This window comes from Camelus dromedarius, chromosome 36, assembly GCF_036321535.1.
Source record: "Camelus dromedarius isolate mCamDro1 chromosome 36, mCamDro1.pat, whole genome shotgun sequence".
In the NCBI taxonomy this organism is placed as follows: domain Eukaryota; kingdom Metazoa; phylum Chordata; class Mammalia; order Artiodactyla; family Camelidae; genus Camelus; species Camelus dromedarius.
Window position 1 is genome coordinate 2,871,908 of NC_087471.1, and position 288,358 is coordinate 3,160,265.

Sequence of the window (288,358 nt, forward strand, 5' to 3'; positions counted from 1 at the left end):
GCAGAATACAAAATCGATGTACAAAAATTGGTTGCACTTCTATGCACTAATGATGAAATATCAGAAAAAGAAATTAAGAAAACAATCTCGCTTAAAATTGCATCATAAGAATAAAATGGTGAGGGGAGGTCACAGAGTGCATGCTTAGCATGCACGAGGTCCTGGGTTTATTCCCCAGTACCGCCATCAAAAAAATAAACATTATTGCCTGCCCCTCCCCCAATTTTTAAAAAAAAAGAATAAAATACCTAGTAATAAATTTAACCAAGGAAGTGAAATACCTGTGCAGTGAAATACTATTAAACCATAAAAAAGAAGGAAATGTTGCCATTTGTGACAATATGGATGGACCGAGAGGGTGTTAGTTAAAAAAAAAAAAAGGAGAAGAAGAAGGGAGCTCATAGATAAAGAGAACGGACTGTTGGTTGCCAGAGGCATGGGGGTGGGAAGTAGGAGACAGGAGTGAAAGGGGTTCAAAAGGTACAGATTTCTGGCTATAAGATAAAAAAACCATCGTGGTACAGTCTACAGCATGGTGACTACAATCAATAATATTGTATTGCAAATTTAAAATTTGCTGAGAGGATAAACCTTAAAAGTTCTCATCACAAGAAAAAAGGAAAGAAAAATTCTGCATACAAGTGGATGTTAACTAGATTCATTGTGCGATCATTTTGCAATACACACAAGCATCAAATCATTAGGTTGTATGCCGGAAACTAATACAGTGTTCTATGTCAATTACACCTCAATTTTAAAATTCTTAGGTCAAAATCAGATGCTGATTTTAATTTTAAATTGAAAAAGAACTTTATAGGGTACACTCAACTCCACCTCCCTCTTCCTACCTCAAAGAAGTGAAGAAAAATTCAGTTACCTATTACGTCTTTCATAAAATTAGAAATTTTATTTAAAGGGTACAACATATCTCAATTAAAGAAAAAAAGTAAAAAGCCTTTTTTCGTGGACACTCATGTAGCTGGTTCTGTGACTTTATTCGCCTTTGTGAGTGATGGAAGAAAGTTGTAGAACCTCCCTTCTCTCTACATGTACACACCACAGCCACGGCCATCAGTGAACAGGTGTGGTGTCTGAATTGGGTAGAATGCTGGCCAGCTGACTCTGCACTTCATTTTAATTTAATTTAATTTTAATTTTTATTTATTTGGGGGCATGGTAATTAGGTTTATTTATTTATTAATGGAGGTACTAGGGATTGAACCCAGGACCTTGTGCATGCTAAGTGTGCGCTCTGCCCTTGCTTTGGGTACTGCTTTGTGTCCTCTTGAACCCTCCTCACCTGGGGCTGCTCTTGTCTTGGAAGGTCATGCAGTGGCCCCAGTGCGGATGTCTGTCCAGTGATCAGTGCTGTACACTGCACGAGGACGTCTGCCCACAAGTCTCAGTCCCTTGTGTGCTGTGTCTCATCTCTGGCTTGTGAAAATCCATCCTTAATGCCAGCACAAGTAATTTACCAGCACTGACCTTTTTGGTTTTAATTAGCGTCAGTTATTGCCGTGCCTAATAACCCATCTGAAATGAATTCCCGGTGAACAACTGAGCACAGAGGTTTGACAACACAGAGTCTGACAACTTTTCTCTTTCAGAGACCTGAGGACTCGTGAAAAGGGATTTCAGAGCTCAGCTGACCTGGCTTCCAAGTCCGGCTTGCTGTGTGCCTCTGGATGCACTCATTAAACTCTCTGGGGTCAGTCTATCTAGCCATTAAATGGGCGTAAGAACATTTACCTCAAAGGAATGCTGTGGTCATTTATTTAGATTACATTCACATACACACACAGTGCATATCTCATATATAGGCTTTTAAAAAGTATTAGACATTTGATCTAAATCATTAATTTGTATTTGCTTTTGAAAATTAGAAGTAAAATATGCAGCTCCTGGGACATGTTATAGGCACTGGAAAAATGTCTGACTAATGAATTCAAGTTGCTTTTTCCCTTGTGGCTTTTTTCAAGGTTATAAATGCACTCTCTGAGCAAGCTTTGCTGTCAGTGTTTCCCCAAGACTGCTGATTGATGGGGTGAATGGGAAGAGCTCCTGGTTCCCGGGGACCCTGAGTAGGAGTGGAGAAGGGTGGAAAGTTGGGATCAGAAGCTACATATTTTGGTCAAATTCTTAGCGCTTCTTCTTGTAATCTCTGTGGCCTTGGCAAGCTACTTAAAGTTTCTATTCCTATATTTTTTTTTTTTTTATCTCTGGCTACAGAATAGAAATAATCGGAACACCTTTTCTACTGTCTGCTCAGGCAAGTGAGGCCCTGGTAAAGGTTAAAGTGCCTTTCATATTCTGATCACTTTGGATGGTGCAGGAATGCCTGGGGCCTGTTCTTAAGTCTCGGCACACTTGTCATGAGTCTGGTCACAGTTTTAGGAGAGTATGAATCTTAATGCTGCCATGCTGGTAACGACTTCATTTACATCTGCTGGCAGCCTCTTTGGGAAGTAGAGGAGGCCAGCAGATGGGCAACTTCAGTTTCAAAGTCATGGATCTTGAAATTCTTCTTCCTCCATGGGCCATCTGGCTTCTGTCTGTATACTCAGAAACCATTTATTTATTTGAGAAGTTTCCTTTATATTCCATCTTTTTCCAGTATGTCCCTTTTGGGAATTGCTAGTAAAGAATTTGGATTTGGAAAGCAATGTGCATACTCACAGTAGGTAGAAGCTGATTCAAAACTCTTTACTCGTCAACTTCATGTATTCAATTCACCTACTTAACATAAGGTCACTTCTTCTGTGATGACCCTGGGGGTAAGATTCCTTCTCCCAGGATTCCAATTTATAGTTTTATGTATCTACTGCCCATAACTCTCAAATCTCCAGGTAGGAAAATACATAATAAAACGCTGATATTATAGCAGAAGTGGGGTGGGGTTTTTAAAATTACATTTAAAAATTTATTTTTTCCAGCTTTTACTGAAATATATTTTGACATATTAACACTGTGCCAGTTTAGGGTGTACAGTGTGATGATTTGACACAGGTATATACTTTGAAATAATTACCCTAATATTCTTTAGGTTTTTTTAAAAAAATATGAACCATTAAATGAGAAAACAAAAGCAGTCTTTTTTATAACAGTTTTTATTTCATGTAAATATTTTCTTCAAGCCTGATTAGTGACTTGCCCTAACTTATTTTCAACTAGAAAATCCAAGTTACACTTTTCCGACCGTCAGAGCTAATTCATGGTCAAGCATCTTCATGGTGGCGAAGCTAGGTCTCTTCAGAATGAAGTCCGTTGAGCTGCTCAGCTGAGATGAAGGAGCTAGGACCGCGGATCCGAAGCGACCTCCGTCCGCATCATCCCGGCATCCTCGCGAGCGCGGCTTGACGGCCGTCAGCGATCTGACGCGCACTTCCGCCCGCCACCGCCAGGGGCGCCCGGGCCGCGCGCAGCTCGCAGCGCGGCGGGAGCGGGTCGCGGGCTGGGGTTGGGGGTGTGGCCGCAGGTCGGGGCGCCCGCGGCTCCGGCTGCACGGGCTCGCGGAGAGCGGAGGACGGGACGCTGGCGACCCCGAGAGGGAGGGAGCAGGCAGGCCCCAGCTCGGCGCAGCTGCCTGGACACCTTGGGTTTTGGGGCGGGGGAGCCCCGGCGACTGTGAACATGGACCCCGTCGCGGGAGCCTTTCTCAGGATGCTCTTCCTTTTGTCTGCTCAGCCGTGGCGCACAGGAGTAGCAGGGAATACTTGTGAGTACAGCAAATCTTTTAAAACTTGTATTGAGAACTTAGAATTTGTGTCTTAAAAAAATAAATTGATTTTTTTTTTGTTTTAAAACAAATGGAATCGCTGGCGTGTTTCTGAAAATGAGGCGTTTAAAAAACATCTCAAAGTCCCAGTGCTTGGGAAGGGTGGCGTACAATGGTTTTTCCTCTTGTCAAGTCTAAAATACACAAAGCTGGTTTTGACTTTTTGCCTGTGAGCTGGATCCTATGCTGTTGTTTTGAATATTCATTGAGAAAGCTCAAGTTCTAGTAAAACCTGAATTTAGCATGAGAAGATTGGGACGGGGAGAGACCAGAGAGAGAGGGTGGGTAGCCTGAGATAAGGAGACAAGAGCATGCCAGAGCGGTCATTTGTTGCTTTTTAGCATAAATGCATTTTGTAGGAATTATGTCAGACAGGGAGTCGCTGGCCGACCCGGCCGGGCTCTGCATTAGCGTAGATGTTTGCAGTTGGCGCTCTGCGGAATCGCGTTCCGAGAACCCGGGCGCTGCGCCCGCGGGGCTCCGCATCAGAGCCCGGACGGCAGACCTGGGCGGTCCCCAGAATCCCGGGACGCAGAGACCCCTCAAACATAGACGGCTGCTGCTCCAAGGAAAAGCATAACCTGCCTTTCAGGTTCACTTCGCAGGTGTACTTACTTGCTTGTATATTGTGACATGTTGTGTTTCTGATTTTGTTGGTTCAGTGAAGCTGTCTTAACCTCTCATTTCTGAACTAGCCCGGGGAGCCTGATCTAAGGATGCTAGTCGAGTTAGTTCAGCGGGATCTAAAGGCATTTTGATCTGGAAATTAGAAAAAAAGTTTTTTAAGGTTGTTATTCAGATTGAAATCTCCACCACAGGGCTTTTCTTTCCGCAAGGGATTTTAAGAAAGTCCCCCTTGTGCTCCCTCCGCACCCCATCCCCCTCAAGAATTTTTTAAAAAGCAGATGGTAGGGAGTGGAACAAGCTCGTGTGCATATCAATAAAGTGCTAATAGGCAAGTTTAGAAACTGACCTTGCTGCTAGGGGTCCGGATTTAGCTGGGGGTGAGGGTGGAGTGGGGGACAGCTCTGCCCACAGGGCGAAGTTTGAGCCAAAGTGAAAAGCATTTTGTACAAATCAAGTTACCCTTCCAGCATTTATCCATATGTGACCTTAGACTGATGATTTTGCGTTGTCATCATTTAGTATTCGCTCATTTAATGCCATATTGTGTGAGTCAGTCCTGAAAAATGAGCCTGTCTCCTTTAAGCAAATACTGCCCTGGGTTTCAGACACAATTTTAATTGAGCTTTGCCCACGACTTCCAAGAATTAATTAAAATGGGTCATTTACATAAAATCCTTAGGTCCTGCAGTAGAGCGTTCATCACTTGGCTAAGAAATTAAAAATGACTAGTACTCAGTGATTCGCCACTGTGAAAGAACTGTGGAATGATTTAACATAGTTCACTGAGGTGCAATTAAGAAGTCACTGGAGGTCACTCTTACTTAAAGGAAACCATGGCTTCAAAAATCTTCCCGTAAGAGAAGCAGAGGGCTGTGTTTCCTCCGTTGTGATTACAGGATATTGGCAAGATCAGTTGCTTTGCTATTTCTTTATTTTCTGTTTGCATTTTATCCCCTGAAATTCATGGAGGTATCTTGTGCTTTACCCTGAGCATCCTTTTTAAGAGTCACATGCTCTGAGGTGCTCTGTGTCTGAACAGCCATGCAGGTATCTGTGTCTGAATTGGATGTGTCTCTCAGATCAGTCTGTCTGGATCTCTGACTTCAACTGCCACTGCTAGTTTTCGCTTTTCAGTCTGTTTTATTTAGATGTATTTAGTACTCTTGTTCAAAGTTCAGTAAGTTAAAAGTTCCTCCATAAATTGTGATTGCTAAGAACGTTTTAAATGCTATACCCTTGATCAGGTCAAAGATGGCTATTACAGCCGTCCAAGTGTCAAGTATGGATTTAAACGACTTTGCAGACTTAAAGATTCATAGAGGCTTCATAAACTGCATTTGATAATTTCTTGATGATCTCATTGGACACTGTCATTTGTAGCAATAGAAGTCATGGTGCATGAATCCCATCATAGTCTAGATTAGGCTAATTTGACCCATGGGATTTTTTTCCTTAACTCTTGAATGTTTGGGAGATGTTTGTTTGTATGTGTGTTTGGGTATACAAGCAAGGTATTTCAAACATGCATTTGAACTTTGTTACTATTTAAGTCAAGGTAGAGGGGTTCTGGAGTTCTGCACCATCATTTGGGGAATTCTAAAGGGGAGTTTGTCAGCTGGATGGGATTTAGGTTACAAACAAGAAATCCTGAATGTCAGTATTGCTCAAGTTTTCTTTTTTTTTTTTAATGGCTAACATTTTTTCCCCCTAAGAAATGTTTTAAGAACTCAAATGATCTTTTCAGATAAGACTTTAAAACTAACAAAAATGAAATATTCTTGAGCCCTACTAAGAAAAGGAGAACTGTATGTACATTTAAAAAAAAATGTACAGATCGTCTCTCCTAAAGGACCCAGTAACATTTTTTACTCCCTTTACAGCTGGTTCTCAGTAGTAAATCAGTCAGACACGGGGTCAACCTGGATGACGTGCTGGCATAAGACATCTTTCCAAGATACAGGACTTGCTTGAAACCTTTGACCTCTCAGTCATAATACACGTTTTGACATGAATTTTTTTAAGTAATGGGAAATTTTAAGTCAGGAGGAGTCTGCCCAGGGAAAGTAATGTTTCTAAATAGCCAAGACCGTGGGTTTGTTCATTTGTTTTTCTCTATAGCCTCTGTCTTTTTGAAGATAATAACCAGTTGAATAGACTGCATCCTCCAAAATACAGCCTAGGACCTGATAGTTCAAAATTGTGAACTGCTATCTGGTCTACCTTCCAGAACGCAGTGCTGAATCAAGGTGGAAGTGTTATTCGAATGGAGCTGTCCTCTTAAATGGAACTAAGAGGAAATTCAGGATAGAGATTCCAAGCTAGAGTCCTGTTCCCTAGAAGCTGTTGTGGAGATAATGGTTGGCTGACCCACTTCCTACCATGAGCCAAACGTGGAAGAAGACGAGAGCTCTCTGCTTTAGGATTATCTGTGTGAATCCACTCTTTCTTTGTGAATTCCCAGGTCTTCAGAGAGGAAGAAGAGATGTAATCAGAATAAAAAAATGTCAATATTTCGATTGCATACTTAGTGTCGTAAGTCTGTCTCCTGGATTGTGAGTCACTTCGTGGAGTAATGTTCACTCTTTCTCGATTTAGGGACAGCACAATTGGAAGTTAATTTTACAGCTGGATCATTTCCCCCATATAAGTAAAATACAAGCTATAGCTAACAGCTCCTGGCCCCTCCCACCCTGGACTAAAGACCATGTTAGACGTTTCAGTTGTTGAAGGGGATTATTGGATGGAAATGATGACATTTTTAGACCCAAGGATTCAATTCAGTGAGTCCAACCCCCTCATTCTCACCCTATTAAATCTCAAAATTCGTCAGTTTCTCTAGAAGCTTCCTTTTGTTTTCCTTCCCCTGTCAAAAGTGCCCTTCTTGTTGGAAGCGGGAAAAAAAAAGCTGTATTTCTGGCCCATAACAGGTGGGGCATACAATTTGAATCACTGTTCTAGGAGTGATAATCAGAACTTCTCTTCCCTGTTAAATCCTGCGTATGAGAGGTCTCTGCCCATGACTGGGGTGCAGGTCAAGCCCATTTTGTTGGCCAACATGGGAAACAAAACCATGATCTTCATTTAATACCTAGTGCTTGATCTAAGCAATAAATATATTAGCACCTCAGTTTGAAGATTTGCGTCAGATTTGAACCCTTTCTTCATTGGAGCATTAACTTCCTTATGTACTAAAGCATTACTGTATCTTTAATGAAAGTTTATTACTATAATCCTCTAATAAAAATTATCACACAATATTATTCTTTAAAATAAAAATAACATACATAGTGTGACATAATAGTGAGATACTTGTAGGGTCTAAATTATCCTAACCTAATAATGTGATTAACCATAATCATTTGCTGTAAAAATATATGCATGCAGAATGGAGGAACTGAACATAATGCTCCAACCGCTAAGAAGTATAAAATCACGAGAATTTATTGAAGTGAATGTCTAATAGTGTGTTTATCATATGTCTCTTCTCAAGGATCTTTTTTCCCCGAACGCTTGTCATTTCAATGGACACAGATTCTTTGTAATTATTTGCAAAGCGTCATCAACATACTTTATTGCTACGTGAACACAGTCAATCTCAAGTAATGACATGTGTGCTAAGAGGTTCAATATAGCCCATAAAGAAATGTTCGCCTTGGCTAATACAGACTAAAATCCCGTTGGTGTTTTCATTGGTTCAGATTTCTCTTTGCCTCCGTAGTGTACTTAGTGTTTATCTAAAATCTGATCTTCCAAGCACATCAGCTTGTAGGAGGAGAGCCTATCAGAGGAGGTGTCCCTGGAGGAGGTGAACGGAGAATCCTTTTGTGATGCAGTGAAACGTGTTGGGGAAAATCAGCACAGAATACAGGGAAAAGTGTTTTAGTAAGCACTGGGGCTCTGGCTTTTTGAAAAGCACCTTCCAAGAATTAGTAAACAGACCCTTTTGTGTCATATTTGAATAAACTTCCCAGAAATACTGAGGTCAGGATATTCTTGAAAACTTAAAGAAAACAACATTTTTTTTTCTCCCAAAAAACTTACAAAGTCCATGGGACCATCAACAGAGTGTGACAGGCAAGGATGAGAGCTGGGGTTTGTGGAGCCTCAAACTGATGCAATTTGGGGAGACTTTTTAAGGAAACAAACAAAATGACCCTGAGGACACATTAGCACTGGCCCTCCCAGACCTGCAAGCGGGTTCTGAGGAGAAGATTGGAGCTCAAGAAAATCTGCCTCTTTTGAGTTGATTTGGAAAAAACAAAAAACAAATAACAGATCATTCAAAAGTGCTTAATAAAGGATATATTCACTAACAAAAAGCTCCATTAATTGAGCAAATTTTAAGTTGAAATTTTCCCTTTAAATCAAAATCAGAGTTTGAATATAAATATATCAAAGAGCTCACACAATTTGGAATTAATCGACCCAGGGCTTACCAGTAATTCTAGGTTTTGGAATAACAAATATGAAATTAACCTGTGTATCTTCTCCCCACTCATTTTTTAGAGTCTTTGGAGGCTTGGCTTCAACGTATAGAGTTCTTGAGATTAACTTCTGAAGTGTTCCCACTCCACCTGCTTAGGCATCCCTTGCTTCCTACTGAATAACTTTTAAAAACTGAATTATTTATGTCTGCCTATTTCTGAAAGGCATTCGACCATATGCAATATGTTCCTTCAAAATATCACCCTTACTTTTCCCAGTTTGAGTTTCGTGGCATAAGGTTAAATTATATGTGTGAAGAAAAGTTAGACACAACTTGTAAATACTGCAAAAAGAGGATATGACAGAGTGACCTTTTGACATTAAGCAGGAACATTGTTTAATGGGTCCATGTGATGGTTTAATTACCTAGAAGAATGCACTCAACGTCTGACTTGGTCGTTTACTGTTTGATTAGAGTTTAGACACTGAAATTGATGATTTTTTTTTCCCTTTTTTTCTTTTTAGATATGTATGGTAACTACAAAGGTTTTTTTGACCCTGTAGGACATTAATCATTAATTGGCAACCCCTTTCTAATGTTCTTTTATAAATCCTTGTAAATTCCTAGTTTCCCAAGATGCTCTTTTCCTGGGTCAGTCAATAATGGGTTTCTAAATATTTGGCTTGCATTTGTCCTATATTTGCATGTGTTGTGTTTTTAACATTTGGAAAGTCATGCTCTGACATAGAGATCGCACCTATCTGGTGAGTGTACACGTAACACCGAGTGATGATAAATGCGCTTTCCAATAAATTTCCTTTCTGGTTCATTTGAAACGTTACTTGTCAATAATAAAGCAAGGAGTCTGGCCCTCGATAGAAGGTAAAATTATCCTTCTTAGTTTCCAGGTAATGGGCATTTTCAGTGAAATATGATTGATGCATAAAGCATTTGACAGTTTAAATAGTTTAAAATTAGAAACTATATAATTTTTATTTAAATATGTATCCATTTAATGGACCAGTTTAAAAAAAAAAACCCACCCTCCAAGGCTGTTAATCACAAATTGAGAAAATGGTATATCTTACCTGGGCTATGGCTTTTATTAAGTTTTTACTTGGTAGTGCTTTGGAACCAGATACTCACGGAAAGTGTGGTAGTTACATCTGACTCATGGAGAAAAAACATGAAAGAAGTTTGCTTTTTAAACTGGCAAATAGAACGTTTTCGGATGTGCCATTTTAGGGGTATGATAAATGGTCTAGCAGATGTTTACATTCATGTGCTCCTAAGTGTTATGAAGATGGGGCTTTCAGAGATTGTCACTTGTGGTCCCATCAGTTAGTTGCCTCATGGTTGGCACCCGTGGAGAAGGAATTTCTATGCCACGTGTTCCCTGGGCCACTGCAGGAGGAAGGGGCTGGTGAACTTTGGAACCCGTGGCAGTTTTTATAACCTGAATAGTCACTTACCGCTGTTGTTTAGACCTAATGTGCCCCCCCCACTCTGCTGCTTTCAGCATTATCTCATTACTTGGGGTGGTCAGGACGCAGCAGGTTGTTTCTCTGGAGTTTGTTAACACGCAGTGCAATTACTGCTTGGGTAAATGTGGAAGTGACCTGCTGCCCTGAGACGTAAAATCAGGTACCACCGCAGTTACCAGAGTTGTAATTCCTTCTTTAACATTCATATAGTCTCAGGCAACCCAAGAGCTTGATAAGGCTAGCTAAATGCACTACTTCTAGGAGTGATGAATTGGCGGGGGAAGTGGGGGAGCGATCCTTGAGTGTGTGTATGTATGTTTGGGTGTCTTGAGGGAGGCTGATTGGGTAGAGAGGTGCAAAGGAGTTAAAATATAATAATGTCTTTGCCTGGGACATTATGCTGTACACCAAAAACTGACACTTCAATAAAAATGTATATAATTTCAGTATAATACTGTTCTGTTGGCTGAACAATGGACCTAATGATTAAAATGACATTCTAGTAGGTATAAATACTAAGATGAGGTTTGAGTGTTTCATAAATAGAACTTACTGTCTAAACATGCACACAAAGATGTCCCTAGCACTCTGATCTGAGTCATACATAAATCATGAACAATTACGGTGTGTTTGTTTTTTTCTAAAACACCATAGAATGGATAATTTCCCTTTAGAGTTCGTTCCTGAGCTTTTCTGAGACCCTCACCTTGAGTACATTTGAACTTTTAAAGAAATAAGTGCATTTCAAAAGAGATTGTTTCATGGAATCATTTCTTATTAATGTGAGTCATTATTCTGAAGAGAAGTAAAACTGCTTTAGCCTACTTAACTGTTAATATTATTTTTCCTTAGTTAATTCTTATAAGCTTATTACTTGCGCTCACCTCCTTTTCCCCCCAAGAGGTAAATAGTTGTTCGTTACAATTGTTTTGCTATCTCATTGGTTAAAAACAATTATTTATGAGTAATTCTTGTAGCTTTGATGCATTTTAGGATTTATCTTTTTTTTGGATAGAAATAGTATTTATCAGATTATTGATAAGAATGATATTTCGTGGAAATAAATATTATACAATGATGCCAGAAAAAGAAAACTGAGTCTTAATTTTTGCTCTAGGAATCATGGTGTGAAAAATGGACATTTCAGATTGAAAACAACAGTTAATGGAGATTTTGGATGACATCTGAGCCTTCACCTTACCTGGTTGTAATTTAGTTAGAAACACAGTGAAAACATGGAAAACACTGTCCACATGCAGGGAGGCTCTTCTTTAAGTACCTTATGGGCCGTAGGCACCTAGTTTTTGAGCATACACTTCCTCAGATTTGTCTGTGTGGAAGTAAATTGGAACAACTGATTTTGAAACCTCTAAATTTGGGTTGTAAAGAAAATTATCATTTTACAGCACTTTTATAAAATTGTTTCTCAAAAGGAAAGATTGCATCACAGAAGCTATTACTTCTTACCCCGTTACTTTTTTTAAGACTAAACTTTGTATGCCTTCTTTTAAAGAAAGAACAAAAAATGAGAATATGGTTTGGAGCTTTAAATGCTGCCTTCTATGTCTATGAGGAAAATCCTTATAGAATATTTTGAAGAAGCTTATGTACTGACTTGTTTTACCATAATGAAAATAACCAAAGCAAACACTTTTACTCCTGACGAAAATCCTATTAGTTTTGTGATTCCCCGTTTTGCAGTTGTTTGATATCCCCATTGTACAGATGAGAAAACTGAGGCTTAGGGAGGGTTAGTGATATCCCAAGAGTAGAAATTGGTAACTGCCATCTCCACCCCCAGCCTGGCTCCAAAATCTACATTTGGTCTTCATTAAGTTTCCAACCCAGTAAGGGGAGACCCCCAGAGTGGTGAGACGAGAAAGATGTGAGTGAGGGGGACTGAGGGGAGTGTCTGGGGAGACTCAGAAAGGAAGCCATGGTGGGGCTAAGGCTGGGAAGGGAGCAGGCTTCTCAAGTGAAACAGTTGATGGAGAGGTTCCTCACTTCCTCTCAACCAGCTGTGTGACTTCCAGGAGGTCACTTAGATCCCTGGGACCCCTTTACATTCACAGAAGATGAGACATAACAAAAAACACAAACAACATTTCTAGGTGTCTGTGACAGCAATGATTGCTATTAAAATAATCTGTAACTTATGTTGGTACCAGATGCTCAAGCCCTCCTGAATATAGGGTAGTTTGTCTACATTCGTGATTGAAGAATATGCAGAATTTTAGCTAGAAGTTAGTGAAAATAAAGATGTAATTTTAAAATTTATCTCAACAGACTCCCTAAATCATATGGATGTTAAGAACCCCTGAGCCTTGGGGTTCACTGCTTCAAGTTCTATGAAAAACCCTCCTTGGGGTTTTAACCCCAACTTCTAAAGAATATTTACATCAAACTGGGGAAAACTGGTACCTTGAAAATACTGTCTTCCGATTTGCAATCATTGTAGCCTGAATTTACGTAATTTTTCTTTAGTGTCTTTCAATATAATTTTTATAATAATCCCCAGAAATGTCTTGCAAATTTTGTAAGATTCATTCTTAGATGCTTTACGTATTAATTACTATTTGTCATTCTGTTTATTTTCAATCTATGGATAGGTTTAGAAATACAATCAGGTTTTGTATAATAAACTATTAAGCTAGCCAGTGACTTTTAGAATTTTTACCTACATGATCATATCATCTGGAAATAACAGTGGCTTTTTATTTCCAATTTTGTGTTTTTCTTAAATTTTCTCTTATGTACTACAGGACTCTCAGTGCCGTGTTCAGTAGAACCAGTCGTGCCTGTTAAAGTGTTCTTTCTGATTTTCAAGGAAATATTTTTAATATTTTCCCATTGAGATGTGATGTGCTGGAACCAATTTTTAGCATCTGGCAAAAGCCAATCATTAACTTTTCATGAATTTTGCAAGCCTTTTGTTAAAAATACAACCGTTATTAAAAATTAAATTATATCTACTTATAATTAAATGAATCCTATTAAAGACACAAGTAATAAATTCTCAGAACTCACCACTTCCTACTTTATTTTATGGCATCTGACGTTATCCGTGCTCTCGGGGTTATTTACATGGCTTGTATCTGAGTTGTGGAAATACTACATAATGATGTGATGTGGGCATGCCCCTTTCCAACTTCAGGGGCAGTGACATCACACTGAAAGCTTTGAATTGGCCACGAGTATTTACACCAAGAAAAGTGGCAAATGCTAGCAATCAAGGTTTCTATTTGCCTTAAGAGCTTGCCTTTAAACACGTGCTAACATACCTCTGATCGAGGTTCTAGCATTTTCTTAGCCTGTTCATTAAAGGGGAAGGAGGAAGAAGAGGAGGGAGTGTGGGAGGGAAATAAGGGGGTCAGGGAAAAGGGAGGGAAGAGGAGAGGAAGAGAAGACAGGGAAGCTTTAATCAATGTATTGACCTGCACGCGGTGTTTCTCCCCCCCCCACCCCACAGATAACTGTGAGGCTCCTCTGGCGTCCTCCTTGCCCCGGGCTGCCTTCAGCAGCTCCTCAGAGCTGTCCAGCAGCCACGGTCCTGGCTTCGCAAGTCTTAACCGCAGAGATGGTGAGTTTGCTACTGTCTTCTTCTTCTTCTGTTTTTTTTTTTCTTCTTCTGTCTTCTTGTTAATTCATCATGATTCTTTCACAGTGAGACTTACTATCACTCTTAGCTCAAATTGATTCTAAGCTCCAAAATTAATGATACCGAGTTTAATGTAATTGAAAGAAGCAGTGGGTTCATTGTATTATCATTTGCAAGCTTTCTTCTTGTGTGTGTGTGTGTGTGTGTGTGTGTGTTGGATACCTTCCTTCCCTATTGATTGGCAGCAAATTCTCATCAATGAGATTGATGAGAAGGGAATTACTGGAGTCTAGAGGATTTTCAATGTTATCATCCCTTCTTAGTTTCAGGACGGGTTACAGAAGGGTGACGAGTCAAGTGTGCTGGTTTTGAATAACTAAAATAACAAATGAAGGAGCCGCTGTTGCAGTCGCTGGGGAAAACTGAACCAGTCACTGCATGACATCTGTGAGATGTGGCACTGCCCTGGGATCTGGTGGGAAAATGACTCGGTCCCAGGACTTGTCCTTGGAGGACAGCAGGTGAAGGCTGCTGCTGAAAATACAGATTCCCTCCCTATTAGTGGGAAGGGAGTTAAAGACTCACTTTTTGGAGAGAGATTAATTCATTTTGCTACTTGAGTGTCATTGAGTGAATTATTTTTTCTGTTGATAAATAATAATGCAGGGGATGAAATAAGTGAATGCATCCGCTTAAAACTCAAATGTTTTCCTACTTTTTAAGGGATAGGTTAATTTTTTTTTAATGAAAGGTTAATTCAGAAAGTAGAAGTTATAATTACCTGTGTCCCGTGTAAATTCTGGAGACTAAGGAATGGAGTGCTTCTCTCCCTTTATTTGGTATTTCTAAAGTCAGAATTTAAGTCACTTGAATTTTCCAGTGTCCTTAAAAAGCAAATGCAAGAACCTAGTAAGTGATCGAATAGATTGATAAGGAAAAGTAAGCATGTAAGTGAGGAAATTCAATGAGCTCAGGGTGGGAGGGCATGTCCGTTAATTACCTACCTTCATGGTCTTTTACCAGGAAGATTTCGGTGGCCAGGTATTTACTCCTCAGAGCATCCTTCATGGTCATTTTTAGCGCCCCAGTAAAAATATCTTCTCATTGAAACCAGATTTCAGCGAGATGAACTAAATGATCAAATTATCCATCTTTGGTCTGGCATTTAGTCTAGTATCAGCTTAACATTGAATCTTTCCAGTGGTTGCCCTAAAATTGTAAAAATAAATAAATAAACAAACATGCACCATATTTAATTAGTTTTAAGAAGCCCCAGGGGCTTGTGTGTTGTGCTTCTAATTTGTCCATGGAGAACATCCTTATGATTCAGGCCTCCAGTGATGTCAGTAAGGGGGCACTGGGAAGTTTATAAACATCAGAAGGGAAAATCCTGAAGTTTAAGATGAACTCACTTCCATTATATTTAGTTAAAAAAATTAATAATTCAGAATATGATAAATCATCACTACAACTCGAAGTCCAAAGCTTATCTTCTGTATTCAAACTACTCTCTTTGCAAATTTGAATCATTTTAAGAGAGTGGCAATCAGCTGATGAGGTTTTTGTTTTCATGGTGGCTCCTCGTCTGATTGCCTGTAGTGCACTTGTCATCAAATATTCCTGGATACAACCACTGGATTTCAGGCCCATTTCTCCAACATGCTTTGGATAGCACAAATTATTGATATTCCTCCTGAAGGATTATCTGTGTGTGTTTTCTGTTAAAAGCCAGCATCCCACAGTCCTTTTTGGCATTTCCTTTGCCTTGGTAAATGCTGGAGAGCATTCATTTTTGTTTAGCTTATTGCGATGTAAAATGTGGATGGTATAAAATGTGGGTGAGTGAAATGGTGATGATTCTTCATATGCAGTATTTTTAGCTTTTTTGAGTATCTCATGTATGACCTAGAGATGAAAATTATGTTAGACTGCCTGACAATGTGGTTAAAATTCCTTTGGCCTACGTTATGACATTTGGAGGTTTTAAAGAAGGTGATTTTGTCTTAACTCCCCAGTTTCTTATTTTGTCCAGAAGTCATTGAGCTTCCAGATGGTCATTAAGAATTAGAAATGTCCCAAATAGCTCAACTTCCACCAAGAATTTCACACATAATAACCATCACTGCACCTACCTGATAGAGATAATTTTTGATTGCATGTGTGTGTGTGTATATATTTGAGTCACTGTATAAACTCCCAAAGCCATATAATTTAAAATTTAAGACATTTTATGACTTTACAGTACTTCTGATCCAACACATAGCAAATATTAATTAGACTTTATTGCACATGTCACCTTTTCCATTTTATGTATTTGTTTTTTACTTGCACATTTTTATTTATGTATTTATTTGTCTCCTATTAATTAATGAAAAGTAGTAGAATATTTCTTAGAAAAGACTTGACAAGCAATGCAAGAAAGAGGTCTCTGAAGAGGGATGAGCAGAGAAGTTGGGGGTGTTCCAGGGGCTTCCAGGGACAGGCATGGGGCCTCAGGGCTCCGAAATCATGATCCTGAGTATGTCACCACCTGTTTGTCAAGTGAGCTCCCTAGTGGACAGGCCGGTTATTGTAAAGATAGTCACGCGTTCGTATCATCACTCAACATTGGACCAAGTGCTCCTGGAGTTTATTTTTGAACTCTCTAGTTGAGTTCCTCCAGCGTTCCCATTTTGCAGTCTGAGGTTGAATTCCAGGTAATACATTTAGCAAAGTGTCCACAGTGATGTCATTCACTTTATTTTTTCATGCAGAGAAACATAAATTGCTGGCAAGGCCAGAATGTAAAAATTTTCAAAACTGATAGATTTTCAGAGGTAAAACGCAGACACATACAATGTTTATTCATATACCTGCTCACGAACATTGATGCTGTTAGATAAAAATGTAAAGTTCTTGAAATTTTATAACATTACAGTCAAATTGGGTTTGACTGTTCGTATTGGCTGATTTTGTTTCAATCAGCATTAAATTGATATTTCCTGATATGACCAGTTGCCCAATATTTCTCACACAATAGCAAGATTGTTGAAATCTGTGTATTCTAGATAAGAACATGCTATAATATTGACTTCATTTTTTTTCTTCTCAAAAATCTCCTAAAGAAACTTTGTACTCCAAGTTTATCCAGATAAAAGTTAAAAAACAAAAAACAAAAAACTCAAACCAAAAACCTGCCTTACAGTAAGCCGCTCTGGACTTTGATTCTACATTTTGTGTGTGAAAATAGCCCTTTGTTTTTACGATGATTGTTGCTGTCAGTGACCTTTCATCAGCTCGGCGCAGTAGCATTTCAGATGCTACTTTCCAGCACCTGGTAGCTGTTCTCTTTGTCACGTGATATGTACGCGCAGGCGTGGTGGTGAGATGTGTGGGCCGGAAGCTGTTTGAAATTGATTAGGAAGAAATGTATGCACATTACATGCCTATATTTTGTTCCCCCAAAATGCCAGCGTAAACAATCATTCTCAGAGAGAAGGACCACTCCGTTTATGACCCGGTGCTGAAAATCACGCTCTCTAAAGGCGGGAAGTCACTCACCGGTGACAGCACAAATGAGATTGCCTTAAATTTAACTTGATCAAAAATGACATTTCAGAGTACTGTCTGTGTGTGGCAAACAGGAAACAAGCTGGACTGGCTGGACGTTTGTCCTTCTTCACCTTTTTTCAGGCTGAGACATGGATCATATTTCTTCCACCTGTTGGTGGAGCCAGGAAAGATTCTGTCTGGTTCTCCCAGTACAATGAATGGCTGAGCATCTCAGAAACTATTCTCAGTATTAAGATGTTTATTTCTCAAGTGAAGATATACAATTACTAGTACAAGGTAATACTACAGATTAAGAAAAAGGTGCTTAGATCTGGCCATCAGATAATCAGTGTTTTCTTATAATTTGGAACCTCTGATAATTTGGACTCTGCAATATCCGAAATAGGACATGATGTAAAATTTACTGGTTTTAAACAAAGAAATGATTAAAAAAATGGAAAGAGTAAATGATCACTTGAAATATTTAAAACTATGCAACTTCTGATATAAATCAGAATATTCAAAAACGTTTGATGCAGATCTTATAATAATAAGCTTTTTCCTCATACTTTTTCATAAAATCATAGTTTTTATAAATTCCTATCTTTCATTCCTAGGCTAGGGACCTGATGGGACTGGCCAGTATTCGCAAATACTAGTCTGAGCAATTCAAATTGCAATTAAAGGTCTTGCAAACCAGATTTTTATAAAGACGTATGAACGTTCCGGGGAACTTTTGTCTCTGGGTGTCAGAGTCTGTGTTCTGTTTCTCTGTCCTTCCTGAAAGTTTTTAGACCTATTAAGGCCAATACGCATTCTCTTTTTAAGCCACCATTTTTTTGTTCTGATTTTTTTTTTTTAAACAAATGGCCCTGCAGGTACACTATGGGTGTTGAGTGTGGAGTATAGGCCAAATGTAATAACATCATGTAAAATATGCACAGGTATAAAAGCGCAGAGCCGTGTCTTGGTGACTAGGCAGTTTTATTAAACCACAGCTCATCTAAAATGCAGGACGGCAGTATGGGGGGGAGAAACCCCCAAATCCCGGGGTTGGTGCAGACACCGCCATAGAATCACCACATGGAACCACACAGGACCCACCTGCTCTGATTCTCCCACAGTCCTTTTCGAGGTCCGGAGTCTCTAGGTTCCCCCCATAGAGCGTAATGTACTGGCTGAGATGAACCAGAAAAAAAAAAACGTGTTTTCTGTGTTGTCAGTCATTTTTCCCTACCAAGTAGCCCAAATGATATAAAAACCCTAGAATAAGGCAATCCTCAGTCTCTTGTGGATTCAGTAGCTTCTTTTGGACAGGCGTGAGTCCTCCAGGGAGGCCCAGGTTTCTTTGTTTCTGCTTCCTTCCAAGTCAGTGTTTGGGTTCACGATGGGCTCGTGCCCTCCTGGAGCTGGACCGTGTGAGGGGCTCCCTGCTATCCGCTGAGGGTGGTTTGTCTGCTCGTAACTCTGAGGGTCACTTGGCACCGGCTCCTGAAGCCTGAGGCGGAAGTACCTCTTGGGAAGGCCATGTTTTCAGGGAACAGGTCATCGTCCCTTTCAGAATCTGTCCATGTCACTTCTTGCCTCCCTGAAACTTGACCCTGAGTCTCATTGGGTTTCCAGCCTGAGCATCCTTGGTTATAGGTTTACTTTGCCGTTGCCAAGGTGACCTTTTGTTCACATCCAGTTAGACTCTCATCTGACTGCTGTGCCCCCTTTTGATGAACCATGGGGAATTCTGGGTCACTATGCCAAGGGGGAAAGACTGCACTCCTCCCCACGTCCTCTCTTTCCCACAGTCCCCCTGGTTCTCATCTCTTCCTGCCAAACAGGGAGACATCACATGTCCTGTTTTCCTGTTTTCTGAGTTGGTCTTTGCCCTCCCTTGCTTCTCTAGGGCTTAGTGGTGTAATGATCACTGGCTCACAGGATTTACTGGAGGAAAGGAATGAAAAAACCCAGCAGTCTATCTTTTCAAAGTTTCCATGTTTCTAATCTGCATAATAAGGACCTCATGGCGGCCACAATTTTGCCATAGTATTTTTCCAGGAGTTAGTATTGCCTATGGCATACTTGGCAACTTCCCCAAAGGTACGGGGAAGCCCTTCTAAGCACTACCCAAATTCTAAAATAGTTGCCTAGCAAATTCTACCCTGTCCCTTTCCAAAATAATTCACTTTTGTATCACACATAATTTACAAAAATGTTCATGAAAGTTATTTCTTTAACAGAAGTATGGTGGACACACACCATGATTTACTTAACTTTTAAATAATAATATTGGTATCCCTAAGGAGATGGCTTTTGTCCCATCACCTCCGACTGCTTTCCAGGTTTACCCACCCAATGCAATTTCGTTTCCTCTTCTAGAGATATTCCTTTTTCCCTGTTCAGGGCCACTGATGAAAGATGTAACAAGGGAGGTGACCTTCAATCCTGCCACAGGGGTGAGGTTCAATTAGGAACTGCTTATGAAGCACCTGGGCTCACTAATGATGCGTGGATCCTGTGTTAAAATCAAAGCACGCAGGAGTCCCGACCTGCTGGTTTACCTTGTGGCCCAGATACTGGTCCAGGAAGACCACGGCCAGTGACAGACGCTAAGGGAATAGCTCCGGTGGCCCTGTGGTCAGCTGCTCCACCTTTGCTCTGGACGTTAAGGAGGAGTTCCCTGGCCTAAGAGCTGATTGGAGGAAGGTATATTAGGGGCTTCCTCTTCTTCTGTCTTGTGATCCTTGCAGTGGACTCTGCCCTCGTTGCCGTGTTTCTCCAAGGAAATCCAGTGGAGCAGACTTGGCTCTGAGAGGTAATAAGGCTGTACTTTGCTGGGGAGGCATGTCCCTCCCTCCCCCTCAAGATGCTCCTCTGTCAGCAGTATTTATATTTTGTGACATTTAGACCTCAGCCCTTTTGCGTTCACATTATACTGCTCTGTTTTGTGTAACAGGTTGTCTGTACGTAATTCTTTTCAGTCATGGCTCTCACAGTGTACTTACAAATTGTCGTGAGTTCAGCTACATAACATCCTTAAAGAAAACGTAAGCTTTGCCGTCAGTGGAATTTTTTTCCCCGCCTAGAGGCTTTTGACTAAGTGAGCAGTCAAGTATGGATGGATAGTTTCCTTCTCATGGTTCTGTTTCTGAGCATCTCACCCTTGCATTTCCTGATGTGAACCTACACTGTATTTAATGAAAAAGAAAAAGGAGCCATCGCCTTCAGAACAGCCGCGGCATGTCGGTGGGCGGTGGTGGGGGCAGTGGAGCAGAGCGCCTGGTCTCCTGCCCTTCTGGGCACCCTGGACCTCCCACTGGTGTCTCCACATCTGCGGGAGATGCAGCTGTTCCGACTGGCCTCAAGGATGCTCTGAAACTGTATCATCTGTTCTGGGGGCCCCGAAAGATGCACCATGATGCTCTTATGGAAGTAGACCAGATCTCAGAGCTGCACCTCTCGTAAACACGAAGCTTTCACGGGATATGAACGAATGAGCCCAGTCACACATTTTATTCAGTCATGAGTGACGTGGGCAACTACATGTTCAGATTGTTTATGGGCTTACTGGGCAGTTCTTGTTTTATTTCTAAGGGGGAAATTAGCAAAATTGCCTTATAGTCTTGTCAATGCAAAACTTCAAACAAAGAAGAAGGAAAAACCCCAAGATCAACTCAGATCTAAATGCCTCTCTGTTGTGTGTTCTTTTAAAACCTGATCAGGAGTGTATACGAGGGAAGCAGAGCGGATTTATACGGTAGCCATGGATTTTTGTTTATTTTATGCAAAAAAAGCTGCAGCAATGAATGTTAAATGCCGGAGCACTGCACACACAACGTCAGGGAGTCATGTGTGAACAGTCACACTGTGCTTTTTTCCCCCTCCGTGTTACTAACATGTAATTAACCAGCATACACTTATTTTTAATTTAAATTTGAATTATCTGTTTACAAAGCCGTTATAAGGTATGTCTGCATTTAGTACAGGGGTCTGGTTTACAATTGAAAAAGCAGCTGGGTGTGATTTTTTTTTTTTTCCCTTCTGGGTATACTTTTGGGAAAACTGCCTGTTCTCTCCCGCTCAGGATGCTAGCAGATTTCAGGAAGCGTGGCAGAAAGAGAATCAGAGCTTACCTCGGCAGGGGCAGGATTTCTGCATTTCCTATATCCTGATAGCCGGAGGTGGTCTGTGTAGATTGTTGGAATTGATTCTTAAGAAATTAGAGCTGGAACAAATCCTGAATTGCCCTCAGCAATGTAGGCCAGGGGGTATGCTTGTAAAGCCCAGAGGTCCCTGAGCTGCGTGGTCAGGGAGCATCCATGGCGCCCGCCCGCCCGCTGGTCCCTCTTTCCCAGGAGCACCTATCGCCTTTCAGGGAGAAAGAATGGTGGACACTTGCTTCTCTTGCCATCTCCCCACTCATCCAGCCCCGCCCGGAATCTGTAATGAGTCTTCTGTGAATTAAAACTCATTTAAGTGGGGAAGGAACACACATAGCTTGATGAGATCCTTTTGAGACAATGTCATAAAGATCTTGGACGGAAACTTCCCTTGGTGATGATTTCAATGTAGCCATTTATTTACTTGACATGTAGATGCCCTGGAGATGGGTGGGTCTGTTTGCTTCAAATTAACCTGCTTGCCTTTGCTCCCTTGGGTATCTTTGGGCTCTGGATCTTGTTGAAACTTGAAAAAGGCATAAGCTGACTTTCTGGATAATGTCCCTCTTTGCACACAGCTGACCCTGTGGCAGTGCACGCCCGCTGGCCCCCAGAAGCAGTGGTCATTGTCATCATGATCTGTGGCCAGAGTAATTAAAGCCCCAGCTGACAGTATCCTGTTCAACCTTTCCTCTCCCCAAGGAAGTGTCCCTGCCTGTGCCTAAGTCAGCCTCAGGTCGGAAAAGCGATCATACAGGAGTGACTAGAGACAGAAGTCTTCCAATATAGCTGCCAAGATATCAATACTGAAGACAGTTTGGTTATTGATAAGCAGACAGTGCTGAATAACTGATCAACCACAGGGATATGTTCTTGGGGTAGAGAATGAAAACGGAGCTATGCTTTAATAAAACATCCCCTCAGAACCTAAAATGAGTTTTTCCCCTTGTCTGCAAAGCAGAGACTCTGACATCTGTCCCACTTGCTGGATTGGAAGAAATGAACTATTTGACGATCATGAGCACGTAGCCCCCAGACCTTCCGGTGCCAAAGGATTGATCACCATCAACCAAACACAGAATTGGGCACAGCTGATCACAGACTCTGGGACGCCCCCCCCTCCACCTGCCCTTTAAAAATGCTTTGTTGAAACCATTTCAGGAGTTCAGGGTTGTTTTTGAACACGAGCCACCCGTTCTCCTAGCTCAGCCCTGCAATTAATCTTTCTCTGTTTCAAAGTCTGACATTTCATCCTCACTGTGCATCAGGCATGTGAACCACAAACTTGCATTCAGTCCCAACCGTGTATGGGAGGGAAGTACTAGGTGCTTAATGCATCTTCTTGCTGAATTCTCACTGCAGCCCTAAGGGTACCCATCACACTTTGCTTAGAAGTGGGAGGGATGCTTTACGTTCAGTGCTGGAAGCTCAGGGACCTTATTCTGTCCAAGTTGGACCCTCTGGACATGTTTTCCTTTGTATAAATTGTCACACTTTATCCTGCTAAGGGGCTGAGGTCAGAGAGAAGAAGGTGACAGTGGAGAAAGGCCATCTGTGGTGTGGGCAGCATGGAAGTGGGGAGGCAAGTGCCTTCTTTGGGGTTAAGCATTGCTGACTCCAGAGCAGTAATTACACATCCCGGGCTCTGCGTCGGGGGTGTTGGTTCCCACGTGGAGCTCACCGAAGATCTGCAGCACTTAACGCGGGCTGATCAGTTTCAGAACCGTCGCTCTGCGCTGCCAGCTTGTGGGGTGTCTGCGCTCCGGGGCACCCCTTCTAACATTGCTTTAGCGTATTTCATTGTGTTTTCCATCACAGAACAGTGATCTCCCCTTCCTGGTCAGTAGGACTGCTTCGTGCTCCCTAACAGTCCTCAGATTACGTTTGTGTATTTCCCACTCTCCCCAGTCATTAGAGAAAGACGCATCCGCCCCAGTGGACCCCGTGCCCCAGCGAATGCGCAGTCACTCACATCATCACCCCGCAGGGATCTGGGGATCACCCCGTGGCTCTGTTACGCTGCTGAAGTGAATTGCCCCGTAGCACAGGGGATTCTGAAGTTTCATTACCTTATCAGAGTAGCTACTTAATCAAATCGTGTAATTTGCATACCAGTAGCACCTCCTCACCGCAGGTAAGGAAGTGAAATGTTCAAGGTCCATTACCTGCAGATGTTAAAGGCTGGTTGACAGAGACGGAGCTGCATGGGTGGGAGAGGCTGGTCCCAGGACACCACGCTGACACTTTTTACTCTGTTGTGCTTCTGTACATGCAGTAACCGTGTTAATGATCCCCTCCTGGCTTCAAGGGAGGTTAAAAGTGGCAGAGGAAGATTGTGAAATGTAAAAATAAATGTTGCCATCAGTACAATCTTTAGAACTTTGATACGAATATGAGTCAGAAGACAGGACATATAGCTGTTTCTCAGAAATTAAAACTGACCCATATAAAATTTCAAATGTAGCACCTCTAAGTTAAAATGATCAGCTAAATGCCAACACCTAATTTTTGACCTCTTTTGGCAATGATTGTACAATTACAGACAGTTGCAGAGTAATGTTACTTAGGGCCATGAGTTAACTCCCAGCTAGAACCCAGAAGGACTTCTCATTCATCAAACGTTCGGCAGGACCTTTGCACAAACAGTAGAAGAACAGGAAGGTGCTGGGTGATGGCTGATCTTGTTGTTAAATAAGACAAAGAAAGACTGAGAAACTGTCACATAATGGAGGCCACTAAGGAGACACGGTGGCTAAATCCAGTGTGGGATCCTGGAACAGGAAAAGGAGTTAGTGGAAAAACTGGAGACATTGAAGTGAAGTTTGTCGTTTTGTTAGCATTGTACTAGTGTTAATATCTTAGTTTTGATAAAAGTACCATGAAAATGCCAGATACAAACAGTAAGAGACACTGGGTGAAAAAGTAGACAGGCATTCTCTCTGCCGTCTCTGCAACTCTGTTGTAAATCTGAAATTATTTCAAAGTAAAAAGGTAAAAAGTGCACTACAGAGCAACCAAAATTGCAGCATTTTTAAGATTCTGGATCAAAGGAAATGACATTGTGCTTGTGATGCACTGAGAGGAAAATTTGGAATATCTGAACAAAGATTTACTGCAGGAACTGAGGAAATCTTAGAAAGAATATGGGTTTTAAAGAATCTGTAAGCTTAGATTCTACTCAAGTTTATACACGTAGCGCAGTTAATGGATGACGCAGTGAAGCAACAGACATGCCCACCTGCTGGTGACATCTCCACATTCCAATGTAAGTGCCCCTCAACTTCCGTTTCCCCCTGAGCTATCTTGTAACCATGTCACATCTCCTGACATGTACTTGGTCCTAACAGCCTTAGTTAAGAGGGTGTGGATGTCGGTAATAACTCCTAATAAGATAATAAATGTTGCCTAAAGTGGCAGACCTTATTACGAGAGTCTCAAATTAGCTGTCAGAACAATGGGGAAAAAATTTTAAAAGCTAGTTTCTTCATACAGAGGATTGTTTACATGACATTGAGTTTTCTAGATGTGAGTATCTGGCAAAATATCGGTTCCAGAATGCATTTCAAACTCTTTCCCAATTTTTATATTGCTTAATAATTTAAATTCAGAAAATACAATATGACATCTAAATCCGAATTCAAAACTCATGTTTCTATTAAACTGGAAGAATAAAATATTCAATAATACATTCTCAGGTATCCCTAATTCTTCTGTTTCTCACAGGCACTGGAGAAAACACAGCACAGTAATTTCTACTTTGTACCACGTGTCTTGAATACCTGAGAAGCCCCTTATCATTCACTTCCTCTGGGTTCTCTCTCACCCTCCCTACTGCCCTGTCAGAACTCTCCCTCCCTGCACAGAAATCATCTTCACCTTCACTCTTTCCGTATTGCATTTCAAGTTATTCTTTGAAATGTCTGCTTCTCTTACGAGTCTGCAAGCAGTGTGGGTATAGGACTATGCCATAATACTTTTAGTTATCTCAGCATTCAGCACTGTACTTCCTCATGCTGCGGATCCATGGTTAAGGTTTTCTAGTTCTACCATGACCTGAATATTTTCATTTATGTCCAGCAAAGAGAGAGTCATGCATTAAAGCCAATAAAGACACTAGTTCCAAGCACTGATGGGATGGCATGCTGTTCAGTTGTCCACCTGTTGCACTTTTACGTCATGGGACCCCCGAACACCAGACAGTCATGGATTATGAGCTAAAAAACAAAACAGTTAATACAGGCATCATCCATTTATACTTAACCTGTGTTTTTATTTCGTGTTTGTGTGTGTGTATAATTATGAGGGATTATATAATACAGAATTTGAAATTATGATTTTTATAAATTTTATTTATGATTCCATTCTTACAGGTTAATGTAGATTTCAAAGATTTCTCTTTCTTTACCATTTTTCTCGTTTCTATTCCCATGAAAAGGAGCCGGTGGCTGGTCTCCACTTGTGTCAAATAAATACCAGTGGCTGCAGATTGACCTTGGAGAGAGAATGGAGGTCACAGCTGTGGCCACTCAGGGAGGATACGGGAGCTCTGACTGGGTGACCAGCTACCTCCTGATGTTCAGTGATGGCGGGAGGAACTGGAAGCAGTATCGGCGAGAAGAAAGCACCTGGGTAGGTTCATTTATTGAAAAACAGTCTGTTAGGATGTGACATATGCCTGAATTTCTTGAAAACGTTTCCACATAAGTATAAAGCACATGTGACATTTCAGAACACTGTCCATGTGTAATTTATGAAAGAAGGGAAAGTAAAACAGTCGTATCATGTGAAATATTGAAGATGTCTTCCCATTATTCCTTTATAGTGTCAAGTCTACAGAGTAAGTCGCATACAACCTAGTTCTGAAAAACCTTGAACATTTAAAAAAACGTGTAAAGGAGAGTCTCCATCTGGAGGACTTGTTGAGAGATGTGCCGAGTTCCTGCTCCAACAGGAAGTTGGGTACCACATGGCCCCCCGTAATTCATGTGCAGTAGAGCTCTAGGACTCTTTGGAAGCATCACTGCTTTAAATTATTTTATACCAGTGACATGGTTTCTACCTCTGATTACATATCCATGCTTGTTTTAGAGGAATTAAGTTTTGCTTGGTTAACTTTCTGAATATGAAAATCCATGTAATATATTACACCTGTAGCTTTTCAGATCTTTAAGTCATAGTCTGCTCAGAATGAGCAGCTCTGAAAGTAGAGTGTTGTGTAGATCTGTGCAGGGTTTGTAACTGGCTGACGGGGCAACGAAGAGAAGGGTGTGTTCTGGAGAAGATATGTCAGGTGGAGAAGAAATTACCTTTTTTCCTTATTATTAGATAATTTAGATGGTTGCCAGGAGCTGGGGGAAGGGAGGAACGGACTGTTGGTGTTTAATGGGGATAGAGTTTCAGTTTGAGAGGATGAAAAAGTTCTGGAGATGGATGTACTGATGGTTGCACAGTAATGTGAATGTTAATGTCACAGAAATGTACACTTAAAAATGGCTAAGGGGGGGCGGGTACGGCTCAGTGGTAGAGTGTCTGCCTAGCATGCATAAGGTTTTGGGTTCAATCCTCAGTATCCCCATTAAGAAAAATAAATCAATAATTACCTTGCCTCCAAAAATAATAATAAATGAAAAATTAAGGGAAAAAACATTTTAAAAGTTACCCCAAAATGACTGAAGTGCTAAACTTTGCTACGCATATTTTACCACAATTAAAATATGTACAGTGTATCTAACATTTAACTGAGGCCAAGAACATTGTGTAACTTAAAAAGATTTTTGTCTTAATTGTCATAGTAAAAGGCAGAGTTGCAGCTAAAGAGCTCTTATGTCTCAGCACACAGCTTGCCAGCAAAGCTAACCGGTAACTAAATGGTAAGACTCACTGGGTAACAATTTGCCCTCATTTGAATACTCTGTTACTTATTATAACTTAATAGATTGTGGTCTACTTAATTTTTTTTTTAACCTCTGGAGCTTTTTGTTAGTTTGTCAATAAATGTTGATGTAAGTTAAATCAAGAAGAACTAGTTAGTTATCTAACACCAGTTAAAAAAAGGAAATACAAGGGAATTGATGAATGTTTTTAGGGCTGGCTGGCAGTTTCCAGTCGGTTGCCATGTGTATGATCAGAAGGCGGTATTAGCATTGTGCTAATTCTAATAACACATGATGGAAAAGAAGCTGAAAAGAAAAAATACACATGCATGTACATGCATAACTGATCACTTTGCTGCACAGCTGAAATTAACGTTGTAGATCAATGACACTTGAATAAAAAGTTTTAAAAAATTCCAGACTCCTGACAGGAAGGCAGGTGTTGAGTATAAACCACACTGTTTGAACAAACATTAGGCACCGTGAGCCGCCTTGAGCGTTAGGGTCTTGGGAAAGGGCCAGTCTTGCAAGTGGACCTTCTGGAGGGCGGCAGCCGGGACTGGACGCTGGCTCTTCTGCACGCACGCTCGCTTACTTCCTGGTGGGTGTAGGACTGAGACACTGATTGCAGGTGGGCCGCCAGCTGGGGGCGGTGTTTGCTCCTTGAGGTTTCCCGTATGCCTCCTGCTCTCTGTGTGCCCTCCTCTGGCAACTGCAGGGTGAGCCCCTCTGACGTTCAGATCTTTCTGATTTCCTCTTCATCTAGAACGTTCATCTAGATTCTTGATGAGGGACTGTTTCCATGGCTGAACTGGATTTAGAGTTGAAAATAACCCAATAAATTCAAGAAATACTCAGAATTGGGAGACTTATTCCCAAAGGATTTTATTTAAGTGGAAATGTAGAATTGCGTCTTAAATGACAGAAAGGCCTCGCTCAACTAGAGCAGAAACTGGCCAGAGTCCTGCTGAGGAACCTAGAACAGCATTGAGGTGAGCAGTGCAGCCGATCAGTGATCGCTGGCAGCCTTCCCGAATGTTCATTTTCTACTCTTTCCCTGAGAATAAACCAGCAAGCACTTACATTGATATGCCGTGACGTTTGGACCCATTTCAAGAATTTCATGAGGCAGCCCTTGCGAACTGGAATTCTTACATACAAGCTGATGTGAGCTCTGAGCTCGCCTTGGGGCCTCTGGACCAGTGTGGGCTCCAATCACCACCTTGCTCTGAGCCTGGGGTCTGTGAGCATCCTTGGGGGCAGGAGAGGTCTGTGGGGGGAGCTTGGAGCTCTGGCAGTATTGTAGGTGGGCATCGGGGCTCCCGCTCCTCCACCGCCGCCCTCCTGGGTACCCATTCGGTCCTCTTGGGGCCCTGCTTGTCGCAGATCTTGGCCAGATAGTCTTCTCAGATCACCTGCCAGCCCCGACCCCGTCTCTCCCCCCTCCTCATTGCTGTTGTCTGGGAACAGGGGGCTGACTGTGAAAGCCAGGCTGAGCCCCACCGCTCCTCTCAGGCGACCACGGTTACTAGCGTTCACTGTGACGACGTCCCATGTCGAGGTCTGTCTGGCCCAGTGACCACTGGGTCCCTGCTTGACCACGGGGACCTTTCCTTCTGTGACCCCTGGGCATCTTTCCTTATATTTTACTTTGGTTTCACTCTCGTCTCCTTAGATGATTCCTCCTTCTTCTCCTCTCTCCTTTCCTTATCTGACTTTATCTTTCATCTGTCATTAAATATTTTTCTCCTCATTTCTCTTCTCTCTCCATTTAAAACATTTCTCCCTTCTGTCAGTAGTGGTACAAATGATAGAAAATTAGCTCACATCAGTCCAGGTAATTTGGGAATCTGACCACACTGTGAGAAGCTGGGTCTGTGGCATGACTGTCGCTGAGCGGCAGCCCTGCCCCGGGCCTTCCGTGGATGGGCTTCTGGCATTCGTTTCCCTGTGCTGGCTCAGAAATCTGGGGAAGCCCTCTGACTTGCCTGGTTCTACCTGGGATCTCATGGCCTGTGGTCAGAGGAAGAGCTGACCTGATCAGGACAGCGCCCAGTCACCCTACGCTAGGCTTAGAAGCGAGGGGTGCTGCGAGTGCCACGTTACCAAATTTCCGTTCCTTGTCTTTCTCTCTTCCTCTCTCCGTGATCTTTTGCTTTCTGTTCTGTTTCTCTGCCTTCCTCTTATGCATCTTCTCTTTCTATTCCTCTCCTTTCCTTTTTTTCTACAAACGAAGGTGAGACAGGAGGGAAGGGGGCAGGGCACAACCATTAACAGAATGACGTCAGGATACGAGGATACGACATGAGCTGGTTAGAACCAGCTAGGCCCAAGGTGGCAAAACATTTTAGCTTCTGGTGGGCCTTGAGTCTCTTTAATACGGTAGCTGTTAAATGGCACACCCACAGGAGCCATGGCAGCTCCCAGGCTTGCCATAAAGCACCAGAAAATGAGTAGGGGCCCAATTCCTGGAAATCCCCACCCCTTCCCCCAGACAGCTGGAATTATCCTCCCACTTGTTAGCCTGTGAACTTACCCAGCTTTTAAAGCGAACAACCCTGCGTCCTGGGGCCACCTCTCTGGCCTTCTGAGGGGGCCCCGCCCTCTGTCTGTGGAGTTTGTGTATCTCCCTGAGTAAATCTACTTGGGCTGTGCTGTGGCTCGCTCTTGAATTCTTTCCTGTGCGAGACAAGAACCGAACATCCAGCGACAAAAGGACCGAGGTTTCTGCGTGTCCTGCAACTCAGCGTGCGGCCCGTGGACCAGCAGCAGCATCAGGGATGCTGGTAGGAATATGGAGTCTCACCCACTGCTCCAGCCTGCGGGATAGAATCTACCTTTTAACAAGATTCGCAGGTGATTTCAGTGCAGGTTAGATTGTGAGAAGCACTGACTGAGAAACCCGAGTCCCATTTGCGGGGGAAATTGTTCTGTGCCTTGACTGTCCTCTGGATGCCGGGATCAGAGGGGACCTTGCTCCCTGCTCAAGGACCATGCTTACCCATCCCATGTGCTACCCTGGGCAGGTGACCCTCTCTGTAACAGGCCCGAGGAAGCTGGCTCCAGTGCCCTTTCACTGCAGGACACCCTCATTCTTCCTGATGGTCACCAGCCTAAGGGGGTGAAGCCCGGTGTTTTCTCATTGTTATCAATAAATAACAATCAAGTGGTTAACGATGTTCCTGGTTTCGAGAACTATCATATTTCCTGAATCTGTACACTCTGCATTCATTAGGGGTTTATCCTTTACGTTAAAAACTCATCAGAACGCTAATTCAGAGGTTCCATTTCTTATGAATTTAAGATGGGAGTTGTTATTCAGAATGCATTGCCAACTTAGGATGTAAGTGGATTTTCTTCCCTCCTATGCAGGTCCTTTGTGCGAAAAAGGCATTCTGCTAAGAAAAGACTGGTAAAATATATCTGAGAAAAATAAGAAAAGAAATTATTCAAAATAACCAGAAGTTCTAGTATTATTTAATAGATTTCTTTTATTGAAATCTTGAAAAATTATGTACCAGCAGGTCCTTAAATGAGAATAAAACAGACACAGCAAGTCATTTGAAACTTTGTTCTTCTTTGGATAATTTCCAACCTAGAACACCAAGCAGACTAATTAATGAGGCTAATTAATATTGTAGTGAAAGAGACATGACAATCTCACAGTGCTTCAAGGGAGCAACAAAGGTGACCCCAAAGAGGCAGCGTAGAAGAAAAGACAGGGAGGTTGTGAAAGCCTGAGGGGTGGGGTGGGGGCTGTTTGTCATCTCTGCACTGCTTCATTTATTTAAGAGAAAGAACGAGCCGACGCACAAATGGTAAAATACTTACCTTGTTAAATCTAGATTGTAGGTACCTGTGTATCTGTTTTGGGGGCGATGTTTGAAATATTGACTAATCAAAAAATATAATAAAGAATATAGGATTCAGGTTTAAAAGAACTATGATTACTTGGTATATATACTTCATGTGGCCACATGGAGTTTCAAAATAAAGAGATGTAAGAACAGTGTCAAATCATAAGAAAAACTGGAATCAGAGATAAGGAAGAGGGTTTATACGTAAGGAAGCAGACAGTCGGCTAAGTATGCAGCTCTGTTGGGGGCGGGTGGGAAGAACGGAAATTTGCTGGACAGAGATTCCTACTCAGTCATTTAGACGTGTTAGTTTATTTCATAGGTTAATCCATTTATTGCCAATGAGTTGACTCAACAGGGCCAAGCCCCACATCGTGTAGGAGGTTGCAAAGAGGGGTCTGTGTGGTCTACAGGGTTGGCCTTGGCTGTCCCAGGCTTGTGCCAACTCCAGGCTCCCAGAGATACCAAGTTTGGCTCTGAGGCTGGTTGGTTTTGAGCAGAATGGGAGCAACACTTCAATGATTCTGTGTTGAACCCTTCTATGGACCTGGCCTTGTCAGGGTCACAGTCCTTTCCTCCTTACCATCTACCTCATCACGTCTAGTGCATTGATCCCCGAGGCAGTGACTCTGTACCACGGACAGTCTTGTTGATTACACTTACCATCGTGAACCGCAATTGGATTTTCCGTACACGTCTCCCAGTCTTGTGCTCCGAGAGCCACTAGGTCAGGGGCTGATCTTGCCAGAGGGCCAGGCTGTTACAGTTTCTCAATAAAGAGTTGTTAGATTGAATAAGGGAAAAGTTGCTATTCTCAAACAGACCTCAAACCAGATGGATAGTTAAGTTAAAGCTCAGCCAACCATGTGATGCTGCTCGGGGGATGGGGAGGCTTTCGGTGCCAAATCCAAGTGTAGCAAGAGGTTTAGCACGTCTTCCCCACAGAGCTGTACGAGGGTGATGCCCGACTGAACCCGAGAGAGACAGAGAGAGAGAGGGTCCCGTTTGCCCTTCATGGCAGGTCTCAGTGACCGTAGAGAGAAACGCTGGGTTTGATCTGTTGAAAACTCTCAAACGAGCTGTAGAGGTTGAGGTAGAGAAGTGAATGAGCTTTCTGAGCAGTGACCACAAGGTCACTGATGGGTCCCTCTTGCCAGAGCTGGCTGCTTTCGGCAGGTGTAGAACATCCTTCCATTTGTCAATTACTGTCCTCTCCAACCAGAAAAACGTCACTCAAATCCCCTTTGTACTGAAATTGGTTAGACACTCCCTTCTTTTCCGACTCCTGGGACGTTTCATTGTCATTTCTCACATATTCTCTTATACTGTGTTTATTCACCTGCTTGCCTATTTTACATCGTCTGGAGTCAGGTGCCTTGTTGATTTCTATATCCTCTGTACCTACTTTATTGTTTTGCAAAAGTAACGATTTTGCTCCTTTGCATTGCCACGTGTTATTACCAGGTTGGGAGGGAGAGATGTGGTGGCAAGTAGAATTTTAAATACGGAGCAAGATAAATAGCAAGTCTTGAGACATGTTACAAATTGCAATTTTACTTTTCATATAGTGCAATTTTTCATGCGCTGAAGTGGTGTTATTAGAGGTACATGGAAATTAGGATATATTTTATGAAAAAAGGTAAATCTTAAACTAATATGAATTGAGGATGGCAGAGTTGTGGGAGAAATAGCTTTAAAAGTAGGAATTTTAAAATTCATTTGGGAGAGCACAAAAATAAAGATTCTTTTGGTTTTAAGCAAGAAAAGTAAATGATGGAAAATTAAATTCTTCACAAGAAGGTGCTCCGGCAGGCAGCACATTCCTGGAAGGGAATGTGGCTGAGCCAAGTTCCCAGAAGGTGGAAAGCAGGGCGGCTCAGGGAGCATTTCACCAGGATTTCATGGAAATTCTTCCTAGTGATTGCAATTCAGGCAGCACGGTGCCACAGGATGTCGTATTAATAGTGGGTCTCACACAGGATGACAGTCAGACTCTGCAAATTCTACAAATTCCACACAAGATAAAAATATACAGAATGCACACACATGATGTATACTTTGGGCTATTCATGAATGATTTCCTGGGCCCATAATTTTGACATTAAACACTCAAGTGGCTTGGTACCAAACTAATTGGGATCTTGAGGAAGCGGCCCGCAGTAGAGGTGGAGTGTGTTTGACGTTTGCTGTGTTCACAGTTCTTGCTAGCTCCCATGGTTGATGCACTATGCAATCCAGGCCGCTGGCAGGCAGCACAATTTTCTACCTTTGATATAGACCACATTTTATAAATACGTATAGACAAAAGTAACAATGAAATTTTAAATTTTTGCAAAAGAGGATGACAGGCTTTCAGTGGTCTTTTTTTAAATGTTAATATTCACAGACTGAAAACTCCGAGATGATGAAAATTTCTCATCAGCAAACCTCAAGCTTTCAGGGCAGTAAGTTTAGGGTGGCAGTTGGGAAGCTGAATGCCAGGCAAGCATGTTTAAAGGTCTCAGACTGAGAGAAATACTGGTTTAGACCAGGGAGCAGCCAACTTTCCTTGTGAAGGGACAGATGCTAATTTTTTCTTTTGGTTTTGCAGACCACATAGTCTCTGTTGTGACTACCCAACTACACTGCTGTGTGAAAGTAGCCACAGGCAATATGTAAATGAACGAGCGTGGCAGTGTTCCGATAAAACTTTATTTACAAAGCCACAGAGCCAGCTGGTTCTGGGCTGAGGTTGCTTGCCCTTGGTTAGTCCATTGTGTGTCCATTTAAGTTGTGAGGTAGGGATCCGGTATGAAGAAACGCAAACTGCAGCATCAGTGTGATACAGTGTAACCTCTCAGGCTTGAACTCCACAAAATATTTGCTAATACTCTTGCTTAGGGTGGTACTTTTCAAATTGGGTCCTAGAACAACTTCCTTTCTTTTCATTTGAAATGTAAGCATTTGATTTGCTGTCTTTCAGAGTCAAGTGTAAATACTGCACATCTGATCTGTGGTATCATTACATATCACTCAGTATAAAACTAAGGCTGAAAAGAGAATCAATTTCAAGAAAAATATGAAACCAATAAGAAGTGTTAACCCGTACTGAGTACTTAGTGAGTTCCAGACACTATTTCAGGTGCTTTATACATATTTATTAAACACATCCTCACAGGAGCCCAGTTTACAGATAGGGACACTGAGGCACTGAAGAGGTCAAATTCAGGATCCTCAAATCACAGAGCGAGTTAGTAACACCACAAGGATTCGAACCCCAGTGATCTCAAATCACCTGGCCATGGTGCAGGGGATCCACGTTGGGGATGAATAAGATGACGAAGCAGGTTGGCAATCAGGTCCTCTGAGACAGTGCTGGTAGGGGCGTAGAATGGCAGGAGCCCTTGAAGGATGATTTCTGTAAAACTAAGTAAAACTGTTCAAAAGTACCCATTATACAGAGCTCTGAAGATGATAATCCAAAGGGAGTGATGGTTTTAAGTCCCCTCAGTATATTGTCCACACCAGGGAACAGTTAGGACTGAGTCTCACAGGAGCGCTCAGAGGTGCACAGAAAGTGCGTGTGGGAAAATGAAATGCCTTGTGTACAAGTCGTGAGGCAGTTTTCTGTCACTAGATAAACACATAAATAACATTATGGTAACTTAGGGAATTCATTCCTTTGAAAACAGTAAGGTTAATTAATTACTTAATGAATTTGAGGTAACACTGGCTTAAAACGTGTTTCACGGGTACAACATTATCCAGTACATTTATTGATAATGAGCTTTAAGAAACCTTTGTTTTTTTTTTTTTTTTTTTTTTTGCAGCAAGGAAAAGTGAAATACTGTGCTTCCATTATAGATTTCAAAGATGGATGTATAAATATACGTGCATGCAAATACAGAGAGTATTTCTGGAAGGCTACACAATAAATTATTAATAGTATTTCTCACTCTGGGTAAAGATATGCAATGAATACCCAATGAGTGCTGTTTTGAAACTACATGCATGTATTGCTAGTCAATGAAATACCAAGTTTTGAACGATCAAAGAAAAAACTTAAAGGAAATAGAAAATAGTTTTAAATTGTGGTTAAAAAAACCCATTAAATTTAACATCCTTACCATCTTTAAGTGTACAGTTCAGTAGCGTTAGATATATTCACATTATTGATCTCTAGAACTTTCTCATCTGATGAAACTGAAACTTTAAACCCACAGGTACAAATTTCCCTCCCCATCTTCCCTCCAGCCCTTGGCAACCACCTCTCTACTATCTGCTTCAGTGATTTTGACTACTTTAGATATTTCCCCTGAGTGGAATCATACAGTCTTTGTCTTTTTTTGTGATGGGTTTACTTCACCTAGTGTAATGTCCTTGAGATTTTTCCATATTGTAGCGCATGACAGAGTGCTTTTTAAGGCTGCATAATATTCCATTGTGGTGTATGCCAGATTGTCTATCACTGTGGTCTGAATGTTTGCATCCTGCCAGAATTCGTATGTTGAAACCCTAACTCCTTAAGGTGACAGTATTAGTAAGTGGGGTTTTGGGGACGTGCCTAAGTCTTCCACTAGGAAAGGGCTTAGTGACTTACAAAGAGGCTCCAGAGAGACCCCTACCCCCTCCCACCATTCAAGGATACAATAAAAGTCTGAGACCCGGAAGAGGCTCTCATCCACCCTTAGTGGTACCCTGAGCTCAGACTCTCAGCCTCCAGAACTGAGAGTAGTGAACTTCTGTTGTTTGTAAGCCACCCAGTCTGCAGTGTTTTGTTATGCCCACTTCAGTGCTGTTCATCCGTCTATGGACACTTGGCTTGTTTGCATCTCTTGGGCTTTGTGGATAAGGCTGTGATAAGCATGGGTATACAAGTATCTCTTCAAGACCCTGCTTTCAGTTCTTTTGGACATTGCCCAGAAGTGGAAGTGCTGGAGTGTAGGGTAATTCTATTTTTTCTTTTTGGAGGAACCTTCCTATTGTCTTTTTATAGTGGCTGCATCATTTTGCATTTCCACAAGGGTTCCAATTTCTCTGTGTTCTCACCTAAACAGTGTTTTCATTCCTTCCCCACTGAAATATCCCCGAGATGTTTGGGGAGACGCAGTCCGCATGGACCCTAAGCGACCCTGTGTGCTCTTGCCGGGCGGGCTAAGAATGTAAGGCTCTGGCTGCACTTTAACGAGGCCATTCTCAGAATGTGTTTGTGAAACAGCTATCCGGAGAAATGAGGGACCAGCTTCCCCAGGCAAGGAGCAGGTCTGCCTCTTCTCACTGTAAGAGCAGTGACTCCCCCAGGCTCGGTGTTCTGATCCTCTAAAGCAGCCCACTGTGGGCAGCATCGGCCATCCTGGACCCTTTCCATCACCTGCAGTACCTAGGGAGGCCCATGGGGTGGGGAACTGACCCAGTACTCACTAAGCCATGTCTCTGCCACGTGAACAGCTTCCAGAATGGTACCATTGCCCAGATGTCTTTCTGGATGACCATGAATTACGTGATGCTCAATTCCTCCACGCTGGTATTTGGAACACGTTCAGTCACAGTCTTTTCTCCTTTGCGATGCTTTTATGCTGGTCTTTCCCCTCAAATTAAACCCTTGGCATAAATTATGTCAAATATAAGATCTGTATGCTAATTGCTAGAAGCCATATCGTTTATATTGCCTTTTGATTAAACATAAAACATCTAAAAATATGCTCATTACTTTTTTGAGATTTTCAGCTCAAGTGAGAATTTAGACTTGCGTTTCCTTCATGTCAATAGATTCCAAGTCATTTCCACAGTGAATGTATTCCTAATACAGGCTTGTAGATGATCTAGATAAAAATAAATACTATTTTGAACTCAAGGAAAACCTTTTCAAGTGACTTTCTTCTTACATACGAGAGGACAAGCTGTCTCTGGGATTCCATTACAGAGGTCTGTATACATGGACAGGAGTGCGTGTGAACACCTGTAGGGTCAGGTCCAGACCTGAAGCACGTGGCCCCTCGTCCTGTCACGTTCCCGATCCCCCTGGGCTGAGCTTGGAAAACTCTCCGTTTATTTTATTGGCATCATTTGCCGTTCACTTTGTCCTTGAGGAGAGATTAGTTAAAAGCTATGGAGGAGCTGTTTTGGAAAAGAGTTGAAAGTCAGGGCACTTTTCTGCAAGGAGCTGTGAGCAAGAAGGAGGAAGGGCAGGCAGTGGCTACACCAGGACTCAGCCTCATGACTACACCCACGACCAAGAGAGAGAAGTTCAAAGTAAATCACGCTTGGTGTACGTTAGGCAGATGGACTTTATTTGCACTTGAACTCCTGTCTTCTCTTTTGTGTTTTCTAATGTTCTTAATCATTCAGCCTGATTAGCTTCTCTTCCTTTCACTCCTTTGAACATTTTAACGATTTCAATATCCTTCTTTTTTAGAAGAGAGAGAAGAGAAAAAAAAATCACATGCGCGTAGGAAAGAGATCCCCGGGGAGCTCTTGTGTAGGTTACAGCAGGCAGTTTATTAGCTAAAGTTCCCGCTGAGGGAAAATTCCGACATGGGAAAAGCTCCCATATATTGTAAGAAAATTCGAGAGTTACCAAAGAATATCCTTAGAACGGAATGCAGAATGACTGTGGTAATACGTTTTCACTCGCCCATTCCCCAGTGATAAGATAGGTGACATGGTCAGTGAATTACATTGCCAGTAAGTTTTCTATCCTTAGATGGAATAAATGCATTAATTATTTAAGGGATAACAGTGATATCCAGGGTCTTTTGAAAAACCTGCCTGTCCGACCCCCACAGGGAACCTTTCAATGGAAAGGAATTAAGTCTATTCCTCTATTTGTTTTGCCGGGCTGCTGTAGCGAAGTACCAGAAAACGGGCAGCTTAAAACAACAGACGTTTATTCTGTCGTAATTCTGGAGGCTAGAAGCTGGCTGATCATAGCTGAGTGATACGGCCATCCCCATCGTAAGGGTGGGAGGACCTGGACCCTAGGCTTTTCCTTGATTGAATTGTGGGTGTGGAACTTTGCGGCTTTCGGCTCTTTATTTGGATTAATGATCCAGAGCTCATGACCTTAAGATAAAAAGATGTTACCACCGGCAGCAGCTGGATAAGAGAGTGGGCATTTTGAGACTCTCACTGCGTGAAGTGATGGTGAACACATCCCCGGCAAGGGGAGAGAAATTGTGCCATGTGTCCCACCACCGTGTGACTCCAAATGAGGTGTAATGGGAAGCGGGTTTTGTGTCATTGATCTGAACCTGGGGATGGGGATGGGGTTGGGGGCAGACACCCAGTGTGCCCAGGGAATCTGCACCCCTTGGCTGAGACGAGCGGAGCTTCCCGTGACCCCAGGGAATTGATAGGCAGGAAACTCCGTGTTTCTCACTGCGTCACAAATCCGTCTGGGTCTCAGTGATGACATTCACATTAATGAAAATGCACCGTTTATTTTGCTTAAATTGTTTTATGGCGGTAAAATGGACATAACATATAATTTACCATTTTAACTGATTTTAAGTGACATTAAGTACATTCACGTTGCTGTGTTAAGATCGCCACTGCCACTGGTCTTCAGAACTTTTTTTCATCTTTCCAAATTGAAAATTGCTGCCTGTTAAAAACGAACTCCCCACTCCTGCCTTTCTCCAGACCCCGGCAGTCACCACTCTACTTTCTGTCCGTATAAATTGGTCTACGCTTGAGGCCTCATATAAGTAGACTCATGCACTTTTTGTCTTTTTGTAACTTGCTTGTTTCACTTAATGTAATGCCTTCAAGGTTTGTCTGCGTGTGGCATGTGCCAGAATTCCCTTCACTTTAAGGCTGAATAATATTCCACTGTATGTGTGTATCACATTTTATTTATCCATTCATCTGTTGGCAGATATTTGGATTGATTCCAGCTTTTGGCTGTGGTGGTTGATGTTGCTGTGAACATGGGTGTGCAAATATCTCCTTGAGAACCCTGCTTTCAGCTTTTTGGGGTGTACACCCCAAAGTGGAATTGCTCGATCATATTGCTGCCGGAGAATAGGCACTTGCCTTGTGCAGGAAAGAGTTCAAGAGCAAGGTGTAGTGAAGCGAAAGCGAGTTCATTTAGAGAGATACACGCTCCATAGACTGGGTGTAGTCCATCTCGCTCAGAAGGGAAAGCAGCTTAGGACATACACGCATCACACAGGCAGAGAGCGGCTCATCTCAAAAGGCGAGAGGAAGGGAGAGGCTGAGAGGTGTGGGCTGTTTGGTTTAAAGTAAAAGTAGCTACACACTCCATAGACAGAGTTCGCGCCATCTCTGAAGGCGAGAGAGAGAGAGAGCGACCACGAGGTGTGGGGTTGTTAGTTTTTATGGGCTTGATGATTTCATGTCCTAATGAGTAGGAGGATGGTTCCAACTATGCTGGGGAGGGGGCGGGGATTTCCAGGAATTGGGCCCCGCTCACTTTTGGACTTTTTATGGTCAGCCTGGGCACTGTCATGGCACCTGAGGCTGTGCCACGGGGCTCAAGGTCCACCGGAAGTAGAATCCTCCGCCATCTTGGTTCCAACCAGCTCGTCCTGTCCTCAGTTGCTGTGTCAGTCCTTCAGTGGTTGCCCTGCCGCCTTCCCTCCTGTCTCAATATGGTAATTCTACGTTTAATTTTTGGAAGAACCGCCATATCTGTCTTGCACAGGGCTGTACTGCTTCACCTCCCCCACAGCAGTGCACAAGGGCTCCACTACATCGTTGCCAATACATGCTGTTTTCTACTGGGAGGAAATAAAAATAGCCATCCCGAAGGGTGGGAAGTGGTATCTCATTGTGGTTTTGATTTGCATTTCCCTAATGACTCCCGATCTTGAACATCTTTTTATGTGCTTATGTGCATCTTCTCTAGATAAATGTTTACTGCAGTACTTTGTGCATTTTAAAATCAGATTGTCTGACTTTTTGTTGTTGAAATGTACAAAATTCTTTATCTATTCTGGATATGAACCCCTTATATATATGATTTGCCAATATTTTCTGTCATTCCATTGGTTGCCTTTTCACTCTGTCGATAGTGTTCTTTAATGCATAAACGTTTTAAATTTTGCTCTATTTAATTTATCTATGTTAGCTTTATACTGCCTATGTTTTAGGTCTCATAGCCAAGAAATCATTGCCAAGTTGAATGTAGTGAAGCTTTTGTACTGTGTTTCCTTCTAAGTGTTTTAGAGTTTTAAGTTTTGTGTTTAGGACTTTGATCCATTTTGAATTAATTTTTGCATAGAGTGTAAAGTAAGGGACCAGTTTTATTTCTTTGCTTGTGAATAGCCAATTTTCCCAGCAGCATTTGTTGAAAAGACTGTCCTTTCCCCACTGAACAGTCCTAGTCCTGGCACTCTTGTTGAGAATGAATCTGTAGATCACTTTGTGAAACATGGACTTCTTAAAAATGTAAGTTTTTAAATCCATGAACATGGAATTGTTTTCCATTTATGTGTGTCTTTTTAAATTTCTTTCAGCAGTATTTTTCAGTTTTCAGGGTATAAGTCTATCACCTCCTTGATTTGGTTTATTCCAAAGTGTTTTATGCTTTTTTGATACTGTTGTGAATGGAATTGTTTTCCTAATTTTATTTTTGGATTGCTCCTTACTAGTGTATTGAATAGCAACTGATTTTTGTGTTGATTTCGAATTCTGCAACACTGCTGATTAGTTCGGATGGTTTTTTGGTGGGGGGAGGATCTTCAGGGTTTTCTGCGTATAAGATCATGCTGTTTGCAGAGATAATTTTTCTTCTTCCTTTCCAATTTGGATGCCTTTCATGCTTAATTGCTCAGGCTAAGACTTCCAGTATTATGTCGAATAGAAGTGACAATGTCTAGCATCCTTGTCTTATTTCTGATCTTAGAGGAAAAACTTTCAACCTTCCATCAAAAATCATGATACTCAGTGTGGGTTTTTCACATATAGCTTTTATTATGTGGAGGTAGTTGCCTTTTATTCTTAATACTGTTGAGGGCTTTTATCACCTCGTGTGCTGAATTTTGTCAAATGCTTTTTCTGCATCAGTTGAGATGCTTGTGTGGTTTTCCCCTTCCTATTGTTAACATGGCATATGACAGTGATTGTTTTCTGTATATTGAACCACCCTTGAATTCCAGGAATAAATCTCACTTGGTCATGGTGTATAATCATTTTAATATGCTGCTGAATTTAGTTTACCAGTATTCTGTTGAGGATTTTTGCATCAGTGTTTATAAGGGATGTTGCTCTGCAGTTATCTTTTTTTGCAGTTTCTGTGTGGCTTTGATATCAGGGTAATGCTAGCCTCAGAGACTGAGTTAAGGAGTGTTCCCTCCTCTTCAGTTTTTTTGTAAGAGTTTGAGAGGATTGATGTTACTTCTTTTTCAGATATTTGGTCGAATTCACCAGTGAAGCCATCAGGTCCAAGGCTTTTCTTTGCCAGAAAACATTTGATTGCTGATTAAATCTCTTTACTAGTTATAGGTGTATTCAGATTTTCTCTTTTCTTTTTGGTGTAGTCTTGCTAAATTTTGTGTTTTTGGAGATTTATCCATTTCACCTAGATGATCCAATTTGTTAGTGTACAGTTGTTGATAGTAATCTCTAACAATCCTTTTTATTTCCATAAAATGTGTAGCAATGTCCTCACATTTACTTCTGATTTTAGTTATTTGAGTCTTCTTTTTTTCCCCTTAGTCAATCTAGCTAAAGGTTTGTCAATTTTGTTGATTTTCAAATAATCAGCTCTTGGTTTCATCACTTTTTTTTCCTACTCTCTTATTTGTTCATCTCTGTTCTAATCTTTATTATTTCCTTCCTTCTACTACCTTTTGATTTAATTTGTTCCTTTTTTTCGAGTTCCTTAAGATGTAAGGTTAAGTTGCTGACGTTGAGATGTTTCTTCTTTTCCAATGTAAGCGTCTATAGCTGTATATTCTCCTCCAAGTGCTGCTTTCCTTGCATCCCATGAGTTTTACTAAGTTGTGTTTTCACTTTCATTTCCTTGTTTTCCTGATTTCCTTTAGTTCTTTTTTCCTGTTTTCCTTTAGCCTTTTGAGCATGTAGAAAATAGTTGTTCCAAAATCTTTCTCTAAGTACAAGACCTGTGTTTCTTGAGGGATGGTTTCTGAAGACTTAGTTCTTCCTTTGAATGAGCAGGGTTTTACTGTTTTGTATGCCTTGCGATCTTTTGTTGAAAACTGGGCTTTTAAAAAAGCAGCCACCTCTTCCAGTCTTTGTTTACTGGTTCCATGCGGGAGAAGGCCTTTGCTAATCAGCCTGATGTGAAGTTTGACAGTCTTTTCAGGCCTGCGTTGTCTCTGGACCAGTGCATGTAGTTTCCCCCCGCTCTCCCATTTATACATCTGCTTTTAAATGTCTTACTTCTCTAAGAGTCTCACCCTTGCTTACTCTCAGGGCCTTAGCTGTTCCGTTGTGTTCCTCACAGAGTAACCTCTTGTCCCAGGTGTCTGTGGGTCCGTAGTGACCTTTGCGACAGGTTTCACATGTCATACCTGCTGTGTCCCTTGGTTTCCTTATTCTGAGATCTGAGCTACATGTTTTCCTTTTTTGAGCTACTTTTGATTGCCTGAACTCTGAGTTAGGTGTGAAAAGAACAGTCCATCAGGTAGCCTACAGGCGGGTTAGAATATCGCAGATCAGTCTGCTCTGCTCTGCAGGTTTGCAGAAACGGACCAGGATCCTGGCTGCTACTTACTTCAAGTTGTATTACTGGTGGGTAAAAATGGCGCAAATTTCCCCACCCTTTTAAAAGTGGCATTTTGTTGACTGCACATTTGCTTGGTTTCTGTAGATCTTTGACTCACTTCCATGGGTCCTATAATGCTATTTTTGTCTGTTTCTGGTGGTTCACTTAATGTTTCTTTGGAGAAATGAAGCTTTCTGTTTCTTTGTCTACAGTCTTGCTGACACCACTCTCCGTTTTTAAAATTAGTTTTTTAAAATATCATATCTATTTCAAAAGGTGCCGATGGGTACATTTTAGTATCTTGTCATTTCTGTCTGCCTTTTCTCCATCTTTTCAAAATGACAATAAAAACATGAATGGAGTCTAGTCACTGTTGGAAGAAAAGAGGCTTTACTCTGCCAACCTGTTATGTATGATGTCTAAAAGGGCCATTTAAACTGCATGTGGAGAGTGTCACTGTTCACGGAGCACCAACCGGCCTCGTGTACCTGGAGATGCTCCCCCTCAAGCACAGCTCCGCCCCTCTGCCGAGAGGTGGCGTCAGTCTCTCCAGATGCTGCTGGAAAGGGGACACCACACGCCCGGACACCACCCCCTCCCCAGAATGAAAGGGTCCTGACAGTGCTCCCAGGCCAATGCTTGTTGGAGAAGTGACAGAAATATTGTAATACAAAACCATGTCCGTTTCTCAAGCAGCCTTCACTCTACGTAAGAAGTAAGTGACCAGGGTTTGATTTGATAAAAAATTAGTATCACGGTGAAAGAAACGAGCCTTGACTTTGCTCCTTTGACTTCCTCTAACATCTCCTTGTTGACCCACCCAGGTGTGTCTTATCCCGTGTCCCCGCCGTCACTGGCTCTGTGAGTCCCCTACGCCCTTCCCTGCCCCAGCTTCTCCCCCGACCCCAGGCCCATTTCCAGTGACCTACATTTACTAATTTCTATCGGACTTTTCCTGGGGGTCATCTAGATGTGGTTCTAACAACCCGGGCTGGAGGATGTCACCTCTTGGGTTCCCTAAGTGACACATTTCTTTGGGTCACGTCCTCCCATCCCAGCGGCCCTAGCAGGCACCAGCACAGGGGCCAATGGCAAACGCCTGGCGGAGCCCTTGGTACCATCAGGGAGCCTCTCGGGTCCAAGCCCAGCGCTCGTCCCCGAAGAGACCCCGGAGGAGGGGAAGGCCGGGCCCTCCCCGTGAGGAAGGAGGGGCAGCTCTCCTCTCTGGCCTCAGCCTGGAGAAACACGGGGACCCTGGACCGTGAAATGCTCCTCAGTACTGTCCGAGCAGGTGGGTTTAAGCTGCGTTGATGGTTTTTGAATTGCTGATGCTCTGACATACCATAGTTCTATGGTTCATCTAATTTAGTAAAATGAAGCTTAAAAATCACAATCAGGTAAATATTGAGCAAAGGCCAAATTAGCTCTTTTCGTAACAATAAAACGGTAATGCTGGAGAGCGTGATTGTCCCTTTCATAAGACATACCAGAATTATATGAATTAAACGACATCCACTTAGCACAGAATGCGTTTAAAAGAACTGTAAGCGCTACACAGTCTGAGGGGTGCGTTGCACAGGTGTAGTTGTAAGACTGATATCCCTAACATCTCTTAATTCAGGTTTTTTAAAAATTACTCAGGACTTTAAAAGAACAGAAGGATGGCTGCTTCTCCCCAAGTCATTCGTGGTGCAGGGCCCTCACTCCAGTGCATTTTGCACAGTAGGGTTCTGTTAGTCATCAGCCATGGCTGATGATCGTGAACACCAGGGTAAGTGGGGGGAATGAAAAGAAAGATGGGGCCTGAGAAACGGAGCTATTGTGCGTCAGTGTCCAGGAGCCGATAGAACCTTCTAGAAAGTCTGTGTGGGAACTCCTCCAGCTTTCCCGAACTGTATCTATTGGGAATTAAAATTCCATTTGCTGCCAGTGTCATTGTGCTGTAAACGGGGGAGTCAGTCCGCCTTGTGGGGCCTTTGAGGATCACGGCAACACTTCTGCAAAAGAAATGAGAGGGTTGATTATCCCCTAGAGGGGGCGACAGGGCACATCTCACCACACGGCGGCCACCCCGCAGGTGGGGAGCCTAGGTGGGGAGTAAAGGCTTCTGGGCAAGTCCGGGGGCGCACAGACGAAGGCTTGAGGATGTTTCATCGTTTCTTTGAACACCCAGGTCACAATCAGGGGATAGCAAGAAGGGAGTTTTACAGCAGGGACCAGCCTGACCACACTGGCACAGCCAGTCCCCTGGGTGGGAACTGATAGCCTGTTTGTGGGGACGTTGAGGGAAGAAGAAAACCAGAAGTTTGAGAAACTTGCAGTCCAGTCATTTTCACTCTTTATTCTCATCTTCAACCTTATTTTCCTTCCCTGGGGTGAGGGAAACAAGACTTAATCTGCTGTCTCTTAGTAAAGCTCCCCAATAGACAGTCCTTAATTCTCTGGAAGTCGGGGACAAGAAACCGGCTTCCTATTAGTTAACAGTGACGTGAATTTGAAACACTGACCATCCTGAGGTTTCCCTGGTGTCCACTGGGCTCGGGAACACCCGGCTCCTGGCACTTTTCAGCCTGCTGAATGCATTTATTATTGTTTCAAAGAAAAGAACCCCTTGTCTTTCTGTTTTTGTTCCTTCTTTCGCTGTTTTCATCCTACCTTGCCTCATTCTACAAACCACTGACCATGGAACTCTTGTACAGTTTTTCATCGTATATAAGACCTTAATACATCTTCTCTCCGTGGCGTGGGTGGTCAGGGCCATCAGTGTCACCTCTGTTCTGCCCAGAAAAATGGAAGTTCAAGGAGACGAAGAGATTTGCACAAAGTTGGAATCACAACAGGTCTGGAATTCTGAGTTAGTTCTTCTGACTTAAACCATTGTTTTTCTCCATGAATCCATCACTGAATCACTGTTTATATGTGTGAATGAGAAACACTGCCTGCCGTGTCAGTAAACAAAGAATGCTTTAGTCGTCAAACCATCACGTTACAGCCGCCCCCAGTGGTCAGCCCAGAGGGGACCCAGGATGGAGACATACCGGTTGCCACTGCCAAGCCCGCAGCCACTGCGGCCTCCCCCAGCGCTGCACCCGGAGGGGACTCAGGATAGGAAAGAACAGGGCCTAGACAGCTAAGTGCACATCAAAGGAGTGATTTCAGTGAGTCTAAACTCTTGCATCTTCGCAGACATAGAAATGTACTAAGTTCTTTAACTTGAGATATCTGGTTTTCTTTAATTAACAGCAATCTTTTGATGTTCTGACGACCTCGTCTTTGCAAAATCTCCTCCATGTCCTGGCTCCTCCCTTACCTCTTTGAAGCAGTCCCTTAGAGTGATCTGAGAGGCTGTCTCTGGGGTTTAAGTCCTCAGAAAGAACAAAGTGGAGAATAAAACATAATTCTCGACTTTTAGGTTGTGCATTTTTCTTTAGTCAACGTAGGTATGGGAAACATGGGTAGGCTTTTAGGGCCTCGGTGTCTGAGCGTCCATCACTGCCTGCAGGGAGGGAGCCCGCAGGCAGCAGTGCTGAGTGTTCTCGCTGCCCTGGATCTACCCCAACACTCCCCTGGGCTGAGTTTCTAAGCTGGACCCTGTGGACGGCTCAGATGGTCTCGGCTCTGTTAGGGGGTCCAGCTTAGAAGCCAGGACTCAGACCCATGAGGCCTGTAAACTGCTTGCCTGCCATTTTGCACAAGGAACAGCAGCAGGCAGGCTCTGTGATGGGACAAGCAGAGCCCACACAGAGTCAGCAAGGAGGTCAGCCGGTCCTCTGTGCTCAACAGAACCTTTGAACCCCAGATGCCATCTTTGCATCAGGACACCTACCACACTTAACGTCACTTTCAATACACAGGGCACTCAAAAATACCAACTGAAAGCTTCTTCAAGGCAAGAGAACAAGAACATTCTATCTTCCAATACTCCTGCAATCTTTGCAGTGCGTATTTAAAATGAAAAAAGTGGTCCAAGTATTTTTCTTAAAATCACTTCATAAGCAGCTATAAAAATCTTTAAAGAAAAAAAAAAAAAAAGCCCAGGATGGAAATATAATAGCGACAGCTCACATTCATGAATTTATCTGCCTCCTAACAAGCCCAGCTTGGGAAGCGTGGAGCATTTTATACGTGAGTGGCGTTAATTATAAATCGCTCAGATACCCACTCGATCACACTGCAGTACACTTTTATGGCTTTGCTTGAATGCTCACTTAAGATTTTCCTCCGAAATGGACTCAGAGCAGAGACAGTTATACAATAAAAGTGAGAAATTGTAACAGCATAACGCCGTCTTAGAAATAGTCCATGTAGAAACCGCTTAGCCCGGCACGGTCTCTCCACGTGTTTTATGTTCTGTCCGTAGAGCCAGCCCGGGGCAGCGCTGCAAGGTGGTCAAGGAAAGGGTTCTGTCATTTCCCTGTGAGCTGCTCGGACAGCAGCACTTTGCCCCCCCCCCCCCGCCCCGGTTCTTTCTTTGTCAGCTGCTCTCAGGTGGGAATCAGGGAGGTGACAGTGTGAGTCTCCTAAGCCAGCCTCTGGCTCCCATCCTCTGCAGAGCCTTACCCGGCGCCTGCCCGCAGCCGTGGTTCAGTAACATTGTTGGATGAATAAACGGATGAGAGACCCCGACTGAAAAGAATGCCGCGAAAGGGTAGTTCCATTTCAGAAAGACATTTCTCAAGTCTTTGAAATATTTCAATGCCACTGTTGCCCCTTAGATCCCACGGGGAGGAACAGAAGGGACATTCTGAGAGACAGTGACCGCTTTGGGTATATTTCACATCATACCGTATAGCTTCCCCCGTGTCTCTAAACTTGACGCAGTGCATTGTATAGTTCTTTATAGTTCGTCTTCTCCAGCCCTTTATTCGCCTGCCTTAGCCTAAAGTCATCCGGTGTTGGGTACAAATTGTTCATTCTGCTCTCTTGCTTTTTTAGTATTTTCACGAACAAGATACATCTTGGCTTTTTATTTACTTGGAAAGATCATATTATATTTGCATTTCCAAAAATTTTAAAACTAAGACTGGTGATAAAAACATGGGGAAATCTACGATAACTAAAATGGGGGGTTTTCTTCTAAAACCTCATTCTAATGTCTGCGAAATAATTCAGAAGAGAAGTAGTAACAAGCAATTTTATTGACAAATCGGGGAACAGCCGTGGACTCAATCCTCGCGTTTCAACCAGTCAGGTTGGTTGAATTCATATGTAGGTGAGTGTGGTTGCGTTGTTGAGACAATTAAGATTAAGAAGATGAAAGCAAAGGTCTCGGCTTTATTCATTCAGGGCTTCATTTCTCGGAAGCACTCCACAAACACACAACATCATTATCATTATTGTTTATGAATAGTTTGACAATATATTTTCTCCTTTCTTGGATACTTCTAAAGCCAACAGAAATTTTTTTTTCTATTAATGTAAATTTCACTAAAGTTTGGAAACTGATGTTCTTTCGTTGCCCAGTGGTAAAACACCATCAGATTTCAATTTGAAATGATAGGTTAAAAGGCTCCTCTCTTATCCACTTAAGAAGTGATTAATTATCAGTGTGCAAAACTTTCAGGTAGGTACACTGTCACCAGGAATCTGTATTTCAGAATTTCTTAAGTCAAGGCAAACTCCCCATTACCTCATATGTACCTGCCTTTTCATGTTATTGTAGCGTGATCTGTAATCCCCTGGTTTGAAAGGAAATTAGAAAGGAAGGAAGAAATACGCAGAAAGATTCAGTATAACATAAGTGGAACCAGTTTTTAAAAAGTGGCCCTGTGATACTAGCGCATTAAAAGCTCCCTTAGAAAGCTCTCACATCCCCAGGGTCCAGTGTGCATAATTCAGTGGCTATTTCATTATCCAAATCCAGTCTGTGCCCTTCTAGCCACGCCCTCCACCATCACCTTTATTTTTGTTCTTTGCTCTGCTGAGCTCTGAAGCTGCAAGTTACAGACCCAGAAGGGCAGCCCCACTGGGAATGTGTAAACCCTCCCAAAAGTTTGGTCAGATGGTGTTACCTGTCAGAGCAGCAGAGACGTTAAGCCAGTCACGAGAGGAGAGTCCCTGCTGTGTGTTCATGGACCTCCTCTGGAGCAGCGTGCTCTCTTTCGTTTCTACATGTGTCTAATCATTAAAGAGCTGTCTAGCCACACGAACCAAACCAAACCAAACCAAACCAACCCCCTACAACTACCTAGACATTTATCGGTACTGGACAGGTAGATCTGTTAGGTCCATTCAGTATAACACCCTGTGGCCATTACAAACAATGAGCAAGGCGGAGGTGTTCTGATGTGGAAAGATCTACAGGACTGAGTGGTTTAAATGGAAACACGAAGTTGGAGTGTAATTTGCAAAATTTGATTCCATTTCTGGTAAAATGCATGACGCAGCTCAGGAGTGTTTGCACCAATAAAAACATACGTATGACTATGATGTTAAAGGACTAGAAACACATCCACTGATGGCGGCGGCCCCTAGGAGGAGGGTGGGCAGGTGGGTAAGTGGTGACATACGTTTTACTTTGTATACTTACGTTGCTGGCGACTGGGTTTTTGTCTTGCCACAGAAAGAAGTCAGAGATGTCACAGAGAGGTTAAGAAAGTAAAGTGAGAATTTATTAAGGGATAAGATAGCACACTCTTAAGAGGAGAGCGGGTGGGCTCAGGGGAGCAGCTGCCCTGATTTTCTTTGGCAGGTTCGTTACACAGTGTGTAAAAAAATGAATGGGTGGAATATTTACTGGGGAGGGAAGAGCTTGGGGTCATATTCCCTGATTTTCACCCCAGCTCCACCTTCCCAAGGGAAGGAGGAAGTTTTGCCCTTATTTAGTCTGGGTTGGAAGCGTCATGGGGTCAGTGCATGATGGGTACTCCTAATCTGCAAGGCTAATTTTATTCTAATCAGGATGTCATGAGCAAAAGTTTATATTCAAACACTGGAGATTGCTGCCTTTTCCCACCTTCTTGACCTTCCCTCTGGGCCACTTGTCACCCCAAAATGTGTGACCGCTTATCAGCCCAGAGTTTCCTGCTTTTCTTTGTCTATTCAGGGCCCCCTGGTCCTTACATGATGTATGGTTTCCTGCATTTGGCCTGTGCTCTTCCTTTTTTGCCCAATTCCTGCCATTTGGCCTGCGCCCCCCTTTCATATCTAGCTCTTTGCCTGCTCTAAGACTTAGTTTGGAATATTTTATAAGAGTGCATTGATGTCTATAAAGTAAGTAATAGTAAGAGCAGATTTTTAGCACTTACTATGTGTCTGGCACTGTTTCGCATAGTGTACTTCTGAAGTGAGTACTGTTACCATTTTATAGTTGGGAAAACCAAGGCACAAATGGGCTAAGAAAATTACCCAAGATCCCACAAGATAAAGAGGGGGTGGGTCACATGAGCTCTAAGATCTCTGGTGATTGTATCTCAAATGGCTAAGATGCTGGGCTTTGGAGTCAGATGGCCCTGGGTAAGAATCCAGCTCTGATGCTGACCAGTGGCTCACCTGGGGCAGGTAGCTGAGTCCCTCTGAGCCGGTCTCCTAATCTGGGCAAGGTAGAGAAGGCACTGCCTCACAGGGTCACAGGTGGGAGGAGCCAGCAGTGAGGATGTGTGGGGAGGAACGCCTCGTGTGGGGACCCACTTGGAAGCCCAGAGTTGGTATGAAGATTATTTTAAGCTGAAGATATTTGGGAATCGACAGATGCAGAAAGAATCCTTCTTTGAGTTTCCCTTTTCTGGTGAAAAGCAGATACTTCTGAGAATCGAGGCTGCCGTGATTCCTCTTCAAAGCAAGTCTATGCCCGGAAGAGGGACAGAGTAAACCCAGCACAAATCCCCACTCCAGAGAGGTTCACGAAGAAGAAGGAAAGACCATTCAAACCTGCATACACAAACGTTATCACACACGTTCTTATCTTCCATTTATTCTTCTAAAAATCCATCTCTTTCCTAAAGAAACCTTTTTGTTCTTCCCTTTTCTCCCATCTCCTTTTTCTCTACCAAGTTAGAAATATAAGCCTCTAACTTTAGCCATTTAGTGAGGTAGTTACGTCTTTCTAGCTCCCATATATACGAATAGGCTTTTTCTCCTGTTAATCTGTCTTTTGTTGATTTAATTTGCATGCCCCTGTAACTAAACCTAAGAGGGTAGAGGAAAAGTCGTTCCTTCCTGACACTAGCAAATGCTTCGTGAATGATACCATAATTCCCTGTGGCTCTGAGATCCCAGGATTGTAGTTTAATCTGCATATTTAAAGAGTTCAGAACACGCCCTGAGGTTGTAAATGAGATCTTAAAGCATACTGAAGTATTGAGACAAGCATTTTGAAATGAAAAAGATCTCAGTTGTACACATGATATAAGTTTCTTCCAATCCTATAAAAGGTTATGTAGATGAAAATTTTACTGCAGAAACAAACTTGAAGACTGAACTTACATGGACAGAACATAGTGCAGCAAAACTTACAGCCAAACAAATGCGACATATAGTTAATGAGATGCATGATTTTTATTATTCCAGAAGTTAATTAAAAATGAATAGTAAGCAATTCACCAAAGTCAACATATGGATTTGTTTTTTGGAGGGATACACAATTCGGCTCAAAATAGTTAAGTTAAAAGAATTCCTTACCATCTGAAGTATTTTAATATTGAACTAAACTCATACTGGTGTCGCTTGAAGTCAGTGCCACTGCTTAATGAGGAATCTTCCTAAATTCTGTAGAAATCACCCAATTCACATATTAATATTTTCAACATATATACAGGCGGCTACCAGGTTAGTGCTATTCTCCCAATAGTCTCAAAACTATCTAGATTTACAGGTAAATGCTTTATTTAATTCCTTTAGCTTAATTAGTGTATTTTATTCCTTGAAGTCACTAACAGAGTCAGCACACTATTCACTCTTGTGAAGTATTTCTCATAACACTGTCTACACTTCATTTTATTCTTTGGGGTTACTCTTCAAATATTGGAAACTAATTCATTTCAAAAAATAAATGTATATCCGTGTATCAAATTGCATATTCTTTTATTGGGAACGTCTTAGCACCATTTTCAATAACTTTACATTGCTTTTAAAATATGATCTTGATGTCAATGGAAATATTTTTTTCCTGGCTTTTCCTCCCTTTTCAACCTCTTTGCCAGCAAAAAAAAGGATTGCCAAATGTCTTATAAAATGTATTGCTCCTGATCATGTAGGAAGATTGGGGAAGGAAGGCTGTTGAGAGACTTGACTGTCTTGTTTCTGCACAGGGAGGGTATCCTGTCTTCCATCCAAGGTCAATATTTCAAGCCAGAGGTAAAAATAAGCAGTGAAAACCTGTAACTTTAGCAGTGTGTTTAAAAAATGCTCGACTTCAATGATATTTCTATAATGCCTACATTGCAGCTCTAAAAACACAGATTTTAAAAAAAGCATGTCAATTAAAAGCAGCATCTGAGACCCTGTTTCACGTAACCGCATTGGCCCGGGGTTTGGGGTTATTCCAGGGCAAGGCGCTGGGGGTTCCCGTGTGACGGATGTAGCTGTGCCCAGCCATGGGGCGGGCTCCTTCTTGCTGGAGGAGAAGGTGGTGGGACACGCGGAGATGGCTGTCTCTTCGCTTTTGACCCCAGTGACTTGCTTCCGCCAAGAGGCTGTAAGCCAAAACCGGAAATACCGATTAAGTGCATACTTGTTCCAACACACTGACCACAGCTTGAGATTTCTGTGGAAGAATATATTACCTAAAAGTCTGGAAAGCAGATGTTTTAAGTGCATTTTAGGTAGATGTTTGCTTATTTTATTTGTTTTTGTTTGTTTGCTTTTATTGAGTTACAGTCAGTTTACAATGTTGTGTCTATTTCCAGTGTAGAGCACAATTTTTCAGTTACATGAACATGAACATACATATATTCATTGTCACATTCTTTTTCTCTGTGAGCTACCACAAGATCTTGTATATATTTCCCTGTGGTAAAAGGTATAATCTTGTTCATCTACTCTACATATGCCTGCCAGGATCTACAAATTTTGAACTCCCAGTCTGTTCCTCCCCCCCCCCCCCCCACCGCCTCCTTGGCAACCACAAGTTTGTATTCTAAGTCTATGAGTCTGTTTCTGTTTTGTATTTATGTTCATTTGTCTTTTTCTTTCTTCCTTTCTTCCTCCCTTCCTCCCTCTCTCTCTCTTTCTCTCTCTTTCTTTTCTTTTTCTTTCTTTCTTTTCTTTCTTTTCTTTCTTTTCTTTCCTTCCTTCCTTCCTTCCTTCCTTCCTTCCTTCCTTCCTTCCTTCCTTCCTTCCTTTTCTTTCTTTCTTTCTCCCTTCCTTCCTTCTTTCTTCCTCCCTTTTTCCCTCCCCCCCCTTTGTTTCTTTCTTTCTTTGTTTCTTTCTTCCTTTCTTCCTTTTTTTTTTAGATTCCACATATTAGAGATCTCATGTGGTATTTCTCTTTCTCTTTCTGGCTTACTTCACTTAGAATGACATTCTCCAGGGACATCCATGTTGCTGCAAATGGCGTCATGTCTTTTTGCTTTTGACTCAAGTGACGTGCTTCCGCCAAGAGGCTGTAAGCCAAAACTGGAAATACCGATTAAGTGTATGCTTGTTCCAACACACTGACCTCAGCTGGAGACTTTTGTGGGAGGCTGTATTACCTAAATGTCTGGAAAGCAAATGTTTTAAGTGCATTTTAGGTAGATGTTTGCTTATTTTAATCAAGTGAAAGGAGAGATCACTCTTTTACTTTCTGGAACGTGTGGAAGTAAACGTATCTGTACAAATGAAAATGTGAGCGTTCGCCTGGTACAAAGCACCTCCATCTGGATAAACCGAGGTCTCAAGGGGTGAGTGACTCACTCCAGGTCACACATTCGGCATCACAAGCCATGATCCTGAATTTTCAGGTCACTTGATAAAACTCAAGGGAAAGGAGGAAACTTCCCTTAAATTTTGTTCATGTATAAATGCTGTAGTATTTTGCAGTTCAAGAAAATATTAAAAACAATTAACGGGAACTTTTGCTTTAAAGCAATGGAACACAGCTTTTTCAATGGGCTCATTAGAGGAAATAATTTTAGTATACTTTTGTCATGGTCTGTGAGCCTCTGGAAAGAATGGGGACAAAGTATTACTATTTTTAACAATAATAATTATGATTATTCCCATATGACTCATGAAGAAGCTGAGAGCTGGGGAAATAAAGTGTCTTGGCGAAGATCGTCATGGTTCAGCAGTGACAAAGGCCAGAATTAAAATTCGGGGATTCTTGTGCACCTCCCAGCGACATCCTGCCATTCGCCTCAGGCTGTAAGATACAAATGAACAATGTGCTTGAACTGTGAATCCCTGATTTCATAGTGGCATCGAGTAGGGACTTAATCTTCTGTCATTTATTTATTTTTATTGAAGTCTAGTCCATTTACAATGCTGCGTTAATTTCTGGTGCACAGCACAGTGATTCAGTTATACACGTATGTATATTCCTTTTCATGTTCTTTTTCATTATAGGCTATTAAGGTATTGAATATAGTTCCCTGTGCTGTACAGTAGGACCTTGTTATGTATCTATTTTCTTTCTTTCTTTTTTCTTTTTTTAGTTGAAGTGTAGTCAGTTTACAGTTTATGTCCATTTCTGGCGGACATATATGCCTTTTCAGATTCTTTTCCATTAGAGGTGACTACAAGATATTTTTGACAGCACTAAGACCTATTTCTAGAAGCAGTGTCTTTCACATTTTGAAGAACTGATGTAAAAGTCTTTCTTAAGACACAGATATTTCAGACTTCAGGGGACAAATGCAAGGGAGGCATCTTGAAGGGCATTCAACAGGGAGTTGTGACAACTCCCACCGCACCAGAGACCACGGTCCCACACGAGCCTCAAGCTGAGCCTTTCTCACTGTTGTTTCGATGACACTGATGTGATTGCTAAACAAACTAAATGGAGACTTGGCAGTGTTTCAGAAATATCAACTTCTAAATAAATTATTTTGAAAACACATTTATAGCGTGTGAGTGGACCCCAAGCCACAGACTCCAGTTGCTCACACGTGGAGCTCAAGAACACACTCGTGGAAACTACAGACTTCATCAAACAACGTTTGTTCTTCATACCGGGTATAATGTTCATTTGTGATGCCCTTAAGCTATTCAATATTGAGTCCACATCAAACTAAACTGGTTCTGGTGATCAATGGTGGGGAGGGTTTTGTTGATTTGTTTTTTTAATTCTATGATAGCTAACAGAAGGATGCTACAAAAAAAATTATTAGATTGTAAGCCTGTAACATTCCTTACACTGACTCATCAAAATTCCAAGATTGACAGTCTTGTTCCTACTTTCCACACGAAAATGCTGACTTTCCCGAGGCCCCGTGGGGAACAAGATGGAGAAGGATTCAGTGGAAGCTGGCTGTCACAGGTTCACTCTGCACAGGACACCTTGTCTACTGGTGGAACTCAGAACCGAGTCCAGGGCTGTCAGGGAAGGGCCAGTGGCTGGACATTTCTTCATATTCCTCAGAGCTTCATTTTTTTCCCTTGTTGGAACAAGACAAAGAGTGAACCTTTGTTCCTGACATTCTAGGCTTGGCCTGTACGTTTATGTCTGTTCTGGAAACACCAAAACAAAACTATATAATCCAAATAATAGATTATGACACATTTTTTAAAAAGGTAAACATTAGCTTAGTAAAATGAGATTATTTCAGTAATCAGCCCCAAATGTGAGAGTCATGTGCCAGTAGAGGCCCCTCCTACACCAAACTTATTTCATGTAATTTCTGTATCTTTAAAGAAATTTATCATTTATGTGTATCCAGGGGGACTATTGATAGTTCTGTACAGGACAAAAATAATGTCATTTCTTAACATTAGAATGAATTCGGATAATCACATAGGTGTACATACACATGTGTGCATACATTGCAAATATTTGAAATCATTAAAATCGCATAAATGTTTGCTTTTGTATGCAGATCTCAGAAGTTGTAAAGAGTGTCCTCTTAATCTCCTCTATTCATAGATTTAACATAGATTATTCTCACTTAAAAAGATTTCTTAAGTAGTAGTCTGTCTTACATTCCATTAAAACAAAAAGAAATTTCATTTGCTGTGGGAAATGGTCATCACACTGACCTGAAGTACAGTTTTCTAACTTTATATGTTCAATAAACTACTGCAGAAAGAAGTAATATATAGGGAAAATAAATGAATTTAAATATCATTCTTATGAAATTATTTAATTTTTTAGAATTTTCACATAACTCCCCCCCCCCTTTTTAATTGAAGTATAGAATTTACAATGTTGTTTTAGTTTCTGGCATACAACAAAGTGATTCAGTTATACATATATATTCCTTTCATATATATTCCCTTGAAATTATAGGCTATTACAAGGTGTTGAATATAGTCCCCTGTGCTATACAGTATAAACTTTTTGTTTATCTATTTTATATATAGTAGTCAGTCTCTGCAAATCCCGAACTCCCAATTTATCCCTCTCCATCCCCTTTCTCCCCTGGTAACCATAAGTTTGTTTTCTGTGTCTGTGAGTCTGTTTCTGTTTTGTAAATAAGTTCATTTGTGTCAGTTACTTTTAGATTCCACATACAAGTGATATGAAAATAATTTTATTATGTAGTTTATGCTGAGGTGTAAAACTTTGGCAGCCACACTAAAATCCATATCGGCTTTGCTTCTTACATTGAGTTACAGGGTTGGAATTGCAGTGAGTGTAGAGCTGATGTTCGTCTCCTGACTGTTTATCTGAATGTCTTAGACCTTGAACCTAACATAAAACGTGAAGAAGGGGATGCAGAATCTGCCGGATGAGCTGTCTCTGCCAAACGCATGGGCAATAACCCAAACCTCAGCCATGGCCACGGTCACAGCGGCCCCCGCTCCTGGAGCCTTTTGCCTGGGTGGGCGGTGGGCGGGCTGCTTTTCAGATATTATCTCACTTAATTCCTACTCCAACCCTTAGAGTTAGGTTTGACCAAACTGGTTCTGTCAGTGAAGGAGCTGTGACTGGCAGCAGACAGTGACACCTTGGGATGTGCGCCGGGCAGTGGTGGAGCTGAGAAACGGATGCTTCTGCCCAAGTCGACGTGGAGTTGAGCATGAAGGCCAGGAGTAGACATTCTTGAGTTCCTCTCCGGGGCCTGGAGGCAGTGGAAAGAGCTTACTTGATCATTACAGTAAGAAAAGACGATGTAGGTCCAAAGATTTCACTTTCATTGAACAAGAGAAATGATTCTCTCCATGGTGATGTTTCATGCGTTAGTCAAAAAGGAGTCCTGCTAAGGGGTGAGTGGAGCGGCGATGGCGGGGGCTCCCTCCCCCTCCCTCCCCCGCCTCCCCTCCCCCCGCCCTTCCCCTCCCCCACTGCCCCACCCCGCCCCGCCGGGAAAACGCGAGCCATCGCTGCGCTCCGCAGACCGCCGCCTGCCCTCGGCCCCGTCGTCCCCAGCGGCCTCCCGCTCCTCCCCCCGGGCCCCCGCTACCCCCCCACCACCCCGGGCGCCCGGAGCGCGTCCCTCCCGCCGCTCGGGGCCGCCACGCCCCGCCTTCCCCGGGACAGGGTCCCCTCCGCCCCCCGGGATGGGGGGGAGCTGCAGCGCCCCGCGCGCCGCCCGCAGGACGTCTATGATTCATTTGCATCCTTGACGAGCATCTGCAGGAGAGGACGGAAAAGATGGGTGTGAACACATGTACTCAGTTCCTCCTCCCACAGCCAGGAAATGCTTGGAAAGCTACATATGCTGCGAAATGATGGCCGTTTCGGTGCCATCAGTCTCCGCGTCCAAATACCCGGACAGACTCCTCCGGGCACGCGAGGCGGTCCTAGCAGCTTGCAGTGATCTCTTTTCGCACCAAAAAGAGATCAGAGAATGACAGACAGAGAATGTAGGCAGAGAATGACAACAAGAATGTGTTGGATCCGCATCGTGTTCCGGTGACTGGCGTTCTACCCCTTTTAGAATATGCTTGCACAGCCACTCTGTCAGTTAACACAGAGTATCACGGATGTCCTAGCTGCAGCCAGCTGTGTGCGGATGTTCGGTGTTGCCAGCACCTGCTCAGAGTTCATGAAATCAGGCATTTTATGGAATACACCCAGTAGCCAACCAGAAAAGAGTCTCGATGCTGGACAAGAAAATAACTCCAACTGCAGTTTTACGTCTCGAGATGGAAGCATTTCTCCAGTGTCTTCAGAGTGCAGTGCGGGAGGAAGAACCGTTCCTGTCTGCCAAGAATCCCGCAGAAAGCCCGAAAGCTGCATTGGTGTGTCCCCTGAAAGTCCTGTAGAGTGTGAATCACAAACAAGTTCTCCCCAGGTATTGAATTCGTCAGCTTCCTACTCGGAAAATAGAAATCAGCCAGTTGACTCTTTAGATCAAATCCCTTTTGGAATCGATCGAAGGATTCCGCCTGGTAAGGTTAAGCCAGCAGAAAATACCCGGACTTTAGAATTAGCTGGGCCATCTGGGACAGGTAGAAGAATGGCCGAATATGTGACTTGTGAGAGCACCAAGACCACCTTGCCTCTGGGTCCTGAGGAAGATGTCCGGGTCAAAGGAGAAAGGTGAAGTGATGAGGAGGTCCATGAGGAGGTACCCCAGCCTGTCAGCGCCTCTCAGAGTTCACTGAGTGGTCAGCAGACGGTGCCAGGTAGTGAGCAAGTCCAAGAGGACCTTCTGATCAGTGCGCAGTCTTCCTCTACAGGCTTAGTGGATGAAGGTGTCACCGAAGGCTTACCTACACGTCAGAGCACTTCCAGCACTGATGCTCACACAGAGGATGATGACTGACTGGAAGATGCTCAACATCCCTTCCAACTCTGCATTGCCCTTCCCGCCAGCAGCACAGAACAACCGGGTCCAAATGGTTCAGATGGACCTTTCCAGTGTCCAGCCTGTGGGGTGCGATTCACCCGTATTCAGAACCTGGAACAGCACATGCTCATCCACTCAGGAATTAAACCGTTTCGATGGGACCGCGGGGGTAGTAAGTTCACCGGGGCTCACTTGCTAAAGAAGCATCGCCTAAAGCATGAAGGGAGGCGCTGTTTCTGGTGCCAGATACGCAGGGCCACTTCCGCTTCCTTCGGGGAGTATGAACACCACATGAGGGTTTCCCGGCACGTCATCTGCAAGCCTCGGATTTACGAGCGCAAAACACGCGGCGCCACGTTCGCCAGCTCTGGAAATTTAATCGTGCACCTGGGGAGTCAGAACCATGAAGCATCAGAGCTAACAGACTACTTCCAGAGCAGTGATTTCCTAGTACCGGACTCCTTAAACCAGGAGTCGGAAGGGACCCTTGTCCAATATGATCTTAGAGAACACGGTTTTGAAAGCAGCTCCTCTGTTCAAATGCCTGTGATTTCACAGGTCTGCTCGACCCAGAATTGTGAAAGCAGTTTTCCTTTGGGGTCTCTTGGTGAGCTGGCAGAAAAAGGGTGAGAAATGCCAGACCAGCCAAAGACCAGTGTATGTGCCGAGGCAACCAGAGATGATCCCCCAAAATCAGAGCTGTTTTCTATAATTATTGAGTAATTTCTTGTTTGTTTTGATTTTTGGAAAGTGCCTGTGCTTCGTCTTGTACACTTAAATTAAATTAAATTTGTTTTAAACGAAAAAGGGTTTGGGAAAGAACTTCCCTTTTTATTTTGTAAGCCCTGCAAGTGGTGTTTTGTTTTTCATGACAGAGAGATTGCTTCTGTAAGTGCACAACGATGTGATATAGAAACATAATAGAAACCTTGAGACTTAAGGAGAACCAGTTGACTTGAAAAAACTTGTATCAGTTTCCTCTTCTGTCGTTAAGAGTAGGCTAGCAACAGATCATTTGCTGAAAAAGAAATCAGATGATTGTCAACCTTCCTGAGATGAAAGGATGCACCAGAAACAAATGACTGAACGAATCCGGCGAATGACTTGAGTAGATGTTTACTGCTGTTCACAGGATATTTTACAGTCTTTTGTAAAAGCCTGTTGTTTTTGGAAGCATTTATGGTAAGCTTTCTTAAAAATTATTAGGGTGTATACTTGTGAAATCTAAAGTATTCTTTTTTTTTCTTTAAAGCCTTGTCATTATGATTTTTCACGGTGAATGTTTGGCATTGGGTTGGGTACTCCCTGTACCTTTACACAGTACCGCTCCTCGAAGTGATCTTTCTTCTGTGAAAGAAGGCAAAGAACCGCGGTCGAGGATAGCCAAGCGTGCGTGAGATGACAGGAAAGGAGAGCACAGCGTGTGACCCTCAGCTTCTTAGGGACTCTTACATACCGCTTTTCTGGCTAAAATTGTTGTTTCCCTGGTCTTTGAATGTTGACGCCCGGCTAAGTCAGTCATTGCCTGAATCCGCTTTTGTCTTACCCCACCAGCAGTACTTTCTCTTGCCTATCCTTGGTCTGATCCCATAAAAAGGAAAAAATACTGGAGATGTTCTATATTTTATACATAGGTTGTTGTATTGTTTGGGGATGTTTTGGACAAAATAAAGACTTCCCTGTTAAGGCTAAAATTAAAAAAAAAAAAAAAGTCTTACTACCGTGTCTGGGACAGCACTCTCGTTACATTTGCCTTCTCTGTATTCTTAGTTTGGTCTGTTTATACCAAGGAAGTCTCCCTGGTGGTCGTGGTTCATAAACCTGGTTACTAATTTGGCTTGGTTTGGCCTGGCTGGTAAACCTGGCCCGTGTTTCACAAGGCTGAATAACCAGGCAGGTATCATTCTTGCTGAATTAAGGAGTCTTGCTGTGGGGCTGCATTATCGTTTCTGGCTGTTTGTATTAATGGCATGGCAGGTGGGTGTGAGGCTAGTGCAGATGAGCCTAAGAAGGTGTCCACCCCGTTTGTTCCCTAATTGTATTACTATTCAATGGAGGCCTATTATGTAAGCATCTTTGACTTCCAGATAATAAAACTTTGCAAGATCAGAGAGTGAGAACTTGAAGGCGACCCACCCCCAAATAACGCTACGTTTTACGTTTTCACTGTGCGTTCCAAAAAAAATGGATGGAATTTAGGTAGTCTTCACATTTGACAGGAGCTTTCAAAAGAGACATACATACTTGAGAGCCCTTACTGTTAGTTTTCAGAGCATAAACTGGTCAGGTCCTTGGATGGGGCAGCATTTTCTGTTTAGAGCCGTGTTACAGTGAGGAACACCTTAGGTTGTTCTGGCTTTGCTATTGCATCGAGCAGCTGGGAAAACTGGTGGAGAAGCTGATGAGGAATCAGTGGACCCAGTTTTAAAAGGGATGTGGAGTTTCAAGCATGGGTGCTTGGCCTTGTGGCTCTAAAATGCCCAGGGCAGAAAGAGCTAGTGGAAGCGCTGGTCCGTAGGAGTCTGCAGCCAGTTCCAGGGCTCTGGTGGAGAGAGAGAGAGAGAAGCCCTGCATTTGGATGGACTTCGGAGGTGGAGACACAAGGAAGTGTTTGCAGATGAGTTGTGATGATCTTTCAACCCTTCCTAAAACTTCTTGGAATTGATGTACATTTGTCAGCATTTACTAAGGTTGGCAAGACAGTGGAGGTGAGGGGGAGCGGATTCGCTAATAGTGGGCAGCCATTCATTTCATCTGAAACCCATCCGTCGTTTTTTCATGAAAAGTTCAGAGCACTTCCGTAAACACTGTTGAAGAGAGGTTTGCCAGGATGGATGGAGAGGGGCACAGGAATGCATTCTCTGTGTGTTGGCATTTGTGCTGACTTTTGTTAATCTTTCTCATGTTTAGGTAAGTCTTACCTTTTTAAAAATGATTAAGTTTATGTAAGTCCTACCTTTTAAAAAACGATTGAGTCATTAGTAACATATCTATAATCGATGTGTTTCTGTACAGCACCGTCACCCACTTTTTGATTTCCCTACTTGGTGATATTTATATTAAAAAGAACACCGTGAGACAGAAGCCACCCTATGAACAAGTGCCTTTGCTCTCATGCTGCCCTTTCTAACGTGAAGCCAGATGCCTGCAGCTAAGAGCACTCCTCTTGTCTCGTGGCCAGCGGTGTTGGTGTGTTTCCCCTAGGCACCCCCTGAATGCTGGAATGAACACTGGACACAATGAGCACTGGAAATGAAGTCCAAAGCCACAGGACCTAGTTCTGGCCACTCTGCATAATAGCTCTCCTACCTCCACGGAACCTCTTTGCTTTCTTAGGCTTGAGTTTTGCATTTGCAAGTTGAGGGTTTTGAACTACAACGCTGTCCAGGCCCCTCCCAGCTCTCAGATCCTAGGGTCTAGGGTTCTTAGTGCGCATCCTGCAATTCACCATCGGGCTTGTTTGCCCTGGAGGTGCGGTTGCTTGTGAGTGTCTTGACTGCTTGGAGATTCGGAAATGATTGCGGGATGAGCGACTTTCTAAAAGCAAGCCTTCAAAAGTAGCAGGTTTATAGCCGGTTTCATGGTGCCATTGAAATTTAAACTACTCTGCAAATAAGGAAAATTTAGATGATGGGGACTAATTCAGGCACTGAAGAGAGGTTGTCACATGCCTCTTAAATGTTAGTTTCTTTGACGCAGGCAGTCATTTACATATTAACAAAGTGAAGCATCAGTGGCTCATCAGCATGGGAGGCGACACCTTGACACTGATACTCTGCAGACTCATTGATCCCTTTCTCCGTTTTCCCCCAGGGTTTTCCAGGAAACACAAACGCAGACAGTGTGGTGCATTACAGACTCGAGCCTCCTTTTGAAGCCAGGTTCCTGCGCTTCCTCCCCTTGACGTGGAACCCCAGGGGCAGGATCGGGATGCGGGTCGAAGTGTACGGCTGTGCCTACAGTAAGTGGTGCTTGTTCTCCGGCCGACATCAGTCACGGAGTGACGCGTTGTAAACACCGCGTTGAAGACTGAACTTGACTCTTTCCAGCCTTTTAAATATTTATGGAAAGCCTTGATTATGTTGTAGTTACTTTAATTACTATTTTATAGTGGAATTCAGAAGTAGACCTGGACTGAGCCTTAGAATCTTAGATTCCTGTAGATTTGCTAATGTACCCGTCTTATAGTGGGTACTTCGTAAAATTAACAAGGTTCAAATCAACAACCATAATTGATTCTGATTGATGGTGCTGCCTTCTGACACTGAGATGACCGTCGTGTGTGGGGACACAGGTGGTTGCCGGTGTCCCCTTGTCTCCGGCACCCAGTGATGACTCACTTCTTCCTCTCCTTTTCTCTACTCTCACTGCTGGGAAACCTTCTTTTGCATGTCATTTATGTATTAACGTCTTCCCTCTTTCCTCCACTGATGGTAACAGTAACAAAACTGGCAGCCAACGTGAGCGTAAACCCAAGCAGAAAAGCATTCATTGAAATATATGGGAAATCAGCGCTGCAGCTGCCATTTGGAAGATCCACAATATACTGGTATTTCGTAAATTAACACATAATGAAAACATAAATTTAAAAAGTAATCTTCCAGAAAGCTGGAGAATAACCCGAAGAGTAAGTTGGATGGGAGCATCCTGGAGTTTTTGCTCACACCTCATCTGGCCCTGATCAGGGCACTGGCTTTGCAGAAGAGTTAACAGTAAGATTTAACATACGCAAGATGTTTAATGTTTCAGATCCTGCCTCCTGAGATGTCTCTCATTCAACTCCCACACCAACCAAATGGATTCAGCATAGCAGTAACCTCACTACTTCAGAGAAGGAAGAAACTGCACCTTAGAGAAATTAAGATGTTTGCTGGAGCTGTTACATATTGGATCTAGGATTTAAAAACTGTCTGTCTTTTTCCCTTAATTTTGTTCTCATAAATATCATGCTATCCAGGCATTCGTTTCTTTATTCCCTCGCTTGTCGTGTAAGAATTTATCAGACACTTGATGTCTGCAGAGAACTGTACTGGATGTGGGGGACACTTCTAAAATTATTTATTTTCTTTGTTGGGATTTTATGAGAAGTCGTGAAGTTGTACAAAACAGTTGTAAAATATTGTAGCAGGAATATGGGGCATGGGGGATAGAGCGGTCAGTCCGTGGTGTTAGAAAAGGAACCTTTCTGGCAGTCAGTTTTCAAAGTAAAGGGGCTGGGTAGTGAGACAAGAGGTAGGAGGGGTGTTTATAGGAGGAAACAGCACATGTAAATTGTGGGAGCAGGAATTTAGGGTTCTGATGGTGCAGGGATGAGGGAGGGCAGGGGCACTGTGGGGTGCAATGAGTTGTTGAATAGCAATAATACCATTTCCACTTCGGTAACCCCACAGATAGCGGGTGGTTCTGGAGGTGAGGCTCACCCAGGCAGCCCGTCCCACAGTCAAGGGTCACCTTCAGCCTCAGTTTCATTCCTCTTCCTAATGACATGTTCCACTTCCGCTCCGCCTCCTAACCCTGCCTCTGCTCTCTGTTGGTTATAGTTCCAAGGAACATTTACCATCCGTGGTGTTGCATGGCCATCAACTGGTTTCCCCTCTTTCCCTTGGCCATTTCCTTCCATCCTTTTGTTTCTGGGGTCCCTAAGTGTGCTCACGGCTGCAACAGCTAGGACGTCTGTCATTTAGAGTTTCTCTTTGATCCCCTGAAATTAGCTTCCCCTTCTCCCATTACTCTGGAAACAACGTCAGGTTTACTGACTTCAAAGCGGAACGTGCTCTTTGATGGGGATTTGCCGTGAGCTTGAAGTTCCTCGTGAGGAGATGTTACTCCGGTTTCCTGGGTTAGAGGTCGGTACTAGGAGGATCAAAGCCGCTTGCCTGATCCCCGGAAGGGCCAGGGGGCCGTGCAGCCGTCATGGAATCTGAGTGTGTCCTCGATTCAGCAAACCTGAACTCTGGGGGCACAAGGGGCTCTTAGCATAAGAATGCAAACAGAAAATAATCACCACTGTTTTTAAAATACAAAATGCATTCCTTAATAGCAGTGGCTGTGTTTTCTTCATTTTTATTAGTAATCTTTATTCAAGAATAGCACCTTGCATTTTTATTTTTGACAGTAATTTAATACGATATGGTTTAGAGCCTAAAGTGATCATTATTATCTTTTTTTTGATTTGTATTTCCACTGCTCTGTTGATCGTGAGACAATGTCCACGTTGCTCATCTTGGCATGTCACAGTCTCATATGCAACTCCTCCTTTCAGCTTCGTATTTTTACGTTCCATTTACAATGATCTTTATTATTCCTGTCAACATGGTGCACTTTCATGGCTCCCTGGCTTGGCATGTACATTTTCTCTCCCTGAAAAGCCCTTCCTCCATTTCTAGAGTAGAAGTGAGCACTTGGGGTCTTCTTAGAGTCCCGGCTGTCCTGCGCACCAAGGTCAGGGGTCCGCCCTGAGACCCCTCCCTTTCTCTGGCCTCGCCTCGCTCTACCAGTCCCATCCATCCAGTGTCAGCATCCCCTACTGATGTGGTCTAGGCTCCGTATTCCACTCTAAAAAGGTCTCTCTTTGAGTTTTCATCCACTTTCTTAAGTTTGCAACATTTACATACTGCCTGATCGATTCCAAATTGACATCCCGACACAGGTCCCTAAAGTCCCAGACATCAGGATGGTTGTCCCCAGATCCACCCTCATTTCTTTGATGAGGTTGTTATTCGTCTTTTAGGTCCCTTCTGCTCTTCTTTTGTGCCACCTACTCTGACTGCCCACGTTCATGCTCAGTGTCATTCTCTAGTGTTCCCATGCCGTACTGTGTTGTATTGGCCCCCTTGTAGTAATTTTATGTTTATCGTTGTGTTTATTGTTTGAATAAGAGAAGGAAAGAAGGAGAGTAAAAAAGAAGGGACAGAGTGTGAATTATTAGGAACGTGGAATAGAGAGGCTCAGGATGGTGAGCCCCATGGGGTCTACCAGTCATCCATGTGGCCCACCAGTCCTGTGTCAAATCAGGCATTGAAAATAAAATGGGTTAGGAAGGAAGAAAAGAAGGGAATAGAACATGGAACTGTCTATTTTACTATCTTGTATTTATTAAAAAATACATTGACTTGCAGTGGAAAAAATGTAGGTTTTATGTAACAATCTTAACATGTGTCAATATTTATTGATTTATAAATCTGTTGTTAACACTCTATAAACACAAAGAGTGTGTATTTTGAAACTTTGAAGGAGAATATTGAGAGAAGAGTCTGCATATGGAACTTCCTTCTGTTCAGTACCGGTTCTACTCTAAGTAGATCTCAGTTTAGAAAATGCAGTAGTAAAAATAGAAGAAGGGAGGACAAAAATGGACGTAGTCACGTTGATGAAGAAAAATCCTGAAAGTTGATAATGATCTTTAGTCAATATGAGAGAACGCTGATCCGTGTTATCCATTCCAGTTATTGATAAAGCAGTAAATAGTCAAACTAGATTAGAAAAAGTGTTAGTTTAATTCAATACATGTCTCCACAACTTTGACCCCCAGCAAGGCACCCTGCTAAGTAACATGCACAAGACACAGTGCCCCCTGTGTGCTAAGGAGCCAGTGCAGGTGAGGGGAAATGTGTATTCTTTGCAAACCAACTAAATCTGAGCATGGGTTTCTTCTGATTTATGTCCAAGTATAAATAGAAGACACATCTTGACCTAAGGGTAAAAATGATAAACGTCTCTAAACTTTAATACTGTAGCCTTATGCTCTTTACCTGATACTAAGTTAAAAAAATACTAAAATACTAAAAAAAAACCAAAAATACTAAAGTTAAAATAATATTAATCCTACAATCATATGAACCAGAACAGCCTCTCATATTTCTGTAAAGACATTTGTTTAATGCTGTTTTAATGTAATTTAATTTCTATTCAAGTTATTATGCAATTCATTCCTGATTCATTTTTAATCACCTCCCAAATTATCACATCTAAAGGAGTACCGCTCAGGCTTTTGCTGAAAGAAAATGCTGAAAGACACATCAATACACAGCTGATAAAGTGCAGCAGAACAAGCAAATTCAGGTTATGTTATAATAACTAAATTAACTTGAAGGAATAATAACTTCCATGCATTTAAAACGTTATAGTTTGTTACCAGAATTTTAAACCTGACATGACCTGTGATGTTGGGAAAACCGTAGAATTGGACAAAAGGACCAGTTATTAAGAAAACAGAATCGATCTCTTATTAGTAACATTGCTTGCTCACAGGTACCTAGAGCTTAATGAGTCTCGGATTGCTTTCTAAACTTACTGTTCTTCTGGTTTTCCTTGCCTTGGTTAATTCACCAGAAACATGGGAGTCACCGTTGACACATCTCTATCCCTACACATCTGGAGAATATCATATTCTGAACATGCACTCTCCAAATGGCACCCTCAGTCATCTCAAATCGCTCAAACCTCTCGCTCTCTCATCTCACCCACAAAATGCAAACCTAGACTTGCCAACAAACTGTCTTCTTTGCACAAGCGATTTACCTGGCTTGAAATGCTTCTTCCCAAGTTTTTCACCTCTCTGTCCACATGCCCTCATGCAGGTCTCCGCTTTAAAAGTCTCCTTGGAGCTGTATTTCCTGACTGCTGGTCTAAATTTGGTCCCTCCAAATTCCTCTAAACTTGTTAAGCGGCTGGCTGGCCAGCCTGTCAGCGCTTTTCCCCAGCCAGCATGGCACTCTCAGGCTGGCTGCCATGTGGCCCTTCCCACGTTGCTTGTCGCTAGGTAGCTCTTGTTACCATTGCTCCCTGGGGAGGAATCTTCCGTGTGCTCAGCTCCCCAGCCCTGATAGAAGTTCAGTGCCAAGGGGCTGGGGGTCGAGCCGCCTCTGGCTAAAAGAGCACAGATTCCCACTGTTCTTACTGAGATTCAGTAGATTTTCCTGACTCCATGCTTCTACTTTGATTGTGTGTCTGTAGTCAGTTTCCAGTGTCCTTCAGTTGTTATCTTTGACACTTTTTTCCCAGTTTTATCATTGCTTTTGGGAGATAGGATTTGCCAGGTTCCTCACCTAGCCATTTTAGAAATCTACCTCTTTGGTTATTTTAAAAAGATGTTTAAATTATGCACAATCATTTCCATGAAAATTCTGGCGTTCTTCGTTCTTTTGTATTGATCCACATTTCCATGTATCATTTTCCTTCTGCCTCAAAGACTTCCTTGAATATCACTTGTAGTATGGACGTGCTGGGTGAGAAATTCTTTCAGCTTTTGTATGTCTGAAAAAAGTCATTTTTACACCTTCATTTTTGTAAGTTACTTTCACTCAGTGTAGAATTCCAGGGTGATTTTTTTTTTTTCATTGAACACTTACAAGATATTGCTCTGCTGTTTGTTCTCTTGGATTCTTTCCGGTGAGAAGTCTGCAGTCATCTGTATATCTGTGTTTCTATGAATATGATATGTCCTCTTTTTCTCTAGCTGCTTTTAAAGTTTTAAGCAATTTGTTTCTGATATGTTTTGGTTTTGTTTTATTTCGTGTCTTGTGTTTGGAGTTCATTGGGCTATTTGAATTGGTGAGTGTATAGTTTTCATCAGATTTGGAAAGTTTTAGCCATTGTTTCTTCAAATATTTTTTCTAACCAGGTTGCTTGGTTTCATTTTGTCACCCACCTCACTGATGATCTATTTATTGTCTTAAATTACTACTTGTTTCTTCTTTATTTTATTTGAGAATGTTTCTTTTGCTGTCTTCAAGTTCCCTAATCTCTTCCTCTGCAGTGTTTAACCTGCCAGTAAGCCCATTCAGCGTATTTTTTTTTATGTCAGATATAGAAATTTTCACTTTTTTTTAGTATCTTTTGTGTATTTACAGGACTTTTTTTGAACATATGGATGACTGTTACAACAACTATCTTACTGTCTTCCTTTGCTAATTATAATGTTTGTGTCAATTCTGTGTAAGTTTCAGTTGATTTTTTCCCCCAATATAGATCACATTTTTTTGTGTGCCTGGAAATTCTTTTTTTTTTATCATTTTTTTATTGATTTATAATCATTTTACAAGGTTGTGTCAAATTCCAGTGCAGAGCACAATTTTTCAGTTATACATGAACATACATATATTCATTGTCACATTTTTTTCTCTGTGAGCTACCATAAGATCTTGTATATATTTCCCTGTGCTTAATTTTTTTTTAACATTTTTTCTTGATTTATAATCATTTTACAATGTTGTGGAAATTCTTGATTAGATGCCAGACATTTTGATTTTTACCTTGTTGGCTATTTTTGAAGTCTTATATGCTTGAGCTTTGTTCAAGGACACATCGAATTAAGGGATCTGTTCCTTTTAGGTCTTGCTTTTAAAATTCGTTAGCCCATTCCGGAGTAGTGTTCAGCCTAGGGCTCGGTGCTGGAGTAAGGCCCTCTGAGCACTCTGCCAAGGACAGTGAACTGTGGGGCTTCCAGTCCGGATGGTTGGAATGGGCAGTGTTCCCAGCCTCGTGTGCATGTTAGCAGTAATTCCCAGCTGATTCTCTCAGGTGGTTCTTTTCCCAGTCTTGATGAGCCTCCTTACTTGCACGCACTGATCAGGACTTTGCTGAATGCTCACAAGGGGTGTGTTGCAGATCACCAGTGTTCCTTCTGCTCATCTTTCCCCTCCCCATACTCTGCCGATGGCCCCCAGGTGCTTGGTTCTTACCAGACTCTGGACTCTGTCTCCTCCACTCAGGGTGTCTGCTGGGCTTTGCTTCAAGCCCTCGTTCCTGTTCTGTGACCTGGTGACTCTCCCGAGGCAGGGGTGTTTGTCTCTCTGCTCCTGGGCATCACTCTCCCTTTTAGCTTGATGCCAAATATCTTGAAAATAATTGTTTAATGTTATTTCCTTTTTATTTGGTTGCTTAGGTGAGACAGTGAATCTGGCCTCTGTTACTCCATCATGATCAGAAGAGGAAGTTGTAAATGCAATTTTGTCGGGTGTTTTTTTTTTTATCAGGGGAGGTAATTAGGTTTATTTATTTAATGGAGGTGCTGGGGACTGAACCCAGGACCTTGCGCATGCTAGGCACACGCTCTGCCACTGAGCCACGCCCTCCCCTTTGGTAAATCCAGTTTCAACTGTTGTAGCCCCCCTTTTCTGTGCCCGGTGCTCTACCAGTAAGGATGCAGCCAGTGCCCCCTGAGAACTCACCATGTGCCAGGCACTGCTGGTGAGATGGATTTCCTTCCCAATTGGCAAGTATGTGTGGTATTTCTTTTAATAATGTTGTTAGTGACGCAGTTATCAAAGTATAACCTCAGCTCTTAAAACCAATGATTATAAATTAAAGTCACATAAAAGTGGAGGAAAAAAACCAGTTCCTACTTTCACCTAAGCATCATATTTCCTCCTGCTCTTCTGGAATGTGGGCTCTTTGCTCTTCCCATAGGGGAAGCTATTGCTTTCCGTCTCAGTGCATAGTCAGTGCCCTCTGTGTCACGTACCCCAGTTACTTAAATGGCTGAATTACATAGAAGGCCATTTTTCAGGAGGGTTTCTTGTAGAAGTTAAGTATGATGCTAAGTGGTAATTTAGTGCATGATTTTGATATTTTCATTCAAATAAATATAGTGGATTAACTGTATTAATATAGACATATAAAATTTTATTTGCTCTTATCGTAGTCTAATAGCAAAACTCTTAATGCTAGTGGACTGATGGGGTCAAGGTCACCCTAGCACTCATTACCAGTGAGCTCTGAGTCTTGAAGGTGGCTTCTCCAGGTCACACCATGACCAACGGAATGAAGGTCAAGGGAGCCTCTGCTGAGTGGAGAGTGAACTCAAGGGGGACCGTCTGGGGCTCTCCCCCATCCACACCTGGAGAGCTCACTGCTGCCGACTCCCTGAGCCAAGTACTCTCTATCCCCAAATCGGATTTTTTTTTAATTTACATTTTTAATCTATTGCTTTTACAAATCATGTTTGAGTATTTAGTGCTAATTTTTTAAAAAAAATTTATATTCACTGAATTGCCAATTTGTTTTCAGATACTCAGGTTGATTGATGACCATCTCTAAGTAACTGACATTTTATAAAATGGATTCTCTTTATGGGGCCTATAATTGAGTTTCTAATCTAAATATTCCTGTTCTAAATCATCTTTTGTGACAATGTGCACTTACTGGATGGGCTTAACTGGGGGGCTTCAGCGACAGTGCAGCCCATTTTTTGAACCACGGTTGGCTACTTTTGGATGCCTATTTTTAAGTTTTATGTGAAAGGGACTGTGATGGTGTAATGCCTGGATTCCCTGGGTTCTTTGCATTCTTTCTTTCGAAACATTTTTTCATCAGAGAAGAGCTTTTCTTTCTCCTACTTCCATCCTGAACTGTGCGCTGTTTCCTTGTCACCTAGCAACCCAGGAAGACACTGGGCGAGTACAGGTGAAACGGGCTTTTTGATGGTAGCAGAAGTAAGAGAGGGAAGCACTGTCAGCTGTGGGAGGGCTGGGCCACGTCTGTCCTGTTCTGCTTTATCCCAGCATCTGGCAGCGTTTGTGATACTTAGTAGATTCTACGTTGATACCCACTGAAAATGGAGTTTTACTTGTGGGATGGATGGAAATTAGGTTGGCAGTAGGGGAGAGGGTAGAAGGAGGAAAAAATGGCCATTTAAACAAATATTTTATTTTATTTATTTATTTTTGTTTGTTTTGGTTTTGGGGGGAGGTAATTAGGCTTATTTATTTACTTATTTATTTTAATGGAAGCACTGGGAATTGAACTCAGGACCTTGTTCCTGCTAAGCGTGCCTTCTACCACTGAGCTATACCCTCCCCCTCCCCAAAATGGCCTTTTAATGCCAAAACTATGTTGTGCCAGAGCAAAATCCTTGCCAAAGCGGCATCTGAAGCTATAGAAAAACCAGTCTTTGATATTATACACAGAATATATATAACCAGGAGCTGAAATATTGACCTATTCTTTGCCTTATAAAATGCATGTTCAAGAGAAGCCACCACGTATATTGAATTATGCAATAAGGAAGGGCGACAGAAGTAATGAAATGTGGGGTTTCCTCTATAAAGTAGGGGTTTTGATTCTTAAATCAAAGGATCGAAACATGTCTGGCGGCGAGCTCGTTCTTACCGCTCAGTGATCAGGAACCAGGCAGAGGCTCCATCGCGGGGCGGTTCTCAGCGTGGGGGACGGCAGGCTGCTTCTGCGAAGGACCAGCCAGCAAATATGTTGGGCTTTGCACGCAGCTGTGCTCTCGCCACCTCCTCTTGGTTTTCAAGCTTGGTTTTGTTTTGTTTTGTTTTTTAACAAACCTTTGAAAATTATCTCATGGGACTGTGGAGTGATGTGGATGATTTCAGATAAAGGGGAGGAGCTGCCTAACAGTCCAGGCTTCTCAAAGCAATTTCTGGACTTCTGTCTTTTTTAAGCTCTTAAACTGAGCTTAAGTTTGTCATCACTTGAGATTTTAGTTAAATTCTCAGGACTCTTACAAGAGACATTATTTTTAGGTGGTTGTGCTTTACTCAGTTGGCTGTGTATTTATATTATAACTTAGTCACTTTAGGCTTAAATAATCTGTCAAAATACTTGTTGAATCTGCCTTGTAAGATACAATTTGATGACTAACATGTGGTTAATTGTTCTCAGTACAAGTGTTACTGATCGCCTTACACAGAAAGTCAAAACATTAGAACAAAAGAATTTTAAGGCCCTTCTTTTGTGTTTCTGTCACTTAATAAATATTTCACTGCTCTGTTTTGCCTGAGGGGGATGTTCCAGGAAATATAATGTTGGTGCTGTAGGGCAGTGGCTCTCAAAATATGCAGATACTAACTACTGTGTATAAAATAGATAAACAACAAGTTTATAATGTGTAGCACAGAGAACTCTATTCAATAACTTGTCGCAACCTATAATGAAAAAGAATATGAAGGGGAATATATGTGTGTATATGTATGACTGGAACATTATGCTGCACACCAGAAATTGACACATTGTAACTGACCATACTTCAATTTAAAAATAATAATAAATACCTTAAAAAATATGATCGCAGACCAGCAGCATCAGCATCCCTAGGGCACTTGTTAGAAATGCAGATTCTCAGGTCCCACCCCTAAACCTGGTTAGTGGGAAAGTCTCACATGGAGCCCAGCAATCTGTGCTCAACGAACATGCCAGAATTCAGATTCCTAGAAAATCAGCATTACTGTTACAAAGCAATGGTGGCCAACAAGGAAGAGGAGGACAAAGATAATTCGATCAAAATCATCCTGGCAAAATCATTTATGGGAAAAAAAAAATGGTTCGCTGACTGCAAAAATAAATCTTAATTATTATCATTGCCTTTCAGTGACAGACATAAACAGCCCTGCAGAAAATGGGAAAGCACTTAGATTCTTCATTATCAAGTTTTCGTCAGTTAATTGTCATCTAATATCCTAAAGAACATCATTTCAAATTGACAGTTATGGTTTTATCAGCCCTGTTTATTTAGTTATGCAATGAAGAATAATTGTTTGTTTACATGGCTCATAGACTGAATGTAGTGTTTATATATTTTACACCATGTCTATGAGTCAACCTTCTGAATTTTCAAAAGGTAATTGCATAAAATGGATGATTCTTTTAGGTTGTGAACATAAAGGGTTTACTGTAAATAACTTTGGTTCATCTGAAAGAAATGCAGGTTCAAGTATACATTAGTCACAATGTTTCTGATATTAAATAAACAACATTATATCATTGGCTTGAAAGACATCAGCTTCATGTTTCATTTGCTTTTTCTTGGACCTTCATTTATCATACACAGGTATTTTTAAGGGACAGTTATGTCTTTTGTTTTTACTTCTGAAATAGGAGATTTTTCTGGATGATCTAAATTCCTTTGTGCATTTCTTGTTCTGTCTTCAGTTGGTTTGCCTGCCCTTTTATATTAATGGTAAAATATAACTTAATCTAAACGGAGTGCAGGTGACCTTGAGAGTTGGAAAGATAAGACACAGAAAGTTCAGAGAAAATGGCAGCAGTGCAGTGATGGCTGAAGCAGGAGGACCTTCACATTGTGCTTAAGGCATAACACAAGATAGGTATTTTGTGCAAATCAGAAATACAATGAGGTATCATCTCACACCAGTCAGAATGGCCATCATTAAAAGGTCCATAAATGATAAATGCTGGAGAGGGTGTGGAGAAAAGGGAACCCTCCTACACTGCTGGTGGGAATGTAATTTGGTGCAGCCACTATGGAGAACAGTGTGGAGTTTCCTTAAAAAACTAAAAATAGACTTAAACCTATGATCCAGCATTCATACCCCTGGGCATATATCCAGAGAAAACTAAATCAAAAAGATACATGCATCCCAATGTTCATAACAGCACTATTTACAATAACCAAGATATGGAAGCAACTATATATATATATATATATATATATATATATATATATATATATATATATATATAGTGGAATACTACTCAGCCATAAAAAAGAATGAAATAATGCCATTTGCATCAACATGGATGGACCTAGAGATTATCACACTAAATGAAGTAAGCCAGATAGAGAAAGACAAATACCATATGATATCACTTATGTGTGATTGTAAAATAAATGACACAAATCAACTTATTTACAACAGAAAGATGCTCACAGACATAAAAAACAAACTTATGGTTACCAAAAGGGAAAGGGGAGGAGGGATAAATTATGAGTTTGGGATTAATAGATACACACTACTATACACAAAATAGATAAACAACAAGGCTCTGCTGTACGGCACAGGGAACTATATTCAGACCTTGTAATAACCTATAACGAAAAAGCCTATGAAAAGGAATATATGTATGTGTATAACTGAATCGCTATGCTGTACACCAGAAACAACATTGTAAATCAACTTTACTTCAATTAAAAAAAAAAAGTGTTTTCTGTTGTACCCTAAGCACACTACGAAATAGGTGTTTTGTGTTGTAACGTTTGTAATGTTTGCCCTTTTGTGCTGTCACTGGGCCAAAATGTTCGGAGGAAAAATATCCCAGTGTACTGAAGACCCTGTAATGTGAGTTTAAAGTAGTATTTAGTAAATCTGGTGTTTTTATGCATGTCTTTTATGGCCAGACAAAAGTATATTTAAGTGACTGCTTATGTGAGGGTTGTTAAAAGTCAAAGCTGCTGGTTCGGGAACAATTAAGCCGTTTACGCTGAGTGACACTGATACTTTATCTCTTACCAGTGTGTGCGAACTATTATAACTTCTCAGAAAACAGAAATGTTGGATGATTGTTAAATATCCAGGGAGATTTTATTCAGGGAAGACTGACTTCAGCTTCTTCCCTGATCTGCACTTTTTACAGGATGAGAATAGGAGGCTAATAAAAGATAAGAGCAGTTGGAATTAGTCAATGAAAGTCTTTCTAGATGACATATTTTGGGGAAAATGTCAGAAAAGGGCAACAGTGGAGTTTAGGCACCTCCACCACTGGTATCAAGAGAAAGTTGGTGGTACCATTTTTTCCCCTACATTAAACAAACCAGAGATATACTATGTATGCGTGTGTGTTAATTTATGTATTTTAATGTACTAATAAAAGTATATCATACTTAGACCACTTTTTATGTCTTCTGCTATAGGATCTGAGATGGTTAGTTTTGATGGGAAGAGTTCCCTGCTGTACACATTTCATCAGAAATCCATGAATTCAACCAAAGACGTTATTTCTCTGAAATTTAAAACCAGACAGAACCACGGGATTCTACTCCACAGAGGAGGACAGAATGGTAAACACATCACACTGGAGTTAGTTAAAGGAAGACTCATCTTGCTCCTTCATGCAGGTAAAGAATGAAAAGGTGGTGTTTTTGAAAACACTCTTTCGACAAAAGTATCTTCTTATGCTTAATTTTTCCCCCCAGTTAAGTAGTTAATGTAATCCTAAAATCAGAAGACTTTCGAGAAAAAAAGGAGAGCCTATAAGTAATTACTCTGAAGACCAGAACGATCCAGGCACATGGGCGCATGGTCACCCAACAGTTGAGGTCTACTGAGTACAGCACATATATATCTTTTTTAAAAAAATTGACTTTATTCTTTTAGAGCAGTTTCAGGTTCACAACAGAATTGAGCAGAAAACACAGAGAGTTCACACATAGCCCTCCCCACCCACACATACACACTCCCCTCCCCTCAACATCCCTCATCAGTGTGGCGTATTTGGTACCATCGATGAACCAACGTGGGCACGTTATTATCAACAGAAGTCCATAGCTTGCATGAGGGTTCCCTCTTGTTGTTGTACATTCTGTGGGTTCTGACAAATGCATAATGACATGTAGTCACTATAGTAGCATACAGAATAATTTCATTGCCCTAAAAATCCCTTGTGCTTCATCTGTTCATTCCTCCCTCCCTCCTCTCCCCAGCCCCCTGGAAACCACGATCTTTCTATTGTTTCTGTAGCTGAGAACAGCACGTATATATCTTTGAGTATGCTTTTATGTAAAAAGTTTGATGGCTTGACAGCTGTGTAAGATCACTAGTCACTGCTGATAATATCGTAAAGACAAGAGGGACGCCTCATCAATTTTTGAGGTGATACTATTAGTCAGGTGGTAGGAAGAAAATATTTTCAAGAAGAAGGAAAATTCAGTGAGTCATCATAATAAAAAGAAGTAAGTTAGACGATCTCACTCAAGATCAAAAGAACACTGTGCTTCAGATTAAGATAGAAGCAGCTGACCCGTTCTTGGGATAGAAGGATGTAGGGAAGGTGCATTTCTGACAGGTGCTAAACCTCAAAATAGAAATTGTAGTCTTTTTGGGGGGGAGGAAGGGAGGTAATTAAGTTTATTTATTTCTTAACGGAGGTGCCGGGGATTGAACCCAGGACATCGCGCGTGCCAAGCGGCTGCTGTCCCATTGAGCTCTCCGCTCCCCCAGCACTGGCGGCCTGGTGCTGGATGGAATGGTTCATTTGCTCCTCATCCTGTCTTTTTCAGGCCATGCTAACCCGCCCTCCCCCGAGGCCCTCGCGCTGGGCAGCCTGCTGGACGACCAGCACTGGCACTCTGTCCTCCTCGAGCTCTTCAGCACGGACGTCACCTTCTCCGTGGACGGCCACACTCATCGCTTTCAAGCAAAGGGAGAGGCCAGCTATTTGGATCTGGATTATGAGGTGTGAGAATTACTCGTTAAGTATTCCAGATTCTATCACCTGAGTGCAGTGTCACCTTCTAGAGAAGGACGACCACATACAGAAACTCCGTTTCCTAGTGATTCAGAATTCTGGTGGACTATTTCCTACGAGTATCTCCCACCACGCTCGGCTGTTGAGACTTTTCATCCCTTACAGATGTTAATCGTCAAATGAGAGCAAGTAGTCATTAAATTTAGGAAACCTCTTTGATGGCACAGTTCTTCTGTCTTACATCTGGTGTTTGGCTGGGAATATTACCTTGGTGACTTCTGTGTGTTGTGGGACAATCCTGAGCAGAACTGACGACCTAGGAGAACTGGGAAAAATAACCAGTGCATATTCCAACCCGACTTTTCAAGTAACAAGGGAGTCAAATGCAGACAACTCAGAATACTGTTTCTTGGGATTTTTTTTTTAAAGAAGCTTCTTTTTATTTTATTTTATTTTATTTTATTTTATTTTATTTTAATTAATTAATTATTTTTTGAGGGGGTAATTATGTTTATCTATTTTATTTCTCTGTTTATCTATTTTATTAGTTTTGGTGGAGGTACCAGGGAATGAACCCGGGACCTCATGCATGCTAGGCCACTTGAGCTGTACCCTCCCCTCTCTTGGGATTTTTGAAGGCTTAATAATTCTTCGCAGCATGTTGACTATGTGTGTGTAACCGACACTGAAATGCAGCATTTGTTCGGCCAGTGCTGCTCAGCAGACCTGTCAGAGCAAACCATTATTTCAACACTCATTTGGTATGAGTGGTCCCAGCAGCAGAGACCAGCTGGGGAGCCTGGTCTTGAATAATGTGATCAGAGGCTTAATTATTCATTATAGCCTATCAGAGACATGAAAAAGACCAGGACCTGGCAGTCTGGGTTTTTAAAGTAGACTGTCACCATGGTAGGCTACATTGTCCCCCAGATCAAGGTTTACCATGGACAGAAAGATACAGTTATTCCCCATCAACAAAAATGACAGAGCCACGTGAGCAGCAAATTTGTGAAACAAGGTATTTAACCTATTTAATCTAAATATAATAAATGAGGCATCGATAAATCTGCGTCTGAAACGTCACTTGAAATTAATGTGATAATGTCAAATAACGCCAGATAGACTGAAGACCATTATCATCATACCTGTTCATCATAACCGTTGAGGCAAATAATCAGAAGATCAGTAAACAATATTATTTATGTCTTTTTTTTCTTTCTAAGATCAGCTTCGGAGGGACTCCTGGACACGGAAAATCAGTGGTGCTCCCTCATAAAAACTTTCATGGCTGCTTTGAAAATCTCTATTATAATGGAGTGGATATCATTGATTTGTCCAAGAAACACACACCACAGATCCTCATCACGGTAAGAAGGTCTCTATGCAAATTCGAGAGAAAAGGGAGTTGCAATTTGTTTGATGGATTCGGTTTTAACTGAAGGCGGGGAAGGTGCAAATCATATGTACAGTCATCCCTGGGTACCCGTGGGGGATTGGTTCCAGGACCCTTCCTGGAATGTCGAAATTCAAGGATGCTCAAGTTCCTTGTATAAAATGGCATAATATTTGTGTAAAACTTAGACACACCCTCCCATACTCTAAGTCATCTCTAGATTACTTACAACGCCTAACACAATGTAACTGCTGTGTAAATAGTTGTACATACAGTGCACATGCTATGTGAATCGTTGTGAATGCAGGGCGAATTCAAGCTTTGCTTTTTGGAACTTTCTGGAATTCTTTTGCCAAATATTTTCCTGGTTGGTTGAATACAAGGGTGCCGAATTCGGGCATAGGGAGCAACTACTGTCATTTTTTAGTTCATATTGGGTTTAATTTTTATATACATGTGGAAACAGATGAATAGTTTCACAAAGATGTTTAAGGGCGATCATAGAAAGGCGCTTTAAATGCGGTGTCTTTCTTTTTGATTAATTCCCTCCCCCTCCTTTCTCCTTGCTCCCCACGTGTCTGTAGTCCCTCCATCGAGCCGGCGTGTTACCCCACCAGCGTGTCCTCCCATGTTCAGTCCACGATCATGGAATCCTCTCTGCCTGGCAGACTCATGCTCACACGCGTATCCATGACTCTATGTGCCTCCACGCTTGGCGGTGTTTACAAGAATGGGATTGTTTTAGAAGCTTTTCTCCATCGTGATTTTCTGACTCAGGAATACCTCATGGAAATTCTTTTCGGTTATCAGGAATAGTTCTGTGTTGAGGCGTCTACATCACTTTCCGTTATGAAAGTCTGCCGTTATTATTTATCCAGTCATCTCCTACTTAAACCGTCTGCTTTATCTCTGCTTCTTAAGTATTAAAAGCAGACGATTGCATTTGTGTTTTCAGATACTGGGAGCTTTGGTTCTGATGGGATGAAGTTCCAGAATGAAATTTCTTGGTTGAAAGTTCAATACAGTTTTAAACTTTCATAAATGTTGCTGGATTGCTTTCCAAAAAGCTCTAACAGGACCCTCTTCCACCAGCGATCTGTGTTAGAACCCTTCCATCGCATCTCAGCCAGCCGCCCGTCACGCATCGCTTAGGCTCTTGCCAGCTCAGTGAATGTGAACTAGTCTCTCATTGTTACTTTGTGTTTATGTGGCTACTGGTGAATTAAATCATCTTTTCACCTGTTTCTTGTCCATTTGGATTTGCTTTTCTGATCAATGTTTATTGTTATTCTTTCGTCTATTTTTTTTTTTAGCTTTTTGTCAATGTATTAGAGTTTTACATTTGATAGATAACCCTTTGTCATGCATGGTCCATATATTTTTTCAGGTTTATCAATTTTTATATTAAATATTATATGGCGTGTTGAGTACATACGTGTTTTTATTTGTCTCTGGTCAATACGTTTCTGTATATTTCTTTATAGCATTGGAATGTCTCTAAAACCCTATAATCTATATATGGTCTCATGGGTTTTCCTGTAAGAATTTTTAATTGATTTATTTTAATTTTTTAAAAAATTAAGTCTCTGATTTCTGAAGTTTGTTCTTTATGTGATTTACGATAAGGGTTAATTTTCATATTCTGCCTCATGGCCGTCCATTTGTTCCTACACTCTTTAGTAACTGACCCACCCTTTATCCCACGTGGTTGAATCATTGCTTTCATTACATACTAACTTCACATCTAAACGTAGATCTTTTTGTGGGTTCACTGTTCTGTTCCGTCGATGCATCTGTTTCTATACGAGCAGCACACTGTCCTGGTTACAATGACTTTATAGTATGCTTTGCTCTCTGGTAACTTCAGTTCCATCTCACTGTTTTTCTCTGCATAATCTATTTTGGGGAGGAAGGGCAAGGTTTGGGCATGTATGCTTCCATCTAAAATTTATGAAGATTTTTCAGTCCCAGGGAAAGTTCTTGTAGACAGCTGAATTAGAATCCCGTTAAGTCCTTCCCCTCCAAACACTGTGACTAAAAAATCACTTTTCCTGGTGCAATCAAGAGATCCTAGGGATCAAAAATGTCTTTAAAAACAGAGTTATAGAAAAATAAAAACAGCCTGCTAGGCAGGTCAGACCTGAGGCTGGGTGACCGCCCGGGGTGACTGAGCTTTGTGAGAACTTCGGAGAGGAGGCCAGCCTGCCTATGGCAGGACCAGCTTGGCCGCACCCTTTTCTTCAGACCTGCAGAAGCACATCTCCCACCTACAGTAAGGCGCGTCTGTGGTCTGAGTGACACGCTTAAATCACATTTACACGACCGAGGCGAGTCCAGGAACGTTCTAGGGGTTGGTGCTCCTTGGTGGTGCCGGCCTTTACGTGGGAGAAAACCACCTAGCACCTCAAGGGGGAAAACCGCCTCTTCCTGTGGTGCCCCGCCCCCAGCACAAGGCGGGGGAAGACTTGGCTCAGGATTCCTTTGCAAATGCCGAGAGATGGAGAAGATGCTCAATGCTAACGGGTTCAGATACAGGTCTGCCCAGCTGAAGGTGCTTTCCTTTGAGGGACCTATAAGGTAATCTGGATTTAAGTTCAATGGGGAAGCCTTATTTCTGAAGTCCTATTTTGCTGAGCTATTTCATCGATAAAGGATCCTGTAAGTCTTGGAAAACCTGTGGTCAGTGGATGGAAACGTCCCTCCTGCGACTTCCTGAAGCCTCTTTCCCTGTGTCCACAGGGAAATGTGTCCTTCTCCTGCTCACACCCTCAGACCGTCCCTGTGACTTTTCTGAGCTCCAGGAGTTACTTGGCTCTGCCAGGCGTCTCCGGAGAGGACCGCGTATCCATCATCTTCCAATTTCGAACGTGGAACAGAGCAGGACTCCTGCTGAACAGCCAGTTTCAGCACCAGTCGGGAGCTCTCATCCTGGTCCTCAGTGATGGAAGACTCAAGCTGAGCCTGTCCCAGCCTGGACATCCAGCGAGGGACGTCACAGCAGGTAATAAACATCCTCCCTGCGATGATGCGTAGACGTCTGCCATGACTGTACCTCCTTCCGTGTAAACCTAAGACTGGTATCTCTAAGGTGGAGAATGACGGAATCAGTAAATTAGTCATAATCCCACTCTTGTAGGGAAGTACATTCTTTTTTATTTTTATGGTCTTCCTTTTTTTTTTAATTTTATTTTTTATTGAAGTGTAGTTGGTTTCCAATGTACATTTCAGGTGTGTTACAGCAAAGCATTTCAGATATACATGCATATATATGTGTATATATATATAGGGATGTGTGTATGTATATATATGTATGTGTGTGCATGTGTGTGTGTGTATATGTGTGTGTGTGTGTATTTTCAGATTCTTTTCCATTATAGCTTATTACAAGATACTGAATACAGTTCCCTGTGCCATGCAGTAGGTCCTTGTTGTTTATCTACTTTATATACAGTAGTGTGTATCTGTTAATCCCAAACTCTCAGTTTATCCCTGCCCCTCTCTCCCCTTTGGTAACCATTGTTTGTTTTTTACACCCATCAGTTTAGACTCTTCTTTCCTTCAAAATAGGTAACTCCAGGATGTCGATATGTTAGTCAGTGTGGCAGAAGTTTACCCACATCAAAACATAAGTATCAGACAGTTTAGAAATAAACTCTTCTTTTATAAGTGTATGGTTGGTAAGTAGCAGTAAACTTGAAATGCTGGAAGACATGGGCCTAACCTAAGGGGTCCCAAGAAAATACACTTCTTTTACCTCTTTTAAACCTGTATACACGTTGATTTTCAAAATAGTTTAAGTTATATTTTTCCCTTTTCTGTCAGAGCCGCTGCTTCCTTTGGGGGTTACCTGTTTTCTGAGATGGCTTCTTTTATCTGGGTGAATGTGCTGTGGGAGCTTTCCAAGAAAAACCTGTTTATTTCTAGATTCATTTCCAGAGCCATGTAATTTTTGAACTTTGGGGGACTGCTTTGCCTTTAAAGCTGATAAAAATTTAAACCTAGGCAGACCCGTGGCCTGTCATTCCTCATGGGATGTCATTCCTGGAATGTTGAACGTGGAAAGCGTATCTTGCCTGACCTGTGGTTATCAGTTTCGGACTTAAAAAGCTGGGAATGAAAACCAGATTTTGCTTTCCTTTTATAAATCAAAAAACATGACTGCCAGCATGCAAATGAACTGAGTTGGAAGCGTTAACTCAGACTCAGTAAATTGCCTAAATCTTGATTTGTGTTGATTTATAATTTACCTGTAATTTGAACTAAAAGATTTTTTTTTTTTACTGTTGTTTCGCATGGGTACACACTGCCCTTCCTCGCAACACACACATACAGTAGTTATTGAACTTTTGGTAAGCTGGCACTGAAACATTACATACATATTTTTATACCAGTTTTTAACATTTTACAGTATAATATGTTATTTTTCAGAAGCAAAGCAAAGGCCAGTTTCTCTTGATCGGCTGCTTGCTTTAGTAGCAGGTGAGGGAGAATCATTTATGCATTTGAAATAAATGAAAATAAGACAGGCCATACTTTTTATTTTTCATTTTAAGTCTTTTATCAAGTACCCAACCGTGTACCAAATTGAAACTCAAACTTTGTTACACGGCATTGGAAAGACATCATTTGGCCTAGTTCCAGGTTTTAGATAATTGTTCCTGATGGTTATCACAGTGTATTTCTGAAGAGAATGAGAAATGTACCCAAAGTGTATAATCTAGTGTATGTGCGCTCACGGGGCTGGACCGAGGGAGGGGGTCATGGAAATTGAGGAGAAATGAGAGCAGGAGAGGAGGAGAGAGAAAATGAATGAAATGAGTGTCGTGTTCACCAGTGGAGCTCCCTTTATGTACGAGACACAGCTCCACCCTTTTCCAAACTGTCTCTACGGCCATGGTCATTATTCTTTGTTGTTGAGATAAATTATTTGCCTCAAGCAGATGAGAGGGGTGCATGAGACGCCTCTCCTCCCGTGAACGCTTCCAGATCTGCCCCCGGTCCTCAGAGCAGCTCCTGTGTTTTCCCGAAGCCTCAGGGTCCACATCCTTAAAACGACACTCGTGAGTTATGGTGAGAAGCCAGTGATGTTCACGCGTGCAAACCCTGCTCATCAGTAATAACTTAATAACTTGCATTTAGGAATATTTCAAAACTAGTCCCACAGCCGTGGCACCCCTCGACCCCCCAGACTGAAGCCTCTTGAGAAGCTGGAAGGGTGCGGTGTAATTAACATCATCTTCAGAGTAGCGCAAATCCAAAATGCAGACTCTGCTCTGGTCTCCATCCGTCCTTTGGCAGGAGTGTTGCCTGGGACACAGGCTGTCTCTTCATCAGGAGTGGGACGAGTTGAAACCACACGAAAGAAGAACAAAGGATGAGAATTATAATGGATGGACGTGGAAAATGAGTATAAATGCTCACATTTTATTTTTAAATTAGAATGACAGGTTTTACTAAGAACAGTCTTGTATTATACAGCAAACGACCTCTTACAAATTCAAGGGGAAGATGCTGGAGTGCTTTCTGCAAGTTCTCCCATGAAATAAAATAACTCTATGCACTAGATATATGTAGACAGGTTGCTAGATAGGTGGAGAGGGTGAGAAAGAGAGGAAACATTTCACAAAATTAAGCTAAATATTGGGTTTTAAGTCAGGTTGTAAGTGGATATGGTTAGCATACTGACAGATTAACTATGTAACCTTTAAGAGAAACACTGAATGATAAGACCGGAAGGAACATTTAGAGACTTTTTTTTGTACATTAAGTGTCCATCGATAGATAACGGATAATGAAGATATATACACAGACATACATATATGGAATATTACTCAGCTGTAAAAAAATTATGGAATCTTCCCATTGGCGACCGTGTGGATAGATCTAGACGGTATCATGCTAACTCTTTAGCTCCAGGATAACGAACTTCTTTCAAAACTCTATTTCATGTTCAATTTCATAATATTTAAGTGTCTAACCTAAATCCTCCGTCGTCTGCTTTTCAACATTCCACATTATCTTTCACAAACCAGTGCTGAGTCTTTGAAAATGTTTCTGGCTTCACAAAAGGAAAACAAAAAATGGGAGCCGAGCCTTTTTCGTGTCTGCACTCGTGCACATGGCAAAGAGCTGTAGTAACTCAGTGACTTTACAACTACGCCTCCTGGAAAGTGAGTGTTGGGAAGTTTCACCACTAATATTTAAGAGTCTGAGAAGAAGTGAAGTTATAACTATTTTTTACAACAGGATCTTTGATCCTCTGGGTCCTATTTGAAACATATTTCCTGCTCAGGTGGACCTGGAGCCCACATCAGAGTCATTCATGAGAAAGAAAGAAGAAAGCATTTTCTATCCGTCCATCATAATTCTCACCCTTTGTTTTTCTTTCGTGTGGTTTGAACCACTTCTGATGAAAGGTCATCCTGTTTCCCAGCAGAAAAAGCTGGATTGAAGAGCATTTGAGAGACATGGATTTGTGTATGTGGTCATCTGGGCAATAAATACCAAAATATAATGTTAAGTTGGCTATGACTGGTTAACTTTCTACCAGAAATATGACCATATTTTGGGGGTGGGGGCTAATATCCCCCCCAGGGCTATAATGTAACTTCGAATTCCCATAGGTTGACTTCTAACCGTATAGAGCTGTAAACAGTCTGTACCTTTCTCATTTGTAAAATCTATTAGTTAATTGTATTGGGACATTGCGGAAGATAATGAGATTAAAATGACTAGCACGCTTGGGCGTGACTCCAACAAAAGCTTCAGCAGTCATCTCACCTGCTTTCCACTGGGTGAAAGTATTTCTTTATGCCCCCCTTCCCTGTTGCCCAAGACAGTTTATAAAGATTCCAGTTAGTCCCTGGGCCACCCCCTTAAATGAAACATGTATCTCAGGGGACTGTTGGAGTTGTGTGGCTTCTTCTGGAGGGGAAGAGTCCCTTGCTCTTGGCCAGATGACTTTGGCCAATGACTGGCTTTTGGCCGATGGAACATGGGCAGAGGGGGCCTGTTCCACATCTGAGTGGAAGCTTCGGATGCCAAGGGCTGCTCTCTCTCAGCCATGAGTCAGGCTCGGGGCCACGCATTAGCCTTGGCTCTGCGTGAATACACGCTTGGAACACGGAGAACGGAGACCCAGATGGTCCAGGGCCAGAGCGAGAAGCAAAGCCTAGTTGTTGCTCACTGCAGCCTGGCAGTTGTTTGTCTCCACAAATAACCTAGTAGAAGCTAATAACACACATGGTCTGGATGAATGGACTGGGACACCTACTGCTGATTTATCTGCATGACACAGCGATGGGTTTTCATTCAACGTAAGACCTAGTAGGCAAGTTGGTAGGGGAAGCTGGAGCCGGCTGCAGCTGGGAGCTGGTCAGCAACTCAACCAGTTGACCATTCTCAACTCTATCACTTGAAGAAAATGGAGACTTTTCATCTCATGGATTCAGAAGACAGTGGCTGCTTTTGAAGGAACTGATAATAGTTCTTAAAAATAATAATGTAACAATAGCTTGCATATACTGTATCAAATTTGGGGGAGAAAAAACAGAGAAGGCTAAAATGACATACAATAAAAAACATAACTCCTTCATTTAAAAATTAAGGTTAATATTTAAGAATATTTCCTGCCACTCTTTTGCATGTTTACACACATACACACACACTTTAATGTAATTATTTTTTTTCTTTAAATTGAAGTATAGTCAGTTACAAGGTGTCAGTTTTTGGTGTACAGCAATGTAATGCTTTTTTAACTTTATATTTTGTTCTATAAATTTTCATGTTTTATTAATCCTTAAATTGTTATTTGTAAAGACCAACAATGTATTTTTTTCCTAATTTTTTATTTCCTATTTTTTCCTACCAAGATGATTGTTGATAATAACAATACACAAAAGTAAGGGAACGTTCTTATGTTTAATCACTTCCGTTTTTGGAAAACACCTGTCCTTCCTAACCTCTCAAACTATTAATGAACCGGATGAGACTGAACGAGGCCTGATGCCATGTAATTGGAAACATTTTGTCATTTCATGGTTGTTCAGGGTCATTCATGGACATTTAGGTCTATTAAGACCCCAGGACGGGAAGAAACCAATGCTGTATTTTCCAAGGCAGAGTGTTTGCGTGACCCACTCTTGTTTCCTCTTTACCCCTTTCATTCTGATTTCTCTCTTTGTTCTTCTTTTCTTTCTGTATTTTTCTGACTAAGTCGAGTGATGAGAAAGTGAAATACAGCCCTGGCAGTGTGCAGATAGGCCATAATCCCGAGTGAATGTGATAGCTTTTGTTAGAACATAAACAGGTACCAGACAGGCCAGTCCGTGGCTGTGGTGGATCAGATGCAGGGACCCTCTGCAGCCATGCACTTTACTCAGCAAGCCCCTCTTCCTCCTGACGTGGGCAGCACCTTCCTCCAGATAAGCATGGCCAGCAAATCACATCACTTATTTGGCTGTTTAGAAACCCCCAGCCAAGCTCACGTCTCTCCCACACCTCTGTCTCTCTGCCTCCTCTGTGGCGCATTACCCGTTGCCCAGCCGGCTAAATGACCTGGGTGGGCTTCAGGTAAGTTCTTGGTGGTCTGCGCCAGGGGGTCCCAGGTATGCATCATATTGTTCTCAACTAGCTGCTCCGTTTGGAGGCATCTGCAGGGTTTATAGGAATCTCTTTTAACCCATCTTGTTTACTTCCAGGTGCTGGCTTAAATGATGGGCAGTGGCATTCTGTGTCCTTATCTGCAAAAGGCAGTCAGCTGAGTCTGACGGTGGACGGTGAGGCAGCCTCCATGGCTCATGCCCTGCGGGGGCAGATTGATTCAGGCGACACCTATTACCTGGGGGGTAAGTGAAAGGAACTGGGCTGTACTGGCAATCCAGCCATCTTTGTCTTTCCAGCTCCTGCCTTCTATACCAAATTTTTAAATGAAAATCAATACTGAAGAATGATATTTCTCTTTCATTTATAGTCATGAGGAATGCTGACTGGACAAATGACAAATCATGGTCTAAAATGCATGTCTACGAGGTGGCCTTGTTTAAAAGGGCACATGATAAGATCAATTTTAAATTCGACACTCGTTTTCAACTATAGCTGCTCCTTGCAGTCACCTGGAAAGTTTCAAAACGCTGATGTCCGGCTGCATCCCCAGAAACCCTGATTTAATTGGTCCCGAGGCCTGGACAACAGGTTTCTTGAATGCTTTCTGGGTTTCCCTTTGTGCCAACAACTTTGGAGGTCGTTATTCTCTATTTCTTACCTTTAAAACTTTGCTATAGAGAATTTTCCTAATTCCAAAAGACACTTATGACTTCTCCTTCAGATTTTACATGCCAAGTTTTTTGCTGCATGGGGCTGTTCTTCCGCTGTCTGTTGGTTCCTCTTTTGCTCGGAGCCTGGCTACTCACAATGTGGTCCCTGAACCTGCAGCATTAGCATCACCTGGAAGCCTCTTAGTAATGCAGACGCACCGTCCCTGACCTCCTGAGCCAGACTCTGCATTCCACCAAGACCTCCAGCTGGTCCACTGCACTTTAAAATTTAAGAAACATTCTATTCCCGCTGTGTGTACAGAAGAGCATCGTTATGGACAACAGAGGCAGAGGTTAATTCAATGGCAATTAATATTTCACTCACTGCTTAGTGATGGATTTTACCGAGACAACCCAGGCCGTCTCCCCGGGACTGTAGTAAATGGGCATTTGCTGGCTTAGCGGACCTTTGACTGAGTCCATCCAGGATCCACCAGGGGCCGGGGGGAGCTTCTGAGGGTAATAAATCTCCATCCCTGGGGCATTCGAGTGAAAAATCCTGAGCCACTGGAAGCTTCGCGCTGTCAATAGTGAGACTTATTTCTAATCTTGGCTTGAAGCCATCTCTGCTTTTCTTGCTGCTTTGCATTTTATAGATGTTTCTTTCTAACATAAGTTCAGAATCATGGTGGAGGTAGCTTCATAGCCCTACAAGAAGGTAGAAATTTTTTCCCGTAAGAACTGACACTAAGCACACAAACCGTGCATCGGGTTGCTCCAGCTTTCAAGTCCCCTGAAGCAACCTCCACTGTGAAGGGTGGGAGAGCTCCAGCAGCTTTAAAAAGATCAGACTGCTTGCTTTCCTCGTTTGCTAAACGTGATGCATTTCTGACCCAGGCACTTTTTTTTTTTTTTAAACCTTTTCACTTTCTAGCTCTGGAGAGGAACAAATTCCTCCAAAACCAAATAAAGAGTTTCTCCAAGAGCTACAGCTGAAAGGAAGATGATTCTGAAGCATTAAAAAGGATAGAAAAAAACTTACAGAAAGAACTGTGCTCTATTGTTGAATGATACGAAATAAAATACTTTTAAACTTTTGTGTTAAAAAGTAAAACAATACTTCACAAATCACTGAAGCAGCTTTCCTATTTGAACGTTCTCCATGCTCAGAACGCGGAACGCACAGCTGCGTGAGAGTAGGTGCTCCCCAGAAATATTTACATGCTAATGTGATGTGAATCAGTTGTTACTATGGAAATAGATCATATTCGTGCATTAAAGAGACAACCAGTGTTTCTTAAAAGCGCGTATGTGGGTACATCCCTCAGCTATGAAATTAAACACTATAATACTTTCGAAGCTTTCCTTCCTCCTCCAGACTCTCATTCCCCCAGTTAAGCATTACTCTGCTTTGTTTAAACTAATCATTGTATTGCTTTGCTGTATAATCTATCATCTCTGGAGGTAACTTTTAAACAATAAACTGTCTTGTGTTGCTTGGCTTTTAACTTTATGAATAGGTTAATACTGCATGTGTTCTTCTGTGACTTGCTTTTATTTTATTTTATTTTATGTTTTTGTTCTGCATTAGTTTTTGAGATCCAGCCATGTGGATGTGAACAGCTAAAGTTAATTAATTTTCACGGCTGCATGGTTTTTGATGAGTATCATACCATGTGCTACTCATCTGTTTCAACATCCCCTTTTATGTCGATAGACATTTTGATTGTGCCCATTTTTTGTTATTATAAAAATGCCATAAATATTCTTGTTCAGCTGCTAGGAATCCTCTAGCCAGCGATTTTTAAATTTTCCTTAGGCACAAACCACCTGACTTTCCTAATAAGTAGAGTCAATTTAGTGGAATAACAGTCAGTACTGTGGTTTCAGTGGCATGCTCCGATGGTTAAGTTGAATGAACGTAAAGGACCCACGGTTGTCACATTGGTTGCACGTGTGGGACCCAGCTTTGGGCTCCACTCCTGTCTATGAAAGGATCCTAGAGATCTGGGGGCAATGTACTGAAAAAGATACAAGCCTTTCTTATCTCTTTTTATAAAATTGTGTTGATACGCAGCAGAACTGTCATGTTAGTATCATTTCCAATAAGAAACAGTGTCCCCACGATTCACGGAGTTACAGTTTCAGCCTCCCATGGGAGCCGATAATGACTTTTTTTCATCACGGCTTCCCTATTTCCCTCGTGTAATTGAATGTTGGCACTGAGTGACCAAAATAGAACTTGCAATCACAGTAGTTTATTCCCAACTAATGTATGAATTTAGAGGAACGTCTGTATGGGAAGCTATAAATATCCAGTTGATTTACAGACCAGTTTCTGCGACTGATTCAAACTAATTTGGTCAACTGTACATCCTCCACCAACAGAAGAGCATCAGCACCTTTTTTTTCCTAGAGAAAGAATATATCCTATTTTAAAAACTCAAGTAATGCCTTTGCCAGACTAAAGCAAACAAACAAAAAATGAAACACACTAATGCACTGATGTTAAATAAAAAGGTGAGTCCTATTTGTACCCAAGGAAAACCAGGAGAGGCAGATCTTGGACCAGTGGGCGTGGAGTCCTGGTTCTCAGTAGATTTCATATATTCACGAGTTTTATGTGCAGGAGACCCCCTTGATCAGGGCCCCGTCGTCTCCAGAGTCCATTGGACTTACCAGCTCTGTTGTGGGTAGAGCAGGGCAGGGCAGCTACATCTTGAGTAGAAATTCTACCCTGAAAACTCCAATGTCTGGGTAATTATACCCACGCCCAGGAGTAGCTGTGTCAGCCTCTTTCTTTGTTTAATTGTCTTCTTGATTCGTGTCCATCAGTACCAGAATATGTATGATGTCAGCATGGAAGCTGACTTCATCCAATCCATGCTCTGGAGCAATATTTGGACTAAATAAAGTAAGCATTCCTGGGTCATCCAGCTGAAAGCCAACGAATGATACATGATTTTTTCAAGAAAAACATGCTACCCCATGTTCTGAGATGCTCCTGGACCAGTTTGCTTTCCAATACCGTTTTTTCCTGGTGGACATTCCGCTGCATGTTCCCAGTCATCATTATACGGTCAAATTTTGTTGCAACGCTTCACCGTAAAAGCAGACTAGTACGATTTGCTGTTACGGTGCGGTTGAACGTATAATTTATCGTCCAAACCAGAACACTTTCAAATAAAGGAGATGATCTCAGTGATCACTGCCGGACAGAAGGCATAAACCAGGGCTCTGGCGGGCTCGGAGCACGGCTTCCTTACCTGTCAAACAGCAGCATTTCTTAAACATCTTATCAGAACTCTGCGATCTAGGTGTCCCTTTTTCCTCCCCTGCCTTTTCTTAGTCTGAACTTTTTTTTTGTAATTTGGTCTTCCAACAGCAGTTGCACTGGAGTGTGCTGTCCACAGTGCCTGCGATTAATGGTAGTGGACAGTTGAGCTCTTAGTCACCCCCCTTTTATGGAATTGGTACTATCCAATACCATACTTGTGCTGCAGACTTGGGGAGTATTAAATTTGGTTCAGAACCCCCTTGAATGAAACGTGAGCAGGCCAGGGAGCTCATGGAGAGTCTGTAATGAAGTCTCACCCGAGGACCGATTCCGGTGCAGTGACATAAGTGACAACTTATCTGTCCTCCTCAGAGGTACTTAAACTTCTGAGTCCCTCAGTCGTGACGGGTATCTTTCATTAATTTGGCAATACGTATCCACTGTCCACTTCACTCTCCATCCCGAATCAGGCCATTCTTGGATGGCCCTCTGCCACTTTACCACCAAGGCTTTGGGGCAACCGTCTGCGTGGACGAATGAGCATCTCCAGCCCTGAGCTTGTTTTGGACTGTGGTTCCCTTGTGTCCTAACCTTCATGTCGTAACTGGACAAGGGAACACTCAGTGCTTTGACATTCTCTTCTTTAAACGTTCACTTTCATTTTCTCCACACCTTCTCCATCATTTATCATTTGTGGACTTTTTTCATGATGGCATTTCAGACTGGTGTGAGGTGATACCTTATTGTAGTTTTGATTTGTGTTTCTCTCATAATTAGCAATATTGAGTATTTTTTCATGTGCCCATTGGCCGTTTGTACGTCTTCACTGGAGAATTGCTTGTTTAGCTCTTCTGCCCATTTTTGGATTGGGTTGCTTGTTCTTTTGTTATTAAGTTGTGTGAACTGTTTATATATTCTGGAAATTAAACCCTTGTCAGTCGCATCATTTGCAAATATTTTCTCCCATTCCGTAGGTTGCCGTTTTGTTTTGCTTATGGTTTCCTTTGCTGTGCAAAAGCTTATATGGTTTAATTTTGTCCTAACAGACATAGTTAGACACTGCACTGTATATTTTGGATGAGTTTGAGGCTCGTGATCTGGAGAAAAGGAAGAAAACAGAAAAGAAATAGCAGCAATTCCACAAAACCACTTATTGATTTAATGTTTCCTCTTGTTTATTCTAACGTTCTTAGTTACCAAGTACAGCGAGTGGAAGTCACCTGTAAGATAGAAAGATATGCCAGGTTTCCTCCAAATATATCCAACCTTTCAGAAATTCTCTTAAAATTAAAACGTGTGCATTTTCACATCAGACAAGCAAATGGTAAAGGAAAGCTGTAGGCTTAAACAGTTCTTTATGATATAACATTGAATTTGAAATGTCAGCGTCTCTCCGAGGTTAATTTGTGAGGTTTCAACCTGATGCGGGTCTTGGCTTGCTCTGAATTCTATTTGTCAGAAATACAAAGCATTTAAGTCTCAGCCACTGAAAGGAAAGTGAAGATAAACTCTGTGTAGTTCATGAAAATTCTTAGGTAGAAAGCTAGCATCCATTATGCAGGAACAGGAGGGGTCTCTGTATTCAGTTCTTGCTCTTTGAAAGTGCACCCATGATTTCAAGACAAAAGTACAAAGAGATGAATGAAAAACACCTTAAAGTCCAATGAGCAAAATCTTCATCGAATTACTTATTCCATTTGATTTAAAAAATAAGAGTCTTATAAAAGAACCTCAAAACCCCAGGCTGTAAATATTAACATAAAAATTCCTTAATATTTAAAATGCTGGAAAATACAGTGCAGAAAGATGAATAATTATGGCACTGTACCTAAAAAGTTCAAAGAAAACAGTTCTGGAAATGATATGAGTGAAACATAATTTTATCAGGCAAAGCATACATTGCATAGGTAAATTTCACATGAAGCGCGAAATTTACTGGACAACCTTTTGGAATGAAAACAATGTTAATTATTAAAAATGCTGTGCTTCTTTCATATTTGCACATGAAAATAAAGTGTTCAACTCAGTAAACACTTGGAGCTTTTATCCTACGTGGCTGCAGATCAATTGCCCTAGAAGCTGCCTCTGCGTGGGAGATTTTGCGCGTGGCTGGTTTAGTGGGGGTAATTGGGAGCAACACCTGGAGGGTTGAAGGACCATCTGGGATGGGCAGAGAGATGAGTTGAACTGCAGTGCACTTGCATCAGGAGCCTCTGAAGACCCCAAGGGAGGGTCTGAAGCAGGGATGCCCTTCAGGGAGCTCCCCAGTAAGATAATGGGTCTCGGTCACTGCGTCGCATCCTTGGGCACTGTTATCCCTGGGGAGAGGCACAGTCTTTTGAGAGCCAACTCCTTGTAGCCCAGCAGTTTCGGGTGGGGGAAGTCTCAGTCCTGAATGGGGGTGGGGGATGGGGTTTCCCCGAATTGTTGCCTCTTTCGGAAACATTTCCCAACGACTGCTTTCCTTCACTGTCACCTTCCCAGTCTACGCTGCTCATCTTGCAGTAACGCAAGAACCTAAGAATGCAACAAATCCAAGAACCTCTGATTCCTTCAGGGGACAACTCAGGAGAGGGTGTGAGGGCGCTCAGAACCCTGATGTCCCCACACATGGAGAAGAAGGTGGTTCTGGACCCCACCTTGCTTTGATTTGATTTCAAAATCACGTCCTTGCTTATGATCATCATAAGAACACTGTCATCTTGAGAAGCCCAGGAGGATAAAACAAAGCCAGTCTGTAGGAACTGTGGTTTGTCATTTACAGCAAAACCAATTAATGACTGTAGCAGAACTTGTAAAGTTTAACTCTTACTATGAAAAATAATCAAAGCTCATTTCTTTTTTTTTTTTTAGAATATTCTGTATTGCTAATTTTTCTGCATTATTTGCAATGCCGTATCATTAAAAATACTTGATAATATATGTGTGTTACTGTTGAAAGATATTTGACTGAAGTGTCGAAATTAAAAAAAGTAAATATAAATTGCTATTAGATTTTTGAGACCAGTTATTATCAAAAGTGTTTTAAAATATGCTTTGCCTGCACACACACACGCAGAGTGGGTATTTAACAATTTCTTGATGGATGAAGGGTGTCCACGTCAATGCACAATATATTTTTCAAGCATTTTACAATGTGTGTTAACATCATGCTAAAAGGAGTGTTTTCTTGTGTGTGCTTTCAAAAAGGAACGCAAGCTCGGCTTAAGTTAAATGTGCTATAACTCTGTCAGATTTCACATCTTCCCTTCCTCTCATCTCTCCATAAGCCTGGCTTAGGTTATTATTTTTACTCTTTACCAATACCGACAGATTTTGTTCTTTTCCACCCCCATCCATGGGTGGTGTGACCTTCCCAAATGGTGTAGGACGTCTGAATCCTCAGGTGTCTGCAAACAAGGGGAGGCAACAAGTTTTGCGTATGAGGAGAGCTGTGCAATGTTTTTTGTCGTAACTGTTTGTTTTCTGCTGTGTGTGTCTCCGTGTTTAATTCAGGCTGTCCCAACAACAGCTCTCGCTCTGGATGCGCAAGTCCCCTGGGTGGATTTCAGGGCTGCCTGAGGCTCATCTCCATTGGCGACAAAGCGGTGGATCCCATCTCAGTGCAGCAGGGGGCGCTGGGGAGCTTCCGTGACCTCCAGATAGACACCTGTGGCCTCACAGACAGGTAAGGCAATCTCGGGTCAGCATGTCCGTTTTCAATTTTTTCGTAATAGATTCAAACCCAATAAACAGCTGGAAAAGAGCACCTTCTTGCCCCTTCTCTATTCCCAATATCCATTGCATAGGGAAAAATTATATTTACACTGAAAAGAAAATTGACAAACTAATTTTAAACAATTGCTTCTTTCAGATGATATTTTCTTAGAAGACACACTCTCATGAATCTTCCTTGTGTGTGCCTCTAAGCTACTTAATCCGCACAGAATTCTCTCGATGCTGCTATAATTATCGATGAGTATAAATCCTTTAAAAGTTCTAACATTGCTCGAAACAGATTAGAATATTCTAAAGAGGTCATGGATGACCCAGAAATCAAACTCTTTTGTGGTCAGTTGCCTCCACCCCACACTCCCTGTTCTGCAGGAAGAATGCAAAGTAACTCTTCCTTTGAGAAAGGATGAGACTTTGGGGATTTCTAGTGATACTGTGAACACAGTAAAGAATGGAGAGGATCCAGTTGCCACACCCTGAGCATAGTACCAGCTCACTGAAGAAGATAAGAAAGGCAAAACTTTAAAACAGTAACGTATGAAAATTTCTAAGCGTTGCAACTTTGTGTAAGCCATCTTGTTAGTTAGTCGTGCTCTCTGACTTTTAGGTTATTTTGGCTGAAAGGGTTGGCTTAACCATCACACGCTGAAGTTTTTTCTTTACCTGGTGTATCTGACTTCTCTGCAGCAGGAATGCATTATGTTTGTGTTGAATAAATGTGCACAGTCCAGACATCCCCACACATCCCTACCTAGTGTACCTTCCCAAAGTCCACACTGTGCAGAGTCCTTTGTGGAATAAATCTATTCCGAATGTAACGTTAATTGAAATTCTGTGTCATGTCCAATTAACAAGTTACAATGCGATATAGCAATGTATTAGAAGATTATAAATTCCCAGTATGCAAAATACTGACTCCCAAGAATTTTATTTCTTTAATGCAAATGTCCTTGGTCACATGTTCACATTTCTGTTCATTTGTAGAAGGAAAAAAAGTGATTCAAAGAATTTCAATGAAACTCTCAATCTTAATTTTCGGGTTATAAAAAATTTTTTTGGCATGGAAACTGTAACATCATCTTTAGTGATAATGGCAGCCGGCTCTGGAATCCTGAATCTTGGTGTTGGGGGACGGTCAGAGATGTTCTCTTGGAGGTAGAGTGTAGCCCCTCACCCATGGGAATGGCCTTTCGTGGGTCGGGAGGGTGGGAGGTCACAATTTACCGCCAGGGGCCCAGTTGTCACTTCAGTCACGAAGCTCACAGAAAGTTACTTTAGTGCCTGAAGGATTCCTTCACAATATATGCTGTAATCAAAATATTTCTCTTAACGTAAAGGTTGCCTCTTTGTGCATAAAGGTCTTTTAGCCAAAGGGAGAAAAAGGGGCTATATGTATGTGTGTGTGTAGAGATAGAAATAGAACTAAAATAGAAATAGAAATAAAACTAAAATAGAAAAATTTTTCATGTCACATTTTAAAAAGATTTTCAGATCTATGTACCAGTCATCCAGGATAGTAAGTTATCTTCTGTAACACTGAGGACCATGGCAACTGTGTAAGTGGACATGAAAATAACTGTTAGCACTTTGGATGGCCTGTCTGGTCAGTAATTGTAATTATTTTATGATTCAGCCTCTGAAGACATGTCCTTATGCTCCACTACTATTAATACTAAAAAATGTTCATTTTTCCTCAGCCCATAGTCCATACCTGCCAACTGCCTGTCCAATGCACCACGAAATAGATTCACTTAAAAACACAGCAAAGTGGACCCCCCGGCCTGGGGGCGCTCTGCACTGTGCCCGGCCGTCCCCCTAGCCCACCGCTCTGCCTGCCCAGAGCAGGTCCAAGGGGGGCTCAGGTGCAGCTGAAGTTTATGATGAAAAATGCAGCTAGTCTTGTAACTTACAGGCATCAGGCCCCGGAATTAATAATTCACGACACGCAGCAGCGTTCCTGGCGCTGCAGAGTCTGAAAAAAATGTTTGAAATCTGACGGGAACCTGGGAAGCCTTCCTGAGTCACACAAGGGCCCACCCGCAGGGCGCTCTGTCTTCCCGTGGCTCTGATGACACTTCAGAGGGAAGGTGGCCCAGTTCTTGGGGACAGGGCTGCGGGGAGGGGATTGCAGGGAGGAGGGATCGTGTCTTACAGCCGCTTGGATTTTGGACATTAGGATTTCCTGTCGTAAAACTCAGGTTACAGAGCCATTTTCAAATTCCTTTTAGGCTCATGTCAATGCCGTCTGGAGCATCCCAAGGCAAGGGCTGGGCTGATGGGGTCACGTTTCCCATTTTCATTGCCTTTGGTCCAACATTAATCTTCTAAACGCTAAATGCAAAACTGTGCACCACATACCTTGTGTGGTTTTTTTTTTTTTTTTATAGTATTTATCCACGAACCTAAGTATTCTATTTTGGGGGCGTGCTAATGTAAGTGTTACGTTTTTCACTTTAAATCTCAGTTGTTCATTGTTTAAAAAAATACCTTGCAGCCTTACTATCATCACTTACTATTAGTTCCAGATTTTTTTTTTTTGATTATTTGGGAATTTCTACATAGGTAATCGTGTCGTCTGTGAATGAAATATGGTTTTATTTCTTTCTTCCCAATCTATATGTCTTTTATTTCTTTTCTTGTCTTATCGCATTAGCTAAGACTTCCAGTATGATGTATGAATAAGAGAGGTAAGAGCAAACCCTGGCTTTGTTCCCATACTTAGGGGAAAGCATCTGGTTTCTCACCACGAAGTATAATGTTGCCATAGGGTTTTAAGTTTTTTTGTTTTTTGTTTTTCAGTCAATTCTAAGAATTGACTAGTTTGCCAAGAAGTTTTGTTTTGTTTTTCAATCATGAATTGGTATGAGATTTTGTCAAATACTTTTTCTGCATCTACTGATGTGACCATATGGTTTTTCTTCTTTAGCCTGTTTACGTGATGGATTACATTCATTTTCAAATTAATTTTTCAAATTTTTGGAACAGCCTTGCATACCTGGAATAAATTACACTTAGTTGTGTTTTCTAGATATATTTTTATACATTTTTGGATTAAATTTGCTAATGTTTTGTTGAGGATAGCATTTATTTTTTGATAATCAAAAATTAAATAATATTCTTTCAATTAAAACTTTTAATCTTCTCAACAAAGCCTCACCTTTAATTTTAATAAGTGAGACATAACAATCTCCATGGTACGTAAGTGGTTATTTGGTTTACCTGAGTAGTTTTGTGGTTTATTCAATTATATGGGGAAAAAAATACTATTTAAGGCCTCAGTCCTCAGGTGATCTCTAGATCTAATTTCTAAAGGCATCATCGGTCTGACCTAAAGATGATTTTCAGAACCCCTGACACCATGATGCTACACGGATAAAAATTTTCTTATTTTTCCTACCTGTCTTCCTTCTCTTTAAATATTTTCCTTAAGTTCTAAATGAATGTGGCAAGATACTATAATATGGTGTGCGTACGTCAGTTAGCTTTGGCTGCTCAATAAATTATCCTTAAAATGTCCAGGCTGAAAACAACAACTGTTTATCTCTCAATTCTGTGTTCACTGCTGGGGTCTCTCATCATCCATGGTTGCCTGGGGGGTCAGCTGGCAGCCGGACGATTTACAGTCACCTCACTCACCTGTGCTGTGGTTTGAACCAACAGGGGTGATGCTGCTGCACGAGCAGCCCAGGTTTCTTCATGTCGTGGTGCTTTCAGGATTCAAAAATCAGAAGGAGAGCAAGCCCACTGCCCAAGCACTGTTCTATCCTCTGCTGTATCAGTTTGCTAATGTCCCATTGATCCGAGCAGGTCGCTTTCCCAACCCAAGTCCACGATGGAAATATAAGCAGTACCTCTTGATGGAAGAATCTGCAGGTCACAGAGCAAGGATATGAAAGCCGGGATGGGAGATGTGCTGTCTGTGGCCCTTGCAGGCAATCTGTATCCCTGGTCATGTATGAAATTAACCTTGCCTTATTTGTGAAAAAAGCGAACACATTTTCGGATGTAATGAGATGTGTACAAAATTTACCTGTCACACATACATGACAGTTGGTAGCATCTAACAGATTTCTTAGTCTATGGTTGATCTTCTGTTTGGAAATCTTGATGACGGACCCAACAATTTTCGTTCATGTTGAAATTTTTCTGGTCGGGTCACTGTCGTCATCTGTCTTTCACGACAGCATATTAATATTAAGGTACGCATTTCTCATGACCAAATGTGGAAGTAGCGCTACGCCCGTCTTCTTCTAGGTGCCTGCCCAGCTATTGTGAACACGGGGGCGAATGTTCCCAGTCCTGGGACACCTTCTCCTGCGACTGCGCACACACTGGTTACACGGGAGCAACCTGCCACTCCTGTAAGCCTCGCACTTCACTTGTTCTTCTTTTCGTTCTGATTTCCATGTGGTTCTATTTTCCTTTCTATCATTTTGGGTATGTGTGTGTCTGTGCAACCATGAGCCAGAAGACAGCATCAAAGAATAAGGATTTTAGCCACTAGTCTTTGGTTTATTTTTAATCAGTTTTATTTCCTAGTGATGATAAGATAGCTTATAGAAATGCATAATAGTAAATAATACAGAAAAAATAGTAGGCGAAGGAAAATCAGTTATAGGAAAATAAAATGTAGTCAAAAATAAAAATAAATTCTAGAATGCATGGTATTATGTCTTGTTCTGTTCCTTGAGTTAGACCCAATTTTAGTGCTCAAGTCCTGTCTGCCAAAGTAAACAGGATGAGTTACCAGATTCTCAGTATTTATAAAATGAAATAAGGAGATTCTCAGAAGCGCAGGATGGGAGCTAACATGGTCGGGTTTCTAGATGTCAGTGAGAAGCCGGTTAAATGCTCAGATTCCTTGCAGTCTTGGTGTTTTGTGATGATGGTGTTTTGTGAAGATGGCGGTGGTGGTGATGATGATGATGGTGATGATACTGGGAACTCACCATGTGCCCGGTTCTCTTCTCGTTCTCTGCATATTTCAACTCCTTTAATCCTCAAAACAGCTCGAGGTGGTAAATGTATTATTATCTACAATTTACACTTGAGGAATGAGAGAGGCTAAGCTGTTTACCTGAGGTCACACAGCAACAAAGCAGGGCTCTCAGCTACCTCTCAGCAGTGTTTCTTCAGTTGGAACACCAGTCTCCAGTCCTTCAACTTCAGCAAAGCTAACAAAACTTTATTGGCCGTTAAACCATTAGTTCCTAGAAGCTAATGACTAGAGCCCCTGAAATCCCCTTGGTTTTCTAATTATTGGCCCATGTTTATGTTTTTCTTTTAGCTTTCCCTTATTTCTGTGTCACTGCTGATCCTTCTGAAGTGGTTCTCGTAGAACCCCTCTTTCTGAGGCTTCAGAGAGAGAGCGCATGGTACGAAAATTCACTGTCCTCACCGTGTTCAGCCCTCTTACGGGGAGGATACACTGCACTTTTAAGAACTCTTCCCTGTGAATTGCTTAATTTTATTTCTACACAAAGTATGGGAGGAAGGCAGGCCATGGAGTGACATAAATTCGTCCTTGTGGGAACTGAATCGGGAAGCAGGCATTGGTGCGGGGATGACAGCCCTGGGTCCCCAGCCCTGCAGGTTCCACAGAGGAGCCCGAAGCCTCTTGGAAGACAGAGGGGGGTGACTTGTGCCCTGAACACCCCCAAGGTCACCCAGAGTAGGCCACCTCCATCTCTACTTGCTGTCACAGTGCCAGGTAAGACTTTGCCAGCACAGCTCTTCATTTGAAGGGAGCTGGACACCGTGAACCCTGAGGCTGCATGACTTCGCCAAGTCACAGCCAGGAGTGCGTTGATCTCTTCTTTAGCATGTCCTCCATCATACTTTGCAAGGTGTCTTGTATGAAGCTGAGACCCACTGAATGTTAATGATTAAGGAATGATGCTCAAGTGTTTTCAGTAACTGGGATCTAAACATCATTCCAAACAACTCTGATCTAAAAACTAACAGATGTATGTATCTGTCCTATATACTCAGGGTCTTTCGCTTGTGGTCCATGATTTGGTGTCATAATTGAATTGACTTTACTGGGGTTCTCTAACTGTTAAGCCATTGAAGGTGACATATTGCCAAATCAGCAGTAAGTGATCACAAAGCCATTGCTTTTGGATCTAAGGACAAACTTAATATCTACATACAGTCGCATTTTAAAGCAAGCTTTCTCCTGGTCATTCCTCTTCTAACCTTGTTTCCCAGGCAACTCCAGCCCCAACCCAGACACAACCACTGTTATCCACTTATGTGTGTCCCTCTGGACACTTTCCCAGGCAGTTATGAGCATGTTTCTGTATCTATAGAAATGTAAACATGAGTGACCAAAATGCAGGCATGGTGGAAAAATAATCCATATTGTCCGTGTGCCCATCAGTTTAGATGGTAGTGGCCGTGCCGCTGATTGGGGGCAACCTAATTTGACACATTGGACACTTGGATGTTTTCCTTTGCAAAATCTCTGGACAAAAAAACATTCCCTTAATCTTCTTGTGCTGGCAAACAAGAGAAAAACAATCCGTTGAATCTTCTCTGAATTTTTCTGAATTATTTGAAAGATAGAAATGTAGGTGATCCAGTCATTGTAGAATGGCAGAGAGCTGTACCCGACTAGGATCAAGACCTGACCCCTACCTGAGGCCGTCTGCGTGGAAGCCAAATCTGATCCGTAGAGATCGGATCCAACACCGTCCCAGAATCAGTGCTGTATGTCTGTCCCAGCGGCCATTAGCGGCTTTTGAGGTTTTCAAAGGGTTTTTCCTGCCAAGACAACGAGTGATGCACCTGGGAGATGTTACTCGGTTGATCACTCACCAAGTGATCATGCATTTACATGTATTCTGAATTTTAATTCAGCCCGTTATCTGCAGATGTTAATCACTTGCCTTATACATAGCAAAACATTTATAGTACATGTAAAAAATTCAATTGTGTATTAGGATAAACTGAAACCACGAACAGACATTTCATATATGTTTTATAGATTTATATATACTTTTAAATTTCAGTTTCCTTGAAAAATCATTTGCAAAGCATTTAAGGACGTTGCTTTTTTATGGCTTTTTTTTTTGAGGGGGGAGGTAATTAGGTCTATTTATTTATTTGTTATCTAATGGAGGTGCTAGGAGTTGAATCCAGGACCTCATGCATGCTAAGCACACACTCTATCACGGAGCTGTAACCCCCAAGGACGTTGCTTTTCAAAACAAACTTTAAAAGCTGAATGAAGAGGAGTTGCTGATTTGTGAAATTCATCCCATTGAAAAAAAAAATGCATTTCACATGTAAATTGTTTTAAGTAAACAAAAAGTATAATTACTGAGTAATTAAAAAATAACTTGATTATGAGATAATAACAGATCATTTAGGGAGATTAAGCCAATGCACTTCAGATGCTTAGATATCATGAAGCAAGAAAGAACGAGGCTTGAGGAAATCCAGTTACCATGGGTTTGAATAGAGGTTCAGATCCACACGTCCCGCAGCGATCCCTCCTAAGATCTCTCACTCTGTGCTTCAGAACCTTCATGTCACCCGACTGGAGCAGGGGGGCGCTCCTCTTGAGAAAAGGTCCCCGAAAGCCAGGCAGAATGAGTGTCAGTGGGCAAGTACCTGTCACTAGCACGGAGGGACTCGTCCCCTCGTAGCCGCTGTCTGAGACCCGTGTTCCTTACAGCGCTGTACGAGCAGTCGTGTGAAGCCCACCGGCACGAAGGAGACTCTTCGGGGCTCTACTACATTGACTTGGACGGAAGTGGCCCGCTGGGACCGGCCCTCGTGTATTGCAACATGACAGGTACGCGCCTAAGCTCTTCCCTGTCAGTTCCTTTCCTGCAAATCCTTGCTGTCTGGGAAGCCCAGATGGGGAGAGTAGAGTTTACCTAGTGGCAGCTTTATTTAGATGTGCGTTGTGACTGTAATTGTAATCAGACTGCTCGGAAGCATTAAAAGTAATGTCCTAAAATAGATAAGAAGTGGGCATGAAAAGTTTTGTCACTATTTGCGGGAAATGTTCCTTCTTTGTGCAAAATTAACAATACATCTTCGCTTACTAGTCAGAAACAACCAAAAAAAGATTTCTTGGTTCGTGTCAATAAATGCCAAAGACTTAGGAGAATATTCACTTATAAATTTCTAACATCTGTTTGTGTTCCTTTGACTCTAATCACACGAGTTTATCCAGGAGATAATGAATGTTTCTAAAGTGTGCACACATCATGTAATAATATGTTTATGTGCCCACGGTATAAGTAATATTTCATTTTCCTTAGAAACCCTGTTATAATTATATGTTAAAGGACTTGTTTATGACATGATTTATGACGCCTTTAATTCTTCGAAACTTTTAAATTTACAAGCAGAGGAGTGCAAAGGACCAAAATGTCCACTGTAGTGAGTGACAGCTGTCCTGATGGAACTGACGCAAGTTCTTCGTACCTCTTGTGTACCTCAATCTGTGTGTGTGTACCCATAACTTTCCCCCCAGGCTCACATAACATTCCACCGACAGACTTCCTTTCAAAAACTTTGTGTCCTGCTGGAGCAGTGTAGACCTACCAGGTACTTCAACAACCACAGAATTTGACTCTGAAAATTCTGAGACAACGATCAGAAAAAAAATCAACTGTAGATGGTGCTCAGATGACTATAACTGAGTTGTAATTTGATGTCTCTGTTACGGCTTCGTGTCACCCTGACAGGGTTGCGTTTTCCGTAAGGAGGGTTTGCGAATAGTTTATAATCCTCACATGGTTTTTATACCTCCTGCGATTTCATACGTGAAACAAAATCTGGGCATTCTGGCGGTGATTAATCCTATGATTTGATCTGAATTGAGTCAAACAAATCTTCTAGTCCAAAAACTACCCCTGAAGTTGGTACAGAAAGTTCAGGAACTTGCAGGGCATCACAGTGGGTGTGAGTATGGCAGTTTGGGTCTCTGGGAGTACATGTTTTATTATTAATATGGACTGAAATACTGCAGTGTGATGACAGGCTTAATGCCTCGGCTTACTTTTACTGAAAGACGTGTGATCAGTAAAAGATGTGCGGAAACAACCAAGGGGATCTTTCTAGGTTCACTGGACTCCAGTGGTTTATAGCAGGTCTTCAAGTTGTTCAGTTTCTGCTTTCATTTCTTTCATTGCCACAGCGCAAGTGAACGCCAGGGGCAAAGAAAGCTAAAGGAAGATGCTGGCTTCCCAACAACACATTTCCCTTTTATCAATTAGATGCTTAATTATCACAGACGTCTAGGGCATGTTAAAGATTTTCATGTGTATTATTTTGGGTTAATCCAATGAGCAGAATTCCACATACACTGAAAAATTCCAAGATTCGTAGAAAGGTGGAAATGACCCCAAGTGGCGTGTTCCAAAGATGAGTAAGATTTCAGTGACTGAAGCTGTTTTGTTGATAATTGACTGTTGGCAGATTTGGTTACGGCTGAGGTCAAGTTTGTAAAGAAGGATACTTGCTGCCAAGAGGAAAAACTGAGAGCTGATGGTCTGATCTTCTGCGGGTGGTGGTTTTAATAAAAGAAAAATATTTCAATCAGCACAGTGAACATGTGGCCCATGAGGCTTTAGCGGTGCAGATTTATAAAGCCCTTTGGAACGTATAACTGTCTCAGAGGTATTTTGTTTTCCTGCTAACCTGATACGATAGCTGATGTGTTCTGATTCCCTGCAATTGCTCTTACCTTTTCAGAGTGAACCTTGGTACCCACTGCCAGAGAGAAAGTAGTTATCAGCCAGTATCATCAAAATGCAAAGAGACAGCAAAAACATGCTCAGCTTTGATTTCATGTATATATATATATATATATATATATATATATATATATATATATATATATGATGTACAAGAAAGTTTTCTTACTCTAGAGACGAGAAGGTGCCTCTCAATATGGGAGGGAAAAGGCAGAAATCTACTGATTAACTCTTCTGGTCAATTTACATGCATGATGATGGCCTAGAAAAGTGTCTGCTGAGGACGCGAATCATTTCCTTCCCCAGGGTGACCCAGAGAGATGTCCAAGTAAAGACACAAAATGGAAGAGTTGCACACACACACACAAAAAAAAAAGCCTCTGACAGCACTGAACACAGGTGTACTCAGCTCCTACCCAGAGCAGGGACTGAAGCTGAAAGCTGCCTCCCCTGGTGTAGGGTTCTTTCTGGGGTGGGGAACCAGACCCTGGACCGCGGCAAGTCAAATGTGTGGCAGGTTGTCGGGGGGAAGGGGCTGTTGGCACAGACCGGGAAGGGTACGTTACAATTTGACAGTTTTTAACAGAGATGTAGCCAGTGATTAGGCTCTTGTCATGTCGCAGAAAGAATTCACGGACAAGACACAGGTCAAGAAAGTAAAGTGGAGATTTATTAAGGGATGGACAAGATGCTCTCAAGGGGGAGAGAGGGCAGGCTCAGGTGAGCAGCTGCCCTGAGTTTCTTTGGCAAGTTGGTTACATAGGGTGTCAAAATGAACGGGCAGAATATTCATTGGAGAGGGAAGGATTTGGGTTCATATTCCCTGATTCCCATCCCAGCTCCCCCTTCCTTGGGGGAGGAAGGATTTTTGTCCTTAGTCTGGATCAGAAGTGTCGTGGTGTTCGTACATGATGGGGACTTCTAATCTGCAAGGCTAATTGTATTGTAATGAGGGCATCATGAGCAAAAGGTTACATTTGAACCCTGGAGATGCCTGCCTTTTCCCACCTTTCTTTGCCTGCCTCCAGGACACTTGTCATCCCAAAATGTGTAGTTTATTATCAGTCTGGAGGTTCCTACTTTTTTCTCTCTGCCCAAGGATGCTTGTTGTTCACATAACGTATGGTTTCCTGCCATTTTGCCCATGTCCCCCTTGCTCTGCTCACATCTAGCTACCTGCCTGTTCTAATGAAGGGATCAGGAAAGAACTCAATTTGAAAGTTACATGTAAGCCAACCACACATCAAAGAAGCAGCGCTGAGAAAAGCTGAGGTGGAGCCTTCAAGTGGGAGGAGTAGGCGGTGAAGAAGGTCTGAGCCACAGGGAGCCTGGTGTGTTGGACAGACGGGGTGGACGGATCAGAGCATGGCTCTTCCTCAAGTCACGTAGCTGGAAAGGCGCAGGTCTGGGAGTCACACCAGCAGTGCAGTTTGGACCAGTAACCATCATGGTGCACCAAGAGGAAGCAAGAGGACCGATTAGGACTTGCTCCAGGAACTGAGCCAAGACCGTGGTGGTGTGGAGGAGGGTGGGAGCAGAGGAGGAGGGGAGAAAGGCTGAGTTAGAACTAGGGGACTGGACATGGGTGGAGGGAAAGAGAGGCACCCGGCAGGGCTCCCGGGTTTGGATCTGAGCCCTGGAGGGAAGGCGCAGGTGTTACTTACGGAAATGGAGGCTCTGGGGGAAGGAGCGCGTTTGAAAGGGAAGCTCAGGCTTCCAGCTGTGAATACGTGAACTTCGGGTTGTCTGTCGGTCTTTGAGTTGGCTATAAAAATGAGTGCAAGGTCTCTTCTTACAGCCTGCTGGGTGGTTGTAATATCCTCAGCAATCCAAACTTTTAAAAATGTGATTTGGAGTGTGAATTTACAAGTTAATTTCACTGGGCCAGCGGGCTCCCATTGCTTTACTGTCACCAGCGGACACTGTCCAGCAGGATAGAGCATTTCCAGGTCCCCGCATACTTGTCACCTGAGGGGCAGCTCTGTTTTCTGCAGGCAGATTCTGGGAAAGGCTGTATTTTTGTTAAGCTTCTCTAGAGATTCTTCTGTGCACACAGATTTGGAAACCACTGCCATGAAGCTGAGAATCTTCGATTTTACTGTCCACAGCCTACTTTATTGCCAACAAAATTAAAATGAAAGAGGAGCAAAGGGTGTTGCAGAATGGGGAAATGAAACCAACGCAGATGTAACATTTTGGTCCCCCTCATCAGTTCACTGTCCAGGCAATTATTCTGTTGCTCCTATTTATCCAGGTCACTGTGGGTGAGGTTTAATGATCCATCCCTGTGGCTCTGATGCACCCACAAATGCAACAAGAGTTGTTCACACACATGAAGCTAAAAATTAGACATTCATTCTCTAAATTAAATATCAGCTAAACTCCCTAACTTAATCTTGGGAAGTTTTAAGAGCTTTAAGGGGTGTGTGTATGTAAGGTTTCATGAAAAATATGGCCAATAATTTAGCGATTGATATGGATGTATACATTTTTTCTTATCAAAGAATAGTTAATAACCATATGTGTCTTTGTATTTCATTGCAAATGAAAAAACATTAATGCAGATTATGGTATCATAATGCCTTTTAGGTAATTGTTTTTTAGAGAAGTTTATAGTTGCCCAGCTCTCGTACAGAACTCCTGAAGTTGGTATATTCTCGTTCTGTGTGAAAAGATAAAACTTCTAAGATTCCATAATTATGACTGAGACAGAACATCAAGTAGATGATGAAACATGTACACACACACACCACACACACACACACACACACACACACACACACACACACGATGGAGAGCAGGAGTTAAAATGTTTCAGCAAAGACTTCCAAATAATATTAAATACCAAGGATTTTTATTAAACTCAAAAGTCATAAGGAAAGCAACGTGCTGGAGACAAAGACACGCATAGGCCAATCCAGGGAGCAACAAATATCTCGTAAAACAATTATTTAATTAAAAATTTTAAAAATCCAGATTGTTCTTGGGGAAACACCAAGGAATGAATCCAGGTTACAGCTAAATGGTCCTTACTGACCTGGCGATCGTATGAGGTGCCCTCTAACAAATCTACTTTTTTTTTTTTAATTAAAGGGATCTCGTTTTAAAATTTTAATTTATTTTTAATTTAATTTTTTAAATTTTTCTTTTTTAAGTTGTTTTAATTGAAATGTAGTCAGTTTACCTTGTTGTGTCAGTTTCTGGTGTACAGCATGTTTCAGTCATACATACACATGCATATATTCGTTTTCATATTCTTTTTCATTATCGGTGACTATAAGATATTGAATATAGTGCTATACAGTAGAACCTTGTTGTTTATCTATTTTATATATCATAGTCAGTATCTGAAAATCTTGAACTCCCAGTTTATCCCTTCCCAGCCCCTCCCCCCTGCCCCAGTAACCATAATTTGTTTTCTTTGTCTATTGCAGAGGAAGCTCTTAGGGTCCTGATCTGGTTCCCCCAACCTGGAAATATTTTTGTATGAAAATTTTGCCGTCTCTGTGATGCTACAATGCCTGTGGACAATGAAACATTCTCTAATTATTAAAAACAAATACTAACACTTGAAAAAATATGCAAAACCCCAAAATTCTAAACCAATGGCCAAAATTATGTCCTTGGCAATGACCTTCAAAAATGTAGTCCTAGGACATACTCTGCATGCATTTAATGCCGTTAGTACAAAAACAACAAAAACAAGACAAAAAAGTGAACTATTTTGAATGGACTGCTTGTGAAATTTATTGACAGATTCATTTCCTTTGTAAATAGAAGAAACAGAACATAATTTGTTGATGGCAAGGTGAGGAGTATAAACTCCAGTGGGTTTACCCACTGAGAGAGATAGGGGTGTTTGTGCCCACCCTCAAGCCAGGGCATTTTCTTCTATTTTCCTAGTTGCGTCGCTGCAGAAACTGGTTCTCAAGACGTTGCATTGTGAGGTTAATTGTCCCCGGAAGAGGATGCGTTGTGGTCAGAGCAGTGACACAATTTCCGGTTGGTGAGATTCACCCGGGGGCTGGACGAAGCATCTGAGGACTGCGTCTGCCCACTCCGCCTTCAGATCTCGACTTACTTACTCAGCAAATTAATAATCCAGCCCTTCTGATTCAGTATTATCGCTGGGTCACTTGCCCTTCTGCTCTTCTGCCAGCCGATCAATTGTGTTTCTTAAACAGCCTTTTTCCCCTGGGTCAGAAATTTTGTCAGACCTCCAGCTCCGTGGTATAGCAAGGGGCATTCAGCCCAACCGCCTTACACACAACTCACGTTATTTTTTAAAAAATCCTCTATAGAGTGGGTGCTGATGGACCCATCATGCTACGTGTTATATATTTGCTTATTTATATAGGTTTTCTCTCTTTTGCCTCTCTCTTCTTGATAGAATTCCTGTCCTGGCATAAGCAAGTTTTCCATTTAATTCAAGTTATCCATTTAATCCAATCACTGTATGCACTTACTTTATATTTCAAACTTCCAGGCACTATGCTACGTTTGAGGAATAAAAGGGAAACTCGCTGTTCTCACAGACCTTCAGACTAGGGAGGTAGACAGATGTTAATTCCACTAACTAAAAATGTTACGAACGTGGGAAGTTTTGCATTTGCTATTTTAAGTAGATAGCAGTGCTTGTTGGCAATGTGTCAGAAAGAGGCGGTGAGCGCCGACTGGAGAGTTTATTCCGTGAGTAAATGACGCAGCTGCTGTAATATATATTTTCTTTCTAAAAAGAGTTGTGATTTCACTATTGTCTGCTTTGCTCTTGAAAACTGAGACTGGCAGGAAGCCTGGTATCACTGGACATTTATCAAGCGTGGCAAGTTTTGTTTGGTAATAGTGTTTCTTACGGAAAATTCTGTAATGTCAAAATGTTAGGATTTCTATGAAAAAAAGGGAAGAACTGCTGCTCTTTGATGATTGCCCTACACCAGGAACCTGCATCTCTTTTATCCTGGCTTTTGCCTGGAAAGTACACTTCCTGCCCCCATAGAGGAGACATCATTCTGGCCAGTGGCCTGCAGCTTATAAAGGAAAGACAAATGCTTCAGCAAAGTTCATTTCCCTGCTTTTTTTTTTTTTTTTGTCAGCCACAGAGTATGCCCTGGCCTTATTGGATGGACAAAATGAGGTCTGATGAACAACAAAAATATAGATGGTCATGCTCTGACTTATATGTGGAATCTCAAAAAAGGCCACAAATGAAACATATCTACAAAACAGAAACAGACTCACAGACAGAGAGAGCAAACTTATGGCGAACAGGGGGTAAAGGGGGCGGGGAGGGATAAATTGGGAGTTCAAGATCTGCACCTCTTGGGGAGTGAGGGAAGTGTTAGCTATCCTGATTGTGGTGGTGGTGTCATGGGTGCATATACGTCTATCAAAAGCCATCAAATTGTGCTTCTGAAATGTGTGTAGTTTACTGTCTAGGAATCAGACCGTAACAAAGCTGTTTTTAAAAAATTACACAACATTTGAAAGAAAGGAAATATTTATTATCAAAATAAAAACAAATAATAAATGTTTAAAAAATATATATAGAGAGAGAGACAGATTGCGTCTAGGCCAGCAGCAGGCTCGGTTCATTGCCCCAGCGTTCATGGCCACAACAATGATGTTCAGTCTTTAGGCGCAGCCTGTCTACTCTCTCCACTTACCAAACATGGCCCTGGACGCCCAGAGGATTTTTTTGACTTTTCCAAGACCACAGATTACGACCAGTCTCTCGTATTGACCTTGACCCTGTCCTCTGCCCACACCTGATTTTATGAGTGTACGCGTTCTGTTCTCTCTAAGGAAATCGTTTTTGCTTTCATGCGTTGCGTTGGGCCGACTCCCAAGGGGAGGCACTAATGATTCTCCCCAGTAACTGCGCCCCTGGGGGGCTCCAGGCACAGGCCCAGCACACGCACGTGCTGCCTTGAGACAATGCGAGTCGTGTTGAGTCGGTGTCCATTCGTGTTAAATAGCAGGGGTCCGCCCTTCCAAAGGAGCGGGTGCACAAGCCTGCATGCGGCGGGACCTGGTGGGTGAAACGCTCGCCCTCTGAACCCCCTGGGGCGACGGCTGTGGGGGAGCTGCTCTCTCTTGAGAACACCACGTTGTATCTTACAGTGTTTTCTTGTGTTAAAAATATTAAAGCAAATCATGAAAAGCCTCAAGGCCCCAGAGCTGTGGGGAGGAGGGCTGCCCTTCTCAGAGCCCTCGAACAGACACGGGTCAGGAGGTGCCCACAGGAGTGGAGCCAGGCTGAGCGTCACCTCTGGGCACCCCTGGCGCCTGGAGGCTGTCTGCTGAGAGCTTGCCCATTCCCCTTTTCTTCGCGTTTCTTGTTATTAGGTTTTTTTTTTTTTTTTTTTTTTTTAATGGAGGTGCTGGGGATTGAACCCAGGACCTCGTGCATGCTAGGCACACGCTCTGCCATTTGAGCTATACTCTCCCCTACTTCTTCACGTTTCCTAAAAGCATTTTGGTTTTTTAAAATCTGTACGCCAAGAGCAACTTTTTTCTGTCAAATAAAAATGAGAAATAAAATAAAATAAAAATGAGAAATGCGGGGGGCAGGGGGCTGGAAGTCAGAGTTCAAAACCCACAGTCACCAAGGGTGAAAATGGGGCTCCTTCCACAGACAAGAAGAAGATGAGGAACAAGGTCCCTAAAGAGGCCGCTGCCAAGGTCCCTGCTCCTCCCAAGGGCGGTGGGTCCAAGGCGGGGCCTGCACCACTGGCCAGGAAGACAGGCCCCAAGGTCCCAAGAAGGCCTGGCGTTCCCACCAAGTCTTCAGCATCCACAGTGAAGGCAGAAGCCGAGAGATAAAGGCAGGGTGGAGACAGACTGAGATTCTGCTTTTTCATTCCCCTGAAAACCATCACTCTATTTCACTGCAACCTATTTATCAATAAAGACATTTTTTCCCCCCACCAAAAAAAAAAAAAAAAATTCCGCTTTCAGTGAAGCACACACACCCAGTCATCTTGGCTTTGGCAAACGGATGACCCCAGGGCCTCTGCGACCTGGGGCAGGGCCAGGTAAGAGCTGGCCATTGCCTCCCTCAAGGCACCCACTGGACACTGAGAGCAGCGCGGCTGGCCGTTACCAGCACTGTCTGCACGTGAATCCCCACGATCTAGGTCTGTTTCCTTCTGGAGTCTTTAACCAGAAACACAGGAGAGGGCTCAGATGCGGAAGGCGCTCCGGGCAGGTTACACACCTCAGCCGCCTCTGAGGGCTTTGCCTGCTCAGAAAGCTCAGGGACTCACACTGGGCTGTTGAGGAATGTGTGGCAAAGTTACAGAGTTTTGTGAAATTGGGCAAGTGAGTTTTTCTTGACTTCCATTCCCTTATCTGCGTGGCCAGAGGGTTGGGCTGGATAGCAGAGGGCAGCCAGCTGAAAAGGTGTTTCTCTCTGGATAGTAACAGGCGAGCAACACGGTGGATGAAACTCTGAGAAGGCTGTCGGGGGTCCGTACTGTGTGTTCAGATTATGTTTGTGGATCCGGGAGCAACTGCCAGGGTTTATATCAGTCAGCCCTTGTTTATCATCGTGCACGCGTCATCCTGACCAGTGATTTCTCTGGAGATCGATGTGACAAGTTAAACCGTCTGGCATATTGCCTGCCCAGGCTTCTCAGAACGAGCATCAGAAGAAACACAGGCTTCATTTCAAAGAGGTGGTGTTTAGACCCAAATTTGACTTCATTTCAGGCATCTATAGGAGAAGGGATTTTTTTTCACCTTCACTTTCCTCAAGGTCAATTTCCAGACCGTGAGTGATGGAATCACCGACTATAAAGGCATTAGATTTTTTGTGTAGTCTTTTTTTTTCGTTTTTTTTTTTTTTTTTAATGGCAGTACTGGGGATCGAGCTCCGGACCTCGCGCATGCTAAGCACACGCTCTTCCACTGAGCTATTTCCCTCGCCTTGTGATGAAGTCTTTTTTCCTCAGGGAGATGGAGATGAGCATAGCAGACATGCTTCTGATTTATGTTTCCTTGAATGTGTAAAATAAAGATGGGTTTCTTTCTCCATTCAACCGCCTGTTTTCCTATGAAAGTCTCCCTGTGTAGTTCAGAGGTCTGATATAAAGTGCAGGAATGTTGCCGGTTACACAGTGGATACAATCTGGCAAAATAAACGGAAACTGGGGGAATGCCATGTGATATGGTAAGTCAGTGTCGTTGTCTGTATCCTGTTCACCAAACCAAACCAAACCTGCAAGTTAACTTGGCTGCAGGTTCATTTGTGCGAGCAAATGGTCAACCAGGCGCCATCAGTAATCTGCTTGCTTGTGGGCAGAGGGAAGGTTCCAGTGAGGTGGCCGAGCATGTTCTGATGGGGTCTAATTCAACTGTAGTTCAAAAATCCTGTTGAAATGTGTCCACAGTTACAATTAATGTCCTCAGATCTAAATTTGTGCTTCAGATGACAGCGACTAACAGCTCAGTATTTTCCCATCGTGCTGGCCCCTGAAATCCCTTGGTCTGTCTCCTCGTACTGCAAAGCTAAGTTATGCTGCTTTTCAAAGGTTTCCTCCTGCTAAGAGTTTTGAAACTATGAAAATAATATGTTGTGGGCTATTAGGGACCCATAATGTGTCTTTGTTGGGGTCTTTGAAATAATATTTCTAGAAAGGGCAATAATTTATTTCTTTTTTCAGAAGGGTAGTTTTGAGGTCCTTTTCAACTTTTCCCTTCTCTCCACTTGAGAAGATTTCTATTATTACACCTTAGCCACGCAAGGCCATAAATCTATCCTACTGACCACGAGCCTATATGAACTATTGAGACACATCATTTTTCTTTGCGCCGTAAGCCGTGAAAATAAATGACACAATGACATTATAATTGATGCACTCCCAAGCCTGACACAGTCCTGCGTGGCTTCTTTTATCCTCATTTCATTTGCTGGAAGAAACCCTGAGGGTGAACAGGGGTAGGTAATTACAAAAAATCATGCCAGACCCACTTACGTAATTTTCCAGGAAAATGTTGAAATACAAAGTATCTAGAGAAAACATGATTCGGGGGAAAAAAACAATCTATGGAATTCACGTTGCCGTGGGAACACTCACAGCCCCCTTTAGTGAGCAGAGAGGCAGATGATCTGTTAAGTCCTTTTTCCTAATTGAATATAAACCTCATTAGTCATGCTAACTCATGGTTTGTTCCTGTTCTTGCTAGTTTTTGCATATTTTGTGATTTTTTTCGCATAGGCTTTAAGCCAAGAGTTTTTTCCATGGCCTGGAGGTTCTTCTTCCTGAATCTCTGGGTGTATTTGGTGTGTTAGGGGTTCACATGGCTGTTAGATTTTTTGTCCAGGGCAGGAAAGAGGTAGGGACCAGTGGGGACTCCTCAGTGAGTTCCTCGTAACATTGTTTTGATTTTTGAAACTTGCTCTTATATTAGCTATTAAAAATGATAAAAAAATAAACTCCACATGGCTGTTCCCTGCCCTTCATACTGTTGTCCCACAAGGGGAAGGGACCCCAGTCTTTGTCATCCACAAGTGATAAGAATTCAGATGAGAGACGGAACACGGTGTAGGGAAAGATTTTAAAGGTTTTATTTAGGAAAGAGAAGGCACCTCCAAGAAGGGGGGCGCAGGCTGATCCACGGGAGGGAAGTGTCGGGCTCTGTCTGCCCCCTCCTCTTGCACCCTCACTTAGAGGTGGTCTCTTGATTGATTGACAGCTCTTGCCTCTGGAGGGCTGAGTCATGCTCGTGCCCTTTTGTGCATGGCCTTACCCATGATGCACACAGAGAAATTCACGCAGGGACTTAAGCCGCAATGCTAGGTATATTACAGCGCGCACTGGGTCATGTCCAGTTAGGTCCTCACTACCTACCGCGCAGTCGCGGCTGTCGGGTTCTAATCGGTTTCTTGGTGGCACTCATTTAGAGGAAGTCAAGTCCCTTTATGCTGGAGGCAGGCACAATGCCACCTTCTGGACCCTCCTCCCTCTCCTCCACCTTAGCTGCCTGGTGCCCCCACTTATCTAACACCTAACAGTTATGGAAAGTTTCCATGTAGATGGATCTTTTGATCAAATACATATTATAGAGGAAGTTATGTGACTTGACGTTATAAATATAATTGAATTAAGGCAACTTGAACTCAGCCTTTTAGCCACTGACCTGTGGGCCTTTTATATTGTGGGAGCTTTTATACCTTCACGGTGGGAGGTAAGTTTGGCGGAAGATAAAAGGAGTCAAGGTGTTTTTGTTCTGTTACAAACATTGTGGAGTGTGTATTTTTTAAAAATCTCTTTAAAAAGTAAAGGCAATCAATGTAACAGGAATACGCCAGAATCTTCCAGCAGAGATTCGTGTCGCTATGGTTACCGTCAGGAAGAGATGCTCTGAGGCACTGTGGTTTTTGGTGCTGGCCCCTGAATGAAGTGCTGATGCACTGTTAGTCAATTTTTGTCAAAAAAAATCCTTATTTTCTATAATTTTGCATGATCATGTGAGCTGCTTGTTCCTCAAATGTGTCTTTTACACATTTCTTTGATTATCAGAGAAGATGCTCAGTTAGATGAGGAGTCGGCTTATTAAAAAGATAAATATATACACAGTAAGTTTTGGCTTTCTCCTTATAGTAATGGAAAGAAAAAAAATAAAGGCCAAAAAGTTCTATTTATAACACAGAATTAAAAACATCGACCCCCTGACAATGTTGACTATAATAATGGTAATGCAAATTTCAATGGAGAGAATTCTGACTGTTAACAGTTTAAGAATTCCACTCCTGTTGATTCTAATTTCAAAGAGATTTGATGGCTATAGAAATAAAAACCTTAATTCAGATAAAAGATGCTCCTGATTTTCAGCTTTATGTTTTAATTATTCCAGCCTCATCACAGTCTCCTTTCTCCCTCCCAACCCCGTTTCTGCCCACAAGACACCACCTGGACCTCAGTGCAGCATAACGGCTCCCACTCGGTCAGAGTCAAAGGATCGAATGGAGAAAGCCCCCATCCAGTGTTTTTCAAGTACGCAGCCGACATGGACCAGCTCCAGGCCGTAACTGACCACGCAGACCGCTGCGAACAGGAGCTGACTTTCCACTGCAAGAAGTCAAGGCTTTCAACTGGCCACGGTGAGTCATTAGCGTCGTCAGCCGTCCTGGGCTGTGGTTCCCACAGGTCGCAGCGACCAGCCACAGAGGTGTGAGAACCTGTGTCCGTAGTGCCCAGGCCCCAGCCTGCAAACGACAGAGCAAAGAGCAAGGGCAATGTGTCGCTCTTTGCTCTATGCTGGGAACGACCTGAAGTTTCATTCCCAGACTTCCCAGACTCAGCTGGGCCCCTGAACAGTAAAAGCCTCCTTGCTGGGCCCTAAGGATGCTCAGTGCTCATCCAGCGTGCGGGGCACTGACATCTTAGTTCTGTTTTATCTTAGGAGGGATGGCTGACAACAACATGGCTTAGGTATCTGCAGGTGATTATTTTTCATAGACAGAACACAGTTAGGGTCCAGGATAATTAATCAGGGAGTGATGGTGTCATCTGCTCCTTCACGCAGCATAATTGCTAATAGTTCATTTTTCACATCTTCCCGACTTTTGAACATTCCTATTTTGGTTTCGTATTTTCTTCCTTTGAAATACCTCATTTTGTCAGAATGTGCACCTTCACTGCCTTCATGAAATGACTTGGTTTTCTGGAGGCTGGCCTGTCCCCTCTCTGATCAGGCATCTGGGTAGTGGAATGAGCAGGAAGAGGCAGGCAGGTCCTCTGAGTTCAAGCTCGTAGCCTGTCACTCGGCAGCTGCGGGACTTAGGAAATCATTTCATCTTTCCAAGTCTACAGGGATAAGACACTAACCTTGCCAGAACTTAATTGTACAACATCTATAAATCGCAAGAAGTAAATGCTCCTCCTTTGCCTCTCTCTAGTTTATCGCATTTATAGTCAGTGCTAAAGGGTTTAGAACTTAATAATAGTTAGTTGCTGCCAAATAGATCACTGAACTAAAGTTGTATGTTTCCAGAAGAATAAGAAAGCTGCCTCCAGGAGAGTAAATTATTATGGGTTGTCTAACAAGGCGAAGACAGAGTAGCGTTGGGATCAACCACTACCAAAGTCGTTAAACAAATGCACCCAGTGAGTCAGGGAGCAAACTCTTACAAACTAACATACGGTCTGTTCCAGAACCTGGACACCACCCAGATCAGTAAGGGATTCCCACATGGAGGGGTCGTGTCTGCCTATTGATCTGCAAGTGATTACTCCATTGTTAGCCCTTCGATGTAAATACATAAAACAGCAACAACAGAAACCACAAGAAATATGTAAACAAGTATTTAATTGGGGCTAGGAGAAAAGAAAAAAGACTTTTACTCAACACCTGCTAGAGAAACAAAGTAAGGGACTTCATTATCAATGTGTGCTCAAGTTATCTGCATTTCCTATATGCTGCTACTGGAGAATTTTTAGTATTAACTTAATTTAGACAAATTCAGTAGAGACCTACATATTTCCAGAAGTGCTTAATTCAGGTAGAGATGGAGTTGGCACATAGTGTAGCCTTGCACACCTTAAAATCATTGCATTAGTTTGCTTGGAGTTATCCGTAGACACGCATGGGTGTGCAGAGCTTTGATGGTGCCGTTGTGTGGGAGGAGTGAAAACAAGAAAGCCCTGGCCTGGACGCCTCTCTAGGTGGTTGCAACGTGGACACAGCACAAGGGGACTGCAGTCGGGGGCACAAGTAACTTAGGAATTTTGCAGGGTAGACTGAGGGATGTCCATCAAAATTTAGTTTTATCTCAAGAATCTTCCACTGTTCACATTCTCAGAAGTTATCCGGAAATTGATCATTTTTTTTTCTAACTAACTAATAATGCAGGTGTTAATCGTGAGAGGAGATTCAGCAAGTCTGAAGTCTCAGGGCAACAGCTCCTCTGTCAGTTTTGTTTTCTAAGAAAGCTGGGGAGCCAGGAGCAGCGGACCTAAGACCTCTCTAGGGTCCTGGGACATTTTTCCTTCGGCATCTTTAAGGTCTCTGGTTTACAGATAGTTTCAGGGTATATGGTTACTAAAGAGTAAGTGTTTCTAGGAAAGACTCCGGTCGTCATATGTGAATGCTTAAGGTCACGGATGACTGTGGCTGTGGCTGGAAAGAAGAGCAGTGACCCATGGGCTAAATAACTTGGGAGGTGGAGTCCATGCGCCCTGGTCCTTAATATCTTGCCTGTTCTTTTCATTTCGGCCTCTAATTCTTCTTCATTCTCCTTAGTCATTTCTTATGCAGATTCTCTAAGTTACTCTAAGGAATCTTGAATGGAGCCAAGTGCACTTTTAACCTTTAAAAACCCTTGGCTGGTTCTTATTTTAGAGAGAAGATACACAGTCGTGCATCTGTGTAGAACGATTCCTTTGGTCTTCAATCTGTGCAAGGATGTGTCGAATTTGGAAAAATCTCTTTTAAATCTCTGTTAAGGCAAAAAGATTGTCCATCTTGCACCCCCTAGAGATAAAATTTCAACACATTAAAAAAAAAAGAGAGAGAGAGAGAGATGGTTCATATTGATTTCTTGGCGCACGTCTCACCCACTGGGCCTGCGGTGAGTGGTAATGAATGCAGTCGATGTGTTTACAAGCGGAGAGGTTGTCAGCAGAAGCAGACGTTCCATTGACGAGGAAACCATAATGAGCAGTGGCAGTTGTAAGTGAGGGAGAAACTGTTTCAGATTCTTGATGGGGGCCTGATGGGGACGACTGAAGAGCTTGGAAGAGCACATTACATCGGACAGGCATCTCTGCACAGCCGTGATCTGAGGTCACTTCTGGTCCCCCCCCACCCCGCCCCGCCCCTCCCCGCCCTGACTCTGTTTACTAGGGACTCCTTCCCCTCCCCCCTCCCATGTGCTCTGCCTTTGCTGATCATCCTCCCCCAGGGGCGCTGTAATGCTTCAGCAGCTTCTTTAGCCTAAATGAGCAGTCCTGCAGGGTTGAGGTGGCCTCTGGCCCTGTCACTTACTCATGCGTTCCACTGAGGAGGGGGTTGTGCTGAAGAACTGAGCTGTCGTTGTCTCCATGTTGACCAAACCAAAGACACACCTCGGGCATGGAGAAGGCTTTTCAATGCCGTTTCTTTAGTTTCCAAACACAGAGCAGCACGTGTCTCCAAGAAACTCTTAAGACACGATAGGAAGTACCAGTGTTTTCAGCTAAGAAATTCAGTGAAAGAAATCCCAGGTTCGCAGAATAACTTAAAAGTTTTCAGTGGCAGTTAGGATCTCAAACAGATTTTAAATTCAGTGTAGACATTACTGTTTTTTTTTTATAGCAATTCTTTCTTGAATGTTATTTTCAAATCAATTACATAATTGGAATCGTCAAGAGAAATATGTAAACACCATGCCTGAATGAGTTAGGGACAGCTTGCTCGTTTTCTAAGATAAGGAAAAAAAAATATGGTGCCAACGTAAGTCTTGACATTAAAATATATTTTGAAAACAGTTGGAAGCCCTCTTAAAAATGACCCTATTGCATAGTTAAAATGTGCTCACTTCTAAATAGTCCGTCTCTCTGCGTTTTCAATAGAGGGAAGTAAAGGAGCTGTATTGGGGAGGCAGGCAGTGGGGGGCAAAGTAGGTGTCACGTTTCTCATACTTGTCTTTCAGATGGAACCCCAGTGAGCTGGTGGGTTGGAAGAACCAATGAAACACACACTTACTGGGGAGGTTCTCTGCCTGATGCTCAAAAATGTACTTGTGGATTAGAGGGGAACTGCATTGATTCTCAATATCACTGCAACTGTGATGCTGCTCGCCATGAATGGTGATTTCCATATAATTTCCCTGTGCAAACTGTCATTTTTTTTTAATTGCTTAAACTGTGTACCTTAGGCAGACATGGAACACGACCGCGCAAGGAGCGCAGACTATTCCCTAGCGAGTTACGAGTCTAAGCGTTGGTGTGTACGATATAATTCACCTGAAGCTGACTGTGTTAAAGTAGCTATTTCTGTTTAGCTGTGAATAACTAATCAGGCCCATTTTATTTTCTAATAAGACAAAATAGGAATACCAGATTAATGTTCCTCAATCGTTGAAAGCGAAAAAAATTGGACTTCTGAAAGCTGGGTTAACCCGGTTAATAGGACCACCCCATGGGGGAGCCAGTGTTGTTTGCTGAGCTTTCTAACGTCCAGCTGTTTTTTTAAACGGCCACGTAGGGGAGACCAGACAAGGCTTTGAGTCTGTGGAAGGGGAAATACAGAACACCAAGCTGTCCATGCACCTGGCGTTCTCAGAAGGCTACAAATCCAAAGAAAAGGTGGCTGAGGACAAATATTTCATTTTCTACCTCTGGGTAGGAAACAATAGTCCCCTGAAAACTCATGTCTGCAGACCTGCCTTCCCACAGATTTGGGGCCCAAATTTACACGACCTGGATGGTCCTTGAATGAAATGAACATGGGCACAGGTTGGCAGCACCCAGAGCCCATCCTAGGATCATGGGAAATTCTTCCTGGAGGCCTGCCCTCCCCCTTCATGCGGGCATCACCGGATTCCCGCAGATGAAACGTCACCCGGCGTCAGCTCACGGTCCGGGGTCACACAGCACCGCAGGAGAGGGGTGGGCGGCAGAAGAGACCACCAAGGTCAGATTCATGGAAATCCCAGGTAATGGATACCTTAAAAAATAAGTAAGTAAGTAAATAAATAAGTGAGCTATTTGAAAAATAAAAACTGAAACTGAAATATGAGAAAGCTATCGGATACTGCTGACAAAGACGACCGTGGTTTACAAAAGAGTCAAAGGATTGTTCATTGAATGATTAATTGTCAGTGATTGTCATCATTGAAATTGTAACTCTTGTGGATCAGATGCTAGACCCAAGTGATGGAAGAACTCGTGAAATGGCACGTATGTGTGAGTGAATGGCACAGAACATACAGAGCAGAGACAAGCAAAATGGGGACGGGGAAAGCAGCGACATGGAGGGGAGGTGCGGGCAAGACCGAAAGAGAAGATTTGCGATAATTAAGAAGAGGTGACACGCAAATAGCTGAGACTTTTCCCGAGTTGAGAAAACACTGGAACACCAGGCAGGATACATAAGAGTAAATCCGTGTCTGGACACACCGTGGTGAAATCAAAGAACACTAACGAGAATGTGAAAAGGAGTGGGGATGAAAGCGAGAATCTTGAAGGGAAAGATGGCCCGCTGACCTCCCCGAGCAGCGCAGGACCCAGCCCACGGACGGCGGACCTTCCCCTCACAGCCCGGGAGCCGCACAACTGTCAAACTCCCAGGGCTATCCAGCTGACACTTTCTTAAAGTGGAGTAAAATGAAGATCCAGACAGACAGACACTGAAGAAATGTACCACCAGCCGACCCACAAGAGGAATTTTTAAGAATGGTTTTCATTCAATATCTTGTAGTAACTTATGGTGAAAAAGAATCTGAAAACAACAACAAAAATAATGGTTTTCAGAATGAAAGAAGGTGATCTTGTAAGGAAGGTCTCAGTTAGAAGCAGAAATATTGGGGGAAAAAATTTGTAAACGTAGAGGTTAAAAAAAGAAAAGCGGTAAATACTAGACACCAGTAACATAGGACTGTGGGCATGAAATGGAAACATCAGTGAGCAGTCAGATCCGATGGACAAAGGTGATTGTGGTTTCCAAAAAGAACTAAAATAATGCTTAGAAATGAAACTATTCTTGAAATTTAAAACTTGTTTTGTAAATACTTACTAGAATTAACTTGCTTAAAGTGTATATGTGAAAATTTTAAGTCCGACCTCTAAAGAATCAAAACAGCATGTAATATTCAAATCAGTAGCAGGAAGTAAGAAACAAATGGGATTTTAAAAACTTCCTTAATAAACAGAAAATAGGAATGAGACTTAAAAGGAAGAAAAGAAAGCAACAAGTACAGAAGAAGATAAAAATGTATGAGTAATCATGCTCAATAAATGTGACAAAAGTAACCATTTAAATCCAGATGTCATATTGAATTACAAACAAATGTATCTTGTTTGTATACACCAAGAAATATTGAAAGTAAAGTGCTAAAAAAAATTACTAGGCAAGTATACACAAAAGTAAGTAAATTTTTTAAGGCTTTTGCATGAACAAAGATCACTATTACTGTATAATCGTACTTTTTAATTTTAGTAGGAAAAATCTAGCAGTCCTAAACTTGTATGCTTCTAATACAAATGACTCAAAATGTCTATAGAAAAACAAATTGTCAGAACTGAAAGAAGAAATTCACAATCAACCATGAAAAGAAGAGGCTTAAACATTCATCTGTTTGTAATTGGTGACTCACGTGGCAGAAATTAATGAGGATATAGAATATTTTCAAATGAAACTGATGACTTGGTTTGTTGGGCACATACATTTGTAGGATACAGAATTTTCTCAAGCACATATGGTACAGTTTTGCAAACTGATTTTCCCAAAACTCAAAAGATTTTTTACAGCAGTTGTTATCATATGGACAGTTTCTCTGATTACAATGCAGTTAGTTACAAATGAATAATAGAAAGATAAAGATTATATATGAGGCAATTCAGAACCACAATTGGAAAGACTGGGAACAAGGAAATAAAGAGTACATTACTCATAAAAAATATGGTTGTCTACAAAGCAAAACCAAGACAATATACGGAAATATTATTGAAATTAATGAGAGTTTAGTACGTTTACTTACTGAATCCTAGAATAACTGGATTCTTATCAAGAATATTTGACTATAAGAAACGACTATAAAAACCACTTGCAAAAGCAACAAAAAGAGTATAACACCTTGGAACAAAGATAACAAAAAATTGCAGGACTTTTATGGGAGAGACCTCATAAAACTTGATAATGAAAATACAAGAAGACCTAAATAATTGGAGACGTCACACTACTGCCATGAATAGGAAAATTAAGTATCTTTCCTCCAAAGGAGTTCCTGGTTTCCATTTAATTCCAAACAGATGCTAAACATCTGTATTTTTGTTTTGGATGGTGACAAACTGGCTCTAAAACTTGTATGGAAAAGAATGGTGCATGAGAAGCTAAGACAATTCTGAAGATGGAAACATGATGGGGAGACCAGCCTTTTCAGACACGAAACACTTCTTCAAGTGTTACAATGCCACACTTATCAATACAGGGTGGGTCTGCCAACGGGATATGCAAGTAGAATAACAGAACCCAATAAAGAACCTGGAAGCTTTCAAACCATGTAATTTTGGGTGATGAAAATGCTGTGTCACCAATCCCTCTTTCTCTCAAACAATTATAAAACTTAAATGGATCCAAAGCAGCTTTTCACAGCAACTCAAAGTAGTCAAAGCTCCCTTAGACCTCAAAAGTCTACTGAGAAACAATGAACAGTAAGAACCATTTCCAGAGCATTAACAACTAAAATCCAAAAAAAAAAAAAAAAAAAAAAAAAAAGGTGGTCTTGGAAATTCTCTTACTGAATGTATAAAACTGTTGCAAGACATTTTCAGGCCCAGATATCCATGCCATCTTTGCAAATTTAGGGGAAAAACTGAGATGCAAGAAGGAAACTGAGATATAACTCCTAATGAGGCGGTTATGAAGGAGTCTGGTGGCCGTTGCATAGAATATCTTACATAAAGCATGGGCAGCTGGGAGTGACCTGTACTAGTAAAGAATTTTTAAATAAGAACTGTTTAAAATTTTCTCAGATTTAGGAAGATACTTTGCAAACAGCAAAATTAAAAAAAGACTTGATTATAATATCTGCCTTAATACATGCTACATCAGTATGATTTTTTAAAAAGCGTTTTCAGGGCTCTGTATGCATTGTCAATGTTAAAAACAGAATTAAGGTGTAGCTTTTTATGACGTTAAAAAGTAATGGCTTTTAAAAGATGCTTTAAAATTCAAAGATCCTCAGTGATTAACTAATATCCTTACATTTTTCCTCTAAGATGGGTCTATCAAAATAGCAATCATGGAAATTAAAGGGCTAATTTGGAACATTTGCTGATATTTAATACCAGGAATTAATCTAGTGTATTACCCCCATGTTTATAAGAGAATAAATTTCTAGACTGACATACCCCCGTAATCCAGTGGCACCTTCCAGCATGTGACCCCATTCCCAACAAAGCCAGGTGTTCTGTGTTAGGGATGATCTGCCTTTTTGCTCCCAAAAGCAGGAATCTTAGGGGCTCAGCCAGATACAGCCATGTTGTTAAATTTAGTCTGACTCTTTGAAGCAATCTGAATCAAAAAAACTGTTTCTTAACTGTCAGGGTTTTAGTTCACATTTTTCGTATTTCACCACATGCACTTTCTTAAAAGTTTTAAACAAAATACAAATCTTAGTAATTTTACATTTTCTATCTTAAAAGAATGTTCTGATGCCTAAGCAGAATTGGAATGATTAACTCTTAAGTTATGCAGATTTTTTGTTGTCTGCAATGTGAAACTGCTAATTTTTTGACCCACGAAAGCAGCGGTTTCAAATGCTCCCATTTATATACACAGAAGTGAGTGGTGGCTTTGTAAATTGTTAAGAATGAAAACTTACTAGGTTCTGCACAGATATAGGGCAGTAAATCAGAACGATAAATCAGACAAACTATTATTTGTCCATACATCGAAAATACATATGTAATTGAAGTATGCAATAAAAAATATGAACACTTTACAAAGTTTCGAGAAACCTTCCTACTTTGTCCAGAGAGGACAATGACGGTGCAGCCAGTTTACTAGCCAGGCACCCCGGCTCCTGTTCCAGTCTATGAGTTGGAAGCATAGGTATTAATATGCCCCCAAATAGTCACATGAAGATATTTTTATATTGTTATTGCTATTATTTATAACATTCACTAGGTTTTTAGTGGGCATTGATGATGGTTTTTATGTCCCCAGCCCCAACATACAGGGCCTGGCAAATAGATGTGCAGTAAGTGTTTGTTGAATGAATGGATGATGGTAACCATTGACAAAGCCCTTGCCTATGTATTGTCCCATTTATTAATGTTGAGAGTGTATTGTATCACATCTTCATCGTGGTTTTGAATCCGTATTTTGTTTTGCTTTTGTTTTTAAATTTATAGCTTCAACAAATGACTCATAACCACAGTAGGAATTCCTAAAACTTCAGTAAGAAAGAAGTCGAAGAATTGAGAACCTAAATCTTGTCAGTCAGGTGGTTTTGTTTGTTGTTTTTTTTTTGCTTTTTTTCTTTTATGAAGGCAGATTGTTTTCGCCTGTGTAAGTTCTGCATTTAAGTATTACACAGTGGCTGAATTGCAAAGAGCGGTGAGTCGCTTAATTGCATCAAAATGTAATCTCAGGCATGTACCCAGGACCACAGTTTTGAAGACTTGCCTTCTTTCTTCTCTGTGGTCACGTAGATGAACACTGGTCTCTGCTCCTTAGATGACCTTATTCGATATATTTACTATGTAAGTGTTCAGATGAACCGTTTGATTTCCCTACTGTTATGTATTTACAAAAGTTAGCTTAACACCTCTTGAACTGCAGTAACAGACAATTACTTATCCGTTCATCATTCAGAATAATGTCAGGGTGGTTGTGTTTGTCTTCTAGGACCAGCGACACGGTGGTCCTTTCCCATAAGGAGAAGCTGCCGGTCACTCAGATTGTGATGAGAGACACGGGACGACCACATTCTGAAGTGGCTTATGCACTGGGGCCTCTGCTCTGCTCAGGGGATAGTAAGTAGTGGCAAGAGGAACCGTCTTGTCCCCTGCATGTCAGTGTTTTATGAGAACTCTAGCTGCACGGGTTCATGAAAACACTACACTGATCACCTCTACTTCATTAAGAATGCATTCACTTTATAAAAGAAGTGTATATTGTTAATGTCATTGAGAAAAAAATCTATTACCTCTGGATTATGTGTCTTTTATATGGCATTTACTACTGCTGTGAAGACTCATGGGATCATCTGAAATATCATATCACGTGTTCAGCAAATATCTCATATCTATGTACTAGGTATAAGGCACTTACCTGAGTGCTGAGAGGCCCAAAATTGGTAAGATAATGAGGAAATGAGATGACAGACCCCTTCAAGGGCACCTGTTCATTAATGCCTTCTGAATGTTTACATGGGAAGCCTCCTCTCTCCTACCTACCCCTCCAACTGCACCTGGATTTCTCGCGTCTCCTTCGCTTCCCCAAAATAGCTGAGATGAAATATGTGAGTTCTACCCTTAATTTCCCTCCTTCTAGTCACTCTTGAGTATCAGACCTTCTCCAGCATCGCTCCCCAGAAATTGCTTTTCTCCAGCTCACCAATGAGATCTCGACGTTGCTAAATCCAGGTGTTATTCTCAGATCTAATCTGGATTGACCTGCCAGCAACTTTGGATTCCTCTTGTGATTCACTCTCCTTTGATTCACCTTCTTTACTTGGTGGCCAGCATGCCACAAAAGTCTGGTTTTCCTCCCTCCCTTGTCTCCCCAGCTTTCCTGCATCTCACCGGTGGGATGATGTTGGGGTTCCCCAAGGCTCTACCCTCTGCTCTCTCTCCTCTCTGCTCTCCATTGGGGGCCTTGTCCCGTCATCTCATGGCTTTAAATACCATGCTGACATCAAATGACCCCCACTTCTATACCTATGCCCAGCCTCCCCGAGCTCCCGACTCCTGCGTGCAGCTGGCTGTTCTGTGCTTCTTCATTCCAGCTGGCATTTCAAACTCAACTTGTCAAAAAAAGAGAAAGAAAACATTTCCACAGCAGCCTTCCCCAGCTCAGTGCTTGGCGACTCCATTCTTCTTCCGGTTGCTCCTTAGACTGAAGTCCACGGGATGGGCTAAACAGCAGATTTGAGATGAAACCGTCAATGATCTTGAAGACAGATGAATAGAAATTATCAAATCTGAACAATAGAAGGAAAAGGGATTGGAAAAAAAAAATGAACAAGGCCTCAGGGACCTGTGGGTTAATAATAAGATATAACATTCATGTAATTGAATTTCCAGAAGAAGAGAGGAAGGAGTGCTGATGCTGAAAAAAAAATTTGAAAAGATAATGGCTGAGCACTTTGTAAGTTTGGTGAGAGAGAGACTTGAGAGGCTGAATGAAGCTGAAACAGGATGAGCTCAAAGAAATTCACATCTAGGTGTATCATAATCAAACTGCTGAAAACTAAAGACAATGAGAAAAATTTTGAACTCAGCCAGAGAGGATAATGATACATTGCCTGTGGGGAAACACCGATTCAGATGATAGTGTTTTCATCAGAAATACAGAAGACAGAAGGAAGTGGCAAGAAATTTCTCAAGTGCTGGAAGTAAAGAATTGTCAGTCCAGAATTCTGTATTCAGAAAAAAAAAAATCCTTCAAGAATGAAGGTAGAATTTTTTAAAATTTCGAATGAAAGAAAACTAAAATCATTTATGGCTAGAGGCATCCTTTAAAAGAATTTCTGAAGGAAGTTTTTTAGATAGAAAGGAAATGATTTTCATAAGGAAGTTTGGAACTTCAGGAAGAGAAAAATCAACATTAGAAATGATAAATACCTGGGTTAATTTAATAGATGATTCTCCTATTGAGTTGTATTAAATATAGCTGAGGATTGAAAGCAAAAAATACCAAATTATTTCACAGGGTTTTTTATTTTATGTAAATGTAATAAACGTAGCAAGAATAACGTAAGCAGGATTCGGTAAAGAGACAAAACTGTTGTCAAGGTTTTTACAAATCACTTGAAGTTGTTAAAATATAGATTCTAAGCAGATTGGGAAAGGTAATATATATTGTAATCCTTAAAAAAATTAAGAAACTGCTATAGGCAAATACAAATAGAATACTGAAAAATGTTTAAATAACCCAAAATAAGACAGAAAAGGGGAAACAAAAGAACAAAAAATGAGAGCAAATAGGAAAAATAATAAAACTAAATCTGTCATATCAACATTTGAATTGAATGTAAGTGGTCTAAATAAATGAATTAAAAGACAGATTGTAATGACAACTATATACTGTCTTCAGGAAACTCAATTCAAATATAATGATATAATAAAAGGAAATGATGAAGAAAAATATACTATGCAAACATGAATTTTAAAGAAAGCTGGAGTTTCTATACTAAAATCTTTGCTTGAAAGCAAAGAAAACTGATGGATATAAAAAAGGACTAGTAAGACATAAGAATCTTAAATGTGTATGCTAATAACTGAGCTTCAAAATATGTAAAGGAAAAATCCATTATTTTAATTAAAGAATTCTCCTCTTTCATAGAGAAAAAATCAGCAAGGATATAGAAGACCTGAATGTCACCACAAACCAACTGAATCTAACTGACATTTATAGAACACTCTACCAACAGTAGAATGTGTTCTTTTCAAATGCACATGAGTTTTTAACACAGATACAGCATGTTCTGTGTTATAAAACAAACTTTAGCAAATATTAAATGACTTAAATCATACAAAATACATTCTCTGACATAATTGCATTAAATTGGAAATAACAAAGATAGTGAGAAAGTCTCCAAACACTTAGAAATTAAACACTGAACTATTAACACATGAGTCAAAGACAATGTCTCAATAGATACTATAAAATATATTGAACTAAAGTGAAAATGAAAATACAGCTTGTCAAAATTGCCAGTATGCAATTATAGCAGTGCTCAGAGGGATATCTATGGCATTAAATGATTATATTATGAAAGAAAAAAATATTTGAATTCAATGGGGCAAGCTTTCACCAAAAAAAAAAAAGCTAGAAAAAGAAGACAGAAATAAACCTAAAGCAAGTAAAAAGAAGAGAATTAATAAAGACAAGAATAGAAATCAGTTAAATTAAAAGAGCACATAGAGATCTATGAAAACAAAAAATGATTCTTTCAAAAATCAATGAAGTTGATAAACCCCTAACACTATCCAAAAAAAGAGAAGATAAAAATTACCAATATGAGAAATGGAAGTTGTGGCAACACTACAGACCCCACAGACATCAGCAGTATAATAAAAGTACACTGCAAACAACCCTACACATATTAATTCTAAACATAGGTGAAATGGACCAATTCCTTGAAAACCAGGAACAGCCAAAACTCACTCTAGATGAAACATACAACTGAAATAGGCCTCACAGTATTAATGAAATTGAATTTGTAATTAAAAACCATCTGAGAAGTCCAGACTGAGATGGTTTCACTGATGGACTCCACCAAAGAAATAATCCTATATCTACACAATTTCTTCCAGAAAATAGAAGAAATTCTTTCCAACATTTTAAGGAGAACATGACTCTGATATCCAAACTAGACAAAGAAAGTGCAAAAAATGATAACTACCTGTAATATTATCACCAACACAGATGCAGAAATCCTCAACAAAACATCAGCAAATAATCTAGGAAAGCACACACCACCACCAACTGCAGTTTATCCTAGGATGCAAGACTGATTCAGTATTTGGAAATGAATCAATGTAATCTACCATATTAACAATGTAAAGAAGAAAAATCACATCAGATGCTTTTTGTGTATCAGTATGAATGCAATAATTTGAATTATGATAAATTCAACATGATAATTTATATCATGATAGCACTCACAATAAGACTCTTAGCAAACTAAGAGTACAAGGGATATTCTTCAGGCTAATTAATGGTTAGCTGAACAAAACAGCTAACATCATAATTATTGATGAAAAACTGAATGCTTTCCCCCTGAGACTGAGAACAAGATAAGGATATCCAGTCTCACCACTTCTATTCAACAACTTTTATCATACAGGAAGTTCTAGCCAGTGCAATAATGTAAGAAGGAAAGTAGGTGCATACAGATTGGAAAGCAAGAAAGAAAAGTCTATTTACAGATATTCATATGATTGAATATGTAGAAAATCTCAAAGAATGTGCAAAACAAACAAGCAAACAACTATTGGATCTTATAAATGAGCTTAACAAGATTACAGGATACAAAGTCAATGCTAACAAATCAATCATATATGTTAGCAGTGTACAATTGGAAATTAAAATTTATAAAGCAATATGATTCTTAATAGCTCCAAAGAATATAATACTTAGGTATACATCTAACAAAAACATATATAAAATCTGAAAACTAAAAAACACCTAAATACTGAAGAAAGGAATCAAAAAACCTAAATAAATGGAAAGAAATACTGTGTTCATGGATTGGAAGACTCAACATAGGGAAAGATGTCAACTCTCTCCACGTTGAACACCCACTTCACCATAGAGATTGTAAGAATGGCAAATAAACCCACGAAAAGATGTTCAACATCATTAGCTATTAGGGAAAGCAAATTAAAACCACAATGAGATACTACTACGCACCAATTTGAATTGCTAAAATAAAAAATTAACAACAACAAATGCTGGTGAAGATATGAAACAATTATATCTCTTATACATTGTTGATGGGAATTAAAAAATGATATGGCCACTCTGGAAAACTATTTGGCAGTGTCTTTTGAAGTTAAACATATACTTGGCATATGATCTAGAAATTCTACTCCTGGGAATTTACCCTAGAGAAATGAAGACATATTCACACAAAAATCTTTGCACAAATGTTTATAGCAGCTCTATGTGTAACTGATCAAATCTGGAAACCACTCTAGTGTTCTTAAATGTGGGCAAATAAACTGTAGCATATCCATGTGATGGAATACTATAGAGCAGTGTAAAAGGAACAGCTATTGACATGCAACAATTCAAGTGAGTCTTGAAGGCTTTATATTGAGTGAAAGAAGCCAATCTCAAAGTGTTGCATACTGTCTGACTCCATTTACACACTATTTGGAAAAAGCAAAACTATACGGACAGAAACTAGCTCATGATTGTCAGGGCTTAGGGGTAGGTGGAGAGTGTGAATATAAGGGAATAGTAGGAGGGAGTTTTTTGAGGTGATAGAAATGTCCTTTATTCTGATTTTGGTGATGGTTACACAAATCCATGCATGTATTAAAATGTATACAACTGCATGTTCCCCAAAAGTCAATTTTCTTCTATGATAATTTTAAAAAATAATACTGTTTTAAAAAATCCACAGACCATTTCCATAGTGATTATCCCCCCACTCAGTCGCAGCCGTGTCCAGAATCTTAATCCTCAAAGGAATCACTATTTGAATGTTCATGTCTTGGCTACATGTTCAGAAGAACAATTAATGCACTGAATGGTTAAAAAAATGCTAGAAATATAAAATGTCATTGTGATTTGTTTTGTTTCTTTGTTATTTTCACTGTCCTTTTTGCTTTTTGTCAACAGAGTCATTTTGGAATGCGGCTTCCTTCAATACCGAGACCTCATACCTTCACTTCCCTACGTTCCGAGGAGAGCTCACTGCGGATGTGTCTTTCTTTTTTAAGACCACAGCTTCCTCTGGGGTGTTTATAGAGAATCTGGGGATCACAGACTTCATCAGACTCGAGCTGCGGGGTGAGTTGTCCCCTCTGGACAAAGCCATCGGTCATTCAGCAATTAGCAGCCACCCGTTTAGTAAGCTAGCTCCTGATAGATTACCATGCCTCCTTGGTCAGTTGTATTTCTTTATTAAATGCTAAAATTCTATGATTTTAAATAATTACTTTTAACAGAGAGTAAACCAGTTATTTGTGAAACACGCAACAGTCTCTCCAATTCCTTGCTGTCTTCATTCTATGTGCAATCAAGGTATTAAAGCAATCTAGTCAAATAGCTACTCACTAAGTCACAGAAGCATTTGATTTTATTGACTATTCACATTGTTTATTTATGTAGGCAGAACTTAATTCCTTACTGTCTGAATTTCACATGGTGTTTTTAAAGCTATATTTAATCCCCCTTTATTTTTAATGGGTTTCAAACATTTTTTAATTGTAGTTGATTTACAACATTGTTAGTTTCAAGTGTATAGCAGTGATTCAGTTACACATATATATGTATATATCTGTATTCCTTTTCCCTTTTTCCATTGTAGTTTATTACAAGAAATTGAATATAGTTCCCTGTGCTGTACAGTAAAGTCTTGCTGTTTTACTATTTTATATATGGTAGTGTGCATCTGTTAACCCCGTACTCCCAATTTATCCCCCCTTCCCCTTTGATCATTGTTAAGTTTGCTTTCTATGTCTGCGAGTCTGTTTCTGTTTTGTAAGTAAATTCATTTGTCTTTTTTAGATTCCACATATAAGCGATATCATGTAACCTTTGTCTGTCTGACTTACTTCACCTAATATGAAGATCTCTAGGTCCATCTATGGGCCATGGTTTCTCTTAAACCACCTATAAATAAACTCACACACATGAGTAGATAAAATGACAGTTTTATTTCTATAGGCAAATATCTCTGCTGCTTAAGGCTTAGCAAGATAAATAGCAAACTCTGAGGAGAAATGTGTTAAAATCAGTTTTGCTTTTCTTTCTCTGGGATGCAGACTTATCTCCCCCCCACCACCCCCCAACCAACTCAGAGTGACATTTGTCCGCATCAGTGTCTGGTCTCCGTCCACAAGGAGCACGTCACGGTGCTTTTCTCCTGTCTACTCAAGACTCAGTTTTCTCCCCGCTGAATGAATTGAGTACCCCTGTATCTTTATTTCCAGCTCCCACAGAGGTGACCTTTTCCTTCGACGTGGGGAATGGGCCTTGCGAGGTCACGGTGGAGGCCCCCACCCCCTTCAATGACAATCAGTGGCACCGCGTGAGGGCGGAGAGGAACGTCAAAGAAGCATCGCTGAAAGTGGATCAGCTCCCTAGCGAGACGCAGCCGGCCCCGGCTGACGGGCATGCCCGCTTGCAGCTCAACAGCCAGCTCTTCGTGGGTGAGTGCTGTGCAGGGGCTTTGCAGCCGCGCTGGGCTGGGGGTGCAGAGATGTACCCGGGGGAAGTCACAGCTGCCAAAGTAGTGGCCCTCGCCTTCGCCAGCAGCTTCCACTGGCAGCACTGGGGGGAGGTGGAGATGGTGAATACGATCCTCCAAACTGAGGAGGAACTTTGAGACTGGGAAACGAAATGGGCAACTCCATAAAATACAATCAGCAAGTTTACTGTGGGTAACAAACATCCCCACCCCACCCCCGCCAGATCCTGCGGACTGTGACCCAGAAGGCATTGGCGGCTGTTTTCTGATCATGGAGAAGGTTACAGGGGGATTTAAAAGGGCCACAACTAAAAACAGAATCTGACTACCAAGTAAGAAGCGCGTCCACACCTTTGAGAACTGGGATTTTTTTTCTGGGGAGAGAGGGGGTTTCATGACCATCCGCATCAGCAAAAGGCATTCTTCTAGTTTTCCTATCAGATTGAAGGCAAGGGTTAGAGCGGACAGGGAACATATCTGGCGTGGGAGCGTTCCTTGTGAGCAGGCTAGGGCTCAGTCACGCAGAAGGGGGAGGAGGTACAACTGAGGGTCTAAGATGGAGCTGACAAAAAATGGAGTTAGTGTGGTTCAGCCACACAAACACCAGGTACCAAGAGCTCATTGAATATTCAGTCTCTCTTCCATGGATTATTGTACCCAATCTACAGATGAGATAATGGAGGCTTAGAGAGATCAAGTGACTTGGCCACTGAAACCCAGCTTAGAAGGGAAATCCAAACCACGTTGGACTGATTCCCAAGCTTGCCCTCCATGTCACAGACGGCAGATGTCTGCTTCTGTTACTTTTTATTGGTACTGTTTATCAAACAATTAGCAATTGTTATCCATTTCTTTCATTTCACTTCTCAGGGTAGTTAGAGAAGCAGTCTTGTAATTGGGACAAAACTCTCCAGTTCCCCCAAAATACAGACCGTAGGAGACCAGGGCGGCAGACGCAGCCCCGTGTGACTATACACAGCAGGACTTCCACCTTTATTTTCGCCGTATGTTCTTTAAAGATTAAAGCTCTGAGTAGTGTGTGGGGGCTTCCCTCTAATTTATTTGCTTATTCTTTATTATTTTTTGTTTTTCCTAAAGTGAGAAATAAGTTTTGCTACATTACTATCTTGACAACTCTATTCTAATTTGGAAACTAAGCAGATTATCAAAGCAGCTCTCACTTGGTCTTTTCTCATGTATTTTAAAGTAAGTAAGGATACAGTCCAGTTAAAAGCTGATATAAATTACAAAGTAGCACACAGTTTGCTTTGCAAATACCTTCAGCATCCAGTGGCTAATGCTCTGCAATGAATTTAAGTTTGTGTGTGTGTGTGTGTGTGTGTACAGCCCACAGCACCATCAAACTCAGCTTCAAGCATAGTTAGTTCTTACTGCATTGATATCTAACTGCAGATCAAATTAAACAATTTTATTTTCTGATTTAATAATCTTGAGAACTAATGAACAGAATTTCTAGGAACAAAGTCTGCATGGAAATCTACCTAGAAGCAATATTCCCACTAGGATAGTGTTTCTAAAGCCTGTGAAGTAGGTTGAAAATTCAGATTCGGGGTACCTGCCCCAGGCCCACTGAATCAGAATCTTTTGGAGCAAATCCAAAATCTGGTTTTTAGCAAGCACTCCAGATGACTCCTGTGCTCCCATATTTATTAGACTCATGTCTAATAAATGATAGAAACAGAAAGAGATGATATTCTGTTAATGTGGTACCACCAGACCTCAGACCAGGATGGAGTAAGGAACACCTGAGGACCTAAATTTTGGTTTTATCCCACCTTCCTTCTCTCTTCGTCCTCTGTTCAATTCCTTTTCATAGCTTTATTATTGAGAGCTTTTCTAAGTGAGAATTAGTATTATATATACATATATAAACTTATAATGCATATATTATACAAATATATATTCAAATTTATAATGCATATTATATATTAAATAATATACAAATTTAGACATTGCACATTTGTAATATATATTATATTGCAAAGATTGTCCACTCTGTCACCTTTATTTTGCATGTCATCGTTTATAAATTTAAAGCTTAAAAAGGATCGGTGGTCTTCCTTTTGCTCTTGAAGAAAGGAGCAAATGTAAAAATGTAAGTCTGTCTAAGTATAATGTGAGGAAGTATTTTTAGAATATTTACCACGTTCAACTTTAAAAATATTTTCATGAGTGGTGTATTCAATGCCATTTGATGATTCTTCACCTTTGATCACAGCCTGCGTTTTTGGAATTAGATTTGTTCATAAAACTTTGAACAGATCATTATCCACGTGGTCTGAGTTTGAGGTGGAGACGAAACCCAGGGGTGGCCACCCAGGAACGCAGCAGTGTTTCCCTCGCAGGTGGAACAGCCAGCAGGCAGAGAGGCTTCCTGGGATGCATCCGGTCTCTGCGGTTGAATGGGCTGGCCCTGGATCTGGAAGAGAGAGCCACAATGACACCAGGAGTGGAGCCAGGGTGTCCAGGACACTGTAGCAGCTACGGACACCTGTGTCGCAATGGAGGGAGGTGCAGAGAAAAACGCAGAGGGATCGCTTGCGACTGCACCTTCTCTGCGTACGACGGGCCATTCTGTGAGCACGGTGAGTGTCACCAAGGAGCAGGTTACAGGGAACAGGTGGAGCCCTTGATCGCTATGAAGACCATTTCTGGGCTGTAAAGGCAGCTCTGTAATTAGCTGAAATAGAATTGTTTCTGTCCCCAAAGCCTCCATTTCACTTGGAAGGAGGTATGATTGTATTCTTGAGAAGCCAGGACTGCTGCTGTTAGATCTGATCTCATCCTCTCTGGATTTCCCAGAGTCATCACCGCAACACCTCGGGCAGAGCAGTACCTTTTAACTATGCATTTACCCTGGGCGTTTTAATTTTATGTAAATCAAAGATGAAGCCTTTTGGAGGCCATAACAAAATATTGTTACTCAATTCTGGGTTGCAGGAATATGGAAGGATTTTTATTTATACTTTTTTTTTTTTTTTTTTTGGTGCAAGGAAAAGCCACTTTATTCGGAAAGCCGGCAGACAGAGAGGATGGCAGACTAATGTCTTGGAGAACCATCCCCCTCAAGTCAGCATACAGGCTCCTTTTATACAAAAAACCAGAGGAAGGGCTGTGGTTGGTTGTTGCAAACTTCTTGCTGCAGGAATTCTTTTTCTTGAAGCCGTCCATGTGGGTCAGGCCATGGTGTCCCTGTAAACCTCCAACAAAACAAAGGTTATTCTCTGTTTTGCAACTTGTTATCTCTGCAGAAGTGCAGAAGTACTGACATCCTTAAAGGTCAGAGCCCCGAGAATGGGCTCTCTTGTACAGTTCAGGCTAAAGGCAACATTGTTTTTACAAAAGGTGCAGAGTGAGCAGGACTGAGCCTAGAAAACAGGGCAGGTGGTTAAAACTGAAGGAACAGATCCAATTCCCCCAGAGTCAGATCTGTTCTCTATTACAAGAGGTCCAGCAGACATCTCAAAATGAGCACACTCGCCCTGATCACCCCCAAAGCCTGTTCGGCCCACAGCCGTCCCCTGTCGATCGGTCTGGACGGCAGACCCGCAATTTCAGATGCTCAGGATGAAAACTGGAGATGCTTTCGGGAATCCAGTCCATTAGGCCATCGTATCGGCTCTGTCTTCCCAACCGACCGCCTGCCTTTATACTTTCTTGTTTTTAATCTTACATGTTTTTATTTTTCCCTTTCTTCTGCTTTTACTTTTTAAAAAATGCATCTGCAATGTTTTTAAATTAAAAAAAAACAAAAAACAGCAAAGCATATACCCCATTATTATTTTCTCTCTGGAGATATTTAAAGATTAAAGAAACTCTTTAAATATACATAAATGTGCAAAAAAACAAGACACTTGAACGTACATCTCGCTGATACAACAAAAAACACTTGTCATTCCAGAGGTATCTGCCTATTTTGAAAGCGGCTCCTCGGTTACCTACAGTTTTCAAGAGCACTACAATTACACCCTTAGTAAGAACTCCAGCTCCTTCGCATCTTTACTGCGTGAGGATCTGACACTGACCAGAGACATGGCCGCACTGAGCTTCCGGACCACGGGGACCCCCAGCTTACTGCTCTACGTCAGCTCCTTCCACGAGGAGTACCTGTCCGTTATCCTCGCCCCGAACGGTGAGTGTCTTCACTGTAAGAACAAGAAAACTGACCTAGAAAATTAGGGCCATAAGGAGGGGGCCCTTTCAGTGCTCAGCTGTAAACAAGGAAACACAAGTGCATTCTCCGCCTGCTCTCGTGTTATTAGCGTTGGTTTACTTTTCATTATAACCCCAACTGTTTTATCACTGAGGTTAACATTTCAGTGATTACTTTAAGATGCCTTTCTGCCATCAAAGTTTGATCGTTTGATGTGTTTGAAGTCCAGTTGTGCTGCTTGTTCTTGTTAAGAGGTCCTTCCTGGGGGGAGGCGGTAGCTCAGTGGTAGAGCGCATGCTTACCATGCACGAGGTCCTAGGTTCGATACCCAGTGCCTCCATTTAAAAATAAAAGGGGCCTTTCCTTCTGCACGTGAATAAATTAGTGTTATGTTTCATTTTGAAACAAGATACTTCACTTTATACATGGGAAATGTTCTTCCCTCTTTGGAAGTGAAGTAAAGATGTACATTAAACCATCTAAAGGCCCATTTCCATGAGCATCAGATAAATATGTTTGTTCTTTACCTGCATCAGTGGTTGAGAAGTCAGTCGTGTCATAACCACATACAAAGGAAAGGGGGATGACAGTGGCCCCGCCCACGGCCACCCGTAAGAGAACAAAACCAAGACTTTCCCAATCAGAGAACAAACCAAGCTTTAATGTTGAGAATGAGGGGAGCCTTCCAGAATCTCTGACTGCTAGAATTCCTTACAGGTGGGACCAGGGTACCTTACAGGTGGTCACTGGGTAGAGAGAATCCATCTGTGAAGGAGAACAGTATGTGAGTCAGAAGATTTGGATATTGTGCTAAATCACTCACTTCTTGCTTTTTTCGGCTCCTTGATTATGGCAGAAGCATTAGAAAAAATTTCTGGTTGTGCAAAAAAAAAAACCCATTAATTTGTGAATGCCAGCGATATCTTAAAATACATTAAAACGAGTCATATTAAAAGAAGTTATGCTTATAGAAGCTGAATGTTAATGCAACGTTGCTTGAGGTTTTACCATTTAATAATACGAACACCACATGAATAATGAATGTTGAGCATAGCTTCGCGTTTTCATATGCATAACTTAGACTTTTTCCTCTGGTTAAGGAAAATGGAAGCACTCAGAAAAAGACCATGATGGTCTTGACTTTCCAGATTGTGGAACTGGATTCTGAACCTGGCCCCAGAACAGCACATAAATGATTACCAGTCCAGGAAAAGCGACTATGGGTGCATTCCAGTAAATGCTCCATAGATTCAAATTGTATTAAATAAAAAAAAAGTGCCTTAGAACCTGCATTGGCAGTTTTTATAATAAAATTCTATTTTAGGGAAAAATGTCATTTTTCTCTTTTTTAGGAAGTTTGCAGATCAGATATAAGCTAGACAGACACCAGGAACCTGATGTTTTTAACTTTGGTTTTAAAAACCTGGCTGATGGCCAGCTTCATGAGGTGAAGATTAACAGAGAAGCAGCAGTGGTCTCTGTAGAGGTAAGTTGTACGTTAACAACAGGAATAGGAGTCAAAATTGTGATGCTCAGAATGTACCACCTAAAGCAAAAAGTTAATGATAAATCCAAACAAAAGAGATGCACGTTGAGCACTGTCCTTCTGTAAGTCTTGCTAGGACAGAAGATGTAGCCGAGGTGTTTTGTTTAGCAACGTTTGTTTAGAAAAAGACTGTCAAAGTTATTAGTATTTGACCATTTAAAAGACCATGCTGTTCTTACTGGTTTTCCTTTATTTGGTTGGAAATATTGTCTAGTTTATCCCAGTGACTACTGGCGATATTCTAGTGGGGACCTATCCCCACTGAATTACAAAAGAACAAATGTTACCGAAGTTTAACCACAAGGGGAAAAGCAAGCTCTTGCTTAAAGTGGGAATGCATTTTGAAAAACATCAGAGTATTTAAATTATGCATTGTCACTGGGTTTTGAAATTACGCATTGTCACTGGGTTTTGAAGAATAATCTTTTATATTGAATCTGTATGAATAATACATTTTTCTGCTCATGTTACAAATTTCCTTTCTAAATAAGTAAAAGCTCGGAGGTTCAAAATAGCTATTGCCTCTCTTTGTGGACTGGACCAATTATAGACACTTAAGTCATGAAGAAAGTGTAGGGAGAGGGAGAGGTGAAGGGTCGAGTGGAATGTGAGGTATCATAAAAATTGTTTATAAAACAGTCTTCCCCTTTAACCTTTGTGATAGCATGAACGTGTGGCTTATTTATTTACTTATTTTATCATTTTTCTCGGTCTTCCTTTGAGTCCCCATCCCCTTATCTTCCAAATTGCTTGCCATTTTGTTTCTTGTGGAACATTTAACAGGTTAACCAGAATACAAGGAGACAAGTCATCCTGTCGTCAGGGACAGAATTCAATGCTGTCAAGTCCCTTGTGTTGGGGACGATCTTAGGTAAGTGGAAGAAAAAGTGTCCCCCCCTCCCTCCGCTGCCCCGTGACATGGATCCGAAGTAGTGGGTTGCAAACACAGGAGGCATTCATCATGCTGAAAAAAGCTCCTTGACATATGCGTGCCTTTCCAGTGAGTGACAGTCAAGGTAGAAGCTTGTACTCTTGTCTGAGTGCGCATTACAATCACAAGTCAGTGCTGCCTGCGAAACGAGCCAGGGTGTTACCCAGGAGAAATACCGCCACACTTACCCGACTCGGCCATCAAACATAGTGAAACTTGGCATTTTCCTAACAGTTCACGAAAGACAAAATTAAAGCAGGTCTCAAGTTCACCAATGCTAGAGGCATCAGGGGTCAAATGCAGCAGTCATTCAATGATAAATCTAGGTTTATGTGTAGGAAAAGAAGAGACAAAGCTGCTTTTGATTTTCTTCGCCAATGAATACGCTTTGGGCTGTGGCCCGGGACCTGCCTTCCCCGGGGGCTGCAGTGACGTGTGTCCGTTGCTCCCGGCTCCTCTTGGAAAATCACAACTTAAGCATCCCACAGACATCCTTTAGGACTGCCGGTTACTCTCCATAAAGATGCCGAAGGAAAAGCCGGCTTTACTATCTAGATGGCAAACTCTTTATGCCTTTTTCCCCCTTGTCACCAAGAATTACATGGAAATAAAAGCAAATATCAAAAGGGATATAGAAACTCTTTTATTAAAAATGAAATGTTATTGGGGGGAACCCTCTGGTGGCAAGTTTATCATTCCTGCTCTGGTGCGCATCTGGCTCTTTTTTGTCTGAAATAACTGGTGGCATCTTTATTAGCTGTTCAACCATTTCTACACTGATTCTTTTGGTCGCTTCTTCTACCCCACGTTTGTATTGCATCATGAACTTGAGAATGTTAGAGAAGGCACATGAATGGGTGCTCAAAATCAGTTGAGAAGCATAGTAACTATTAAAACAATCACAGGGAGGGTACAGTTCAGGGGTAGAGTGTGTGCTTAGCACCCACGAGGTACCTCCAGTACCTCCATATGAATAAATAAATAAATCCCCAATTACCTCCCCCACAAAAAACCCCAAAGAAATGAAAATAAAATAAAGTAGAATATATATATATATACACACATATATATATATTTCTTTGTTAAAACAAACGATCACGTCTTTCATAGAGATGACAGGCAATGAAATGATGACTTCTTATTCTTCTGACAAAGGAAATGTTAGGAATCCTCGTTTGCTCCTGGGGCACTCTTATAAATAGTAAAACAGAAGTATAATATTTCGATGCTGCAGCCTAAATGTTAAACAGCCCAGCTGTCAAAGAGGCAGGTTAAGCCAAGTAAGGAGCGTAAGAATGTAGTTTTAGTGCGGAATGCGAAGAACCAAGCGGTGGTGGTCCTCCACTGTAATCATGCCTTAAAGGTGGATGAAGAACCTGGCCTTGAGGATGTACTGACCGAGAGACAGCGTGTGCTGAAAGTCCTTTCATGTGGTTCGTTGGTCGAGTCCCCTTCCCCACACGTGGGCTAGTGATCAAGCAGTTAACACACAAATAAAATAGTGGCACAATATAGTAAACCAAAAAGGATTGGAAAAACAATGAAAAGAAATAAATTGCTCCTTCAGCTTTCGCCAGTGAGAATTAACGGTATGCATTCAGATGGAGGCTGTGAAATTCCTACAAGTACAGAGACCACTCTGAGTTTTAGAAAACAGTGGGCCAGAACCTTATCCTTGGCTGTCAGCTGAGCGATATTATAATTGGTTTTAGCACCGAAATGGAGGAATTTCCTCCCCTTTTAATCTAATATTGAGCTCCACTCTCTGGCCTGACTGATCCTTGGTTTGAGCAGAGTGAATAACTGATCGTCCCAGGGGTCTGCAAACCGCAGAGCAATACTTCTACAGAGTGGGTGCGATCTGTGAGTGGCATGATGGTTCTGTCTGCCCCCAGATCTCTTCCCGCGTCCATTGCCAGATGTCTGTGTGCACTGTTTCCCCAGCCTTGAGGACAAATGTGGTCAATAAACGAAACAGACACAGGACACACACAACTTCATGCCCTCAGGGACTCCAGTCTTTGACAGAAGAGACGAGACATGTTCAGAAATGTCTGTGATCCAAAATAGAAAGTTGCCATCAGTAAGTGTGAAATTGACAAGGGGATACTGTTAAAGATAACTTAGGTTCAGATGTCTGATCTATAAAGAAGTCAGCAACAGATGACGGAAATTGATTTAATCACTAAATTGCATTGTATGAAAAGGAGCATTTTAATAAAAAAGTAGAATAATACATTTTATGATATACATTTTTTCTTTTCCCATGAGTTAATATAGAGGGTAACAATAGCACGGAATTGAAGATGTTAATATTTTTATTCAGGAATGATATATTCAAAAGCATCTCTCTCAGGCCATAAAAATCAAAGCCGAAATTCAGCAGTGACGTTTATAACCTGAAGCAACTGAATCTAATAAAATAATATTCATTTCATCTGTACCTAGCGGGGTGTATCTTGATCAAAGACTAATAAAACTTTTCATGTTTCGGGAACTTTACTTCCGGATGGCTTCTGTTCTAATTCTGCTGCCACATTTAGGTCAGTTACTGAGGCTAAAAAGACTACAGGTTTGTGTTCAGATTTGGAGGGTATAAGCAGAACTTCCCTTTGCTAACTTATAGTAAAATGGACCAAAAGCTTGGCTAATAAAGAGCCATTAATTTTCCAAAGAAAGTTGTCCCGAACTGTAACAAGTTATCCAGTGCTTATTTCTTGTTAGCTATGTTGACTCATTGAGTTACCCATTCATTCAGAAATGTTTAGTGGTCCCTAATATATATTAGGGACTTATATTTCATCAGACCTTGCAAATGACTACTCTACTTGCCCTCAAAGCACTCGTGGTATAATACACAATATAAACAATATAATACTGGTCATGGCTAATCCAATTAATGGTTATTATTTACCCCAATGTGCTTTGGAAAAATGGTTCAGCATCGTCTTCTAATGAACATGGTTCTTCCCTTCCTTCAGTGATCTGATTATTCACAATGACCAATCAGGTTAAGTTTTCCCAGTTACTAATTTCAATATAATCCTACTTTAAATGTAAATCTTTAGATTTCTCATTTTCTATGTAGTCTCAATCCTGATAGAGCTTATAGTCCCAAAGTACGGGGAGCTTTAAAATACAACAACCAAAGTTGCCTTAGCATCTTTGCGGTTTTATTTCTCTAAAGACTTCTGTCTAATTGGTATTCTGTCGATTTGGGGTTTTTTGTGCATTAAAAAAACTACCAAAATAACAAACCCAAAATAGCAAAACAAAGCGAAATTCTGTTTTTAAAGTATGCAGACTAAAGACGTGTCTTTCTGTCTCTTCCTGGGGGAGAATACAATGGGGTGAATATAGTTCAGATCAGTAGAGTCATGTGAATAAGCCTTAGTAGGTCAATTATCCGTGTGAGAAAGGAAATTCACTGAAGAATTGTATGTTGAAAAATGGAACTCCATGTATGAGAATTGGGTAATAAATAATTTATGGAAATTTTCTACTGAGATCTGTGTGAAGAGACTAGAATTTAGATATTAAAAAACTCCATTGACTTATGCAACATATATCAGTCTTTGCTATGCTCTGCTTAAGAATTTAGAAGGAAATGCACATAGAAAGACACAGAGTTTACACAATTTCAGGAATGTGAATGTAAATGCAGAAAATCTTCAACAAAACATTAGCGTATCTAATCCAATTACATATAAAATTATTATACACTATGACCAAGTAAGATTTATCCCAGGAATTTAAGGTCCGTTCAATAGATAAAGATCAATATAATAGACGATAATAACAGAATAAAGGCAAAAGAAACACATAATCATCTCAATAGACACAGGAAAAGCATTTGAAAAAATCCAACACACTTTCTTAGTAAAAACATCGAACAAATTAGGAATGAAAGGGAACTTCCTCATGTGAAAAGAGGCATCTACAAAAAGCTCACAGCTAACATCACGTTTAGTGGTGAAATAATGGAAGTCTCCCCTAAGATCAGTAATGAGATGAAGATGTCCTCTCTTACCACTTTTGTTCAAGACTGTAGTGCAGGTCTGAACCAAGGCTATTAGACACGGAAAAGAGTAAAAAGTATCCAGATTTAAAAGGAAGAAGTAAAATTATCTTTATTTGTAAAGGACGTGAAGTCGTAAGGAATCCATGAGAAAAGCTATTAGAGCTAATAGACAGTTTTGGCAAGGATTCGAGATCAGTACACAAAACTTTATTGTATTCCTATATACTAGCAATACACAATACAAGAACCAAATAAAGAATGAAATCTAAATTCTATTTATTGTAGCATCAAAAAGAATCAAATAGTTAGGAGTAACTTTAAGAAGTGCAAGACATGCACGGTGAAAACCAGAAGACATTGTTGGAAGGCTTTATGGAAGACTCCCAGAAACGGGAAGACATTTGTGTTCATGGATTGAAAGACTCAGTGTTGGCAGGATGCCATTGCTCCCCAAGATGATCTACAGATTAGACACAATTTCTCCCAAAATCCAGATGGCCGTCTCTTTAGCAGAAATTGACAAGTTGATCCCAACATTCATATGGAAATGCAAAGGGCTGCAGATAGCCAAAACAACCTTGGAAAGAATACAGTTGGAGGTCTCACCCTTCATGATTTCAAAATTTAGTACATAGCCACAGTAGTCAAAACTGTGTGGTACTGGCATAAAGGTAGACACACTGATCAGTGGACTGGATTGGAAGTCTAGAAGGAAAACTGTAAGTCTGGTGCCGGGACCCTTCAGTGGAGAAAGAAGAATCTCTCTTCAACAAATGGTGCTGACGCTACCAGATATCTACAAGTTTAAAAAGTCAGATTGGACCCCTAGCTAACACCACGTACAAAAAGTTAACTCAAAATGGATGACAGACCTAAATGTGGGGGCTAAGGTGATAAGACTCTCAGAGCAAAACATAACTGTAAGTCTTTACGACCTTGGATTCGGCAGCGGTTTCTTAGAGAAGGTTCCTCAGAAGCTTTGGGTTAGAGCATGGATTCTCAAAAGCACAAATCACAAAGAAAAATAGATAAATTGGACCTCATCAAAATGAAAAACTTGTAATTCAAAAGACACTACCAACGAAGTGAAAAGACAAGTCACAAAACAAAAGAAAAAATATTTGCTGGTCATGTATCTGGTAAGGGACGTTAATACAGATATATAAAGAACTCCTATAACTGAACAGTAAAAAGACAGCTAACCCAACTTAAAAGTGGCCGAAGGATCTGAGTAGACATTTTTCTCAAAGAAGATATACAAATGACACACACACGAAAAGATGTTCAAAATCACTAGTCATCAAGGAAATGCAAATCAAAACCACAAGGTATTTTTACATCCAACAGGACGGCTAAGATCAAAAACAGAGAGTAACAGGTGTTGAGGATGTGGACAAATCAGGCCCCTTGTGCATGGCTGGTGGGCATGTAAAATGGAGCAGCCACTGTGGAGAAACAGCTTGGCGGTTCCATACGACGTTAAACGTAGTTTATCAAATGACCCAGAAATTCCACTCTTAGGTACGTACTCAGGGGAATTGAAAATATATATTCACACACGGCAGAGGATTTCATTCGTCTGTAGCCCACGGCTGCACCCAGGGGAGCTCCAGTTTGCTCCCAAGCAGAGTGAGCATCTGCAGGGCACCAGCTAAGGCCGCTGGTACCCGCTCTGGCTGTCTCTCCTGAGGGAGAAAGGACCAAGGGTTGGAGGGAGGTTCTGCTCATCCCTGGTGTGCAGATGCAGGATGTCTGGGTGGCCGGCTAGTCGCCCCCCAAAGCGCTAACGCTGTGTCCCGCTTCTTTGCCCGCAGAGTCCCCCGGCGCGGACGCCGACACGCTGCGGGCCGGCGCGCGCGGCTTCACCGGCTGCCTGTCCGCCGTGCGCTTCGGCCCCGCCGCCCCGCTGAAGGCGGCGCTGCGCCCCGGCGGCCCCGCCCGGGTCACCGTCCGCGGACGCGTGGCCGCCGCGTCGCGCTGCGCCGAGGGCGCGGGGCCCGGAGCCCCCGCGCGGGAGGCGACCCGCCCGCTGGCGGGCGGCGCAGGTGCGTGGCCCCCCGCCCGCTCCCCGCCCCCGAGGTCCCCGAAAGCCCTCCGTGCGCGCACCGTCCCGTTCCCTGGTCTTCGGCTTCTCGGTTCTTCCTTTCAAGTTCATTTCTGCGACCGCACTGCCTGCTCGTCTTTCAGACCCGGTGGATTTCCCAGGAGCCCTCTTTCCCACTCTCCTCTGTCTCTCCCCGTTTCTGCCGCAGGTCGCTCGGGACCAGCAGATGAGAGCGAGCCCTTAGTGACTGCGGACCGGAGTGACTCCGCGGTCATCGGAGGTAACGGGGCCGCGAGTGACCTCGTCCTTGGCGTCGTTGGCCCTATTAGCAACCCCCCCCCCCCCCCCCCCCCCAGTATCTGTGAGAATCCGTGCTGATTGTGAGGCCAATGGCAGGCCACATACATTTGCTCATGTTCTTGGTGTAATTTTACCGAATTCAGCTCCTTTGGAGGTGCTTGGGAGAAGGAACTGATGGTTCCACTGAAACACTTCTTAAAGGATGGTTGCCAAACCGTAGCATATTAAGACGCTTTTCATTTGAAAATAACCATTAGTGTTTCTCAGGATTACATATTTAAGTTGACTTACTTTTACTTCTTCGATTCAAAAATAGCCCTGGACCTCAGTCCATTAGCCCAGAACATTTAAAAATAAGAGGAAAAATAAAACGTATTGAGAGAAGCACCTGACATACATATATATATATATATATATATTCATTAAATAAATCCATCCATATAACCGTACATACATATAAAGAAGAAAACATAATGGGACATTAAATACCTTCCAAAAATTCTCTGAAACAAGATTTATCCAGGTCCGACTCAAAAAATTAATTTTCAGTTCTCCTTCGTATCATTTTAATTTGCTTAATTAGATTATTGAAATGTGAGTCAGTTGTAAACTCTGCTTGATGAGAAGTAAAGTGCTCTCCGTTCTTTGCTACCCAAAAATGAGGTAATTACTCTTAGAGGTGGGTGACAGGACTGGGTGTCCGCTGTTCAGGCCCACTGTGCACCTGCTCAGATTAAATCTGAGCGTTTTGCCTGCATGCATCCAGGCACCAGTTTTCTCCAGACAATTAGGGAAGTAGTCAGACCTTATAAAGTGCTGACCAAATCTGTATAAAAATGTCAACATTTCCATTTCTGTCTCAGCCACTTTTATCTTTGTAATGAGTGAGGAATATGACCTCCACTTTACAACTCCAAGAGCAAATAAAAACCATAAATGTTATTTATAATGCTTATCTAAAAGGAGTAACTTTTGTGTTAGAATTTAAATTAAATCTTTATCCTAAATCTTGCTACTTTGCTTTTAATGAGCAAACTTCACTATCATGCCAAAGCCAAGTGAAAATAAATCAACTTCAATGTGATTAATAGTTACAAAGTACGAATCCAAGTTCAAAATTTTGCAAAATAGCATAGTGGGTGCCCTTTTATTACAGAGAGCAAAGACAGTAGTCAGACTGATGATGGACCAAAGATGTGGTCTTTGGAGTTTTATTGCTTTTGCTAAATATCATTGGGAAGATGTACAAAGTAAGTGGCTCCAGTGTCATTCCCCTGAGAAATCCTACTTGGACACGTGGGATGGAGAATGAGAACACAGAAGGGCTTAGAGACAGAATGACTCAGTTTCCTGGGCCCTACAATCCCCTTGTCCCTGCCTGCCTTCTGTGTGGTGGCTGGTTGCTGCGTGCTAGTGTATTGTTCCAGAGAGAGTGATCAGACTTTTCTAATTGATCACAGACTGCACCCACTTGTAAAATATTGGATCTATTTAAAGACTTATTCCAATAGGTCGATTTCTCCATGTTCTGCATTTTGCATTGTTACTTTCTCCTCTTGCGGACAAAGGGAGCATTATAGGAAAGCGGAATTAACCTAAGAAATACTCAAGCCTGGTAAACCAGAGATCGCAAAGGGTTTCTTGCCAAGGGATGCGTATTGTAGACGGGCAGATGGATGGATGGAGAAACAGACAGATGTGTGGACAGACAGAGACACAGGCAGACATGAGCCCTTGTCAAAAACATAGTACCTTGGAGTTGCTGATAGGAAGGTTATGGAAGGCATCAGATGCATAATTTAAATCATCTCAATCTCTTGCAGAGAGGGGGTGAAAATAGAAGTTATTCTAGGATCCCACCAAACCTCACAAAACGGACAAACGACCTAGAGTGAAAGATGATCAGTCACATACAGAAAATTCTGGCTGCATGGGTGGGTCAGTGCCATGGTGACAGTCACCGTGTAATCAACTGGCCTGGTCGCTGTTACTGAGAGTTACTAGCTCCTGGCACTAAAATTGGATATGATGCCTCTCTTAAGGCAAAGTCCTATAACTACAACATAAAAATAAGTAAAGTAACTCTTGTTTCCAAGTGAGAAGCAAGATGTATTGAAAGTAATGAATATTCTACCTGTGCATATTTAAGAATATTGACAAAATAATAAAAGTGCACCCTCCTCCCAGCTAAGGAGAAGTCTGGGCTCCTGATAGCATGTGCTCAGGCATCTTCGTGACACGTTACGTCCAATCAAGCTTTGAGTTTGTTGGTCTCCATTACATTTGCTTATGTTGGTCCCGAATATAAAGAAGAACTCCGTTTGCAATACAAATTTCGAGTCACATAACTAAGCAGTAACGTGTGTTTTCTAACATTTGATTTCTAACAGTTAACATCGGATACTAATTAATGCCTGTGTCCATCGTCTTCAAAGTACACTAACTAATGAATGCTGCTTCTTTACCTGTTTGTTGCAGAAAAGGTTGGACATTCATTCTTCAATAATATGATATAGGTTGAATAAGCATTTCTGTGGCGTAACAGTCTCAACCCTTGTGGTGCATGGAAATCATGAAAATTTCCAGCTAGAGGTGTCAAATAATCTCCTTTCCAGATAGCTGAGCTTTATCAATATTTCTACAATTTTTAATAATATGATATATTAGTTACCTACTACCGCATGACAAATGACCACCTACATAGCCATTTAACACAATCCACATTTATTACCCCTCGGTTTCTGTGGGTCAGGAGTTCAGGCAGATCTCACCCAAGCCCTCTGCCGAGCGTCTCACAATGCTGAAACCGACGTGTCTTGTCTGGGCTCTTGAGCTGGGCTTGCACCTGGAGGAGGGTCTGCTGGGGGAAAGAAGCCACTTCCTCACTTACGTGGTGTTGGCTGCGTTCGGCGTCTAACGGCTGAAGGACTGAGAGCTTCTGGATCTTAGCTGACTCCTGGCTAGAGGCTGTTTTTAGCACCTCGGGGCCACCTGCAGTTCCCTGCCAGGTGGGGTTTCCCGGCATGACTGCTTGGCACCTCACAGCCAGCAGGAAGAAAGAGATTCCAGCAAGACAGTTGTTACGGTCTTAACGTAACATAATCACGTAAACATGCATGAATAATCAGGCGCGTGTCATCACCTTTGTCACACCGTATTGATTAGAAGCAGGTCACGAGGGGATCACACTGGGGTATGGATCCCTCAAAAGGCAGCAATCACTTAAGATTCTGTTGGTCTCATAGAGATAGATGAGATACATGTCACACTGCTGTAGGTCAACAGTACATCAGCATTAAAATTAAATCAAATTTTTATTAAAATACTTACACATAAGCATTTAATTACTCTATAATGGGGCTACACACTCTATACTTTTAAATAATAAAAACCTGCTTACTCATTAGCATGGAGTGTGATCATGACCCCAGAAGCCCTGTGGTGTCTCCGCATTTAATCGTGAAGGCATTAACTGAAATCCAGCGATGATATGTCTTTAGGATTAAGGCATAAAACTGCGGGGTCTAAACTCTGCATGGATTGAGAAGAAAGCTTAATGTTAATCATCCCACTTGGTTTCAAGTTTCCTGATGGTAAACAATGCGAGGGAAGATGCCAGTTCCGCTGACATTGACAGTTTATAATCTGACTTTGTATTTCCCTTTCTCTCTAGGTGTGATAGCCGTTGTGATATTTATCTTGCTCTGCATCACTGCCATCGCTATCCGCGTTTATCAACAGAGGTGGCTATACCAAAAAAACGAATCCAATATTCCCCAAAATGGGGACAATGCTGAGACTGCCCTGAAAAGTGAGCTCAACATGCAAAGTGCAGCCAGCGAAAGCCAGAAAGAGTATTTCTTCTGATCAGCCGTGACTTACTTATTACTATGATGATGTGACTTTCTTGTTAAGCCAGGGGCTCCTGGTGGAGGAAACCCTCCTCTCGTCCTCCTGGGGCGGGCGCTGGGTGGGCAACTCCGTCAGTTTGCTCACACGTGGTCCCTGGAGGCTCTGCTCAGTGCTCCTTGATCTATTTATTAGCAGTGACTTAAGTGTGCTTGTTAATCACCGCTTGTCAGTTTCTGGCTGTTCTGACCTGATCTTCTAAAACTGAAATGTATTTTGCATAATTACTTTGGGTTCTAAGTGGGAACAAGGATTTGAGCTGTGGCCCTGCTCTCTTAAAAATCCAACACGGAAGTTTATAAAAGTCAAAGTTGGCCTCTCACGTTTTGTGTTACATGGAAACCTAACCTTCCTTAATTGATCACCTGCTGACACTGGTCAACCAGGAAGTGCTTCTCAAATGGTCTTCAGCTGCATTTCCATATTCCTGTGAACCAGAGCCCGGTGGCCAAAAATGCATTAGAAACCTGAAAAAAGAAAAGAAAGGAAAAGAAAAGAAACATTTTGGGGGCTGATTGTTTTTACTGTATGTCTCTTTTAAATCAGTTTTGATACATTTTAGTGATGAAACAAGTGTTGAATGTCAGATATGAAGAAATTACATTAAGTCCAGCTATGAAACAGAAAATTTGCAAGTAGAGAAACATAAAGGATTTCAGTCTGTGATAATTTGCTTATTTATGTTCTTTGCAATTGGTCAGGATACTCTTTGTAAACTATAATAATGATCACCTAATGATCTCACAGAAATGAATATTTTCTAACTAAATCTGTGCCCATATATAAATTCCATATTTAATGTTGGAAATATATCCTCCATCCACATCTGAATGAAATGTAATCCTAAATTTATTTCCTTTATATATAAGGTGACTTTTCTTTGTAGTCTTGTGGGGTTTTTTTTCCTGAAAGTTGTAACAACGCTTTCATTTCCTGTTATTGTCTGTTCATTAGGGAAAAAGTCACATTTTTTTTTAATTTAGAAAAAACTTTAATTGAAATAGAGTCAATTACAATGTGTCAATTTCTGGTGTACAACAGTGTTCCAGTCTTGCATATACATACATATATTCATTTTCATATTTTTGACATTTTGAACTAAATCTCTCCGTTTCCCTTTCTACATTTTGAGCCGATCTAGGCAAGACATCCCCTGAGTTACCCTCTCACCTAATTACCACTAGGAATACCAGTGGAAGAATACTTATGCTAAACGAAGATGCAGGTTATATAATCTGAACAAAATCTGTCATTCCAGTCAAGATTCTGGGATCTTGAGATCTGTCTCCAACAGAGCACTCAAAATCAACTAGTTCATTTTAAGTAGGGTATATTCTAGGAGAGTGAAAAAAAAAATCCTATTAACTATGGGAGTTGATCCAGTAACTACTTTTGTGGCAGTGTCTTTAGATAATTGCATGGAGTCACCATTTGCACTGAAAAGCCGGTTGTAATAAAAATGGGCTGCCCTCTCCATACCGCACCTGCCCTGTGCCTGCCAGGTACTTCCTCTGACCACAGGGAAGGAGGCCACGTGACCGTGGAGGCTGAGACTGGAGTGGGGCAGCTAAGCTCCAAGCCAAGGAACACCAAGGACGGCTGGCCACTGCCAGAAGCCAGGAGGAAATAATGGAACAGATTCTCCCCTCAAAGCTTCCAGAAAGAACCAATCCTGTTGACACCTTGATTTTGGATTTCTGGTCTCCTAAAGTATAAAAGAATACATTTCTTTATTTTTTTAAGCCAAAAAAAAAATTGGAACTGTATGTGCTTAGCCTTGCTATGACCTTTGAGTGTATACCAACTTTTCTGTGTTCTTTTTAAAGAATGGGAAAAGATGTCCTCTATATTGCCTTTTCTCAAAAATTTTTTTCTAACGCTTTTGTGTTAATTTTCGACAAGGTGTAACAGACCACCACAAATTTAGTGACTTCCTACAACCAGTACTTACTATCTCCCACTTTCTGCGGTCAGGAGCTGGGCAGGGGTTCACTGAGACGTCTGCAAGGCTGCAGTCAGGTGTCTGCCCGGGCTGTGTTCTCATCTGGAAGCTCAGCCGGGGACGGCTTTGCCTCCTTGCTCCCATGATCACTAACAGCCTTCCATTCCTTCCTGCTGGGAGGCTTATGGAAGCTTAGTTCTTCAAGGCTAACAAGGGACAGGGAGGCTCCAGAGCAAGTCTGCCAGCAGTAGGGAGTCTACAGAATGGAATGTGATCACGGGGGTGGCATCCCATCACATTTGCCATATTCTTTTGGTCAGAAGCACGTCACAGGTCCCACCCATACTGAGGGGGAAGGATTATATGACTTGAGTCAGCAGGCTGGAATCACGGGGACCACTTTAAAGCCCATCTGTCATAATACTATATCCACATTGACGTTTCTTTAAATGAATGATGAAAGACGTTTGGGATCTCAATACAGCAATATGTGAAGGGCCAGTCCTTGTCAATGGTGTATGTAGTTTTTTTCCCAAGGGTCTATGTAGTTGGGGAAGGATTCAACACAAAAATGATAGGCTCCATTAAATGCATAGCTGTATGTAAACATCATTAAATCACTGCAAGGTTAATCAGTGGTCATCTTCTGTTCCAAAAGAATGCATCACTTTGATAGCTAAAATTTTACAGATTTATAGAAAGTGAAATCCACTGCACTCTGCCTTTTGTTTTTTTTTTTTGCCAGCATTTTATTTTATTTGAGTTTTTTTTTTTCCTGTTTGTTTTTGGTGTGTGTAGGGGGAGGTAATTAGATTTATTCCTTTTTTTTTTTTTTTTTTAGAGGAGGTACTGGAGATTGAACCCAGGACCTTGTGCATGCTAAGCATGCGCTCTCCTGCTTGAGCTGTACCCTCCCCCCTGCTCTCTTTTCTAAGGAGAAAACTTTAAAGTGTTTTTACCAAAACTTCAGTGATGCATTATCAACTTCCCCTGATGGATTTGTAAATGTTTGCTGCTTATTTGTGAATAAAATAACATTTTTGAATTAAATTAGGAAAATATTTTTAAGAGAAGTTGAATGACATTTGAATTATGGAATTATATTGTTTTTCCCCTAAAATATTAAAACCTGTGCAAAAGTATGCATTCTGTGATGCTCTGTGTATTACTTTATCTCTGCAGTAAAATACAGGGAGCACTAAGACCTGTGAATATTATTCATGATGGTATTTAAATCATCACACGAAAAAATGAAACACAAAGTAATGGATATTTACTGATTACTACAAGTTAAAAATACCTATATATGTAAGTATTTTTTTAAGCTTTGCCAGAGAACAATAACTTAACAATCAGCACGTTATTTGTTAAATATTTACTATATACTCAAACCTGGTTAAACATAACTTTCCTCAGAGAGTTGGGTTTCTAAAGCACTGATTAAATATACTGATTCCAGTTGCAAATAGCATCCTTCCATGAAACAGAAGTTCACAGGTAATAATCCCTCAGGTTTCACTTTCAAAATAGAAATGGGAAATAAGCATGTAATTAACACTCATCCTTGGGACTCAGGAATTCCCGTTCGCTTCATTGTGAGGTGACGCCCTCTCCCCACTCCAGCCCAGTAGTATTTAGCAAGGTAGCAAAACAGATTAGGGCGTTTCTGTTCTGCTTGTCTGGAATAACCCTACTTCTGAAATGTTGTTCACTTTCTTTTGGATAGCACATTTGCCAGATAACTGGTTTCAATGGATTTTTAAAAAAAAATGAAATATGAAGTTCATGGTCCTTGGCTTGAAAGATGACAGATATGAGTGAGGCACTCTTCATCTAGTATAAATGAGATCTGATGATTCAATCGGATGATCAAATTAATCTTTAGACAACGGGGATGAAATGGACATATGTTAAATAAAAACATATTAATTGGGTTGCTCTATCTACTGTTTTGCAATCCATGTACTAAAATGTTTAAGGACTCCCACGGTGCCTTCAATAGGCTGCCTCTTTCCCTTTTTCCAAGTCTGGCTCATGGCGTGTGGCCACGTGGAAGAAAGAATGAAGAAGAAAATGATAGATGAGAAATGGTTTGCAAACAGAGCAGTGGGGGAGATGGATTTAGTGTGTATGAGTACCCACAGGCACACCAGAGCCCATCAACACACCTACGTGTTGAGGGACATTCATAGATTTGGTGCAAATGGAAAATAACTTATTTCAGCTGAATAAAAATATGATTAATGATAGATCTGTGGGTTACCTAAACCCCCATATGGCTATTACCACTTTTTGAGGGGATGGAAGTATTCATAAACACTGGTTTAGGAAATTTAAGTTCAGAGAAAGAATTAAGTTTTTATAAAAAACAATTCTTATTCTCAGAATCATAGAGGCGGTCTATTGGCAGGAGCATCCAATATTCTGCGGTCTAATCCTCTCATCTTCTTTCACAAGGCTTCTAAACAAGTCTGAGATGCTTCTACACTGTTTATTAGTAGTTAGATCAGGTTACCTGAACCTTGCTTTTCTATACGAGTTCTCACAGGTGCAGCTCTTGCTAACCTTACTGTTTAAAATTTGATCAGAACGTCAGTCACTCATAGGTCGTGTAACTTCGATACAATTATAGTTGGTGTTATAGGAAGACGGGTATGTGTCGCTGAGATGTGTGGCAGGATTTATGGTCCATTAATCACATTGCTGGGAAAAGCTGAAGTGCTACTTTCTATGAAACCTCTGTTTCAAAATGACTAGTCATCCATACGTTTGCCGTCCTTTAATTATGACTGAAAAATGAAATGCATTCACTTCATCGTATTATTATTTGTGTTAAAAGGAGGAGATGCTGGATTCAGAGTTTATCCTTTGCTTGGTAAATACAAAGTTTCCTATCTCAGGTCTAAACTTGCCTTTAGATTTGAAAAATGAAATTCTAGAACCTACCAGCTTTTATGAAATTTCTTAAAACAGAACATCTATAACTAAACATGGGACTTTGCATCACTGATTGCTGACTTGAATTCTTAAAACAAACCAATGAGGTAAGGTATATATATATATAATTAGCCCATTCTTTAAGAGATCAGACAGCTGCCACACAACAGATACAGGACAATATGGGGCGAGAGGGTGGCTGTGTGCCAGGTCTCGGTGGAGCCCCTGGGACGTGCACCGCCAAGAGTGGGTCCTCGGCTTCACGCAGGAAAGAATTCAACAGCCACGGCTGAGGAAAGGTAGATTAACCTGGAGGGACACATACTCCACAGACAGAGCGCAGCCCGTCTCACTCAGAAGGGAAAGCAGCCACGAGGTCGGGGTTGTTAGTCTTTATGGGGTGGGTAACTTCATGTGCTAACGAGCGGGAGGGTTATTCCAACTACTTTGGGAAGGGGCTGGGATGCCCAGAATTGGGCCATCCCCCACTTTTTGACCTTTTATGATCAGCCTTCAAACTGTCAGGGCACCTGTGGGAGTGCCATTTAGCCTGCTGTTATATTACATGAGGACACACTGAAGCTCAAGGTCTACTGGGCGTTGAACCTTCCACCATCTTGGTGCTAATTACTGTGTCATTCTTTCAATGGCTGTGCCCTGCCCCCTTCCCTCCTGTCTCTAGAAGGCCTTTATTGCTTAGATAAGTGTCACACGCATAATTAATTACTGTCAGCCACAGGGGAACGCGGGTCCTGACCCTTGTAACAGTTGACCTGCTCTCATTTTCTGAAGCAAGTGAATACAATCCATGGATACATTTCTTTATTGGTTTCGATCTTTTAAGATATAATTTAAATGTTTAAAAAATATGGAATTCAATGGTTCTGCCTAGGAACACGCTCACACACACACACACACACACACACACACACACAGAGCTTTCTACCTACTGGTAAAGCCAGATTTATGCTTTGGATGTTTCCTAGAATGTTTAATGTCTCTAAGGAAGCATTCATAGGAGAGCAGTTCGCCGAGTCCTCGCTCTGCTGTTTATGGATCGTGCGTTCCAGCGTGCTTCCCAGTTGGACAGGGTCAGTGGTCCTCCCACAACGCTCCCACAGGCTGCTCTGGTTTCTGACAGTTTGTGATCTTGACAGGAGTGCTCTGCCACCAACACTGTAAAGGGTGGTGTTTTCCCCAATTATTAGGAAAAACACATTGCCTCTGTTAGGTTTAATTTTCTTACACTTTTGGTACCCATTATTTAATATCAGCTGGCATCTAACCTGGCACAAATTATATATTAGAGTTACTCCAGGTTTACTCCATCAATGGTTTTTGTACTTTTCAAAGAATATTTTTAGAATTGAGCAGGGCCTGTGTGGTAGAATTCATTATTTTATACCCTCAAACACATAACTTAATAATTTGCATTTAGTGGAAGTTCATTTCATGAAGAACTATGCATGGAAACATAAATAGGCAATTATAATTCATTGTAGTAGGTAGAATTAACAGATGATTTTGGAATGGGGAAGGAATGCAGACAAAATACAGTGTAGGTATAACTTAAATTCAACACTTTACAGCAGATATGGTTTTAAAATAATAATAATTCTGTGGATTCATAAACATATTGGCCCAGATCAGTGTCTGTAGCAACTCCAGGTAGCTGGAAGATTCCTGGGGTGTCCAATGTGGGTATTCCAGGACATGATCTGGAGAGATCCTTTTGCTCCCCAAGCTACTGAGAACCCACATGACAATAATGTCACTTAAAGAGACATGGAAAGCTCCTGAAATGATGGCAAACATAACACAGAAGGATGGAAAGAAATGTGTAGAAAGAACCAGAAAGCAGACCAAGAAGGCTGAGAAGCTCCAATGATTGTTTCTATCTTTGTTCATCCACTTCTTTCAAAATGGCATCTTTCTCTTACTGCCCCCTGTCCTGAAATATTCTTCAGAATCCTTACACTGCTGCTGATTTTGGAAGCCCACGCCCCACTGAAAGACAGAAAGGGGTCCCTTCTGGAGCCGAGGAACTGCTGAGGTCCATCTGCAACTTTTTTTTGATGGATCATTGGTTGCCCAAGTCAGAAACAGAGAGGCAGAGCAGGGCGGGTTCTTGGTAAGACAAAGTTGCCCATGCATGGTCTGTAAAAATATTTCCTGCCCTTTGTTTTCCAAATTAATGCCAATTCATTCTTTTTTTTCTCATAAACAAGTGAAAGTTGCTTTCTTCCCCTTCCCTCCAGCTCGGTGTCTGACCATTACTGGTAGAGAATTTGCATTTTAAATTTGGTCTGTAAAATATGGTTTCTAATAACCATTTTCCTTTGCAAACCAAATTGTGTCCATGTGGCTGTGAACCAAAGGCGTGGCCATTTTACATTTCTGGACCTCAGTATTATTATTGACTTGGGCTTATTTACATAATGGGTTTTAAATCATTTAAACGTAGGTTTGTGTGATCAGTTTCCTGGTCGCAAAGCACTGCTTATTTAGAGCAAAGCTATTCTGTTGGAAGCCTTTCTGAAAATTTTCCTAGTGGTCAGTTGAATATATAATTTTATTTTCTTCTAAAAACATGGTAGGTGTCTAGACAAAAGCACGCTCTCATGCGTCTCTTCTATTTCTTGGTTTTAACGTGTGCAGAATGGCTCGCAGCTCAGCACCTACGTCTCCCTTCCACCCCAAGAACATATGTGTCAATTACTCTTAATTTAAAAAAAATCCTATAGTATCTCTTCTGAACATGTGACCTGGGCATTGGTGATGATTCCTTGGAGGATGAAAAGATTTCTAATGGTGAGACCATCATTCGGTCTCCAGCATGTGAACCCATCCTGCAGCATCCTCTGCAGAGCTTATAGAGGTACTTTGCAGATGTATTGGTACCCTGCTGCCCATATCCCCTTGCACACTCAGGTCCCGTCTGTAGTCTTCTTTATTCAGCATGAAGATGTTATGCTGGGAGAAACTGCAAGGTGCCTTCCTTGGAGAGATTGACATTTAAAGGAATTAGAATTTTCTTCCTTAACAGTGACCAGACCTCCAAGCAGAGGCTCTTTTGATGTGCCATCTGGAATTATTCAAACATCTGTAATCTAAAGGGGCCCCGGGAGCTTCTTGCAGATGTTGGAGGGTCTCTGTGGAAGGCTTCATATCCTGTAGGCGCTAGCCTGTCATCTTTAAAGCATGGTGGGCAGGCGGGCAAGACAGACTCAGTGTCACACCTGCTCAGCACTGCACTGGCCACCTGCTGTTACCTCAGCCAAGAGATACAGGAAGCGAGGCGGCAGAGACGGCAGCAGATTCCACACGGCATCCTGATTAAGTCCTCCTATGAGCATGTCTGTGATGCATGCATGCCGTGCAGGGAAAATGTGCACCGCAGGGGAAAAGCGTTCACTGTCTGCGTAGTACAACTTTCCGAGTAATCTGACTTTGCTATATTTTCTTGGGTTGGTCCCATTATCATTATGCAGTTATCTTTCTTTGTCTCTTATTAACAATCTTTGTTTTAAAGACCATTTTGTCTGATATAAGTATCGCTATTCCGGCTTTGTGTTTCTTTTTGCATGGAGTATTTTTTTTCCGTCCACTCACTTTCAGTCTGTGTGTGTCTTTATAGATGAAATTAGCCTTTTGTAGACGACATATATATGGGTCTTGTTTTTTTAATCCATTTGGCCATTCCAATGTCTTTTAATTGGAGCATGTAGTCTATTTAAATTTAAATTAATTGTTGATAGGGATGTATTTATTGCCATTTTGTTAATTATTTGGGGATTGTTTTGTAGCCCTTTTTTGTTTCTTCTTTTTCTCTCCTCCCTTATGATTTGAAAACTATCTTTAGTGTCATGTTTGGATTCCCTTCTTTTTCTGTGTATGTGTCTAATAAAGATATTTTGTTTGTGGTTATCGTGAGGTTTATGTATAGCAATCTACATATGTATACATGTTATTATTTTAATCTACTGATCTCATAAGTTCGCATGCATTTTAACAACCCTGAATTTTCACTACCCCTCCCTCCTGCATTTAATGCTTTCAACATCCTATTTTACATCTTTTTGTTTTGTGCATCTCTTAAATATTTACTGTGGATATAGATGAGTTTTACTACTTTTGTTTTTTGAGCTTTATTAGTGGTTAACCTACTACCTTTGGTGCATAATCACCATTATTAATTAGATATTTTTTCCTTTTTGCAATTCTCATATTTATAGTTGTGGCTTTTTCTTTTCCACTTAGAGAAGTCTCTTTAACATTTCTTGTAAAGCTGGTTTCATGTTGCTGTCTAGCTTTTGCTTATCAGTAAAACTCTTGATCTCTCCTTCAAATCTTAATGATAATCTTAATATTCTTGGTTATATGTTTTCTCCTTTCATCACTTTGAATGTATTGCACTGCTCTCTTCTGGCCTCAGAATTTTTGCTGAAAAGTCAGCTTATAGTCTTATGGGACTTCCCATATTTAATATTCTCTCTTTATCTTTAATTTTTCCACCTTAATTAAAATGTGTCTTGATGTGATCCTCTTTGGTTTGATCATCTTTTGGGCTGTCTTGTGTTTCCTGGATCTGGATGTCAGTTTGCTTTCCTAGGTTAGTGATGTCTTCAGCTATTATGTCCTCAGAGATATTTGCTGCCCCTTTCTCTCTCTTTTCTCCTCCTGGGACCCCCTATAATGTGAATATTAGTATAGTTAATGTTGTCTCAGGGGTCTCTTAAACTGTCATTTTGTTTTTTAATTCTTTTTCTGTTCAGCTTGAGTGGTTTCCACTACTCTGTCTTCCAGTTGGCTAATCTGTTCCTCTGTGTCTTCTAATCTACTGTCAATTCCTTCTAGTGTATTTTTTATTTCAGTGATTGCATTCTTCAGCTCCATTTGGTTTTTCTTTATATCTTCTAACTCTATGTTAGACACTTCTAACTGCTCACTATGTTTATTCATTTTTCTCCCAAGTTTTTGCATCTTTACAATCATTACATTGAACTCATTAGGTAGACTGCCTGTCTCCACTTATTTCTTCTTACTGGTTTTCTCCCTTGTTCCATCATTTTGAACATATTACTCTGTCACCTAATTTTCCTAAGTTTCTGTTTTTATTTCTAAGTATTCTGTATGTTGGTTACATTTCCCAATCTTGGAGAGTTGGCGTTATGTAGGACATGTCCTATGGGGCCCAGTGGCACACTCCTCTCTGGTCAGCAGAGCAATAAGCTCCAGGAGTGTTCTCCACATGGGCTGTGTGGGCCCTTCTGTTTTGCCAGGCTGACTTCTGCGGGTGTGCTGGTAGGCATGGCTGGCCCCCGGTCTGATTAGTTGCCAGGTCCCACCTGGTGTGGAAGCTGCTGGCCACTGGTGGGTGGGGATGGCTCCTGGCAAGGCTACCTGCATGGCCTGCAGATTCTGAGCAGACAGTCATACGTTCCTGAGAGTAAGACTCACTGGCTTTCCAAGCCAAACATTCTGGGGGCTCATCTTCCTGGTGCAGGACCCTTAAGCTGGGGAGCCTGATGTGGGGCTCAGATCCCTCACTCTTTGGAAAGAATCTTTGCAATACAATGACTCTCCAGTTTGTGGGTGGCCTAACTGGGGGTGCGGGTCTTAACTTACTATTTGCCCTTCTCACCCATTTTCTTGTAGTTCCTTCATTGCGTCGTTTCTTCCTACTAGTCTTCAGATTGCTCTCACTGTTGGCTTCTGTAAATAATTGTAATTTTGGTGCCTTTGGGAGGAGGTAAGCCCATGGTCTTCCTGCTATGTCATCTTGGCCTCTCTTGTTCTGCAATCTCTTCTTTGATTCAATATTTGAAATACACTTTTTGTTTTTGATATACGCATTCTTTACATAGATATAACAAAATTTAAAGTTTTTCCGTATTAGCTAGGTTTCAAAATTTTTTGGAATTCATGAATTAATAAGCAGATTATTTACAGTTTTTATTTAGTGCTATTCTCCACTCACGGGGCACTCTAAAGTTTGCATTATTTGGGTCAGGGAAAGCAGCACTGAAATGGTAAACTCAGATTCAGAAGCAAAGACAACATGTGCATTTCTGAATAGCGCGACCACCCTCATTAGCTATTGGACTGGGTCGTAAGTTATGGAATGCATTCAGCTGGCTGTGTTAATTACAGCTTGGCCTATTTTACTTTTTAATGAATGGTTTATTCCAACATCTTAAATACTTTCTTTACTTCTGGAGTGTGAGTTGTAAAGGACTGTGATTTCTAATTAAGCTCCCAAACATTAACTGCTCTTATAAATTATTTATAGTATGCCTGTTGGATGCAATCCGGATTAGTGAGATTTTAGGAAAACTCCAAACCCTTGAACAATATTGTTTCCAGTCATCTGAGATCTGGGTTAGGCCAACAGAGATGCTGTGCTCAGATAACAGTCGCAGCATCTGGAGTCAACAGGTCCAAAATAACTTGCCTACCGGACTCTGGTTTTCATTTTAGATTCTGCTTCTCCTTCTAATTTTTCTTCACTGAATCCCCCTCATGTAACTGCTGATTGTCAGAGGTCCTCGGTGCCACTTCTGAATTTTCTCTTGTAACTGTATTCTCTCTGTGGGTAAGTTATCTAGTCCACTGCCTCAAAAAATTCAATTTGAGCTTCTCCAGACAAGCGTGTTCATTGGTGTGTCAAACAGATAGCTTCACGGTAACCAAATAGAACTCTTGGTTTCCTTTTCCCCCTCTCCTGACTTCCTCAGTATTTTATACATGAGTCAATGCCACTGCATCTACAGAGTTACTCCAATCTAATACTTATATCATTCTTCTTTCGCCTCAAGTGTTTGGCTCACTGTTGCTACTAGAACGGCACATAAGAGATGCTCAACTCTCTATCACTAAAACATCTGATGGCACATATTCCCTAAAAAGACAGGAAAGATGAGGGTCCTGCCCTCCATGATGGGACATGGTAGGACTATCCTTTGATCTGAGATGGGATGTTTCTTTTTGTAAAAGTTGGGAAAAGGGAGAAGAAAGTAAGTACACACATAGATGTGTTGATGTGCTGCTTGAAAGATAACAAATTTTCTGATGTCTTCTTTCAATAAACCGTGGACCAAGAACAGCTCGTGTAGGTAAAAGTGACTTTGGGTTGGGATAGTTGAAAAAAATTAGACATCACGTCAAAGTGTCTTCCCTGCTAATGGAGGACAAAGCTTACTAGAGTGACATAGTAGGACTGGGGGGCACTTCTGAGTGCTCATTTGAGACAGTTGTGAATTGATTACATTGCCGTCACTCAGCTCTTCTAATTTCATCCAGTAAAATTCAGCTGCTCGGAGCTGGCATGAGGTAGTTGGCTAAGTTTATTTTGATAGACATTCTTGGAATGAAAACTAGAGGTCATTGCAACTTCTGTCTCTCTGTTCAAGGGTTTCTTGGAACCATGTCGATGTGGACAGTGGAATAATGGAGTCATGTTAATGTAGACAGTAGGCTGGGATGGGTGACTGATCTTGGTTTTCAGGTGTGGTGCTTCCAAAGAGGTGACACTTCAGTTAGGGAGGATAAAGCAAGTCCTATCACTGCTATGCCCACCTCTATCAACAGGGTTTCCAGGCAGATTTATAACTTGAAAGGATTCTTGGGAAAATGTCCTTCCTTCAGCACAGCAGAGGGAGCCCAGGCCATCCCCCTTACAATCACTCAGTGGCAATCTGATATGAGGCTTGGGGACCATGTCTCCCCATCATCTGCATCAGCTCTCTCCCTCATATCAATCTTGAAATCCATGTAACCTCAAGCCCTCTCTTCTGAATTTGATTTCTAATCCTTGATTCACAATAAATATATAAATGAACAACCAGAGATTACCAGACATATGTAGAAAAGATGAAGGAGAAATACAAAGGTAAAGAAAGTTAAACAAAAATTAATCCTCTAAGGAAAAATCAATAATTCAAGCAACAGAAAGAATTATGTTATTAAAAATTCTAATTCCTATCCTCAAAGTGATTCAAGGAAATGTTGCATATATAAAATCCTTTCCCAGACAAGATATTAAGAAGATGAAAAGGATTAGAAAATTAAAATTACACTTGGAAAATATTTTTAAATTCACTAGCTCAGCTGGAGGATAAAGTTGGGTCAACTGCCCAGTTTGTCTCATTGTCAACAAAAGCAGTAAAAGACCAAACCTGGAAAACATGAGATCAATTTACGAGCAGCCAACTGGAGAATGACACTAGCCATTCAGCACTACGAAGACTGAGTCACTAGCCACTGTCGCCCAACCTTCAACACACCCTGAAAGGAGTTCAGGGTGGAGAAGAGGAACGTGAGGTGCTCTGTGCTTTGGTCAAAGTGGCAGAACAGGGCTTCAGACAGGTATTTTCAGGAGAACATTTTATGAACCCAGTTTCTCGCATCTTCCCATGCTTAGAAAAACGCTGCAACCATTAACTAAGACGTCTGGGCCTCGTGACCAGCAGCAACCTTCTACAAAGATGTGTTCTTGATCGCACATCCCTCTTCTCCAAAATCACATACGTGCTGACCCCTCCCACTGCCTCTTTGGAGCAGCTCCTCTGAGCTATCTGGGAGGCTACCTCCTGGGCGATAGTCCTCAGTATTTCCTCAATAAAACCCAAACTCACAGCTGTCATATTGTGTGTTTTAATTTCAGTTGATGGAGGTGACAGTGTTAAATCTGTAAGTCCTGCCCTCTGGATACCAGTGATAGCTGAGGAATTCCCAGTCTTTTTGTGTGCTGAGAAATGGCCAACCACAAAGAACGGCCTACCCTTCCGTATCTACGTCTCAGAGGAATGAATGAAAAAACCTTTCACATCTCATTGCTGTTGTTTTGAAATCTCAGCATCCTCAAAAAATTTCGAAACAAAGATCCGTGAAGATTAGATGGGCCCTGGGAAGAGCATCTTTAAAAATTAAGTGGCTCATATATAACAGAAAATGGGATTGAGAGGCTGAACAATTTTGATGATGCGTTGAAACCTTAGTAAACTTCGTCAGCAAGAGAAAAAGAAGAACAATTAGAAACCCCAGAGGAACAAAATCTGAAAGAGAAATAGTGGGCCAAATGTGATGCAGCTTAAACTGCAGTGCAGTTTTGAGTTAAGTAGCAGAAGATGAGAAAATCTAATTTACCTCAGTGCTAGAAGCATTTTTCTCTGAATAGCTCATGAATCATGACCTTCAATTTGATGAGACTTTGTAGCAAACAATATTTACATGCAGTTGTGATGCTGACAAATTGGACTGGATCAAAAAAAACAAAATCACCCTATGCTGATAAAATAATTTTAAAGACTTTATGGAAAATGTAAGATAGAGCTGAAAAAAAAGTTGGAACATGCAGAGCAAGAAAAGGAAGAAGTTATAAGAACACTTGTGTTATTTGTCATCGCACTTTCTAGGATTCCAGACGATGAGAGATGAGAAAAACAGACACGTTTATTCCTTAACGTTATAAAAATACACAGTATAAATGTGCAATAAGGAATTTGGCCCCTCTCAAAGAAAGGGATGGCCTTTGTTCTCTGCTAAATTTTAAAGTCTAATAATTTCCTGAGTGATGGGAGCATTTTGGTTATTCGTGGTAGCCTCCTGGAGCCACATTTGATAGTTTTTGCTAACAAGGTGATTCAGGGTGGATCCCTTGGGCCCTGAGATAAAATTTGACATCCAGGGAGGGGAAAGGGGGCTAGGGACTGAGTACAACCACACGGGCAGTGAATCAATCAACTGTGCCTGTCATAAAACCTCAATAGAAACTCTGGACTCCAAGTCTGGGAGCACTTCCCTGGTTGGTGATATTCTCTGTGCATTTGTCCCCATTGTTGGCTGGTGGTGGTGGTTGGGGGGTGTGTGTCTTGCCATCCATGACTCTGTAGGGGATTATGGAGGGAGTTACGGTGTCCTGGGAAACTCTGCATTTGGACCCCTCTCAGATGCTGCACTATGCATCTCTCCCTTTGGCTGATTTTAATTTGTTATCTTTTTGCTACAATAAAATTTTATTCTGAAGTATAGTGCTTTTTTAAGTTCTGTGAGTCACGTTAGTGAATTATCAAACCTGAAGGTGATCATAGGGATCCCTAAGTTTGTAACAAGCTGCTGTGACGAGAGGGTGGTCCTGGGTGTGCACTGAAGTGAGGGTGTCTAAAGTCTTGGACGTGAAACTGAACACGTCCCCCATTTCTTGTTTGTAGGAAATAGGCTTCATTCAACTCCCTAAGACCTTCCCTGAGTTCCAAGGGGCAGATTCAAGCAGAGAAGTAACCAGGAAAGTAAGGGGATGCAGAAACAAAGGGGAACAAGCCACGAAACAATAGCGCAGCCCTGGGGCGGGGTCCTGATTCCTGCTGAAGGAATATGCATAATAGTATCTTCGAGTTTTTCTGCAGGAGCTAAGGCCCCCACCCAGCTGGAGGATGGTAGCTTCAGGCTGAGCACAAGATTTCTAGAAAAATGCCCTGTTACCTCACTACCAACCAATCAGAAGAAAGTCACACACTCTGCTGCCCTCACCCCAAATTTTGCCTATAAAACCTTTCCCCTGGCAGCCATGGGATAGTTCAGGGGCTTTGAGCACGAGTTACCTGCTCTCCTTGTTTGGCCCTGCAATAAACCTTTCTCTGCCCCAAGCTCCATCATTTCAGTCTGCTTGGCTTCACTGTGCATCCGGGTACAGGGACCTGTGTTCTGTAACAGACAGACTTGGCACTCTGGAAGACTGTGCCTTACCCCTGAGTTTGGTTAACTCTGGGTAGTAACTGTGGGGTCCACAGACGTTGGGCAGATTCCTACTCTGAGACCCCTCAGGTGTCCAGTTGCTGCCTTTAAAATAAAACAGAGAACAGTTCTTCCCTAAATACATACCTCCCTTACCTGAGATAATGATCGTCTATTCAACACCTGGACGCCTGACCACCAGAACCAGTGACAGCCCCCTACAGAGTCCTGTGGCCCTGCACTTTCACATTTCCCTCCCTCCCCTGGTACCTCAACATCAACCAGAGAATTGCTCACAAATGCAGCCCTCAACCCACTGTGTTCACCAACCCCTTGCCCATAAAGGATCTCAGCAACCGATCCTTGGGGCTCCCACTGGCACGTCTCGTCTGTGTGGCCTGCTGCTGTCTGTGGCAGGGTAACTCTCATACACTTTTCCTTCCACTTTGCCTCTGATAAATTCTCTTACCGCCTGTGACAACAGCCTGCCTTGTCCTGTGACAATAACTAAAAAGAAAATAAAATTCTCAAAAATTACGAGAGAAGATTCAGTATTATCTAAAGAAAGCAGTCAAGAAATAGTGAAAGAAACAAATTATTTTCCTTTGTTTATATTAATTTGTTCATTTGATTATATGTAATCACTAGAAGACCTATGCTTTACAGGATGCAAAATGGTTTTAAAGGACAATTTAAAAACAAAAAAGGGTAAAAAGGCAAAATTGTATATCTAGTGAAGGTATGAAATAAGTGTGTTAAAGATCTTATTTAACTTATTATTGATGAGATAAATTAGAAAGATGTTACAACTGGTTCAACGGAGAATCCCAAAATAGATTCATACGCCAGGAATACGGAAATACATTTTTTAGTGGAGGCAGAAATGTTTTTTTCCATTTTAGGGTCGAGAAAAGAATTTTCCCTCTAACCTTCTAGGTTCTTGACTAAACTTCTCCCCTCCCCCCCATAAAAAGATTAATGGGAGAAAACCAAAGAGAAGTTTAATAATAAGTATATCTTCATACCCAGAAAATTTACTGAGCAATCCCCCCAAACTGAGTATCTCCCCCTAAAACAGTAACTCTCAGTTATTCAGAAAAACTGAGTAAATCCCAAATGACCAAGGTACCACCTAAAGTGCCATCTTCAGCTAAAGATCAAAGATGTTGGGGGGAGGGGGGCCAGATGAGGGCATCGGGCAAAGCGCAGTGAATAAGGGCATGGTTGTTATGCAGAGTTAAGTCCTTGCCTCCTCCATTGGTAAGAGTTTCTAGAGATTAGCTATCTTCCTCTTCCCATACAAATGGAGATTTCCTTTGTAAATTTAAATGCCTCCTAGAAAGGGTAACTTCTACCAAGTTTTCAAAGCTTTTCCCGTCTTCTCCGCAGTTTTTAAGAAATAATCAGCTCAAGATAAACCTTCTGCCAAAGAGACATATTTTGGGAGTGGTATATTTTGCTACCCTTCGCCACCATGGGGTGGTCAATTGAAACTCCACCTTAAAAAGCTTATTTGCATGTCTATAGACAAGAATCATTTCGCATGGCTATCATATCTAAAACTTTCAGAGTTGCTAAATAGCTGAAAGGCAATAAAAGGGTCAGAGCGAGCAAAAAATCTGTCACATAGCCTGGGAATTTGTGCTCTAAACAACGCATAATTTTCCAACGAAGCACAAATTTTTACCATAATGGGTACATCTGGCTGGAAGAACATAGAGCAGGAATTTATGAGCTCGGGGATTTCTCTTCATTATAAGCACAGCAGTTCTATTTTATTTTTTTATGTGTTGTTGTGAAAACATTTGGTGTGAAAAGCCTTAGCACAGAAAAATATGAAATAATGGAAACCTTACCTCAGTTTTTGCAGCTAAAAGGTTTAGTGTAGAAACAGGTAAACTTAATTTTTACAAGCCCCCTAAACTGTAATTTGGGTATCTATTCCTGAGCAGTTAAGAATAGAGGGAAAAATCATAAACAAAACAAGGCATCTTAAAACCATTCCATCCTGTGTGCCCTTGCTTTTTTTTGAATCTCCTGGTCATACCGAACAACTGTGTTTGTGAGCTTTAACCTCAGTAATTAAACAACCCAGCTGACCCAAAGAAAAACAACAAATCTCTTCCAAAGCAGTGACAACCTTGCAGCTGAGCCCTTGAAGTGTCATTAGAAACGGCGACAAAGCAAGGAAAAGACGAGCTCAAGCAATTACAAGTTAGAGATTGGGATTCACGGGAGCTTAATTTCATTTCCCAATGCCTTTTTCTACTCTAATATTCCTCTCCAGGCCACAGATGACTATTCTGTGTTTGAGATAATACGAGGACAGCTTTGACTATTGCCTGGCAAGACATTCTGTAAAGTATAATGAGCAGTCCTGATTATTTTTTTCGAGTAATTAAATAAATAAGAAGAGCTATGGGACCTTAACTCTAAATATAGCATTGGAAATGCAGTCCAGTGAACTCAGCAAATTGTTTATTGCCGTCTGCTCCTGAAATGGCTGCTTCTCTTGTCCCCTAAGAGATTTTCAGCAGGATCTCAGATTGATGCTCAGTGCTCTGTTAAAAAGCATGACAGCAGACCCCCAAATGGAGTCGCCAGTGCTAAGCCCCGTGTCATCAAGCCAAGACTTAATTACAGTTTCAGGTCTCCCAGAAATAGAGTCTTAAACCAGTCAATCAGGAACTACCTGTAAGCACCAGTCAGCGTGGGGCCAACTGGTGGCCTTCAAAGTCCAGTGACTCCCATTCCTGGGCTCGCAGATGTGCCTGCCTACAATCCCTCAAAAGATAAAGTGCATTCTTTACCAGGCATGTTTGCCCTAACAGACTAATAGCCCTAGATAATGCCCAATCTCCAGACAGCTCAAGCTGGCTTGTTTCAGCCCACATCTCCACCTTTTCAGAGTCGTAAATCCCACCCCTCTTTTATGGACCCTAAACTTCTTACCTCACCTACAACCAATCAAAAACTTGCACATGAGCTGATCACAGAGCCCCCAACCCACTGTGTTCACCATCTCCTCGTCTCCATAAGAGGCCTCAGCTACCAACCCCCATTGCTCGCACAGGCACTGCTCATCTGTGTGGCCCACCGCATAATCTGTTAAACTCCTTTTCTATTTTCATTCTTTGTCTGTGGTAAATCATTTTACTATCTGAGACACAGCCCGCTGAACCCCACAACAGTTAGGTAATCTACCAGAGAGCCCCCCCTTGCCATCCCCTAAAGGAAACTAATTTTGCAATAATAAGCCTGCCTTTCTGCCTATTACAACTTCCTTATTTCCATTGCCTTCTGCCTATGAAAGTCTCTCATTTTGTACCGCTCCTGCGAGTCCATTCCTGTCTGCTAGATTGGATGTGTAAGCCGTTGTTTGTAGGAAGCCCCTTTTGCTTTGTCACTGTCCCAAAGCTACGCTGTAACTAACTTATAAACCAGGCACCCCCATGCCCTACTCATCTCTGGCCCAACCACAACGTTCAGATCTTTTGATCACACAACACTTTGCCTAACCTGTTGGTTCCTTCCATAGATCAAAGAAGTAAAAATGAAAAATAAGTAACAGATGAACAGATCTCCTCCCAAGCTCCCCTTTCAGTCTTCTGATGAACAAACTGCGTGAAGAAGACACAGCACGTGAAGGAAGGTCACAAGAAGTCGACAAGCCTGCATGCGATGGGGGATGGTGACTCTGACCCCTTTCAAACTTCCATGGCTGGGCAGAATCTTTGGAGTTGGTTTTTGGGGGACACGAGTCCACCTTCTCCCCAGATTGCTGGCATTCCGACTAAAAGCGACCTCCCTTCCCACCAACAACTGCCTCTCGGTATTGATTTTTGAGTGGTGAGCTGCTGGGCCTGAATTCGGTAACAGATGCTGCCTGAGCCAAGTGGATTTTTGTTCAAATAAAGTCAACTTTGTAAACGTGTCTCAGTTAAGTTAAACTGAATTTAACTCAAGTTAAAAGTTTTAACAGTTTCTAACACCAAATTTAAGTCAGTGGTGAGGGACAAGCCACAGGTTCACGTTAATGGCTAAGGTCACTTAAGCTTTAGGCTGTCACTTGAACCAGCCTGACCCAGGGCCTGTATCTAAACCTCTACCATCTGCCTCACAGAGGACCCCAAAGGGCTCCATAAAACCGGGACCTGCCTCACCCGTAGTCCAGTGTGAGTGAAAAACGTTGCCTGCCGTATCAGTAAACAAAGGATGTTGCAGCCATCAAGCCAATACATCCACCCCTGTGGGTGTGCCCTGCGAGAGCTCAGGATGGAGACAAACGGGCTGCCCACGGCCAAGCTCTCAGCCACTGCAGCTGCCCCCAGTGGTGCACCCGGAGGGGACTCAGGAAGTGGAAAAACAGGATACGGGCCCTAGAGAGCTAAGATGCATATCAAAGGAAGGATTTCAATGAACCCAGACTCTTGTATCTTCCCATATATAGAAAAACTCCAAATTCCTTAACTTGAGATAGCTGGTTTTCTTTAATAAACAGTAATCTTTTGATGTTCTGACTACCTGGTCTTTGCTGCAAAAAACCCTTTATATCTCTGGCTCCTCTCCTACCTCTTTGGAGCAGCCCCTTAGAGTGTCTGAGAGGCTTGAAGTCCTCAGAAAATCCACAAAATAAAACACAATTCTCAGCTTTTAGGTTGTGTGGGTTTTTTCAGTTGACGCCAGCTAGCAAAAGCCACAGCCACGTTAATTGCTCCCTCCTGTCCATTCCGGCCCCAGAACAATTTTTTTTACTTGTCTACTTTCTTTTTCCTTTTATCTTCTTTCACCTCACTTAGGTAGAGTGGACAAATGGCAATTGTTTCTTTATTCTTAGCTCAAGAACCAGAGGATTCGAGAATGCAGAGCTCTGGATTCTCAGTCATGTGTGTCTTCCGTCACTCAGCCGAATGCATTTAGCACTGCCTTGGCATGTGCTAAGCATGAACAATGCCAAGGTTAATTAGACATGGCTCCAGATAGCAAAGGGGCAAGCCACCTGGTAAAGAGAAACAGCAGACACATAAACAAATCTCTTAAAAGTCTCCGGTAAAAGTCATCACCCCAATGAGAACAACCAAAGGATATTTATTCGGTTCTTGCTGGAGCAAGGGGGTCAGCCATTTGCAGTTTGGCAGAGACTCAAAGTCAGGCAGAAAAATGGAAAATGCTCACAGTGGAAAAAATATAAAAAAGTTCCAGGTAAGTTGCTGTAAAAAATTAGTAAGAAACCTCAGAGCTGGAGACCAGAAGGGGGAACTCTCACAACCTACAATGATAGCGGAACCCACTAGGAAGAAGAAATGCTTCCTCTTTTTGCCCTGCAAGGGCTCAGCCAATGAGAGACTGTCACAACGCAGTCAATGAAAAGCCACCGTCCTTTGAACTCCCAGTTCCTCCAGTGCACTCCATTTACTGCAGCCCCCCACTTCCTTTCCCCTCTAGAAAAGACTCCTCCTCTCAGTTTTGCTGGCCAACTTGCACATGGCTTGCCATGGCTGCAAACCCTAAACTGCAATTCTATCTTGATCCTGAATAAACTTTTTTTATTTCCTGTAGAAATAACTGGCAGTCTATTCCTTAATGTTTTGGTGGCCCATCCAGGAATTGAGGAGATTGCCCAAAGACTCCAAAGCTGGTGAGCAAAAAGGTGTGGCACCCACACTGAGTCCCTTGTTGTCACTGCTTTTCTTGCCAACCTGGGGTTTGGGGGTAAGTGTTTCTCCTGGATCCATGCTTCTGCTTTCACTGCATTTTGAAACTCTCCAGGTTTTATTTGGGGTCTATTTTAAGCTTTTTTTTCCCCTCCTCTCTGGTTAAGGCTTTGTTCTGTATGTGAGTACTCATTTGGCACTTTGACCTGATTTTGACCGGACCTGGTTAGCCTCCAGCCCGTTCCTTTTGGAGCTGGGACTGTTCCTCTGGGAGCTGGCTGGTCTTCAACCCATTCCTCTGGGAGCAGAGGCTAGTTCATTGAACTGTGCTGGTGCGGTCTTCGGCCAAATTCCCTTTGAAATAGGCCTGTTTTATTGGAACTGTGTTGAGCAGTTGCAGCCTGGCTCCTTTGGGGTCAGACCGTTCCGAGAACTGACTGGTATTAGGCCTGAAGGCTATTTGGGTTCTTTGAGCTATTGGAGCTGTTTAGATTGTTTAAAAATTATTCTCTTCTTCTAGAGAAAACCCTCTGAGAAGTGGGATTTTGGTTGTATAAATATTTTGAGAGTGCCTCCCCTTCAGGGACCATGACCAATGTTTTACTTTTGCAAATCATGGTCCTTTCTCGTGTTCATTTCTAAGTAAATGGACTAACCTGACCAAAGGCAATTCAGAATATCAATGGCCATTATGAGAAACTTTTGAAGTCCCTAAACTTACTTTTTTTTGAAAACCGAATTGAATAATCATAGCTCTGAAACAAATCAAAACACTCAAGTTTCTGCTATTAGTGAAAAGACCCAGGACACTGGAATAGAGATTTTTCCCAAATCCAAGTGCTGTGTGTGTCTTCAGTCCTCTAACCGGCCTTTCCAACGTCTTCCCAATTCTCAGTGACAGGGCTCCAGGGAAGCATAGAGTCTTCCCCAATCCCCCCTCTTGATCAGTTTGGAGAAACGGTTCTCCAGATTGGGGACAAATCTCTTCCGGTCCTAACGGACATCGGAGCCAGTCTCAGCGCTCAACCCCACTGCCATAAAATAGCCCTGCCTCCGAGTACTGGACAGTTCAGATGGCGGGGGTCTCTGATGGAGCTCAAGAAATTCCTGTCTCTGACCCTATTCCCTTTTGCTTATGCCCTTTTCTCCTTAGTTCCTCTGCCCACACTTACTTATTTACTAGGCTGACACTTCTTAGAGAAGAATCGTGCCAGAATTTCTTTCTCCCAAAGGGGGAAATAATGCTCGAAATGAACAGGAGCCATCTAAGTAATCAACCAGATAAATTAAATGAACTTTAGACCTCGCCTTTTATTCGTTCTGTCTCTGATGGTACCGGAGCCCATTCTGGAAACACTGATCATTTGTCCCGCTTCCCTTTGGGGAAAAATCTCCAACTGATATTGGCAAAATTCACAGGGCACTTCCCATCAAAATTTAAATAGACCCCTCAAAACCTCTTTCCACAATTAATCGATATCCTATAAGAAGCCCTTCAAGGGATAAAGCTAATAATAGAAGATTACAAGGCTTACAGCCTCACTCGCCCCGTAACATATTTTACTGGTGGAAATACATAAGTGCCAAGCATAGAGGTTTGTCCAGGACCTCTGAGCAGTAAACAACATTGTTATCCCTTGACATCCTGTTGTTCCTAACTCTCATAGGCTATTAACATCTGTGCCCACTGGAAGCAAATCTTAAATGTAACTACTTTAGTCATTGCATTTCTGAGTATCCAATTGATGGAACTAGCCAAAACCTTTTTACATTCACTTGGGAAGGAAAACAGTTCACCGGGACAAAAATGCCTCAGGGTTTTACCTCGAGGCCTGATTTCTCCCAAGACTTGAAGACTGATCCGGATGATACAAGGTTTCCTAGAGATTCTAACTTTGTTGCAACAGAGAGTGTTTTGCTTCTTTGCCCTCCTCAAGGCTCCTCACAGGAAGACAGTACAGACTTGCTGAAACTTTTAGCCTCAAGGGGACATAAGGTCACCGAGGGAAAATGGCAGCTTGCCCAAATCCAGGTTTGATATTTAGGGCATCTGATAGCAGAACAAAGGCCACACCAAGATCCAGATAGACACCACAGTTTCCTAAGTTTCCCAAAACCAAAATTAGTGCCAATCATGTGGTTTCCTCAGGCTAGTGGATGATTGCTGAAATTGGATTCTTTTATGGCTGAATCAATTCCATTTAATGTATTTAGATTACACACACACACACACACACACACACACACACACATATCACATTTTCTTCATCCATTCATCCACTGATGAGAACCTAGGTTCCTTCCATGTCGTGGCTATTGTAAATAATGCTTCAATTAACATTGGGGTGGAGATAGCATTTTGAGTCAGTGTTTTCATTTTCATAGGATAAATACCACCCAGAAGTAGAATTGTTAGTTCATATGTCAGTTTTCATCTTTGAGAAACCTCCAGACTGTTTTCCACAGTGGCTGCAACAATTTACATCCACCAGCAGTGCACGAGGGTTCTCTTTTCTCCACACCCTCACCAACATCTGCTACCGCTGCTCGTTTTGATAATAGCCATTCGAATAGGTGTGTGGTTACCTCTCACTGCGGTTTTGGTTTGCATTTCCCTGATGACTAATGATGCTGAGCATCTTTTCATGTACCTGTTGACCATGTATATGTCTTTGGGAAAATGTCTATTCAGATCCTCTGCTCATGTTTTAATCAGATTGTCTGGGTGTTTGTGCTATTGTGCTGCGTGGATGAATGTGCAGAATCTTTCAAATAAATTTGTATTTGAATTTCTGACAGGGCTTTTTAAAAAACACAATTATTTGTGTGATATTTTTCTTAGGAAAAAATTGAGTCACCTCTTTAAGCAGCCAAACAATGTAATTTGTTTATGTTTACATGATGATTAATAGTTCCAGGAACAAGGTGTCAGGAAAATTGTAAATGGCTGTGAATCGGGTGTCTTGACAGCACCTCCTCTGGAGTTCCCTCCTCCTTTCATTCTTTTGAGGATTATGCACTCTGTGAGTTATAGATAACTTATAGCAACGCAACGGATTCTCTCATTCATAGGCAGGCACTTAACTGTCTGGTGGAAGTGTGACTGATTTTCCTGCCCTTCCTGCGGAGGCAGCCAGTTTTACAGCTATTAAGCAAATTCCTTTTCTCTCTCTTAATATGCTTTATATTGTCTGCTCTTTGGATTCATTTTCAAATTGGTTATTACATCTTGCTGGCTCCTTTATTAATTAATGAGCTAAATAAAATCTCTGCCATGTGTTCATTTTGTATTTCTATGAGAACAGCATTTTACCTTTAAAAAAATAATAATTATCCTGTAACAAAGGGAATATTATAAAAAGGGAGATAAAGCACTTCCTTTTCAATGGAATTACTTTCTAAGTAGGTGCATTCTCTTGATGTAAATACTGGTTGTGAGTCTTCATAGTTATAAGTAAATGGAAATGGCTACATTCATCAATCAGTGTGTATAACTGCTCTCGTCAAGGACCAGTGTTCTTAACCGTGCGTTTAATGCAAGACAATAAAGAGAATTTCTTTTACACCAATATAGCCTATGCAGTGTATGAATATTGAAATGGCCAAGAGAAAACGTACACACAGCTGCGTTTTGAGATTTGAGCAGTGTTCTATACTTTCTGTTTATAGCGCAGTTGTTTCATTTAATGAAGCTCAGATTAAATTTCAGGATATGCTTCAAGCTTTTAATATTGTTTTGAGAAATTCAAGACAAGGAAAATAAATTTTGTCCTTTGTTTTTCAGTGCCGCCCATCTACCTCCATGAATTTTTATTTTAATTTGAAATGACTTATTTCAAACAGATGTTAAGTGCATGTGACTAGACATTGCTTTATGCAGCCAGTATAAACACCGATGCATAATCTAAATTATGAAATAATGAGGAAGATGACAGTTTTAGGTTTTTGATCTGAAACTTATTAGTAACCACTTTTCTATGGATGGCATAAACATAAACATTTTTTCCTAGGGTTAAAATCTTTTTCTATATAGACTATTTCATGCTGTGTAACATGTGTGATAACTTATATCTCTTAAAATAACATGACAATTATTGAACATGACCATACATAAGAATACATTTCAAAGAAACTTAACTCATCGGAAGTTAGATTGACTATATTTAAGAATTCAGCTTTAACTAGGATTCGATTGGTTTATACCTTTGAACAAAAAAGAGTAAGTAGGTGGCACAAAAAATGGTGAAGAGTTACAGTTGGTTGATTTGACAAGGGACGGATACACACAGAATCACTCTTGTCACCATACATTACTGATCACTTTTATTACTGTCGTATCAACCAGACTTTACAAACATGGAATCAATTTGTGGTGAAAATGATAATGTTGATGTACAAATATTTTTCAAGAAATCATTGATCTTAGGTTGAGCCCCTAAATGCTTAACAACAACATGATAATGTGCCTATTTCCTCATAAATTTGACACGATGATAGTAGTAGGAAGGTGCACTATGGGAGTACATGACATGATAGCTACTTAATTATTTTATATGCTTTTATATGCTTTTTCAAAACAATCTCCACGTTAATTATCTTACAATAAAGATAAATAACACTTCTCAAAAAAAATTTTATTTCCAAATTCCAAGAAGCATCCTGGCAAAGAAAACAAACACAAAAGAAAATATAAAGGTCAATCATTTTTTTTTAATGCCTCTGCTGTTTTGTATGACTGCCTGTGGGATAGAAAAGACTTATCTACATGTGACGCAGCAGATAATCAGAATGAAAACTATTTACTATTTAATATAATTAAATCACCCCCAATTGATTTAAATGTTCATAGTGTTGACTTGGAAGGAAACAGGGCAATTGTAAAATTTAACAATGGAGAGCTACCTCAGAAGAGCTAGGGGAGGACGGTGGCCTGGGTGGCCGGAGGGGGTTCTGCTGCCCGAGAATGGGAATTCTCTTCACCAGGATATGGAAACTGCTCAATCACCAGAAGCACAAAGTTATAATTGTTGGGCTGGATAACGCAGGAGAAACTACCGTCCTCTACCAGTTTTCTATGCATGAAGTTGTACATACACCCCCTACAATAGGAAGTGACATAGAAGAGACAGTGATTAATAAAGCACGTTTTCTTATGTGGGATGTTGTTGGCCAAGAATCTCTTCGTTCTTCCTGCAATACTTACTACACTAACACAGGGTTTGTCATAGTTGTGGGCAGGACAGACAGAGAAGGGATTTCTGTAACTAGAGAAGAACTCTACAAAATGTTAGCCCACGAGGACCTAAGGAAAGCTGGACTGCTGATTTTTGCTAATAAACAAGATGTTAAAGAATGCAAGACTGTAGCAGAAATCTCCCAGTTTTTGAAACTAACGTCTATCAAAGATCACCAGGGGCACATCCATGCAGGCTGTGCTCTTGCTGGCAAGGGATTTTGCCAAGGACTTGAATGGATGATGTCACGCCTTAAGATTAGATGATCTCTCCTGACTTCTTCTCATAGACTTTGTATAAATGAGGTGCTGGACTTTACATGAAAGCTGCAAAAATGAATGGTTTAGATATATTTATAATAAACTAATTTAAACATTTAAACTTTTTCTGTAAGAAGAAAAATTAAGACCACTTATTTGAAAACAAAGATGAAGTCTCATCTTCCAATCTGCTTTCTCATTAGTTCCTTCCAAAGCAAGGTCTTAAAGCTGTGACTGACATTTTTCTCATATTGGGTCTTCTCAGGACGTTGTGTAGCCCGTGATAAGTGCAAAGGGAGAGGAAGACATTTTTAGCTATAAGAGCTTTACTATCAGTATAACCCTCCCCAGCTGAATGCTGTTCTTTTGTTCCATTAAGTCAAAATACAAATCAGCACAGATATTCAGTTTCCAGTATTTCAAAGTGTAACGTCACTTATGAAGAGTATTTTGCCTAAGGTTGTGTATGTATTGTGTACATACCTCAAGTGCCAGTGAATGGCTTTATGTTCTAAAAAAAAAGCAAATAACACAAAATTTAATAATATCCTTAGTTATAACCATAATGAGATGAGTACTGGCGATGGTGGCAGCTACCATTTTGTACTTGCCCTATGTTCTCTGTATCATATTCATCAACCCCCCAAATCATTGAGCTGCTCTTAAAAAAGAAAGAAAGAAAAAGAAAGAAAGAAAGAAAGAAAGAAAGAAAGAAAGAAAGAAAGAAAGAGAAAAAAAAAGAAAGAAAGAAAGAAAGAGAAAGAAAGAAAAAGAAAAGAAAGGAAGGAAGGAAGGAAGGAAGGAAGAAAGAAAGAAAGAAAGAAAGAAAGAAAGAAAGAAAGAAAGAAAGAAAGAAAGAAAGAAAGAAAGAAAGAAAGAAAGAAAGAAAGAAAGAAAGAAAGAAAGAAAAAAAGAAAGAAAGAAAGAGGAAAAAGCTTGACATTGTCTACCTAACATACCTAGTTGGTATGTTGACCAACTCACAGACATGGAAGCAGGTAATCCAGCTGAACGGAAAATCTATCATATTCTAGACTTAGTATCATCAATGGACAGAATTGCACCTTGAGCAGTCATCCAGTTGTTCCCTTTATTGGACCTTATGCCATCTAAATTACTGAGTAACTTGTTAATCTATTCATCAGTCAGGCATTGCTTGTGATTAAAATTATTAAGTGATTTTTTTAGCATTAATGGGAATATGTTGTGTGAAATGTATCTGCCCAGAGAAGTATCACCCTATAAATATTATCAAATAATTTAGCCAAAGTCCTCTTAGGTATTAAATTATAGGTCAAGCATTTAAAGTGGATTTGAGAAGAAATGTAAAGCATATTTTCTAAGCAACAAAGATAATTTCTTAATTTGAAAATTTCTTATTTTTTTATCTTAGGAGTTGGAATGGTTGAGGTTTTTCTTTTGTGGTTTGTAAGTTTTCTTTTGTCTTCTTACACCACTTGAATGCCTTGTTTGACAGTTACCGAATACAAACCTTTTTTTTTTTTTTAATGCTTTTAAGAATTTGATTTAAAAATTGATCAACTTAATGTTATATTTTTACTAAGAAGTAACTTGGCCTCGAAACCTTTTATGTTTCCTAGGGTTTTGTTTTTGTTTTTGTTTTTTCCAGCATCTGAAAGTTTCTGTTGCAACTGAAAACAAACTTATCCTAAATGTGTTAAGTCATATTCTTGTGCACTCTGTTGGCGTATCGTTCATGTCCTGAAGATCTGATGACTAACCCAAAACTGACATGTTTTAGAATATTCAAGAAAAAAACCTACTTTTAATACCAGCCTTTTATGTTTCAAGGATTTTGATGAGAAATACTAGTATCTACTATAAACATTGACAAAACTTTGAAAGTTCCTTTCTATAAAATATAAAATACTTATTATATAAATCCAAGTCAGGCATGGCAGATCAGTGTTTAACATTGGATGTTTTGTGTTTTATATTATGTTCAGAATACAAGTATAACATTTTAATATTTGTCAACTTGCTTTTACAAAAGTAAATCCTAAATTACTAAAAAAAAAAAAAAAAAAAAAAAATTTAACAATGGAAACTCCAAGGAAAGCAGGGATTCAGTTTCCACTTTAAGAATCTTTTCTCATGTTTAGAGGAAGAGGTGCAGGAAGGTCAACAAGGTCATAACCTGAGCAGGGAGTGGCAGAGGTTGCCAGGCAACCCCAACTTCCCAGAAGTTGGATCCTGGGGCACCCGGAAGAAGGCGAAGCTGAGGTCCACGACGGCCTGCGTCCGCAGAGAAGATGCATGTGGACTGGGGCTAGGGCCACCTCGCCACCTGCTGGACGGACCTCTGGACTGTGGGGCTCAGGGAGGATCCGGGGACCTGCAGGACACCCGTTCCTGCTGCCAGCTCTTTTAGGGAGATGTCTGCAGGGGAGGGACCACTGCCTGATAAAAAAGGGAGTTAGGTCACTGGGAAGAAGACAAGATTACACCAAAACACCAGTGAGCAGACTTGGAGTCTCAGTATAAGCTTCTTTCCACTATGAGTCATGCTAAGTGGGGGCTTTGCTGTGAAAAGCTTCTGAAAAGTGTCAGAGATGACCACTTGCCCATTTTGCGTTGCCTTGTGTGGGTCACTCTATTGGTAAGAGAATGGCACACGTCAATGGGATGTTGATCTTGGTCCAAGATGGCACTGGCCTGGGGATTTTCATTTTGTCCCACTAAAGAAGATGACTGGGTACATCCAAAGGGAATAGCTGTGCGCCCATCACCTATCTACCTACCTACCTATCTATCTATCCATCCATCCATCCATCTATCCATCTATCTAGTTATCTATCTATCTATCTATCTATCTATCTATCTATCTATCTATCATCCTCCTCCTCCCTTATCTGTTTAATGGAAACTGCAGAAATTTCAGTGATTCTATATTACACAATTTCATAAGGATCATGGGGGAAAATACGAACATTTCTTCATTCCTTTTGCTCCTCATCTCTCAAAATTCAAATAATCAAACACCCAGACTCTAAATATATTTACATCAACTCCTTGGTGTAAGTGTAAGGTGTATAATGAAATCTACATGTCTTCTGTTGCCCTGCCATTCAATTTTTCATGTGTTTCTGGAGATAGCGGTACCATTTTGAAATGTGTCAGCATTTAAGTTTACACAAAATGTTCTCCCTGCTCCCCTACCTGGGACTGTCCGCCATTCACACTGACAAAAGACACATGCTGGGGAAAATGACTGATAACTAATGTTTAGAACGTTCTTTTTTTACTCATGTTTGTTTTAGACCTAAATTATAATTATAATCATAAATTAATAAAAATTAATAATTAATTTTTCTTGGTGAGTAAGCAAAAATAAATTGCTATGGATAAAAACATTTTTTTCTACTGGGTTTGGGTTGATGTATTCTGAAGATAAATTTGTAAGTCATAACCAGTTACTTCTAATCTAGGGGATATATTTTAATTAAAAAATAACTTGATGCTTTAGAAACTTAGACCAAGAAAAAAAATGGAAAATTCAGAAATGTCAGATGCCAAATTATTAACCCATGTTTCCTTAAATTTATATTCTTGTACCTGGAGACAGCTGTGGAATAAATTCAGTTCTTTGTGTCAAGATTTATAATACATTTAATGTCAGCATCTGATATTAAATTTCAACCTTACTTCCTTTTTATTTAAGAGTTGTTTAAGGAAAGAATCTGGGCTTTCATACTGGATAAATAGACGACTATTGTGTTCAATTTTAGATAAACGTCTTTAGTGTCCTGTAACACACATTTTTATATCAAGTTTTTCAACTTTGTGAAAAACAAATAATCTTAGAAAGCCATTACCATGATGTGCTCAGTGTCGCCTGAAGGCATGCCCTGATTTTCTAGCTTGGCAGTGATGTCTAAAGGAACCGCATTAACATGGACCACGCTGGATGCCTAGAGTAAAGGATTTAGATGTGCTGTGAAAAATGGACTTCGCGTGATGAATTTTCTGGTCTGGTAAGCAAAGCGGTATGAGTGTATCACTCTGATATAAAACTTAGTGATTTGAAATAAGGCAAACATATCACTTAATTTACCAGTGTAACGATAACACATACATTATATAAACAGATATCAGTACCCTGGCTTGCTGCCTGGTGCCTGATGGTCAGGATTTGGAATGAATATACAATTTCTTTTTCCTATTCAGCAAAGCCCTTGCTTTCCCAGATTTCCGCTTTCATCAAGTCTTATGGCCAACGCCCAGCTCAGCTAAACGCTAACCTGTTAGAAATACATACACGTGCCCTAACTCAGAGGCACCTCCACTAGCTATTCATGGCCAATGGAACACCCGTGCCGTGCTCTGGGGCCAGGCTTTGTGCCTCTCCAGATCCCTCGGTTGGCATCTCAGTCTTGTGGGTCACCTTCCAGTCTTCAGTCCTGCCCCTTCCTCTGCAAGGGCTATGCTCTGCTGACTTTTCTGTTTAAAATTCGCCACCGACTGCCCTCCATCCGCTCCTCTCTGTTGATTACAGCCTCCTTATCCCCTGATCTTGCCTTCGTAGTCAAATCTCCCTAACCCTCCAGTCCTGCGCCTTTATAAAACCACCCTATAGATACTTGTGCTCGTCCATCAAAAGGAGGGCTCCAGGCCCCTGGAGCGGAGACTTACATCAGCCTGTGCACATGAAAATGCACGGATCAATGAACAGAGAGATTCTCTAGATTTCTTATAAGACCGTAAGAGAAATGTGAAGGCCACCACAGGGGCTTCTAATTTGGGGGTAGGTATCATTGCAAATAACAATGAACCCTGATAGGTGGCCTGAAATATCCCAGGTGTTGTTCTAAACACATTGGGGACTTCAGTTTGCTCACGTCACATAACGGTTCTATGAGGTGGACTATTATTATTTCCTCTTTCATAAATGAGGACCCTGATGCAGCGTGAGGTTAAATGCCTTGCCCAATGTCAGTCATTTTAAATAGGCACTGGATCTTATTTGGTAAAATTAAACTTCTCACTGGGGAAGAATCTTTGTTGTTATTGTTGTTGTTTTTGTTGTTTGTTGTTGTTATTTTAAAAAAGGGTCTGGAAACATGATATTGATAACTTTGGTCTTTTGACTTGGAATTTACTGGTGGGAAACAGATAGTAAAATGGGGCAGTGACGGGCTTATCCAGGGAAATCGAGTGGTTCCTGCTCACCTGTTTAATTCTGTAGGAGGGTGAGGACAAACCTTTGGGATGGACGCACATGTGGGCAGCAGCCAAGGAGAGACGCTTTTGGGGAGAACTGGCCACGATCTTTAGAAGGATTAGAACTCGGGGAATTTCATGTTTCTTTCTGTTCTCACCTGTATCCTCCTCTTTACAGCACTTGGTGGGAGAAGGAGTTTGTCTCTCATCCCATGAGCTAGAAAAAAGGTGGACAAGACTTTGAGATTTAGCCCTTTTTTTGGTTCAGTTATGAAGCATGTATTTCTGCTCAGAAGATTATGCCTTCTGTTTACAGTATTTTTTGTCTATACATTTTTTATTCAAGTCTAGTCAGTTTACAATGTTGTGTCAATTTCCAGTGCACAGCACGTGCTTCAGTCATCCATGAACATACATGTATTCATTTTCATATTCTTTTTTATCATGTTACCACAAGATATTGAACATGGTTCCCTGTGCTCTACATTATGAACTGGTTTATCTATTTTATACCTATTAGTTAGTATCTGCAAATCTCAAACTCCCATTTCATCCATCCCCACCCTCTTCCCCCCACCCCGTAACCATAAGTTTATTTTCTATATCTGTGAGTCTGTTTTATAAATAAGTTTGCTTGTCTTTTTTTTTTTTTTTTTTTTTTAAGATTTCACATAAATACCATATGGTATTTTTCTTTCTCTTTCCGGCTTTCTTCACTTGCATCCGTGTTGCTGTAAATGGCATTACAGACTTCCTATATGACCCAGCAGTCCCACTCCTGGGCACATATCTGGAGGGAACCTTAATTCAAAAAGACACATACACCCCCATGTTCATAGCAGCTCTATTTACAACAGCCAAGACATGGAAGCAACATAAATGTCCATTGACAGATGACTAGATAAAGAAGTTGCAGTGTATTTATATAATGGAATACTACTCAGCCATAAAAGATAATAAAATAATGCCATTTGCAGCCGCATGGGTGGACCTGGAGATTGCCATTTTAAGTGAAGTATCCTTAACTATAGCCACCATGCTGTATATTACCTCCTCAGGACATATTTATTTTATAACTGGAAGTTTGTACCTTTTGCCCCTCTCCACTCATTTTTCCCACCATCCCAGTCTTTGCTTCCGGCTACCACCCATCTGCTCTCTGTATCTACGAGTTTATTTTTATTGTTGGTGGCGTTTTGTTCAGTTTGTTTTTAGATTCCACATATAAGTGAAGTACTGTGGTATTTGCCTTTCTTGGTCTAACTTATTTCACTGAGCATAATGTCCTCAAGGCCCATTCATGCTGTTATAAATGGCGAGATTCAATTCTTTTTTGTGGCCAAATAATATTCTATATATATATATATATATATATAAAATTATGTAACATATATACATTATATATGTGTATGTATATGCACACATACATCACATCATCCATCAGTAACAATTAGTTTATTTCCATATCTAGGCTATTGTGAATAATGCTGCAGCTAACAAGGGGGTGCAGATATCTTTCTGAGTTTGTGTTTTGGTTTTCATTAGATAAATACCCAGAAGTGGGATTGCTGGATCATGTGGTAGTTCTATTTTTAATTTTTTGAAGAACCTCCATACTGTTTTCTGTGGTGGCTGCACCAATTTACATTCCCACCAGCAGTGCACAAGAGTTCTCTTTTCTTCACATCCTCCCCGACGCTTGTTATTTGTGGTCATTTTGATAATAGCCATTCCATTATGCCCTTTTTTTTTAATTGAAGTACAGTCAGTTACAATGTGTCAATGTCTGGTGTGCAGCACAATGTCCCAGTCATGCATATACATACATATAGTCATTTTCATTTTCCTTTTCATTAAAGGTTATTACAAGATATTGAAGAGTTCCCCATGCTATACTGAAGACATTTGTTTTTTTCCATCTATTTTCATATATAGTAGTTAATATTTGCAAATCTCAAACTCCCAAAACATTGTATGACTGTAGGCTTTAATCTTGTTATTTTTGAGATGAAGAGACTGGGATCCAGACAGGATGGTGACATTATTAAAGACTCAGAATCAAAGAGCCCTGGAGACTCAGATTCCTGAGCTGCCGATGGACGGGGCTCACAGCCCAGGGCCTCTGGTCCCAGGGTGCTTTTTTTCCCCACAAGGGTGGTGATTAGGAAATAGTGGTATGAGTGCTAAATTCTGTCCGGGGTCAGTTTTAAAATTTTGCGCCCAATTAAATATTTGCAACCTTAGCCTAAAATCTGGGACTGTCTGCCTTTTTTGAGTATGCACTGATCTCTAAATGCCGAATATAATGTCCCCCACATGGTTCGCCTCGTTGCTCAGAGACCATCCTACCCTTAAGGACTTCCCCAACAGCAAAGTCACCCCTCTGCTGTCATTTCCCATAGCCCTCGCCTGTGCACCTGGAGCACTAGGCACCTGACAGTTCTATGTGTTTGCACCCCCCAGCTTCCTCCACTGGAAAGTTTGCTTCAAGTCAGGAGGAATGTTGTTTGGATCAGTGTTTACCCAATATCTAGAAAGTGACTGACTTAAATGATGACCAAATATGGCTTATTTTTATTACTTTTTATATTTATTATTAACTATGGTCACTGTATTTATTTGATGAGTAATGAACCTTCCCCGAGGCAAACAATGCAATTCCCCTCTGTATGTAAAATGGAACATCCTGTTTGCCACCATCCTTATCAATTCCTCCAGATCTTCAAACTGAGGCCAAGTAGATTCAAATGCCAAGTTATTTCATTATTACTTTGGAGTATGCTTTGAAAATTCCATAGGAGGTAGCGTTGGCAAAAGTGTGACAGAATTTGGGTGAGCATGACTTAGTTTATCAGGTGGGCGACAAGGAAAATGTAACCAGAGGACTTACGCTATATTCCAGGTAGGTGACTGTGTCCGGAGGAAAGACAACACACGGGCTAAATTCGAGATGAGGTTTTGTAAACCTGAGGCCAGTGGTGGCTTTGGGGAATCTATACACGGGCACAGATCTGTTGGTTTTATATTCTTCCTGGTTTTTGTAACCTGTCTTTCTGCAAATACCTATTACATGATCAAAGCTTCATTTTGCCGCAGACAGAAGTAGGGTTGCCATGAGGTCAGAGTACAGTGTCCATGACACACCAGGACACCTGGAGTAGCATCACATGGTGAGGACTGAGAGCACGCGGGCACCACGATGAGGGATGCGGGCACCACGATGAGGGACGCGGGCACCACGATGAGGGACGCGGGCACCACGATGAGGGACGCGGGCACCACGATGAGGGATGCGGCCGCCAGATACGCTCCATGTTTGCGTGGATCGTGGAAGGTGTCCGGGTGCTGGAGCAGAGGATCTGGGGCTGTAGTTGCCTGTAGACCACGTTGCTGACGTGTTGTTTCACCTGCACAATCACTGTGTCTGCTTCTCCTCCCACCGGCATCGTGGGAGAGCTCCTTAATCTCCACTTCAGCCAAGCTTGATTTTTCTCTGCCTCTTTCATTCTCACAAGCACAGATAAAATTGCAGTCTCATTATTGCTATAAATGTTCATGTCTCTAGATACTAATGGGTCTGAGAATCTTTAAATGTGTTCTTGATTTAAGTTTCCTGTTTCATAAACTGCTGGTTCTTTTGTCCATTTTCTTTCTTTTTCTTTCCTTTCCTTCCTTTTATTCTCCCTCCATTCATTCTCCTTTTCAGTCCCTTCTTTCTCTCTTTCCCCCTCTTTCTTTCTTTAAAAAAAAAATCCTCATTGAACTTCAAGAAGTCTTTATTTTGGATGTCAATATTTTTCCCTTTACCAATGCTGCAAATATCATTTTAAAAAAAATTGTTGTTTATTTTGCAAATAATTGTAGAATCACAGGTGAGAGAGGTGCCATGTACCCTTCACCCAGCTTCTTCCAATGGGAGCATCTTGCATAATTTTAATACAGTATCACAACCAGGAAATTGATATTGTTGAAATCCAAAAAATCTTACTCATGTTTCAGTTTTATGTGCACTCATTGGTGTATCTGTGCACAGGGGTCTATGCAATTTTATAATCAATTTTTAAATTTTATTCCCAGTTTCTTATGTTGCCCAGAAGATTTTTTGTTTTTGTTTTTTTTTGATATAGTTAAATTTATCTTTTCCTTTATGATTTGTGATTTTTTGGGGGTCTTATTTAAAGGAGAAAAAAGTCTTTTTCTATCTTAAAGCCAAGAGATTACTCTTTTCTTTCTTTAACCATTTTAAAGTTTTGTTGTTAATGTTTATTATGTTGGCCACCTGGAATTTATTGTTTAGGGATGGTTTGAGGTTGGAGTACAATTTTACTTTTTTTCCATATGGAAAACCAAATGTTCTGGAATCATGCACTACAAAACCCATCTTTTCCCCTCTGATTTTCTATGTAACCTGTACCAGATATTAATCATCATATAGAAATGCAGCTGCTTCTGAACTCTATAGTTTATTTCATTGACATATTTTTAAAAAGTTCTGTGCTAAAATCGAATTCTTTTAATTTACAGAACACTGTTTTATATATATATATATATAATATGAACATGTATGAATATATATATATGAACTTCTTGTTCTTCTATTTGAGAGCTTTCTGAGTTTTCCTAATAACTTTGTTAAATACTATCCTGAGATTTTGATTGTAATTGTATTAGGTTTACATATTAATTTAGAGTTCTTTTATGTCTTTATAACTTTGAGTTTTCCATTTCATAACATGTTGTTTCACTCTATGTATTCAGGTTATTTCTTCTTAGACTCTTTATGATTTTGCTGTGTCAAATCCCAGCCACACAGTTGGGCTCTCTGCTTGGAAAACTTTCTTCATCTTTTACAGTTTCCAGTTGCTATGAATGGCTGCAATAGTGACTGCTGATAGCTGTGCATGGAACTTTAATGGACTGGGAGAATTTGTATTCAAGTGTCTCGATTCTTTGGATTTTATGTGCAGACAAATAATGGAGCCTATACATTTGGACAAATTCTTTGGAAACTTTTATCAGCCTTTTTCCCCTTTCTTTTCTTTCTCTCCTTTCTTTCTTTTCTTTTCTTTCTTCCTTCCTCCCTTTCTCCCTTCCTCTCTTTCTTTCTTTGTCCCTTCCTTCCTTACTTTATCTCGTTCTTCCTTCCTTCCTTTCTTTCTTTCTTTCTTTTTCTTCCTTCCTTCCTTCCTCTCTCCCTTCCTCCCTTCCTCTCTTCCTCTCTTCCTCTCTCCCTTTCTTTCTCTCTTTCTTTCTTTCTTTCTTTCTTTCTTTCTTTCTTTCTTTCTTTCTTTCTTTCTTTCTTTCTTTCTTTCTTTCTCTTTGTCTTATGCTCTAAGTTCTTGTACAATTCTGAGGAGGAATACTGCTGGGAAATTTTGTCTTGTTCCAAGTTTGGGGCTTATAGCACAATTTGGCTGACACTTTTTAGCAGAATATCTTCTATTTAGTACTTGCTAAACAACTTTCATTTTTATTATTGCTGTTGCTTGTTTGCTATCATGAATTAATACAAATTACATAAAGTGCTTTTTCTATATGTATTTGTGTATCTTTTTTGCCTTAATATGTTAATATTATTAGGTTTTCTAATTTTTAAAAAAATCCTGACATTCTTGGGCTAAAATCTATTTAGCAACAATTTATATTCTTTTAATACATTCTTGAATCAGATTAGCCAGCATTTTATTTAAGCTTTTTCTGTCTGTATCTGTAAAACATGGACAGTTCTTAACTTTTTGTACCATTTTTTCCAGCCTTGGTATCAGATAAAGGGAGAAAGGTACATATAAATCTGTTTGGGAATTTATTCACCCATTCAATATTGAACAATTGTTTATGGAACACTAAGTATTTCAAAATTCAGGGCAATTATTTTGAATAAAATGATGTTAGCAGTATATATCATGTAACAGAAAGATATATATGTATATACACTATGTATACATATGTAGTGTTTATATTTATTATAATTTATTATATGTATTATAATTTACAATAAATAAAAATATACATTGCAATGCATATAGTTAAATAAAACTTTGAAACCATCATCCATTTTAACTTTGATTATTCTAGTGTACGTTTATCACTGTAAAGAAGTTGTTTCTATGCAATGCCTCCACTGAATCATATTTACAAGCTTTGTCCACCATTAGAAATTTATTTATTAACAATAGATCTATCACCATATAACTAAATGGTTAATTTGAATCAGATCGAATCTGCTGTCCCTGAGTCACTTAACATTCAACCTGTAGTCAACCCTAGTGACTATAGCTGATTTAAGTCGATGAGTGTTTATTCTGGGGAATGAATAATTCTGTTTATATTCTGATTTTAGCCAAACATAGTGTACACACTGTATCAGGATCATTTCTAAGGTTGAAGACACAAATCATGAGTAATTATAAAGTTTCTCTGATACATTTTTTTCTAGATGTTTTATATGTGACAGAGTAAGGAGCTTATTAAAAATACCTGATTCTTCAAATCCAGTTGTCAAAAAAGTGACATTACACATTAGCCGTTTCCCTGATAACGGAATTCTCTGCTAATATTTTCTTCTTAAATGACCTTTCCAGCAATTTTCCTCTTAGACTTTGCTTTACAGTCAATTATGAGGTGTGTCAAGACAAGTGAATATCTGAGAGAGAAATACTCATTGTGGATTTTTAAGAAGACTGCCTTATAATTCTGATCCTTTATATTGGCATTCACTGAACAATAACATTTTTATCTTGTGACACAGCCCATCGCAAACTTCAAGTAAGTTATGAAAAATGGCTCACTTTGTTTAAGGGGAATCTTGACAGTGTGTTTCAGCTGAGTCTGTGTGGTGGGTCTGCCGCATGCCTGAATTATTAGCATTACTTCATGTACTAGGGGTGCAATGCTGTCTGAAATCCTTACATAACACGTTTGGAAGTGGAGTGACTGACGGCTGTTACAGAGCAGATGCTTTGAGAGCAGCAGAAGTTTAAGCTATTCACCACTGACATATTAATTCAGTTTGTTTTGTGCCATTAGCATGCTAATTATCTCATGACGATCCAAGAAAATGGAGCACAGAAACTTTGAGATAAGGGGAAGGAATGGCTCCTGTGACCAGGGCCAGGGCCAGGTAGAATACTCCATGTGGAACCTCAGGCTTCAGGGGGGCTGTGCCTTGGCCACCGGCCATTGGTGTGGGAGGGTTGAATCCTAACATACTGAAAGGTAGAGAGAGCGAAAGGAAGAGCGAGGGACAGGCTCCAAACAACCTCACATTCATCCTCAGAAAGACCGTTGATGTGTCTCGCACAGAAATGACACGAGCACACATCACACTGGGCAGTTAGGAACGTGCTTGTTGGTAGGCTCTGTGTTAATCCACATCCTTATTCTACACTTGGGTCTGGAACAGTAAGTGTTCAGTGCACGACATAATCGACCTAGGAAATCCTGCCACAGTAAACTCATGGAAGTCAGTGAAGTGACTAGGCCTCGGCAACGCACACGTGTCCTACTGTGCAGGTGGTGAGCCCAGAATTAGGGGATGGAATCCTGTCTACTCAGCACCGGTAGTCATTGCACTGGGGGATCTACACACTTGAAGGCCCTAGAAGGGTGGGGACAAGTGACCAAGATGGAGGAGGTCTCAGAACTGGGTCAGAGGAAGGTGGTCAAAAAGAAAGTGGGAAGGGACAGAAGGGTAGAGGCAATGGTCACCACATGTCAAAAGTGGCCATGAGGCATATATCTGGAGGGAACTCTAATTTGAAAAGATACATGCACCCCAGTGTTCATAGCAGCACTAGTTACAATAGCCAAGGCATGGAAACAACCTAAATGTCCATCGACAGATGGTTGGATAAAGAAGATGTGGTATACTTGTGCAATGGAATATTACTCAGCCATAAAAAAGAATAAAATAATGCCATTTGTGTCAACATGGTTGAATCTTGAGGATATTATGCTAAGTGAACTAAATCAGATAAAGAAAAATACCATATGATCTCACACGTGGACTCTAAAAAAACAAAACAAAGAAATACAACAAAACAGAAGCAGACGAACATATTTAGTAAACAAACTAGTGGTTGTCAGAGAGATGGGGGTGAGGGAGATGGGCAAAATGAGTGAAAGGGGATTACGAGGTTTAAACCTTCTTGTTATAAAACATGTAAATCACAGGGATGTGATGTCCAGCACAGGAAATGTGGTCAATAATATTGTAATAACCTTGTGTGGTTACAGATGGTAACTGGACTTACAGTGGTGATCAATTCATAGTGCACAAAAAGATCAAATCACTATGCTATACATTGACACTAATATAATATTGTACATCAATTACACTTCAATAAAAAATTAAATTAAAAATTTTAAATAAAGAGGCACATGTTTGTGTTCAATGGTCTTCTATGGCCTTATTTGGCTAGAAAATTCGGCAATGCTGTTTCTCTCGTGTATGTGTGCCCTCTGTTTCTGTGTACGTGTGTGTGTGTGTGTGTTTTATGATCTCTGAAATTTAAAGTCTGATGTAGGCAATGATTACATGCATTTAATTCTGAATAAACCAGGGAATTTCATTGCTTCCATAAAGTTTTATGGAAAATATTCATAACTAAAAGCACATTTATTTGCCTGTATTCATACACATCTCATCGGACTGATGATAACAATTATGCTCTACAGCACATAACTTGTCTGTCTCGATCACCCATGTAATCCTGCTCTAAGGCAGCTCCGTGATTACCATTTTGCAGAAAACCTTGGTTCTGCCTCCAGGTTCTCAGAGGCTCCCTATGCACAAGTCTGAGTCCTTGTCTGGTGTCCACCTCTTTTTAAGCATTCAGTCTTTCCCTGAGCTTGGCCCCCTGCAGGACAGGGCCCCAGCACTCCAGGTTCTTCTCGGGGCACCTGACTGTGAATTCATCTTTCTAGTTGTTTTTGAACAAAATTAAAGTTGCTTTAAAAAATAATTCTTAAGGGTGGGCTAGAGAAATTTTAATTTCTCAGTTTCTCTGGATCCAATAGTCAATTTTTCTACTAAGCAAGATAAAGTGTGAGCCTAAATGTCACATTCATCAGGATGAAATAAATAATTTTGTGTACTACATTTTGGCCCCATCAGAGGCCAGCTTTTTCTGAAACACATTTTTGCATTATTTACCATCATCAAACTTTGAGGGATTTTTCAAGGGGCAAACTCATGTATGCAATCCACTGTTTAAAATGTCTCTTTGTGTCATACTCAGGGTCCACTCTGTGGGGTCCTCGTTTATCTGAGAACAAGCCAAGAGCCGGGGACCGCTCTGGGAGGTCTGGTCGCATCCCAGGTAAGCCTTGTGGCTATGACTCATTCTTCCCCTTTGCCCTAAATCCTAGGAAATGGGAAGATTAATTGGCCACTTCTGCAGCCATTGTAGACCAGGTCTATATGTCTGTCTTACCTTGGTCAGATTTTCATCACATAGGTTCAATTCTAAGGCAAGGTTTACATAAGCAAACATCTGAAAGATGCTTGTCTACCGTATGGAAATGCAGTGCCTTATCAAAGGGCAGGGAATTTCAAAGCTGAGACAGGAAGGAGGCAGCTGCGGGGTCGAAAGACATTGTTGGATTTCTTTAAATGTATTTCATGAACTCCTTTATTCAGGCAGGTGGTTTTTACAACCTCTTCCTGACACACCACTCAGACTTCCCATCTAATCACAGGCTGTACGGCAGGGAATCCGGAGGGCACCTGGGTCCTGGTGTTGCCTCCATGGCTCCACCTCCATGGATCCCCAAAACAAGTGACTGCTGGATTGGAAAAAGAAATGAAGAAGGTCACACACCCCTCTGTCACCTGGGGTTCAGGACTCTCCTGAGGACCACGTTACTCTCTCAAGGGGGAGGATGAGGGCTTTGGAGTCACATCGCCTTGGAGAGGTACTGCCATGGAGAACTGTTGTCCGCGGAATCAGTGCTCCGGAACACACCTCCTACCCTGTGACTTCGACCAGTTCCATGAGCTGGATTTACACCTCTTCTGGCCTGGACACCCCAACATGCAAATTCCTGCAAGTATAGCTGTGATATTTTTTTTCTTCAAAAAATTAAGAGCTCCACTCATGGTTTATCATGTACTTGTAAATGGATATTCCATGGTGATGGGGCAGAAATAGTTTTGAGTCTTATTTTAATTAGTTTCAAAGAAGATTGTCTATATTTTGCCTTTACTGAAACTGACAGCGTGGAACAAGAAATCAAGTGAGTGCAATTGTTTCACCACGGCTACACGCACGGAGCCATCCTTCACATTCAGCTCCTAGAAGATAGTTAATATAAAATGCAGTTATAAATACATGCAATTTGAATAGATTTAATAAACCCTTATAAAATACTTGGGCTTTATATTGGTAGAAATGTCAGTCACGAAAGATTGAAAAAATCCTATGGCCAAGGGAAACGTTGCAATTTATGAAACCTTAGCTTGAGCCATAAACTCGAGTCCCCAGATGTAAATGTCAAGACAGCTGAAACTCAGTTAACATGAGTTAGAGGAAGGGAAGGTTAGAATATGTGTTTGTGCCCAGTTCTTGGCCATTTCATGCGAATAAAATACACTGCTTAAAGCGACTGTCGCATTGAAAGAGTTGATCCTTAAATTAAGGGTTGCTCTGTTTGTTTTCCCCTTGAATCATACATTTTACCAATAAGGTTTGTAGTTTGGGCATAAAATAAACGCTAAAAATAAAACTGACTCACTCTCTCTATATACGATGCATTTGAGATTGAATAACCGCTGCTGTTATTTTGAATAATCTGATCTTGGCCTATTTGTGTCGATATGTTTTTACAGGCCCCTGAGCTGAATTTTTCATATGAATCTGTTTATTTCAGTGGATTCAGTTTGTGTCTCCTTTGTGTGCCCTCGAGTGCTGTTAACACCAGTTACTGCTACTGAGCATTCCCTTCCGACCACAGGACACAATGTGCGCAATCCTGTACTTCTCGGATTTTCTAGAAAGTCAAACAGGGCTCCTCTGGGAGGACCAGCGAAGCTTCCTGAGGCCAGGCTATGATGCTCTGGCCTCTCAGATCACTGAGCACAACGAGATTAGGTTGGCTCCATGAATTCACAAATCCTATGTCAGTTAGCTGTTGCTGTGGCAATAAACCACCCCAAAACTCAACAGCTTAAAACAGTAACCCCTGGTATATCCTGAGCTGTGAGGCTGGGGATCGGTTCATCTCGTCTGAGCTTGGCTCATTTCTGCGAGGCTCACTCTACTCTCTGCCAGCTGGCTTGCTTTCTGGTTTTAGCCTCTTGTAAACACCTCTGTTGTCGGTTCTCTCCAGCGTTGAAGGAAGTGAGGGGGTGATGTCATGCCAGATTCATAAACTGCCCTTTAATACCTCCATGGTTTCTTCCCTTCCCCATTAGCACAATCCACACCAGTTGCTTAAGCACGAGGTGTGTGTTGGGGTACACTGGGGGGTGGGGGGGGTCCCTCCCCTGCTTCAGCTTTCTGGCTACAACTTCCAGAGTGAACCAGGAATTCATCAATACTTCACTTGTCAGCACCATTGCAGATCTGATCCCTCTGCCCATTGTTACTGTCATTTCAGTAGGACTTTGGGAGGAAAATGAGAAAACAAACCAATGCACACGCAAACATGTTTAATTCACCATTTTAAATTAGAAAGCCAAGACTGAACTTCAAAAAAAAAAAAAAAACAGTTCATTGCTACTCACTTGGATTTAATGAGTTTTAAAATTATGACAATCAGTACCTTTGTACCCAAGCTTTCAAGCAATGTTTTTATTAGGTCCCATCTGTTATTTTTGCTTTCATATTAATTTTATCAAAAATGGATTTTCAATTATTTATGGTATTCAGCCACCACATTTCTTGCTTGATCAAATTAGGCTCTAATGCCTGCCTTCAGAGAAACTCAGAAAATGGCCTCTGTTGGGCTGAGCTGAGCTGAACTTGCAGGTCAAAAAATCAAGATGCCCAGGAGATGTGGCTCCAACAGATCATGGCGGGGTGTTAGACAACAGGTGCTCAGAGAGGAGGAGCTTCTCACACAGGACTTTGCCTGCGTCTTGTCCAGCCCTGCTACTGCCTCCTGGGTACCTCTGACCTAGAGTGTTGGAGAGGATCTTCATCTTGTACTAACTTGAGCTGCTCTCTTGGCTTCTAATGGGACTGAGAGGCAGATAATAGAAGTCTATGATTTGCTATTGTAACCTCCTCCTAACCACCTGGAACTGATTTCTGCAGCTTTCCTCCTCTTGGGTGAGCAGCTGTCAACAACAGACTCCCAACCTCCCCTTCATATTTCCAGGTTGCACATCAAATTCACTCAAGATGTTGGTGTTAAATCACTTGTGAGATTATTAATCAATACTTGTTATCTGAAAAGGAAAGCATGATTGCTCCCCGAAGTCTTGGGCTCATTTCTCACCTCCAGCTGCGGCTGCTGCTGAGGATTTCTTTCTTACTGAGTATTTCCTCAATATTTACTGACTGTTGCTGGGAGCATCTCCGTGCCATCACTGCATTTGTCTTCTTCTGCCCAATCAGAGGACTAAAATCATCTTTTCCATATAAAACTAAACGATGTCTGGTAAAATACTTGAGTAGAATACATCCAATGTGTTTCCCTTCATTTTTCCATATAGAAGGTAATGGCTGGCAGCTTAGAGGCTAAACTCCAGAGTTCATTTAGGACAATGTGACTTAAACTCTGAGAAGAGCTTTATTGAGGGGAAAAAAGTCACATGGGACAACTGCCTGGAGAGAATGACGTGGTCATGGGAATATTCCTGGAGGTCAGGGGCAGGAGGGGGCAGGGGGGCAGAGGGGCATGTAACACAGTGACCCGTGAGGTGGGGCTCCGTGTTCTGCCATCTGGGAGTGAGGCTTTGGAAAGAAGAGGCAGGTGCTGAGAGTGGGGCTGCGGGCGAGAGAAAAGTCATGGAGACAGGGAAGCTGCTCCCAGCGCCCAGGAGATGTCTTGGATTGACAGATAAAGAACATAAGCCGCGGAAACCATCTTTAGTGCAGAATTCCTCATTTAAAAGAGTCAGGGGATGAAAATGGGGACTTAGAAGAGTCAGGTTGGTAATCAGATATTCCAGTGCAGTCTTCAGAAGTTTTGACAAAAAGCTAAGGTCCAGATTGAAAATAACATTAATTTATTGCAATGTAAATATGATGAATACTATTCTCACATAGATAATCTGTTTTGGGAAAAATTCTGTAAAGTGATGACATATCTGAGACATTATAAAATGTATCAGTACCATTTACTTAAACATATAAAAAATCCGAGCTAATTATAAAGAAGTATATTTTACTTTGGGGGAAATTTAGAGACAAAATGACAAACCACACTGGTGCAGAGAAAAGGATATGAGTGCATTTTAGATGAACAAGGGCATGACCATATATGCCTAAGATGAAAGCTTGACGAGAAGTGGTGAGGGTACACTGTGAAAACAACGACAAAAACAAGACAAGAAATACCATAATACGATCTTGAGCTCAATTAGTTTATGCTATTTGTGTTTAATTAACCATTATTGTCATCTTATTTTTTTTTTAAGATTTTAAAGCCAGGTGAGGTTTAACTGTAAGGACTGAAATCAAGCATGACACAGCTTGAGTTATTGCTTACGATGAGACTCATGGGTTGTTGTCAGCACCATTCTCGGGGCTGATTCCAAATAATTTATTTGATTGACATTAAACAGCTTGAATGAGGCCAGAAAAAGAAGATGCTGTGAGACCAATCATTGCAAAAATGTGGGGGTACCCGAACTCGTGTCTGACGCAGGCCATCGTGGTGCAGTATGGTCTGGCCTGAGTCCCTGGTCGTGCCTTGGGGCTCAGACGAGATGGCCGGAGGACACACATGGAAATAAGACAAGCCTGCACATGTGACATGGATGCTAGTATCTAACTGAATACTGCAGGAGTTAAAATACAACAAAGCCTTTCCGTCAGTTCCTGACATGACTTTATTCCACCTAGAACTTCCTGAGCGACATGAGTGATCACCTCTATTCAGGTCTAGTCGGAACATGATGATTACTTATGGTTGAAGCTCTTATGCACGCCATGTTTCTTACCTCTTTAATCGATTCCATGTTTCATATAAGATTTTGAAAGATAAATATTTTCAACATTGGAGCCTAAAATTTGCCTGCAAAATTTTAAAATGTTTTATACTCAAAATACACTATTATGAATTTCTTTAATGACACCAAATATCAATGTGTAGGAATAGTGTCATTTCCCTGGAAGTGTCTTTCAAGTGTATCCTTTAGGAAATTTCTGTAACATCACACTGAAATCCAACCTTGCATGTTAGAAGAGCGTGAGATCCCATTCCTTACCAGCCACGGAAAAGCTCTTTGGCGTGTGCCGCCATCATTCCTTCATCACCGGGCAACAAAGCTCACCCACTGTAGTTTTGGAGATTGTAGGCTGGTTTGGTATTGTGTGCGTGCGTGCGTGCGTGCACGTGTGTGTGAAGGTGGAAGCCATTGGTGTTAGTTTTCTTTTCCAGTGGTTTTCACAGTCGCATGAAATCCTTTCCCCATTACCTCCAAATCTCCTGGCTGTAAGAACGTGGCTTTGTTCAGATATTATTTATTTCTTGCTCCCCCTAAAAAAGCCACAGCTAGAGCATAAAATCTGTAAAAGAGATTCCAATGAATAGCTTTGTCTGCTCTTACCTAACTCCTCTTTCCTTCTGTGCCTCTCCCCTGCACCCACCAGGGTCCTTTTCAGTCTTTAGTATATTGATTTCAAATGTGTGATTGGGGCCACCAGCTCAGACATCACCAGGGGAGGCCTGGGATGAGGTAATCTGGCCATAAAAAACTCTGTGTCTTTAGTTGTCTGACAGTGTAACCCGGCAGAGCATTGTATGAATTATATGAATAAACTTACCTATGAGCGTAACTACCTTCCATGAGAAAAAAAGGGCTGATTTTGCTGTGGGACGATTTGCTTTCCAGCAATCATGCTGTTCAAAGACTTGCCTCGTGGCCATCAGGAAGGACTCGCTTTCCAGATACATCTTCCTCAAACAGCATTTCCTGACCTGATAGATGGCTGGGAGGATGCTCAGGGGATCTTAAAAATACATGAAAGATGACAAAACCCACCTACTGCCTACAGAGGATGGCCGATGTGGGAGGAGGTTCAGGCTCCGTCTCCCTCCTATGGCTCAGCATCACTGAACGTGGTCCACACGTGTTCATCCAGGCTCCCACATGAGCCCAGACAAGAAAGAGGTGACAAGGGAGCAGGCTTGTCCTGCTGCTTCTTAAACTCATTACCGAGTGTGACGACACAGCACAGTGTGCCACCAACAGCACTGTATTTGTGACAAACGAGACTGTCAGGAAGCCCGCGGGCTTGTGATGTTTTAAGTGTTTAGTTTTGCCAGGAATGGCTATCTGTAACCTTTCCTGCTTTCCATATATATTCACTTCTTGCCTGGAACAGCTTAGGCAGTGTAAGAGGAAGCTTGGGGAGAGTGTCTTGTCCACGGACAGAGTTGCGGCCACTTTTAGACCCCATACAACAAGTTTATATTGATCTCCCCCAACTTTCATGTTATCACAGCTTGAATGCCCCAAACAATGTTTAACTGGCATCCAGGACTTTTCCTTCCTAACGCCCGTCACAGTGGTGGTTCAGTGGTGGATTGTGGTCGTCTTCATGGCTAGGACGGAAGTTCCACGTGAGGAGGACCATTCCTTTCTGGTTTATCATCACAGCCACAGGACCAAGTACAAGACTGGGTACAGAGTAGGGACTCTGTGTACACTTGTTGAATTAATGAATGTAACGGAGCGATAATTTCTTAACTAGGAGACTAAACAGATCAACAGCTCAGAGAGCATGGCACCACAGTGACTTCTGGTCCGTCCACCTTGGTGTGGAGGAGTTTCTAGGCAAAGTGTTGAATTCATGGAGCACAAAGGGGCAACACGTAGGTCACCTGTGCTGGTAACTGTTGGCCAAATCCAACCGTGGTAGCTCTTCGTGGTATGAATAGATCATTACAGAGTCTTCCTGTAGAGAGAGGTTAGGAATCAAGAATCGGGAGCCAGACCAGCGTGGATCAGTCACTGGCCCATCCACAGGCCGTGTGAGTGGCCTTGCTGGGCTCCTCAACCCACAGGCTCGGGCCTACCCACCTGTGAAATGGGGTAACAGCAGTTCTTGTGTCCTAGGGCGAGGCCTGGGAGGCTCACGATGCTGAAGTGCATAAGGAGGGCTTAGCCCATGTGAACCAGGCTTCCAATTCTTTTCTGAAGATGGTCCAGAGATACGGAAGAGCCATGGTGTCAGGGAAGGATCTAGACACTTGCAATTAGAGACATAAGCCAAAGTACACCCAGGGAACACCAGATCTGATTGATTCCATTAGTTGTCCAGCCCTTTGCTAAACATTTCCAAAAGCTTTATTTTTTTTCCCATAAAAATCGAGAATAGATGATTTAAGTCAATATTCTTGACTTAAATTTCATCAGATCCTTCCAGAGAACCAGCTGTTACCTAGAAACCCATTTTAACTTTCCAAAGCCGCTCAGCTCTTCTGGGTCACTAGACTGTTCTTGTACTTTGGCAATAATTTATCAAATCGCCCTCAAGTGCTTTGAAAAGCTCACAACCTAAGTGCTAGATTTATGTATTTCATTCTAGATTCCCTGTCGATAACTGACTTCACATATTAATTTTATGTGTCAAATTGTAACTGTTGTTTTAGAGGCAAAATTTACAATGTGGGTCCAGATCTTTTAAGATGATGCTCATGCTCAAAAAAAGGCTATAGGAAATATTAATGCTAAGGACTTATGCTAATGTATAATTTTTAAAATCTCAAGCATCCATGATTCACATTTATTTTTAGAAACTGGAAATAAAGCAATAGCCTGTACTTAATTCCTTGGGTATGTTTTTTCAATATTTCTGTTGCGACTATCTGATGTTTAAAAGGGGCATAATGTCCTGCATTTAATTATAACTGCTGTAGTGAGAATGGAATGAAAAAGAACAGACACTTGGTATGTGTGTGTTTAAGGATTAGAAATGAACAATGTAAACAAAGTCCTTTGGAGGGATTCACAAGTATCTGATTTAAATTAAAACTGGGACATAGATGGGTGTGAAACATTGCTCAAACAGATTTCTAGAGAATATAAAAAACATCTGTATGTGTCTCACTGTCTAAGTCAATTGCAGTTCTGTCTCTAGTTTTACTTTCTGATGTGTTAACAGCTGCCTTTTCCCAGTGATAGATTAACGTCATGGTTTGACTTTGAATAAACTCATTGTTATTTCTATAAATAACTATATATATCTATAGATCTGTATCTATATAGACATTTGCATCGAGCAACTGAATAAGGAGTTCTGCTTAGTCAGAGCCAAAGGGAGAAAGATAAGTGTTAAGAAGGATTATTCCTAAATTGTCAAATATATGAAAATAAGATTTTGGTGCAACTAGTATGCAGGTTGTCAAGAGAAGAGTATATTTAAGGGAGAGCTGTTTCAGACTCAAAAAAGGCCTCACTTATTTATGCTGGGAATTTGTGTGACCTGAGGGGCACAAATGTCATCACACGCCTGTGAGTGGTGACAAGGGCAGACTCTTTCCTGCAACTCAAACTAGCATCAAGGAAAATGGGCAGATCTGCTCTATGGCCACTGAGGTGCAGGGAGGGACCTAGGAGGATTCAGGTAGCATCTTTAAATGTAAGAAGTCGAAGTTGCCCAGCCAATGGCACAAAGGACAAAAAAACCTGGAGGATAAAGAGAACAGGTTGATACTTAAATTAATAATTATCTTTAACAGTTCTTAAAATTATTAATAACATGGCAGGTGCCTCTGAGTTGTAGGTACCAGAGGGAAAGAAGCTGTACCTTGACAATGAAAGTGGTACCCACTGCCCTTCCGCAGCCACGTTGGCTGTCTCCAGAGTGATGGATTTTACATCCCTTTTCCTAATGGCTACAACCTCGGAGAACAAGAGAGTGCTCCTTTTGTTTTGTTCTGTCTGTTTGATTTCCAGGACAGCTAAATCCAGCTGTGCACCCTAAGCGCATGTGTCCTACCTGTATCCTGACTTGGAATCTCTGTATTTTCTGCCCCCACGGCTTCTGCTTTATAGCTGTGTCTGCATGATTCAATTTGCTGCTGAAACACATACATTAATTTAATTTTTAATTTTCCGTCTTTGCTTTTGTACACAATTTTCATCTTCAATAAAGATTCTTATCATCAAAACGTAGATCCCACCATGGTGAAGTGACGTCATATTTCTCCAGTCCAAGGAGAATCAGAGATAGACCTGCTAACTGCGTTTTAATTTCTGTATTAGTTCTTCAGGGAGGTGTGATAAACTACCCCCACATTTCATGGCTTAAAGCAACAAGCACTGATAACCTCACGGCTCTGGGCGTGGCTTAGCTGAATGCCTCAGCCTCAGAGGCTCCTGAGCGCTTCTGTCAAGCTGGCGGCCCTGCTGTGGTCATCTCAGGCTTGCCCGGGCTGAGGCATCTGGGCCTACTCATCCAGCATGTGGTTTGACAGCTTCAGAAGATCCACTTCCAAGCTCATTCCTGTGGGTCTCTTCCCAGGGCTGTCTTACGACATGGCAGCTGGTCTCCCCGACGGCCGGCCACCCAAGGGAGACGACGAGAAAGCCAAGATGAAAGCTACGTCTCGTACTAAAACATCAGAAGTGACATCTGTTGGCTTCTCCTGTATCCGTGGATATGAAACTGTATCACTGTTTTATAAGTGAGTCAGTTCAACTCACATTCAAGAGGAAAGGATCCCATGAGGGTGTGAACACTGGGCATGACTGGGGCCACACTGGTGACTGCCTGCCACAATTCCTACTTATTTTTTCCCCATTGATTTTACATTTAATTACAAATCTAATATTGGATATCCATTGTTTTCGATCTCTCTTAGGTTTTACGGGATTATACAGAAGGATCCATGAAGAGGGACAAAAATTTCCTGGAGGTAGACAAATGCTCAGGGTAATAGAATTTATCAGGGTGGTTGCAATAATTAAGGTTATTATTTCTGTTGTTTTTGTTTGTGTTTTTGTTGTGTGTGTATTTTTGTTTCTCCTTTTTGTCCAGAAGGAAGTTGGCTCAATTTCTTACCCACATCTACATTCACATTGGCTAGGAAATCATCCACATCCCCTTAAATTATGCTTGTGGTCCCTTCTATAGATGGCTAAGCACATGGGGTTTGGGCTGAGTGACGATGTGGAAAACTGAGCTTCTGTGGATTATATTTATTTAAATACGGGGAATTGACAACTGTACTGTAAACAGAGAACAGGATAAATCTCAATATGTTTTTTTTTCCCCCACAACAACTGGTTCTATGCTAGCACATGCAGAGGAAAATTTGAGATTAGAAGTTGCTAGACTCAAGTCTACACCTTGATTCTGATGCTCATTAGTTATGTGACCTTGAACAAGACATTTTCAGCTCAGGATTCATTTGCCACAATGCCTATCCAAGACTCACAACATAAAATTAGTGAAGCAATTGTGGTTGACCCAATGGATGAAATCACCTTAACCACAGACTATTTTTGAAGAAAATCAGGCTTCTTGATATGAACAACAGAGACTGTTTCCAGAGCAACTGAAGAAATTAATTGGACCATATTAGACAGCTCACAAGGTCAACGGGAAGGCTGGGGCTTAGGTGTAGGAAAAGGCAAGAACCAAGAGTGCTGAGATGCCAGAACCACAGCTAAAGCACGCCTGTCCTGTGGACAGCCTGAGTGTTAGTGGCCTTGGCTGGGGATGCAGACGAGGACACTGCACCAGCCTTGCTGTCTGCTGGAGACTTAACCCCAGCCCCGCCACCACCTCTGCATGAATTCTACATCGTGATGTTCTTGCTTCAAAAAACTTCCAACTGAACCCAGGGATGAGGGGTCAGGAAGAGCTCAGGTCTCCCTTTAGGATTCTGAGGTTCACACAGCTTTGGGGTCGGCAAGCAGAGGAGGGCAGTTCTGATACGCAGCAAAGGAAAACAAAAGTGCACTCCATTATCCCCAGGAAAAAGAAAAAAAAAAAAAAGGAGCAACATTTTTAATTAAATCCTGATAAATTGTAAAAAGAACATAGTCTAATTAATGGTCTTCATATGCCTGGGGACAAAGCGTGTACATGGAAAAATCTGGTCAGAACAGACAATGAAAAAAAGGATTCCAAGGAATAGGAAGCTGCAGTTTGTCCAGCTCTGTCTTGGGAGGGGTGCTAGTGGGTTCTCACCCCTTGGGCATGAGTGGTCCCTTCCTGCAGGTGGAGGTGCTTCAAGACCACTGCTGGGAAAACTGCTCAACCATCCCCTGCATCCACGTCTGCGCCTGTCGCGCAAGCTTGCCAGGAGAGCGCAGGGTCCAGGTCAGATCTGCACACTGTCCGGGACTATGCTGATGGAGTAACTCAGGTGCCCAACGGCCTTCGTCCTACTTCTCACTGAAAACTGCTGAGTCGGATTTCCACGGATGGGGCTCATGAACACGGTCTCCTGAGTCTATCAGAACACAGGCACTAAATTTTAGAATAATTAGCAATGCCTGCAGTGACTCCAGAGAAAATGGAATACTTGGACGTGAGACCATATGGTGGAGAAGAAATGATATTGTTTGTTCCGTAACGGCAACCAGAAGTCCACAGATCAGCTTGTCACAAAGACCTGGGCGTAGTTCCGTGCAAATGCAGTAAATGTTAACTTCTTCAAACACAAGCGTGTCCTTTAGTTCTATTTTCAGTCCCACTCTCCTCCCGTCTGTGGTCTTGAAGTGGGAAGAGAAATAGCCATAAAGAGCATCACTGGTACAGCTGGTAAGATTTGAGTAAGGGTTGCAGGGGGCACATTGAAGGCTGTATCGCTGCGCAAGAGAACGGCTATGCTTTTTGGAAATACAGAGTAAAGTATTGCAGGGGAGAAGGGGCAAATACAAATTCAGTTACTTCTAGCTGTGTGACTGTGTTAAATCGCTTCCCTTCCCAGGGCCTCAGCTTCACCATCTGCAAAGTGGGCATAAGAACAGGACTACTTCACAGACGTGTTATGAGCGCTAAAGCAGCTAATATGCATGTGTGTGAGGATGGGTCTGAAGTTAATAGTGTCAATTGGACATAAAACTGGGAGAGTTTCCGTCCACCTGCTGCTGCTGTGGTCAAGGTGCCCTCGTCAAACAATGCTCCTTATCGAACAGACCAGGCACGGCGCCTGCTTAGCCCTAAGGATCAGTTTTCAGCTCCCTGCCAGCCTGCAGGATTATTCAAGCAAGAAAATGACATCTCTTGGGGAACTGGGGACGCTCTGATGAGACAGGAGGGAAGGGGGCCGGGCGCAACCACGGAAGGAAGGACCCAGCAACTGAGGACACGACAAGCTGGTTAGAACCAAGATGGCGGAAGACTCAACTTCCAGTGGACCTTGAACCTCATGGTGCACCCACAGGCGCCATGACAGGCTAAAAGGTCCAAAAGTGGGGGGGGGGGTGCCCAATTTCTGGAAATCCCCACCCCTTCCCCCACACAGCTGCAATAATCCTCCCGCTCATTAGCTTGTGAAATTACCAAGCCCATAAAGTCTAACAACTCCACATCTCATGGTCACTCTCTTGCCTTCTGAGATGGCCCGCACTCCGCCTATGGAGTGTGTATCTCCCTAAATAAACTTGTTTTCACTTTACTATCGCTGACTCTTGAATTCTTTCCTGCACGAGACAAGAACCTATGCTCTGGCAACGATGCCACCCCCTGGGCACTGCAGAGCCCACCTCCCGCGGCCTGGTTGTTCACTCTGTTCCTAAGCGCATCCCCCGTGTGGTCCTGCACAGTGAGTGCAGTGCCCCCAGGCCTGAGGCTGTGAGTCTGGCTAGTAAACTTCTGTCAGTCACATCTGTCCTGTCTCCTGCGTTTGGCATCCCCATAACCCCAGGGCAGGAGTCCCTCCTTCCCCAGGGGAGCGAAGAGATGATTAAAACAGCATGGCACAGGACACGTGCTCAGTAAATGACGGCCATTATCAGCATCTAGAAATGTTATCACCCTCGTGCTGTGCGATGTAGATTTTAGCCATGGTATTCAGCTCATTAACAGCCAGTAAATTCACTTTGAGATTACAGTGGGATGACCCTTTCCACTCCAGCTGACTGCTGTGAAATATTCTGAGTTTTCTGACATGCAGACAGTCTGGATTTCACGCGAAATCTTCTGATATTTAAATTTGGGCAGCAAACTTAAAAATGAAGCGAGTCCTCCGTGGGGCAAACAAAGCATGCTTGGGGGCCTTCCGGGCTTGGAAATCTCCCTTCAAGGAAGCACAATTGCAGATGGGATTTCAGGTGTTGTAAGGGCAAACACAAACCTTAAAAAAAAAAAAAAAATTAGCTGCTTCTGGTGCAAAAAAGGGAAAAAGAATCCCCATCTCTTTTTTTTCCCCCTGAGTATTTACTTTAGAAAACTTGTAATTGTAAATTCTCTCTCTGTTCTTTTGAGATGTACGGAAATCCTTCTAAAGCCGAAGCAAGGCTCTTCCCGCTGTTCCAACCCAAGACAGGTTTTTCTGAAAGACCCAGGAGCGATCTCTTTGAAATGCAATTATCAAAGGGCATTACGTCCCCGTCTCCCAGGCTCAGCAGGAGCACGAGAGCCTGGCTGCCCGACTCCAAGTCTTCAGAGCCCATCTTGTCATAAAGGTATGAGAAGTTTTCCTCTGGATAAAGGCAATTGGCTAACACAGCTGGTCACCACACTTAGCAAGTGAATGAACTTGGGATAAACCACGTGTGACACATGGTGCTGTCCAGTCCTATAGCTTGAGGGCGAACTATCGTTTATCCTGGGATCATGTACGTGATGGGTCCTAGCTGCCCGGCCGCAGGAGAGGGTTGGATTTCTTTCTGTCTTTGCAATGCCCAGTGCTGTTAGCAGACCGCCTGTGATGTGCTTACTCAATAACAAAGCTGCTTTCTGTTCTTCCGCTTTTGTGTTGAGGTTATCTAGGATGTGGGAGGTTTTGTTTCCAGTTTTTCTCCCACAGGGTCCGCCTTCCTGCACCATTTTTCAATGAGCACAGCAAGCAAGCCAGGATTTCCAAAGTAAAGCCACTCCCTCCTGAGGGTCTTTATCACCTGAGGGTTTACTTTCTGTAGCTCTGGATGTGAAATGATGGATCTCCCTGAGCTGCGGACCCCTGCGCCTTTCACATGGCTTACTTGTCTTTTGCTTCGGGTCTTTGAGCTGTTCCCTAAGGCTGATGTGCCTGCGGAGGCGCCGGGCAGGAGAAGACGCAGCTTGTGAGCCCAAGTGTGGCCGGAAGATCGGCCCCTGTCCCTGAGGAGCCAAATAACCCAGAGACAAGGGCTCGGAGCTTAGAAGGAAAGAGGCAGCTTTATTGCTTTGCCGGGCAAAGGGGACCCACAGCAGGCTGGTGCCTTCAGAACTGTGAGCCCACCTTGGGGATGGGGTGGGTGGTGATACAGCCATAGCTCAAACAGTAAAGTATCGGTAACAAGCGACAGAATCATTTTCTCATCAGAAGACTTAGAACGGCAACATGGTGTCTCCGGGTGACCAGTGCTATAGGGGTTAGTGGTGCCGCCCTTTCGATCTCTGTAAGCGCCCAAGGTGGGGTCTTCTTGGTGATTCAGTTACAGTCCCATGACCCTCTCCCTGGAGAACAACTCGGAGACCAAGCGTAATTAATAGCTTTTGATGACTGGAATAAAGTAGAACCAGTACGATCAATAGCTTTAGTTTTAACAGTGGGCCTGGAGCTGCGAGTAGCAGCCGGTCGGTCAGGTTTGTTGACCGTTTTAAGAGCGAGCAGAAAAATAAGCCATCTCTTAGCCTAAGTGCGGCCATTTGTTAATCATCCTTCACAAGTGCCCATCACACATTCAGCCCTAGACAGAAACCAGCCTTAATAAGATGCAGAACATCTCCTCACCCCCCCCCCCCGCTACACTACACTCTCCTTTTCCAACAAGCAATGGGGTCCCTTGGCCAATCACTCCTCTAGACACAGGGGTGGGGGGAGCAGTTCTCCCCTCCTTCCCTCTCATCATGAATTTGTGTCTTTCCTGATGCTGGCATTTGACCTCCAAGTTTTCAAGATCCCTCCCTGTCTGGATGGCTTTATGTTCCAAAAGCTCCGAAGACTCTCCCTTTACACATGGCTCCATCTATCATAAAAGAATTTAAACTTAAGGGGTAACTTCATGCCACTGCACGTCCTGATGTAATTAGTCATTTCGCAGGTGAAGTGGGAAAGGCAGCAGCTTTGTATCCTCTCCACGTGTCTCCCCACCATTAAAAACACTGGGCTTCCTTCTTACCCCAACCTCATCCCCCAATCATCCTTTTTAATATTCAATATCATATTCGCAGATATTATTTGTATTTTCCCCAAACATAAATGTTCACTCATTTGAGGCCAGAAAAACGTCTCAGATCTCCCATATTTTCTAGATGCCAAAAATACCATTAAATAGAACGTACAGCATAGAATAAATACGTTTTCAGTAAAAAAAATAAAAAATAAGTAAGCATTACCACTTCAAAATGCAAGTATTATTTGAAAGATGAAGCCTGCTTTCTGAAATGCTAAGTGATGGATTTGTACTTTATCATCGGGAAAATACACTATTTTCTCTTACTCACAAATCAGTAGACAACAGTCTATAATATTGGTCTATTTTCTCTCCAATGCCTGCAAAGTGGAGAAGAGGCGATAAAAAGCTTCCTCAATTAAGAAGCTTAGAGATCAAAGAAAGATCATAGTTCTGTGGTCCAGGGTGAGACGGCAACCAGCCTCCCGAAGCCCAGGCCTCACGTCACTTCCCCACCTCTTCACCCTGTCTGCTCCCTGGGCGGTGGCCATCTGAAGGCAGGAACGACTCCTCGTTCTCCACTGCTCACTCCTCACCCAGACAGAGCAGGACTGCAGTTTCGACTCAGCTTGTGTGCTGCAGTTTGTGGCACCTGCTCCTTAAATAGTCTCCCAGCTGTGGGCCGACACGCAGGACAAAGCAGACTGTGAGAGGGGCTGGGCCTGAGGGCTGGGCTGGCTTGCTTTCTTATTCCCCTCTGCAGATGAAAACTGTAGCCTGCCCTTTCGGTAAACAAAGACTGTTGCCCCCCTCCCCCACCCGATCAAGCCATCAGCCATGCAGCTGCCTCTGAGAGCGCGCCCTGGGGGAACTCACGTTGCAGAAAAACAAGCTACTGCCCCTAGATAACCAAGACGCATGTCAAAGGAATAATTTCAATGAGCCCAGACCCTTGCATCTCGCCATACTTAGAAAAACACTAAAACCATCATTTGAGATGTCTGCTTTTGTGATTAGCGATGATCTTTCGATGTTTGACTACATTTTGTTTTGGCAAGAACTCCTATATATCCTGGCTCCTCCCTTACCTCTGGGGAGTAGAGCTGTCTGAGAGCCTGTCTCCGGGCTATAGTTCTCAGTAAGGTCCCTGAATAAAGCATAATTTGAAACTTTTAGATTGTGTGTTTTTCTTCAGTTGACACCTCTGCAGTGGTGACTGTAATTTTTTCTTTGATTTCAAAGTCAATTAGAAAATTAGTGCATTTTCCAGAAAGTGCTAAAGAAAAGTCAATGATCAGAGCATTAGGTGTTTTGTTTTTTTTTAAAACACAAATAGCCCTTCTTGCTGCCGTTCCTGGTGGCTTCTGCAGAAACCTTTGGTGCTGCATTCACATTAGGATCACACCGGCATTTACCAGGAGCCCGTGTGGTGCACACTAAGGCCACAGGACACACTACTATCGCAGGCTGTGCATTTAAATTGCACAGCCCCTCCCCTACCCAAGGTGCTTAATTAAGTTGGGCAGGTGGGCACAGGAGCGGTAGGAACTGCTTTGGTCTCTCTCTTGGGGTCCCTGTCTGGTGTGCAGGTGCTGACCACCCCCCAGTCCACTGCTCCTGTCACTTTCTTCCCTCTCCCCTCTCCTATTCTCTTCCTGTTTCTCTTTCAACGTTCCCTTACCTTCCACGCCTAATTTCTCCCTCTTTTTTTTTTTTTTACAAAGTGCTTCACTGATGACAAGAAGAAGGAAAAGTACCGTTCCTCTGTCATTCAGTAATCCCAGCTCCATTCAAAATCCTTCTAAGTATACAGACCTCATATTCCTGATAAAATAATGATCCCACTTCATCTTCTTCTTGATTCTGTTTAATAAATTAGTTAATTTCACCTAAAGATATATATGGATTTGGTGAGTAAGATCTGGCAGAGATCCATGCAAGTCCCAAGGTATTCTTTAAAACGGAGCATCGTTTGTTTTGTAAGGCATTGATTATACCTGTGGAACCCACGTCATTTGCTTAGCACCATCTCCTGGCTTTGTGGGTTCTCCAAGGAAGAAGCCAGAAGAGTCACAATAGAGAAAGAGCGAATCTTCAATTCTCGCTTTGATGAAAGGCAGAACTAAGCCATTTATGGTCGAGGGGATCCAGAGCTGTGAGCTTGGCTATTTGCTTAGCTGATCTCAGAACAGCTTCAGATGTGAGAAGAGCCAGTGACCTAGAGCAGGAAAGAACACCTGGCTTGTGTGTGTGTGTGTGTGTGTGTGTGTGCACCAGTTGTCCTGTTGCCAGTGATTAGGTTCTTGTCTCTGAATTCAAAAAAGCCAAGGGGTTAAGAAAGCAAAGGAAGGATTTACTAAGGATAGACAGTACACTCTCAAGGGGGGAGCAGGCCGACTCAGGTGAGCAGCTGCCCTGAGTTTCTTTGGCAGGTTGATTACATAAGGTGCAAAAATGAATGGGCAGGACATTTACTGGGGAGTGAAAGGTTTGGGGTCATATTCCCTGATTTTCATCCCAACTCCACCTTCCCAAAGGGAAGAGGGATTTTTGTCCTTGTTTGGTTTGGATCGGAAGTGTCATGGCGTCAGTGCATGATGGGAACTTCTAATCTGCAAGGCTAATTTTATTGTAATGAGGGCATCATGAGCAAAAGGTTCCATTCAGACACTGGAGATTCCTGCCTTTTCCCATCTTTGTCTCCCTCCAGGCCACTTGTCACCCCAAAATGTGTGTAACCTCTTATCAGTCCAGAGGTTCCTGCTTTTCTTTGTCTGCCCAGGGACCCCCTCACATTGTTTACATGATGTATGGTTTCCTGCACGTGGCCTGTGCCCCCCTTTCTCTGCTCACATCTAGCGATGTGCCTGCTCTAACAGTCCCACCTTCAGCTCAGGGCTGTGCCTCTAAACACTCCTTAGCAGCGTAACTAGAAATCTTCCCTAACATACCTTCATGGACGCCCAGCATGAAGCCAGAGAACTAAGCGGTACATTTCTCTATGCTTCTCTCACTGCCTGGCTCTACCCAGACACACGCACATTCACATGTGCACACACACACACACACACACACACACACACACACACACACAGTGCTCTCTCCCAAATTTGTTGCTAATAATTTTTGAACCCTGCTTCCAAAAGGCAAATTCACATTTCCACATTTTTAAAAATTGGACTTCACTACTGATTATTTACCAGAAAGGAGACTCATTAAAGCTCTCTTAATTACGTCTTATACAGAAACAAATACGTATAGAAAATTAAGTCTTGTTATCTATCCATTTAACCAAAGCATCTTCATAAGAAACATTAAAACAAATAATTATGCAGTATATTACTTAAAATATAGGCAAGAAATACACTTACTACAGAACACTTTTAATATTAATGTCTTATAGGTGAGGTACAGATTATTTGAAAAAAAATGTACATATACTCAGGGTTTTAAGATGTGGTCAGAATTGACACAAATTGTATGATAAAGCTGACTTCTTTTTTAAAATAAACTTTACTCTTTTTTTTAGGTTTTTTTCTTTGGGGGGAGGTAATTTGGTTTTTTAATTTATTTCCTTTTAGAGGAGGTCCTGGGGATGGAACCCAGGACCTTGTGCGTGCCAAGCATGCGCTCTGCCACTGGAGCTACACCCTCCCCCTGATACAGCAGACTTTTAATCTACATGATTTTTTTTCTCACAAAAAAGGTTGTTTCCCTAAAACAAAACGACATAAAAATCTCATTGAATGAATTGACCAGGGTTAATAAATCAAAGTCAAATTTAGTTCTATTTGATAAAAACAGAAGTGACTGTGTCGAAGATAAAATAATTTTCTTTATTTATGTGTCTATCCCTACAGCTATGACTTTTTTTTTTCCTAGAGTCAGAATTAATGAACATTTTTACTTAATGCTTAGGAACATAAAGAATTTTTTTCCCTTTAAATAGTAGGTAATACAGCACTTACAATTAATCGACACGTAACAAGCAAGGCTATCAACCAGCTCATCAGCTTAGTGCAATGACATCTGCTGTGATAGGAGGCTGACAAATAAAAACAGTTGAACGATGTCAACAAGTGAAGTGAATCTGAGACCGAGCCGAATTTGTAAAAATCTTGAGCTTTTATCTCTAACTCTTAAAATAGCTGGCCAGGAGTCTGGGAGTCTGAAAGGCAGTCTGCTGATCTGAGAGGGAGAAATCAGCCAGGTGAATAACAACTACCTATATTGCAAGGTTTTCATAACATCTTCATTTTTTGCATGAATGCATTTTTCTATTATTTTCTCCAGTCTCCATCTCAGATAGAGGTCTGAAAACTATATTGAACATTTCTCATTTCCAAGGATGACTTCACTTAATTCTTACCAAAGACGGTCTCTTCTTAACGTTGGCGCTCTCTCAGGAAAGTGATACTGATGGAGCTGCTAGGGCAGCCTGCGATGATTCTGCCTCCTGGTGTGTAACCCCCGCCCCGCCAGTGTGGGCTGGACAAAGAGAAAAAAAAGGCAAAAGCGATGACATGGCACTTCTGAGTTTAGTTAACCCAAACTTATGAGCAACATTCCCTGGTGTGGACATCTACATAAGTACATGTCTTTCTTAAGATCCATTTACCATCCTTCTAGAAGGATTTGGTGAGGAGTCAGACTTAACGTTACATTCCACTAGACTGACCCAAAAGTCCTTAATATTTCTTTTTTCTCCTTTGTTCCTTCTGATGCATAGATTGTAAGAACTCGGATCTACTCCTGGTAGAAACACGAAACCCAAATACAGCCGCTACTCCCTGGGACTTTATCAGGAAAATGTCAAAGTAATATATTTCTGTGTTTCTCTTTGAATTCTATCACATTTCTTATGCCGAAATTATCTGCTGAATTCTGCACTCAGCATATGCTACATCTGACCTTATGCATATGTTTTTAGTGTCTCACATTATTCTTTATTCAGCTGAGTTCTTTTAAGATGAGACAGTTTGTCGAGTTTGCAATTCAGGTAAAATAGGAACTTTCCTTCTGTTTCACAAAACTTTCATGCCTGCTACACGGATTCCAACTTAAAAGAGAAACTCTGTAAGCTTCGTAGTTGGTTAAATAATTAAATAATCAACCAAGTAGGATCGTTTTTGTGGATCTTACTTCCATCTATCAGGTTTCAAAAGTCACTCAAAAATGTGCATACTTTTATTCATCAGAAATGCTTGCACAAATTTTGCTTTGGTATTAGATCTAGTGTTTTGTAACTATTACCTAAATTGATGAGGAGAAAAAGCCTAAATAGTATGGTCTTACTTTTCTGTGGGTGTGTGTGTGACTGTGATACAAGACACACCCAGAAGAAAAGCATCCACCTGTAAGACTTACAAATATTTGACCACCGTCCATCCTACAGCACATATTGTATCATTCAATGTTGTGGACTTTGTATGTGCACATTATTTTGCACAGTTACTGTGGGAACAGTAACCATGGCACATGTCTTCACACCAGGGATCAGAAATCATTCTTTAGGCAGATTGTAAATTTAAAAAGAAGAAGGTTTTATTTAACAGAAGGAAGCTCATTTCCTGGGTCTTCTCTGACGGTATCTCTTTCCAACCATTCTTCCCCCCCCCCCCACCCCAGTGTTTTCTTCTCCTGTGAGAATTTAGATTTATTGGTGCGACACGTTGCTCTGGGGGACACAGCCCCCTCTGTGGTCGCCCAGCTGGACAAGTACGGCCACACGTGACTGCTTCCAGCTCTCTTTGCCGGTGGACCTGGAAACCCATGACATGTTGCTGTAGAACGCCCCTGGGCACCTGGTTGAAAATAAAGATGATGCATTCTCTGTGCATCTTCAAAGAGAATGAAACCCCAGCCAAATTTCTAACATGGGAGACCTTATCCCTGTGGGGACAACATCAAATTCCTGCACAGGCCTGTGAGTGGCCTCCTTCTTCCCCACGCGTACATTACCATGGCCCAGCCCAGGGCCTGTTTCCAACACTGATTTTTCTGGCCATCTCTGAACACGTAGAGACGTTCAGACACTCTTCTCCCTGGACTTTGGAAATACCCCTCCCTGGTCCCCCTCTTTCCTTGATTCTCTTGTTCAATCTCCAGGATGGCAGAAATTAAATAAAAGCAAGATACAATTGCGAGGTCACAAATATTTGTATTTTTAAATGTGCTTTTAGTTTCAAAGCTTTTTTTTCACCTTATTTCTTTCAAAATTAAAAATCTGAGTATTCGTTTTCTTATGTACCATTGGTCTATTAGCCTGATTTTGCCTATATGTTTATTAGCCTTATGTTTGCCTATATGCCTATATGTTTATTAATTGCTTTTGCCTACTTAATTCCAAAAGAGATCTAGGGTGGTTTTACCGTAAGAGGCACAAATATAACTGAGCTGATAAAAATAATTAAATAATAGAAGTCCATTCATAGAAAAAGAGAAGACAGAAGTCTAATTGATATGCCTACAAAGGAGAGAGATGGAATCGGATTAAATGTTCAAGTAAAGCCACAAAAGGCAGAAAAAGGGTAGAAGACAAAGACAGGAACAAAAAACAAGGACAACAAACAGAAGACAGCTTAACAAGTATGTAGGTGTGAAACCAACAATATCAATTGTCACTTTGAATGTCAGTAGTCTAAATAAACCAATTAAAAGGCACTGCCAATTAAAAGACTGTCTGAGTGGATCACAAAACAATACCCAACTATATGATGTCTACAAAACCCCCACTTTTTAAAATGTAAAGGCACATATAAATTAAAAGCAAAGAGACAAAGAAAAATATACCATGCTAACACGAATCAAATGTAAGCAGGGGTCACCATATTACTGCAGGCAGAGTGACTTCAGAGCAAAGAAAATTATCAGGACTACAGAAGGTCACTTACCTAATGGTAGAGTGTGCTTGATGGCATCAAAGCATGCAAAGCAAAATCTGATAGAACTACGAGGAGAAGTAGATAGAAATCCACTCTCATAGTCGGTGACTTCAACCCTCATCCATCAGAAATGGATGGATTCCGCAGGCAGAAAGTCAGTCAGGACAGAGGTGAACTAGTATCCCCATCCATCAGCTGGAAATAATGGACATCCATGGACCGCTTCATTCAATGACAGTAGAATACACATTCTCTCCAAACTCACATGTAACGTTCACCAAGATAGACCACATTCCAAAAAAAACACACATTACTATATTTTAAGAAGTAGCTACAGCACAGGGAACTATATTCAATATCTTATAACAACATTTAGTGGAAAACAATATGAGAACGAATATATGAATGTATATGCGTGACTGGGACATTGTGCTGTGCATCAGAAACTGACACATTAAAACTGACTGTACTTCAATTAAAAAACAAAAAAGAAGAAGAAGTAGAAATCATGCAAGGTCTGCTTTCAGACCACAATGGAATTAAACTAAAAATCAACAATAGAAAGATAGCCAGAAAAATCTCAACATTTGTGGAAATTAAACAACGTATTTCTAAAGAACACACACATCAAATGAGAAATCGCAAGAGGAATTTTAAAATATTCTAAACAAAATGAAAATGGAAACATCAAATTCTGTGGGATGCAGTAAAAGAAGTGTTTCAATGGAAATTTATAGAATTGAAAGTGTGTATCGTAATAAAAGAAAGATCTAAAAATCAATAATTCAGCTTCTACCTTAGGAAATCAGAAAAAGAAAAAATAAATGAAATCTAAAGTCAGCAGGAGAAAAAACAGTAAAACTTGGAGCAGGAATCAATGAAAATGAAAACAGAAAATCAATAGAGAAAAATCAACAAAACTAAAAAGCCGGTTCTTTGAAAAGATAAATAAAATCCATAAGCCTTTAACCAGGCTAAGAAAACGTATGGAATATCGTCACAGTCCTAAAAGAAGACTTTAAGGATTATATATACATATTCAGAATCTCCACTATTAAATCTATCAAACTACTGTACATTTTAAGAATTATGCATTTCCATTCTATTTTACTTTAGAATAATAAATGATAGTTTATTATGGGGGAAAAAGAGAAAAACCCATTGGTTTCACCAGAAACTTACACTAAGATATAAATAGTACATTTAAGAATGAAATGTGGCTCAGAATATTTTTCTAAAGTTGAAAAAAGTTTCCTATCAAACACTATCTCTCTTTCTCTGGTACAAAGTTACACTTATTTAAAATTTTTTTTTTTTTTTAGAATGTTTAAAGCTTTTGGTGTTTAATCAATGGCATAGAATAGTGTTCATATATTTCATAATTGTCTAACTTCCTGTAAAAAAGCCTGTTATGTTTTCATCATTTATCATATTTGTTCTTCTTTATGCTGTCTCTAGATAAATGTTTGAGGTTGTACATATTTTATGAAGTAAAATGATTTTAGAAAGCTTTGTATTTTACAGCATGATGATTCATCATGCATACGCACTGGATTTAGTTATAACTAAGTATTCAACTGGAAAGAAATTAGTGCTTTGTGAGCTTTTCCTTAAATATATGTCACCCATTTCCTAGTTTGGGTAACTCTTAAATGGATGCTCTATGATTCCTTCAGTTTGTCAAGTTAAAATGTTTTACTCTTTTGTTTTACTTTGAGTGGCAGTCAAGTTTATTACTCTCATACACACGAAAGTATAATGTTGGATTTTCTCTTCGTTTGCTTTCTGCGTCTCTCTCTCTGGTTTTCATTTCCCTAAGCTTTGCTTTAACTTCTTCGCATAAAAACATATGGTTGCTGGTGCCGGTACCATCCTCATCTTCATCACCTCTGGATTTCGCTTCTGAGCACTGGGAATTCCGTGTGCTGTGAACACCTGTTAAATTCCTTGTAGTGACTAATATGCAATCCGTTTTGATAAGTAACTCTTGGAAAATTACTTTTTAAGATAAGAAATTTGTTCATATAACTATCTTTGTCTTCCAAATTTTGTCTTCCAAGAGTCAAAAAAATCTTTCCAATCTTGTCTTCCAAGATTCCAAATAAATCTTATGGTTCTTTAAACACAGCGGGCACGAGAATCAGATAGACTCACAGGCTCTCTTCCACTGGAGGTTCTCTTTCAGGAGGCTGGAGCTGAGACTGGGGGAAATCCTCCCTTGAACTGATTGTAATGTAGATTCCACAGATGGAAAACTCTGGGTGGGGGGGTGCAGGTTTGTCATCTCTTACAAATTGGGCTCACTCCTTCCTCTTAGACGGCAGATGGAAACAGACACTATGATCTCAGCAGTGTCCCTTTGATGCTGGTTTGCAATTTAGGCAAAAATAAAAACCCTCCCCTGGTCACTTCAAGTTTGTTCTCTCCCATTGTTGATTGAGGCCCTGGGGGTGAGGGTCAAGTCGCAGCCTGTGACGCTCCTGGACGCGCTGGCTGGCCTTGAGCCCTCCGCCTTTCCCCAGTAATGGGGCTAGACTGCCCCCCAAAGCTTTTCCAAAGGCACCTGCTTGGCTTTTTTCAGTTCCCGTCCACACAACTTCTAAGTGTTCGTTGGCTTGGATGTCCCTCGTTGATGTGTTAGGCCAACCGGTGTGGGGGTCTTCATTTATGCTGTGTGTAAACCCCTTGGTCTACTCTAATTTTCTAAAACTTATACGGAAAGTCTGGGTATGTCTTGTCACCTCTACACAGAGTTGTCCTTCTATTTGAATCATGCAAGAGATCCGTCTAGTAACCATCTGGCTATTTACTGTCAACACTCATCCCTCGGCAGCCGTTAAGTAGAAGATTCACTTGTACACATGTCATTCCGAAGCTCACTGTCCCAAGGGAAGAGGCATTAGGGATGGGAGGTGTTTGGTTACGTTGATGAAGGATGGACCCCATTACACTGCCATCTGCATCACCAGGCTTTCTCCGAATCTTCTGTGTTCATCTATTGATTTACAGACATTAATACTGTTGACAACTCCCTAGTGTCGGAAATAAATCATGGGTTCATTTTTCACTGAAGCATTGTTGATTCAACCCTGCAAACATATCTGTACATCTCTCATATATTTAAAAAGTGACCGTTCCAATGGAACATCTGCTAGGAAGACATTGGACAACGTAGAATCAATGGCTGTAAAAATAACTGTTGTGGCTTTAGGAAACTCTATCAATGACTTATTCCCCAGGATGGACAGAGGTGCAGGTGCACAGAGGGGCTGTGAGCTGCCAAAGTACATAGTAACAGGCAGCAGGAATCCAGGTTATCAAAGGCATCTCTTTTCAAGATATGTGAGTAACTAAGTATTTGAAGCTGAGGTCATATCGTTAGCAATGACTCACTGAACAGCAGTCACTTCACTTCCGGAAGAGGAGTTTCCAGCAGAGGAAATCTTGAAAAGTTCATCTGTGACAAAAGAAAAATTGGATAGAATTTATTCAACTTTGATGGCAATCTGGATAATGTAAATGTCATTTTGCACTGTTCAAATTCCTGCAGAACCACCTTAAGTATCAAAGAATCACCTGCCAAGTTAACCCAAATCTTAGGTGGTTATTGGTTTCTTATCTGCTGGTACAGGATTGCAGGTTAATCGTCACATTCAGCACTTAACGTGAGTCTTTGTCACTCCTCAGTCACTCCTTCCTGGATCTCAAGTTAATTCATTGTGTGTGCACACCCGCCGCTGCCGTTCCAGAGTCAACTGGAGTTACTCTGCCTCTTATCTGACTACTTGGATTCCTCATATCAATTGAACCCTCTCTTGTATTTTCTTCAGACTGAAGACAGAGTCCTCTTTCCATGACACAAATCTAAAAACGTTAGCCTCCTCCTACTTACACACACACACACATTATGAAATTCCATTCCACGTAATTACAGTTTCAACTCTCCCAGAAATGAAATCTTAAACCAGTCGATCTGGAATCACCTGCTCAGCACTAGTTAGATAGTCTGCTATATAATCAGCCGTCCCCTACAGGAAAGTAACTTTGCGACACTCTGTTTGTTTGTTTTGCCTTGTGTAATGTGCTTGCTCTTGCCCCATTCTGCCTAGAAAAGTCTTCCATTTCGTACAACACCTTGGACTTCCTTTCTATCTGCTACGTTGGATGCTGCCTGATTCATGAATTGCTTTTTGTTGTTGTTGTTTAATTGAAGTATAGTCAGTTTGCAATGTGTCAATTTCTGATGTACAGCGTGATGTTTCAGTCATACGTATACATACATATATTCATTTTTGTATTCTTTTTCACTATAGATTACCAAAAGATATTGAGTATAGTTCTCTGTGCTATACAGAAGAAACTTGTTCATCTATTTTGTATATAGTAGCTAATACTTGCAAATCTCAAACTCCCAATTTATCCCTTCTAGCCCCCTTCCCCCTGTAACCATAGTTTGTTTTCTATGTGAGTCTGTTTCTCTTCTGTAGATAAGTTCATTAGTGTCTTCTTTCTTTTTAGATCCCATGTATGAGTGATGTCGTATGGTAATTTTCTTTCTTTCTGGCTTACTTCACTTAGAATGACGATCTCCAGGTCCATCCATGTTGCTGCAAATGGCATTAATTTAACAGTCTACTTTTTCCTCCCCGAATGGCCTTCCTACCCTTGTTGAAAATCAACCAGCCACAGATGTTTTTTTTTTATTAATAATTTATGTCTTTATTTATATTTATTTATTGAGACATTCTGCTGATTTTCTTTAGTTTTGTGTGTGTGTGTGGCTATGGTTTTCTTTAGCTCTTTGAGCTTGTTTCACACAATTTACTGAAAGCCCGCTAAGTTCATTGTCTGTGCTCCTCGGGCACAGTTCCTGGCAATTCTTCCTGTGAATGGGCCATAATGTCTTGTTCATTTGAATGCTTTATACTTTTTTTGGGGAACTGAACATTTTGAATACTATAATGTAGTAACTCTGGAAATCGTATTTCCCTCCTCTCCAGGGACTGGTCTGTTGCTTGTTCTGGGTTCCAGTTGTTTGCTTTTGTAGCGACTTTTCTGTTTTGTACATGGTATTCTTTGTCATGACTGATCTCTGAAATCTCTTGTTCTTTAGCTGGTGGCCAGCTAATGTTTTGACCGAGATTTCCTCGAATCAAAACAGACAAGTGTTCACAGACTGACTCTGTGCAGGGGAAGATCTTAAATAATTACAAGTTATGTTCTGAGCCTTGGGATCGAGCTGGCATGAAGGTCTGAGGTCTCTTTAGGCCTTTCCCAGCCGTGGATTTTTCCTGGGCCTCTGTGCTTGTTCCCAGTTCCCCTGTGCACATGGACACTTTTAAATGTCCTAATTTCTCTGGGTCTCACATCAACTCTTCTTGAAGCCTTCGTGGTTCAATGGTATTTCTCGGTTACTAATCTCTTTCCCCAGGTGACTGTGAGCCACGGTCCTCTAGTGGCTTCCATGAGCCATGCCTGTTGCTTCCCACAGCTTTTCCTAACCTAAAGTCTGAGCTGTGCCACTTCTGGCCGTCTGAGCTCTAAGTTAGGTGACACAAAGACCAGTTCCTCAGGCAATCCCAAGATGAGTTAGATCATTGAGAGTGAGGTCAGTCATCATCTCTCTGGTTTGAAAAAGGAGGTGGAGATCCGGCCATCAGTTTCCCCAGACCATGTCTCACCGGGCTGGGAGGTGATGTAACAGGAGCAAGTAAAAATGCCACCAAATTTCCTATTTTTTTGTGGATTTTAAAACTCGAACGTCAGTTTGCTTGCTATAGATCTGCAGTTTCCAGAGCTCCTGGTGAAGTTATTTTAGCCAGGTCCACGGCTAGTTGTTTATTTGTTGTTTCCATGGAGAGAGGAGTAACTGGAGCCTCCTACTTAGCCTCTGTTTTTTGGTTTTTTTGGGTTTTTTTGGTGTGTGTTATTTCAGCCATAGAAATATTCATTTATACAGTAAGGGAAAACCTCCTCATGTTCACCTCCTCCCAGGCCCCACGAGGCCCCACCACAAACCACCAGCCAGCTTGCTTGCTATGCACCACCGCCCAGGTGGAGGCGGCAGCATTTGCTGCTCCAGCATTCACCCAAGGATAAAAAGAAACGACACGGCAGGGCGGGGTGGGGCATCAGCTGGCAACCCCCCCATCCTCCCCTGCGGGGGCTCAGGTTGAATTTGGGGGGGTGTGTATTCTCATGCCCAATTCCCACCTCGGCCACAGCTGTCTTGGTGAGGTTCTCTCCAGGCTAGAAGTGCCTTTGATGGACTTAAGGTTACAGCCAGTCCTTGCCGGGGGAAGAGAAGGCTGTTTCTTGTAGAAAAATGCCCTGAATTCAACTGCCCCCAAGGCAAAAAGAAATAAAGGCATGCACGCGTGCACACACATCCGCGCACACCTCCCTCCATGCACACAGGCCTGAGCCCCTCTACCTCCCCCACCAGGCTCAGGTCCTCAAGGATGCTGCTGGCGTCACCGCACGGGTACCAGACACTGCCTGCCGTCTGACGAGGAGTCTAAGAGGAACTGAGACAACCGAGGCTGAGGGGGTAGCCTGTGTGGCCCCACTCAGCGGGGAGGGGGGGCTCGAGGAGTTGCTCAGAACCTAAACCAATGCGAGGAGGCAGGATGAAGGGCACCGACAGCCTCCAGGTCCTGGGGGAACCACGGACTCCTTCCGCCCCGACTCCACGGCTTGCGCTCGCTCTGGCCTCGGCAAGGAGCTCACCTCTCCAAGGATGTGCACAGAAATAGTTTGTTCTTGGCAGGGAGGCTAATGTGCAGGGGCCAGTTCCTTGCGGGGTGAAGCTGCCTGCAAGCAAGAGGAGAAGAGGATCCCCCTGGCAGGGCCAGACCCACTGATGGTGACCTTTGAAGCCACTGCTGAATCATGGCAGGCAGCCCCTCGGGAAGGGGAAGGGGCACCTAGTGTGGGGCAGATCAGGAAGCCAGGAAACCAGGGGATGGAAAGCCTCCCATGATCCCACCGGGGCAGCTGAAGATGTAGATGTGATGCTCTGAGGCTATCGAGTGAGGAAGATGGCTGGGCACGTGTAGGCTCCAGGTTGGCGGTGTCCCAGGAGGCTGGCTCCTTACAGGGCCCCCAGACAAAAAGCCATCGTGAGCCCCTGCTTGGGCCTGTGGTGGCCTGGGCACCTGGCAGGGACTCCCATGTGCCCTGCTCGGGAACGGGGCACTCTGTGTGTGCACAGAAAGCAGGTGCGGCAGCGTGACCCGAGGCCAGCCCCAGCCCAGCCGCAGCGCGCTCGCAGCAGGCTGGCTCCACCCTCCCCCAGGACCTTCCCGTGGACCGATGTTTATTCCCCCTTTGATTTTGGGAGGAGGTGCGAAGGCAAAGGGGGAATTTCATACAAACCTTTCTCTCACAAGCAAGCTTTGAAAAAACAGTCTTACAAGAGCATGAGGAGGAAAAAACAACACACATTTTTTTCTGACACGCAGAGAGCGAGCCAGGCAGGCAGACACTCACCCACACCCAGGCTACATGGCCCCTTGCAGCCGCCCATCGACCTGGCCTCCCTGCTGGTCTCACAGCCCCAGGGTGGGTGGCGGTGTGGGAACAGGCAGGCCGCTCTGCACCGGCACCCTGGACCCAAAGTGGCTGCACGGATTTCTTCTTGGTAGTCTCAGCAGCATCCCTCCGGTTCCGCATTCACGCGTGCACACCGAGTTTACTCAGAACTAGTCCGCTCTGCGTCCTCCTCTTCTTCCAGGATCAGGGGTCAGAGCCAGGGGTCCGCGCGATGTGGTCTGCAATCCAGAGGAACCCCCTGCCCTCCCCCCCAAAGTCAAGCCTTCTGTCTTTTGTTAATTTTTCCTCTTGCTGACACCTGTTTAGGACGGGCCGAAGGGATAAGGCCCGTGGAGCCCCTCGCTGCAAGTCACCACTGGTAAGTCGTTTGCGTGACTGCCGGGGGACAGATTCACAGAGACCTGTGGGTCTGTTCTCGTCTTGCTCGGTCTGGTGAGGAGCAGGAGCCCATGTGTTTTTGCTGATCAGGTGGAACCCGGAACCTCGAGGGTCTTTTAAGTTGTTTTCATCTGATGGTCGGTTCTTTTGGGGAGAGGCCCTCGGGTTGACGCTTCCTTCTACCTTGCGGTGTGGCTGTGTGTTGAACTCCGTTTCAGGAGACGACAGCCGCTCTGTTACCCCTAGAAGTCCGCCCACCTCCACGCTGAGGATGACCCAGATGACATCCCCCTATCCGCCACTGTCCCAGATACACTCCTGCTCTGCTGGGGCTGCCGTCTGGACGCTGCCGTCCGCAGTCTCTGGGCACCATCACCACTTCACGTGTCCAAACTGGTCTCCCCCGACGTATTTAAGACAAACCCCTGGAGGCCAGGCCTCTGCCCCAGAATTCTGGACCCGCCACGTATTATAAACTGAGCATCAGGAGGTACTGACTCTCCTTCCCCTATGGTGGCATCTTCAACAAGGGATGTAGAGGGCACACAGATGTTTGGGCTCTCGAAGTCCTGACAGGCCCCGACTGCTGCTTGTGGGTTCCAGTCGGTCACGTCCAGGAAGAAGGACTCGGAGATGAGCACGTCCTTGTCGGTGGTGCCCAGGCAGCTGAACTTCTGCATCAGCTCGGGGTCCAGCTGGCGCCGCGACCCCGCTCCTCTGGGGTAGGCCCCGGGCCTCTCACAGCCTCACTGGGGAAAGCTCACCCAGACACTCACTCACGCTCGTGTTTCCCCCCTCCAGTCCCCCCAACCCCACCCTCCCCCACCCTCCCATCCTCCCACCTCTCGCCGCCACCGCCTCCCGCTTCTCCACCGCCTCGCCTCTTCGCCGTCTGTTTGAAATTGCTACTTTTTGGTTCAGTGTTCACTTGATTGCTAGAAACGTGACTTGCACTTAAAACTAACGCCTTGTGATGTTTACTAAGATTTCAGCATCACTGGTTAGTTACATCAAGGGAGACGTTCATCCGGAGAAACTGAAAGCAAAAGCAATCTTGAATGTGTTTTCTGACACGTCCCCAAAGTATTGTAAGTAAGAATCCTAAAAAGTGTACTGTGTGCATAATGAATTAACTTGTTGAATGCCATTCTTTCTGTACTTGATAATGTCCTCTATGTTACGAAGCTTTGTAGATGTAACAACCTGAGAGAAAAAGTATAATTAAACACTTGAAAGTTTGTCTATTAGTTTCCAGATTAAATAAAATCTACCACTGTAGGAATGCAAAGTTAAACTTGAAAGCTATACCAATGTTCTTTGTGCAATTATATGCATAAATTAATATATATATTTATATATATATATATATATTATGTATATATGTGAGATAGATACATAAAACTTAAAAAACCCAACACACTATTATGGGTATTTTTCCATTATTTGTACATCTAATTTATATTCTTTAAGAGTTGCCTGATAAAAATATTTTAGCCATCTAGTGACCAATTAATGACTTCTTGGTGTTTTCCAACCTCACACTATTATAAATATCTTTGATATGAACAATTCAGTTTATGTGTCTTTAAATTATATTAATTTTTCAGGACAAATTATTGACTGAAATTGTAAACGCAAAGGTGATACATATGGTTTAGCACTATTTTATAATTACTAGGCAATATGATTTCTAAGGGCTAATTTAATTTTTAAAGGGAACAAAACTTTATTAAAAATTATATTTTTCTGTACCATCTCATTATTGTAATACAGAATGAGAGCAGATCATTTTAAATATTTTTTTTTAAATCACAATGAAACGCTCACAGAATAAGGTGCATATATTTGGAAAGTGATTATGCTTTAGTATCAGCAGGACTTTCTGACTTGGGTGAAGTTGGAAACGCAAAAGAAGGAAGCCAGGATGATTGTCAGGTGCTTGTTCTGGCAGGAGGTGAAAGGGTAAGTAAATCGTGTTGACTTGGTTTTATTTTAGGAAGCACGAAAGAAACAGGAGCAGTTCAAATGTAAATATGTTGCACTGAGAGAAACAACATAGGAGCAGAGAAGCGCCTTACTGGCAGTTGGTGAGGAAAAGGGATGCTCACATTTGGAGAGAGTTACCAACTAGAGACAGAGTTAAGGGGGTGAGCATCTTTTCCGTAGCTGAAGTCCCTCCTGTATATTTGTAAGAGTAAAACGAATTGCATTGTTGCAACAGCTGTACTAAATAACAAAAATCTGTTCTCCTTTCACGAAGAATAGCAATATTATGTCAGCTGTGTCTCTGTGGCTTTTATTAAAGAAAGAAATAAACTTAGCTTTGTATTCGGGGGAAAAATACAGGGGCAAATTGAAGCCCAGGGGCAAATTAGATTGCTCAGGAATAAGAGTACAATGAGAAGAGGTCTGAGATCCAAATCCCCCAATAAAGGTGCATCCATTTAAAGACAAGATCATGACAGAAAACAGGAGAGGAAGCAGAAAAATTGAGCCAATCCAAAAAATGATGGAACTATTTTAAGTCACACACCACAGGAAAAGCAGTATTAGAACTAAAATCAGCTGGATGTCTGTGGATTATGAGAAAGGAAATCAGATTGCAGAGGACCGAAGAATAAACAAAAGGAAAATAAGTGGAGACAAGCAGAGACCAGGCTCTCCTGGAGCAGAGGAGAAATGCTTACAAGAAAATACGGCCCAAAGAGTACTTGTTTATTTTCAGAATAGTGATAATTAAATAAGTTTAAAAGCTGATGAAAAGGAGCCAGGAGAAAGGGAAACGAGAAGTTTCCAAAGGAAAGTGGGCTAATTCAAAGGAAGTATAAGGGGTAGACAGACTTGACTTTTCCGAATGAATGTCTCAACTGGATGGAAAGGCAATCAAGAATGTCTGGGATGCAGACACAATTTAGGGGGTGATGTATCTCAATTTGAAGGCAATTGTCTCTCAGGACCTTGCAAAATTGAATATGCCTTTGTAGAATATCCCCTTGTGGGATACACCTTCCTATCTCTCATTGACCCCAACAAATTTCAATTCCAAGGTTTAAAACAGTAAAGAATCGAGCCAGAGCTCTGCCAGATGTCTCCTTATTGCAAGGAGAGCAAATTCCATAATCTGGGCAATTTCAGAAAACAAACAGCAGTCAGTCTTTATTATTTTGAAAAAAACATTTGTAAACAAATCTTTCCAACTAGGTCAATAATGTTACCAGAAAGGCTATTATGGTATTTAGAAATAGATCTATTATTTATCTGATTATATATATGTGTGTGTATTTTTTCTTTGTCTTGCAAGTATATTTGCTTAGGAACCAACATTTGTTTCTTAAAGCATTTCTCTGCCCCTGCCCTGTCAGTTTCCGTTTGAAAGCACAATGCTCTGTCCAAACAGCACAATTAGCTTCCCATGGAAGAATGAATATACAGATAGGCGTGGACAGACGATTCATAACAATGGAACTCTATTCACAACTTCTGCAACAATCAGCCAAAAGAAGGCAGAATTTGGTAAATGAATGCCAACTTCCTTATTTTGCACTCCTATTTTCAGCTCAAGAGCAATCAGAGAATGCCAAATATGGTCTCCAAACCAGTAACATATGATGCTCCATTTCTGCTTTGCTTACCTCTAGCTTCCCCAAGCCAGCAATCTCCAGTCTTAGCATCCTTGAACCCTTCCTTTTTTTTTTTTTTTTTTGACTTATAAAACTGTACCACTTCCCTATATGACTTTGAATCTTGGCCAAACACAAATGATAGTGGTTTATTCCTATAAATAGCCTCTGCTTTTTTCCTAATTTGAGTGGTTTTTGTTTATTCCTACACCATTAACCGACTGAGTTAGAAGATGAAGACTTAGACTCCGGTGAAGGAAGCTCAGAGGTTCAAATTAAAACATAACTGCTCTGCTTCATTAAAAGAGCAAATGACAACCTTGTTCCATGAGATCACATTTTGCACCTTTAAATTTACAAGGGCATTGCCACCACATGGCTTGCACTTTGCAAAACGGCTTTACATGGTAACAAACTCTCACCGTCTATATTTAACTATTTCAAATTCAGGCTCACTGGAATTTATTCAATACATATATTACATATCATGTGTAAACAGTATGTTTGGGATGAAAACTTCCTTGTTTTATAATTTAAAGTGTCTAGGGCAATGCTTTGCAAATTTGAATGTGCCTGTGAGTCACCAGGGGATCATGTTAGATGCAAACGAACTCCTGAGGTATGCTGGAGCTTGGGATAGCAAAGACGTAGGGTGTTAAGGTTGCTTGTACAGATACCTGCTTACAGACAAAGTGAACAGACAAGAATGAAAAAAAAAAACAACTGGTCAGCACATTTAGTTTGATAAATACCCTCTCTTGAAAGCCAGGAAGAAACTGAGTCAGTTGAATGTTGTGATGAGCTTAGTATCTGTCAAGTCAGAGTCCCCACAAGACTGCCTTCATGCTGACACCGGCTTCAAGTGAAGAGAGGAGGCTTAGAAGAAAAAGAATGCCCCAGGAATATGAAAGCAGACCCACGTGCCCTGTGAAAGGCGGTCTCACACCCCGTTCCTGGCGGCACGTGGAGGAGGTGATGGCCTCCGTGAGGCGAACAGCCAGAATTTAGGAGAAACTTTATCAGAGGTTCCTCATTCACCCTTGTGCTTCAGTAATCTCCTTCGGGGATGACAAACCACACCACACCTAGTGGCTTTAAACAACAACATTTGTTTAGCGACAGACTACTAACACAGGATGAGTGTCTTGTCGTCTATTTTATTGGGAGCCATTAATATGCATCTTGGAAAGAAAGCTCATTGACTTTCAGGGACCATGTAGACCTGGACACCGTGGTGTCAGCTCTCTGTGGGGACAAGGTGCACAGCGGATTACATGATCAGGTGGCCTTATTTTCCTGGCACTGCATGAGATTCCTGGATTCCTGTGCTGCCCTGGAGAGAAGAACCCCTACCAAAAAAAAAAAAAAAAAAAAAGAAAAGAAAAAAGGAGAGAAAGGAGAAGAAAGAAAAGGATTAAGAAAGGCTGAGATTAAAATTTTTAACTGAATGGTAACTATGACTTAGTAACACAATACAATGACGTGACAGCTCTTGCTGTTACAAACAGGATTTCCCAGCACTTGGCTTTTGGTCTCATATACGTGTGAGTATCATTTGCTTTTTTCAGTCAGCTTAGTAATGTTGTAGTAATACTGCCATTTTCTTATATTACTGCAGGAAAAGCATAGGACAACCATCACCATAATGCAGTGGGGGGTGGGGGGGTAAAGGCGAATGCCTTTCTGGCTCTGTGACAAATTCCTGATCTGCCTTTACTCATTTCATCCTCTTAGCATTCTGTACAGAAACGTTATCTTTGTTTTTTAAAGATGAAACCAAGCTTTGAAGGCCATTCTCAGAGTCCATTCTCATGACCATCACACTTCATGGCTACATAAATGAATTAAAGTAGCATTTTGTCATCATAATGATTCAACCTAGAGAAGATTTAATGCACCAATCAGGAGTCTTACTAGGAGCTGGAATCTCGCTCAGAGTAAAAACCTTACGTCAAAAACGAATTTTAGTTTTGCTCTCATTTATTTAATGTATTCCCCACTTGGGAAATTTCTCAGTCTTGGTTTACTAATCATACATCTAAATCATGAACTTCACCCTTCCAGTAATAGAGTTCAAGGGTTTTCCTCTGTTGCTGGTTTTTGTTTTCATTGGCACTATTGTGCCACATCATGGTAATATGAAACTTCAAGTGCTTAGTGTTAAAAATCGCCATGTGTATAATTACCTTGTAACAGATGTTTTAACCTATAGAACATCAAATGACGTCTACATATTTCCCTCATTATGTGCTCTCCTGAAGCTAAACATAAAAAGAGAAGCCATCAAATTAAGATTCATCTGCCGTGCCAATAAGTTTGGGTGAACTTTTCTTTTTCAAGGGTTCTCAAATACCCCTCGGGTCCCTGCTGGTCAGCAAGGAATCTTCTTTACTCACTTGTAAGTTGGACCCTGTACGTTAGGTACCAAGCCAGCTTTCCCAAGAGATCTTTGAAAACACTGGTTTCATAAAGTCAACTTTAATTCCTTAAAAGTGGCGAGTCATACCTGACTAAGCAAACATTATTCTCAAACATAACATTCTGGGCAAGGTCTTGATTGTATAATCAATTTTCCAACTGCTAAAAAGAAGGATAACTTCTTACTGAAGTTGCAACTTCTTAATGCAAATCATTGTACTGCCATGCAAAGTCAGAAGATTGAATACAAGTTTCTGAATTGTGGGGTGTCCATGTTTGGGGGTAAGAGTCAGTAAGAATAATATTATACCATTTAAAAATTTTCCTTACAGTTTACAAAAGCAGATTCTACCAAATTGCTGTGAATCTGTAAATGACTGACTTAAAATGACTGTGGCTAAGTTATAACTGGTAATTTTCAAATGTGAGGATTCTTATGAGCATTCATAACAAGAATAATGCAACTGACAAGGAAATGGTTGTTTCTGGGACATGCAAGACTGATAATAAAGTTAATCAAAAGGAAAAGTTTTAGACAGAATGTCTATAAGCACACTGATTAAGCATATTTTCAAAAAAGACAGTGGATGACATATCCCATATATAAAAATGAACGAACATAATTGTTATAAGGAAAAATATTGACATGTAACATATAATAATTGTGAGATATAATATATATTATACCATGAGTGAAAGAAGAATATCAAATACAGATATTCAGTGAATTTGGAGTAGGTCTTAGATATCTGTATATTTATAAAACTCCATAGGTAAGTCTGAGGTACCTACTCAGCTGAGGCCCACTGGCCTGGAAGATGTTAGATTCAAAATGAAAAAGAAAGGTGAAGCCAAGTAAGCATTTTAAATAGAATTTTAAATTATGACTAATAATACTTATGCCATTACATGAAATCATTTGGCAAAGCAGCACCAGGACTCTAAAAATACAGAAAAAACTAAACAGAACTATTTCAGACTATTTTAGTGTTACTCCTAATGTCATAACATATGGAGAATGAGGGCAGTGACAAAATCCCAGGGACGGCTCATGAAATGCACACTTCCTGAAATGTTTACGTTAATGACATTCAACGTAAGCAAATTTAACTGAGATACGACTATTTCTACTGATTTGACAGCTCTTCCCACAAAACTCATCAATAGTAATATGTCCAAAAAAACCCATACTTTTAGCACTTCTCTTTTTATAATGTGAAAAAACAAATCTTTGTGAATTATCAGATACCTTCTGGAGACTCTCTGAGTTTCAGGTGCAAAAGGTATTCTGAATTTTTTTTTTTTTTACTAATTTTTATCATATTTTAGATCTGCTTTTAAGAAGGCGTAAATTTTAAAAGAAAGGATGTTGTCAAAGGAAATTTGGAAACTTAATTAAAATGAGATCATGGATGCCTGAGGTGGGGGGAAATCTGGTTACGTATTTAATCAAAGTAACAATAAATATCTATAAATAAACATAGAAGATCATACGATTGTTTTGAAAAAAAGCCCTATGGTCTTTCATAAATGAGAAACTTTTGTTTGTTTTCTTAAATAATAAAAGGGATAATAATGACAACATAAGCAGAAAAAAATTATTTCAGTATATCACAGAATGTTTGTTCTCTGGTAAGTTTGCACAGAAAATGAAATAATCATTTGTAGTAGGTGGGATTCTAAAGATATTTCTGCAAGGTTCCTGTTCCCTAGGAATCAATCAAGTACAAATCTAGATAATTCTGTAAAGGAACTGTCCAGATGTAACTAAGGCTGATGTAAATTAAGCAGAATTTAAATAGACTTTTCTGGGTTATTGGGGTGGCCTCAGTGTAGGTGGTCCTATGAGCCCTTAGAAGTAAAGGAGGAAAGAAGAGAAGGACACAAAGATGAGGTAAAAGTGGGGGCCAGAGAAAATATAATAAAATAAAATTTAAAATAAAATAAAATTAAAAGGGGAATAAATAAAAAAGCCAGCTATGAAGCTAAGTGAGGGCATCATGAGCCAAAGAATGTGGGTGGCCTCCAGGAACTGAGGCCTAGGAACTGAGAAAAACCTTCAGCTGACTTCCAGAAAGGAAACAGAATTCAGTACTACAATGACAAGAAACCAGTTTTGGCCCAAAACCAATCAATAATAAGCTTAAAAGCTGCTTCTCCCCATATCTTGGATTGGAAGAATTAATATTGTTAAAATGGCCACACTACCCAAGGCAATCTACAGATTTAATGTGATCCCTATCAAATTGCCCAGGACATTTTTCACAGAACTAGAACAAATAAGCCTAAAATTTATACGGAAACACAAAACACCTAGAATTGTCAAAGCATTACTGAAGAAAAAGAATGAGGCTGAAGGAATAACCTTCCCAGACTTCAGACCATACTCCAGAGCTACAGTCATCAAAAACAGCATGGTTTGGTACAAAAACAGACAAATGGACCAATGGAACAGAATAGAGAGCCCAGAAATAAACCCACAAATTTTTCATCAATTAATCTTTGGCAAAGGAGACAATGGAGTAAAGATAATCTCTTCAGCAAATGGTGCTGGGAAAACTGGACAGCTGCATGTAAATCAGTGAAGTTAGAACACTCCCTCACTCCATACACAAAAATAAACTCAAAGTGGCTTAAAGACTTACACGTAAGAGAAGACACTATAAACCTCTTAGAAGAAAACATAGACAAAACATTCTCTGACATAAATCTCAGCAATGTTCTCCTAGGGCAGTCTACCCAAGCAATAGAAATAGAAGTGAAAATAAACAAATGGGACTTAATTAAGCTTATAAGCTTTTGCATAGCAAGGGAAAACATACGCAAAACAAAACGACAACTTATAGAATGGGAGAAAATATTTGCAAAACATGAGACTGATCAGGGCTTAATCCAGAATATATAAACAACTCATACAACTTAATAAGAAAAAAAAACAAACCACCCAATCCAAAAATGGGCAGAAGAACTAAACAAACAATTCTCCAGTGAAAATATACAAATGGCCAACAGGCACATGAAACAATGCTCAATATCACTAATTTTCAGAGAAGTGCAAATCAAAACTACAATAAGGTATCACTTCATGCCAGTCAGAATGGTCATCATTAAAAAGTCCACAAATGATAAATGCTGGAGAGGGTGCAGAGAAAAAGGGAACCCTCCTACACTGTTGGTGGGAATGGAGTTTGGTGCAGCCATTATGGAAAACAGTATGGAGATTCCTCAATAGACTTACCATATGATCCAGCAATCCCACTCCTGGGCATATATCCAGAGGGAACCTTAATTCAAAAAGATACATGCACTCCAATGTTCATAGCAGCACTATTTACAATAGCCAAGACATGGAAACAGCCTAAATGTCCATCCACAGATGACTAGATAAAGACGCCATGGTGTATTTATACAATAGAATACTACTCAGCCATAAAAAAGAATAAAATAATGCCATATGCAGCAAAATGGATGGACCCGGAGTTGTCATTCTAAGTGAAGTAAGCCGGAAAGAGAAAAAAAAAATGCCATGTGATTTCACTGATATATGGAATCTAAGAAAAAAGACAAAGAAACATATTTGCAAAATAGAAACAGACTCACAGACAGAGAACAAACTTGATTGTGATTACCAGGGTGGGGGTAGGGGGTGCGAGGGGATAAACTGGGAGTTCTTTATTTGCAGATACTAATATATATAGAATAGATAAATAACAAATTCATGCTGTATAATGCAGGGAACTATATTCAATGTCTTATAGTAATTTATGATGAAAAAGAATATGAAAATGAGTATATGTATGTTCACATATGACTGAAGCACTGTGCTATCCTCCAGAAATTGACACAACATTGTAAACTGACCATACGTCAATAAATACACACACACACACACACACACACACACACACACACAAAAGGAAGAAAAAAACCTGATGCTTTCCCAGGCTCTCCAACCCTGCCAACAACTTGATTTTGGCCTGTAAGAATCTAAGCCAACAGCTGGATAAGCCACGCTGTACCTGGACTTCTGACCTACAGAACTAGGTGATAATAAATGTGCGTTCATTACTTTGAGCCTCTAAGTTGGTGGTAATTTGCTATAATGACTAGCAAGCAAAAGACTAGTGTCCCGTTCACATTGTAGGCAAGGCAATAAACCTTAAACCAAGGAAACAAGTGCATCATAATTTAGCATCTTCGCTAAGATGTTAACCCCTTTCATGATTATTCAAACTATGGCAAATAAATTTACTTTCCAAGTTTTGTCTTTCATTATGCCCTTTCATGTTTCAAAAATAAGTGACACTTTATGTCTGATTTCAGGAGCCCTGTGAGACCAGAATTAACTTTCTGGCAATACCAAGATGTTATTAACATAAAAAGTGTTCACTGTTGCTATTTTAAAATAAAGCAATAAATAAAATTTAAAAATTTCAGTTTTGAACCACTTATGTTAATGATCAGTTTTAACCAAAGTAACTAACTTCTATTTTACAGAAGAAACTGGAAAGTAGACAGCTGTGAATTCTACATCATACATCAGCATTTTGACAACGGTAGGGCTTTGCATAACAACAGCATAAAACCTCAAACGTTTCTTCTAAAACTTCTCAAAGTGGTGAAAATGAATACATTTATTAACATGTCTCTTCTCTGTAGCATATAAATTAGAGAGCAAAAGTATGTAAATCTAAAATTATGCAAAATAGTCAAACTACTTAGAAATGACCTAAATACCCAATGACTACTCATGAAATAGCTCAGCTTAATATCAGTACAAGTTACTGATAAGTTACTCAAAAGATATTAAAAATTATATTCAGGCCTTGTGGTACACAAGGAAAAAATAAAAAGCATTAGAAATGCAAAAAATGGAACAAAATTATTATCAAACTTAAATAATATGATTATAATTTATCATCTGGAAGTAGTTCTCTATATGAAGCAGGAATCTTCTCAAATTGTTAGTTTTATAAAAAGCAAAACCTCATTTGACCTTAGGAACAAACACTAGCGTTAAAAATATTAATAGATCTTGTGGAAAAATCAGAGATAATATTTCTGACTTTAATTCAGCTAGACTCTTTTTGAGTGTTTTTTTTTAATAAGTAGGAAATATTAAAGTAAAAGAACACTTTAAAAAAATTTTAAATATACTGAAGGACTGACATCAGTGAAAAATGTCAGAGTTAGGCTCCAAAATTCCACTCCTCCATTAAAGAAATGATAACACTGGCAAAAATTTCCAGAGTGAATTTGTTTTAGAGCTCTGAAGACTAACCAAAAGTTTGCAAAAGACATGGAAGCAAACTATCCATCAACAGAAGAGTGGATAAAGATGTGATATATGTAAAAAGAATGAAATGATGCCTTTTGCAGCATCATGGATGGAACTAGGGATTATATTAAGTGAAGTAAGCCAGACAAAGACAAATATTATGTAATATTGCTTACACATGGAATCTAAAAAAATGATGCAAATGAACTTATTTACAAAACAAAAATAGACTCACAGACATAGAAAACAAACTTATGGTTACCAAAGAGAAAAGCAGGGGGCAGGGTGGGCAAGGATAAATTAGGGGTATAGGATTACCAGACACACACTACTGTATGTAAAATAGATAAGCAATAAGAACCTACTGTGTAGCACAGGGAATGATATTCAATATCTTGTAATATCCCAGAATGGGAAAAAAATCTGACAAAGAATACACACACACACACACACACACATACAACTAAATCACTTTCCTGTACACCCGAAACTAACACAACGTTGCAAATTAACTGTACTTCAATTATAAAAATGGTTAATTGTAAAATATATATTATAGATCTGGTAATTATAAAGGACTGAGTAGAGTGCATTTTCCTGGGGCCTGAAGACAGTGATGGAAATGTTGCAGCATCTGTGATGAAGGAACTTCAGCTAAAATGGGCACATTGAGACTTGACCTTTATTACAGAAATGAGTGTTCCCACTAAGCTTCCTGGGCTTGACTGGTCTTTATGAAACTAAATGCCAATGATGTGGGAAGTCGCTATCTGTCATAGTCTGCATTGTCTGCAATTTACTCACTCACAGCACGTTTTTCTGAAAATCAGAGGTCCTATGATTAGTAGAAGCGTAATGATGTTTACAGCTGTCTCACTGGATGCTCATAGCAGACATTTGTGTAAGCAAGAAGGTCTTAGATTCAGCTCAGAGGTTCCAGTTCAGGAATAAGAAAACTTTGGTACAACATAATTTGCATTAAAATAATTAAGCACACATGACCTGATGAGAGCGGACATTTTTTTAAATTATGAAGTTAATGAAACATGGCTAAGCTTTTTCTCATGATATTGATTTCAGGACCCAAACTTGTTACTTAAATCTTGTTAAATTATTGCTTGTAAACAAAAATGACCTTTCTACAGTGTAATGAATTCAGACACAGCAAGATTCATTAATGACCCATTCTGTGGTGTCTCTTTTCATATGCGTTATTTTATCCAAATAATTTTAAAAATGTAACAGATCTTAGATAGTTACCAAATTCGAGGACTGAGTGTATAGAATGCCTGAAATGCTTATAAGAATGGCATTGGATCAGAAAATGCAGAATCACTGATAATTACATAATCAACCATAGTTACGTCATGTTGCCAACAACTGTAGACAACTTGAAGGGTAACTGTTTAATAAATGTTTGTTGACTCAAGGTCATGATAATAAAGAAACGGGATGAGCTAATATTTCATCACAGTGACCCATCCCCCCACCCTCCACTCCATGCATGCAACATCTCTTGCATTTTAGCAAATATCGCTTTATTCAGAGCACTCATGTGTTCAGAATGACTCCAAGCTTGACTGATGGATATCATGCAAGTCTCAAAATACAAGGATATGTGCAACAAGACCACACTTATGTTAATTTATTAAGTACCTCTCCACAGATAAAGTATTGTTCTAAACACTTATCTGTGTGATTTCATTTAATCCTCCGAGGCAGATACAATTGTTTTTTTCCAGCTTATGGAAGACAAACCTGAGATACAGAGAATTTGAGAGCTTGCTTGAAAACACAGCTACAAAGTGGTAGAGATTTGGTTTGAATCCAAGTATCCCGCATCCAGTCCTATGATGTTAATAACTACTCTACCCTGGTGTGCGTCTGTGCAGAAATATTCCCAAGAAATATTCTGTACTGTAAGGGCTATGAAACACCGTGTAGCTATTAACACATTTAAACTGACATGGAAGTATATTCAAAATAGGACATATTTAAAAAACAAAGCCATCCATGGAACAGAAGACTATTTATGTAAATATAATTGCATGTAATAGACCCAGTGGTGTTCATGGGGGTGTGTGTGTGTGTGTGTGTGCGCATGTGCACGCACACATGTGTGCCATAAAATGTTAACTCAACAGGCCTGAGTTGCTCAAATCCTTCATATTCCAGTGGAAGCTCCTCAGCTGTCTTCTGGGAGATAAGCTCTAAACCTTTGGAATATCCTGCCTGAGGAGAGTCCTTGTTTGCTTGGGGCCTTGGCCCACGCCAGACAGTGTGTGCTCGTGATGTGATTTACTTGGGGGCTTTGGGCTAGGTGGCGCCATTTTTACCCCTGGAGGCACTGGGGACCAAGTTACCAAGGCCAGCTGTGCAGGTGCTCCAGGCCGATGTGAACAAATCGCTCCAAATTTCCAAACACCGAGGCTTGGTTGACAGCACTGTATTCCTGCTGCTGTACATCATTGCTGGGAGAACTGGGAGAGCGCAACCGGAAGCGTGCTCCTAGACTCTCCTGAACTCTGACCTACGCGCCTTTTACCTTTGCTGATTTCAGTCCGTCCTTTCACTGCAATAAATCGTAACTGTGAGCAAAACGACTTGGATGAGCTCTTTCGGGCCTTTTAGCAAATTGTTGAACTTCAGGATGGTCTGACCCCTGACCAAGCGAATCTCAGTAAGATTAATGCTGAACTCCTTTTCAGAAGTAATGAAGGCCAGAAGGCTTTGCAAAGACATATTCAAAGTGCTGAAAGAAAAACCTATCAGCCAAGACCCCTATATCGAGCAAAACTTTCAAAATGAAGGGAAAGACATTCCTCGATAATCAAGGGCCTTTAGTGAGGCTTCCCAGGTTCTTTCCTCCTGCACTGGCCATGATTTGGCCCACATTAACATCTTAGGTCTCAGCAGAGGTGTGTTGTCACCCCACTTACACAGAAAGTGCCAGCTGGGTTGCAAATCATCCCCATTTTATACTTAGAAAAGTACATAGCTTATGTCACATTTTCCAGGGAACTATGCCCAAGAAATCCAGAGATTTGTGTTCTTTTTTTAAACCAGGAGCAATTTTAAGCAACATTACGTATCGTGCTGAATGCATCTGATACAAAAGGAATCTACTGTGTGTCGTGTTTATAAGCAGCATGTTTATAAGACAATAAGATTGCGTCACCTGCCTTCTTTCCCATGGATTTCCCCAAAACAGGAGAAATAGCTCGTAAACCTGCATCTCAGCCGCTTCCTCTTCAGACTGCTGGAATGTTGATGCCAAATTATTCACAAAAAACTCATCGGAGCCTTGGACGGAAAGTGAACATGCTGCAAATATGGAGAAAAAGAGAAGAACCATTAGTGCTGGTAATTGTCCAACTAAATTCTTCTCACATCAGTGGAAGAATAGATTTCTTAGTACTTGCAGAATCTAAGCATATTATAGATGCATACTGTAAGTGATTCAATTAAAACATTTTCATTTCACTGAAAACTCAAACAATGCAAGACCTTTGCAAAATTAAATAAAACTCCGGTTCTGTTGGTCACTGTAATTATCTTATTCTGGAGCACTATGTGTAATTGAGTTTTGAATTGAAGTCAGTACAGCAAGTCTGTCAAAATCAATTCAATTGATTTTCGTTTATGCAGATGCATTGAGTTCTACAGTGGCTGGATTCTTTATTGAATGGATTAGTTTCCAGTTGCAGGCCAATTTTTCATATTGCAAATCTTGCACACCTTCTCTAATACTTTCTGTAGACATATCAAAAACTTTCCTGAACAAATAATAAAGCAGATATGCTTACACTCTGTTGAGTAATTAGCTCTCAAATTAAAAATACTAAGAGTTAACTCCCGTAAAATGAAGTTCTAAAAAAATACAGGTAACTCTAATAGGACGTTTCCAAAAGTATAGAATCTTTATGTAAACATAAAATAGGAGATAGACCAAAATGTTTACTGCCAATGGCTGTGGCCTAGAATTGCCAGAGGCCATTCTGAGACCAAATCAAATAAAAATTAAAATTAAAAAAATATTTTAGAAATTTTAAAATTCTTCATATAAAAAGAATAGAATTTTTTAAAAAAGGAGAAGGAAACTGGTTACTAAGTTTATACCCTTGGATTTTAATGTTCCTGAAGCTGAATGTATCACTCTTGAACATCTAAATTAAGTAAATATAAATTCCATTTTTTCCCATAAACTCACTTGAGTTTTGTTTCTCTTGCCTTCAAAGAGTTCTGACATATACACAGAGTACTTTTGACTTTTATGGCATTGTATATAATAGATTATGTTTAGAATATTGAGATTATTTATTTCAATGGAATTTTCAGTGTTACAATGTGCTTTTGCTATGTTTATTTTGATGTTGAAAAGGACAAGTGCATTAAATACTGAGCATCATGCATTTTTACAAGACTTAAGAATGCCAGATCATTTGCCAATACTATGATTACTTAATACTGATTTAATATAATAAAATGAGACCGGAGAAAAATAAGGTTATAACCATTGGAAATAATATAACATCCTCATTTATATAAGTAATGCATACGTCTTGAAAAAGTCAATAAATATATGCCTTTCTTGAAACTGAGATGTGTTTTACAATCAGTATGTGTGTTTAAAGGGATTATTTCTTATTCACTCCTCTGTTCCTTTACAACTGTGATTAACTTGGTCGTGTTCTTGTCATAAATGCTGTCTTCAAAATCAAAGAACTTGATATCCCCTGTAAAGGTGGTATGGCTTCTGCAAGACTGAGAACTACTGACAAAATATCAACATGAGAACTTTGGAAAGATAAGAAATTTCAGGATAGTGACAAGCATATGTTGACCACTAACAACATGCTGGAGAATGGGATCAATGCCCTCTCTGTAGTAACTTGTTCCCGTCTCACAGCAGCGTTACCAGAGGGATGTTGTTCTCACTACTGTGGCTATTAACTCCCATGTTGCCAATGAGTGAAGTGAAGTTTGGGGCACCTAAGTGTCTTGCCTGAGTTTACAGACCTCAGAGCAGAGCACGTAGCCAAATTCAAGTCCATGTGACTTCAGGATCAGCAGGGCTGAACTGGAGTTAGATCCTGGTTAGCCTTGTTTGTGTGCAGGTTCTACTACGTGACCTTGCACAACTTGCTCAGCTTCTCTGCGTCTCAGTTTTCTTACTTATGTGATGGTAATAATAACATGAGGACCACATAAATGAATACATGGAAAGTACTTAGAGCAATGCCTGAAAAAAATCAGCCTTCCAGGTGTGGGCTGTGATTACTGTTCTGTGTTGTGTACCTGGAATTTGATGGGTTTTCAAGAAATAGTTGAGGCATAATAATAATAATAATAATAATAATAATAATAATAATAATAATAATATAATATTATTTATAATAATTTTATTTATAATAATAATAATTTATTATTATTATTATTATTAAAATTTAATGAAATACAATTGACAGAAGTTGCCAAATTTTCTTTTTATAAAATAAAAGCTTTTGGGAAAAAGTCAATAGATATGCAGATGAAATTACTTATGTTTACATATTCCAATGCATTGATTTTACATCTATTAAATTAATTACTAATGATCTAGCATAAAATCTTAAATTATCTGAGATGGAATGAAGGGGCAATAAAAAGTAATTTTTTAAATACCTTACATTGATGCAACTAGACACCATGATTTCTGTGTACCATCTCATGTTGAGTAATTGGAGCACAGACTTACCTCATTTACTGTCACTTGCATGAATAAGTGGCTTCATATCCAACGAAGTACGTATCCAGATCTTTGTGATTCTATTTTGCAAACTTTATTGTTCTTTTATTTGTAGCCTCTTTTATTTGCAATGTGTTAAAAACCCAATCACACACTAAAAGAGTCGTCTTCAAATTTATTGCTAAATGGAATAATTAACTCTTCAGTAGAGTTGCAACCATTCATATTACACTTGAAATCATAGTATTTCATAGGCTGGCCATAATATTTTAATTTTTTAAGGAATTAACATTGGTGCTTTCTTTGAGTATTTTACTTGGGTGAGCAATGCATAAACCCTAACATAGGTGTCCTAAGGCAAAAAATCTACTTTCAGGTAGACAACGATGGGGGCATCTGTGACACTGGCTAAAACATTGGGAGCTGCTATCAAGAATGTATTGTTTCCCCACATTAAAGAAAGTGATTGCTTTTGGGGGTTGCCCACAATGATCTTTTTCACAAAACTATGCCACTAAGCACTTTAAACAAGCTAACATTATTTCAGTTAAGATAGCAGGGGGAACATCCTAGGATCATCTGAAATTTTCATATGCCAAATCCTGAATTACCGCTTCAGCTGCAAATTGCCTCAACTGGAAGTGGTTTCACGTCGTTTCCTAAAGGCAGATTGGAATCTCTAATTGTAAAATTTGGGAAAACATCCCTAGAATCAATGATGATAAAAAGGGCAGAGTTCTACAACACCTGTAAAATTCTTCCAAAGTTCAAATATGGAAAGACAAAACATAAAGTATATTCAAATTGTTTATCCCACTCCCAGTCATATGAAAGCATATTAAAACTGCTTTGTGTGCTGGCAATTAACCCTCTAATGTCCGTAAAATTTACAGATAAGTTGAAGAAACATCAATTATTTTTATTTTTGCAGGTGAGGAAAGTTGAGTGACTTAATAGATGTAGTTCCTAGATTAGGATTAATAGAGATTTTTTTTAAAACCCAACCAATCTGAAATAGAAACAAGATCAAGAGGGCAAAGGAGCTGCTCTCTGGACCTAAAAGCCCTTCCTGGAATAGTTGCCATGGCTGAAAATAGCGCTGTCCCGAGGTAGGTTTGGAGGATTGAAATCTACACTCAGGTGCGACATCCTCAATATGCTGAAAAACAAACACAAATAGAATAGCTTGAAAGCACTGGAAGAAAAATGACTCATCCGTACAAGGAAAATGCATGGTTAACAGTTAACTTCTTATCAAAACCACTGGAGAGAAGAAGGCAACGGAATAGCATATTTGGGGAACTAAAAGGAAAAAAAAAATCCAAGAATCTTCTATCACTTAACATTATTTTTCAAAAATGAAGCAGAAATAGTCATTGTCAAGATAAACAAAAACTGAAGAAACTTGTTACTAGCTAATTTGCTTTATACAAAACACCAAAGGAAATTCTTCAGGCGGAAAGCAGGAGAAACCAGATAGTAATTTGAACCCACAGGGGAAAATAAACGAAGAACATTGGTAAAAATATTTCTGTATGTAATTATAAATGGCAATATAATGGCATATTTCTTTTTCTTTCTTCTCTTTTTTTTTAATCAAGGTGTTTTAATTACTGAATCTGTTTCCTTACTAGTTATCAGTCTTTCCCTTTTTTCTTCTTTTATCTGTTTTCTGTTTCTTGCTGAATCAGTTCTGGTAATTGATATTTTTCTAGGAATTTTCCTGTTTCATCTCAATTAGCTGTTTTTTTGGTGTAAAGTTATTCATAATAATAATCCCACCAATCCTTTTAATTTCCACAGCATCTGCAGTGATACTGTTCTTTCATTCTTGGTTTTGGAAATTATGTCTTCTCTTTTTTTCTTGATCAACCTAGCTGAGGTTTATTGATTTTGCAGCTTTTTCCAGAAAGCCAGCTTCTGATTTCATGGATTTTCAAAAATCTATTTTTTTTCTGTTTTATATTTCATTGATTTCCATTCTCATCTTTATTATTCCCTTCCTTCTGCTAGCTTTGGGTTTGGTTTGGTCTATTTTCTTTTCTTTTCTTTTCTTTTCTTTTTTTTAACATTTTTTTATTGAGTAATAGTCATTTTACAATGTTGTCAAATTCTAGTGTAGAGCACAATTTTCCAGTTATATATGAACATATATATATTCATTGTCCCATTTTTTTTCACTATGAGCTACAACAAGATCTTGTTTATATTTCCCTGTGCTATACAGTATAATCTTGTTTATCTATTCTGCATTTTAAAATCCCAGTCTGTCCCTTCCCACCCTTTTCTTTCTTCTCTTAAGTGACACATAGATGTATATATAGTATTGTTAGACCTATAACACATAAAATGTAATGTATTTGACAGTAACAATAAAAAGGAGGAAGTTGAGAACAAAGCTCTATCAGACCTAGAAAATAATGTGATAGGTAACTCAGATCCATAGGAAGAAATAAAGAGAACCAGAAATAGTAAATAAGAAAGTTAATATAACAAACTCTGGAAGTACACACTTGCTCTCTTTTCTTCTCTCAGCTTTAATAAATTATAAAATGATAAGCAATAATTATAAAAATAACATATATAGACAAAATATACATAGCAACAAGAGCTATGTAAGAGTGAAGTATTTGTATCTACCTGGAATAAATTTAGTATGACTCTGAAGTAGACGATTGTAAATTAAGTGTATATGATAACCGTTAGAAAACTAAGAACTTAAGTTAAAAACATATAGTTAGATTATTCTAAAAATTAATAACATTTTAAAGCATAAAGCATTCACCCAACACAAAATAGGTTAATAAATGAAAAATGAGAAAACAAAAAAGACATAATACATATGGAAAAATAAAGTAAAATAGGAGATGTCCATCCAAACTTATCAATAATAATATTAAATATGAATGGAGTAAACATTCAATCAAAAGACAGAGACTTTCAGATTGAATTTAAGGAGATAAGATCCAACTATACACTGTTTAGAATAGACACTCGTAAGATGCAATATACAAATGGGTTCAAAGTAAAAGAATGGAAAAAGATGTGCTATCTACATAGCTACATATAGCTGCAAAGTCTATTTTAAGATCAGAAAATAACACTGAACTTCTGAGAGTTCTCACTCTTACCCTTCCAACCGATCCCTGATCTCCGTTCAATCAGTAATCTCTGGGCATAGGCTGAAGAGAGGGGTGTGGTGGGAAGTTTTTGACTCATAGAGAGGGGCAGGGAGGATTCCTATGACCACTTGTAAGCTGCGGGGCCCTTTCCCACACTGATGTCTCTCTTTAGAATATGGATTGCTTAGAACCTACTTGTTTTAGCCATGGGCTCTAATGGGTCATTTGGCTGTTCAAAAGGAAATTCCACGCAACATCCTATTACTTAAATTTTTTATTTTGTTTTCTCTAATCATTAAAGTAATGTATTTATAATACTATATTATATCACTTAGATGTGGAATCTAAAAAGAGAAGAAAAGAAAAGGACACTAACTAACTCATTTACAAAACAGAAACAGACTCACAAACATAAGAAACAGTCTTACGGTTACCGGGGGAAAGAGTGTGGAAAGGGATAAATTTGGGAGTTTGAGATTTGCAAATGTTAGTTGCTATATATAAAAAAGGATTAAAAAATCAAGTTTCTTCTGAATAGCACAGGAAACTATTCGATAACTTTTAATAACCTTTAATGAAAAAGAATATGAAAATGAATATATACGTATATACATGACTGGAACATTGTGCTGTACACCAAAAACTGACACTTTGTAACTGACTGTACTTCAATTAAAAAAAAAAAAAAGGAAGGAAGGTTCACTGAAAGTCTGCTGGATTTTTTTAAGGTTAATATTTTTAAAAATTGTATGTATGTGAAAATATTTCCATTATAGATTATTAAGTATAAAAAACAAGGTAAGAAATATCATGTATATTATGATTCCGTTAATACATGAGTGAGCGTGTCAGTTTGGATGCGAATAGGAAATGGCTGAATTACCTCCACGGTGGGGATGGATATAGGGAAAGATGGAAAAAGGGGAGACAGAGGGATCAATGAGCAGAATACAGAGAATTTTTAGGGCAGTGAAACTGTTACAATATTACAATGGTGGATATGTGTCAATAAACATTTGTCCAAATCCATAGAATGTATAACAGCAAAAGTAAATCCTAATGTGAACTGTGGATTTTGGGTGATTAAGATATGTCAATGTAGGTTCATCGATTGTCACCAATGTCCAACTCGGGTGCGTGATATTGATGGCAGGGAAGGCTGTGCGTGTGTAGGGTCAGGGACTATGTGAGAAATCTCTGTACTTTCTGCTCAATTTTGCTCTGAACCTAAAACTACTCGAAAAAGTGAAGTTTATTAACTTTTTTAAAGGCCTTCCTATACTATGATAGTTGGGAGAGAAGATGCTACTTTATGAATAACTTCATAAAAGAGCCAGAAAGGAGAATTTGAAGTACTAAAAGCAAACTGAAAACTCCAATCACGTGTAGCCTATCTCTGTGTCCCGCAGTCTAAACTGACATGAGTTCCACCAGGTTGCTGTTAAAACCACATACCAACTCTCTACAATTCAGGGCTTTCTTACCCTGACTCCTGAATTTTTCTTAAACCCAAACCTTGTCAATGACCAAAAACATTGCCAGTAGTCAAACATTTTTATGTTGGAACTGCAAGACAGCCAACCCTGCCACGGCCAGTTGGAAGAGGACTGGAGCCAATATCATCATGAGTAAAAATGCAGCAATTAGAGATCAATGGATATTCAAGAACAGAAAGGAACCACGTGTAAAGATACAGGTGTGTACGCAGACATATCATCATATGTCTGTGTGTCTACATACATCCCCACACGCACATGCACACACAAATAACACACATATGCATATTCATGCTTTAAATAAAGTTGGTCACAGCCAACGACTTCCCCAAGTGAAGTTCGGGAGATCAAGTTCAAGTAGAAGTTTTTTGCCCACTTTATTAGGGATTTTCATGGCTAAGATTTTACCTTAGGTTGTACATTCAGGAGACTTCTTGTCCCGAGTCCCATCGTCACCACACATGACAGCATTTGCCCTCTTTCACTCCCACACGTGCTCTGACCATTGTCCAAGGAGGACTGATTGCTACATCTGGGAGAAGCCTGCCCACTGGTGCTCAGTGCCCTGGCAACTCAGGTCAGCTCGGTGATGCATTGTTCACCAGCTCTATTCTCTCCTTAAAAGTGACTAAGTATTATATGTTGAATCGTGTCCCCCCCCAACAAAAGAGACGCTGACGTCCTAACCCTTGGTACCCATATGACACTGCAGATATAGTTAAGATGAGGTCATAGGGGAGAAAGGTGGGACCCTAAATCAATATGACTTGTGCCCCAATAAAAAGGGGGAATCTGGACACAGAAGCAGACATGCCCAAAGGGAGAATGCCATGCGAACATGAATGCAGTGATACGGCTCGTGTGTCGGCAAGCCAAGGGACACCAAAAGTTGCTAGCAAGTCACCAGGAGCTAAGAGAGAAACCTGGAACAAACTTCCCCTCGCAGCCTTGGAAGGAACTCGTCCTACTGAATTCTAGCCTCCAGGGTTGTCAGAGAATAAATTTCTGTTGTTTAAGTTAATAAACAAACAAACAAACAAATAAAGCAAGATAAGAGATGTGTCAATATGATGCTATTGGGTGTGAGTGGGACATGGCTGCAGTGTTGGGTGTAGGGAAAGGCTGGAAAAGTCACTTCTGATGTACCGTCTTCTCTATAGTGAGTCCATATCCTCAATATTATATTTCATATTCCATTATATTTTTATGATGTATAATTATCATATTTTTATAGTAAAACTAATAAAATCTATTGAAAATGGCTGCTTGAAAGTAAAATGAGGAAATATGTCATTGCCATTTCTAGTTCCTTATATTGATAAATATATTTGAAGAATATTATTTCCTCCCTATTAAAAGAAATTTTAAGTTATGAAATATTCAGGATCCTTTCTGCCTTGATATCAATCTGTGACAGGTTTGCGCCATTCATAATCCTTTCTAACTCAAAAAAGTGTCTGATTTAATAAATATGTAAAGGGCTCATTATTATTAATGCATGTGGAAGGAGAAAATAAATCACCATGCCTTGGCTTCATAAATAGAGTGAAATAGGTGGAAAGAGTGATGGACTCTGAAGGGTGCAGACAAAGTTCAGTAGCACTAGCAGGATGGCCAGGGTGTGGGGCAGGGATGGCCCGGCCACTGCCTGTCACAGGAAGGTCACTTGGTCAGAGTCTGGCTGAGACCTGGACACCAGATGGAGGGAAAGTCAGCAGACCACGTCAAAGCCATTTAACCAGTGTCTCACGATTTGAAGTGACTGTTTCTCTTACTATCAGTGCACACTGCACATTAGCAGGGGTCCGGCGTTGCCTTCTTTTGGCTTTCACGTTCTGTGGATGGTGACTCAAGTCGTGTGAGAGAGTCTGTCCCAGACGCCCAGAGCACTCCTCTTGGGCTCTTTCCTGTTACGCCATCACTGTTGTGGGACATGGCAGGCTGGCCCGAGGGTGGTACAAGAATTTGCCAGAGACAAAGGATGAAAATAGAAAAGGAGCTTGTTAGGTACACTGCCCGTGTGTGCCCCAGTGGTGAAGGCTCAGGGTCTTTTATGGGGAAGAGTTTGGTGAACACAATGGCTTGGGAGCTGGGGGATCAGCTCGTGTACAAGATTCTGATTGGTTGTGGGGCAGGTAAGCTAGTTCGGGTCCATGAAGGGACAGTGGGATTTATGACTCTGATAAGGAGCACGTGTGGGCTGAGACAAGTCAGCCTGAGCTATTGTGAGGTTCGCCATTTCCCAAGGCTGTTAATTCTGCCTGGGCAAACACGCGTCAGAAAAAGATGTGCTTTGTTTTTTTGCGGGCTTGCAGGTGGACATCTGAGAGCCCTGGAATGGGGGGTCATTGGACCCTGAAGTTCACCAGGTGGCCCCAGAACCATCTTCTTTTGGAGGAACTCTTCCTCCCCTTAACAATTTTGCAAATTACCTAAAAGAGCAAGATTGAAATTTGCTCCTCAAACGACCCAGAGAGGGCCACTTGGTCCCAAGCTCAGGTGATTAGAGCAGTCGTGTTTGCTGCACCCATGAGCCTACGGATGACTGTTGCTTTGTCTCTGTGCCTCAGGAGAGAAATCTGTCCGGTGCCCCTTCTGTCCTAGGTGCCCAGGCTGCTCGGCTCTGCCAGGCACCTCCTGTGTCCCACACTGGGCCTTGGCTCCGTGCCTCACCCCTCACTGGGATCATTTGGGGGTACATCTGGAAGTAAACGTGCACCTATAGACACATGTCTCACACACACACACACACACACACACACACGTATTCCTGAACAATGCAAATGGAATTGGAACACAAATGCTATAGGTTATACAGAATTACTTTAACTGGTCAACTTAAATTAGAGTTTTTCAAACAGCTAAAATACATTTTCAAAAATTCATCTTTAGATTTTTCTGTATTTTAAAAATATAGAAAAAAAATCTCATGAATTCCATGCCACTCAATTCTTATTCAGATTTGGGAATCATTACAGCTATGCAGAAAATTGTACAGTCCTAGGGGAAACGCTTATCCCCAAAACATAGGGGAAGCCCTACCCTAACCCTAATGTTAAAAGCTTCTTTTATTCATCTTTTAACCTATAGTAAAATCTCAACAGTAAAAACCTATAGTCATTCAAATAAAGAGAACAAGGGACAGTTCTCCTGGATTTAACAATCAAGTGCAGAAAGAGTATTTAAAAAAAAAAAAACACTTTCTACTAACCTAAGAAATTTGAATAATAGTGGGATGAGAAAGGAGAATAAAAGTGAAAAAGAAAAATTAGAATTGCTAATTAAAAACAGAAACGTTTTAAGGGGAATATCACTCATCAGTTTGCATTCCAGTCAATAAATTCACATTAGTTGAAAACCTAAGAAATGAATTTTTACTGATTTTAAAGTTTACCATTATATAAATGCAAATGTTACTGTGTATATTCCTTGCTAAGAATGAGACATTTAACTTTTAAGTTTAACTTTTAAAAACACAAATATATGTTTCTTGAGGAAAGATTCATTATCCTGGTAAGTTAAATAATATTAATTCCTCCCGGTTTGCATTTTTTAAGCTATGCATTCTCTTGGAAAATCCAATTTTTGATGTTTCTCATTGCATGACCATTACTACTTAAAACTAAAGAAATTTGTATTAAATTAGCAAACAGAATATATAACTTGTACTTTAAAATATTTACTCCTGAAACAGCAAGTCATATTTTTGAAATGACAAGTAAATGAGCATTATACATCATTTGGTGATAAACAGCTTCACAGCCTGAATAATACCTACCCCAGGAATTTTGTATTAAAATTGAGTATCTGTTAGAAATTTATATTTTCCCAGAATAACCAAGGACAGTTTCTTCTGCCTTCATGATTAACAGAGAGTTATATCAATCATATATGGATTATCAATTTTCAAGTTCACATAATATTAAAACTCTGTGTAAAAACCTTGCTGAAGGCGGTTAACCTTAAGCTCTTCTGTTTTTCGAGGTGGACATAAGGCATCATTATCTGGTAATGGAGACCTGTGTTGTACAAGCAAGTGATTTGTTTCAAGGCTGAGTGAAGGAGTCAACAGAGGAACAGGGACGTAACACGCAAGTTATTTGGGGAAATGGATGGAGCAAATTTTTATAGTTGACAGGAGGAAATGGGGTGAAAGAACTGTGGAAAAGAGCAAGTGTTATTATTGGGGACCATCCTCATGAAAAGGGCTGATAAAGAAAAAAAAGAACATATGACAATTCTGAAGTTGGGAATTTGAGGAAACTCACGTTTGGGGCCATGCTCACCTTAGGAAATCTCCTGAGAGCCAGGAAGATGACCGCTGAATAGGAGGATATGAAGACAGTGTGATTGGAGTTACTACGGAAAATGTGATAGGGAATTCAAAGACACAGGTTGACTTTTTTTTTTTTTAATTGAAGCATGGTCAGTTATGATGTGTCAGTTTCTGGTGTACTGCATAGTGTTTCAATCACACGTATACACACATGTAATTGTTTTCATATTCTTTTTCATTATAGGTTAATACCAGGTTGACTTTTATATACTGAACAAAACTGTGGGGACAAATGATACTAGAAATGATCAATTAGAGGACCTACTTTGCTACAGTTTGTTTATAAATTTAGGGAGTTTTCTTCCCCAGAACCATGGAGAGGCGAGCAATAGGGTTCACTCAGGACTGGGGACGGTGAGGATAGAAATGGCTAGAAGTCAAAAGATAAGCAATTCCAGAAGGAGACAAGACTTGGCTGCCATGGTCCAGACTGGCCATGATCACAGGGAGTAAAGAGTGGAGGGAAACCGAGAGACCTCCGAGGGGCCAAGGGTAAAAAGAGGTTGGACGCTGATTAGTGGAAAATAGCTTGAGAGGAACAGGAAGCTTCAGTCCACAGAAGCGTCTGCGAGTGATGGTGAGATTCCAGTGGTTCAGCCTGGAGTTGAGCTGAAGTGGAAATGGAGGCTGTTGAGTTAGACGGTCGGCCATGAGGGATGTGCTGTTTTAACAGACAGCTCCCCCCGGAAGGATCTGACTTGGCTGGGTAGCTTAGACGAGTCTTGAAATTTTTCATTAATCTTCTCGCTTACTTAATGTGCTTCAAAGCTTGTAGGAGACAGATGTTCCAGGAGACAACGTCCCTCAGTCAAGCCAGAGCTAGTGCGCTGTTCTGGTTTCATCCTCCTTGCCAATACGACTCTCCGTGCTGGCTGGAGAGGAGAAGGGCACAGAGCATCAGAGGCTTGGCCTGTGTCCGGACGGCGTAAAGCAAGACACAGAGTTCTCCGGCGCAAGCTGCAGGAATGTGATCGGGGCTCCGTTCATGGACTGCAAAGGCCATCTTTTTAAGTTTCCCTGATTGTCCATGACATCCACCCCTCTGCTTTTCTCCAAACCCGTTCTATTTATGAATTAACTGTAAAAGTGAACTCTGCCTCCAGCTGCGGGTGCCAATCTTTCACATGGGATCCTTCTGACACCTCATTCTGCTGACACTTGGGAGCAGAGGGTACGAGCGAGCTGTTCTGGGAGATGACTCATTGCTGTTTGAACGCTGATCATTCTTTTGTGTTCATAAAGTTTGACAGGGCATGTTTCAATGAAAAGAAATATTCCTCCTGGGCGTACATTACCAGGATGTCTACTAGTATTGGGTGCAGGCAATGGCCTCCTAGTCATTTCGCGTGTCTGCTCCTGGATGCCCCTCAGCGCCCAGATGGGTCAACGACAGCTAATCAGAAAGGGCTCCTTCACTAGTAGCCACAACTCTTATACCCCCTACATCTATGAATACATTTACTTAAACTCTTCCTGGCAGCACTCCCTGCTCAGAGGTATAAAACAGCCCATCAGACAGTTTAATACATAATCCTTCATTGATATTCAAAACTATTTGAAGAGCAGAACACGGAGTCCTGCCAGCCTCCACAGCATTGGAATTCAGTTTAGTTCTGTCTCTATAAAAAAATCAAGCAGCCTTTTAAAAAATGCAGCACGGTGTGGCAATGCCCTCCCGCGGTGCCTTATTTCCTTTTCCTCTGGAGGACTCCAGCAGACTTCCAACAAATGAGACGGTGACCAAACCGAACGTACGTGGCACTATTATCTTGTCAGTTTAACTATTTGAAGAACAAGAAGACCCCCCTTTTCTCCAAGGAAGCCCCTTAGACCCAGAGGAACGCGTTGGCACCTGTCTGTAGCTTGACTCCCAGAGCTTTCCTTGGGCGAATTTGGATCCAAGAGGAATTGATGCTTTTAATAGAATAACTTTTTCTTTTTGTTTGTTTGTTTTTCAGGAAATCATGAAGGGGGAAGCTTAACCATTCCAACCAGACTCTTAAGTTAATTTTTATACAGGTCTGCAAAGCACTCTCTGGTGATATTTTAAAATGTCTCAGTGGTGATGCCTTATCATTTCTTATTTTGCATATTTGTGTTTTCTCCCTGTCTTCATCAAAGTGGCTAGTAATTTGTCTATTTCTGAATATTTTAAAAACTCAGAGTTTTTCTCTCTTAAAGTCTGTTATTTTAGGTTCTCCATGCCATTAATTTTTGCTTTCATTTTTATCTCTTTGCTCATGCTTTCTGTGATTTATTTTATTGTTTCTATCTAATTTATTTGAACTGGGAATTTATTACTTCCATTATTTAAATGTTAACGCTAAAAGTGTTTCAGTGCTATTAATGTCTCCCTGCTCATTGCTTTCTTGTATATGCTGTTCTCATTTTGTTGTTGTTTTTTGTTTGTTTTTGTTTTAAGAAAATTCTGCAATTTCAGTTTGTAGTTTTCCTTTCACCTAAGGTTTGTTCAACATGAGATGCGTTAATTTCCAAGTGGAAGGACGTTCGTGCGTTCTGTTTTGCTTGTAATTCCTAGTTTTATTGCTTTTATTGCAGATTAGAATTCGCCTAATATGTGGTTCGTTTCTTTGCGTATGTCATGGCGTGTGGGAAACAAGAGCATGTCATTATTAGGGTGTAGAATTCTACGTGTACCCACGAGAGCTCCCATATTAGGGTGTGGTGCAGACCTTCTGTCTTCCTATCTACTGCTTGTCCACTTGGTCCGTCTTGTACTGGGAGTAGTGTAATAAGGTCTCCTGTTTCTGTCCATGTTTCCTTCCATTTCCTGATGTTTCTGCCTTATAATGGCGTTTGCCATATTATTTGATACATAATACTTATTAGCATTGTATTTTTGCAAATTGTGGCTTTTAGTACGAGAAAAGTATGCTTCTTTGTTACATTTAGTGCTTTTTGGCTTGAATTCTACATTGTCTGGTAGGTTAATTGCTCTCTCTGCTTCCTTGTATTTTGTATAATTTTGTTCATTATTTTGTTTTTAGTCTCTTTGCATAGAGCGTATAACTGGGTCTTTATGAGCCAAATTGGAAATACTTTTTCTTCCTTGTAATAGTTAAGTCCATTTATATTTATTGATAAGACAGGCTTAATCTTAACGTTGTCATAACATTTTACAATTTTTTTATCATATTATTTCTTATTTCTATGTTCTTTCTCTACCAAATGTAATTAAATTTGTTTTTCACTTCATTTCTTTCCTGATTTTTTATCAATTCTTTTTTCCTTGCTTTGGTTTTTGTTCATTTCTGTTTTTTGTTTTGGAATTTCTTTTTTTTTTAAATAAGTCAAAATGTGATTTATTTAAATACCTCATTTCTCAATCATTTCAAATAACAGAATTGTATTCTTCAACCATTTTCTTCCATTTTCTCTTTTTTTTAAACATTTTTTTATTGAGTTATAGTCATTTTACAATGTTGTGTCAAATTGTTTTTGAATTTCTGATTCAAGTCTTTTTTTAAATACACCTCGATGCTTGCTTACACATATGCATTTCCATGTACAATGTGACCTTACAGCTCTGTTCTGCCCATTATTGTGTCTGTAAAGGAGAGATTTTCTTCCATTGATCTGTGTTGAATTTTGTTTTCTAATTACTTTGCACTAACTCTGCACGGATTAGTTAATCTTTTCCTTGCTGATTCTGTGGCTTTGGGATGTTTTACAAGATTCTTAATTTAAAGGCTTCTTTATCTGTCAGTATAGCCAAGTCCAGATACTTTAGCAAAATTTTTTTTTGGTGAGTTTTGTTGTTGTTGTTTTTGGTGGGGGAAAATATTGAGTGGCCTTAATTTCTTTGGTTTTCTTTTGTTTTGTAAAACTCTAAATGTCCCTCTTTTGCTGTTTCTTTCCCTTTTCCACTCAATTGCCAAGCTACACTTCTTCCGTCCATTTTGCCATTTTTGCCCCCCCAAAAGTCTCAGTGTTTTGAAGAGTGCTGCCATTTGTCCATTTGCTCTACCAGATGACTGAGGGTGGCCTGGACAGTGGCAATACCACTGTGTCAGCAGCACCTTATTTGCTTAAATATTTTTGTCCAGTGACATGAGTTCCCTTCATCACTGGAGACTTCACTGGGGACATCCCATAATAAATACATTTTCTAAAAGTTTCTTAGCCGTAGTGGTGGTGCCCGCCCTTCTGCATGGAGAGGCTTCAGTCCATTCTGAGAACATGCAATTACAAGACCATATTGTTTGCAGAAGGCAATTGGATGCAATCCATTTGTAAGTGTTCAGTGGCCCAGTAGGTGGTGCGAATCCTCCATCTAATGCCTGAATAGTCTTTCCAGGCTTATGGATTTGACAAACCAGGCATTGGTCGTAAACCAACCTGGTGACCTTTGAGCAGGTGCCCCACCAATACCCTTTCACAATTTGGATTACTTGTTCTGGGCCATGGTTAACTCCGGGATGTGGAGCTTTCAGTAAGGGCATTTTTAAGGACTCAGGAAGAACTAAGCAGCTCTCCAGGCCCTTAGTGAGTCCTTGTTTAATATAAATTTGCATTCTCATTGGTCACAACGTTGTTCCTCCAGCTCAGATGCCTGATTCTGTCTTTTATATAAGTTATCATACACAATTTGATTAGAGTCAGTCTTACGGAGCTCATTCAGGCTGCATATTGGAACAGCGTTAGTGCAGGCTGGTTTAGCATGGAAGTCTGCTAGAGCAGGTCTCTGGCACTCAGGTTATTTTTCTAGCATGGGCTTCAATTTTAATAACTGCAGTTTGGTTAGGCGATAGAATGGCAGAGGGGAGTTCTTTTAGATAAAGATAAAATGACCAAGTGGGATTCATCCCAGGATTGCAAGCATGGGTCTGTATTTGAAAAAAATATATATATAATTTATCATATGAAGAGATTAAGTAAGAAAAAGAAAACATGATTAGTTCATGAGATACAGAAAAAATATTCAGCAATATTCAACATCCATTCATGGTTAAAAAAAAGAATTTTCAGCAAACCTCGCCTTGTAAAGGGCCTCAATCTGATAAAGAGCGTCTGCAAAAACCCTACAGCGAATACACTTCATGGTGAGGTATTGACCGCTCTCCCCTGCAATCAAGAACAATGAAGGATGTTCATTCTCATCGCTTTGATCCAGTGTCATTGCCAGGCCCAGTGTCCACACTAAGCCCATGCCCACGTGAGGCCCAGTGTCCAGCTACAGTCCCACTGGAGGTCACAGCTGGTACTTGGGATCCTGCAGAGATGAGACGCCTTTAGGAGCCAAATGTGTGCATCAGGCCCCATCATGAGAGCCAGTGTGAAAAGACGCCCCCACCCCGTGCTAGTTCTGGAAGGGAGTGGGATCTTTAGAGAAGCGTTTCCCACGGTGGGGCTGTGGCTCCCTGCCCGCTCCAGGGCTATTAGAGCATCTTATATGGAAAAAAAAAAAGTAAATACAATTCTTAGATAATTAAGTAAAACTGAAAATTCTTCTAAACTTCCTTTTACGTTTCTGAGAATTAGCTGGAAGTAGTCAGCAAGATTACTCCTTTTCAGTCTTAATTTAGCAACACCGGCCGTGCTATCACTGGAGGATTCTGCTCACTCGTGTGACATCAGAGACTTCAGAAGTTAGAAGGAACTTACACCTCAAAATTCCAGAACTTTAAACTTGCTGTTGGCAGGGCACATCACGTGAATTAAATTCCAAATTTAGTGCAGCTTTTAAAATTTTTTTTTAATTGAAGTTTTGTTTATTTACAATATTATATTGGTTTCAGGAGGACAACACAGTGGTTCAGAAATTTTATAGATTATACTCCATTGAAAATTATTATAAAATATTGGTTATATTCCCTGAGCTGTGCAATATGTCTTTGTAGCTTATTTATTTTATAGTGCAGCTTTGATATCAGGAATTAGGAAAGTAGAGGCATCTTGCAGCAAGGTGACTGAGCACCGACATACCATTTATACACACGTATCTTAATACCCTCTACGATGAAAAAAACAAACAAACAAACAAACTTAAATCTTGCCCAAAAACCTCTAAAATAAAACACTATATTTAATACCTGATTTAACATATTTTCTCTCTTTGTAGCCCCATAAAATCATTTACAAGCCAACAAAACATGGATATTTCATATCAGTATTTAATTTTCCAAAAGGAAGCAATTTTATGTGAAGATGTCTATACAGTTTGGCCAGGCACTTATAGTTAATGTGATTGGGAGGCCCAACAATTAATTGTTCAGTAGTGTAACCCATGATCGGGGAAAGCAGAGATGACCGAGGGACACTAAGGGAATTCCTGGGGTCTCCCACTAGTTCCCTCACAATTCTATTTAGGATGAGAGTTAAAACAGTTTAGGCCTTTCTGAAATTCAGAAACTTACGCTGCTTTCTGAAAACCTGGTTAGATTTTCGCGATGTGTAACGTTTCCGGAGCGCAGGAGTAAGTTCATTTCTGTGATGCTGACATAGAGTGACGTCAGGGAACATGCTAAAGGACTGAAGAAGTTAGCCTTCCGGGGCTATTTCCAGTGTCTCTGATTTAATTGGCTCTACATTTATACACCAAACATTCAACGGACACTTCGGGGGACACAAACAAATGCGAGTCTGCACGCACGGCCTGGGAAAGGTATCTAAGATCATAAAAGACATACGCCTCCAGCCATAATGGAACCAATGGTTAAGTGCCAAGGAGAGGACCAACGGCCCCTCCCAGGGATGGGAATTTATAAAGTGCCTGTCTCCAAAGATCTGGGATTGTTTCCTGTTTATTGTCTCATTAATCTCCCAGCATCCTCGTGACATGTGAGGACCAATTACTGGCCAAGCTGAACATCATGTTTCTTACACTGACACCCTGGGAGGGGGATGTAGTTAGAGGAGAGATGGTGAGCCCTCCCTGAGCATCTAACGTAAAAATGCCGCGGAAAGGGGTCAGTTCTAGCTGCAACCCACTTAGCAGGCTGCTCGGCTGCTGGTCCTTCTGCTCCTTTTTCTTGGACGACATCACTTACTCCGTTATCTGCAGCTCAAAAACAGCTAGGCAGCAAAGACCTCATGGCTCTGGCTTTTGTAATTAGGGGCCACATACATTACTGTCTAGGTTTGGACTTAAAACCAAAGATATTAGGGGATTTGTTTCCAGGAAGGGAAAAGAATAAGAGATTTAGATCACTTAATGTCTCCAAGAAATCATACATTGGCTCAATGTACTTACAAAAGCAGAGCAAAATGTCAAACAATTCGTTGCTGACTTTGAGCCATGGGGACAACCCAAACAAGCAGAGTTATCTCATAGTCACCTCCATTGAAAAAGACTATGAAAAGGAAGATATGTATGTAGATGTGTGACTGAAACATGATGCTGTACACTGGAAATTGACACATCATTGTAAACTGACTACACTTTAATTAAAAAAAAAAAGAAACTGCCCCCAGTGGACCCCCACCCCCAAGGCTGCACTGCACACTGCCACCTATAGTCCCCAGGCAGCATTGCACCTTCTTTCATCTTAGATGCAGTCATTTACTGCTTTTGCTTAAGAATAGTCTTCCTTGATTTCTGAGAGTCATTTGGGGACAATGAAAGTTTTCATATGAGGAGAATTGTCTCTTCCTGGTTCCAGCTTACTGTGTGAATCATGCCAGCATATGCATTTTAATAATTTGATCGTCTTAACGAAACTTAAGCACTTAACAACATTTCAGGAACCTACCAATACTAATGACCATCGGGGAATTATTTACCAAAGGGCTTGACGTGATTTTGAATTATTTTAGTTTTAGTTTAGACACATTATGTTGCTGGGAAGGGATATCTACCCTTGTTAAGTAACCATGTTCAACATTTTCCCCCAGGCGTTGCAAAGTTGGAAAGCATTGCATTCTTTTCATTAAAGATACTTTGGATCAAAAAAAAAAAAAACCAACAAAGCATAAATACAAAACAGAAACAGACTCATAGACATAGATTACAAACTTGTGGTTGCCAAGGGGGAGGTGGGTGGGAAGGGACAGACTGGGGTTTCAAAATGTAGAATAGATAAACAAGACTATACTGTGTAGCACAGGGAAATGTATACAGGATCTTGTGGTAGCTCACAGCGAAAAAAAAATGTGACAATGAATATATGTATGTTCATGTATAACTGAAAAATTGTGCTCTACACTGGAATTTGACATAACATTGTAAAATGACTATAATTCAGTAAAAAAGTGTAGAAACAAAACAAAAGATACTTTGGGAGGGAAATATATATATATATATATATATATTTGAGCTCTTGCCTACTGCACATAATGCTGTTTAGCATACAATTAACTTTGTTTTGGGAAGTAAGTAGGTTTAGTTATTTCTTTAATGAGGTGCTGGGGATTGAACCCAGGACTTGGTGGGTGCACACTAGGCATTCACTCTACCACTGAGCTATATCCTCCGTACTTGAGTGCAATTAACTTTGGTTCATGTAACCAGAGCAGAGTCTCTAACGAAGGATGGTGGGTGGACATGAAATCTCCCAAGAGTCTATAAGTCATCACCAGGGATTCGGGCAGCATCACACCTGCCACCAGCTTTGGCATATCGGGTTTAGACCGGCCGCCGTCATGCCAGACAGCAGAGCAAAGTCAGTGGAGGTGGAGGCCTGGGCCTCTCTTGACTTCCAAACATCATGCTCATGATCCAGGAGGTACTGAGTTTGGAATAAGTTTTACAGCAAGAGTTGACAGTCGCTCCAGGAAATCCAGCGCCGGTGTACGTGTGGCGTGGTGGGAGCTGCAGGGCCAAATTAGGAAGCAGAGGGGAGCGGGTACGGGGCGCAGCAAACGCTGCGATGTTGGTCCTGCGGTGTCTTAAAGTGCTTCGGGCCTCTGCCTGCTGAGCTCCAAAGAGCAATCTCCTCATTTGTTCAGCTCTCTGCTCTATGAAGTCGCAGACTCAAAATGATTGGGAGGCATTAAACCCCCACAGACTATTCCTAAAGAATTTCAGCCTTATTACTTGTGAGGAAATGCAGTAATGAGGGAGCAGGTGACCAATTACTGGAAGAAAAGGTCCTTGGGAGACTGGCCTTCATTACCAAGTAGGAAAGATTTTTCTCTGCTTCATCACCTGCCCTGTGTACAAACATGAGAGCCTCAGGAATTAAAGGGTCCTGCAAGATTCTATGTGTCTTTGTCATTTGAGCATTCTGTCTCACCTCATGTCTCTTATTGAGGTTACATTTTTAACAAGCCCCTGTATTCCCTTTTTGTTAATTGGAAGGTGAATTTTGGCCAACAATAACTTTCTTGCAAGTTCTTGGAGCAGAATTTCCTAAGCGTTCCTTTTAATTCTTGCACCTCTGGAGAGAAGAGTCACAACCAAAGCAGAAAATAGAAGCAGAAATTTCCTGGGAGACCCTCGATATAAATAACGCGATGGATGCCCCAGTCCAGATAGCACCTCTCCGTGCGTCCTTGGAAAGTGTATTCTGCAGTTACAGGTGTGCAAACCTCTAGTTGGAGTCTACATCGAATTTGCCGGGGAAGAGCCATCTTTCTTCAGTGACATTTGATTTCTAGTTTCTTTGCTGATCATCAGTTTTCCTCAGAACTCTGACACAAGGTTATGATATTGGGGCGGAAGTCATGAAATAAGCCTCCGGATCACTGTGTTTCCAGCAGTCAGAGAGTGCCTTCCACAGAAGGAAACTTCTGGGATCACCACAGGGAAAGGAGAGCGAGGAGATCACCCACAGGAGCAGAAATGCAGCCGGGGCCAGGGTGTTCTCAAGTCACCTTCCCACCCAACCCGGGGTGGCCAGACGCGCGCAGAGAGCTCCAGCCAGGGTGCCAGGTACCTGAGTTGAAGCCGGCACCCCCATCGCGGAGGGGAGGGGCAGATGAGGCGGGAGGAGTGGAGGAGCCGCAGTGCATCTCTCTTGCTGTTGTGTTGGCCTCTTCCCACGGCCGTATTTCATGCAGGACAGATCATTTTCCTCTGAGCCCAGAATCAATCTTCCTCCCAAACCAGGGGGCATAAAATTATCTCCAGAAGGAAAGGATTGAGCTTCAGATGGCCAGCATCCCTTTCAAGACATGAAATAAAACACGAACACACAAGAAAGGACCCACGGCCAACAGAGCTACAACTGGCCCCAGGGGATTTTTTTTTTTTCCTTCATCACAGGCTTTGCTTCCAGTGACCTCTTAGCAGAGCAGGGGGGTTCTACAGCCTGAGGCTGCTCAGTGACCTGCGGCATCTCATGTAAGTGACACAGGTGTCCTCATCGTTCTTCCAACTGAGTTCCAGCCCCTGACGTTTAAAAATGTGTCATTTCCAACTATGTTTTATGTTAAGAATGGTTACCACTCTTGAGGGCCAGCCCAGTGATGCTTCTTCTATAGACCCACATCACTGGAAACATCTCAAAGTAACTATATGGTTTCCTTTTCTCAAAGAACTACATGTTAGATCTCTGGGAAAGAACTCCAAGACAGAGCTGCTAAATAAACGATGAAAAAAATAACTGTCAAACGTTTTTATCTTAGGTATTGGCGTATCCCAATGATCAGTGCCGTTCTAGGGTGTGATAAGATTAGGCGTAAACATGATTTGAACTTAATGCATGTTTAGTGGGTGTCTAAAATTCAAAACCAGGCAGGTCAAACTTCCCTGACCCCAAATATAGTCCTAAAGTAAACTGCTCAGGGAAATTGGAGCCCAAAGATTACAGATGAGGAGTTTTTGAAGTGTGTCCATGTTCCAATGGAGATCAAAGAACCCCAACTAAAAGAATCATGGACTGACCGACATGACAACTGTTGACTGAGCAAAAATTCTTTTTGAAAGGGCTATGTTGCAGATTACAACTCGAACACTGGGGGAATTAAAGTGATGGGCAGTGGAGTGTCGCAGAACATGTGAAACTCTTATAAAAATTTTATTGACTTAAATAATTTTGCCTACGTTACACAATTAAAAAGTTCTTTACACTTTTTGTAGAAGAAAAAAAACAAAAAACAAAGAATGATTACCCTAAAGTGAATCCCTGAAAGGTGGACTGTTAGGAGCCTACTGTGAACAGACTGGGAACTGTGGAAGTAAGAATGGTGGATTTAGAACTCCAGAGCAACTGTCCCCGTAGCCTGGAACATCCCACCTCCCTTAGTTTCTTCCTGTTCCTCTCTGGGGATTTCTCATAGCATTTTAGGACAGCAGCCCAGAACTGTGTTCTTTTCTTTCTCACTGGTGACTCCCTGATCTCTCAGCATCAGCAAAACTGTCGCCATGAAAGAGCCGGGGAGCCCGCGGCCCAGGCTCTGCCGTGCAGCTCCATGAGGGAGCCACGTTTGTGTGGGCGGCGGCAGCAGCGGCAGCACCAGCAGACTGGGGCCCGGGAGGCCCGACTCCGCCAGGCACCTCCACTGCTTCTGGGCTGTGACACTCGTAAGTGATGGCATGCTTGAAGGAGAAATAACAGAATGGCCACACTTAGGTTAACAAATTCTTAGCTTTACGCTCACCGCTTGCTTCGAAAATGGTCAGCAAACCTGACTGACTGACACAGCTCCCGGCTCCCAGGCCTGTTGTTAAAGCTGAACTGATTGGTTATCCTGTTTGTTTCACCTTTCTCTGGCAACTGAAACTTACAGTCATGTTTGGATTCTGAGTCACTCCCCCAGGAAGGGAGTCACCGGACGATACTCTCAGGGGAGTGACCAGACCCTCCGAAGTTCCTTCTGGCACCTGATGAGTCTGATCAGATAAAGAAGGTCATGGGGCTGATGACCCTCCAGACCACCAGACGGTCCCACGATGCCGAACAGACTCTTTGAGATTTAAGAGGAAGCTTCACCAGGAACTCTTGTTAGTTAATATCACCATTTATGCCAGTATCACCATTTACACCTCAACTTGTTCAATGTAATCACGAAGCCCCAACCCTAAGACGGGTTCCTCTGAAGTTTCCAGATTCCTGGGCCCTGGGAGCCATGAGCAAATTAAAGTAGTTGTTTTAAGGCTACAAAATTTGGGTTACTGTGTTACACAGCAATAGATAAACAGAATGCTGCTACTCTATTCCTAATGCGTCCCACCAGGCCAGGTTCCAGGTTGCGTAAATAAGCACTCTTAAAGAATTGACAGGTGAATGAATCTCTCTTTTATAGACCTGGACAACGTGTGGTTAAATTTAAGAGTTGACTGGGCCAGGGGGAGCCCAGATATCGAGTCACATGTTAATCTGAGTGATTCTGAATAAGATTAACATCTGCAAATTGCTCTCCCCAGTATGGGTGGGGCTCATCCAACCACTGAGGTTGGCCTGAATAGGACAAAAAGGTGGAGGAAGTTGAGGTCTCTCTGCCTGACTGCTGAGCTGGAACATTGGTCTCTCTTGCCCTCAGACTGGGACTTACACTGTCAGCTTCCCTGGCTCTCAGGCCTTCAGACCCTGACTAAATTATAGCACTGATCCTCTTGGGTATCCAACTGGCAGATGGCAGACCTTGGGACTTAACCTCTGTAATCACATGAATTAATTTCTCATAATAAATCTAACTAGCTATCTACCTATTTGTCTATCTACCTACCTACCTACCTACCTACATATCTATCTATGTACCTATCAAGCTACTTACCTACCAACCTACCTACCTACCTACCTACCTACCTACCTACCTACGTATCTATCTATACAGTGCAATCAAGTGAAAGAAAGAAAGAAAGAAAGAAAAAGAAAGAAAGAAAAAGAAAGAAGGAAAGGGAACCCACTGGAAATAAAAAATAAAACTTTGCCGACAGTATGATTATTTGTGTAGAAAATTTGATCGTATCATTATAACCATCGTTAGACAGAAGTTAAAGCAATAAGAGCATATTTTATTCGGGAACTGTTGCAGTAAGGACGAGAGCCCTAAGGCTAGAGCTGGAGTTAATTCTGAATACAGCATGGACAAGTGGGCGTTTATAGCCAAGGAGCGGTGGTGGGGGTGCTCAGTGAATGGAAATTTACTGAGAGGAAACATCAGGGGTAAGGCAGGTTTTTGCTAAATTGATCTGCCAGAAGTCTGGCTGAAGGCAGGCCGGAGTGGTCAGATACCACATGGGGGATGAAGAATTTGACCAGGTATCTAGAATGATTGGCTATCAAGGCTAAGGGGTTTTCTACAAACTGACATAGCAATTCTTGCTACTCGGAACATCGTAAGCCTGCCTGACAAGGATAGATTCCAAGATCGAGGCCTAGAGGGCCTGGAGAGCCTGACTAATGTTTAGTCAAGAACAGTCATGTCAATATCTACCAAAAAAAAAAAAAAAAAAAGCTACAAGAATAAGCAAGTTTAGAGTATTTGCAAAATACAAGATCGATGTACAAAATCAATTATCCTCTAAGAGTAAGCAAACCACAGCCCACGTGCCAGATCTGGCTTACAATCTGTTTTTGTACAGCCTGGGAGATAAGAGTTATTTTATATTTTTGTTTGCAATAAAACTACTAGATTTATTAATTTTAAGGCCTGTTTCCATGAAGGATGGTCATAAATTTTTTGTTTTTACATTTTAAAAGTTCTTAAAAAAAGAATATAGAAGACTTACATGTGGTCCACATTTACCGTTCACCTCTACCAAAAAAGTAAACAAATAAATAAAAAACACCAACCACTTTCTGTATAAGAACAACCAAGATTTAGAAATTAAAATTTAAAAAATCATTTAGGGTAACATCCAAAACTATGAAATATTTTCAGATAATATCTGACAAAAGATATACAGCTTCTGTACATTAAAAAAAATGAAAAATCATTGCTAAGAGAAGTTGAGGAAGACCTAAATAAATGGAGAAATATAGCTTGTGCAAAGGTGGAAAGATTTGCTATTGTAAAGTTGTCAATTCTCCTTGAATTGATCTGCAAACTCAATATACTCCCAGTCGAAACTCCAGTAGATTTTGTTTTGTTTTCTGTAAAAATTGAAAAACTAATTCTAAAATTCTCATGAAAATGCCTAAGACCCAGAACAACAGAAACAATTCTAAAAAAGAACAAAGAGGATGAAAGCGTCCTGATTTCCAGATTGATTACAAAACTAGTAATCAGGAGAGTGTGGTATCGGCATCAAGGTGACAAACAGGCCGATGTAACTGAACAGAGTCTAGTAATAGACCCACATGGATATAGACAATTGATTTTTGACAAAAGTACAGAGATAATCTAGTGGGGAAAAACATACTGCCTCTTTAACAAATTGTGCTGGAACAATTAGAGATCTATATGTAAAAAATAAACTCTGATCTATATTTTGATAACTCAAAATGATCACAGACCAAAATGAAAAACCTACAACTACCACTCTCCTAAGAGAGAAGTCCTCGTGGCTGTGATTTAAGCAGAGTTTTTTTAGATATGAAATGAATCAAAAAGTGGGAGCCATATAAAAAGTCAAGAACTTGTACTTCATCAAAATGAAACAAACAAACAAAAACCTTCTACTTTTCAACAGACACTGTTAGTCACAAACTGAGAAAAAATACTTGCAGATCCTATATCTGAAAAAAAGTCTTACACCCAGAATATGTAAAGAACTCTCAAAACTTTAAACAACAGTGACAACTCAAAAATAGGAAACATTTGAGAAGACATTCACTAAAGAAGATGGATCAATGGAAAACATATTGAAAACATGTTCAACATCACTAGTCATTAAATAAACCCAAATTAAAACCACAATGAATTGTAAGAATTCCTAAAATTAAAAAGGCTGACCCGACCAAGTTTTGGCATGGATGTGAAGGAGGTAAAACTCTCATACACTGATGGCTGAAGTGGTAAATGGTACAATCACTTTAGAAAACAGTTTGCAGTTTGTTACAAGTTAACACATTTTCCCTCCACTACGGTGGAGCCCCTTCCTCTTAGATATGCACTCAAGTGAAAAGAAAGCTTAAGTTCATACAGAGATTTATAACAGCTTTTATTTGTAATGGCCTAAAAGCAGAAACAAACAAATGCCTATCAACACATAAATGGATAAGCAAATTGTGGCATAGCCATAGCATGGAATATTATATGGCAATAAAAAATGAACTAATAGGGATGCATGTGACCTGTGTAAACCTCAAAATAACTGTTAGGTGAAGGAAGGAAGACACAAAGGAGTATGTACAATTTAAAAGCAAACAAACACAGATCCCAGGGGGCCTATAATGCTAAGGAGACAGGAAATCTGAAGGTTTAGACCTGAAGCATCTATGCTTCCGGTTTCTGACAATGGTGCTACGAAATTCTTTTGTAGACGAAGATGCTGCCATCCAAGGTATCCATTGTAAAGGTTTAAGTTCTCTTTCCTCATTCATAGCAAATGACTTCACATCATAGTTTGGAGGTAAAGATTCTCCTTCCCTGCTTCTCCGCATCTTCCAGGGCACGCAGGACTTGTATTGGGAAAGCGTAAAACAGTCTGGGAGGGACGGAGTGTGGAGGTGAGCAGCTTGCGTGGATTTAAGATGGGGCAGGTCTAGAGCACAGTGAGCTTGAGCTCCAGTGTGAGATGGGTTGGAATTAAAATCTCTATCAAGCACAACCAAGCATTTTTCTAGGAGGAGCCACTGATCTGGGCTGAAGCTATATGGATATCTGGTTTGTGTCTGCTATTAGCTGAGCAGAATTCTTCTCCAGATGTGTTTCCTGGTCAGAATTGTAGGCCACTTAGTAAATTCTGTCAGCTTTGCCATTAGGGAAAATGGCCGGGTAAAGAAAGGAACACACTTCTACGTTTTTTAGTTTTTTTTAAGATCTCCTCCTTAGAGAGTACTGGACTGTTAAGACCAACTGAATTTCGGTCTCGTATCTTCCAGGAGTATGAATCTCCAGTGAAGAATGAAAGACAAATTAAAATAATCACAAGCATATTGCATGAATGTAATAGGCAGGAGTTTCTTGTGTGGATAAAATCTCCAATTTTATTCTTTGAATCTATTTGTTATATTCTTTGAAGCAGAACAGTAACAGTGAAGGTACAATTTAGATGTCTATTTGATATGAGAAGTTAAAAAAATAACGTGCAGTTAAAAAAAAAATCAGGGTGGATTTCTGAGCAAAATTAGACTGTTTCGTATTCCGTCTCATATGACCACACAAATGTACTCTCAAATATCATTTAGAATATATATTAATGAAGAGCATGTTTTCTTAGCTATGTTCAAATATTAATATCATGTGAATCAAGGTGAAGAAATCAAAAGACAGTAAGTATACAATCTTTTTCTGAATATATTTACATTCTTTGCACCTGAAAAAATGTTCCTAAGAGTTCTCGCTTTTCTAATTCTACCTGTAGACCAGAGGCCAGCAAATCTTTTGCGCAAAGAGCAAATAGGAAATAATTTAAGCCTTATGAGCCACACAGTCCCCATTAGGGAGGCTACACTCTGTCCTTGGCTTACAAAAGCACCCCGGATGAGGCGTGAATGAGTAAGTGTGGCTGTCTTTCAATTCCCCTTTCTGTTTTGTGAAAAAACTGGCTGTGGGCCACAGTGAGCCCATGGGTCATAGTTTGCCAACCTCTGATCTAAGCTTGCACCCCTGTTTTTTCTGCTTTGACTGCTTCCACTGTCCCTTATGCCGGGAAAGAGCCTTTTCTAGGATAAGGTTGTGAGGACACAGAACACTTGTTTGAAAGGCGTTAAGTAGGCAGAGACGGAGCTATGGCCGTCCCAGGGGCGAGGGTGGCTGCGGGGAAATTTCAAGCTCTATCAAAGCACAATGGTTATGTAAATGAATTTTGACATAAAAATGACGGGAATCCTTGTTGAAAAATTATTTGACTCTCTATGTGAGGGATTATTTCTATTCTACTTCAATATGGACTATATGTTCATTTTTATCCCAGGACCACACTGTTTTGATTGTGGTAACTTTGTAGTAAGCTTTGAAATCCAAGAAATATGTCTTCCAACTTTGTTCTTCCTTTTCAAGATTATTTTGAAGATTTGAGGTTCCTTAAGATTTCATATTAGATTCCACACATCAGTAATATCATATGATATTTGTCTTTCTCTGTCTGACTTACTTCACTTAATATGATAATCTCGATGTCCAACCATATTGCTGCAATAGGCATTATTTCATTCTTTTTTATGGCTGAATAATATTCCATTATATGTGTGTATATACACTACATCTTTATCTAGTCATCTGCCGGATGGACATTCGGGTGGTGTCCATGACTTGGCTATTGTCAGCAGTGCTGCTGTGAACATTGGGGTGCATGCCTGCTACTTACCCCCATGCAGGGCTCTACCCTCTGCTGAGGAGAGCCAGCTGCCTCTCCCATTATCCTAGTCCTCGCCTTAGCAGAGCAAATGACCCAGGAGGAACCATGAGGACAGGGGAGCAGCTGAAGAAATCTACACTCTCAGAATCATTTTTGCTGCCAAAACACCTTAAAGTTTCTATACTGCAAATTAGTTTAAGGAAGGCTTAATCCAAACCTGGGGAAATCAGTGTGAATTACCTCTAATTAAGCAAGAGGGAAAACAAGGTTTCAAATAATTAGTGATAAAAAAGCTAATTTACTGAGTAATGGACCTAATTATTTTTCAATTTCCACCTTTATTTAAATTTTGCTCAACATCTATGTCCTAGTTATATAAGAACTTTTTGATATTTATGCTTATACTCTATGTTTATCAAAGCATTCCATTGAAGGGAATTCAGTTCAGTTATCTCTAGTGAATAATTTAAAATCTCTCAAACACGTTTACAGACACTTGCTCCCTCTTCAGCTAGGCAGGGCGAAAATTATTCATTTGTTCCATTAATACATCATTTTTGAATTCCAGTGATATACTAAACACTGGCAAGACATTCACTGCACAAGATCTGTCTGACGTGGAAGAAGGTTTCAGGAACGTCGGAGTAGGGAGGGGAGAATTCATGCAGGCTGCTGGAGTAAACCCCAGGTCTCTCAGGGCATTAGGGCTAAGTTATGAAGAGGACTGCTGTTTCAACACATGATAAAAAGGCAAGACTCTTTTACAGAAAGTGTTAAGAATCTCAAAAGGGCAAGAACAGAACATTAAACCGAGTGTGAGCTCCTTGGTACATGGCGATGCCAGAGCTGTTCTGGACGTGGTCCTTCCAGCCCAGGAATCCGAGTTCATAGGTTAAGAGAGAGGGAGGCCAAGGGCATTTTTTTAGAGAACAAGGGGAAGTTGATGAGTCCGGAATGTGACCTTCTGGAGAAACTCAGAGCCTCGAGGTCTTGCTGGATAACAGAGGCAGCAGAAAAAAATTGTGTGTCTAAGAAAGAACTTGTTTGACTGCAGGTATCCAGCTAAAGAGGAATAGCAAACAGCTGCCTATCTGACTGACCTACCTTCCTTCCTTCCTTCCTTTTCTCTCTTTCTTTCCTTCCTTCCTTCTTTCTTTCTCTCTCTTTCTTTTCTTTTCTTTTCCTTCCTTCCTCTTTCTGTTTAAACACTCACACTGTATTATCTTTTTTTCTATCAGTTTTAAGATACAGTTGACATACAGCATTGTGTCAGTTTCAGGTGTGCAGCATAGCGATTTGACTCACATATATTGCGAAATGACTACCACAATAAACTTTGTTAACATCTATCACTTCATATAGTTACCCCTGCCCCAAAAAGGAGAAAAACACTTTCTCCTTGTGACAAGGACTTGTAGGGTGTACTCTCTTAGCAAATTTCAGTTACGCCATACAGCTGTAGTCACCTGGCTATGCTGACTTCCGTTTCAGTCTGTCCTCTCCTGCCTTTGGGGCCAGCTGAGTGGAACTTGGAACTTTGGAGCAAAATGTCACCACCAAGGCATCTCATTTACAGCAACATGCAAACGAGGGAATACCTTGGGTCTTGAGCTGCAGAGCTGGGGAGGTGAAGGTAAGTGCGAGAAGCTGGTCTGGGAGGGGGCGTTTGCATGAGTCGAAGACCACGTGAAGACACTGATGGTCGATTCATACAATTCACCCCCACGCAGTTACAAACCATCAAGTCGTTGGGCTGGATTTGGCCCCAAGCAGCGTTTTGTGTCCACCCCCTGATGCAGCGCTGACCCTCCAGCATCAGTAACATAAGGATGCTCAATAGAATCCAAGTTTACACTCTCATTACAATGTCAATGTGCCCTGTTTGTGATTTACATTGGATCCAGTGTGGCCCCCGTAGCTCACGAGACACGTCTTTCGGTGTCTCTGCGCGTTTCCTTAGATACGCCTGATGCAGCCGTAATGAGGAGGACGATTGTCTCTTTTCCACAACTGACAAGGAGCAAGTCACACATCGACCCACTCAACTTGGAAAATACTTGACAGGAAACAGAACTGCAGGATTTTAAGTTTATTCCAAAGCATAAGAAATAAGCAGGGGAAAAAAATGTGACACTAAAGACTCCAAACCTGTAATTTCTTAATATCATAACATCTTTATCATCATCCAAAGTGTAAGTGACAAACTAAAGAACAGAATGAGGTTTTACTTAAAAACACAAACACTGAGAAGATTTTTATCAATTCAGTTAGTCTTCTACTGCCCAAATATATATATACAGGTATATATAAAATAAACAAATAATTTTAAGTTGTGTTAAAAATACATAACGTAAAATTTACTATACTAGTCATTTTTAAGTATATGGTTCAGTAGTATTAACTATATTCACATTGTAGTGCAACAGATCTCTAGACCTTTCTCATCTTGCAAAGCTGAAACTCTGTAGTCAGTGGACAACAATTCTCCACTTCCTTTTTCCCAGCCCCAGCCACGACATTCAAAATTTTGTTTATCTGAGTTTGAATACTTTAGATTCTTCGTGTAAGTGGAATCCTACAGTATTTGTCTTTCTGTGACCTGTTTATATCACGAAGTATAATGTCTCTCTGGTTCTGTAACAAGTGGAGATGCTGCCTGTGTCTTCATTGGCCCCCAAACTTGGCACCCAAAATATACTGCCATTCCCTCAGTGCTCCGAGTTGGTGACACAGACCAGTCCCCTGGGAAGCCAACACTTTGGACACATGTCCCATTCTCCCCCTTCCCTCCTGGAGGAGAAGCTACGAGTTGGTGATTTTCTCCCAATTGCACTGGCTGTGGTGGGAGGAGGGGGGAATCTCATTTCCCAGATACTGCAACCCTCAACTTTACTCCTGTGACTTAGTGTTATTCCCACTAGGACACCTGAAGTGTCTGATTTCCCATCAGGATGTGGCCCACCTATGCTCTCTCTCTGGTCTTCTCTTCTCATCCCAAGTTACACAATTCTTAACCTGACACCTGAGGACCCACATCATTCGGGTCCACCAGCTTCTCCAACCAGTTCCACACTCCTACCCAACATCCATTGGCCAGTCTTGTCATTATCTTTCCAAACTGCCATGTCTTCAACTAAAATACCTTTACCTCTCCTCTGACCGTATCCTTCCTCCTTCAAGGTCCACTGCAAGCCCCAGCACCTCGCGCAGCCCTCCCCAACCATGTCACCTTAGTTTCCCCGATGACACTCCTGTTGCACCTGCTGTTTGTCTCATTTATGTTCAGTCAGAGTCATTTGTCACTTTGCACTCTAATGCCTTTCAAAAGCAGCTTTATCAAAGCATAATTGACACACAGTGCAGGACATACTTCAGGTGTACGATCTGATGCATTTTGACACGTGCATGCACCTGTGAAACCATCACTGGGGTCAAGATAATAAACAAATCCATCAGCCCCCGAAGTTTCCTCATTACTCTTTCTAGCGGTTGCCTCCCAGCCCTCTCTCCCCAACAACACAAATGTTTTCTATCACTGTAAGATTAGTTTGAGTTTTCTAGAATTTTGTACAAATGGAAATACACAACATATGCTCTTTTTTCGGGTCTTTTTCACTCAGCAGGATTATTTTGAGATTCAAGTCATTGTTACTTTCATTGCAGAGAAGCGCAGTATCGATGTGTCACTATTTGTTTGCCCTGGCCACATGCTTGTCACTACACCAGAAGGAAGGACCCTCTTCAGCACAGTTCACAGAAAGGGATGTCTGAGGGGTGCTTGTTGGCCTTCAGCCCGGTGGCAGTTAACAGTGTGATCAGCTGTTTCAACAAAGTGAAACTAAAATCGAAGCTAAAAGGAAAATTAGTACAATTCTAGGCTGAATGAATGGCTCACCCTGACATCAGAAAAGACATGCAGGAAAGAACACCACTGCTCACTTCAGCTGTCTGCAGCACCCAGAAGCTGGTGAGGAATTATCAGGTCATTCACTGGTGCTCCAGCTGTGGGGTTAGGACTATGGATGGTGTGGCAGGCAGACAGATGTTGGTTCAAGGAATATATGCTACTATTTAGGGATTTCCAGGATGAGTAAAGAGTTCTTGACAGCATCTGAGTGAAGATGGATGCCCAGTGTCATGTCATGAAAAAGATCTGGATCCAGTGGCATTAAGACTGGGTTACTGGTTGAAATGAATCAAACCTTCTATAGGCAAGTTTGAAAAAGTATCAGTTTTTGACGGGTGTGCAGGATCTAAAGCGCTCAATAAAGTGTAAACCATCTTGCATTTCAGGGCTTCCTAAATTTGTAAAGATGAAGAAAGCTGAACAAGGACAAGTGCTGGTGAGGATGGCTGACACCTGAATCTCATGTACTGCTGGTGGGAATATAAACTCCGCAGCAATTCTGGAAACCAATCTAAGGTTAAGCTGTGTGTGCCTCCTGGCCCCCAAATCCATTTCTGGGAGAATATTGTAGAAAGCAGGTCCAGAAGGGGACTTGTGTGTGGATGGTGGGCGAGTGGTGATGCGTGTACAGCTGTGGGGAATTGAGGGTCACTTCTGGGCCTCCGTAAGAGATAAATAAAGTGTGATGGAAGGATGCTGTGGAACGCTATGTAGCAGCTGAAGACAAGAGAACTGTAAGTGTAGCAACAGGATAGAGCTTAAAAATTCCGTGTTGCAAGAGGCTGTGTGGAAAGAAGTGACAAGTAAAAGTAAACAGCAAATGCAGCTAACAGCTAGGCAAATGCAACAATCACACACACCAAATAGCATATTGAACAGAGAGATGCATTCATATTCAAGAGCATTTATCAAAATATGGATCTGCAGCTCTGGGTGGGAGGAACAGAATGGAGATAGGGGAAGAAGAAGATAGATCACTGGGCAGACTGAGAGACGTGTAGACAGGAGGCAGATAGACGCCCAGGCTGGTGATATCCGGGGGCTGCTAACTGACATACGTGATTAACCAAGCCGGCACCGGGGGCAGAATAGGAAGGGAGGAAGGAAGAGCGATGCGGCCCTTGAATGCAAATTGGTATTTACGAATAAAATTAATTCCTTTGTGATACTGTGCTAGAAGCTGAGAAGTGAAATGATGGGCTGTATCTAAAGGTTGCTCCGAAGAATGGCTTCTCCGGAACACAGAGCCTGGAGTTCACAGGAGAATGGAAACGGATCAGATCTAGTGAAAAATCCGTCCATCAAGTGTAGGGCTCCTCCTGCCGCCCGCAGCGGCTCCGGCCAGTGTCGCCCGCGTCCTGCTTCGCCGTGACTTCCTCCAGCCATGGCCACAGGTCGGCTACCTCGTCCGTCCTCTGGGGGCCACGGCGCTGGCCATGCGGGCCCCCTGGCCGGCTCTGATGGGCTGCTGGCGGGCAAGGAGAAGGAGACCATGCAGAACCTGAACGGCCGCCTGGCCTCCTACCTGCACAAGGTGTGCGCCCTGGAGACGGCCAGCGGCGACCTGGAGGTGAAGATGCGCGACTGGTACCGGGAGCAGCGGCCCGGGCCCGCCCGCGACTACAGCCACTACTTGAGGACCATCGAGGACCTGCGGGACAAGATTCCTGGTGCCACCGTTGAGAACTCCAAGGTAGTCCTGCAGATCGACAATGCTCGTTTGGCTGCAGGCGACTTCCCGACCAAGTTCGAGATGGAGCAGGCCCTGGCCAGGGCCGACCTGCAGATGCAGATTGGAGGCCTGAAGGAAGAGCTGGCCTGCCTGAAGAAGAACCACGAGGAGGAAGTCAGTGTCCTGAGGGGCCAGGTGGGCGGGCGGCCAGGTCAGCGTGGAGGTGGATTCCGCTCCGGGCATCGACCTAGCCAAGATCCTGAGTGACACGAGAAGCCAATTCGAGGTCACGGCTGAGAAGAACCGGAAGGATGCCGAGGCCTGGTTCACCAGCCAGACCGAGGAGCTGAACAAGGAGGTCGCTGGCCACACGGAGCAGCTGCAGATCAGCAAGACGGATGCCACCAAGCTGCGACGCACCCTCCAGGGTCTGAAGATGGAGCTGCAGCCTCAGCTCAGCGTGGAAGCCGCCGTGGACGGCCCGCTGGCAGAAACGGAGGCTCGCATCGCAGCCCAGCCGGCACAGATCCAGGCACTGATTAGCGGCCTCGAAGCCCAGCTGAGCGACGTGCGAGCCGACATGAGCGGCAGAACCAGCAGAACCAGGAGTACCAGCAGCTCATGGACATCAAGTCCCGCCTGGGGCAGATCGTCACCTACCGCACCTGCTGGAGAGCCAGGATGCCTACCACACCCACCTGTCCCTGGCCAAGGCCCTCTGAGTCCAGTGGCCCCCGGGGCTTCCTGCTCTCCTGCAGAGGGATTCCCCTGGGTAAGGGCATAAGAGGGGAGGGACCCTTCCCTGGCTCTCCCCCTGAGCTGCCAATAAAACTTCATGCCCTAAGGGGGAAAAAAAATCAAGTGTAGGTGGCCCAAGGATGTTAGGGATTCCCCAAGAAGAGAGAAATGAGGCATAAGATTAGGAAGTTGAGAGTTTAGTTTACTGCACTTAAAAGAATTCATATGCATTTATTTTATATAAATAGAACTTAGAATTTTAAAATTTGTAAGGTCTCATTTTTCCTTCCCCTGAGACTCTTTTAAGAATGGAACATTCAGTGGGGAGGGTGTAGCTCAGTGGTAGAGTGCCTGCCTAGCATGCACGAGGGCTTGGCTTTGATCCCCAGTGCCTCCATTAAAAAAAAAAAAAGATAAATAAATTAAAGAACTTAATTACCACCACCCCCCAAATTAAAAAAAAAAAAAGAATCGAACATGTGTTTGTGAATCTTGCTTGATTGGGTGATTATGTGCATTAGATGGAAGGGCTGGGGCTGAGGCTTGGAAACACTTGATAAATTAACAAACAATAATTTTCCCAGTGTAGAGTGTCGGAGGATTCCTAAACATATAAATTAATTTTGCAAGCTAAATTTTGCGAGTGCTTTATGGTATCATTACAAGAGAGTGTACCTTAGCAGACCCTGCAGGAAGGTAGTGTGAAATCTTGGCTTTTCCATGAACCGGGATGTTCAGTGTTCAGTTGTTAACGATTTTCACAGATTTAGTTCCATAAAGCCAAGGACCGTAAGGATATGCAACACCACCTAGTTAATTGAAAGCTATAGTTCATACCCTTACTTGATTTTCCAAAGTATTCTGTTTTTAATGGAAAGAGCAGAAAACACCGTTGCTAGGAGATGGGTTCTCCCAAATTAGCCATCAAGCTTCAAAGCAAGAGTGAGAACCTGGCCTGTGCCCTTCTGGAAAATGATGATCTTGGCTTAGCTCTCAAGTCCTCGGATTAAGGGCTTCATTTCTATGAAAAACCCAAACCTAGGTCCTTAATTTCCCAAATTATTTGGCCAACTCTAAAAAAGAAATAAAAATGAAATACATGAGATAGACATTTCTCATAAACTTTACCATTGGCTGGTCATTGATGAGTTCTAACAGAATGTTATGCAATTTCCATTTAAATCATATTTTCATTAGAGTTAAAATTATCTTTTACAGTTTATGTCTTACTGCTCATTAGTTTCCTGTATCTTGTTATGTCAAAGACATTTTCTCTCAATTAATCTTGATACTTACAGGTATGAAAGAATTAAGTTATTATGTTTATTCCAAGAACTGTAAAAAATCAAGATTTGCCTTATTAATTTCTTTTGAGTAATTCCTTTTACTAAGGTAAATGTGTTTCCTTATTACTTCCTGTCTCAGAAATGATAAAAATTATTCAAGTCTGCTTGTTATAAAAAATGTAAAAGAATCAGTGATTTGCTACATTCATAATCAGCTACACACATGAAGAAGCAACTGACCTTGGTTATCTATTTATGTTGTTACAAACTGGAGTCGTGACTGAAAAAAGTTGAAACACATGTTAATAGTTCCGGTGGCTGGGAATGTGAGTGAGGATTTGTCTTCATGTCGGTTGCTAGTAAGAGTCGTGTTACCATTTTTACTGTATTCACATCTTACCTACATTGAGAATTCTAAGGATTCCCTCCATTCTCTGTTTTTTTTTTTTTTTTTTTTTTTTTGGTGTGTGCTGACATTAGTATATATTAAAAACAAAGCCCTGAAAAACTGCTTTTTGTTTTTCTTACGAAGCATAGAACGGTGGGAGAGTTAACCTATTAACAACAATAAAAATCCAAGTTGCACTTCTGTTTTCCTTCATCTGTTGGTTTTGGAAATAAAAGTCTTGCTTTTATAATCTAGTCTTCAACTTCTGTTTCCGGTCTGTACTGTAAGAACTTGCGGACATGTCTTAATATCCTAGCGACCTTAGGCTCCTTATAAATAGAAAAGTCTGTAAACTGAATTCCTGTGGACCCGGTGAATACACACCTTAAAACTGATGCGCCTGGTGGCTGTGCACGGAACTGAACATCGTGCTTTGATTTCATTGTATGTGTGTTTCAGATTTTCTTGTTGTTTTCACATTATTCTATTAGTTTGAAAGGAAGACGTTATACAATATAAACAAATAGGAACTAGATCAGTATGAATAAATGTAAATGTGGCCACTTTTCTCTCTTCCTCTACATACATGCTGTAGTTAATTAACCGTAAAAGGCTGCTACTTACAAATCACTTCCCTGCATTTTCCTCAATTGAAACAAGTCAGTATTCTGCATAAAATCTTTATAATTACACCATTTTTAAAACAAACAAAATTTTTTGAACTGACACATTGGAGATTTGTATAGAGGGTGTGTTAATCATTCATGCAAATCTCAATTATTTGTTTTCACTCTTGCAATTTTAGTGCAGGCTTTTTCTTTTTTCTTTTTTTCTGCACCAGTGTAGAAAGTACTGCTGAATTTTCTTGCTGGATTGTATAATTTCTTTTGAGAAAATCAAACTGCTGATATTGTCTGTTGCTTTATATATATTGCTTAATATTCCAAATGGAAAGTTGCAGTATAATGAAAGTTAATTATCTGTTTTGCAACAGGGGTATTTAAAAGGTAGAATACACGTAGGGCCACCATGAAGACATGGACAGAATATGCTTTTGTTTTCTATCATTGGTTCCTTCTTTTCAAAAGAGATAAAATAAGATTCTCCTTAAAGACTTCAAGTTTCATCGCCGCTCAGGATTAAAAGTTGAAAATGAGTCATCATTTGCTTCAAATGGAAAACAAGCATGTGCTTCAAATGAAAGTTGTTTTATTTCCCAGTCTTAAAGTAATCATCTTAATCTTGCAATATAATGATAAAATATGCCCATGGACTGTTACTAGTAAAGCAAGTTCATCAAAAGTGCTGTTCACTCTGCTCTGAGCACCAGAGCATTTCAGAGCAAATTAACACAGGCTACTAAGCATACTCACAGCAATAACCTAGATTGTCTGTTTGTGCTGGTACACAGGAGACAAGATATTGGATAAATAACGACGTCTCGCTACTCAAATTCTAGCCAATATTGAACTTAGAGTGGTGGTTAGAATGCAATAACTGAAGCAGGAATCCCAGGAGGATTCAACACCGGCTGTGACATAGCCATCTTCCGAACACTTTGGGTTTCTAGGACCCAAAGATCAAACTTTAAGCCCTCAGGTAGACTGAGAGCTTCAGGATGCTCACATACCAGGAGACCCCACGTCTTTTATCTGTGGGCTCACTGACCCCTTGTCTGGAACGTCTTTCCTCCTTATCTTTGTTGACCTCAAAACTAAACAGTCTCTAAACCTGAGAAATCCAGACCCCCCGTCTCCCCATGCAGTTCCTAACTCCCCAGCTCCCGTTCCTTCATCACATTGTGGCTTCCTTCACTTGCTTCTTTTCATTTGGTACCATGGTAATACCTCTAGGAGCCAGCTCTCTGTTCCCGTCAGGCTCATTCTACTCACTCTAAACTCCTTGAAGGTGGAATTACTTTCCCCCTTTTGTTTTTCATCATTTCACTCCTTAAACACTTAATGCCTGGAATTTGGTAGCTTTCAAATAATTTTTCAGTTGGATAGGATTAAAAATGCATGTGGACGGCACAGATATTTGCAATCATAGCTTTAAAAAAATCATCAGGGGAAACGAAAGTGAGACAGGGTGATGAATGGGTTCACAGCTTACTTGGGGAGAGGACACATACATTGGCTGACCACACACCCTGTCATGGCAGATTGGAACTGCTCTGCAATATTTAAGCTATTCAAATCCTTAACGTTTTCTTCTAATCTCATTTTTGTGTGCTTTATGTAATTTAGGAGACAATATGTTTAAATGGAATTGGTTTAACAGCCTAAGACAATTCACATTTAGTAATTCCTTAGTAAGTAAAAAATATTTTTTTCTAGATTATACAATCTAAAGAAAAACTGAAAAAAATACCTCTGTTTACATAAAAGCAAACACATGTTCTGACAGTGGGTAAATCATGTCATGTGAAAAGTGGAAACAAATTTGCCAAACAACAATAATTGTAATATTTATTTTTGGTTGCAAAACTCAGTTAAACATTCAAACACGTAATTTAAGAAGTGTTTAGAGCAAGTGGGTTTTTCGAATCATCAGTGATGCTTTCATATAAAAGGAAGAAAAGGATGAGCTTTGTTAAAGGAAATCCACAGCTGGACAATAATGTCAAAACAGATGTTATGCAGAACTATTGCAATAAGAAAAAGAGACCTCTGTGTGGAACCGGGCTCTATTCTGAATACAGCATGAGCAAGTGGGAACTTACAGCCGAGGAGCAGGGTGGGGAGGTCAGCGGGTAGAAAACCACTAAGAGGAAACATTAGGATAAAGGGGATTCTGGGTAAACCAACCAAGTAAGATTCGGCTGATATTAATCAGACAGGGTGATCAGACGGCAGCTTGGGGTGGTGGGGGGATGGAGAATTTGACGAGATATCAAGGATGATCATATATGGAGGATAGGAAACAGAACTAATTTAGCAGGGTTCTTGCTAAAACTGCTCTCTACAAAGACCTACACAGATGGGCCGGGGAGAAAAGCTCAGAAGCTTGATCGAAGTTTGGTCAAGCAAAGAATCTTTGTTAGACTTTATCCAGCCTTATGGATTTCTCACACTCAGTGTTAGAGAGGAAAACATTGCTGAAATCCAGCCCTGTTCCTCTCTTTCTCATGCTAACTGCCCCAGCCTAGCCTCCCAGCTGGGGCATGGCGGAGCATGACCCCAACACATTGAGTGATGGAACAACTGGTGGAAGTCAGAGGCCAGAAAGATACCACGTGGTGTCCCATCCCTCAGGACCCTCAGGTGTCCTACCTGGGCCAGAACAGAGCAGTCAGAAATCCTGCTTAGCAGATGCCCAAGGGAAGACTATGAGAATCATAGCTGCAACCGGAAATTGTGGTTTTCAAAGTAGGCTGAGGACAGGAAATGCTTGCTTCCACTGTCCAGTTGAGCAAGTGAACTGCTGCTGATCGACACTGCTCCCGTCATACAATGCGTTTATCGTTCTGATAAACTGATTACCTTGCAAATAGTCTGGAACCTTCCCCAACTACAAATTGCCACTTACCATCTGCCTCTACAAGGCTTGAATCACATTGGCACTGGCCACCGACCTCTGCTTGGATTAAACCAATAGCCATTGTAGCCACTGACCTCCAACACACCCTGAAAGGAGTTCAGGGTGGAGATCAGGAATGTCGTGCTCTGTGCTCTGGGAAGAGTGGGCAGAACAGGGCTTCTGATCATTAGATATTTTCAGAAGATTTTATGAGCCCAAATTCTTATGTCTCCTCATGTCTAGAAAAGTGCTAAAATTATTAATGATGACATCTGCTCCTTGTGACTAGCAGCAAGCTTCTGCCTAAATGTGTGCTTGACTGCATGTACCCCCTTTACTAAAGTCACACGTAATGCAGAGTTCCCGCTGCCTCTTTGGAACAGCTCTTCAGAATGATTTGAGATGTGTCTCCTAGGCTGTAGTCCTCATTTTGCTCCCCCTCAATAAAACTCAACCCACAACTACCATGTTGTGTGATTTTATTTCAGCCCACACCTTTCAATATCCTTTCAGTAAATGTCAGGAGCCAGTTAGCCGTCAAACAACCAAACTAATAGGGTGATTTGGAAACCAACCGTTGAAAGCAAGATGCCTGAAATCAATGCACAGATCATCCTGGTTGTTTTGGTGCCGGGAGGAAATTTTTTCCTCCACCCTCTTATGTTCCAGTAGTTGAGGATGTTTGAATTGACTGATAATAGATTAACAAGAGAAAATACAAGATCTATTTAAAAGGGCAACTGAAGTGGGGGGAAGGGGGCAGGGCACAACCCCCGAAGGAAGGACACGGCAGTGGAGGATGGACGAGATGGTTAGAACCAAGATGGCAGAAGAGTCTACTTCCAGTGGACCTTGAGCCTCATGGCACAGCCACAGCCACAGACACCGTGACAGTCCTAGGTCGACCATAAAAGGTCAAAAAGTAGGTGGGGAGGGTGTTTCCTTGAAATCCCCACCCCTTCCCCAAAGTAGTTGGAATAACCCTCCTTCTCATTAGCATATGGAATTACCGAGCCCATAAAAACTGACAACTCTGAGCCTCGTGGTCTCTCTCTCTCTCTCTCTCTTGCCGTCTGAGACGACCGGCACTCTGTGGAGTGTGCATCCACCTTTACTTTAAATTAAACACCCCTGCACCTCTCAGTCTCTCTCACCTTTCTGCGACGGCCCACATTCTGCCTATGGAGTGTGCATCTCCTAAGCCATTTTCCCTTCTAAGTAAGACAGATTGCACTCTGTCTGTGGAGTGTGGATCTCTCCAAATAAACTTGCTTTCACTTTACCACGCCTCGCTCTTGAATTCTGTCCTGTGTGAGGCAAGAACCTATGCTCCTACAGCGTCTTTGGCAAGCCAGCCAGGAGCATTTGGTGGTGCTGGTGCTTGAGAGGCCCCTCTCCGTCCCTCTGTCTCTCTCACATGCGTGCACCTCCTCTCTGTACCCCTAGTTCACTCTTACTTGTGTGCCTGACTTTACTGGAAGTGGGGGAAAGAGATTTGCTAGGCAGTTCCCATCCTTGCTGCTGGGCCTTGCACGTCTCTTTGCTGTTCATGTGTGGGGATTGTTAGGAAATGTCAGGCGAGGTTACCAGCCATTCTCAGAGGCAGCTAGGGACCTGCAAGAGAGCTCACGCTGCGGCTGAGGCTGCCGAGCCCCCTTTGGGAGCTCCCTCGCACCACAAGCGGTCTATGGGCGTACTCAGGTGTTGGGAGAGGGGGCTGTTCTGTGCCACGTGGTTGGGGCCATGATGGTGGGGCCGCCATCTTTCACCATCACGTGGTGCCCCAGCATCCAGCCTACGCCTTCATACAGCTGGGTCCATCCATGCCTCACCTCACCCTGTTGGGGCAGGGCAGCTCAGGGCAGCTTGCACCAAAGCCGGGTCAAGCACACCCCCCCAGGATACATGTCCCAGAGGTGACCATCATCCACTGCTGCCATGCTTGCCCCTCCCCAGGGCTAAAAATACAAGATCTATTTAAAGAGGCAGCCAGTAGTTTCTCAGTAATGAATAACTCCTCAAATAGCCAGAAGCAAAGATTTATTTACCAAATTAACAGGAAGAGAGGATTTTTAGGGCTTCTGTGGGAAGGCACGGAATGTTCTGTGAGCTTTTTTATGCTAATGGCAATAGGCAATCTGCCTCTGTAACAGCTGAATTCTCAGGAAACGCCTTGAAGGAGGGTTAATGGCGGCTGTATTTTCAGGACGCTCTGCTTTTGTCAGATAGAGGAAGTTCAAATAGGATTTCTTTTTTGCCCAAATGTTTTCACTGTGAAATAATCTTTATGCCCACGCCATGATCCCTTCCTTTGTTGAGTTCAACATAGTCAGCCAATGCTTACTGAGTGCAAATCACCAGGCAGGTTCGGGGAGGGTTGACAGTTGAGTAAAACTGATGCAGTGCTGGTCTTTGTAAAGTGCCCCTACTGAGAAAAGATGCATGTTTCGACTTTCAGAGAACTGGCTGGACGTCTTCTTCCAAGGGTGATGCAGCTGGTCTCTAAGTATTCCTTCACTAGGAGGGCTCAGACACATATTCCATGGAGGCTGGGGAGAATCCTGCAAGTTATTTATTCAGAAATACCTGGTGGGAAGACTTTCTAAGTGCAGACACTGCTCTGGGCACTGAGGGAGGAGCCACAGACGAATCAGATGGAGTCCGGCTTTGTGGGCTTTGCAGACAGCAAGTACACAGACCGGTGTCACAGGAGAGGGGCACGGACTGTAGGATCAGGGACAAGCCATCCAAGAAGGGCAAGCTCTGCATGAGAGTCTGTGGAGACTTAAGGAAGCGATGAGAAGACAGAGGTGCCACGCGTAAAATTTATACGTCTCCAACACCATGCTTTCATAACAACTCCCAAATTGCATCGGGATGCTTATTTTGGACACAAGGCAGTAAGCTTGCATTTTCCTGAGTTTACAACCTTAAGTTTCACGGTGTCTGAACTGCGCTTGCTTTGGAAATGAGGTAATATATTTAAATGTATTCATATGATATTTGACACACACTGCGATCTCGATGAATTCTTTACAAACCTTATGAGAAACCAATGTTACTTGTACATTTAGCCTTGTGTTTCATCAAACTAGGATGGACAGTCTGAAGGAGGGCAGGTATGTTTCATTAAATATGCTTAAGAGCTGGATCTAAAAAAAGTTTATGAATGAAAATATTGCCAGCTATATCAGTAAACAAAGGGTGCTGTGGCCATCAAGTCATCAGCTGCTACTGTCACCCCCGACAGATAGCAGAGGGAACTCAGGATGCAGAAAAGCAGGCTGCTTGCCTGTGTGGCCGCCCCCAACAGTGCCCCCCGGAGGGAACTCAGGATGGGAAAGCAGGACACTGGCCCTAGACAGCGAAGGTGCGTATCAAAGGAATGATTTCAATGAGCTCAGACCTCTGTGCCTTCCCATACGTAGAAAAGTGCAAAATTCCTTAACTGGAGATAGCTGGTTTTCTTTGACGAACAATAATCTTTTCATGTTCCTGCTACCTGGTCTTTGTTGCAAAAACTCCTATATTTCCTGGCTTTTCCCTTGACTGGTGGGAAAGCCTCTAAGAGCGATCTGAGAGGCTGCCTCCCAGGTCGAGTCCACCGAATAAAACATAACTCTCAACTTTTAGGTTGTGCTTTTCTTTTTCTTCAGTTGACAAGTTTTACCCAGTTCTGTGACTTGCTTAAGAGGAATGCATTGTCAGGATGTTGCCCACGATTTCTTGGATTTGTAAACTCTGTCTGATCGAGGTGTAATTCATTCATGAATTCAGGAAACCTGCAGCTTGCTTTGGAATTACCAATGACAGGACACTCCATCACCCTTTGAAGAAGATGTCCAGCCAGTTCTCTGAAAGTTGAAATATGCATCTTTACTCAGTAGGGGCACTTTACCAAGACTTTCCAGACTCCAGTCCAAGGATACAGGCTGATTGAAGCATTTCCGACCCCAAAAGCCCTCCAGCTGCACGCTGCCCTGTTGCTCCTTGGCACCCTATTGCTAAACCCCGTGCCCACCCATCCTGGCTCCCATTCTGAGGCTCACCGATGCCCCAGGATCCAGGGGGAGAGTCCTGCTGCCCAGGTCCTGGGGCCCTTCTCTTTCATCAGGACCGACAGGGTCCGGTGATCACATGCCCCGATACTTGTTGATATTTCCCCAAATGAAACACTCTGTTTTAAGACAGTGCGTGCTCATCTGCTGTGAAATTAGACCTGCTGCTGACCTCCGCCTATTCCTGAAATGGCCATGAAAACCAGGAACCCAAGAAGCAGCTTGAGGTTGTGCAGAGGGTGATTCACTGACCCCATAGCTAGGTTTGTTCTTTCAAACTCACCCATGAAAATAAAGACACCGCACAGCTACGTCCAAGTGTCCTGACCTTCGTACACTGAGTTCCCCGTTGCAGGCAGGACCTCCTAAGGTCTTTCTTTCTTTCTTTCTTTTTTTGGACAAAACAGAATACAAATATTTAAATGCAGGCTATTTGCTCCTCCTCTTTTTGTGTGGGGTGGGACTGAGCTGAATTCAATTGTACATGCTAATCAGGATGTTTTGCAAAATCATGCAAATATTGTCCCATTTAAAAACTGAAGAATTCCAAGCCTGCCAGCACTAATGAGAATTTTAATTTTAAATACTCTCAAGCATGGGGCCCAGATGCATAAACTTCATCTCATCAATTAAATCTCATTTGGAATTTCCTGTCATGACAAAAAAGAAACCTCTAGAATCCTATGTCCTCGGCGGGGGTGGGGGTGGTTGCTTATCGATACAACTGCCTTGATCCCCTCTTGATGGTAAATTTACTATAAATAAAAACTCTGAAATGAACTTTATTCTAATCAGAAATATAAATTGGACTGCATTTTTGCAGCTATCTGAAGGATTAAAGGTAAAAAGATTTTGTGTGAACCCCAACTCAACTCTTTAAACAACAACAGAGCCCAAGAATTAGGTGAGAACCATACAGACATCTGTCTTTTTTTTTTTTTTTTTTTTTTTTTTAGCATCAGTTCTTGAAGGAGCTCCCTTTGGGTGTCTCAGCTTCAAAATCATTCGATTCTTATTTTCAGCTTCCCAAGGGGTAAACTCTATTAGGTGAAGTGGTTCCTAAGAGAGGAGGTATTTCGTAAACTTAAGAATGTGGCTGAGTGAAAAATGGAAAGTTTTCCTTAGTGAAAATGTAATACTTGATAACACAGACTGAAGTACAACAAACCAGTCTGTCTTTGTGTCTGTCTGACAAAGTTTTCAGTTTCTAAATTTATCAAGGTTGGACAGTAATTTACTGTCATTTTCTTCATAGCGTATGCTGTAGGCAGAGTAATGGTCCCCTAAAGGGGTCCACGTCCTAATTCCCAGAACTGGTGAATGTTACCTTCCATGGCAAAGGGGACTCTGCAGATGTGATTAAAGATCTCGTCATGGGAAGATTATCCTCAGTTATTTGGATGAGTTCAGCGTAATCACAAGAGTCCATACAAGAGGGAAGAATCAGAGAGATATTCGAAGATGTTGCGCTACTGGCTTTAAAGTTGGAGGAAGGCTTTGGGTCTAGGAATGCAGGCAACTTGAGGAACCCGGAGAAGGTAAGAAAATAGATTTTCCCCAGAGCCTCCAGAAAAAATTCGATCCTGCAGGCCTGTTCATTTTAACTCATTGAGAACTACTTTCAGTTTCCAACCTTCAGAAGGATAAGATAATAAATACACTTGTGTTGTTTTAAGCTACCAAGTTTGTGGTAATTGGTCACAGCAACTTATACGGCAAATATCTGAAATTATCCCATGGACTTTGGTAAGAAAATTTACAGCGTCCCTGTCAGTACTAACTTCTTTGTAATATTTTTGCAGAAAAAGTATTTGTCTTCAGCAGCAAAAACACATTTTAAAGACTTTCTGAATAAATTGACAACTTAGAATTCAAAGCAGAGCAGAATCTGCTGGTTATTGAATACTTAATGAAGACACCTGTTTATGGAATTTTCTGATTAGAAAGGTGGCTGATTTGTTGTGTCCGTTGTATGTGATAGTCTGACCAATCCCCCTCTCCAACTGATCTTTTCTGCTAGATATCTATACCGTGCTGTACTCTGTGGAGTCCTAACGAGATTGCTTGTTTTAAAGAGAACGTGAAAATACCATGAATATGCATTCTCTTTGGCTAAAATTTGACATTTACATAGTATGAATAATTGTGGAAACACTCAACGGTGCAGTAAGTGACCATCAGGATTCGGAGAGCGAATTTTGTCAATTACTAAACATGGAAATGCCTGTATCTGAAATTACAATGAAAATCAATGCAGATGGAGTCAATATACAAAATAATTTGTATGATTTAAGGCATAACTCTACCAAGAGATACACATTTCTACCAGCATTGCATCCGTTTATAGAGCAAAATTCAAGTCCTGAGATACACATTTCTACCAGCATTGCATCCGTTTATAGAGCAAAATTCAAGTCAAGCAAAATTTGATTTTTGTTTCCAAAGCAAAGTAACTCAGCTGTTTATTTCTGTTTCATGCTTAGAGTATTTATTTTTATTTTTAAAAACTCTTCACTGTATTTACTCAAGGACAAATGAGTATTTGATAAGTTGTCAACTTCTTGCATTTTTTCAAGCTTTATATTCTAAAATATTTTTATAGAAAAGAGGTAAAACATACCTTTTGATGGTGTTATTTCACGGAAATAAAGAGACCCGCCCGCCAGGTATTATTCTTAATATTATGCGGAACAACAGTGCATCTTTGATCCTCTAACAACTGTGTGGAATTTCCTGGGGAAAGCATCCACCTACTGATTGAATCTCCTATATCTTAAATGCCTGTGATCTTAAGATTTATGATAAAAAATACATATTGGGTCTTTGGCTTGTTTCTGATACAGAGTTCCTAAAACTCTTAGAATTTGCTAGGTGATGACAGCATAAAAGTGGCTTTTGTTATATTATTAAGTGACTGTTGGTAAATACCCAAGGATAGGGGCTGATTGCCAGAGAAGCCACCCATGTGACTAGAGAGCCCCTACCCAACCCTGGCTGACCTCTGGGGAAGGGAGAGGGGCTGGAGGTTGGATCAACTGCCAATGGCCAAGGGCTTAATCAGTCATGCCTACATAATGAAGCCTCCATAAAACCCAAATGGACAGGGTTCTGAGAGCTTCCAGGTTGGAGAACACGTGGAGCGCTGGGGAGACTGGCAAGCTCAGAGCGGGCACGAAAGCTTCGTGCCCTTTTCCCCACATGTTGCCCTATGTGTCTCTTCCATATGGCTGTCCTTGAGTTACAACCTTTTATAAATAAAAATAAACTATTTCTCTGGGTTCTGTGGGCTGCTCTAGCAAATTAATTGAACCCAAGGAAGGAACTGTGGGAACCTCTGATTTCTAGCCAGCCAACAACAAGCTGGACTTTCATTAGAGTGTGAAGTCCAAGGAGGGAGTCATTAGAAGCTTAATCTATGGCCAGTTGGTCAGAAGCAAAGATAACAAAATAGGTTTGCAACTGGCCTCTGACTGCCTGGGGGCAGGCTTGTAGGAATGAGCCCTTAACTTGTGGAATCTGACTCTATTTCTGAGTAGATGGGATCAGAATTGAGTTGAATTGTAGGACACCCAGCTGGTGTCAAAACATTGCTTACTGGAGGTGTGGTAAACTCTCCTCCCTCCCTGTACACACACGCACGCATGCACACACACATGCAAACCTTGAAATTGGGTCCAGTAACCTAATTAATGCCACCAAAACATTTAAATGCCGTTAGTGTTTAATCTGTTTGCTGTTGTGAGGGGCGTAGGAAACTCAGAAGAGCTAAGAACTAAGGACACAGCTCAGAACTGAGGCAGTCTCCCTGTTTCTTCAGGAGGGTCCCCAGGGCCAGGGATGCATCTGCCTTGGAACTGCTTCTCCAAGAGCAGCATGTTGCCTGAGCACACAGACGTATACATGTAGGTGCACACATAAGGATATACAGAGCTAATGTGTCACATTTGTTAGAAATACAGGCTATCTTGAAATTATGTTCCATTTACATAACAAACAGAACTGAAACAATATTACAGAAGACGAAATAGAAGTCAAGAGAATGACAATACAAACCACAGAATGGAAGAAAATATTTACAGAAGACACATCTGATAAAGGACTGCTCTCCAAAATCTACAAAGAGGGCTTATAAGTCAACAGTAAGAAAATAAACAACCTGATTTAAAAAATGGGCCAATGACCTTTACAGCTACCTGGCTAAAAAGGACATACAGATGGAAAATCAGCATATGAACAGAGGCCCTACATCATTCGCCATCAGGGAAATGCAAATTAAATCAATGAGATACTACTGCACACCCATTAGAAAGGTCCAAGTCCAGAACACTGACATCGCCAAATGCCGACAGGAATACGGAGCAACAGGAACTCTGATGTATTGCTGGTGGGAATGCAAGCTCCTATAGCCACTTTGAAAACCAGTTTGTTTTTTTCAAAACTAAACACACTCTTACAATATGATCCAGTAATTACACTTCTTGATATTTACCAAAAGAAGTTGAAAGCACATTCACACAAAAACCTGTCCAGGGATGTTTATAGCAGATTTACTCACCATTACTTGCAAAAACTTGCAAGCAACGGAGGTGTTTTACAGTAGGTGAATGGATAAATAATTGGCGGTACATCCAGACAATGTAACATTATTCAGCACTAAAAATAAATGAACTGTCAAGTCAGGAAAAGGCAAGAAGGAACCTTGAATGCATATTACTAATTGAAGAAGCCACTCTGAAAAGGTTACATACTGTGTCATTTGAACTCTATGGCACTCTGGGAAAGGCGAGATTATGGAGATACAAAAAGATCAGTGATTGGCAAGAATTTGAGGGGAAGAAAGAATGAATGGGAGGAATCCAGGATTTGGGGGGCAGTAAAACTACTCTGTATGACACTATAATGATGAATACGTGTCATTATACATTTGTCCAAACCCATAGAATATGTAAGAGTGAACCCTAATGTAAGCAAGGGTCTGTGGGTGAGTAGCACCCGACAGTGTAGGTCCAGTGTGGGTTGACTGTAACAAATGCACCACGATGGCAGGTGATATCGATCATGGGGGAGGCGGTGCATATATGTGGGGGAAAATCGCTAGACTTTCAATTCTGCTGTGAACTTAAAGCAACTGTGAAAAAATAAAGCCTACTTTTAAAAAGAGAAAAAAAAATATGTTGAGAGCATGGAGCAAAGAAATTACTTTCCTGGAAAAAGAGACCGCAGAGAACATAATGTCCTAAGCCTGTGTTTACCGTTAAGTGGGCAGCTCCCAAGTGCATCGACAGTTTAAACACACATGGAATCTACAGGACGTCTGCCGGACACGGCATTGTGTTCCACACGCCTGTGTTACATGTTGTAGGTTTGCACATATTTTATCCTTGCCACAGTATTTTTCGTCTGAACTGGGGGAGGAGGACAAACCTGTTTACAGAGCACCCTGTAAACCCGAGCATCAGATGAAGGCTACACACACAGTGGTTGTAGCAACCACGTCATGCAGTGAGTGGTACTGATATTATTTTACAGCTAAAGAAATGAAGCCTCAGAGGATTTAAGATGCTTGCGCTATATTCTATACCAAGTAAGAAGTCCAGCCAGAACGATGCTCTAGTTCATCTGATTCTAAAGCCGATGCCCTTTCAGTGCCTCACGTGGAGTGACTTTCATTAACTTTTGCGAATCTCATCTCCATTCTTTATTTCCTGCCCAGCTAAGATGAGGTCTTGTTCCATTGCTGTTGTGAACTTATTGCTTTAGAAGAGAACAAAATAAGGTGCCAGAAATGATTTGCAGAACACGGTCTCCTTGCTTTCCTCCTTGTAACATGTGAACAGTGGAACAAAATAGCCTTTGTGCGCCGGGGGCCAGAAGCCGCGTCTGGGGTGGTGCAAAGGAAGAAGCAGAAAGTTACTGAACCACGTCGTCTGAATCAAGAGGCTGCCAGTCTGGGCTGGGGATGTAAGGTTTCAATTCTTTATACCCTTTTCCTCCCCCATCCAACTCCGTTATCACTTGTCATAACCCAAAGCCTGCGCTAAACCACATCCTAGGGGGTAAGGGGCTGTCTTCCCACCCTCCCCACCCCACCTCTTGGCTCCTATTCTAATAATCATCTCTCACCGAGAAGCTTCATAATATTCTTCGCGTGGACCACGTATTGACTGCCCTTCTAAAAAATATTTTCTTCCCACTTGCTTTGGGCAGGTATGAAAGCAAGTTAAACTCGACTGCCAGGACCTGGGCTAGCGTAATCAGAGTTTAAGTCTTTTTAAGATTAGAGTTTCAAGAAAGGGTTCAATCCATTAACTGTTTCTCTCTTTGGGAAGCTTGTTTTCACAGTGAGAAGATGTATTTTAAATCTGAAGTGAAGAAATCTGGGGTTTCTAATCTGGAGTAAAATCCCACGTGAAAACACAAATCGGCGGTAAGGGGACAACATCTGGGGAAGGGCGCCCAGGAACCGAGCATCCTGGGAAACTCTCTTCAGGCAGGGAGGCAGCAGTCTTCCTGAAATCATTTAATCTTTTTTCTTTTCTCTTGGATGAACCATCACCTTAAGAATGGGATGGAAAATAGATTTCCATTTACTGCCACTGAGAAGGTTCTTCCGACTCCACCCCACGGACCAAGGGGTCTACGGGGATCAGTCACAGGGGAGAGGCTGGTTTGGGTTTACTGGTTGTGCTGCTTTACAGGCAGGAACTTCAAATGGTGCTGAAAGTCCTCGTTTGGTGATGACATCACATCGTGATACTGCATGAAATTAAAATCGCAACGCAACGCGTCGTTTTCTAAGGCAGACCTACGGCTGCCTGCAGACAGCTTCGCTAGTCTGATAGCTTTCACTGTGAATGTCACTGCCGTCCTCTGAGCAGCCTGGCAAGCCTTCAGACTCGTCCCAGACTAATCACACACTCAGTGAATGCACTTTCTGCCACCTGGATGTGCGCTGGGCTCACAGCAGCTCACCAGGAGGACGGAGCAGCCTTTGCTGGAGCGGCGTGCAGGCGCTGTGTGTGCTCCGGCACACGAGGGCTCTTCTCAGGTCGTTCTACTGATTTCCCCAGGGATCTGGGAAAATACACTTGAAACAGAATAAGACAATGGCAGGCAGAAAGCTTCTCTGTATATTCCATGTTTGTGTGTGCTCTTAAATAAAAAAATAATAATAATGCAAATGTCTCACTTTGATGGAAAGTGACAGATTCTTACAAAGAGGGGAAAAATAAAAGAAAATAAAAATGTGTGTGTCCTCATCCAAATTGTCTTCTGCCACTGTGCTTTACTAAGATTATTAAAGCACATGGTTAAAACAAAATATTAAAATAAATCATACAATGTGTCGTGCTTCTCTAGAAGAAAATAAAGGTTATTTTTGGAGAGTGTTGAATGAGTCTGCTTTTGACATTTTTATTATTAGGTCAGAGTCCGAACTGAAAAGTGTCCACATTTGGTTTATAGCACCATCCCTTAGAGACAGAACTAGGGAATACAATGCACTTAGGGATTGAGTTGTTTGGATAACATTTAAGAATACACAGACCAAGGACATTGTATGTAAAGTATTTATGCCTGCTTTAAAAAAGTTTCCTGTCTCCTATGTGTTTTGTGAAAAACCTAAATGAAAAATGATGGAGATTTAAAACCACAGACTTCCCAGAGCCACTGAATCGGGGTGACTGTGGAAGGACCCCCGGTGATTCTCTTGTACTGGTGGCAAAAGGCACCATCAGAGAGTGGGACCTCCAGCATCAGGCTGCCTTTCCACCTGGTCCAGGTCCTGCGCTGCGGTGCACAGCCGAATTACCTGTGGAGACTGCCAGATCGGATGTCTGAGTTCCCGTGTAGAGACCCTGTCTCCGTGAGTCCTAGATCAGATCGTGAATCTCAGCTTCTACTTTTGGTAGGAAAGAGCTGTACAAGATTCTGTGCTTCACCAAAGTTTGGGACTCGTCCTGCTGTCCACGCATCAGAGGACATGCGTCCAGGCCTCCTGCCTGGCCACTGCCACTTCCGAGTCACGTGGTCTGAGCCTCTTCGAGTTTTTGTTTCTTCAGATGTAGAACGGACACACATATACATACACTGGCTCCTTTCCATGAGGTTACCTGTGTGAAACCTTGTTTAGTACCAGGTGTTAACATTACGGAGCATTCAACTCAAGACACCCTCACCAGGCTTCGGATGTGGCCGGGAGCTGTCTCTGGTCCTGGAAGCAGGACGGAAAGGATACAGGAGTATATTTCAGAGGTGGCCGTGGCTGTTGGGCTAACAGAAGTTGCTTTTCTCCTTAGACAGTCACCTGTGGTTGGCCTTCTGACCTCATTTAATGATGTCCTGTGCTAGCTCTTCCCAGACCCTGGGACCGGGAACGCCAGCTGGGGAAGAGGTCTTTCTCGACAGGACTAATGGCTGTTTTGAAACATCACGTTCTTGCACCATTTTTAAATCCTTATTATTATTTTTTTATCTATATGTGTTTTACTTCTTAAATTATTTTGTATATCAAGCTGCATGCTAGCTTATTTATCTTATTTTACTGGCCTTATTTATCGTGTCTTACTTATAAGAACTGGCAAGGTGCCATGTGATGAGCGTCGAGTAGATGGCCACGGAACTCGTTCTTGCCTGGATGGGCTGTGCTAGGAAGTGCCCTGAGGGCTCACAAAGGCATCCTTGCTGCGGGTGGGACCCTAACTAGAGAAAAACAATAGGACAAGGCTCACTGTTACTAAGGAACCGTCTCTCCTAAAATTTGGATATAATGAAAGTTTGGAGAGGATTTTTTTTAATGACTAAGCCGCAGTCATGGTGGATGAGGACTTACAGTTTCTCCAAAAGCCAGTTAGGAGTGAGGTGCAGGGAGAGAAACAAAGACGGAGAGTGGGGCCAGGCAAACATTACATTGAACAGCTAGTTAGAAGCAGATTCTCAAGCGGGTCTCTAGTCTCCCCGCCTGTGTTCTTACATAGGTCCTATTCTGAGCTGCATGTAAGCGGACTCAGCATATACTCAAGGGGCTTGAAACATCCCTCTCCAACGGTAGCCGCGTCTTGCGGTGATGCACGATATCTCAAAACAAGTTGCAAATGATTTAATTCTTGTGAAACAAATGATGCCATTCTGAAATGGAAGGGGAAAGAAATCATTAGATAACCTTTCTTGGCACAAGCAACCTGAAAACCACCCACGAGCCGGAGGGGGAAATCACGCACCGCACTCCGCAGCTTTAGGGCACCGAGAAGCCAGGAGGCTGTAAAGTCTCCAAAGCCAGCATTTCACTTAGAATTTTTATTGCTGTTCCTCCCTCATGTAGTTCCTGAAGTTTTATGTCG

General features: G+C 41.4%; 2 protein-coding genes, 1 non-coding gene and 3 pseudogenes across 4 annotated transcripts; 5 read left to right on the forward strand and 1 right to left on the reverse strand.

Annotated features, from left to right (window-relative positions):
* Positions 1–3,463: 3,463 nt before the first annotated feature.
* Positions 3,464–152,135, forward strand: LOC105094536 (contactin-associated protein-like 3). Of its 2 annotated transcripts, XM_064482454.1 has the most exons (24): positions 3,464–3,715; positions 13,782–13,892; positions 26,028–26,221; positions 62,619–62,766; positions 75,421–75,624; positions 76,786–76,961; positions 78,197–78,340; positions 81,106–81,367; positions 87,066–87,212; positions 94,393–94,564; positions 98,866–98,972; positions 102,293–102,412; positions 115,234–115,431; positions 118,963–119,119; positions 124,884–125,011; positions 130,554–130,724; positions 131,870–132,088; positions 134,493–134,732; positions 136,049–136,279; positions 137,653–137,786; positions 138,630–138,717; positions 144,613–144,843; positions 145,051–145,122; positions 148,816–152,135. In XM_064482454.1, exons 1-24 carry the CDS (start codon positions 3,631–3,633, stop codon positions 149,007–149,009), a joined length of 3,933 nt encoding a protein of 1,310 aa, XP_064338524.1. In that variant the 5' UTR covers positions 3,464–3,630; the 3' UTR covers positions 149,010–152,135. The 2 variants fall into 2 exon arrangements, with proteins under 2 accessions (XP_064338524.1, XP_064338525.1); XM_064482455.1 differs by lacking the exons at positions 3,464–3,715; positions 13,782–13,892; positions 26,028–26,221; positions 62,619–62,766 and having other exon boundaries at positions 75,536–75,624; positions 78,202–78,340.
* Positions 57,681–59,527, forward strand: LOC105094538 (zinc finger and BTB domain-containing protein 44-like; annotated as a pseudogene).
* Positions 152,136–175,244: 23,109 nt separating the features above from the next.
* On the forward strand, positions 175,245–175,818 carry LOC105094535 (ADP-ribosylation factor-like protein 5A). Its single transcript, XM_064482549.1, has one exon. It carries the CDS (start codon positions 175,282–175,284, stop codon positions 175,816–175,818), a length of 537 nt encoding a protein of 178 aa, XP_064338619.1. The 5' UTR covers positions 175,245–175,281.
* Positions 175,819–219,989: 44,171 nt separating this feature from the next.
* LOC105094542 (protein ILRUN-like) lies at positions 219,990–254,778 on the reverse strand (annotated as a pseudogene).
* A 1,772-nt stretch (positions 254,779–256,550) lies between these two features.
* Positions 256,551–256,679, forward strand: LOC116149926 (small nucleolar RNA SNORA18). Its single transcript, XR_004133544.1, has one exon. It is a non-coding gene; the product is annotated as a small nucleolar RNA SNORA18 (small nucleolar RNA).
* A 12,157-nt stretch (positions 256,680–268,836) lies between these two features.
* On the forward strand, positions 268,837–269,753 carry LOC105094534 (keratin, type I cytoskeletal 19-like; annotated as a pseudogene).
* The last annotated feature ends 18,605 nt before the right edge of the window (positions 269,754–288,358 follow it).

Bases quoted from the DNA above. Each gene is read 5' to 3' on its own strand.
- LOC105094536 (XM_064482454.1), top strand. From the start codon at position 3,631: ATGGACCCCGTCGCGGGAGCCTTTCTCAGGATGCTCTTCCTTTTGTCT. The intron at 26,222-62,618 runs GTAGGTTCATTT...GTTTTCCCCCAG, and splicing joins GGCGAGAAGAAAGCACCTGG to GGTTTTCCAGGAAACACAAA. The intron at 102,413-115,233 runs GTACGCGCCTAA...TCTGCCCACAAG, and splicing joins CGTGTATTGCAACATGACAG to ACACCACCTGGACCTCAGTG.
- LOC105094535 (XM_064482549.1), top strand. From the start codon at position 175,282: ATGGGAATTCTCTTCACCAGGATATGGAAACTGCTCAATCACCAGAAG.